The sequence below is a fragment of the Echeneis naucrates genome, chromosome 5 (genome assembly GCF_900963305.1).
Source record: "Echeneis naucrates chromosome 5, fEcheNa1.1, whole genome shotgun sequence".
Taxonomy (NCBI): Eukaryota; Metazoa; Chordata; class Actinopteri; order Carangiformes; family Echeneidae; genus Echeneis; species Echeneis naucrates.
In genome coordinates, this window is record NC_042515.1 from 3,518,020 (window position 1) to 3,775,928 (window position 257,909).

Consider the following 257,909-nt stretch of genomic DNA (forward strand, 5'->3'; position numbering starts at 1 on the left):
TCACTCTGCAGAACGAGCCCAAACATTCAGTCACAAAGAACCATCTTCAGTGGAGCCAGTGTGGGCTCACAGTGACACAGAGATTAAACCCACCAATTGATTTATTTCTCCAAATGCTGGAATAACCACCATGTAGGAATCGGTGCTGAGGAGAGTATTTTCAGATTGTAGCATAATGGTTTAAAAAAAAAAAGTGTGATATTTCCCCGTTGAAACAGAAAATATTCAGTAAATCTACGGCAAGTTGTTTGTGCTGCATCTGTACTTAACTCAAAACGTGTCTCAAATATACACAGCAGACGAAAGAAAAACTTCAGTTGAACCTGAGTGGAAACTGATTTTACATCTCACTGAATCAGCCGTCCACACTGGTCACACCGTTTTATATCATTTAATAATCCTGGTTCTTTTAATATGTAACCAGAATTTCTTCTGGGTGATTTATTTACCTGTGTGTGGAAAGAAAAGTGAAAATGACGCATTAATATTCAGAACTGTGATTTTCAGCCTCCAATGATTAAATGAAGAGAAAACACTAATTAAAATCAGGTAAATCAGTGGAATCTGATAAATAAATATTGCAGGTTTTTGGGTTCCTCTGAGGTAAAGCAGCCAATCGGAATCAAGTATTCTGAGTGACCACAGTCGATGGGAAACCCAAAGGGCTGATGGGAAACGTATCTAATTGTTTATTACATTTAAATAAAGTTCCTGTCGGCAGAAGAAGACACATGTGAATGACTTGAAAATAAAATTTAATCAACATTTTTACAAAATGAAATCTTCATTAGAAAAACAGTTAAATACCAAACAGCTGATACCATTTTCGTCTTCATCACCGACCAGCGTCCTCACAGCTCACGGAGCTCAATCATTGCATAATCAGAGGGGGGGGTGGGGTAGAAAAAAAAAACTAAAACAAAAACCAAACAAACAAAAAACAGCATCCTCTGATCTGACTCATCTCTGTTGACTAATAGGAGAGGAGGATATAAAAGAAAGGGCGGCTCTAATGTCCAGTGTCCAATCAGAGGGCAGTATTATTGGCGGCTCACCGCCGTGGAGGCGGGGCCAACAGCAGTGTGGCAGTGGCTGACTCCGGGAACAGGTTGTGGTAGGTTGGCAGGGGGACGTACGCTGCTGTGATCATCTTACCTGGAAGGACAGGTGGGACGTCAGATCTGCTCTGTGATTGGTCCACAGAACAGAGCATTGATGTCACGTGACAAGAAGTCTTACCAGCAAAGTATCTTCCATGCAGGGCGTTTACAGCGGCCATGGCGGCCGGGATCGATGGACACTTGACATAGACGTTTCCCTGGAAACAAATAGGTCAGGAGTCAAACTGACAGGTCAGTAGATCAATAATCATTTCTGCTCTACATCAAATGTACACATGACCTGAGATGATTCGAGTCATGAGCTATTCTGTTGGTCAGAGGTCAAAGGTCAAGTGTACCTCAGGAGAGTTTTTGTCGACGTAGATGTGAACGACGCCGCCATGTTTGTTACACTCCTCTATGACATCATGCTGGATATCCATCTCCCAACCAGGAGCCTCCTCGCTGAGACACACAGGACATTGAATTAGAGGACACAAACACACTGTGCTGAAGTGAGACTGATTCTAGTTCATGAAATAAATTAGAGTTTAAATGCATCAATGCTAATGCTGCTTCTCGGCACATGGGACAGGCAGACTGGCGTGTGTACCTGTTGGGGTTGAACATGTTGGAAAGTTGGAAGCAGTGTGTGGCGAGCGGCTGGGAAGGAAGATTCAGAGCTGCAGAGTTCATGTTCATATTGAGAGCTGGATTCATGGCTGGATTCATGGCCGCTGAAACACACGAGTACAGAGAAAATTAACACACACACCAATTATCTGAATATACCCACAATTTTGTGAAGCAGCAAAGTGAGGGGCGTTGTGTGACTGAGCAGGTAACCCTAACCACTACAGGAAATAGGAAATCAAACATGCAGATGAGACCACGATGGTACCATTACGCTGTCTGTGCTCCGTGCTTCTGGATGAAGATGATGAGTGTACCTGACACTGCAGCCATGGCACCGATAGCGATGGCTCCACTCATCTGGAGAGCCTGCTGAGCAGCAGGAGGGATCTGTAGACCCGTACCTGCACGAACACACAAACACAATCAGTCCAGTCTTTGGAATCAGCTGGAGGCTCAAGACGGACGTTGAAAGGATTCCAACCTTCGGCAAGTCGGGCCATCAGCTGAAGTCGGCCGGTGGTTCCCAGGTCAATGCCGGTCCGCTCCAGCTCGTCACTGTCGAGGAAAGAGGAAGCTGTAGAGGTGTCTGTTCGCTCCGTCACATGACCCACCTTCATGGGACGGCCTGCCAGCTCGAAGCCGTTCAGCTGCTCCAGAGCTTTCTTAGCACATTCTGCATCTGCGAACTAACAAACCGGAAATGAAACGAGTTATGCTTCTCCGAGCTGAAGGTAAAAAAAAAAAAAAAAAAGTACATGGTGAGAATAAGAAACAATGGACTTTTTTTTTGTGTAGACTAAAAGGTAAAACCAGATGTACAAAAAAATAAAAAAATAAAAAAATAAAATAAAATCCATGACACAAAGGTCAATGTGGGCTTGATAATGACAAAATGTACGACTACAGTAAAGAGCTATTTCACACATCTTTTAAATGATTACATTACAGTTACTTTTTTTATTTACTATTACAACATTTTACATATTGTAACTCATGAGACTGGTCATCCAAGTCTTAATGAGAAAATAACAAGACCAATTAATAAACCAATCAGGGCCCTAATGGTGAGGGTAAAGAACTCACAGTTATGAACCCATAGCCTTTAGATCGTCCAGTCTCGCTGTCCATCATCAGCTGGATACTCTCGATCTGAGAAAAAACAGAAACCAGAAGTCAGACATGCATTGTTTTTCCACACACATTCATACGTGTGGTTGAATATACTGTTGAGGCCAACCCGTCCAAACGGTTCAAAGATTCCTCTCAGCATCTCCTCTGTGATGTTAAAGTGCAGAGAGCCGACGTAGAGCCTCATCGGTCCTGTATTTCCCTTCTGTAGGCTGTTCGCTGCTGCTGCTGCTGCTGCTCGGTTCTTCTCCGCCTGAAAACATTTAAATGATTTATACAAAAACATTAATGAATTATTTGTACAGTAAGGATATAGTGTAGTGACGCAGGCTGTCTGATCATCTCTGAACAAAAGAAGAGTGTTTGTACCTGGGAGGCCTGTACGATGATGGGAACTCCCAGCAGCCTTTGGCCCGTCAGTCCAATGGCCAGAGGAACCGAGTTTGCCTCCACAAACTCGATGTAGGCGATACCCTTTGACCTGCGGGAGTTCCTGTCGGAGATCATCCTCACGTCCCGGACCTGCAGAGGGATCACAGAAACCTTCCAGTGCCATCACAATCGCCAGTACCTTCTCAGGACAAAACACCGCTTCAGCAATCAGGCTGATAATTGTTTCAGTCATTCTTCCAAGTGAAAGTGTTGAATATCAGCTGGCGTTTTTGTTTTTTATTTTTCTATTTGGGGATTTGTAAATTCTTTACCTTCCCCACAGCAGAGAAGAAATCCTCCAGGTCTCGAGGCCGTATCCTGGCTGCCAGCTGCATACAGAACACCGTCCGAGCATCTCGCTCCTCCGGGGTCAGGTTATCTATTGGCTGCCTGCACACGACATCATCAACATCATCTTCATCAGGGATACAACAGCACAAGTAAAACATCACATGGTTAACTGTTTTTACCAATGAAAAGAACATTTGTAAAAGTCTGGAAAATGAGAATGTCATGAACTGAAAACCGTGATCCCTAAAATTGTTATGAGATGTACACCGTGAATTGAGAACCATACCAACCTGGACCAGCATCATCATCATCAACAACAAAAACAAAAGAACAGCGGTACATAAATATTGCCTCAATATTTCACTGATTCATGCTGTCATAAACTCCCTCACCTGATTGGACTCTTCTCCTTCCTGAGGGGACTCTTACTTCTCGTCCGCCGACGGCTGCAGACAGACAGATGGGGTGTTTCCAATGAGAATCTTTACTTCATTTCTATCTTAACGTTCTACAAATGAACTAACCAAATTAACATTTTAATTTAAGCCGATTAGTTTACTCTTCCTCTAATTGTCAGTGAACTGAATAGACTATGTGACCCAATGATCATAAAGATGAGAACTGAGCTGACTGAGCTATATTTGTCCCCAACCTTTGGAGGGTTGTTGAAGAAGGTAGAGCAACAAAGCCCCTCCAGCAGGGAATTGGCTTCATTCTTACTGGACTTTGACGAAGAATAAAAATAGATTTGTAATTACTGATAATGTTAGTGATCCTGAGTGCAGTATATTATTGTGTTGTCTACGGGCAGAGTAACTCACTGTTTGTGGTGGTCTCTGTATCGCCCCCCCCCTCTCTCGGCTGCGTCTGCGCTCTCGGCTACGACTGCGACTTCTTCTTCTGTCTCTGCTGCGGCTGCGTTTTCGCTCTCGACTGCGGCTTCTTTTCCTGTCTCGACTCCTGCTGCGTTTCTTGTCGCGGCTGCGGCTGCGACTCCGCTTCTTCCTGTCAAACACAGAGCAGCCCATTACAGCACGGCCCGCTGCGACTCCTACCTCAGATCTAAAACTAAGAGGCCTGTTCAGTGGGGAGGGGACAGAAATCACAGAAGCTGTGTCGCATCATACCAACAGGGGTCTCACACACGAGTCCCTGCACTGACAGGGGTCTCTCATACAATGGTTGGTTGGGATGCACCGATTTGGGCTCAGACATAAAACTCTGCGACAAACATTTTTAACATGGTTGCTACACATATTAACATATTGGTCCAAACAAGTTTTTATGCTGGAAATAACAGAAGCAAGAAAATTGCATTTTGACAAAATAAGATGTTGTTTTTAAGGTGATTTGATGCTTCTATCTGCTCCACCACATATTGAATATGCTAGTGACAAGGACAAAAACTGTTTTAGATGGTGTCAAACCTATGAAGCTCTCTAACACACCTGGAAGTATTATTATATATTATTTATTATAATCTCTTATGATCAATTCATCACATGCATCCGTAAACCATCACCATGGTGATTCCATTGTCACTGTGCTTGAAAATTTCAGGTAAGATGAAAACACCATTAACAGGGAAATGATGGCGGATATGTAAATACAAAATAAAATCCATTACATGGTTGCAATTACATGAAGGCTCTGAGGTGACATTTGCATTTTCATCCAATAGTTAATCTCACCCTTGTCTATTCTGCACAAATGACTACATAGCCAGAGAAAGAAAACACAAAATTGGACACACAAAACAACAACATGAAAACATCAGTTCGACATAAACAATAAATGAGAATGACACGGCAGATAAGTAAATGTACAAGTAATCATACAAATGTGCATCATAAAAAGACAGGAGGAGACTGACAGGTAGACAAAGGTTTACAGCCAAGTTATCAGATTAACAGAAAGAAAAAGAAAAATGGACAGGCAGAGATGAACAGAGAGACAGCTGGTGCTACCTCTTGTTGCGCTCCTCCTGTCCATTGGGGCTCAGGGCCTTGGTGTCCTCCTATCGGGGGTCGACAGAGAACAGCATGAGGAGGCAGATGCAATATTCAGGTGTCAGAGAGGGGGGAGGAGGGAAAGGGGGCAAGAGAGAATACACAATTTAATACGTCACATTCAAACAGGCTGTTCTGTGAGGGGAAGGGATTTGGCCGTTGGGGTGTCAGAGGTCAGTCCAGGTCAGTCAGTCAGTCCCAGGCTGCAGCCTGAGCTCTGTGTGTGTGTGTGTGGGGGGGGGGGTTTGGGGTGGGGGTTGGGTGTGGCTGCAGCCTGGCTGGAGCTCCCGCAGCAGACAGACACTCCACAGTCCAGCTCTTCTTCAGCCGTGTGGATGCTGTGCTGGTTTTGGGTGCTGGGACTCCTCTGAAGGGCCCTGAAGCAGACAGGAGTCTTAGTCACTCAACTCAGCCCAAAACCAGAACCAAGGACACACCCTCCACACTAAACCTCAGATAGTCCCTCACCTGCTCACCTGACACACCTGTCAGTTCGGCATGTTTCAGTCCTCTAACATTACAGCACACTGTTTATACTCATTTCCTTCTTTCCACGTGGCCGCACAGATGAAATAACAAATTTCATTTGTCCACACTAAAGTCCCGATTTGTGATGTATATGCAACTATATGTAACATCTGTTGTTTGTTAGCAGGTCTCTGTTTCTTTTCTAGGCGATGTGAAACATAGAAATTTAGGTAATGTGCGAAGAGTCGCATCAACAGTTGCAGCAAAACTGTAAGGTGACAACATTTTAAAACCAAGTCTATCTTAATTACAGACACTAACATGAGGGCCAGCTAAGACAGTCATAGTATTAACATGCAGATTTTTGATTGGATGTGATGTGGATGAGGTAGGATGCAGTCACGTAATGTAGGCCGTTTTTCTATATATAATACATTTCCTATAGAAATGTACTTATTGTAAAGTATTGTCTACACAGAGGGTGTTTAACAGAAACTCTCCCATCTTCATCCGTAGATAAAGACTTGTTTCTCTGCTTACAGAGACACAACCTGAAGTTGACTCTCAGACCTGAGACAAACCAGAATTGTGTGTTAACCCACTGATAGAGAATGAAAGACTTTGGACAAGCAAGATGAGGTTTGATTGTGTGGAAACAAGCAGCCTGAAAGGAAGGAAACTATTGTCATGAAAAAGGATCAGAACTAACGTTAAATATTAGATAGTGGTAGAATGGACTGAAGCATGTCAAACACACCTGTGTGATGTTTGTTACCTATGTCAAACTAAAGTAACCTCACACTTTTAAACTTCCTGTGCAACTCCTAAAATTAAAGGTGACGCTCCACTCTGACTTCATGAGCACTGAAGGCAGAGACCAACATCACATCTTTATCTCAATCTTCATACTCAACTCACCTGCCATTCACCTTGCTAAACCCCACCCACCAGTACCATTCTGAGTCCCAACTCACAGCACAGAGTCAAGATGCAGAATGGTGGTTATGCTAAGCTAAAGGCTAATTTTGACACTGCCAGTGATCCGGTGTGGTGTCTCCTTTCCAATGATCCTGCTGCTCCCTGTTCTAAAAATTCATCTCCCAGAATCCACAGCTGCTCCTCCTCGGGGTAGTTGGGCCAAAACCAGGTGATAGTTTGCAGTTACCAAGGGGACTACAGTCATGTTACCATGGGGACCACAGTACAGCAATGCATGATGGGGGCTTTTTACTACCTTCATGTTTGTGACAGATCACACTGGCATTCAGGGGAGTAGAGGTGAGAAATCGTTAGGCAAGTCTACAAAGAGAGATAGATGGGCATTTATTCATGACAGTCTGTGAAGGAACGCCATCATCATTATCATTGTCAACATCATCATATCATCATCATCGTCAGCCAGACTCTACTGCTCAGAGACTCCACATACCAGTTCAGAGGAAGCAAACAGAGACAGAACGTACAAACCAGCTGTGAGTGAGCAGAAGATTTCACTGAAGATAAATTTAGAGCTATTAGGTCCAAACACTGTGTCAATTTTTGCTTTAAAACCGGTTTCAGCATGTCAATGGTGTGCTGATCAACAAATCACTTGAGTCCTTTAATCAAAAAGTGCAGAAGGGAATTTTAAGATTAGAGATTAAAGATTAAAACATATTAATTCAACAACATAGTTCAGGATTTGATTAAACGGTTTAAAAATCATTACTTGGTTTTAAAAATGAAACTTTTTTTTTAAAGTAACAGCTGTGAAATCTGAGTTCTGCTCCCAGACTGCAGGTGTGTGCACCTCTGAATTTTGCTATATACCTCTTCAGCATCACCTCTGAAAAGTATTTCAGCCCAGCTCACATCCAGAGGTCTTCAGGTACAGATAATTTTTGGTCAGAATGCTGAAGTTGGAGAGCTAAACAAAATCAATCAGTGTTGTGTTCTTGGTTGATACTAAAGCTCCCTCAATAGATGTCTGTCTGTGAATTTTTGTAATCCTGAAATCAAACATGGTTAACGTGTGAGTGTTATACTCACATGTTAAAGCTGAAACTGAGTGACACTCTGCAGTCTAAAGAATCGACCTGAAAGAATCAGATACGGGTGACCTAGCTATTACCTATAGGACTATGGAAGGATTTTAGGCACTTTAGAAGTTTAGATTGCTCTCCGTCAACAGTCCCATCAGGAGGTCTCTGATCAGCCCCAGATTCATTCTGCAGCAGGACAACGAGCCCAAACACACAGCCAGAGTTATAAAGAACGACCTTCAGAGCCACGAAGAACAAGGAGTCCTGCAACAGATGGTCTGGCCTCCACAGAGCCCTGATCTCAATCTTACGGAGTCAGTCTGGGATCACATGAAGAGACAGACTAAACCCACATAAGAACTGTGACAAGTTCCCCAAGATGCTGGAACAACCTACCTGCCCAGTACCTGAAAAACTATACCCAAGTGTATTAAGGAGAAATGGTGCCATTTTAAAGCAGCTATTGAAGTTGTGCTATTGCATCATAGCCAGCGTTAGCATTAATGGCTGTTTACTGCGAATCTTGCTGAGAGCTTCAAGGACTATGGCATTCACAAGACGTTATAACCCTTCTGAGAAATGCTACTTGATTTAGCTTTTTTTTTTTTTTTAAAATCCTGAACCCACCTTCAAAGTTAACAAGTGTAGCCAACACAAAATACTGGAGTTGTGTTTTGTTTTTTTTTTGTCTTTTCAGTAACATTCACAGATATTTTTTTTGGATAAATTCATATATCTTTGAACATGTCCTCACTTTGCTTTTACTCTTTAAAGTGGTGCACTGTAAAGCGTCTTCACGCAGCTCTGATTCAGTTAGTATGGCGGTTACAGTCAGCGGCTGTGTGAGGAGCAGTAGAGTCCAGCTGAGAGTCTCAGTTACGAGAGGACAGACAGAGTCTCACCTTCCTGTACGGCGCCTCCAGCATCGCCTCGATGTCCAGGTCATCTGCCATACTGCTGCTTATCTACAGACAGATACAAGGTGCTTTAGTGTCCATCACTGACAATTTAAATAAACTACATGTTTACAGTTGGGGCTTTATATTATCTGGAGTAATTGGTTTATGTGAAAAACCTGTGAAAATGTGAGTTATGCGTTTAGATTGCTGTTTCTGATGTCCAATCCAAGCCTAACTTTAAAACCATGTATGACTGACAAGCATCTGATCGGGATCAGTTTGGGGGTTCACTGATTATCAATTCAATCAGTAACTACATTTTCTGTCGATCTCTGCAGCTCCGCCCACCGAGAAACAAACAGCCAATTAATCAATCAGCTCAAAAGTAATCATCTACCTGGATGTATGATTTATTCTTTGTAAAACACTTCTAATCACATGATCGAGATTGTAGCAGTAAGTTCCCAGAGTCTGACTGAACCAGCGAGCCCCAGGTTTTGTTATGGACAGGAGTTAGGAAGGTGAGCCGAGGAGCTCCGTCTGACAGGAAGTTGGTTGTGATTCATTCTCCGTCTCCACAGTTAACTTTCCTCCTGTGACCTGAACAGCCTCACACCGGCTAACCCTTTAGCCACGCGGCTAAACAGACCAACCGACAGCCGGAGAGTGACCGTGAAGCCCCGGTTAACCGTGTCCGGTATGTCGGTGACCTCAGCCGGTTCGAATTCCGGTGAGACACACCTGAGGCCTCCTGAGGCTAACGCGTTAGCAGCTAGCCTGAGGTGAGCAGGCCTCCCGCCGCGTAAGCCCGGTGTGTCACCGCTCTTAGCCCCCCGAGGTAGTGATAATTACCGGCAGCCACGGTTTTTTTTTTTTTACCTAGCTGAACGGCGGCTCCGGGGCGGTAAACGGAAAACGGGCGGTCGTTGTCCGGTTGAGAGTCGCTCTCCCGGTCGGTGGTCCGTGCGACGCTATTCGGCCGTTAATGGCGCAAAATAGCGAGCACGGTTGTTCTCGCGAGACTTCACAACCGCGAGATCAAAATATAGCAGCGCTCAGAGTGAAAAGACTATTTCAGTGTGACATTTATCAGAATAAAGCTGCGATAAAACAAGAAAAAAAGTCATATTACAGTGAAAATTCCATCATCTTGGGAGAGTAAACATGAAATGATAAGGAATAAATTCGTAATTTTGTGAGTGAAGTCGTTATTTTCTGAAAAAAGTCGTGATTTTATGAGAGTAAATTTATAATTGGGCGAAATAAAAGTTTGAATATTGTGAGAATGCATTCATTATTTTAAGAGAGATATATCAGATGTGCCCTGTGTCAAAATGAGGGTCCTGGAGCACTTAGTTAAAAAAAAACAAAACATTTTTGTGTAGGTTTAAAATCGATTTTTTTCTTCTAAAAGAATGACTTAATCAAAGTCTCAAAATAATATATATATATATATATATATATATATAGTGTATAGTCCACCAGTTCTTCACTGTAGCATAAAAAAGAACCGCTGTCACCCTTTGCTATCAAAAATGATGGAGGGATCCTCGCAGATTGAGAGTTGTCCTCTCACTTGTCCTTTCAGGCCACCAGGAGGTCAAAGGTTTCAAGATGTGAAGTGGAATATTGCATCATATCGTCAACAGTTTGGCACATGACTTTATGACATTTATGATTCCAAGAAAAAATGCATCGCGAAGACTTGCCTTGATAGTTGCGTGCACTCACAAACACAACAACATTTCTGAAATTTCTTTTTAATAGAAAAAACTATTAGCACCATATTTGAAGCAAACAAACAAACAATCAACCCCGCCCCCCCCTCCAAAAAAAAAAAACCCCAACTGCTCACATTTTAGGTTTTTGCATCATTTGTCTCTTTATGAAGTCTCAATTTATTTTCACAAAGTCACAGCATCAGTTTGTTCGGTCCACCAACTAGATGTCGTCCTGCTCAGTTCGCTCTTTGGAGGAAACCCATCTGCTAACAATCATTTCCTGCACAAAAAAGATAAATCTTTACATTAATGCCTCTTTTGTTTTATCAAAAACATGTTTTCATGTTATCTATCATTGCAGAGTATTAACTTGTTTAAAAAATGTACCTGCAGTCATTCTCATGCATAAATGACTAATCAAGCAAAGAAAATGAATTGATAATCAGTAAATTATTGAAGGTATTCATTAATCAGCACATCAGATCAGGTTTTCTGTTCCTCTGATATTTGAACATCTTGGTTAAATATCTTACCTGAACCTTCAGTCTGCTCAGACACTCAGGTGAGTCAAGCTCAGACTGTGATAGGTCGACTGGATAAATGACGTAACACATCATCAACTCCTGTGAAACAAATATGGTAAATGTTGAGGGAGAAATAAAAAGTACAGCGAAGATCTGATGAGACCCAAACAGTTGCTACCTTGGAGACGTTAGCAGTGATGCGGCTAAGAGCTGCCAGAGAGCGCCACGTAAAGGGACGCAAGGCAGAGCCTCTGAATGTCTCGTCAACCCGCTCAATTACCACTGAGTAACTACAGTAAGAGGTGATGGACATATTCAGTGAGACATAAGTTAATTTCGCATGCGTTGTATATTGTATGCGTGTGTGTGTGTGTGTTACCTGGCGTGGTAAAAAGCTGGGCCTTTCCTGTACAACACTGAAAACACAAAAGTAAAGTTACACTTCATCATAGAATTTGATGTTGATATTGAAACAAGTTTCAATTCAAAACTGTTTCTCTACTGTCTGCTAACAATCCCACCACATATACATATATATATAAATATCTAAAACAAACAAAAGAAAACCCTCAAATACAACAAACTAATGATGATTAAGATTAATTGCCATGTTAAATCTGAATGCACTGCAGAATTCTACACAGACTCAAAAGGTATTTCAATCTATTTGCATGTGTGTTTGTCTTACTGAGGTCAACGCCATACTTGGCCCCGCTGCCACCTTTGGGGACCCATCCCCTGCTGCGGAAATGATGATAGGCCGCGTAGGAGCTGACAAAGTTGGGATGCATGGTCTGGAACGTCCTCCACAGCTGGATAACTGACAGGGGCTCCTGACAATCACAGCACAAAGGCGACAGTGAGGTCATTTAAAGAGGTATGATGGAACCATCGTTGATATCAGGTGGAGGCGGACGGATAGTTACCTTGTCAAGGTAGACAGACAGGCAGCCCAGACCATAGACCAGAAAGAAAGCCTGTAGATGCAGACAGACTAAAAACTGATTCGAGCCCATGTTACGCAGATGACATTAAAACCTCACGGGTGGTGTCTTATTCTAAGAACCTCAGATTTCTTTCGACTAGTTTTTCATCATACGCCTGAGATCCAGATAAAGGTGTTACTATGACATGATCACATTTTGACTGGTGGACTTGAAGGGTCAGCCTTCAGCTGCAGTGTTGGTGAGTTACCTCTTCCAGACTGAGCTGCAGGTACTCTAACAGCGAGAACGGAGTCCGTCTGACCTCCCTGACCCCCTCGCCAACCTGCAGACGCACAACAACACAACTGAATCTCAGCACCAACCACAACCAGAGCCCGGTGGTGAGAACAGATCTGTATTCAGATGACGACTAACCTCACTGTCTACTAGGACATAACCAGGACCTGGAACCAAAGTCTCCATCTCAGGATCAGAGTCTGAGCTGGGGTCAGAGACAAGGTCAGGGTCAGGATCTGGATCAGGGTCAGAGTCTGAGTCCTGATCCGAGCTGTGATCGTGGGTTAGGTCTTCCAGGTCCGGCCTGAGATGTGAAAATAAGGATGACAGCTGGGTTTAGTGTCACGTAGTTTATATACGGACACTTGAAGGGAGTCTGGTGGATAACCCACCTGCAGCTTCTCTTGGCCTCCGGCTCGACCTCCGAGCACCGCTTAGGTCTCTTGTGTGAAGAGACGATGTCCTCTGGTCCCAGTCCCTCCTCCTGCCCTCGATTCCCTCCCTGTCCATTCTCTTCCCCTTCCACCTCCCGCTTCACTTCCTCCATCTCTACAGGCTGAGAGAGTCTGTGCAGAGTTTGACTGACAGCGTCATCATCCAATCCCTGAGAGGACAGAGCTGCGCCTGCCCACCTGAGCAGCTCCTTGTACCTGGAGGCGTCGGGGAAATGACATCATCACGTGAACAGACATGCAGTCGTCATGTGAGCAGAAAGGATGTGATGTCACCAACCTGGACTGTGAGATGACGGGCAGAAACAAACTTTCGTGTTCTGTAACAGAAACAGGAGCCAGAACACTTCAGCCAACAGCACTGATTGGACCTGATGATGACGATGATGTCACTGCGTGGGTGTACACTCACGTTCCCATTTGTTGGAGATGCTGTGGTCTGGTCTCGCTCTGGACAGGACACCTTTTCCAAAATAGCCCTGAAACAACAAAATCTGCTCGTTTTGAAAACATAAAACTTGATATAATTTCATAAATACATGTAGATTAACTCAAACCTCTGATCTGAGGCCTGAAGGCCTTGTGGTGTAACTGTCTTTCAGGGTTCTGATGATGGCGGTGACCAATCAGATCGCAGGAATAACCACATCACCATTTCTACAGAATCCTTTAAAGGTGAAAATAGCATAGATTCTGAAAACTTCTTATTGGAAAAATTATCCCCATGATCATTAATGACCATTTCAGTCAGTTTACTTTACTTCACTTTCACTGTGTAATTACTGTCGTTGTTTCTTTTATCAGGATTGTTAAAATTACATCATTAGCCTGGTTTTATTGGTTAGAAAACTTTTTTTTTTTTATGACTTCAGAACTTTGTCACAAATGAACTTACCTGCAAAACAGTTTCTTTTTCTAGGTGATGTGGGTTTTTTTTTAAAGGTGGTTTAAGTCAAACTTGGAAATGTGGATTAACTAACACCTAATTTTAAGTAATGTGATTTGATTCATATCTGCACTCAAGCCAAGTGATTTCATTCAAACTTAGTTTCAGGTGATTCGGATTAACTCAGACTCGGTTTCAGGTGACTCGGATTAACTCAGACTCGGTTTCAGGTGACTCGGATTAACTCAGACTCGGTTTCAGGTGACTCGGATTAACTCAGACCCGGTTTCAGGTGACTCGGATTAACCCAGACTCGGTTTCAGGTGACTCGGATTAACTCAGACCCGGTTTCAGGTGACTCGGATTAACTCAGACCCGGTTTCAGGTGACTCGGATTAACCCAGACCCGGTTTCAGGTGACTCGGATTAACTCAGACCCGGTTTCAAGTGATTCGGATTAACTCAGACCCGGTTTCAGGTGATTCGGATTAGCTCAGACCTGGTTGTGAATCTTCTGGATGTGATCCGGATGACAGACCACCACGTGCTGGTTGATGATCTCCGCTCGGAAGTGGCTCCTGTCCTCCGGGATCCGGCTCACCGGCAGCGGAGCCTCGTACTGCTCATAGACCCGGTTCCTCCGCCGGGGAGCCCGAAACTCCGCCTGCATGTTGAGGACCGGGTCGGACCGGTTCGGGCCTTCTGTGGCTCTGATCCGGATGCGGACTGAGCTGTTAGCCTGTTAGCTTCTCCTCCGGCGGACCAGGTCGCCTGTTAGCTTGTTGGCCCGATAAAGTCCGGATCCAGTTCGGTTTCATACAGTTCTAACTTTCCGGCCGGCTTTGTTTTGCTGCCGGACGCTGCGGTGTCTCAGAATCAGTGTCCGGGTGGAACAGCCGGACCAGTCTCTCAGTTCCTACTGCAGGTTAGTAAAGTCAGATCAGAACAGTAAAACCAGATCACAGCTGATTTCAACGTTTTAACTTCAAAATATGTTGTTTTTAAGTTTTAACCACGTAAATAACACAACAAAGTGTGTTAACGCTGTTGAGAAGACGCAGAGAATGTTTTTTCAAACCTGGACACCTAAAAACAAAAGTGGTGTGATATCCAGAGACAAAAACACACAGAAACACAACGTTAAGACTTTAATGAAGCTGAATCTTTTTTTTTCTCATTAGCATTTAAAACAACAACAAGAGGTTACATTCAGGACATAATGCCATTTGTGCAGCAATGACAACTGATACCACAACAACAACTGGACAAGAGAGAGGAAACACAACTGACTGATTGTCTAGAGAGGACATTTTTTATTGACAGTGATGACAGTGTTTATAAATTTATTATTTATTAATTAAAAGCTGTCAGACTAAGACAGACATGATAACACAATAAAAATAAAGAATGCATTCAGTACACATGGAGCATTTACACACATAATGCACAGATAGTTTACAGTTCATGTCACTGTGTTTATGACGTTAAAATGCACAAAATATGTAAGTAAAAGAATTTAAAGAAGAAACAGTTGAATCCTGCAGTGAAGTTAATCTAAAGTGTCGACTCAGCAGGTGAACAATCTCATGATGTTTTGTCAAAATCAGAGTGCTCTGTCCTCTTGTTTCTCTTCCTGTCTGTCCACCATGTAGTACTGATGTCTCTGGATGTGCTCGTACAGTGTGGTATATTTGGAGACCCTCCTCATCCTTGGCAGGATGAAGCTGTGGGTGAAGGCCTCTCTGCTCAGAGAGCTCCGCCCCTCCACCGCCAGGACGCTGTTAATAAAGCGGAGGCAGTAGGTGAAGCAGTTTTGGTGTTCATCATCGAACCTGAGACAAAGAAACAGAGAGAGACAGGTGGTTAGATGAGAGACAGGGGAACAGAGACAGATTGACAGAGAGAGTGAGAGATGGTGGGACAAAAACAGAATGAGAGAGAAACAGGTAAAGGGGTGTATAAGTTTTTGTTGATGTTTTGTGCGAAATGTGTTGCAGCCTGTATCTGGGCAGGTGTACCTGTGCCACGCAGGGTCCCACATGGGCCCCTCAGAGAAGTGGTCCAGGTACTGGTCCCACTGAGCCAGCAGGTGGAACGTGTCGGGTCGGACCAGAGGGACACTGACACAGCGCTCCCACCCAGTCTGATCTCTGTGGACCCCACCCCGAGTGTAGTTATACACAACTCCTGCACACACAAAGGATTTCACGATGTCCTGATTTTAAACACGCAATAAACAGTCGGTGTCAGATCACTGAGGCTGCAGCGATTTAATCAAGTGAAGGAATTTAACATCTGTGAACCGTCACGGACTGATTGACCCACATTTCTGCTGACTTTTCATTTGAAGAAATTACATTCCTTTTAATGCTGATTTAAACACATCTAATGACTAGAGACTGGTTTATTAAATAAATTTTATGTTAATTAAATGTTTCCTTGTTGATAGAATCACACAAAGGAGGAGATCGATGAAGTTGCAGAAACAGATCGCAGTCGAAGATGTTGACCAAAATACCACAAGATGTTTATTTGTTTTCTTTCTGATGTACTGGGCCATCTGTACACGAGATTGAAGGAGTACTGTTGTTGGATTAGATCATATTTTAAAGGGGATCAGACTGATCTCTGGATGCGGACCAGTTGGTCCTTAGAACTGAAATAAGAGAAGAAATCAGACCCAGTCTGACCTTTGACCCCTGTCTCATGACCTCAGGGTCCTACCTTTAGTGTTGGAGATGCCTGTGTGCAGATCTGAGGTCCCATCAAACTCTCTGAAAAGAAAAAACAGGACACACACTGCTTAGACAGCAGTGACAGACTGCACCACCCAATCAGTAGAGCCTTAACTGAGGAGAGTTGGTTGTAGGTGTTCCTAATAAACTGAGCTGAGTGTAGATACGTGTGCATTTACCTGGCCTGGTTGTCGTGTGCAGGCGCGACCAGCAGGCAGCAGGAGCTCTTGTGTCCGTTGGTGAATGGGGAGGGAAGGCTGACCGGCGCCTCCTGCAGTCTGTTCCCCCTCAGCTCCTCCCCACAGCTCGGACAATCCTCCGGCACCGAGAAGCAGAAGATCTCCTTCTGACAGTGACTCAACCGGATCACACTGCGCTCCATCACTTCTCACTCCTCTTCCTCCTTAATTCCTTTTTTTTTTTTTTTTAACTTCTCCCTTTCCCTCCTCCCTCTTCTCCTTCTCAGTGTTTCTGCTCCTCTCTATGTGACTTCTGTTTCATCCTCCTCTTCTTCTTCTTTCCTCCTCTGTGACACACCTGGTCGCCAGGTTACAGCCTATCAGATGACCTCATCAACCTGCCTCCAGCCTATCAGGTTGTAGCTGCTGTCAGACAGATGGTCATGTGAACCGGCTCACCTATTGCTGCTTTAGTCTCAGCAGGTGACTTCCAGGCCATGTTTCTCACGTCGTCATGGAAACTGGTGTTTATCAGCCAAGTAGGTGTCCGTGTCAGTCTGACAGGAAACGAGATCATCATCTGAAGAGGATGAATGCAGATTCGTTTTACTCCGTCTGATTCGGGTTTCGGAACAGAAGGAATGTAAAACTGAGCTTCTGAAATAAAAGCTGTGATCTGATTGGTGCAGCAGACAGGATGAATGTAGGTCAACACTTTTTCCATCTCACCTATCAAACTGCGTGTTTGTGTGTGAGATCTGATCTGTCAGCTCGTGCGTGTCGATATCACAACAACAAAGCACAAATGGATAAGCAAAATAAATAAATAAAAAAAAAAAAAAAGAGGAAAAGCAAAATTAATTGACTTATTTATTCAACTCAAATGTTGTTAATTTTTGTTTTTGTTTTTCAGCCTTCAGACTTAATAAACATGACATATTCTGACCTCACATTTTTGGACTGTAATGTCCTGCTGAAACATCTCCATGCTACACAACTGTACATGTTTATAAAGCCCGGTACTACCAGTAGATTTATCATCAAAATAAATATTTTCTCAAAAGAGATGAACATTTGAATTTTTTTGTTTCCTTCTAGGTTTAAAGTAAAATGACTGAAACAATCTGGATAGTATAAATAAAGTAAAATATCTGGAATCCAGAGGAGTCTCAGAGAGTTTCTAGCAAATCCACCAGCCAGACAGATACTTCATGGAGCATGGGAGACTTGAGCATTTCCAGCAAGAACATCAAATCATTCAAGGACCTTGGTAGAAATGAGTGTTCTAGGAAATAGACAAAATCGCTGAGTAGTTTAGTGCCATCAGAGCACAACAGAATCCACAGAGAAGATGATCTGGTGTAGTTCACGGACCATCTCCGTCTCCAGTCATGTAGTGTCCGTGCTGACAGACGTGCTGGTATACCGAGAGATACCTGGAGGTCGCCTCTGTCCTGGGCAGGATGTACTGAGAGGTGAAACGCTCTCTGCTGATTGGCTGCTTGCCCTCCTCCTTCATCACATGGTTGATGAAACTCAAAGCGAAACCGTAGCAACACGACCCAAACTCCCTCTGCTCCTGAAACCTGCAGAGAGAGAGAGAGAGAGAGAAAATAAAAAACTACTGCCGCTACTTCACCCGCCGACCAGGTGATTAAATAAAAACCAACCCCGATCGATCAATTTACAAAAGTTAACGGGTCTTCATCATTGTCAGAGAGAAATAGGTCCTACCTGGCTGCCGTCCAGGTGTTCAGACGACTGTACGTCTCCAGCTGTTCGTCCCACAACATCCTGAAACTGAGGCTGTCGTTGCTCGGGGCAACCAGAGGGATAACGATGCTCTGCTCCCATCCCTGCTGCTGACACCGAATCCCTGACTCTGTATAATTAAAAACCACACCTGCAACAACATACAAAATGAAACAGATTACCGACAATTAAAAAGAAAGGTTTATATTCATTCACCTGACAAAACCTTAAAATCAAATAAAATTTAAATAGAAAATATAATAACTTTAAGTAACCCAAATACAAATTAATATTGAATACAAATTTAATTAAGTAAAACAATAAAATTATTGACTACTAAACTAAACTAAGCATTTAATTAAATCAACAAAAGGAAAATTAAACAAGTAGGCTAAAATTAAGTTAAATGTTAAGCACAACTAAATAGATTAAACAAAATGAATTTGGTAAAATATATTTAACTGGTAAATTTTGTAATTTAAAAAATATATAATGAATTTCATAAGAAAACTAAAAAGATTAATAAATAAAATAACCTCACCTTTAGAATTGGAGATGCCAACATGAAGCTCAGACTCATTTTCTTCACTGTGGACACAAATATCTGAATGAAGTTTTTAAAGATAGTGATGTTCGTAAAAAAAATAAAAAATAAAAAGATTCATGAAATATGATCATATTATCTTCACCCTGGTGTCAGATGATGTAGCACAAACAATAACAAAAATAATATAAATGAGTCATAAACAGGTGAATTTAAATCATCAGAACCCAAAATTGATGTCTATTAACAGGAAATTCAGAATAAAATAAAGTAACTCATGATGAAGGATGTTACTGAGCACCGGATGGAGGATTTAACAGTTTTATTGAGTCCAACCCGAGTCTTGTGTACCTGAATCCGGCCGCTCCGAACCGGGACGTGATGAGGAAGCAGCAGGCAGTTCGGTGTCCGTCCCGGAGCGGGATCCGGATCCGAACCGGAGCCTCCATCAGGCCGAGCCGCACCGCCAGGCCGCACGCCGGACACCACAGTCCGGCCGGACTGCCCAGCGTGTAGACGGTCCTGCCGCAGTGTCGGAACCGCACCAAGTCTCCCGTCTCCATGAGCCCTCCGGACCGGAAGTGCACCTGCGGACAGGTGGGGGCGGAGCCACCACTGCAGCCGTGACGTCGAAGACAGACGCTTTGAATCACTTCCTGAATCCTTATTATTACTACTATTTTATCTGTACCTTTAACAAAGAAACCACCTGAGGAAGAATCAGATTTATTGGCCAAGGAAAACACGGAATTTGACTTAGTGGACATAAATAAATAAAGAAGTATAAAAACAAACAAAAAAAATAAAAATAAAAAATGTAAAAATGTAAAATCTATCAATCAATCAATAAATATGTCTGTGTATTTTTAATCTACCTATTTATTTGTTGATTGATCAATTTCATTCATTCTTTCACTTCTTGTTCTTCCCGCCTATAGGAACCTTCCTGCTGCGGCTGCTGCGCTCGGTCGGAGCTGTTTGACCGGGACACCGAAGTGGCATCTCTGAAGCAGCCGTCGTCGCTGAATCTCGGCGGGGAAGATGAGCACCAAACAGGTGACCTGCAGGTGAGTCGAGCCGGCCGTCCGTCAGCTGTCCGCCTCTTCGATGTCGGTTTTGGGGGGTTCGGCCGGTTTTCCGACCCGGAAGTCGACGGAGGCGCGTTAGCATCGTGCTAATGTTTTTAGCACATTAGCTTGTGTGGAAGTTCACGCTGAGTCGAACTGGTTCGGACTCTCCTTCAGCCTCTCTGCTCTTCTGTTAAGCTTTTATTTTCCGTTTTTTTAACCAAACAGCGGGCGGATTTTGCTCCTTCCGCGTGAATTTCTGCTGTTTTGTGCGGTCAGATACAGTCAGCTGGGCATGTTTGTGTCGAAGGGATGAGGCCTTGAGGTTAATAAACAATAAAAAGTCTTTGAGAAGTTGAGAGGGCTCGTTTAAGTGGAAGAGAAGTCCTTGAAGAGGTGAAAAGGTCTTTTGGAAAGTTAAAATGCTCCTTGACCTGATTAAGAGTCCCTGATCAGGCTTTGGAGGTCAAAAGGACCAGTGATGTTGCTATGGTAACCTGTAAGTTAATTAACAAACAAATAAAAACAAACAAACTCTTCCACCTTTTCTGCTGTTCTATGACAGTGCAGGAGGCTTTTCTGTGGACAGGGACGGTGTGATGCCACTTCCTGTGCTGCCCTGTGTCTTTCAGGTACTTCCTCCACGGCGTGTGCAGAGAGGGAAGCCGCTGCCTCTTCTCCCACGACCCGAACAACAGCAAACCCTCCACCATCTGCAAGTTCTACCAGAGAGGAATGTGCGCATACGGAGAACGCTGCAGGTAAACACTCACCTGATGGGTAACATCCAGTCATGTCGTCAGACGACAGCGGAACAGCTACATTTCTTCTTCCGTGTTCGACTTGTGTGTAGGTACGATCACATCAAACCTCCATCCAGAGGTGGGGGTGGAGGGGGAGGGGGAGGAGCGTCGGAGGATCAGGCGAGCGGAGGGGGAGCTGGACTTGGACCTCCAGTTCGAGGTGGAGGGAAGAAGAACCTTGTTCTCAGAGACAGAGGTGACTAAAACACCGCAGATTGATGACAGATGCTTCTCCGCCTCCTTTACGGTCCACAGACTTGAATATGAAAACAATCCACATCCACAATGAAACAATAATCGTATTAAATCAAAACTAAAGGCAGCTGTCTGACCTCTGACCAATCTGTCTGTCTCCCTGTTTCTCTCTCTCTCTCCATTGTGTAGGTGTCGACAGGATGTTTGGAGCTCCAGCAGACAGTTTGTGGTCAGACGTCACAACAGCTGCAGCTCCTCAGACGTATGTGGACGCCATCAGGACGGGTCTGGAGGCTTCGGCGCAGGAACAAGGTTGGACATGCAGCACACTTGCTTCTGATTGGTTGATAGCCTTTCATGATGTTGACCATTGACACGTGACAAGGCATTCTTGTAGGATTGTTTTACATTTTCACTTGTCCTCTCAGTAGCACTTCCCCCGGTGGGTGGGACCTCCCAGAACCTCCCCCTGCTGTGTCCCTACGCTGCTACTGGACACTGCTTCTATGAAGACAACTGTACGTATCTCCATGGCGATATGTGTGAGGTGTGCGGGCTGCAGGTTCTCCACCCCCACGACCCCGAGCAGAGAAAAGCACACGAGAAGGTGAGCATGATGATTTGATTGAACATATTCAAAGAAAAGGAGCAGTTGTTCTTCATTTATTTGCTCAAATGTTAGAGTTGTGAATTCAAAAGGAATGAAGAAGGAGTAAATAAATTGTGTGGGAAAGTATGGAAGCCCAGAGGACACATATCAGGTTTCCTGTTTTATTTCAACCAGTTATTTGGAAAAAAAGCAAATAATCATCAAATAAACAAACAACAACAACAAAAAAACAACAAAAGCAACTACACTACACCACTACTACAACACTACCACTACAAACAGTGAGTCATCCTCTAAACCTGCAGGTGAAAGGTCCACACTCCATTTTTATCAGAACCACATTGATCCTGATGTTATGAGACTCAGAGTGACTGCCCCTCATCTCGAGGCGAAAACTGGATGAACATCGCTCAAATGACTTTAATCAATGAAGAGTTGCAACTTGGCTTGTCAGGCAGTGACAGAGCAGAGACAGTATTTTATTTAATGTCGTGGAACAATATAAATAAAACAATAAGCAGTGAAAGATGACATGTTGTAAAGGTCTTGCAACTAAAATGAAAACCACCTGAACATAAAGAAGGAAGGGAGGGGGCAAAATGGCTGCCAGTGGGTTGGACAGCACTGATATTCTCCGTCTCTGTCTTCAGATGTGCCTGGCAGCCTTCGAGGCCGACATGGAGAAGGCGTTTGCGGCCCAGCTCAGCGAGGACAAGGTGGGTTCATTTGCTCACTCAATGGTTGTTATGGTGACAGTAAGAGTGACGGCTGTTGTTGATGTACAGGTGTGTTCCATCTGTATGGAGGTGGTGGTGCAGAAGGCGAACCCATCAGACCGCAGGTTTGGCATCCTGTCGTCCTGCTGTCACACCTTCTGTCTGGCCTGCATCCGAAAGTGGCGCTGCACCAGAACCTTCAGCAACACCATCATTAAGTAAGACCTGAGTCCAGGACATGGTCTGTGTCTGGACACATTTGGTGATGTGAGCTCTCCTGTCCAGGACAGGTTCTGCTAGCCTGTGACGCTGGGACAGCATATGTGAAGTTTGTCCTGGGACACAGTCTCCGTTTGTCTGATGAAGTGTCTCTTTGTCTCAGGTCGTGTCCAGAGTGTCGGGTTGTCTCAGAGTTTGTCATCCCCTCAGTTTACTGGGTGGAGAATCAGGAGGACAAGGACCACCTCATAGACCTCTTCAAGTCTGGAGTCAGGTGAGCTTCCTGAATCTGCCACAATTTAAAACCTTCAGATTTTACAGACTGTTCTTCAGAGAATGACTCTTATTCACTAGATTGTCCTTTTTACAACGATAGGTATCTAAATTGAAATTTTTATATCAGAACAGGCATGATTTAACATTTAAAGCCCAGTTGTTTGGCTCCAGGTTTTATAGTACAAACTTTATATTATTCCCCTTTTTGTAATTTTTTCTTGCACATTATATTTTCAGGGATATAAAGATGCTGTTGTGCAGTTTTAATGAATCTTTTAGTGAAGGGCCTTTTGTCTTCCTGACCTCAGATCTGAAGTAGTAGGTCAGTGTTGTTTCCTGTCTGTGTCTGCAGTAAGAAGGCCTGCAAGTACTTCGACCAGGGTCGCGGTTCGTGTCCGTTTGGAGGGAAGTGTTTGTATCTTCACGCCTTCCCAGACGGAACCCGAGCAGAGCCGGACCGGCCACGGAAACAGCTGAGCTCCGAGGGGAACGTCCGGGTGAGAAACCGCAGCTGCCATTCCAATTGAGAACCATCAGCTAGGCGGTTCGGGATCTCGTGCTTGACTCAGTTTTTGTTTCTTTGTGTCTTTCAGTTCATGAACAACGTTCGTCTTTGGGACTTCATCGAGGAGCGCGAGCAGCGGTCCGTCCCGCCCCTGCCGGCCCTCGATGACGACATGGCGGAGCTGAGGGAACTCTTCATGCAGATGTCTGGTCCAAGCCACGAAGGGCCGGAGACCTCGCTCACATAAGACCACTCCAGGAAAACCGGCAACACCTTCGACTATGGGTTTTAAGACTGAGAGCCACATTTATGGGTCAAATATTAAATCATGTGATAACTCTGCAGCTCCGTTTCACTTTGATTATCATGTTTAGTAACTGACCATTCATATAATATTAATATTTTATTTATGGTGTAAATAAGTAAATACAGAGTAAGTGTGATGTCACCTGGTGGTGTTGTGTTAATTTTTCACAAAACAACCCATGTAATTCCTGTGTAAAAAAAAAAAAAACAACAACAAACAAACAAAAAAAAAAAAATTCAGTAAGCTGTAATGACTGGAGTTCACACAGAATGTGAATATGTAGACATCCTGTGCTACATATTTGAACGTAGGGCTTTGGCCACCAGGGAATCGAACCTAAACCCTCGAAGAACCTGATTTACTGACTGTGCCACTGTGGAGAGAGACTTTCCACACATCTCCTGACCTGACATCACATGTGCAGAGCTGAGGAATTATGATTTCTTTTGGCTGTTAAAATAAAAAAGAATCAACATGTTGGCGATCCATCGAGTGTGTTGTCAAATACAATGAAGTTTGAAAATTTGGCGAAATAGAGGACGTCGTGCATAAAGTAGTGATAACACTGAATGTTGCTGCAGACTCGCTGTTAATGGATCCAAACACCATTTCAAACACTTGATATCTGCCATCTAGATAATGTGTCAGGTTTGGTAGCATTTGTCTCAAGACTTGTGGAGATATCGATGTGCTTTGATTTTGCATAGTTTGATAATTGTAGAGTGACACGCTCCTGAATTGATCGTAGGTTGCAGTGAGGAAGAGATTTGTCACAATTCAGTAGATGTACTGAAAAAGAATCAGCTCCATAGGACATATTAATTGACCTATTGTAATTTTAATTTTTTTTTTGGTTGTTTTTGGCTTAAAGTCTGGAATGTCATTAAAAATCTGAATAGTTTTTGTGACACGTCTGAGGTTGAAAAGACAAACACTGATTTCACATCCTCAATAAAGAACATTTAATACGATACTTCAGCTCAACACTTTTTTTGTTTTATTAAACATCTGAATCTAAAATATTTAGAAATATAAATTAGATAAAAAAAAATTAACCTTTTCCATTTCAATCATCTATCGCTAAAAATTTATGCCTCAATTGAAAAAAGACTGTAAATGTTGAGAACAAAATTTGGGACAAATCAGTGTAGCTGATTATGAGAAAAGAAAAGTTGACAATTTTCTGCAGAAATTCCTCTGAGAACTGAAACAACTTAACCAAGTTCTGCGTTAATCAGTCAGACCTTTGTTTTTGCAGTATTGAAACTCGTCATAACTTATCTGGAGATGAATAATGAGTAAATAATGTTTCGCAGCAGCTCAGAGGGCAAAAGAAACAAACGGACCAAGTTGTGTATTTATACGTCGGTCCTTATTACTTTCTTGTAACATCATTTAATGTTGGAATCACAGATTATACATGTTTCACACAGATCAGGAGAAAAAGGTGTCACATTTTTGTGTGTGCTGAAACAATCAAATCGCAATTTTGCTAAATGTGCATGCGAGCTGTGAGAGAGCTGGCTGAAATCTACAAGGACATCAACAAAAATATGAAGTAAAAAAACTATTTTTAGTTGGACTTTAGTGTTTTGAATCATATTCGTATATCTAAGCTGGTGGTCAGGACAGTACCACCTGTCTGTCACCATCCAAAACAAACTGAACTGAAAGCTAAAAATAAAACCTGCTGTCGCTCCATCCTATTTCCTCAGCTGTTTCCATAAGGATGTCCCAGTCCTCTCCTGGAAACCCACCAACTGGATGACACCGTGAAGCTTCCTTCCTTTGTGGCCTGATGTCACCGTCTCCTGACTGACCATATGAATGTCTGAATACTTAGTTTGAGTGAAGCAGCTTTTTATCGTGGTGGTAAAAATGAAAATGTGGGAGCAGGATGACCGAGGTCCAACTCAAGAAAATCCCCCATCAGACAAAAGTGAGTATGAGTACGAAATGCAAAATAAATCAAACAAACAGGCGACAGTTCGAGGACGTCTCTGGAGAACCTGTGATGAGAGGAGATCCTGAACTCGGAGAAACTTTTATCCTGAAGATGATCGGGCTCCCTCCCTCCCTGCGTGTCACCACTGATTACTTTAATCCAGCTAGAGCACCTTAACTCCGCAGCGCTGAGAGCAGGGAGTCAGGCGGTAACAGGTGGCAGAGACACTTCCTTCCCTGCCCCCCCCTCCATCCCCTTCCACCTGACAACCCCTCAGACTCTCCCTCAGCTCTGCTCGCTGCTGCTTTGGTCCCGGTTTGGTGATTTGAAGCTGGCAGGGCTGCCTCACAGTTTTGCGGGCTAAGACACCCCAGTGCCTGGGCTGTCAGGCTGCCAGGCTGGTGGGGAGGCAAGAGGGGAGCACAAAGAGTTTGGGTGGTGGTGGGGAGGGAGGAGGAGAAGGAGGGGTGAGGGCTGCTGGGAAAAGAGCTAGAGAGGAAAGAAAGGCAGGAAGGCAGGAAGACTGTGTGGACTGTGAAGCTGCTGCCACAAACAAACAACAAGAGCTCAGCAGAGCGCCGGGAAGAATGGGAGCTGCGTACGGGAAGAAGGTCAGTCCAGCCCTGCTGCAGTTTGGATTATTCTTTAGACTTTAAGGCTGAGCAGTTTGGTTCTTACAGTCGATTTAGATCAATCCGAGGTGCCAGCTTGTCTAACAGTTCTACATGTTTGTGTTTCTGCTTTTTTTTTCTTCAATATATATTTATACAATTCACAAGTTACATGTTGATTAGATAACTGGTCACTTAGTCAACTGACCCATCACTCACCAGATCCAGCTTTGTGGATTTTGGTCTGAAACACTGATGCCAGCTTGTACTGGCATCAGTACTGGAACTGGAACTGATGGTATGTTTTATTATAAATAATGAAGTGTGCATTTAAAAAACAAACAAACAAAAAAAAAACTCGGTTGTGCTGCTTAATTATAATAATTAAAGTATCAGTTCACTTCGTGTTGAAGGATTTCATCAGCGCAGTTCATCAAATACAAAGAATGAAGCAATAACTGTGAAATGAATGTTCTTGCACTTCTTTCATGTTAATTGGATGTGAACGGACGTTGATGTGTATGTGCAGGATGTCCGCTGTGAATTTAGTCAGGACTGTTCAAAGGACAAATTCACTTGTACCGATCAGTATGGCACCTCGGATCCTGTTTAAATGTGGTTTTTAGGTGCCTGATAATACTTTCATAGGTCTAAACGTTAGCTATACGTAGCTGGACTTGGCCTTTCCACAACTGTTTCACTGCGGTTTGATTCAGGGCAACCATCGTGTCAATGACTCTTATATTTCACACGGAGCATGTGCACTTCATATCTAGTTTTTCAGCCAAGTTTCAAGTTTCCAGCTCGTTCCAGCTCCCGGCAGTTTGAGCTGTGGCCTAAAACAAACAATAACGATGACGATGATAAACAAAATCAAATCACATTAAGCTGCAGCTTCACTTTTACAAACTGCTGTTTGTCCGACACGAGGCAGAAATCAAACCACAACTGTGAGCTATATTTAAAGTCGCATTGACGACGACATCACGGCTCAACGAGATATTAGATACCTTTGGTGATAGAGAGCAGGATCAAAGGTCAGAGGTCAGAGGTCGAGCTGCATCACAACCTCTGGGTGAACTTGGAGGAAACAGTGATAAATCACTCTAACAACTGAATTGGAATAATATTTAAATAAGTTTTCTTTATTTTTTACTTCACAATCAGAAATTGTTGTTAAACTGATTATAAAAATTTTCATTTCAGTTTCTCAGTTTCTGACATCTATACATAAATTAAAAAACAAGAAGAAAAAGAACTTGAAAAATACAAACTCAAAGTTGTTGATAATGAAAATAAAGAAACAAAAACACAAATCTGTTAGTTTCCTGGTTCGGCCAATAGGACAGGTCTCAGCCACATGCAGTTTTAATTTTGGTTTATTAATTGTTTTATTGATAACTTGATGTCACAGATGAAAACCACGTCCACTCCACCTGTACGTCACTGAGCCTCAGGCCTCATCTCTGGAGCTGAGCTCAGTTTAAAGCGACGTCTCAAACATCCTCCGAAAAAGCATTTAGAAGCATTTACAAATATTTGAGCTATGGGGCACGACACACCTGTCGAGGAGGGCGTGTTAGTCGCCATGGTGACCGACAGCTGACGGAGGTATCGCAGTAACGTCCCCTCAGATGGACTCAATAGTCTATTTTCAGTTCGTGTTCCTGGTCTCACAGTTCGTACACTCCCCTCCAGGCCTCTCGATCTTCTAATCCCAAACATGTCACAGCCTACAAGAAATAAGAGTCCGAGCAGCCAGCACATGTGCAGCCTAACCTTTCACAGAGAAAGGTCACCTGTAAACTTTGGACTGTTTCATCATCCAGCAGCATCAGCAGCTGTGAACCCGTCAACATTCAGGCGGGTCCTGAGTTGATTTAGACGACCGTGTCGAATATCCTTCAGCTGCTGCTTCAATGTGGCTGAAAATACGAAGCTGACAGAGAACGCAGCAGCTGCCAGACTCCCGGGTCAGTCCTGGTTCCTGTAAAAAACTATCTGCACATCAGGGACACATCTGGACAGCTGTGTCAGTGCAGCAGCCGGCGGACGAGTCACTAAACCGTGAAACCTCACAGCAAAACACTCGTACATTAAAGGTAACCTTCTCCTGGTTTATTTTCAGGAGCTGTTTAATGCTGTATTTAATGCTGCTGCATTTAAATTTTCACCTGAGAGGATATATTAAAATGTGAAACAAACTAATTAAAAGTGGAAGATTTTTGTCAAATGACAAGTCAGAGCTGATATATACGTTTTAAACAAAACAGTAGAACTAAAATCGAATTGAATAAACAAGTAAAAAGTTTTATTAGCGTGATTAAAGACAAACAGTGAGACTCCTGTGAAACGTTTTTAAAGGTGTGTTCTCAGTTTTATTGATGATGGAATTAAAAAAAAGGCAGCAGAGAAGAAGTCGGCCTATTCTGAGCCAATCAGATCCCTTTTTCTGTGAACTCATGTGTGAGTAAGTCAATCAGGGCCGACAGAATAGATAGCAGAGTATTTTCAGCCGCGGTTACATAACGTTGCTCATTAACAACACAAGGAACTTGTTTCTGACCTGGGACGGGTCCAGGGTCAGACCGGCCCCCGACATGAAACGCACAACAGCACACACAACAAGGACACACAGGGACACACGCGTGTTGTTAAATGAACCAGGTCTGTGTGTTTGTGGTGGGGCGTGATCATCGGTGGGTTAAATCCAGGGAGGCAGATTAGGACAATCAGAGCAGCTAAAAATACTGAAACCAGAGCAGACCTGGGGGTTGAAGTGTGTGTGTGGGGGCGGGGGGGGTCCTCCTGCAGGCCTTTGGCAGCTGGACTCCAAATACTTTTCACTTGGTTTCAAGTCCAAATTCCTTTATTTGTCCTCATGGGGAATAAAATGAATGTGAAAGACGTCGTTACACATCAGTTTCACTCTATCAGTCAACCGAGGCAAATACGACTGATGATCATTAAATTCCTGAAGTCTGCCCCCCCCCATTGACCTTTAATATTACAATAGATGCTGCATTAAATAACAATAATATCAGTTCATTCATCTAGAATAGTTTCCATTTATAGCTGCAACTGTCATTTTGTTGATTTGATGAAGAATAAAGTTGTCACCACAAGAAAAACAACAGAAATGACTCAGACCAGCGAGTCGACTCGACTCCAAAAACTACCAATGAGCGATGGAAAGCAGAATATTACAGTTTGACTGGATATTTATTGTTATTATTATTAGAACTGTAGCTTTCCTGATGATGTTATGTGGCGGTTCTTCCAGCAGAGGTCAGTCCGCCTTCAGCTCAGTTCTGCTTCTGTGCTCGTGAACAGATTCAGGGAGGAACTTGAGGGAGAGAACCAGAGGAAGGTTTGATTCCCGGCACCGACGTGTTACAGTCTGCTAATCAGCTTTGTGATGAACAAAAGAAAAGGGCCGGACTTAGCTCACTGCTTGTGTGACTTGATAATGACTTGATAAAGGTATTAATATTTATTAAAAAGTCTTGCCGTCACTCTTCCTGCTCACGTTGTTTGCCGGACCCCCCCTCGCACACCACCAGGGAGGGGATGGTGTAATTTTTGCCCTCATCTTTGTCTCCTTCCTGATAAAATGTCCCAAACCTTTAGTTAAATTCCTGAGGGGCACAGCGGAGACTTCAGATTCCCCCTCTGGGTGAAGGGGTGAGGATGAGGGGGGGGGGGTGTCTCTGAGACAGAGAGGGCCTTGTCACCATGTTGAAGCCTGATGAGGTCTCTTAGCAACCGACACAAAGTCCATTCAGTCGCGGAGGACGTTGTCCAACTGACCTGGAGTCAGACAGGAGAGGAGCAGCTGAGAAACAACCCGAGAGAGGAGGAGGAGGAGGAGGATGAAGAGGCAAATTCAGGAAAACAAAACTGAATGTTGTTAAGAAAGCGTCTGTTAAAGAGGAAACCTGCAGCCTGCATGGAAATGTTCTGATCAGGGAAGCCGTGGATGGTTTCCAGGTGATGGGGAGCGCCAGTGAATATGTGGCGTCATAAATGGCCTCCCCTGAGTCAGCATCAGTTTATCAGGACTTCCACTTCACTGCCTGACATTTTCGTCCCTGTTTTGTTTGGCGGTGGTGGCGAAACTCACCCTTTTCTTTTATTCTTCTGTGTTTTCCAGAAGGCGTACAACATCAACCACGAGCCTCCACTGAAGCAGCAGTGTGTGAAAAATGGAAAGCACCCACAAGACAAAGGTTGGTCCCTCTCAGGTTACCGTCCAACCACGAGAGCAAAGATGTGAGTGGGTGCTGGGGTTTGTCAGTGCGGTCCAAGTGTGAGTCGGGCCGCGATGAACATACAAGTTTTCACATTCACAGGCACCAAGTGACCAATCAGGAGGCAGGAACTGTTCCTCTGCTGACAGGGTCAATAAACGCAACCTTTAAATAAATAGATTCGAGGTGCGCTGAATAAATAAATGTTGCTCTGACACGGCTACAGATCGATCCAGTGAAGGGAGACAAACCGCTGATGTTCAGGATTGACTGATTTCCCGCTGAGTCAAAGGTCCTGGGGGATTTCATTCCCGCTCCATCCCTCCAACATTCAACACACTAACACTCCCTGAAATGAATAACAATTTAAGTCACAAGCAGCTTTTCCCACCTTCACCTCATTTCTGCTGTGCAACGTTCAGGTGCCGTTTGTTTTGGGCTGAGATGTTGGTGACCCATGGTGACCCCATTTCTGGACGCCACAATGAGATCAGATGTGATTTTCACAATCACATCTGACCTCATTGTGTTGATTGTTTATATTCAGCGTTCTGAGCAAGTGATCCTCAGTTGAGACGCAGTTGATATAACCGAAACCTGAGCTGCATTCCTACAAACTATTGTGATTTTGTCCAACAAGGACGATGACATCCTGAAGAGGTGAAGAGAAAAACCCCCAACAGTCCTGATCTGGTCGTCCTCACAGAGAAAGTTTGTCTCAGTGCCATCAGCAGGTAATGACGGGACATCCAGACTTCACTGTCTCTAATTCTGTGAACATACTGGATGGATGAGAGGAAGATGAAGAGGAGGAGGAAGAGATGGAGGAGCAGCAGGAGGCGGAGCGAGGGAAAACACTGAGCAGATCATGTGACCTTTGTTTCACACTGGACATGATTCAGTTGGTGGAGAGAAGCCAGATCCAGGAGGGCTGCTGCTGCTGCTGCTGCTGCTGCTCCTACAGAAAGAAACACATGAGGACCGGATCAGGACCAAACCAGAACCAGATCAGATGGATCAGAGGAGGATCAGCAGCACCGCTCAGCCGGGCGCAGCCAGGGATGGGATGGTGAAGTCCGGTAAGACCTGGAGCTGGACTCACTCCGATCCTGGATCCCTCTGAAGCTTCTTTCTGTAGTGAACTGATGTTTGTGGGTGTGTGCTCAGCTGTTGTGCGTGTACTAATTATGTTGTGTTCATTAATTTTACACGATGTGGTTTTATCCTCCTTTATCAGGGCACGAACAGCAGCTGATAAATCATCCGTATGCACTAAATCTGGCTCAGCTACTTTATGTTCTGTTCATGGTGGTGTGAAATAATCCAACGAGAAGGGGGATTTATGGCCAGATTCTTCAAACCACTAAATCTGTCTCCTGACAAGACACAAACAGAAAATTACGCAGTTTTAATCTAGTTCTAAATCAGCTTCATTGCGTTTTCTCCATGTTTGTTAATCCGGTGATTTGGGTGAATCAAAAGCTGCCGAAATGATGAAAAGCATTCAACTGAAATAGAATAGAACAGAAACAAGGTTGTTAGTTCGAACTACAGTTAAAAACATTCATGAATGTTTGCAGGATATTTTTGATCTTTGCTCATATTGCATGATTTTTATTTTAGGATGTTATTCTTTAGGAATTTAAATGGAGGAAAACGATCAGACTTCTTCTTCTTCTGTAAAAATAATACAAGACAATAAAAAAGTGAAGTTTCAGTCTAGCTGACAGTAAAATCATCGGCTCATTTTTACTGATACATTTGAAATCAGGCAGAGGAATTATGAATATTTCAACTTTTTTTTTTTATGGTTTAATCGATGATGCATTGCATTTCATTTTATGAGTTTTGCCCGTGAAATGTTACAACCATCCCAAATCAGAAACTCCAGCTGTAAAGAGCACATTTAGCTGAACTAAAGTACCTTCCTGTTTGTCTTGCTGCTTTTATGATTTACATTTCATGAATAATAATTTAGGTCTGCTGTGCTGGAGAGCAGTGTGGTGTGAACTGTTAATAAACCAGTGACAGAGAGGATGAAGTCACAGCCGGGACTGAGAGTTCACATCAACTTACTCTGCTGAGATTCTTATGTAATAAAACATTTTCACAGCTTTTCAGCTTCGGAGGAGCCGCCTGCATCAGTATTCACTGGTGTTTTAGTCCTGGTCCAGTTCCCCGAAGAACAGTGTCAGTTGATCAGCGGCTCCAAACTTTGACCTGAGTCAAAACGTGTGTTTGACTTCGATATTTGCTGAGTTCAAACTTCAGGCCTGCTCTGTTTGAACGCGCTCAAATCTGTGTATGTGACTGAGGAAGCTTAAAAAAAGCATTCCAGAGAAAAGACATTATCTTCTGACAGGACTCTGTAACATAATCACTTTTCCTCTGCAGTTATCAGACTGAGGCAGAAATCAACTTCTAGGTGTAACCAGATAACAGGCACTCAGAAAGACGTCGATCCTACAGAGAGGATTTAGTTTGCACGTCCTGTCTCAAATCAATATGAAACCACATATTATCTCAAAGTCTGTCCGGCCTGGTTCTCCCACAGACAGTCAGCTGACTTCTCTCCTGTTCAAGTCAAAAGTCCCAACCTTAATCTGCGATCACTGGAAGCAGCTGTAATGTATATTTTAACAGTGTATTATATCATTATCTTCAGGAATGTGGTATAAACTTGGAGAAAAGCATCGGCTCTGTTTGGCTTTTACATCAAGCTCCAGCTCACACAGTTGAAATCCTGAAGAAGGAATCTTCATGGATAGGTTACATCTGTACCAGCTGGGTGTGGCAGCTCAGACTCTCACCCCAGCCCTCCCTCCCACTGCCTGAATCATTGTACGTCAAACACGTGATTCAAGAGGGAAGGTAAAATTATCTGCCCCTCCAGCCTCGTCCCGCCGCCCGTGATCTGTTTCAGCCGCTTGTGCTATTAGAAACAACTGTTCGGCCACCGTTAAGGTCAACATCGTCCTTCTGTTCCATACGACTGATCCACAGTCAGAGAAGTCGTCGATTCCTTATCATAATCAGTTACTGGACTCATTTGTGGGGATTTATTGTCAGATGATGAAAGAAAAGTTCCAAGTGTCATATTCAACGCAGAGCTGATCACCTGATCTTGGGAATGGGAACAAATCCCTGCACGGTGCTCCGCAGCTGAGACTATAGCCGTCGTCCACACACTTTTGTCCACGTTCGGGCCGAGACGAGCCGATGGCCGGCCTTCCACAGCTCATTTAATTTTTTCTGAAATATGAGGCAGCAGTGGATGTTGGTCTCTGGTTGCACTTGAGAAAGAGGTCATTGTGTGAAGTGAACTGTATGACATCTGATCTCTGTCTCCCAGAATATCTGAGGCCTCGGATCAGATGCCTGTTAATCTGTTCTTTCTTCTGTCAGACAAACAGAGACGATGGACGGAGACTCTTGGACATCCAGTGAAGACTATGAAACGCTGTCTGTGTCCAAGAGCGCCACTATACATCCTGATTTACGTGACAACACGAAATAACTGGAATGACTGTCTGAAGCGCTGCAGTGTTCATTGTAGCTGCAACAGGAACAAACGCCGTTTAGTTTCGTGATAATCTCAGAGTTTTGATAATCCGGCCTTGTCTGTCCTCGTGTCTGCAGCCTCGGCGTATGCAGACCTACAGCAGCACCGGGCTGAGGCCGTCCAGAGGAAACCGTCCCCGGTGTCCAGCTACGTCCCCCAGCCTGACTACCTGGAGGGGGACGAGGATGACGACCTCATAAAACCCAAGAAACTGGTGAACCCCGTGAAAGCTTCAAAAAGTCACCAAGAGCTTCACCGAGAGCTGCTGAGCAGCTACAAAAGGTACACCTGTGTTTGAATACGCGTGCATGTGGGGACACGTGAGGCTGGAGTGAAGTGTATCTGCAAAAATGTCCATTTTTACTGCAGGACGTGAAAACAATGAATTGCTTTTCAGACGGGTGAGGACAGCTCAGGAAATTGGGGACATTTGAGCAGAACAGTGACATTCGCGGAAAGAAGAAACATTTGGGCAAAACGGGGAGACTGTTTTAGGAAAATGAGGGAGTTTTGTTTGCTCTTTTAAGCCCACGACACCACCAGGATGCAGCTGAGATAGTGTGTTTATTCCCCCAATATTTAATACGTACTTTTTATTTCTTTTTGTGTGCTACAGTCAAATTAACAACCTCCACTTCATTTAGAATCTGCTTGAAAGCAAAAACACCAATTATGAATTCTTCTTTATAATTATTAGAATTAGAATTAGAATTAAGGACAAACTATAAAAAGTGACTTGTCTCTTTCCCAGCTCCCAGGGAAGTCCTGCTGCAGCCCAAAATGGGCTTTTATTTATAACAGGTGGCGTCACACATAACAAACATAACCAGCTAAGGTTTGCAATCTAACCCGACAAAAAAAGACAACTAAGTCAGCTCCCAAATAAAAACAGGACAGAACTACATATGTAGTAGTAAAAAGAGCCATTTGGTGTTGAGACAACTGGCCTGAAGTGAACAAACCGTCTGACCGGGTTCATAACTCTGAGGAGAAACATAACGAGTCCTGACATCAGCCTGAATTCATCTCTGTGGGCAGTTAGTCCAGATTAACGACGGTTAATGATTTTAATCTCTCTCTGCAGCTGCAGATCAAAATATGTTTTCAGTCCTGACTCACGCAACATCTGCTGACTGACCCACATCGTCATCTGACTGATGCCTGCTGTACAATCACAGAGCAGGATTATCTGCTCAGATGTCTTTAGTTACATGAAGAGAATCACATTTTGCTGCCGTCCGATCTGCTGAGCTCAGATTGTGTGAAGTTTTTGAAGGAATGAACAGGCTGCTAAGCAACAGCCTCCCACCTCACAGGCCTCCACGGCCGAGGACACTGGGAAAGTTTTAACATCACCTCCACACTGTCGCTCATTGCCTTACAAAGCTTTCACTCGGTGGGCGAAACAAGATACACTGTTCTCTTCACTATTATCATTCAGGAGGAAAGCCAAAGCTGGAGGTCGACCAAGAAAACACACAAATAAAACCGTCGTGACCATCATCACCTGATAAATCAATGAGAGCTCTATCAAAAGATGAACTACATGCTGTATGTGGACCTTGAGGGTGGACTGTTCTGTTCCAAGCTCAGAAAATGCCTCCAGAATCTGAAGAAGTGAAGAGAAAAACAGGCTGAAAATGCAAATTGGCTGATAATTATGCACCAGATAGACTGATGATGTAACGTTAGGTCTTTGTCATTGAGATTTCCAGTCACTGCAACAACAAAAAAAAAAAAAAAGAAAAAAGAAAAAGCAACATGTCGGAATTTTGTGGTTTCGAGTTGATGTTAACTTTCAGGTGATTTATGAATAAAAAAAGTTTATTTATGAACTCATGTTCAGCATCATCAGTTTATATGTAATCTATTTGTGTAGGTCTGATATTGTTGGTTTTTATTTAGCTGACTTATTATTTATTTGTTGTTGTTTGATTGTAACAGACTGCCCTCTGCTGGATTAAAAACTAACTGCAACACAACCCCAACACAACTGTTCAATACATGCAGACATGCAGTTTTTGTCTGTATTGTGTTGGTGTCTAATCTAATCTATATGATGTGTGTGTGTTTTGTTTTTTGTTTTTTTTTCAGGGGTGGGGTCAGTGTGGAGATGAAGCCGGAGCTGCACAGAGTGCTGGAGTCCAGGAAAAGAGATCAGCTGATCAAACAGAGAAAACAGGAGGATGAAGCGCGAAGGAAGATTTCTCCTCTGGAGGCCGAGCTGCTGAAGAGACACAAGAAGCTGGAGGAGGTGACAAACGCACAAATACACACACAAACCCAGACCTTGCAAATATTTCAAGCTAGAGTTCAGATGGATCTGTTCCTGACCTGAACGTTCTGAACGTGTAAAACAGAATAAAAAATGATTAGTGCTGATTCCTGCTGTGACTGTGTCTCTGTCTTCCTTCAGCTGGAGAAGCAGCAGGAGAAGGAGCAGGAGGAAAACCTGAGAGCTCCGGAGTTTGTCAAAGTGAAGGAGAACCTGAGACGGACGTCTTTTCCCAGTAAAGAGGAGAAGGAGGTGTAAAGACGGAGCTGGTGTCCTCCAGGAGGCTGCGAACGGAGAACCAGACTGTCCACATGTTTACAGGACACACAGAGGAAACACTGTGAGGACAAGCTGAGGACACACGGCCCAGATGGTGACAGCTGGACGGGACAGCTGTGACGTCTCTCACGGCTGGAGCTCTGAAATAACAGAATAAATAGCAAAGAGGGATCTCGGGTTGGCAGGTACAGAGAATTTAGCGTTGGACGTCCTCTGGGTCGGACACATGGTACGTGATGGACGAGTCACCGTGAACGTGGACAACTAAAGGCCTGACGATGTTAGAGACGATAGTCATTATCAACAAAATCCAGAAGAAATTTTCTTCTCAAGTCAATCAATCAAATTTACAGATTACGCAGAAGTGAGCAATATGAAAACGTCTCTGCTTCTTTGATAAAAGGTCAAAGGTCAAAGTGCAGCGTGAACTACATTTCCCATGGTACACCAGGGTGCTTCCCGCCGGCAGCACTAATGGCATGTGAGGTTTACAGCTGAGGTTACGTTTTGCTGTGAGAAAAGCGAAAATGGAAATCAGCAGCCGTGGGGCAGCAACACGTCTCCATGGCAACAACAGCAGAGGCACATGGGTATTGTAGTATTTAGATCTGTCAACCGAAATGACAAGAAAACCTGCTTTTTCAAAAACAAAGATGAGATTATTTAACCGGGACCAGGAACCTTAGACCAGAGACTGATGAAGTGAAAACCACAGAGGAAAAACAATCTCCTCACATTTCATAACAATCACAAGAAAGACATGCTAAATACATTAAGGTCCATGATATAGAAGTCTAAATTACAAGGAAATGTTTCATTTATGTATTATTCATATCTTGTAATCAAATGTCCTGTTGTTAAAAATACTAATTATGTACATTTATGAGAGTGAGAAGCCATAATTATCAGCAAATGTCTCATTAAAAGTGAAAGTGAGAAGCTGGAATCATAAAATTGTGGAAGTATTAATATATTTTTTGGACTTGAAAGATGCTGAACCCATTACGGCAGGAAAAGTTGTACATCAGAATTTGTATTAAAGGTTAATAATTTGTGATACTTGTTCTTTTTATTATCAGAAGAAAATGTCTCACAGATAAACTTTTTCATCCGCCCTGTAAATTGACACCTTTGCTTGCACTTTTCTGGATGTTGTAAATTAGAAGAAAAAAGAGTTTCTTTATGCAAAGATCATATCTTATAATTGATCATATTCCTAATTATTACAACTCTTTTATCTTGTACTTATGAGAAGAATTTTATCAGAAAACAGCAACATTCAGATGGTCGAGACTTGGTTCAAAACCAAACATGTCAGACTCTTTAAAGACAAAGAAAATGTTGTCGTTGGTTCGAACAAACTGAACTTGTGCCTAAATTTAATCTTTGCTGGTTGATGAAGATGTCACAGAGGCTTTGTTGTATTTTTTGTTTTGTTTTAGGCTTTTAAATTGCTGTCTGTTCTGATGAACGAGTCAGATTGAGCTGAGTAAAACTAGAGGCTGATGCAGAACGTGTGAACATGAAGAGAAATAAAAGACTAATCCTTCTGTTTTGTTGCTTTATTTTTTTTTAAGAAACATTATAGATTGAATTCAGCATCCTGTAATTGAACTTTGTGTGCTTTGGTCAAGGTGGGGAGATGTTTATTCTGTAAAAAACATTTAAAAGCAGAAAAACAGGTAAATATAAATTATTATCAAAAATATATATCAAAATGCAAACTATGCAGACGTGAATATTAGAAATGTGTGAATTATAACAAGTGAACGATCCGACGCAGGAAGAACATTGTGTTCAACTGAAATATTAAAAAATGGTACACTTCTTCACTGTCTGGTTTGTTTTTCTTCTGTTCATTTAAGAAAATAGGAACATCATTAAAGACTCAAATGACTTCATAAAAAGGAATCTTGTTTTTTTATTTGAGAAGCTGATATTTTTTTTTACTGCTGAGCAGAATACAAGATGTTTAATTATTATACAAAGACCCTTTTTTGGGGGGAAATCAGTCAGTTTCAGGGCAGCACATGAGTAGATGTGATGAAGCTTTTATCCGCCAGGTGTCGCTATTTCTTCTCCTTCCACCGGAAACTGAAAATCAGTCAAGTCACACAAAATCAGTCTGAGACGAAATTTAATTCAGACACAATCATGATCCTTTGAATTTACTCTTTAAAGGAATCATTGTCAGTGACAGTCCAACCTCACCAGCTGCTGGAGAACACACATAATAAGAAGGTGGGAAATTAGATGGAATGATAAATCTACTAAAATAATCCACATTAATTTATGAAAAAAAAAAAACACACAATGTACCGCAATTTAATTGATAATGTTCATCTAATCTATCCCCAGAATGAAAGTTTAAACCCAATTAATCATTTATGTGAAATTTTACCTCATTTCTACAGTTTTCATCTTCTATGCATGTTTTTATTGACGTGATTTTATTTGTATTTTTTGACAGTTTTGTTGCTTTAAAGGCGCCTTGGAGCTTTCAGAGCTCTCTGTGAATAAGATGTATTAATATTATTATGATTTCCCATCCGGCTGGATTTCGTTTTTAAATGTGACAGGAAGCCGTGTGTGTGTTTTCTCCGGCGGACTTGACGCCGCCGCTCCTCCGCCGCCTGCCGGGGAGCTGCTGACGCAAAGCCGACAGTCGTCGCCAGGGATCGGGCTCCGGAGCCGGCGGGTCCGCGTCGCACCGTGTGCTGCATTGTTTGACCGATAGACAGCCGGAGGTGGAGGAGGTGGTGGAGGTGGAGGTGGTGGTGGTGGGGGGGGAAGCCGGTGATCCGGTTCGACCGCCTGCATGTGAGGACTTCACGCCGGGAGCCTGCAGCCCGCAGCCCGCTCATCAGCCTCGGACACCCCGACCACAAAACAGCCGGGTGGGGGTACCGGGGGTGGGGAGGGGGTGAGGGCGGTGGAGGAGAGTAAAACCGCGTTAAAATGGCAACCACCGCCCGCCCCCGGCGACCATAGACCCGGAGTCAGGTAAGCCCCGGCCGGCTCTGCTCGCTGCCTTCATCCGGAAGGTCAAACAGAACTCCGTTCAGAAATCCGACCATCTACCGAGCCGGCTCTCCCGTTTGAGCCAGCCGGGTTAGTTTGGAGAAACACGTTCGGCCCTCACATTTTCCACATTCACAGGCAACATTTGCATGAATGTTTTTTTTTGTTGTTGTTGTTGTTGTTGTTTTTATTTTTTGTATTTTTGGAGAAAGGCTCCGGTTCGGTTGCCACCGCCCTCCGTGGCCGGCTGCGGTGGAACCCCCCCCCCACCACCACCACCCGTCCACACTCCGGTAGGGCTGAAGTTGAACCAGTATTTAAAGTTTTTCGTGTTTTCTTTGAAAAAGTTAAAAAAGCTACCGATGCGGATGTGTCCTTCTGTTAAAGGCAGAGGTCGTTACATCGAAAATAGACGTTTGGTCGGTGTGGATGTCGGCCGGTGAGGACGGCCACGTTAAAGTAGCGGATTTTTAAATGGAGTCTGGCGGGGCTGGCTCTCCCCGGGGCTGGCCGCTGTGTTGGCCGGGAACACTGCAGCAGACAGCGGGGAGGCTGCTGGCAGCTGTCACGGAGATGAACAGGCACATTTCCACCAAATCAAAGTCCCATTCATCTCCAAATGAATGACGTCTGTTACCTGTTTTTGCTCTTTTACCTGCGAGTCTGCGCAGTTCGTCTCTCCTCTCCGGCACTTTGAATCGTGAAGTTTTAATTTACCACTAAAAAAAAAAAAAAAAACAGAACAAAACAATCTATTAATTAAACGAAATATTAGAATAAAAATGATCTCGTTATTCAGCATACTTTGTAGTGACGTCACACACACCTGTAAACACACCTGATCACTGAGATAAATCAATCAGTGCCTTGCTCAAAGGTCGGCCAATGATAGTCCTGTCAGGAAACGTGCTTGTCTCTTGTCTGGATTTGGGGGCACTGGAGTGAATGACAGTGTGATCAGGTTTGTTTTTGTTTTGCGTTTATTTTTTATTCCTGGCTGATTCGGTTCATATTTAACCTTGACGAGTATTTTGGTGTAGACAAACTGTTGCGTTACAAGTAGCTGAATCAGTTGTGAATCAGCTCCATTTTTGCTGTGTGGCTGCAATTGTACAGTCAACTACCACTGGGTTACTGCCATACAGAATAAAAGTAAAACATCTGTTTTTATGTATTAAACTCTGCAGCCTCTCTGGTTTATTGAGGACAGCCATCTGATGTATTCTCAGGAAGTGGAAGTCACACTGTGTCCTATCACATGTTTCACAGTGTTGGGCTTAGATCTGATTCAATTAGGACTCTTAAGTTGAAAATTAGGAGAATCCTCTCTCAGTGATCTGTGTCACAGCAGCCGCTGCACATCCAGATGCTGAGAAACTGCAGGAAAGGCATCTGCACCATGTAAATGGACCAGTTACTAGACCCTGACGCTTTTTCCAGCTGTGCAGTTTCTCAGGTGGTCACCACACTCAGACTACTCAAACCCTCTGTGTGTGTGTGTGTGTGTGTGTACAGGAAAGGACAGCAGTGTTTTATTATAGTACAGTTAACATTCAACAGTCTTAACAATAAAGTCGTCAAATCCTTATGGCGAAACACAGACTGAGAGAATGAGCAGCGAATAGTCTTAGAGTGTCTCGGGTCATCAGGTACAGTCATAATGTTTGATGATTAATCGATGTTAACCAAAGGTTTGATCTCAGGTCTGTGTATATAGAAGAAGAGCAGCTGCCGACCATGATGAAGGAAGGCTGTTTTTTCTAGAAGAAAGGTCCTATGTGTTTAGAAAAATTAAGGAAAATGAACACACTTGGTTCAAGAGCTTTTCTTTTTGAGGTTCGGGGTTCTTTACTTCTTGTGTGTGTTTTTGTTTGGGGTTCAAATGAGACTGAAAAGAGTTAGGCAAACGGATCGATGAGGCTGAAAGATTGTGTTAAATTTAGCAGTGTGTAAAGTTCACACACAGGCAGTCTGATGCAGGAATGTGGTACGTTTATCAGCGAGTATGAGCTCACTGCAGATGTGTCGTCGTGTCTGTATCTGCTGACACACACAACAAAAATAAGGACACAACAGTTTTGTTTTTGCTCCCGTTTGTCATGATCTAATACTTTTTATCAAGGCAGACCTCTGTCAAAGATGGACGATCATTTATTTGATGGTGAACAGCTCAGGTGGATCTTAAAGAAAAGTGGACGTTCCCTCAACATGTGCAACATCTGTGGGATGATGTTCTCTGATAAAACTACACATTTTAAAGAGTCCCCGTGCAATAATCACAGTGCTGTGTGATCAGGATCTGGATCCACCACACCTGTCAGGTGGATGGATTATCTCAGCACTGAAGTGTACAAAGAGCACAAAGATGGAAATAAAAAATGTCGCAGTTATTATAACTCACAACCTCCAACGTGAAAATCTGTTGAAATATTTAATGGGCCCATTAACATTAGCCACATTAGCATTAGCTTCTCCAACATTAGCTGCAGCAGCATTTGCTACAGTCACTAGCATGAGTTACAGTAGCAGCAGCTATGGAAGCAGTAGCTTTATTAACATTAGCTACAGTACCATTTGCTACCATAGCTTCACTACCATTAGCCTAACTAACATTAACTACTGTAGCAGTCGCTTCATTAATGTTAGCTACAATAACATAAGGTTTGATAACAATTGCTTCACTGGCATTAGCTACAGTAATAGTAGCTTCTTTAACATTAATTACAGTAGCATTAGCGTCACTAACAATAGCTACAGTAATGTTAACTACGGAAGCAGTAGCTTCATTAACGTTAGCTTGACTAAATTAGCTTCTCTAGCATTAGCCACAGTAACATTAGCTACAATAGCATTAGCTCCTCGAACATTAGCTACCGTAACGTTAGTTTCACTAACATTAGCGTCACTATCATTAGCCGGAGTAACTTTAGCTTCTCTAGCATTAGCTACAGTAGCATTAGCTCCTCTAACATTAGCTTCTCTAGCATTAGCCGGAGTAACATTAGCTCTTCTAGCATTAGCCACAGTAGCATTAGCTGAGCCAGCTTTAGCCACAGTGGACTGCCTGTCTCCTGAGGTAAAAGTCACTGTCACCAGTCCCCCGTGGTCTCTGCAGTTTTTTTGTCTTTAAATTGTTGTAGTAAAGTAGAAAAACCTGCTGCAGCTTATTTTTGTGAGCGTCATCATCCAGTTTTATTGAAGAGAATAAGCTGCTGAACTTCAGAGACAGGAGGACTTTCAGAAAGGACTTGAATATTTAGATAGTTTAGTAAGTTTTTTTTGACACCCGTCCTTAGAGCCCATTAACCCGAGAAGAAGAATAAGAATAATCATCTTCAGGAATCCTTCTCTCTGACTTCAGTTTTCCGACTCTTCATCGGGGACAGCTGTGATTCCTGGCGGTTTGACAGACTTTCTCCTCGGTTAATTTCTGCTGTAAAGATGTCAGAGAACAGGCCCGGCTCGGAAAGACCAGTTTTTATAAGCAAGATCAATGTGAGTATTTAAAAAAAAAAAAAAAAACAAAAAGATGGAGAAGAAGGAAGGAACAGAAAAGGCCTGAGTGGAAACCCTTTCAAATACCAGTTTCCTGTTCTGTTGGGTGTAACAGTAGCTGTGTGGATGAAACACACTTTGGGAATAAACCCTGCGACGAGGAGGCTGGAGACTTTCTCAAATTAATCCATGAATGAAACAGAAATGTCAGATTTCCATCATAATTTCCACGTGGCCTTCCATCCACTGACCTCATCTTCTTCTGCAGGGCTTTAATGGCAGCGACTGGAGGATTGTTAAACTCTATTAGGGCTAAACCAAATCCAAGATAAATCATTAGGTAATTATTTTTGGCAGATATTGGATAATGAGTCATGGTTAAAATGATAATGCGATTTTTCCTAAATCTTGCAACAAACAAGAAAGTTCCCTTACGTCTGTATAATATAATATTAAGGGCAGATATTTAATTTATAGTCTATTTGGACAAATTATGCACAGCTCCTGTGAGTTGCTATTTACATAATACTATAGTGAATTATTCAGCCCTAATCTCTGTCAACATGTCAACTCTGAGTTTCTCAGCAGCAGTGGAGCAAAACAAGACCTGACTCATCTTTTTTTTTTTTTGGCCCGTTTTCTGTAAACTCTGAAAAGCTAAGCTCCATCTGGATGAAACCTGACAGGGGGCGGCGTTTGGAGGGTGACAGCGGTCCCACCCCCACTTTGTGAGTCTCGGGCGGGGGGTGGGGGTTCATGAGTGAAAGTCTGACCTCGACCACGTGACACACTGACATCAGCTCTTTGTTCTCTTCTCCGCCCTCTGATTGAAAGGGTATAGTTTCTGATGGGGGGTTGGGGGGGTTGTTTTTAGACAGACTGGGCTCTGTGTTGTTGGGTTTCATGACATCTCACTTGCTGTGATGTCTGAAACACCCAGCAGCACTTTAACATTTACACTTATGGCAGATTCACTTATTATTTTTTAATGTATTTCAATTTTCTTTTTAAATTTCTTTCTTCGTTTGCCCTCTATGCTTCCATATTATCAAGCTTTCGCTTTTCAACTATGAAAAATGTTAACGTTGTAAAACTTTTGACTGGTAGACATATCAGCAGGGCGTCTGGATTCCAGGTTATTCTGAATTCTAAGCTGTAATAAAGCTTTCATTCTAATTTACCTGCTTCATCACGATGAGTTAAATGAACTGGGATCAGTTCTTGATTGCTGTGTAGTCCTGAACGTGCAGACATCTCCCACTGAATCACTGTGATACTGAAGAAAACCCCAAAAACATGAAATAATGAATGAGCTTACTTTTCTGAATTCTATGTGGATTCCTGGAAGTTTGTTCAGGGTTGTCTTCATAGTACGCTGAATATTTTAAAGTGTGAGACTCTAAATTAAATCGCTAAATTGTGGATGTCAAAAATTGTCATTTGCTGCGTTCTTCCAAAGCGACTGTCAGCTGACTTCCTGCATCACTTGCTGTCAGTCCAGGACATTCAGGCCGGTTGGACCAGTTCTCCGTCCACACTGGCGTCCACATGGTATCAGACTGTGACAGTGGGACACAGCTGTTTTTGTGGTGTGACTATCAGGATTTATATGTCTCCGTGGGGGCACATAATGATGGGGGGTGGGGGTACCAGCAGCCCTCCCCACCCCCAACATCCCTCTGTGTGTTATCGTGACCCGTGGGCGCTTAAAATGCAGCAGACTCCTGTCTGACGGGCTGATTACGCTGCTGCGTCTGAGTTCCTGTCACGAAGGACGTTTCAGTGACTTCATTGTGTTTCAAAAAATGGTGACCATCCATCCATCACATTCATCCACCATAAGATGTCCCATTTCGTTACAGAGGCTCTCAGATGAACAAATATAAATAAACGCTGAGCTCCTATCATTGACATGAGAGGAGACGTCTGTGAAATGTCTCTGACAGACGCTTTATACTTTCTACCATTTTGCTGAATAATATAAATTGGGGAGAAAATGATCGGTAGTTTTCGACAGAAGAGTCTGGGACTTGTCAGGGAACAGCTTTTTCTTATCAGATTCATTTGATAGATGTAGGCCTGCTCAGGCTTATCATCCAATATTAATGTCCCCCAGCTTACATCAGTGTTGCTCCGGTCGCTCGTGTCTCATTAGGTTGTTTAGAAATATTTCGTAATGTAGACATAGACGGTTGTTCAGTAATGAACCGATGTTGTTTTTACATCCTCACCCTTTAATTTCCTCTTTGTTTCATCGCATCCTCCTCATTGTATTTTCGTGTTTCCTTCCTTCCTTCCTTCCTTCCTTCCTTCACACTCAGTGGAGACAAACTCAGGCTTTGTTAGTCAGATCCCGATCCAATCCCCAGGTCTCTGGGACCAAAACAAAGCTTTTTGAGTTTGATACCTCATTGGATCTGACTGGGGTTGATGCTTCAAAATCAATATTGCAATCCAGGTTTTGTGTATGCTTGAATCAGATTGTTGAGGTTAGGTGATGAAGTGTAATGAGTCACGGATAAAAAGAGAAAGTCTCTCTTTAGCAGCTTTTGACTGAACAGATTCTGTCCACAAAACATTTTAATAAATACTTTTTAATATGTTTTTTTTTTTTGTGGTTTCAGTACATTGGCCCACTGTTCTCTTCTGATTCTATATAAAATAGTTGAGTTTTACCTCATTGATCATTTTCTGCCAAGTTTTAGCAGACGTGAAGACTCCAGGCCCTGACTCCACGGCCCCGGTCTGACCTATATACATACACATCTGGGTAAACTTCAGCTGGTGTGGCCTTACAGCTGGGAGATTTTCTGCGTGTGCCCCAGACTTGGTCCAAATCTGACAATCATCCTACATCTGGGACAGACTTGGGTCGTGGGACTGGGCTGAAAACTGGGCCAGAAATAACATAACCGTGTATATTTCTCATGCATTTTGCTGTACTGTATGTGCCTTCACATGCAGCAAGGCATTTTTTATCGGTCCAAAAAGTGAAAGTATTAATGAAGCGAATAATCTGGAGATCGTTTGGTAAATTGTTATTTCCATCCTGAAACGATGACAGACTGTATTTATTGATTACCATCTCTTTTCTCTGTCCTCAGCTTATCTTCACAAGCTCCATGTGTCCTCACTGCTACTTCTAGCAGCACTTCAGCCGAGCTTTTCTCTTCCTCTTACTCCATCTCTGCTGAGGCGGCGACATGTCGGCGGCTCAGACCCAGAAGGAGAGCAGTGAGGCGGGCTGGGGCTGTCTGGAGTCTCTGGGTCTCAGCCAGAAGGAGCTGGTCCTGGCCGAGGCCCTGCAGATGGAGTACGACGCCCTTTCCAGACTCAAACAGGACAAAAGCAGCACGGGAATCAGCCAGGCCGGATCTAGAGCTCCCAGTCAGACCAGTTCCAAGACTCCAAATCCCTCCACTGAACGCCCGCGACCAACCCCCAGCCAGCCCATTCCGGTCTCCACTGAGGGAAACCTGCTCCGGGGCCTCTCTGGATCTGATTCCTCTCTGAACCAGCCTGGAGGGTCCCAGTCTCCACATTCCATCCCAGGCAGGGCGCTACCCCCTCAGGGTGGCTACGTCAAAGAGTCCCTGTACATCCTGGACAGTCCTGAGGTCAACAAGTTCCAAGACTATTCAGGCCCCAGCCTCGGAGACTCATTTGGATCTGGATCAGGGTTTCTTTCCAAAGGCATCCCCTCTCTTCCAGATGATGTTCCCCCCGCCATTCCTCCGAGAAACCCCATCCCTCCATCGTCGGGGTCAGAGAACCCTTTCCTCCCCCCCCGACCCTCCACCATGCCTCGAGACGTGAACCTGTTCACGCCTGACGTGGATCAGCCCAAAGTGACCTCAGGAGGAGAGCTGAACTACGACAACATCAACAACTCACTGTCCAGACTCAACGGGAGCCAACCGGGGCCCCGAGGCCGGAGGACCAATGGGGACCAGTCAGGGAAACCTGTGGCTCGGAGTAAGACCCTCCCCCCTCAGGTGCCCCCCAGGACATACGTACCACTTCCCAAGAGCAACAAGAACCAGCGGCGGGTGTCTGCAGACCCGGTAAGGTTTCTCATCTGACATTTGGCTTTTGGTTTTGTCAAACATCTGGTTTTCTTTTCGTGTTTTGAATAATTTGGATCCCAATACAATGTGCCTGTGTACTGGATTTATACAGACCCCCAAAAAATTCTACAATGGACTATAATAATTTCATAAAGTCATTAAAATATCAAAGCCTCACTGAAAAAGGCACAAAACCTTGCATTTATACTTTTTCCAAGACGTTTTTCCCAATTATAAATAATCCAGTGTGTTTACTTCTGCGTTTATTAGAGCTGCAGCAGTTATTTGATTATTTGTTAGTTGATTGATGGAAGATGAAGCCACTATTTTGATCACGGAGACATAATTTTAATGGTTAGTAATAGTTTTCTTTGTCCTAAAGGGCAATAAACAAACTGTTGATCAGACAGAACAAAAAAAATAACTGTTAAACTTTTACAAAACTAATGTAAAAATAAGATTCTCCCATCTGAGATGCTTCAGATATTTAAATCAATTATTGAAAATTGCACATAAAAAGTTTTACATCCAGCTTTTATGCAAATTTTGACACCGGCATCACACCTTAATACTGATTTCAAAACGATTTGAGATGCTTTTAATGATGTAATAATTTTGTACAGTCGTAATCAAAACTAGGTCAAACAAATGTCTCAGTGTTTTAGCTTAATTTGAAACGATCTGTAACTCAGGTACTGAAGTTCAATGTCCAGCTGCACGACTTTTCACATGTTTTTGTCAGCAAACACTCAGAAACATTTCCCTGTTGAATGTTTAAACTTATCACGTCCACAGTTTGACAACAGTTTCTGCCATTTCAGCAGCAGTCAGACCAGTTTAACAAGTAATCTAAAACCATAACGGTGAGATCAACAAAAACCTGGTCGACAGGTAGGAGAGTCAATGTCACACAGTTTTGTTAATACAGAAGCCCTAAAACAAATGTTCATAAAGTCAGTGCACATCACAAACACACCGATGACACTTGGCCTGAGAGACGTGTATGGATGTATCCTCGTTTACAGCCAGCGTAAACAGGAAGTGGCTGCATCCCGTCCTGTATATGATCCAGCAGCATTTGTTTTTCCTTTTCCTCATCAGTTATGCTCAAACTCTGAATCTCTCTGCTGTCATACCAGAATTACCATTTTTGATTTTTGAATTACAACTAGTTTTAAAGCATGGATTTTATTTGCTGATCTAGTTTGTTGTGGTTTCAGTCCTGCTCTTTCATTGTAACAATGATATTAAGAACCAGTTGGTCCCAAGCTGCTGATAAATATAAAGATAAATTCATTACTTAGTGACAAAATCAACAAGTCAGATTATTCACAACAGACTTGAGCTGCAGTAACAGAGACAGTTAGAAGCAACAAAAGGCTGTTCATATTGAAATTCAGCCACAAAACATCTGGTTTACTTGTATTTGATCATCTTGAGGCTTCTTGCTGGTGGAGAAACATATAAGCCTTGTTACAGACACAGTGATGTGTTGTTTTTATGATTCCTGCACTTCAATGATAAGCTGCCCGGAACTGATCTGCCTCATCCTGCTGCCTCACATTTCCTCTGTGTCGGTCCTGAAAAAGGACGCGGCAGATAGAATAGTTTGCTCATTCAGGTAAAAATATATAGAGTGAGAGCAGCCTGTGTTTGTTTCCTGCAGAAGCTGCAGTTTTATGCAGTATCTGCTTCTGTAGGCACACATTTGTCGCCTACACCCTGTCAGCACTGACAGTTTGTATACAAACTCTCTAAATAATAATAGTAGCCACGTGCATGTTTTTTTGTCTGTATTTAAACCAGAACCTTCAGTTTATTCATCTCAACCTCAGCTGACTTCTCTGCTCTGGAGGCACATGAGTGGTGTCCACTGGGAGCCATTTATTTATTAAAAATTTATTAATTATTCATGCCTGCAGTTATTTAACATATTATTTTACCTTTTCATTTTCAGAAAGACATGCAACTCTCTTTCTGTCCCTGAGCATTATATTATTCACAATGAGTTCATCTTTTCTTTTAGGTTGAACGAAAACTCAATGAGATTCAGTTGCTAACTGATGGACCAGCTGTCTTCTGACTGGCTGGCTCTGTTTGTGATTGACAGGTGTCTCTATGCTCCAGGATGAATGGATTTGGATATGAACTGTTCCAGGTGTCAGAGGAGAGAGACGAGGAAGTGGCAGCTTTCTGTCACATGCTGGACATGTGAGTGAAACCAACACACACGGCTCTGGCTTCCAGGCCAACTTGACATAATGATTCACATTTTTGCTATCGTATTTTTTAGTAACATCAGTTTCACAGTAACAAACAGAGCTGGTGTTATCATCAGGCCAGAAACGTATTAACAGAGAAATGATCGATAATGAAAATAATGTATTTGACAGTAATTAATCCTTAAAAGCAGAACCTGCTTAAATACCAAAAAAAAAAAGTTTTTTGGTAATTTTCTTTAAAAATCTATTTAATATTTTCACTTCTGATAAATAATGAATAAATCTGAAGATGACGCCCTCATCGTGTGGTCACAGTTTACGTTCGGCGTACCCGTCCAGCGACCAATCGAAGAACGCCGGCTTCGTGTGGTCGCCTTCAGTCGGTCATGAGGAGCTTCATCAGGGTCTGGGGGTCAGCGTGAAGGTCACCGTCATCAGTGAACACTTCAGGGAACCACTCACCTTTACCTGTGATGGTGAGACCCTGACAACATGTGACAGTCTGGTGTTTTCATATTGAACATCTTTATTGACTGAACGCACACATTTTCACTTCCTATTTTCACTTCATTCATTTTCATAAAAGTCAAAATAAGTGAACTGGATGATCCTGTGGGGGGGGGGGGGGAATTAAATTAATGTTAATATTTCTTGTAAAATTGCATGTTTTGCCAAGGCCTTGTCCTGCAGGAAAAATAACTCTTGTCTCTGTGTCTCTATGAGGTTCGTCCACGGTGGATCTCCTGATCTATCAGACTCTGTGTTACGCTCAGGATGATCTGGATCACCTGAACGTGGATGATTACCTGCTGAAGGTCTGCGGGCAGGATGAGTTCTTCGACAAGTAAGAACCTTAAACCTCCAGAGTCCACAGGGACGTTTTGGTCACAGAGCCTGAAGCAGCTGCTTTATCTTCTCATTGATAACTTGTTACAGATGAGTGCTTTTGTTCAGCTGAAGCTGGTTATGAAACTGGATGTTTTTAATTAACTCACTTCACGTTGAATCATCTGGTTTATGAAAAAACCTGGGGGGAGGGGGAGTAGTGTCATATTTCAGTCCCCTCATGTTTTGCTGAGTTTTTGCCAATCCTTAGAAGATTTGCAATATTGAAATAATTATCAGAGGAGGGATGACATGTTTTGTTAGCCTGTTGTTGTCATCATGTTTGTAAAACTCAGCTCCGTCTGCGGTTCTGATAGAACCCCCCCCTCTTGTGTTTGTGGTTTGTTTCCTTTTATATTTTGTGCTTGAATAGCAATCATTTCAAAAAGGCAGTTTCACAGCCTTTTATTGCGTTTAGTAACTGCATGGTCAGTACTTCCTGTGGCACTTCGGCGTGCATGATTCACTGTAGACACTGAAAACATGGAAAATCTTAGTGTAAAGAAATTAAATTTGGGCGGTAACATCAGGTTACTACACATTAGAAAATTAAACCAGAGACGAATGTTCTCCTCAAACCTTTATGGGTGCTGAAGTTGAAAAACGTCCCCTGTCCAAATGGAGATGCCCCTGCAGACAAAAGGTATTGGAAAAAAGCAACAGGAGTCGGATCAGATAGGCCTTGAACTTACATAAAATACCAAAACAAATGTAAAAAAACGAGGTGTGAATGATGTTGTTTTCAGTTTTAGCCTACATTAGAAATTACCATAATTAATCAATATAAATAATTATAAGTCTTTGTTGACTTTCTGATAAATGTTGTAACTAATAATAAGACTTATTTTTGTATATCTCAAAAAAAAAAACAACAACAGTCCATTGTCCCAGTTAACAATGCAATTTTTTGTTATTTAATGTCATTTATCGCCCTGAAAGAGACTGAAAATATAGAGTAGGTATCTTTGGTTTTGTGTTTTTTTTTTTTTTTTTTTTTGTTTTTGTTTTTTTTTTTTTGGGGGGGGGGATTTCTCATCCCTGAGTCTTGAATGCAGGCTTCAGCGTCTTCAGCCTGTCAGAGTCGACGTGCCGTCAGCTGGACTGGCCAGGAAACAGCCGAGTAATAAAACAACAGCAGCGCTGATCTGTGGTCTGTGGTGCAGACTCATAATGACAGAGGACGGCTGAGCTGTGGCTGCTGCTAAACCAGCAACACGACTGTTCGCACAACACACACGCCACAACAGACACACACAGCTATTAGTCTTTCTACACTTCTGAGGACACTCAGTTGCAGTTATTTGAACCTCAAACCAAAGCCGGAGTCCAATCTGGAACCCTGATACCAAGTCAGACCTGTCAGTGGATTCGGACCCGAGAGACAAAACGAGCAAGGATGTACGAACAGCTGCAGCTCTTCTCATGTCTGTTATTAATAAATGAGTCCCAAGAGAGGAGCTCCTGTTCAGCTGTCTGTGTGTGTCTGTGTCCTGTGGAAGTGTGTTTTAGTCTGATAACCTGCATCTGTAAGAGCACGACTGAGCTTCCTGTGCTGAAACAATAACTGTGAAAACTGACTCTTACAGCAGCAGAGCAGCTCTGTTTGTCTGGCCCCTAAGGACAAAAACTAAAAGCAAAAATCCTGAACTGAATAAGATTTAACTGAAGAGCTGAGCTGAACACACTCCGGCTGTTCACTGTGGGCTCCAGATCTTCAGATTCATCATAAGTTCCAGTTGTCAATAGATTTAGGTGACCACGGCTGATTCAGCTGCTTTGAATGAGACATTTTGACCTCACAGAGACAGATATAGGCAAAATCTGAGAAAAGAGAACAGCAGAACTGATTCTGGTTTCATTTTTTGCTGATAAAGAAAATGGCCGCCAACCCACGACAGACAGAACTCTGGTCTGAACCGAGCTGAATCGTTGCTTATGAAACCTTCTTGTTTCTTATTTTTAGTTTTTGATCACTTCTGCTTTTTCAGAGACAATGTTTTTACTCTGATGCAGCTGTGAATCTGAAAACCTGCAGTCAGAAGACAGAATCGGCTGTAGTGGCACTAATAATAACTAAAAATTAACATGAAGTCCAACGTATTCTCCCTCTCTCTCTGTCTCTCTGTCTCTCTCTGTCTCTCTGTCTCTCTCTGTCTCTCTCTGTCTCTCTCTGTCTCTCTCTGTCTCTCTCTGTCTCTCTCTCTCTCTGTCTCTCTGTCTCTCTGTCTCTCTGTCTCTCTTTCTCTGTCTCAGCTCTCAGACTCTGGCCGGGCTAGAGTTTGTTCAGCAGTGTCTGAAATTCGACTGGGATGTTCGCCTTTTCCTCATCAAAAGATCAGACATCAACACAGAGCTGTCCCGCACGGTATGAACACACACACACTTATTTCCACACCCAGATGTTCATTCCTTCCCTTTTTAGCTCCGTTTTGGTCTCCACCACCTGCTCAGGGAAATACCTGACTCGACTGCTCGACTATGTTCACCAGCTGCTCTACGACAGTTTTATCTCTGGAGTCTCTGTAGGTTCATCACACAGTCACTTCCACAGAGTGTCACACATAAACAGCCTAAACTGACCAATCACAGCCTCCCAGTTATAATAACACAAATAGACACACAGCTTAGCACAAACAGGAAGCCTGAATATACACAGATGTGGACAACACTCATCGCAGCAGCAGCAGCAGCAGCACACGCGCTCACTAATTCAAATACACTGACAACACAACATTTCCAGATCTGTCTTAAAGCTTTGACAGGTTTCTCCCTCAATTTTGGCAAGTTCTTTTTTTTCTCATCATGTGGTATTTTAAGCCTGACAGATAAAAGGCAGGTAGTGAGGAGGCCTTCTGCTATGGGCCCAACAGGCAGTGATGTCACTCTCTGTCCCATTTTGATCATTAGATGCGAAGATTTGTGTTTTTGAAACTGCAGTCTGGTGCGGGACAGGAAGTGGCTCATTCCAATTGAAGACAAAAGCAGATTTGTACCTGACATTTTTTCAAATCTGATTGACAGAAAGATGACGACGAGACAGCATCCACCATGAACCACAGTATCCTTCTGCAGGAGCGTCCAATCAAACAGACTGTCACCAGGTGAGGGGCGGAGCCTGGGCCTCCATTGGTTCAACTGGGAAAGCTCATGCTGCACTTGATTGGCTGCTATTTAAACGTTGTGATCATTTGAGATTTTAAAGTGGAAAAGAACAAAAGGAAATAACACATTTTGCTGATTTGCTTTTTATTTGTCTTTGTTGTCATTTTGTTCAGGGAAGCTCTGACTCTGCTGTTGGACACTTTTCATAATGAAGCTGAGTGCTTCGTGCTGTCGGAGGTAACACACATACGCTGTACTTATGGAATGCTTCGTAATGTAAACATTCCTCTTTTTCACATGCAGAACAAACGCTCTTCTTATATCTTCACCTTCACCATCTATCACCTTCTCCTCTGCTTGAAGGTGGAGCTGCCGCTGCACGTTGAGCGTCTAGTCCAATCAGTGAAGGCGCTCTGCAGCTCCTTAGCCGCCGTGGAAACCCCTGATGTGACCTCTGGCCTCAGCCAGCTGCCAGCATGTCCCTGTCGTCTTCAGCCCAAAGTCCTGAAGGTGAGAGAGGCCGACGATGGGAAGTGTCTCGAATGTTTGTTTTTTTTATGCACCAAAGGTGTCTCAGTTTGTTCACGCTGACTGTCTTCTTCTCTGTCTGTCCTCCTAGGATGCTTCAGTGCTGGCTGTCAGAGAGAACAGAGGTATGTAACAACGACAAACACAAACAACAACAAAGACCCTTATATTTAAGGGTCAGTTCAACCCAATCAGAAAATACATCTTTGTTTTTTTTTTCCTTTAAATATGAAACAATTTGTTGATAATAATTAACATTCAAAACCCTCAATGAAAGAAATTTGGCTAATTTACATGTGCACAGAAAGGTTATTGCCTTTTTTGTCAGAAAATTGCTTGACTATCACGAAACTTAAAAGGTCAGATGGGTAAAAACTGTGAGACCCCAGAGACTTTTTGCTGGAATTATTCTTCAGCAGAAAGTGGTTCCAGTTACAGTGACCTGTGAGGTGCAAGATCCTCATTCTGAAGATCTCTGAACCATCTCATGACTTGGCTCAGTCTTGACTCCCTGTGTGTGATCTTACAGAGAAAGTGGTGGAGAAGTTGACGGCAGCCATCTTGGATCTGGTGGAGCTGTACTGCAGCACCTTTAACGCCAACTTCCACACAACGCCGCAGAGTCACTGCTGCACGGCGCCGATCCAAGAGGCCGGCCTCGTCAACAACGTGCTGTCCTTCAACGTGTACGCCGCCCACAGGATCCCCATCACCTGGGCTGCCAGGTACGGCTTCACACGCACGCACAGCCCCAGAATCCCCGGGGTCTGATGCCCTGTTCATCTCCACAACACCTCACATAAATAAATCTCAGAGGGCACCTATGACTCCACAGTCTGGATATAACGACACTGCAGCAGCAGATTTACTGTCAGCCATCCAACTCAGCGTAATCTGAACTCTGACCCCGAAACACATGAGCCAAGTTATTTTGATGCCTTATTTGGTTGGGAAAGTTGACAGAGAAAGCGGAAATGTGGGAGAGAGGGCAGAGGAAAGACATGTAGGGAAAGGTTTGGCTGGTCTATAATCAAACTCTGAACCTCCTGCTCTGGGTTCACCGTGTCCATACGCCCCCTTACCACATGTCCATCAGGGAGGAAACATAAGATTTCATGGAGTTATGAAGTTTGTCCAAAGTGTTGATGTGTTGTTGAGCAGCAGTGATTGATGTGCTTGTGTCCTTTCTTTTTTGGGGCTTTTATTTTGAAAGCCACAGTGAGAGAGGACAACAAGAAAGTCAAGAAGAGAGACAGAGAGAGACTTTATAGCACATGATTAGGGAACAAATTGATGAGCATTTTTCCAGGTTTAAAGTGGATACTCCACCACAGTACAGACATTTCTTTACTTCCTGGGTGCGTTCATTTTCTCTGAGAATTAGATTAAAAGTGTTCATCTGTGTCCCCTGCTGGAGTCTTAATGTGCAGAATGACAGTAAACAGAAACAGAAAACACCTCCAGTTCCCACTTTTGCACCCTTAAATGTCATAAGTGGCACACTGAAGAGCTTCAGCCACAGAATTAGAGTTAAAATCCCACGCACATTTTTTCCTTCATGCCATTAAATGACGCTGAGCTTCTTGTTTGTGTTTGGACAGTCACATATGAAACCAAAACGTGTCACACAGTCGGTTTCACGCCCCCTGCAGGCCCCAGCCGCCATCGCAGCCTCATGGCGAACAAACAGACTGATGACTCAGCTGTTCTCAGACCAGCACAGAGAGTCTGTGTGAGCCTGAAACAAAAACTCAGACCCAGAGCTGAGTTTTTGTTGCCCCTCCCCCACCCGCCTCTCTCAAACACACACTCACACACACACAAAGAGCTGACTGCCTGGGAACCAGACCTGACCTTTGACCTCTTGAGAAGAGGCAGGACTGGTCGCTTTGCCTGACACCTGGCTGTCAGCAACACAGACCATCTGTGTGTGTGTGTGTGTGTTTGTGTTTTTGTGTGTGTGTGTGTGTGTGTGTGTGTGTGAGAGGGTCTGGATCTTTTCAGAAAGTCAGAATCTGAGGTGGTTTGTGTGGAAACAGGTTGAACTGTTTTGTCGCAGTGGCTGTGAACTGCAGCTGATGAATCAAACGCTGGAGATGGAGACGTGGCGTCACGTGAGAGCAATAAACCGATCTGTTTCTGTTAATGTGCCGCCTCAGTAGATGTCAGTAGATGTCTCCACATGTCGATTTTGCTCTGATATACTCCGACACAGACTAGCACTGGAGGAACTGAAGAAGGATGTTTGAGATGTTAGAGAAATAGAATTGATTCAGATCTGTCAATGCGACACTAACTTATGAACTTATAACAGTACTACTGCTACTACTACTAATAATAATAATAATGGTAATTAGCTGTAGAGATACCTGTTGCTGATGCGGGCCGCACAATATGCAAAATGCAGACGATGAACTTCTGTTTCATTTTCATTGGAAAGGACAGCAAAATGATGTGACTTCAGTTGGGTCTTGTATCGAACACACATGATCATCTGTACACTAGAGGCACGGTTTAAAATTGTATCTTCTATGATTTGGATATTAGTAGTCACGTTGGGATTTTGATGATATTTGGTCCTGGTCTCCCCCCTCCCCCTTTCTCACAGATGTCGGTGTAGTTTATCGTGTGTTCAATCTTCAGGTAAATGTATCCTCTGACTGTGCAGCTGCTAAATCAGACATGTTGATGGACTCACCTGTTGTCATCGCAGTCACAACATCTGGCTGTAGCTGTTTTTTTTTTTTGCCCTAGATTTGGCCTCAACAGCCTCCACACTTCCTTTCGCAGGTGTTTGTTGAGTCATTTGCAGGCCAGGACGCAGGTGTGGTTTCAGATGAGAGGTGTTGTGCTGCCTTCAGGTTTCATGACATCATCTCAACCTTCATCAATAGAAAATCCATTTCAGAAAATACTGAAATTCCCCTCGAAGACGTCGTCCCACACACACCCTTGCATTTGTCTTAAAAACCAGATTTATTTTCTGGTCAACTGCAACTTGATGACAAAGTGCACTGTCAGTCTGTTTTCAGTCTGTACGAGACTGACCTGCAGCCGCAGTGCCTCCTTGAGGTCATGTGGTCTGACCGTAACAGCTGGATCCTGACAGGAGGAGGAGCGGCTCCTCCGCAGAGCCTCTGTTTGCTCCTCAACTGTTTCTGAAGTCGAACCCTGAGATTAAAGAGCCTCACATGGACTGTGAAACGTAACTCTGCCAGTTTAGAAATACTTTTCATTTGACTCACTCAGATGTTTCCAGTTTCCTCTGCAGCTTCTGTGTCTTCACCGCTTTCTCGACTTCTTACAGCGAGCTCAGAGTTTGAAGTTAGAAACCAGAGCTCAAAGTCCAGCCTCAGGGGATAAAATAAAAAAAAATCCTCTTTTACATGTAGTAAAAGGCTGATCTCTTTTACAATGAATCAACTTTATGTTGAGCTCCATGTTCATCAACAACATGACCTTTAACTGCTGGTTTATTTTTCTTTTTGTAGGCTCAGTAGAAGCTCGACAAAATGAAAAACTAAGGGGGCAGTTTTACTGTAACAGATGATTAACCTAGTCATCAAAAGTAGAATCACCAACATTATCTATAATGACACTTTGTGCTGGTCTGCCTGCAAAGATTTAAAGAAATGTTCAGATGTTTTCTGCTGTGTGAACACCGGTCCTGTCAAATTGGAGAAAGAAAGCAAAAGTTACGAGTCAGCGAACTCGAATGAAGTTGCTCCAGCTGGAGCTGCTTTTAAATGCATCATATTCAGGAAGATTGTTTGGTCCAGTGATCAATAGATGTTTTTCAGCTTAAATTTTTAAACTCTTCTCTTCGTTGTTTTCCTGCAACGTCAGAGTTTTTCCGCAAACAGAGGTTTAAATGGTTAGATGAACCTAGGTGACTTTAAATCAAGAATGTAAACTGACCTTCCTGTCAGAGGTCACAGATGATGAGCCACCAGTTTAATCTTTAATTATATTTTTCAAATGTGTTTTCTCCGTCTGTAAATTAATGGCAGCTGTCTGATAAATGTGCTGATGCGGTTTGAGCCGCAGATGTTTTATTGTTGTCTATAATCTGCAGGATATCTGTTTGTCATGTGCAGACCAACCCGCCAATCAGAGAGAGGAAATAAAGCTGCTGATCTAGAATCAGACTATTATTTCATGTGTCTGAGATCTTTTTTTTTTTTTTTTCTAATCTCGTTATGACATCATGTCCCTCTCCTGCTCTTTGATTGGCCAGTTACGAGGGTTTCTTCCTGTCGTGTTCGCTGACTCATGGAGTGGCGGAGCTCTGCGCGCCGCAGCACACCAGCAAACAGTCTGTCAGCAAATACCTGTTCCACCTGGTGGTCTGGGACCAGAGGTACGTACTTCACCTGAGTCTCCCCTGAGCCCAGAGAGCCAACACAGTAAAGCTAATGCACGTGGCCAAAAGTATTAAGACAGATGTGTGCACCATCTCTCCTTTCCAAGTCAGTAATTTTATGAATAGATCAATTTAAATGAATCAATACATTTAGGAAAATGTAACACATGACCCAAAACATCACAACCTGGCTGAGTGATGATGTCACAGCCTCACCTGCACTCACCTGTACACCCCCCCCCCCCCCCCAACCACCCTTCTCCAGGGTGTGTTTCCCAGTGCAGATCAACCAGCTGCCCAGAGAGTCTCAGCTGACGGTGACCCTCTTCGCCAGCTCTCTGCCCCCCCCAGGAGGAGCTGAGGACAAGGGGAAGCAGCGTCGCAGCATCGAGGCTCTGGGCTGGGTCACCATGCCACTCTTCAACTTCAGACAGTGAGTCACATGAAGCTCGCACACAGGAAGTCAGTTCCCCCGGAAACAACCCACCGGTGACCCTTGACCTGAGGCAGTTGATTCCATTGGACAGAGCCGGTCTGGCTGTTTCTGGCCTTCAAGCTAAGCTATGCCATGGCCAGCTGTTTTACCCCATGATCATTCACACACACACACATACGCGTGTGTGTGTGTGAATGATCATGGGGTAAAACAGGATCCTAAATGTTTCTCCTTCCATGAGGCCTCTGTTGAGCTTTTTTGTCATTTCCATTTGAAAAGCAGGAAGTACGGACTGATACTGATGTGATGTGAGCGTGTTCATGTGCTGACTTAACCCCCCCCCCCCCCACAAACACACAACTCCCCAACTCGTGTGTGTGTGTGTCTACAGTGTCCTGACATGTGGCAGGAAGTTACTTGGTCTGTGGCCTTCGACTCCAGGGAGGAGTGGGAACGTCCGGACCAGTTCGCCCAACTTCAGCCAACCGGACAGTGTGATACTGCAGGTGACACACTCATTTATGACTTTAAGGTCAAGGTGACCTCGCAGTCTGATCCCCTGAAGATTGAACCTCAGATTTCAGTTCTGGTAGCCGAGGCTGAGAGAGAGTTACAGACCTTTAACCTCAGTGAGGTGTTCCTCAGACTGGACTGCTCTCAACCTGTATGTTAAACAGCCCCCCGCCCTGCCACCCCCTCTGTAAACACTGTAAATACTGATTCGTGGTTTGTTTAAGCTGATTACAATGTTGAGCTTTGACTCACACACGCTGCAGTTGTGTGTAGGTCGATGTAACAAACTCAGTCTGTGGCTCTTTGTTTCAGTGCAGTCAACTGCTAAACACACACACAGTACTGGGAAGCTTGTTCAGATTCAGTTTGAAGCTTCACTCCCCCACAGTTTTAAGGGGCCACTTCACCATTTCAGAGCCACCAACCATGAAGCTGGTGGTGCAGAAATTAAAGAGGGTAAAATTGAAACTAACTAGTCATCATGCTTCAGATAATCACCCACATATAAGTCAAAGTTTCTGTGGTAAAAAAAATTAAACCCAACTTTTTAAAAGGTTCACAAGTCAAAGTGTCTCTGCGTCGCCTCTTATGGATGGTCTTTTTTTTTTTTGTTTGTTTGTCTTTCTATATCTCAGGTGGACTTTCCCACCTCGTCGTTTGAGGTCCGTTTCAGTACTCCTTCTCCGGCAGACTTCTGCCCGCAGTATGACTTCTCCAGACTGGACACCATCAGTCAGATCCAGCTGCAGGACGTTCTGCATAAGAAGGCCTTCTTCTGGTCAGAGACACACACACACACACATGCTGTTGATACTGATATTGATTTAAAGGACAAAATGATGTTGATATGTAAAATAATCAGATGTTGGTGTATATTAATGAAATAAATACCAATTCAACAAACACTTTGGTGTGTGCTGATAAATCTAAATGAACCATAATAAATGAAACATTGTACATCATCAGAAACTAACTATTGAGTGTTTAATAATATAGATAAATAAAAACTACACTGTATATTGAACTCAGATTTTTACATTTTCTTCAGTATCAATATATTGAATCATGGAAAACAGTTGAATGTCCATTTAATAACTTGACAAATAATTAATACAATTTTGGGAGAGATATTTTGGATAATTTTATGTTTTATATATATTCATGTATTTCCTTATAGAATTACCTGTCTCGTTCATAATTATGACACATCCAGGCTTCTGTACTGCAGCACTGGACATACTTTTTATCTGCTGGTCTACTTCGTTTCAACGTGCAGAACATTTTGATGTCTTCCCCCAGAAATGGGAGATCAGCTCCAAGTATGTGAGCCAACAGAAACAAGAGCAGCAGACTTTTACCTCCTGTGAGGTTTCTGCTGGAGCAGTTAGCAGGTTTTCCAGAGTTCTGCCGGTCACTCTGGGTCTTGTAGATGTTTGGCCCAACCCAAAACTGTGTGTGAGACATTCGGTCCTTTCTCAGCATCGATTAAGATGGATTTGAGAGTCCCTCACGAGGCTCTTAAGATTTACAAAGTGTCTCACGTTTCCAGTCTACTAAGCTGTGCTGTACCTGTGCAGGTTGACGGCGGAGGACAAGCGGCTGCTGTGGGAGAAGAAGGCCTTCTGTCAGTCGGAGAGTGCAGCGCTGCCTCTGGTTCTGGCCAGTGCACCCTGCTGGGAGTGGGCCTGTCTGCCCGACATCTACGCCCTGCTGAGACAGTGGGCCTGTCTGGGACACCTGGACGCCCTGGGACTCCTCCACGCCTCGTACGTTCCTTCTCACTCGAGACTCACTCGACCAGCTGAAGACCAGAGCACCTGAGTGACATCATCATGTGTGTTTTCAGGTTCCCAGACCAGGAGCTGAGAAGGACGGCTGTCCAGTGGATGGACTCCATCTCAGATCCAGAGCTGCTGGACTTCCTGCCCCAGCTGGTCCAGGTAACACGTCGGACAGAGTCATTTAGTTTGAGGTCGGGTAGTACAGATCATATTGAAGGAGCTTGATCTCTGAGTTTATGAGCTTCTCCTGTTTTGATTCAGTGTTGGCATAAACCCAACCTTCCTGTTGTGTAGCTCCTGTTATCTGTTGTGTACATTCATACATTCCATTGAAAACATTTTCTCTGATTGGCCTTTGAGCTCCAAGTCAGCTGCTCCTCCCTATTTTATAATCACTCGAACTTAACACTTCCTGCCCAGGTATTTCACATTAAAAAGTGTCTTAAAAGGGTCTTAAAAAGCATCTTCCCTCCTACTTCTTACACTCAGTGTATTGATGTCAGCCTGTTGTTGTTCATCTTGGCCATTATTTGTGACTGGACCTGTTGATGCATATTCACTGATCTAGTTCCATTTGGCAGAAGACGTGTTTCTAGTTTCTCTTATGTGTCTCTAGCGCCCCTGGAGGGTCAAAGCTGGAAGCGCAGAGCTGACTTGAAGATCTCTGTTTTTTAGAATAAATCCATGTTTCTCATTTAGTTCTGCCCACTTTTCCTCCAGTTTATCAGGTTTCCCCATCAATGTAGCTATTTCCTACAATTTTAGTCCCTGTCCAAACCATGTGGACAGTACTGACCTCATACTTCAGTTATCTTTCTGGTTTCTTTCTGTTTCTCTTTGTTGTTGTTTTTTTTTTTTTACACTAAAACCATTTTAATTATTTCATCTTCATGTTCAGTCTGCATTCATTAAAACATCAAAAGGCTTCCTGTGCTTCAAAAGCCATAATCCATAACTTTCCTGAAAGCCTTTTATTATGAAACATCTGTTCATTAATGACCTGTTAGGCAGAGGAAGTGTTTGTAGTCCAGGTATGTTGTGACTGTGGAAATACACATTACACCGACTGCAGACTAATGATCACAAACCTCTAAATCATATAGAATATAATAATAGTATGTGATGGAGACTAGCTGGACTGGAGGTGCTCTGCTTTAAAACTGATCCTGTCTCTGCCTCTGTGTCTCAGGCTTTGAAGTATGAGTGTTACCTGGACAGCTCGCTGGTTCGCTTCCTCCTACGGAGAGCCATCGGGGACATCCGCGTCGCTCACTACCTCTTCTGGTCAGCTGTAGTCTGGTTTATTAACAAGAATCCTGCTCCAAGAGGGGAGTTACAGTCTGAAGGTTTAGTTATAAGCTTATTCCTGGTTTTTTTCTGTCTCTGTCTCTCAGGCTGCTGAAGGACAACCTGCAGGACAGTCAGTTCAGCGGCCGTTATCAGCACCTTCTGGCCGCTCTACTCTGCTGCGTTGGTCGAGGTCTGCGGGATGAGTTCGACCGTCAGTGCTGGCTCATCTCCATACTCTCTAAGGTGGCTCACAAAGTGCGGGACACCACACCGTCGAACAGACAGGTGGGGAAGCCTTTGATGGAGAATGACATCAAGAGATAACTGCCTGGAAAGAAATATTTTGCTAACCTAACCCTGTAGTACCATTCATTCAGCTGATCTTATTCCTCTTGAATAATTTGGTTTAAACTTTCCTGCCGTGTTTTGGATGTGAACCTTGTTTATGTTTGTTGTTGTCACAGTCTGTCCTGAGAGAGGGTCTAGATGAGATGAAGCAGTTCTTCTCCATGAATAGCACCTGTAGACTTCCTTTGAATCCGGCTCTGGTGGTCAAAGGAATCAACATCCAGGTACAGAACTTCACCCAGAGCCACCATGAATACTGAACCTGCTCGGATACTATTCACCACGTTAATAAACAGTTAAACGTCTGTAAAGTGAGAGCTGATGGTCATTTCTGTCTTTTACAGTCATGTTCTTTCTTCAACTCCAATGCTGTCCCTCTCAAACTGTCCTTCCAAAACCTGGACCCTCTGGGAGACAACATCAACGTCATCTTCAAGGTAACATCTGTCTTTTGTTTGATGTGTCCACTTTAACTGTGTTTGCTGCTCAGTCTGTGTCCACGTTGACCTCTGATGTCTCTGTGTCTGGCAGTCAGGAGACGACCTTCGGCAGGACATGCTGACTCTGCAGATGATCCGCATCATGAATAAGATCTGGATCCAGGAAGGTCTGGACATGAGGATGGTCATTTTCAAATGCTTCTCCACAGGCAGAGGACGAGGTAAACTGGAGAAGGACAGAGAAACATTAGTGTACTAAAGTAGGACTAGTCATTGACAGCTGTGTGTGTAACCTGTTCTCAGGTATGGTTGAGATGATTCCTCATGCTGACACTCTGAGGAAGATTCAGGTGGAGCATGGGGTCACTGGATCCTTCAAAGACCGTCCACTGGCCGACTGGCTGCTGAAACACAACCCCACTGACGAACAATATGACAAGGTAACACACACACACACTTGTACAGACTGAAGGGTCAGACTGTGTTTATGCTGCCAGAAGAATCTTTACTTCAGAAAAACTTGTATTATATACAGAGAAAGTTCAGTAACTAATTCTCTAAATGGCACATTGACCTCGGGCCCCTGACCATTGACCCCTTCATGTATCACTGAATATGATGGTTATGAAATCCAAATGTGTGTGTTCAGGCGGTGGAGAACTTCATCTATTCGTGTGCTGGCTGCTGCGTGGCGACGTACATCCTGGGAATCTGTGACCGCCACAACGACAACATCATGCTTAAGACCAGCGGTCACATGTTCCACATCGACTTTGGGAAGTTCCTGGGACACGCACAGATGTTCGGAAACATCAAACGGTGAGAGAGGGGGCTGATCTACCTGTGATCACAGAGAACAGTGGGCCGTCTTTAGTTTGACATGCTGTTGCTGGTCATGTGACTCTCGTGCAGGGACCGCGCTCCCTTCGTCTTCACATCCGACATGGCGTACGTCATCAATGGAGGAGACAAACCGTCCAGTCGCTTCCACGACTTTGTGGATCTGTGCTGTGAGGCCTACAACCTGATCAGGAAACACACACACCTGTTCCTCAACCTGCTGGGCCTGGTAGGCACAAGACACACACTCACACACACACACACACACACACACACACGCGGGCTCCTAACACCTGAACCTTCAAACTGTCCCCTGAGACTTCATTGTGAGATAAAACTGAAATATGTCCACATAAACAAAGATATGTAGACAAAAGGTCACATCTAAAGGAACTGTCCTGTTTTTTGATTAATGGGCCAACTCTTTGGAGAGCTCATATGATCCACCATCCATTAAAGCTAATCTGTGTGTGTGTTTGCAGATGCTGTCCTGCGGGATCCCCGAACTTTCTGATCTGGAGGATCTGAAGTACGTCTATGACGCACTGAGACCTCATGAGTCCGAGGCCGACGCCACCATGTACTTCACCAGGTATACACACACACAGTATGCAGAGTAAGACAAATTTATTTGTATAGCATTTTCATACACAAAAGTAAAGAGCATGACAAAATATGAAGACTACAAAGCCATATATATATATATGTTGTGAAATTGCACATATAAAGTTAAAATGTTAAATGAACACAGTAAAGAGCAGAGCAGTTTTTTTTTTTTTTTCAAAGGTTTGGACTGATTCGATCGACAGTGAAACACATTTCATCCCCTTTAGATTTACCTCTCCATATAGATCAATAGAACATTACAAACATATTTAGGTCCCAGACCTTTTGGTACCTCATAAACAACAAGTAAAACTTTGGATTCAATTCTCTTTTTAACTGGAAGCCCCTCCAAAAACCTGAGACCTGGAGGGATTTGCCCTTTTCTTGGAACAGTAGTATCTGAATAAGCTGGAGCTTAAGATTTTTATCTGGTTAAATAATGACAAAAGAGTGTCCCAATAATTAAATCTGGCATGAATGAGTTTCTGTAAGGAAAATTATTGGTCAAAATGTTTAATCATTTTACACAGATACAGGAAGTGATCACAAAAGCAACAAAAAAAAGCAACATAAGACTGTTTCTTTAATCCGCATTCCTCTCTGACCTGCGCAGGTTGATTGAGTCCAGTCTGGGCAGCGTGGCCACCAAACTCAACTTCTTCATCCACAATCTGGCCCAGATGAAGTTCGCCTCGTCTGAGGATCGTCCCACGCTGTCGTTCGCTCCCAGAGTTCACACAGTGAAGAGCGATGGCCTTATCAGGAATCTGTACATCTGCAGACACATCCGCACCACCAACCCCAGCAAGACATACGTGAGTCCAGCTGCAAACCGCCTGACACCCGGGAGGGGGAAATAAAGTTTGTTGTGACATCAGACCTGAACTTTTCACTGCCCTCAATTAAAGATGCATGTGGAGGCAGATTAAAAAGCTTTTCAGCCACACATCTGACAGTAGAGTCACAGTATGTGTGTGTGTGTGTGTGAGAGTAATCAGCATAACAGGTGTGTATGTGTGTTTCAGGCCTTTGTGGTGAAGGTGGAGCGTGAAGGTCAGCAGGAAGTGCAGCTGGTCCAGAGGACGTTTGAAGAGTTTTATGAACTTCACAGTAAAATGAGACTGATCTTCCCCTCATCCAGACTGCCCAGGTACACAAACACACTGACACACACATAAACACACACTTTGGCACATTGAGAGACAATACAACACTTTGTAACACACACCGTAACATGTCACAAACCTTTTTAACACAAAATAACATTAGACATTCTACATCCTCTCTTTACCTCGCCACCAGTTTCCCAAGCCGTTTTGTGATTGGTCGGTCCCGAGGCGAGGCGATGGCTGATAGGAGGAAAGATGAGCTGAACGGTTACGTCTGGCACCTGATCCACGCCAGCCCGGAGGTGGCCCAGGTCAGTCACAGTCCAACCTCTGACCTTTGACCTTCTGGCCCTACTGGTTTACAAATTTCTGTGTGGATCTGTTTTAAGACCTGACCTGTTAATGTTGTGAAGCTGTGTTTTTCCCAAATTTCTCCAGTTCTGATCACGTATACATCAGTCGTGTTTTTTCATAGCAGTCAAGCTTCTTTATAATCAGTTGATCAGCGGATTAAATGTGACAGCAGATTACAGTGGCCCATGTTCCTGTCAGGTTCATATTTTCCATCCAGCTGCAGATAAATATGTAAAATATGTTATCTTAAATTCTCCATCAAGGTTTCAGCTGAGGTGACAGGGACTCTCAGAGTAATAGACCAGTGTTTATTTCTCCCAGTCAACACTGAATTCATACGTTTAAAAGTTAAATCTTCAATTTCCGATAAGTTTGTGTTTAAATTATGCATGGCAGTAAAATGTAGTGAAAATAATCACCAGCTGTAGCTCCACTATGTAAATGAAGAATGACTGACTTCAGTTTGTTTTCAAAGTTCAGTGACAGTCAGCACTGATCAGAACACGGTGTTCATGTTTCACTTTCACACACACACACACACACACACGCTGTGGGTGTAGATCCCTGCTGCCATGTCAGGTCTGTCCAGTTTTAGCAGCTTGGCAGGAAATCTTCTCTCCTTGTATGTGTGTGTTTGTGTGTCTTCTGAAACATACTGAAACATACTGTTATTATCAATAATAAACTTAATGTGTAAAGAAAAAAAATGAAACATTAATTGGAGAGTTTTTTCCTTGTGTATTGCAGCTGGTTTTTTGATGTGTGAATAATGTGTGTGTGCGCGTGTGTGTGTGTGTGTGTGTGTGTGTGTGTTACAGTGTGACCTGGTCTACAGCTTTTTCCATCCGCTGCCCAGAGACGACAGACCAGGAACAACAACAAGCAAACCAGCTGGTACACACAAGCTACCTGAACACTGGCAGACGCTCACTCCTTTAAATATATAACATACAGATACAGATCGACTGACTGCTCCTGGACACAGAGCTTTTCACACACAGCTGTTGTGTCTAAAATCAGAAAGATAAGATATTCTTTTTTTTATTTTTCTTGTTCTGTACATTTTTATGAGCAGTGCGAGGAAATGAAGCATGACTGTGTCGTTGTGTGATCACTGTGTGTGATCATTGTGACATTAGAGTAGACTGGACTCTGAACTCTGTTAAAGATCAACTAATCCAGCTTTTTCAAATAATGCACATCTGGCTCAGAGTACAGAAACACACACACATATTCAGGGTTAAGGTCCGATATGTTACTGATCAAATCAGCAATATTCAGTTTATATTATCAGAGAGGAGACAGGAAGAGTAACCAGCACAATTACACTGTTACTAAGTAAATGTGCCTTAAAGATTAGGTCCACGTTTAAACACAGTATTATAAAACAAGTCCAGATCTCAGTGTAGAGAACGGGTTCTCATGCAGCTGCAGGTCCTGCTTAATGGAAGAGGACAGACACACCAGTGTGTTTTTTATGTTGGCCATTTTTTAATCAGTATCTAATGTGTTTCTGTTTGTATCATGATTTGTTGTTGTGTTTCTGTCTGTATAATGATGTGTTGTTGTGTTTCTGTGTGTATCATGGATGGGTTGTTGTGTGTACTGTGTGTATAATGATGTGTTGTTGTGTATCATGGATGGGTTGTGTGTGTTGCAGAGATCTCCTGGTCTCCAGCTTCAGGCAAAGAGCTCGGTGAAGTCAAACTCTCCATCTCCTACAAGAACGACAAACTCTTCATCATGGTCATGCACATACGAGGACTGGTCAGTCTGACTGTGTGTGTGTGTGTGTGTGTGTGTGTGTGTGTTGTGATGAGTGTTTACGACTGTAGCTATATTATTCATGTTATTACTGATAAGAACATTTATCAATTGATCTGGTTCACGTGTTGTTTGTTGTTTTGATGTTCTGATCAGCTGCTGTGACTCTACGGGCTGAATGTGTGTTTGGTTTGTGCAGCAGCCCCTCCAGGACGGGACAGACCCAGATCCCTACGTGAAGCTCTACCTCCTCCCCGACCCCCAGAAGACCAGCAAGAGGAAGACCAAGGCAGCGCGACGCACCTGCAACCCCACATACAACGAGATGGTACGAATGGAACCTGTCCCAAGTCCCGTTAAATCGCCAGACCTAACTGACAAATTGTCCGAACAAAATGTCATTCTCTGCTCTTTTCCCACCCCTCCCTACTTCTGTCACCACAGCTGGTGTATGAGCGGATCCCCCGGGGAGACCTGGACCAGAGGGTGATCCACCTGAGGGTTCTGGGTGACGGGGCTTTCTGGGAGAACACCCTGCTGGGTGAGACCTTCATCCCCCTGAAGAAGCTTGTCCCCGGTCAGCACTGGGTGGACTGGCACCAGCTGGGCGCAGCTGGATCTGACTCCGCCCACTGATGGATAGCAAGCAGGAAGTGGCAGTTTTAAAGGAAGAGAAGAAGAAGAAAAAGAAGAGAAGTGATTCTCCTCAACTGGAGGACAGAAGGAAAAAAGGAAACTCCTTTCAAAGTAAAAGCTGTGTGGCTGATCCTCCCTCTGTGTGGGAAGAAGTTTAAGGTTAAAGGTCACTTCACTGACATCATCACGGTTCATTTCAAGCTGTTTGTTAGTTTATAAACAGGGAAGACCGACTAACAATTTATTGGTTTTAAAAAATGATAATGACATTATCATCTGATGTAGTCGGGTCCTTTAAACATTAACATTTCTTCTGACTTCGAGAAAGACTCCACCTGGTGAAGTCATTTCAACACTGATGAGTTAAACTAACTAATTAGTTATTAATTTAACTTGACTTCTAATGTTGTGAATATGTAAACAAAACTTTCACATTTTAACTTTGCAAAGTCACGAGGACACACTGTCACACTTAGTTTTAAGACATTTTTAAAGCAACAGAATTCAACATTAATTAGGCACTAAAGGAAAATGTCTTGATTTCACAGAAGAACTCTGTTTGGATTCACTGCCTGTTCCACAGGCTTCATGAGATCAGAGGAGGTGGATGTCCCACTCAAAGTATTTACCTATGAAGGGATTGAGCGGAGTTCACTTTCTGCCTGCACATGTTGTTCAGATATGAATGAGTACATTGAGGTGACACAGAAGAAAAAGACGGATAAGTTAAAAATCACATGCTGGGGAAACACTCGCTGAAGGTGCAGAAAGTGTTTTTTATCTGCAGGGACGATGACGAACAAAAAGCACATTACTGTTCAGAAGCTGGTTCACGTTTGTCACAACTTTAAAGAAGCCTTTATTTTTCAAAGATTTCCATCTTTCATCAAAAAGGTTAAATGAAACTTTTCCCAGGACTTTTTCCAGGACTGGAAAGCTGTAATAAGGAATTCCAGTGGCATGTTTTTTTTTTTCTGCAGCTTTTTGTGTCCAGATAATCAAAACTTGTGTCAGTTGGGGAAAACACACAAACCTGCATTAAGTCTTGATTGTGGTTTCAACACAAAAAAAAAAAAAAAAAATACCTGAGAAGAAGAGTTTTGACATTGTGTTCATGTACATACAGAGCTTTAGCTTAAATGTCGCTAACAGGAAGTCGTGTTCAGGATAAATGGAGCGGATCCTCAATTACAGACAGGACACAGGATATTTTTTTAAAGAGTGGATGTGGGTTTGAGTTTGATTTGAAATCTTTGAGGTGGACCAACAGGTCGAGGACTACATGGGAACTTAAAGTCTAAGAGGGAGACGTGGACGGGGCGGACATGTTGTTGTCGTTTTGCCTTTAAGCTTGTCCTGCTCTGATTTTTCTTTTCAGATCTTAATAATCTGCTCAGCCTTCTGCTGCTTGCTTCCACGTTTTATTCCTCCTCTGCCTGTGATTTTTGTACTTTTTTTGGAAGGTTTTGTTGCCATTTGAAGCTGCCTCTCCGGGATTTTAATGATGCAGGCCACAGTAACTAATGAGGCCAGCTTGATTTATTTTCTGCAGGTTGTTTTTTGCGCTGTAGATGTGACAAACTGAGGTGGGGTGAACCTGCAGGAAACAAACATCACTGATCTACTCAGTTCACCACTCTTATCCAAATGTTTGAAACCTCGTCCAGAGAAGGCATTTATCATTCAGTCTGGTTTCCTGAGACATTTTAAATTGCTTTTTCTTAAACCTAATGCTCCTCGTTATTGTGTATAAGCTGCAGTTGTGTTCAGCTCTTTGGTTCAAACACATATTGAGGCAGTCAGAGCTATAGCTAACTGAATATGAGCTGGTGGTACTGAGTCAACTGACAGTCCTGTATGTCGTACAATCCCTGATGCAAGTCAGTGTCAGCTGGCATTAACGTATTAAGTCACAGAGACATGAAATTAAATGTAAAAACACCTGGGATGTGTTTGCACAAGCTAAAATTGGCTTAACTTCTGTGAAAACTGTAACTAATCCATCTGTCTCTTGTGAAACACAGGCAGCCACGCCCTTGGAAACTGAATGCAACACACACAGTTTTTGCATACTTTACTAACACACTTCTAGTGTATCTGCAGAACGAGGCGTTTCAGATGCATGCAGACACGACAGATACACTTCATTTAATCTAGGAATACACATAAACACAATCCTGATAAAACACAGTTGACCTGCTCTCAGAATTGCACCTGAACACACCCTGACACAGGACTGCAGTGCTGTCTTTGATGTTTTCTCCATAAAAATAGAATTGTTGATATATAACAGGAAACTGACCATGGATCTACCATTAATGATCCAGACCCATCCCTGCTGACATGAAGTGTTAAATATTCACCTGTAAGCTGTTTGGCTGCGAGCTGAGAGGCTCGCTGTGCCCTGTGGTCTGCATAAAAATGTACAAACCTGCAGTGAGAACCTAGCATGTGGGTGTAACATTACTGTGAACTGCAGCTCAGACATTGACACTGTTTCAGCTCATGTGTACAGTCACTGCATTGGCTGTTTGAGTGAATCTCAACTTAGTACACAAGTAAAAAGGAAAAACAAGGACAGGAAGGATGCATTCAAATCAAGCCCTGTAATCATTCAAATTAATAAGTAGATTTACTGGATTGAAAAGCGTCTACTCTCTTTCTTTTTTTTTTTCTTTTTTTTTTTTTTTTTAAATCTGAAGTTTTTGAAATGAAATTCAGTAAGAACTTTAAACGATGAGACTGAGCTGCAGCTGAAAGCTGAAATCTGAAAGCACATTTATCTCCCTGATGGAAAAGAGTGGTGTGCAGTGAAGTGTGTGAGTCTGAGTCCTCACCCCTGAAACTACAGGGAGAGAATGTAAGTTCAAAATGAACTGGATCTTTATTTGTACTGGACATACTGAAGTTAATGAAAATGTGATTGGATTTTCCACTGCAGCGTAGTCGGAGACACCGTTCTGATGTAGATTCAAACATAGAAAGAAGCTGTTATTAATGTGTAACTTTTATTTTGAAACATGTTTTGTATTATTTGCACTAAAAAATAAACTTGAATTGAAAAATGTTTAATTCACTCCTGTTTTCTGACTTTTCTTTTCTGTATTTATTCCCCTTCAATGCCTTCTTGCCCGCTCTGCATCAGCAGGTCATGTTGAACTTTATAAATGCGCTTGAAAATGTTTCATTCACCTTACAAATGACACAACCCAAAGAAAAAGCAATATTTAGTCAAGATTTCAAGATTTAAAAATAAAAAAATTATTAAAAAAATAGATAGATCTACTTTATTGATTCCAAACTGGGAATTTTCCATGTTACAACAGCAAGGTATTGCACATAAAAGACAAACTGAACAATACAAATGAGATACCAAAAATATTTATAGAAACAAACCATATAAGGTATAAAGACAACAATATAACACAACTAGATATTTATAAAAGAAAAAAAAACAGCAGCAGTTGGAAATTTAAATATTTATCGTGTGAATACATTATATTTATAATATCTATCCCCGCCTCTCAGATATTTATATAGATTAAAGACAGAACTGTTAAAAATAAAGTTCCTGCCTTCTTCGGTTTATTTTTAAATGATTTCCCCTTTCGGTCTAAATAAGGGACCGTATGTGAATTCTGGGCTGATAAACACGTGGCGGACAGACGTGAGGAGCCACAAGGCTTTTACGTAACAGCCTTTTATTATGTAACAGGGACTTTGTCCCTGGGGGGTCGTTGAGGTGGGTTTATTTTTTATATATTTATTTATTTTTTGGGTGGTGGGGTGTGTGCTGCTGACGCGCTCCCTTCGCGTCAGTAACACCGCGACGCTCCCTCAAACTGCAGGCCTCACGTCACCGGAAAGGCGGGTCACTGACGACGGTCTCCGGACTTTCTGATGAAATCTCTCCGATCCAGACGAAGCTACGCCGCCGTGAAAATCTTCCGCTCCGAGGCAGCAGAAAGCGCTCAACCCGACGCGAAAAAGACTCAAACGGGACAACTTCGCTTTTTGGAGTCGAGTTCGAGGCCGAATATTTTGAAATAATCGCCTCTTTTTGATCGAGCTCGCCGCCTGAGCTAAGCTAAGCTAAAATAAGCTAAGCTAACCCGCCAGCCGCCGTTGACCGGACGAAAACCTCCACCCGCCGCCGCCACTGCCGCCGTTGGTTTTTCTTTTTTTTTTTCCTCTCTCTCTCTCTCACGGGGGATTAAAATCTGACAAAATGGCATTCCTTTCATCATCAGACCTGGATTTTTCCTCGTTTTACGAATCAAGCGTGCTCAGCCTTTCTCCTCTCTCCTCGAGCTCCGTTTCCTCCAAAGTGTCCACCAGGAAGAAGTCCAACCACCACTCTCTGCGAGGCGTCGACGCCGCGGAGCGCGCCGGGCTCACGGGTGACATTTCCTGGGTTCCCTCTGACTGTGGTGATCGGTATGTTTGCCAATCCGTGTAAAGACCATGCTTGATAAGAAAGACTTGATGTGCTGAAACGGATAGAGCCGCTGGCCGCTGCTGTTAACCCGGACCTCCTTCGGTCTGACAGCTGTCAGATTACCAGTTAGTCTGCTATTGTTATTAAAAAAATAAAGAAAAAGGACGTGACCACTTTTACTGTCAGGTAATTTATATTTTTGCACTTTTGAATCGGAAGAAGATGTTCAGAAACATGAGTAATGAGGGACATTTACCCGACGGGCAGAGCTCGTCCTCTCCGAGCGGCCACGGAGTCACCTCCGTCGGGCTCGGCAATCAGGAAAGCTCGTGGATCAGCGTGCTGTCCTTGGTGTCCAGGCCCGCGGTGGCTTTTCTGCAGAAACATCTCCTGGGCAGACCGCGAACCCCGAACCTGTCCGAGAAAGGAGTCGGATGGATCAATGGAGATTTAAAAAGCAGTTTTGCGGAGGAAGAAAGGGAATTTTTACGACAACTGGACGACATTATGCCGCTAACGCAGCACGCCGCTCCGCACCTGACCTACCTGCGGTGCCAGCACGGCGGAGCCCTCGGCCTGCTGGAGCCCCGGGACGGCACGCCTTTGCCCTGGCTGACCGCGGACTCTCTGCGGGAGATGGGGATTGAAGACGGAGAAATGGGCTTAAAAATATGCCAAGAAACCCAGATTGGATATTTGTCTTCTGTCAGGACTTTTTTCAGTGATGTTCTGCTGAGCTCGATGTCATCTCAGGAAATTAAACCCTCCGGAGGGAGAGACTGGGTGACCGAGGCCATGAGCTCCTCCGTGAAGAGCAGCGGTGGGAAAAGCAGGACTTGGTGGGGCAACTTTTGGGGAGGAGAGGAGAGCTCACAGAAAGGGCTGTTGTCAGATTTGTCCCGGGCCAAGGAGGGCATGGTGACAGGCCAGCTTTGTCCACATCAAATGGGGAATGAAACAAAAGCCCCTGCTGCCGAAACAACCAATGGGTTTGTCCAGAGCGACGGCAGGGAATCGACTCTGGGAGAAAACACTGGACCCACTGACCACAAAAAGGAGCCGGCTAACAATGGAGGCCTTCACACAGTCCAGAATACAGAGGGGTCGACACCAAACCACCAACTTGACATCAGAGACCACCTGAGCAGTTCAGGAGCTGCCGCTGCCTGCAGTGAGGTGGCACTTCTGACCCCTGATCAGGACAATGGTTACTCCAGCTTGGAAGAGGAACACTTCCAGAGAAACGACCTGCTCATGGTGAAAGCCCCAAGTGGAGAACAGAAGGAGACCGAACTGGTTGAAAACTGTGTCACTGTCAACAACACAAAGATGGAGGAAGAGTCCTCTGAGGAGGGAGAGGCTGCGTCTGTCAAGGTAGATGAGGAAGAAAACACTCAGCAACACTCTGCCTCACAGGAGAATCAGTCTGAAGAGACAACAGTGGTCTCCACCGCCCAGTGCCAGAACAAAACCATTGCCTTCATCATGGGTTGCCCATGTAGTGATGACGACAGCAGTCAGTCAGACATGGATTCTAGTGAGGATGAGGATGACGATGGTTTTGACAGTGAGGGGTCATCTGATCTGTCCGACTCCACTGATGAAGATGAAGACGATGAAGCCTCAGACTCGGACAGTGAGGCAGACTCTGAGGCGGACCGCCTGTGGAACTCTTTGCGCCAAAGTCTGGACCCCTACAACCCTCAAAATTTTACAGCCCCACTACACACTGGCAGAACTGCTCCCAGGACCATTCCCAATCCCACACCACCATCATCCTCCCAGTCCACCCCTGACTCTTCCCCTGACTCTTCCCCTGACTCTACCCCTCTTCCTCTTTCCTCCTTGGCAGCATCCCCTCCCATCACTTCCTTCACATCTCCATGCAGCCAGGACGTGTGGGATGACTCAACCTCGGCCAGTGAGGTGGATGAAGCTGAAAACCTTCGCCTGTGGAGCTCCTTCAGCTCCTCCTTAGACCCTTATAGCCCCTTTAACTTTCAGGCCCCACTCAGGACTCAAGAGCCCTCTGGGGCTTCTTCCAGGGCCAAGGCCAAGAAGGTCTCCCAGGCTCGCCTCCACTCTCCCCGTCATAAAGCAGCATCTCCACCTGAGTACAGTAAACAAGGGGCAGAGGAGAGGTTGGACAGCGGCTTCTCTGAACCCTCAACCTCCTCCACCAGTAGGAACTGTGCTCCCACCAAGAAGGTCAGTGTGTTTCCTCTTCTTCTGTCTTTCAATGTTCTTGTCAGCATTTAGGGAGAAAAAGCTGATGCCCACAGTTTTGTGTCGAGTCTAATCGACAAATTCAGTCGACTGTGGTCGGGAAAACGAAAACATTTAGACACTAGTGGAGTACCAGTACCAGTTTTAAATAAATGACTGGTCTTGATTATCCAAATCATTGGGAACTTATATTGTGTTGTTTTTATTCATTGATAAACTTGTATCTTCAGCTGTTACCCAACCTTAAGACATAGTTTCAGTTTCAGTCGTAGATCTTGAACATCAGGTCAGAAATATTTTCATATCGTCGCATTTCATACATATTTCAAAACAGTGATTACGTGTCAGTACAGGCTTTCTGCTTGAAGTGGCACAGTGCTCTCTCTAGTTGATGACATGAGACTTGTCCTCGTTTTATCGTTGTAGAACATTCACTCACTTGGCAGACGAGTTTATTTAAAGTGACAGACAGTGAGGGATATCAGTAAATATTCAGGAAATATCACCTGATAGTACAACAGTTTGATGTGCAAAAACAAGTATTGAAATTCAATAAAACCATCCTAAGGCAGTTTGTTCAGTTTGCTTTATATTTTATCTTACTTTGAAGCAGTAATGGGTTTATTCAACGTTTATCTTTCAATTAGCAAGCAAAGTGTTAATATTTTAATCTGGAAATAACTGCACAAAAATGTGGTGGAAATGGGGAGACTTTGAGGTAGCATTGACATTTTTCTACAGACAATATAACAATACCTGAATGAAGTCAAATATCACCAATGACATTTTGAAGTTTGTCAGAAAAATACATTTGTGTAGTGTTGTTAGTCATTTGCAGGAATTGACTTGGGTTTTCTTTCCCCTTGTCTATGCTGTTACATCGTGATGTTTTACTACAGCTCGTCATGTGATGAGTCATGACTTTGACCTTCAGCACTGAACGGTTTCTGATCATGAGTCAAGAGTCATTGTACCCTTCAGTCTTTGTAATTAGAATAGCATCTACTGAGTTTAGTGCCTGTTCTAGAGTTGGGCTGACTGATGCCGTCAGGTGATTGAATCTATTTACTGAAAATATTCTTGTTTTCCAGGAAATGGTTCAAATATAGAAAACGCTCCACTTGCTGGACAGTTGATCGTTACATGTTGTAAACTTAGAAGCACTGAGTAACACAAACCAAACAGCTCCTAATTTCTGTTTATTAATGCTGCATCCTATTTTCAGTCTTATTTCACTGACATCATCAGCTACAGCCAGACATCTGTAATGCAACGGCGAGAGCTTACATTCCTGTCCTGAGCCCAGCGAGATTATGTCTCACTTAGTGTTGGTGGAGTATAAGCAGCAGAAAAGGCTCCTTCATTTCACTTTTCATTTTAGACATTTTTACATTTCCCGAAAAATAAAACTTGTCTGGGTGAACTGTTTTGAGGAAATGTGTAAATTCCTGCACTACCGGATTTTCTTGGGGGGTATTCTCAAATTCATGTTGAAACAGGAAAGTTACATGATTTAAAGTTTCTAACAGTCACCTCAAGAGTGGCAAATCTGATAGGCGTTTAGAGGAAGTGCATTTGTGGGCGCAACCCGCATCATTTTAAACAGCCTAAACAGCCAATCAGCACAGCGCTGCTCAGTCAAAAACAGCGGAGCCCTTTCCATTCTCTTACTGCAGCTCATTCTTCAGTCTCAATCTGTCAGTCCATACGTTTTTTAAAAGTTCTCTTTTGATGGTTTTTACTTCTTATATTATTTTAATTATGAATCAGTACAACACTGAATTGACCATCACCAACCTTTTGAGCAGAGATCACTTGTTTACCTGAAGACGCCATCAAACTATTAAGCCAAAACTCAGAAAATAAAATTTGAAGTAAATCAGGTCAATAGTTCTCAGGTTGGTGTAGGTTTTTATCAGAAGCTGTTCAGGTTTGATCCACTGGCACTTAGGACCGCTTGCCTTTATCTTTTCACTCCCAGGTCCGTTTCTGTGATAATGTGGAGGAGTTCTTTGCTAGCTGTGGTGAGGAGGAGGAGGACCGCCGGGGACCCTGGGAGGAGCTGGCACGGGACCGCTGCCGTTTCCTGCGACGCTGCCAGGAGGTGGAGCAGAGCATTGCCTACTGCCTGCAGCCACAGCACCGCAGCCTGGTCTACCACCGCATCATAACCCTCCACGTCCAGGAGGCTTGAGATCTGTCCTCTACACCCTCAACACCTTAGGACAACGGTCTGTCCTCTATGTCCAGGATGCCTGACGGCAAAAATTTGTCGGAAATTTTATTTCCAGCATGCTTGGGGACAATTTTCCCCTACAAAGATCTGTTCTCTACTTCCAGGGTGGCAAAGGAAAACATTTTCTTCTTCATCCTGGATGCTAGAGGATGACATTCTGTCCTCTATGTCCAGGATGCCTGAGTAGGATGAAGCATCTTTCCTGAAAGTCCATGATGACCATATAGTTCAACATGTATCATCCTGAGGAAATGGAAAGCTGCATTTGTTTAGTAGAAATGCAAACTGCTTTGACACTATATACACAGAGACAGCAGATGGACAGAGACAACTGCTGGACTCTTTCCTGACTGACTTTAGTCCTCTTTCTGGTGTGATCCAGCCTCAGACTGAATCCACACCAATGTGTTACTGCAGCTTCATCGTTTTTCATTCAGCACTAATTGAAGATTCAGGGCAACTACATAATTGACAGCTTCAGCAAAATTATTGCTTGTGAAGTGTGTTGTTACGGTATTCAGTGTTTTGAAGGGCTTAACTTGTGGCTTCACTGTGAGGAAAAATCATGTTGGGGCTGAAAAGTCTTCAAAGCCTTTCTGCAGACATTGAGAGATGTCATTCTTTTCATAGCAAAAATGTCTGCAGCTGTTTTCAGTTTCAGTGCTTTCTCAAGCTGGTTCTGATCTGTTTCTCATCCTTTTAATCCTTCACATCAGACACAGAAAGAAGCTTCTGTTTTCAGTATATGTCAAGTAACACTGAGCAACTCGGCAGGTGGCTCCCAAGGAAACTCACAGGGATCAGCTGATGATAAGATTGCATCAGAATCAGTTTATTTTCTCTATAAGATACAGGATTCATTCACCACTTTGGCCTCTAAAAGTCCTTAGAATGAAAGCAATGATTATTCCAGTATTGATTAACCTGCCTAATAATGATATTGCAACCATTGATCATTCAGTGTGAATAACTATCCATCTCAATTTCTCTTGAAGGTGACATCTTTGTCTTTGATTTGACCTACAATTGATTTTACTCCAAGTGCAAGTGACAAAGAAAACCAGCAGATGTCTCCATCAGTGTATTTAAAATTACCCGGGGCTCATTAAATGTTGTTATTTTTTTAGTTTTAATGGAAACACCAGTTTCTCTCTGTCACTCAGGTGTAAAGCTGATGGTCACCTGACAGTCAGGCTGCAGCTCGACTCCTTCCTGACAGAAGGAATAAAAAACCAGTGATCAGACCCCATCACAGTCCAGGTGAAGCCTCCAGTGTATAATGAGGATTCACGTATGTGATATTACTAAGTTTAGTGTTTGTATTTGCAGCCAAAGCGTTTATTTTGGTCCCATCTGCTCTTTAATGCCAAAGACTGCTGGTGTGTGAGTGTTAAATTCTGACAGGAGAAGGAACTGAGGGTTCAGTGTTGATTTGCATGAGCTTCTCTCTTTATTGTAGAAAATGTTCCTTAACTGCTCGGACTCACTAATCACTGATAATCAAATAGTATTTGCTTCTAATTAGTATGATATTCATCACTGTGGTATTAAAAGAAATCTCCCTTTAAATTATCATCTGAATGTTGAACTGAACATCCACCTGATTCAAAAACAGGAAGCAGTTTCAAGACAGTTACTCTGCTTCTCCACAGCAAGTGAGCTGACTGAAGATAGATATATATATAGTTCAGAGTTTTGACCGAAACATTGCAGTTTTATCAGACTTTTTAATGAAGTTGTTGTAAAACCTGGTAAAAATGTCAGAGAACAAACATCTTTCTGTTCATCCGGCAGATTCCCAGAGTTCACTGCTGTGATCTGGTCCCAAACAAGACCGTCAGGATCCAGGCTGACACTCATCATTTAAATAATCAACTTCTTTATTAGTAATTATCATCACATGTGTTTTACTCGTCTCTATCTGAAATTTCAGTCACCTTGTTATTTTTCCCTCTGCAGATGAAAGCATAAATGAGGCCACGTCTTCCTGTCTCCAAGGATCCTGGATATTTAATTAGCTTAGGAGGAGCTCATATTTTAATAAGGCTTGTGTCTTTACACTAAATTAATTAAATTTAGACTGAGAAGAGACTACAGAGAAAACTAACATAATTATAACATTCAATTATGAAAATATAAAATGAAGGAAAGGCCAAACACTTGAGTGGGAAATGGAACAACTGACAAATGTAAACTTCTTGGTTAATCAGTCTCTTGAGTTTATAAAATTAAAGTAAAGTCTGACATTGTCTCTCAGAGATGTTCAGTTTCTCGCTTTAGTGCTGTGAAAAACAGTCCAAAATTCAAAAGGAAATCTTCACTTTTTCCTCTTAACTAAGTAAAGTAATTATTTTTTACCGTGGATTGTGAATGTCCTGACACCAGAGAGGCAGGGTTAGTATTGATGTGAGGAGTTAGTCGCCTCAATGTTTATGAATGATACAGAGCCAAAATCTTCAGCTGGCACTGTTTTTCAGGACTTTTATTTTGACAGGACACAGGGTTGAGCAATTTCCTTTTCCAAAATGAACCAAAAATGCCTTCACTGAAAACCGGAAACTAAAGATAATTAGTAATTAATCTTTATCTCTTCATCCATGAGACTAACAGTCCTAATGAGTCTGACAGAAAACATTACAAATCATCTGTTTGATTGATCGTCTAATGGTCTGAGCTCTAATGCAGAACTTAAATGTGGAAGTGGAGCTGATTTTAATCACTAAGTTTTCCTAAATAGCTTAAAGAAGCTGTGGGGGTGTGACTGTCCCATAATCTAAACTACATACTGATCATCATGTCTGTGTGTGGTGTCAGGAAACAAATTTTTCTTAAAGATTGTCTTTACGTCACCTCACAATTTATTTTAAAAAGTTTTAACATTTCCTGAGAGACGTATCACTCAAGTTAAACGTAATCTAAACCTCTAACCAGTCTGTATAGTGAAGGAGGATCCTACTCAGTCAAATGTTTTCTGGCTTAACTTGCTCCGATTTAAGTATTTGCATGAGTCTCTGTTCCTACAGCAACACTACAAAGTCCTCAGTAGCACTCACCTGAAGAGAAAATTGCTGAGGAAACTCGGTGTGTAAAAAAAGATTTGATGTTAAAAGATGAGTCACTTCATTGTGTTGATTTACTGGAGAGGAAGGTCAACGTTTTTGGTGCTTAGAGTGAAAACTGAAGAGGGAACGACTCATTTGATTAAAACCTAAAAATCTGAAAACAGGTGAAGGTGGATTTCAGGATAAAATGGGGAAAAAAATCGACAAATGAATCTTTGTTGTTATTTTAGTCAAAAGAAAGCTTTTTATTTTTCTAATGCTTCATTTGGTGGAAAACTCATCGTGCTTCATTTCTTCACAGTCTCAATAGGACTTAAATATTAAATAAAAACAATATTTAATGATGATACTGGCCCATTGTGTTTTTGTTTTTCACCCCTGTGTGCTGGAGTTACTGTTTTTATCAAGAGTGATGTTATAAATCTGTCATACATAGAATTCCTATATGTATTTAAGGTGGAATTGGATCATATTTAGTTTTAACTGACTCGTTCTTTAGTCTGCACTTTGCTCAGCAGGCGGAGCCGGTCAGAAGCCAAACGGTGCCACCTTCAGGAGCAAAGTCACTGCAGAAGCAGCTCAGGTGACGTTGTCCCCTCCAGGTTGAGCACATTCTGGTTTAGTTTTAACAAGATTGAACATCATCAGAACAAACTGTTAATGGTTCTTTTTTTTTTTTTTTCTGACAGACATTTTCCATCTCAGAAATCGATTGCAACAGTTGATCTCACCTGGTCTGAACTCTGACATCACCTGTTGTCTTTTTTTTTTTTTTTTTTTGAAGTTTATAGGAAAACTTCAATCCATGCTGACTTATTTTTACAGTGGTGTCGTCCCAATGAGTCACAATGTTTAAATGTTTAAAGGCCCTTCAAACAATAATTTGCTTTTTGTTCATTAGAAATCCTGAATTGTTAAATTCTAACTCTGATAGAAACAGTAAATCCAGTGTTTTTGTTCTGACCTGACCTGTCCTGTCAGCTGTTTTCCCATGATGTGTGTGTGTGTGTGTGTGTGTGTGTGTGTGTTCATAATTAACATGTGAACCCCTCTGACTCTCCCCCACAGTCTGGTCCAGGAGACGAGGTGTTGGGGGACTCCCCCCTGCTGTGCCTCCCGTCCTCCAGCTCCACCAGTCCCTGCAGGTACTTGATGTACCTGATGGCGGCCCTCAGCGTCTCCACCTTGCTGAGCCGTTTGTCGGCACTCTGGCCCGGCAGGTGGTCCCTCAGTTTGGCGTAGCCCTGGTTCACACACTTGACCCTCTGCCGCTCCCTCTCGTTCCGTTTCTGGATGAACGCCGGCTCGAAGGGGCAGTCGTAGACGCTGAAGTGTCCGTGGTGGTGGAAGGGGGTCAGGTAGGGCAGGAGCCCCGGGCCGGGGCCCCTCAGAGGGCCCTTGTAGAGGCCGAGGCCGGAGGGGTCCATGCTGGAGGGGTAGAGGAAGAACGGCACGGAGCTGGACAGAGAGTCTGAGGACTGAGAGACGCCGCGGTCCTCACAGAGTCCGGCAGAAGGAGACAGACTGAAGCTCAGGTAAGAAGAACGCTGTTCAATGATTGGAGGAGAGCAGGAGGAGCTCATTGTGTGATCTGGTCTGACTGATACCTGAACAGAAGTCCTGGCTCTGTAGATGGAGTCTAACAACACCAGAGTCCACAGTGGTGAGTCATCATCAGTCCTGCTGACAGAAAGACACAAAACCTGAGACCGAGTCTGTTTGTGCCGTTTTATTAGTTCACTGAGGCAGCAGCCTTCATCATCTAATGACCGTTTCAGTTGAATTTAGGTCTGAAAGCCACAAAAAATTGTTTCGTAAATGTGAGAGTTGGATTTTCTTCATCAAGATCATGATTTAAAACTGAGCGCCTCTTGGTTTCACTTCGTTTTGTGAGCTTTTATGGACAAAATAATAAAAAAATTACCAGCAGACTGAATAAATATCAGTCATTCTCATCTGCAGAAGAATTTAAAACGCTGAAATGTAACGGATTCAAAGGTTTGAAACAAAAATAAAAACATTAAATCAGAAAACCGCTACAAGCAGCTCGTTTAGATACAGACTGAAAATGGTATATTCCAAAATACTACAATTAGAACCTCAAATATTAATCACTGACTTTCTTTTGTCATTTTTCTTTCAAATATCTTCACTAAAGAAAATATAAAAAAAATCAGAGCAGAAATAAATCAGTGTGTCCTCAAAACTCATTAATTGAGTCAGATGCAAAAAGAAACTAAAGCAGCAAACTCAGTTACTTCAACCTGTGTGTCAGCCCATTTCTGTCTGTAAATACGGAAACATAAAGTGCGTTGAGAAGCTGATGGTCTTTGTCTCACCTTCAGATGCAGCTGCAGCGTTTCCTCCTCTGAGGTCGACTCTGACTGAGGCTGCAGATGAAAAGCCGAGGATTTACCTGCTGTTACCCGCCGAAGCTCCGCCCCTCCAGGTGTGTGACGGGGTGGCAGGTAGAGAGAGAATCCAACACAGCCCCCCTAAACTAAGGCATTTTCTGAACTACGCAATTTTTTACGCCATTATAACAGCAAGAAATGAAAGAAATGTAAAAGTTGATCTAGACTATAAAATGATACAGAATAATAATAACAATAATAGTGATAGTAATAATTATCATTTTCAGTGTGTGATCAGATCATATTTGATGTTCGTCTATCTCAGTCGGGCTGCGAAACATCAAAGATCCTGCACAGGGAAAAATGAGTGTTTGCAGTTTCCTCTTCCTAAATCCTGTATTTCCAGATGAAAGAAGTCGGCGACACACACCCTTCCTGTCAGCCTCTCATCACACAACACACACTGATGACTGTTTACACACACACACACCTGTAACCCGAGCTGCTGCCTGAAATCTAGCCGAACACTTTTTGTGCGTCTGACAGTTTGTTTTGTTAGAAACTGTAAATGTGGTGATCTTAGAGGCCACATCGTCTCTGGTGCACTGAAAGATGACAGATTTGTTTTTAGCTCGACTGAGGATGGCTTGAGACTCACTCTTCTTCACGTTAGCCCTGTAAGACACACACACACACACACACACACACACACACACACACACACACACACACACACAGGTGAAGTGTCACTCTGTCTTCACATGTTGAACTTTGAAAGGTGAAGCCGGAGTGAAGTCGTCAGTCGTCAGTAGCAGCCTGAAAACAAACACTGACTACACACACACACACACACACACACACACACACCAGACTGAGAGAAACAAACATTTAAGCCTAGTCCTGTAACAGCAGGTTGGGCCACTGGCAAGATCTCAAAATGACCAACTCTGTGTGTTTACATGTCTGCACGTGTGTGTGTGTGTGTGTGTGTGTAAGTGTGTGATAATTGTCCATGTCCAGTATGACCAGGAGAAAAAGTGTGTTTCCATGTTCATGGACATGTGACTGTTGGTTAAACGAGGTTTTCTAAAATGATGAACTGATCCTAAAAACTGCAGCGTTTCTGCTCAGGTCCACTCCAAACGTCCAGTCGACGTTTCCTCAGTGTTCCTGCAGGCGGAAGCTGCTGCCCACGCACACAGACACGTTTGTTGTGCGTGCGTGTGCGTGTGCTTTAATAAGGGCATGCACATGCAGGAGTGAGTTGTTCGCTCTATTGTTTTTCTGGAGCATCTAAGATCAAACAACAAACCTCAGCTTCAGCATGCAGAGACTTGACTCCATCAGGTACTCCGGCTGTCATAAAACTTTATTTAAAGTAACAATTTTATTTCACGTCAATTAACAAAAATAATTCTGGTGATTGAAATCAACTCTGCTGTTGTATTTGACTTCTGTCACTAGAGTAATTACATATTATTTCTAAATTTGCTGAAAAATGGATTAGCATACATTACAGTCCAAAGACCTGAACTCTCTTTTCAGGATCGATGAGAACAGATATCTAATCTGGATCTAGTTTTTAGGTTTGTGTTCTGCATTAACAGTGAATGAACAAGAATCCCTGACATCGACAATGTTGCTTCTTTACTGTGCTGTTTGACGTTGTCAGTCTCTGTCTGTGGACTGTTAGTGTAAGATGAGACTTCAGATTCTGTGAAACATCAATTAATAAGTAAAACACTGTAATAAGTAATAAAACCTATAATAATAACTCATGAAATTATCGGTCATGAATGTCATAATTTATATTTTCACTGAAGAAGAATAAAGAATAACACCAGAAATAGTAACACAGTGCATTAAAACAATATGAAAACTGATAACTGAGTAAATCAACAGAAATTAGACAGATTATCTAAAACAGCTGTTTGGCTGACCTGCTTTACTTAAACTCTCTGTCTCCACAACTAGTTTACGAGAATAAGATCATTGAGGGTCATTGATGCCACCAGGTGGCGCTGTCCCTCAGGGCCCCTGAGACCAGTTGAGAGACAGACCGGTCTGATCACAGATGAAGGAGTTACTCTTCATACGTCTTCGTTTATCTGACAGAAACAGAGACTTCACACAGTTCAGGCCTCTGTATCTGTCGGCACAAAAACGTGTGCAGCTCTGCACCGTTGCTGACAGGAAGCCCCCCTCATCAGTCTGTAGATCAGCTGATCCTCTCTACATTCACATCCATGAAGCTGCAGGTTCTCAGTTGTTTTTTTTCTCTTTCTGCCGTGGATTTAAATGGTTCAGTCTGTGTGTGGTGATGGCGGGGGGGGGGGAGCACGTGCCCCAGTCACACGACCCCCTCAGCCTCCCAGCTCTGTGAACCCGTGGACACACTCGGCTTCCCACACTTCTCCGTCCATCACACACACACACACAATAGAAGTGTGTGTGTGTGTGTGTGTGTGCACTCAGGCTGACATCCGTGTGGCTCTCAGGTTCCATCTGCACACAAACCAAACTAAACCACATCTGCTCCACTTGTGTCACTCTGTCACACAACAGACTGATTTTTATATTAAACAATGTTCAGATTATTTATTAATTTTGATTGTCAACCAATCAGGAGTGAAACTAAAAAAAAAAATCATTGATTTTGTTCAAACTGGTTTTCAGCTCAGTGACAATAATTAAATATCTTAAAAATGTAAAATATTTTTTTATACAGAATATTATTTAGTTGGATTTTTGTAGTTCAGTGATAAATGAACTCTGAGCTCCTGATTGGTCGGACAGCAGAGAGAGAGAGAGAGAGAGCAGGCCGAGTTGCATAAATACAGAGAGGAGACGCAAACGTGAGAAGACGTCCTCTGGACTGACATCTGGAAATGCCTCAGTACGTGGACCTGACACTTCAGGGCAGCATGAAGGAGCAGCTGTTCAGGTGAGCCTGAAGAACCTCTTCACTCCAAATTATTATACGTCACAATGTAGTCGAGAACAGTTCAGAAGAAACCGTCTAGTTTTTATTTAATCAGCTGTGAAGCAGGTCCAGGTTCAGGTAGAACACCGGCTCTGTTCTCAGATCAGGACTGTTTTGGTTTTTCAACATTGTGAACTACATCAACATGAACAGATGCTTTTGTGTGATTATTGTTTAGGACATGTATGAATCATTTTAAAGCCAAAGTTTCACTACATATGTGTTTTAAGTTGTCAAAATCATTTTGTTTGTGTCAGTGACGATCAGACAGAAACCTTCAGTGACGTCTCCCCACGATTGGAAAAGTTTCATTATCAATACACCCGACAGGTATTTGTCTTTCATGTCCGAGTTTACTGCCAATCCTCACATCTAAGAGGCAGCAGTAAATAAATTAGGATTAAGGCTTTTCATGATTATATTTCTAATGATCTGACGAATCAGATCTGCTCTGGAGAAATCTGGCGGCTGATGTGGTCGTGGATTGTGTACAGGAGGAGTTAAACATCTTGACAATGACTAAAAACTTTAGTGATTCTGAAAGATGTTATTGATTAAAAAAGTGTGTGTGTTAACGCTGCCCTGGTGTGTCTCAGGTGTAAACTCCACCTGTTGGAGCGGAGGTGCAGCGGTCAGGTGGAGAAGCTGCAGAGCGGGACGTCGGTGTCCTTCATCACGCTCAGGAGAACGCTGCCGTCCCACAGCGGCTGCTCCAAATACTCCAGAGACAGCCTACGTCTGTTTCCTGACGCAGAAGAAGAGGCGGCTCCGCTCTGCCTTTAAAATGTGGCTTCAACTGGAAGGAATTTGATTGTGCCAGATTTTATTTTTTAATGACGATTTGTGTCTTTTCTGTCTGAATATCTGCGGATAACTTAGAAATGCATTATATGCATCATGATGAGCAGTTGTGCTGCTGTAGATTGTGTTTAAAAACATGGAGGCCTTTCGTACACTGCTGACACACCAGAGTCCACCTCTGGCCTTCCGGTCCAACGTGGTCTGGGATGTGAAACATCTGTGTGGAGCAGAAAAGGGCCGGACTCCACAGCTGGACGCTCCTACTGGAGGTTCAGTCATTAACGTTGATTCAGCTGAATTGATGTTAATGAATTTGTTCACCCTTTAATTCAAAGGGAAGTGATGATTTTATTTATTTAAGCATATTGTTTAATTCGATTTTTTTCGTTGCTGTTTTGTTTAATGATAAATTGTTACAGTCCAGCTTGTGTACCGGTCGGATGTTTTTGTTGAAATAAATCTTTTAAATGTTACATGTTTGTGCTGAGTTTGTGGAAACAACAGAGCTGTTTGGTTTTTACCTGCAGGAGCAAAGAACAAATCGTATGAACCGTGTGAGGTGCAGAACTGGGTCTTATCGGGAGTTACTCCTGTTTCCTCCAGACGTGAAGCCAGACCAGTTCAGACGGTGGGACTGGGGGACATCCAGCTCCAGGATCTGTCCAGTTCTGACCCACAGATGGCTCTGCTGAGGTGACTGGACCCCGGAGGTTGATCCTGATCTCAGACCTCACACAGACCGGCCTTCTAAAGAACAAGGCTGGTTTAACGGGCCCGTTCAGACCGGTCCAGGATGACCCACAGCTGCTCTCAGGATCTCTGATAGATCACACCATTTTAACCAACAGATGTCACTGCAGAGCTTTTCCAACAGTTCCACCTGGTTCCACCTGGTTCCAACCAAAACCCCCCTCCGGTCCGTAAACCTGGACCCAGTGGGCCACTGTCCTCCAAAGGCCAGAACCCTGATCTGTGAGACTCATCTCCAATCTGATCTCAAACCAAACCACCAACAGGTTCAGCCGCCTTCCATGTAAAACTTGTTGGACTCTTTAGGACCTCCAGGTCTTCAGGTCATCAGCTGATGACCTCAATTCTCAAGACCTTTTCATTAAACTCCAAAAAGATGAAGTTAATTCTACAAATCAATCGTTTCCATCGTCTGGTGATATTTGTGGGAGCTGTGAGGATCTGCAGCTGGACAGCGTGGTGTTGTTGTTGTACGTCTGTGCTCGGTGCTGCTGTAACAAACTGAAGTGTGTTGTGTGTTTGGGGTTTACTGACACAACAACGACTCAACACACGAGGCTGACAGGGCAAAGTGAACAACAGGAATGTTTAATACACAATTAATAACAACACAAAGAGGAGAAGCTCATACGTACTGCGCCTGTTCCGCCTTCACAAAAGGCAACTTGAAGCAGGTTCATAGGAGGCCTGGTTGTCGTACTTTGAAGACAAACGTGGAGAAACACAAGTGTAAAGAAAGAACGTGCAAATGTTGCACAGCCGAGCCTCCGCCGTGCGCATTTACGCACAGAAACCAGCAGAGTGAGGCTGTGACCTGTCGACACAATCTGCACACACAGACACACACACACACACACACAGACACACACACAGCAGCGTGTGTCCGAGCTACCACGGCCTCCACAGGGAGCAGTGGGACCGACCCGCCGACCCGCTGCTCCCCGGACATGTGCCGCTCCGGAGGCCGGGAGGAGCCCCGGGAGGAGCTGGGCGCCACCCGGGCCAGAGCCCGCTGCAGCGTGGACTCTTCACACCTGACGGGTTCCCACAGTCCGCAGCCATAAAGGCCCATAAAGTCCGGACGACAAACAGCCTCCTGCCCCCCACACTTCCTCTGTCAGCCCAGACAGAAGTGTGCCGCCGGCCGTGACGTGGATGATGATGATGATGAGGAAAATAACGAGAAGAAGATGAAACTTCAAAGTTTTATAATAAGAAAAAAAAAAAGATCTCCAATAACAACATGTAATCTAAAAACATAAGGTCTGCAAAAACAAAAACAAATACACAAATATCAAACAGAGTAAAACAAAGTGATTATATTAATACTGCACGTGGATCAGTAACTATATCTAAATATATCATTTATGTCTGTGAGCTAAAATAAGATCACGTGACATCAGAAAATAATAATAATAATAATAATAATAATAATAATAATAAGAAGAAGAAGAAGAAGAAGAAGCTGCAGTTTCTAATGGACGACGCTGCTTCCTGTTGCTAGGAGACAGATGGGGGGGTCTCGTGCACACTTCCCCAACAACATAAAAGACTCACAGATCCACGTGCCGGCGGTGGGGGGGGTGGAGTAATAATATCTGACGCTTGTTTGCTTAGCAGATCTGGTCTGTAGGACCACCTACAGGGAGGAGGTGTGATGGGGGGGGGCAGGTTTATGGCTGAAGAGGAAGTGTGCCCCCCCCACCAAGAGACACAGTCATTAACTCATCTGGTTTCTCAGCATCATACAGAGAAACTCTGCAGCTTCATATTTCAGCATCATGTCTTCAGGTAAATGATTTTTATTGTTGTTTCCTCTGACTGATACCAACAAATCTCTGTGCAGCCCCCCCCCCCCCCCCCCAATGATCAATGATCGATGACTTAACGAAGATATGACTGTCGGTGTCCAGAAACAGCGTTTTTGTCTGTCCTCTCAGGTGAGTCCAGGTCTCGGGGTCCTGTGGACCGACCTGCTGTCGGCTGTCTGTGAATCCAGCATGTGTCTTATCTTTATGTGTTTGTGGCCCTTATCAGGCCGCCGTCCCGGCTGCTGCACATCTGCAGCGGCCTGATCAGATGAGAGAGCGGGAAGGTTCCCAGGTAATAAAAGTGGAGGTCTGAACCTCCACAGATCTGCAGCAGCCTCCCTCCGCTGAGGCCACCAGGCCAGTTAACCATGAGATAATTGATGCCTCTCTCCTATTGTTGTGCGGGCCTCGCCCACTGGCCTCAGAGTGTGGGAAAGCTAATCCTGCCTGGGACTCATGGCTTTGTAATGCTAATGTGGGCCTATAAATAGAGGAGAGGGCTCCTCAGTCTCATCACTGCTCACTCTGCTCTCCACCAGGATGGCTCCAAGCAGCACCAGAGACTCTCCCATCTCAGAGCTCTCCACCAAAGACAGACACAAAGTAAGTCGTGCTGCACACTTTCCATCTGCGCTGCGTGTTTTTCCTCGGTGAGCTCCGTGGTGAAGTTTTTCCTGACCCAGCCTCCTCTTCTCTCCAACAGCTGAGGAAACCGGTGGTGGAGAAGATGCGCAGAGATCGCATCAACAGCTGCATCGAGCAGCTGAAGGTCCTGCTGGAGAAGGAGTTCCACAAACAGGATCCCAACGCCAAGCTGGAGAAGGCCGACGTGCTGGAGATGACGGTGGTGTTCCTGAAGCAGCAGCTGCGGCCTCAGAGCTCCGGCGCTCGCACGGCTCACAGCGACGGATACTCCCACTGCTGGAAGGAGACGCTGCACTTCCTGTCCCAGAACTCCCTGAAGGAGGTGACGCCCCTGCAGCTCCAGCACCTCCACGCCGGCCTGACGCCCACCCTGTCCTCCCACAGCCACGTCCAGGCTGCAGGGAAGCAGCTGCCGGGCCCTGACAGGGCCATGTGGAGGCCCTGGTAGGAGCAGGAGGCGACTCTTCAAGCTGGACTGGAATCAGAATTGAAAGCTCTTGTTGCTGTAGTTTCTCCGGTTTGGAGTTTGTGTGTCTTTACAGTGTAAAACTGTTTGCCGTGTGGCTCCTGTGGAGTCGACTCTTTAATGACTGTAATGCATCGTGTGCTGGAGGAGACGTCTCCTGTCAAGTGAGTGTGACTGTGACCTTTTATAAAGGAGAACTATGAGACTTATTTATTAACAGTTTACAGTTTGTATCCGCTGACATTTGAATAAATTCACTTTATTGTCTTTAAACTGCTGACCTCTTATAATTTCTTGCATTAAATGCCAGATGTTTGCCAGAATTGAATCAATTAATCATGCAGCAACATTCCTTTTTTACAAAACTCTTTTCTAATATTCACACTTTCAATCAAAGAGATTATTATTACACTGAAGACTGTTTACGTACGATCTGAGTGATTTCTCAGCCTCGTGTTGCTTTCATGAAAACCAGTCATGACAGAAGTTGATGATTCCTCCAGTCTGAGTTTTCTTAGAAGAATCTCATATTTCCGGCTGTATCATTAGCACAAATTCATTTGTGCAGCTTAGTTCAGTTTGAGTTTTGCACATTATGAGCAGGTGAATTCCACAGTGTGTGTTCCTGCAGCGGTTTTTGATCATCATCAGTGTGTTTCTGTCTCACTTACGTAAAAGTTCGGATCACTTCTGTGTCAGGGATGTAATCCCATGAGGCTGTTGTTGTTTTTCTCTGTTGCCTGGTAACAGCTGATTTGGCTCCAGATAAACAACATGTAAGAATCACACAAAGAACACAACATGTGAGTTCACGGATTCTGAGCAATCAACATCAGCGTCTCTGTAAATCGGCTTGTGTGCTGTCGCACATGCAGGATGGCGTCTGTCAGTGGTGTGAAGGTGTGTGTGTCTGTGTGAGTGTGTGAGTGTGCCTGCTGTGGGGCGTTGTGCGTGAAGCCTCAGGTTGTTGTCGAGCAGTGGACTGAGAGCTGAAAGTCTGCGGGTCTGCAGGCCCAGAACTGTGCAGCTCTGCCGGTCCCGGCTGATCCGCAGTCTGCAGGGCCTCACGTCTGCAGGGTGCCCCCCCCAGCCCCTCACCCCATCCCCCCCATGTGGAGTCTGCCTCTCCACAGCTTTCCCACACTCTTCAGCCCCCCCCCCCTTCACCCCCAGGACAAAGGAAGTGTGCCATGTTAAATTATCCTCCACCCCCACCTCCATCTTAGCGAGAAGCCCCCCACCCTCCTTTCTCTTCTCACAAATCTGCCTCCAGATCTGGAGGGAAAACTTACTTTTGCATTTCATTTGTATGTTGTTTATCAGGTTGAAATGATCAGGAGATAAGACATCGATCAACTGATCAATCGACGGCACGCCACTGTATACAGCCAACAATATCCTGAAGGAATGTCACGCCGCTCCTCTTCGACCGAAGCGCATCATCTCCATGCTTCGCCTGCAGCTGATCTTTCTGACTTGGTGTTAAAAAAATGGTTCATAGAAATTTTGCACCGGTTTTGTGTCCCGTGTGTCTGAGGTGACATCATCAGGACATGGTATTTGTTTCCATAGTAACGCTGATCTAAATAATGCAGAAGGTCTAAAACTCCAATAGCCTTTTTGTTCCAGCCAACAACAACAGTGGAAGGACAATAAGCTCTTGAAGTTTGGTCGTTGGAATAATTTATCTCTCTCTAAAAGGATTTTATTGTGATGTTACAGTTTCATTATTATATATGAAACACGCTGAGCTGCTGTCACAGTGTTATAGTGCCGACACGGCTCGGAGTGCTGGTGTGTGTGTGTGTGTTTGAGTTTGACAGTCTGTGTGGAAGCGTGGGAACTCTTTGCCCTGCGTCTGATGTAAGCAGGTGTAAGTCAGGCTGCAGGCCAGGTCTGCTTTCCCAGGTGAGAGCAGATGGGTTTACACACACACTCTCTGATAACACACACACAGATGGACGCAACATACATAGTGACAACTTAAATAAAACATATTGACCTTCTTTGAGGTCATTATGATGTCACAGTGGAAATGACCTTTGACCCTTCGCTTTATCATTTCATTCCATTCAACATATTTTTTGGAATTTAAATTATAATAATAATAAAGTCAATATTCAGGGGAGATGAAGAAAGTCCGTGGCTTCAGGTTGTCTGGAAGATGAAATAATTTATTGTGCTCTGATTCACTAAAGACAAATATAGCGTGTAAAAGCCTGAATGGTATCTTCCAGCTTCAGTTCAATGTATTCAGCTAACCGCCTTTCTTTATTACAGTTTTATATTCTGCTCTTTTTAGAAATCTGCAAACCCACAAAAAAACTCTTCAAGCTTAAAGTTTCTAGTTTATGCATCAAACATGACCACTGTTTTATTCAGGAAAGAATAACTCTGCATAATAAGCAGTAACTACAGCTGTAGCTTATTTCTCCCTGAACTGTATTTCATAAATAAATTTTGTTCTTTCCTCCCCTCTTTGTGTTAATCTCAGTATTTTGGCTTTTTGTTTCATGTTTAGGTGAAATATTTCCAGTCATGTACTTTTTATAACTTAATTGGAACGACAGGAAGAATTTTTTTTGCAGCACTACTTGAATTCAAAAATTTATCAAAAATCACCTCTTGAGGTTTTTGGATAGCAAAATAAAACGTAGCACCGTCTTCCCTCCTAAATCCTGATGAGAAAGCAGAGAAATGTGTAAACCTCAGCCTCAGCTGCTCCTTTTCTCTGATTAATGAGAGACGCTGGAGTCACACCGACGGTTCGCTGCAGGTCCCAGCCTCATCAGCATTTCCACCTCAGGAGGTGAACTCCACAGGAGAACAACATTCGCACAAGAAAACACAGACAAGACAAAAATCATTTGCAAAAAGTCTTTATTTTGAGATTTCTCCGCTGAGACTACATATTCATAAAGGCTTTGACTTTCCCTCAGGAAAAGTGTTCAATCACTTTAACAATGAAGTTGTCTGCAAACACACAGTGTCAACAAATAATTTTACAGCACGGCGATGCTTCCTGTGGGGCATCTGGGGCTCCGGCAGCCTTCACAACAGGCCTAAGACTCATTACAAATATCATTTAAACTGACTCAGAATGAAAATGACATTTACGGCAAAGCTTTGCGTCCACATGAAGACAACGTCTTTACAGAGACGCTCCTCGCTGCAAACAGGAGGAGGAATTAAAAATAAAGGTGCATCAACAGAGCACGACCCGAAGCGGCTGCCTCATCTGCAGGCGAAACACTCTTCACTTTGAAGAAACAGAAATCGTCCTCTCCTTTTTTCTTGGAAAAAGAAAAGTCCATCAGATCAGTGTCCCTCTGAGATCCAGAGCGGCTCCTACCAGGGCCTCCACATGGCCCTGTCAGGGCCCGGCAGCTGCTTCCCTGCAGCCTGGACGTGGCTGTGGGAGGACAGGGTGGGCGTCAGGCCGGCGTGGAGGTGCTGGAGCTGCAGGGGCGTCACCTCCTTCAGGGAGTTCTGGGACAGGAAGTGCAGCGTCTCCTTCCAGCAGTGGGAGTATCCGTCGCTGTGAGCCGTGCGAGCGCCGGAGCTCTGAGGCCGCAGCTGCTGCTTCAGGAACACCACCGTCATCTCCAGCACGTCGGCCTTCTCCAGCTTGGCGTTGGGATCCTGTTTGTGGAACTCCTTCTCCAGCAGGACCTTCAGCTGCTCGATGCAGCTGTTGATGCGATCTCTGCGCATCTTCTCCACCACCGGTTTCCTCAGCTGTTGGAGAGAAGAGGAGGCTGGGTCAGGAAAAACTTCACCACGGAGCTCACCGAGGAAAAACACGCAGCGCAGATGGAAAGTGTGCAGCACGACTTACTTTGTGTCTGTCTTTGGTGGAGAGCTCTGAGATGGGAGAGTCTCTGGTGCTGCTTGGAGCCATCCTGGTGGAGAGCAGAGTGAGCAGTGATGAGACTGAGGAGCCCTCTCCTCTATTTATAGGCCCACATTAGCATTACAAAGCCATGAGTCCCAGGCAGGATTAGCTTTCCCACACTCTGAGGCCAGTGGGCGAGGCCCGCACAACAATAGGAGAGAGGCATCAATTATCTCATGGTTAACTGGCCTGGTGGCCTCAGCGGAGGGAGGCTGCTGCAGATCTGTGGAGGTTCAGACCTCCACTTTTATTACCTGGGAACCTTCCCGCTCTCTCATCTGATCAGGCCGCTGCAGATGTGCAGCAGCCGGGACGGCGGCCTGATAAGGGCCACAAACACATAAAGATAAGACACATGCTGGATTCACAGACAGCCGACAGCAGGTCGGTCCACAGGACCCCGAGACCTGGACTCACCTGAGAGGACAGACAAAAACGCTGTTTCTGGACACCGACAGTCATATCTTTGTTAAGTCATCGGTCATGGGGGGGGGGGGGGGGGGGGGGGGGGGGGGGGCTGCACAGAGATTTGTTGGTATCAGTCAGAGGAAACAACAATAAAATCATTTACCTGAAGACATGATGCTGAAATATGAAGCTGCAGAGTTTCTCTGTATGATGCTGAGAAACCAGATGAGTTAATGACTGTGTCTCTTGGTGGGGGGGGGGCACACTTCCTCTTCAGCCATAAACCTGCCCCCCCCCATCACACCTCCTCCCTGTAGTTGGTCTTACAGACCAGATCTGCTAAGCAAACAAGAGTCAGATATTATTACTTCCCCCCCCCCCCCACCGCCGGCACGTGGATCTGTGAGTCTTTTATGTTGTTGGGGAAGTGTGCACGAGACCCCCCCCCCCCATTTGTCTCCTAGCAACAGGAAGCAGCGTCGTCCATTAGAAACTGCAGCTTCTTCTTCTTCTTATTATTATTATTATTATTTTCTGATGTCACGTGATCTTATTTTAGCTCACAGACATAAATGATATATTTAGATATAGTTACTGATCCACGTGCAGTATTAATATAATCACTTTGTTTTACTGTGTTTGATATTTGTTTTTGTTTTTGCAGACCTTATGTTTTTAGATTACATGTTGTTATTGGAGGTTTTTTTTTTCTTATTCTAAAACTTTGAAGTTTCATCTTCTTCTCGTTATTTTCCTCATCATCATCATCATCCACGTCACGGCCGGCGGCACACTTCTGTCTGGGCTGACAGAGGAAGTGTGGGGGGCAGGAGGCTGTTTGTCGTCCGGACTTTATGGGCCTTTATGGCTGCGGACTGTGGGAACCCGTCAGGTGTGAAGAGTCCACGCTGCAGCGGGCTCTGGCCCGGGTGGCGCCCAGCTCCTCCCGGGGCTCCTCCCGGCCTCCGGAGCGGCACATGTCCGGGGAGCAGCGGGTCGGCGGGTCGGTCCCACTGCTCCCTGTGGAGGCCGTGGTAGCTCGGACACACGCTGCTGTGTGTGTGTGTCTGTGTGTGTGTGTGTGTGTCTGTGTGTGCAGATTGTGTCGACAGCTCACAGCCTCACTCTGCTGGTTTCTGTGCGTAAATGCGCACGGCGGAGGCTCGGCTGTGCAACATTTGCACGTTCTTTCTTTACACTTGTGTTTCTCCACGTTTGTCTACAAAGTACGACAACCAGGCCTCCTATGAACCTGCTTCAAGTTGCCTTTTGTGAAGGCGGAACAGGCGCAGTACGTATGAGCTTCTCCTCTTTGTGTTGTTATTAATTGTGTATTAAACATTCCTGTTGTTCACTTTGCCCTGTCAGCCTCGTGTGTTGAGTCGTTGTTGTGTCAGTAAACCCCAAACACACAACACACTTCAGTTTGTTACAGCAGCACTGAGCACAGACGTACAACAACAACACCACGCTGTCCGGCTGCAGATCCTCACAGCTCCCACAAATATCACCAGACGATGGAAACGATTGATTTGTAGAATTAACTTCATCTTTTTGGAGTTTAATGAAAAGGTCTTGAGAATTGAGGTCATCAGCTGATGACCTGAAGACCTGGAGGTCCTAAAGAGTCCAACAAGTTTTACATGGAAGGCGGCTGAACCTTTTGGTGGTTTGGTTTGAGATCAGATTGGAGATGAGTCTCACAGATCAGGGTTCTGGCCTTCGGAGGACAGTGGCCCACTGGGTCCAGGTTTACGGACCGGAGGGGGGTTTTGGTTGGAACCAGGTGGAACCAAGTGGAACTGTTGGAAAAGCTCTGCAGTGACATCTGTTGGTTAAAATGGTCTGATCTATCAGAGATCCTGAGAGCAGCTGTGGGTCATCCTGGACCGGTCTGAACGGGCCCGTTAAACCAGCCTTGTTCTTTAGAAGGCCGGTCTGTGTGAGGTCTGAGATCAGGATCAACCTCCGGGGTCCAGTCACCTCAGCAGAGCCATCTGTGGGTCAGAACAGGACAGATCCTGGAGCTGGATGTCCCCCAGTCCCACCGTCTGAACTGGTCTGGCTTCACGTCTGGAGGAAACAGGAGTAACTCCCGATAAGACCCAGTTCTGCACCTCACACGGTTCATACGATTTGTTCTTTGCTCCTGCAGGTAAAAACCAAACAGCTCTGTTGTTTCCACAAACTCAGCACAAACATGTAACATTAAAAAAGATTTATTTCAACAAAAACTGAAACATGAATCCGACTGTTACACAAGCTGGACTGTAACAATTTATCATTAAACAAAACAGCAACGAAAAAATCGAATTAAACAATATGCTTAAATAAATAAAATCATCACTTCCCTTTGAATTAAAGGGTGAACAAATTCATTAACATCAATTCAGCTGAATCAACGTTAATGACTGAACCTCCAGTAGGAGCGTCCAGCTGTGGAGTCCGGCCCTTTTCTGCTCCACACAGATGTTTCACATCCCAGACCACGTTGGACCGGAAGGCCAGAGGTGGACTCTGGTGTGTCAGCAGTGTACGAAAGGCCTCCATGTTTTTAAACACAATCTACAGCAGCACAACTGCTCATCATGATGCATATAATGCATTTCTAAGTTATCCGCAGATATTCAGACAGAAAAGACACAAATCGTCATTAAGTACAAAAAATAAAAAATATTTGATGTAGTTTTAAGCTGATAGTGTAACTTTTTCCTCTCAATTCTTTCTTGCTTTCATGCAATGACGAGGCTGAGAAATCAGTCAGATCGTACGTAAAACAGTCTTCAGTGTAATAATAATCTCTTTGATTGAAAGTGTGAATATTAGAAAAGAGTTTTGTAACAAAGGAATGTTGTTGCATGATTCATTGATTCAATTGTGGCAAACATCTGGCATTTAATGCAAGAAATTATAAGAGGTCAGCAGTTTAAAGACAATAAAGTGAATTTATTCAAATGTCAGCGGATACAAACTGTAAACTGTTAATAAATAAGTCTCATAGTTCTCCTTTATAAAAGGTCACAGTCACACTCACTTGACAGGAGACGTCTCCTCCAGCACACGATGCATTACAGTCATTAAAGAGTCGACTCCACAGGAGCCACACGGCAAACAGTTTTACACTGTAAAGACACACAAACTCCAAACCGGAGAAACTACAGCAACAAGAGCTTTCAATTCTGATTCCAGTCCAGCTTGAAGAGTCGCCTCCTTCTCCTACCAGGGCCTCCACATGGCCCTGTCAGGGCCCGGCAGCTGCTTCCCTGCAGCCTGGACGTGGCTGTGGGAGGACAGGGTGGGCGTCAGGCCGGCGTGGAGGTGCTGGAGCTGCAGGGGCGTCACCTCCTTCAGGGAGTTCTGGGACAGGAAGTGCAGCGTCTCCTTCCAGCAGTGGGAGTATCCGTCGCTGTGAGCCGTGCGAGCGCCGGAGCTCTGAGGCCGCAGCTGCTGCTTCAGGAACACCACCGTCATCTCCAGCACGTCGGCCTTCTCCAGCTTGGCGTTGGGATCCTGTTTGTGGAACTCCTTCTCCAGCAGGACCTTCAGCTGCTCGATGCAGCTGTTGATGCGATCTCTGCGCATCTTCTCCACCACCGGTTTCCTCAGCTGTTGGAGAGAAGAGGAGGCTGGGTCAGGAAAAACTTCACCACGGAGCTCACCGAGGAAAAACACGCAGCGCAGATGGAAAGTGTGCAGCACGACTTACTTTGTGTCTGTCTTTGGTGGAGAGCTCTGAGATGGGAGAGTCTCTGGTGCTGCTTGGAGCCATCCTGGTGGAGAGCAGAGTGAGCAGTGATGAGACTGAGGAGCCCTCTCCTCTATTTATAGGCCCACATTAGCATTACAAAGCCATGAGTCCCAGGCAGGATTAGCTTTCCCACACTCTGAGGCCAGTGGGCGAGGCCCGCACAACAATAGGAGAGAGGCATCAATTATCTCATGGTTAACTGGCCTGGTGGCCTCAGCGGAGGGAGGCTGCTGCAGATCTGTGGAGGTTCAGACCTCCACTTTTATTACCTGGGAACCTTCCCGCTCTCTCATCTGATCAGGCCGCTGCAGATGTGCAGCAGCCGGGACGGCGGCCTGATAAGGGCCACAAACACATAAAGATAAGACACATGCTGGATTCACAGACAGCCGACAGCAGGTCGGTCCACAGGACCCCGAGACCTGGACTCACCTGAGAGGACGCTGATCTGATGGGAACTTTTCTTAGCTGTTAAACATAAAACATAAAATGGAGAGAAAAAAGTTACACTATCAGCTTAAAACTACATCAAAGTTTTTGCACGTTAAAGTCAGATGATGTCATTTGTTAAAATAAACAGCAGAAGGAGGGAAACCTTGCAGAGATTTGGAGGGAAAACAGCTTCAGAAAGTAATTGTCAATTAAACACAATTACCCAGCGTCCTCTGGGAAGGCACACTTCTATTGTGCGACACCTCACCCTCAAAGACTGCCCCTCCCCTCCTCCTCCTCTTTCACTCACCCCTTTAGGAGAACATGTAATAAATGGGAAGGAGAGTGTGGGAAAGGAGGTTGGGATCCCGCTCACACACATCCTCCAGTCAATAGACTGCCCCCTCCCCTCCACACAAGAGCCTTCCAACCTTCAGGATCAGATCAGAGGCGCCGCTGAGCCGGGGGACGTGTGTGGGATGTTTCTGTGTGTTTATACCCCCCTACCGATTACACCTCCTCCTCCTCCTCCTCCTCATCCTCCTCATCCTCATCTCATAAACCTCACATTTAGTTAAACACCTGCTGCTGGCGGCGGCACGCACATCAGTCACTGAAGTACAGCCGCCGCAATGCCAGCACACACCCCTGATCAAGTCCGTCATTAAAAATCTATTCCATTTGTCCATTCTTCTCCTTTCCATAATCCTGTAGATCGTCAGACAACCTGCAGGGTGTTGAACTCTTTTGTCACTGAGTTTCTGGGTTGTTCTGAGTGAAGACACCGCAGTTTTATCAGTTTAGAGTGAAATCTGCAACTAAATACATTAAGTACTTGAAAAACTTTAAAAAAAATTTCTTGTGCAGTTCTTTGAAACAAATAAGGTTTTCCTTTTTTTCTTGACCTTTAGCAGCTTAGATAAGATGGTTGCCCTGACAAGGGGTGAAATCTCGGAGTAATTTGGCTCCTTCACGTGTGTTTAATGGCCGTTAAAGTGTGAGCAGAAAGAGGCAGATGGTGAAGCCGCCACAGCGTCCTTTTCTTCTCCGTTCCTCAGGATGCATTTCTCAGAAGTGAGTCATGACACAATATGCAAATGAAAAACACATCATTTGGCCCGCGAACACATTCCAGTGTGGTTCCCCCCCCCGAGCCAGACCTCACTCCACCCAGTTCAGAGAGAAAAACCTTAGAGTCCCCCTCCACCACACTCCCACATGCACACGCCAAACAACATGTCTCCATGGCTTTGAGCCCAAACGCGTCAATGTGTGTGTGAAAGTGTGTGTGAGGACCCCTCTGCACTCAGGAATGTGTGAGAGCAGCGACCAGCTCCTCGTTCCCACACTCCAGCCTCCATTCAGGGCAGCGCCCCACCCTGCGGCAGCCGCCACTGATCCTCCGGACCCTCATTATGCCCTGACCTCAATAGACCATCTGGACAGCTGCTGCACACACACACACACACACGCTGACATACACACCGCAGAGGGAGCAGGTAGATGGACACCGAGCGCTGAGATATCTAATGATATCTCAACTGCTACTGATGATAATCACAATAAAAAACAATTATATCACAAACTGCTGCATCTGGCTGACCTGATGGTCATAATATAAATTCAATTCTGAGCTCAATTTAACGTCAATGAAAGGTTTTATTTATTTGTCCTTTTTTTTTTTGTTATCTCAATTTATTCTGTTATTTATGGGCCTTCCATCTGTCTGAAATAGTCAGCTCAGGAGATATCAGCTAAATCCTGAAGAAAGCTTACGACTGCGACCAAATGAAGGTCTGTTAGCACAGAAGAGGAATCTGCTTCAGAAGTCAGACCTCAGAACTCCGAACAGAACATCTTCAGAAGGACCAACTAAGGCTAATGCTAATGTTCATGCTAATTCTCAGCTGGCTGTGCAGAAGCCTCGGAGGTTCTCCAATTTTGATATTTAATGTGGTTAAATAAACTTCAGGTCAAAGGTTAAGTCCACGTCTTTGATCAGCTCAGACCCAACAGCTTTAAACCACTCAATTAATGAATCAATGCTAAGTCACGTCGCACCTGATATGTTGATGAAGTTACTGATTTAGCGACCAATGAGGTGCTCGCTGTGTGTGTGTGTTTGTGTGTTTGTGTGTTGATTGTGATGACACAGTTTTTGTAGTCACCTGAGAACAAACTTGACAGTGGCACCGTTTTCCCGCCTTCAGAGGCTTTTCTCCGACATCCCAGGAATGCTTTTTTGGCAGAGGTCAGGCTTTTCCCAGCTCCTCTGTGAGGCTGCTGCAGTCACAGGGACACTTGTTGATACTTTATGGTGGAGGACCCCCCCCCCCCCCCCCCCCCCAAAGCTTTGTGGCTCAGGCCTTCAGTCAAAGCCTGGTTCATCACAACAGAATCAGGAATGCTTTGTGCCCCCTTTGTGCCCAGTCTGCACAAGGACGGGGATAAAGCTGACCCCGTGAGGTGGACGACGAGGCGGGAAGACCGAGGACGACCCGCGGAGGACAATGAAGAGTTAAAAGGACAATACTCAGTGTGTTCTTTAATGTTCCTAAAATGCTCGTTGGCTCGTCGTTTCTGATGTTTTAATTATCTCCTTCGTTTCCCAGGAAAAGGAAAATGACCGTCTGCGTGTGAAGAAGCCGAAATCATAAAAGTGGACGTAAAACTGCTGTAAAATGAAAGCAATGACCTTTAATGACCAAAAGTCGGATTGTATTGAAGTCTATGGGAAAATGTCCCAACTTCTCACTCTGTAAAAGTCGCAAGTTTTTGCCTCAATCTCTGATTTGAAGTCTTTTTGAATACAACATGATGTAAATTTATTTAAATGATGCTCAAATGTAGAAATAGGCTGGATAGACTTTATCCAGAATCTAGTCCAAGACTTGGACTGACCTGCCTGCTTCTCTTCCTGTCTGGCTGCCATCACAGCCTCATTTCAGTCCACCTTAAACAGATTCCTGTTTATTCAGGACTCTTCAAAGGACAATCCAGAACCCACACTTTTATCTGACTGCTGTTTTTACATCAAACACATTTCAGTGCGACACATTTTAAAGTGAATCTGTGTGTCTCCTCCTCATGTTTCAGCTTCCACTCCATCAAAGATGAAAACTTTCACCTTCTCTCTCACTTGTGTGTTTTCTTATCATGAGATTTGCTGTCTGTACAAAATGAAGAAAATATGTATTGTTGTGTGAACATTATATCGGCCTCGGTCTCGTTGGAGGTCTGGACTTGGGGACTTGTGGTGGACTCTGGTTGTCTGCAGCACACGTCCTTTGTTTCGAGGTTCAGAGCTGCTGTGGGAAAATTGGGACGGGATTAAACCTTTGAGGATGGAGTGGCAGCTGGGGCTGGAAAAGGCGGGAAACTGCGTTCTAATGGGATTAAAGCAACACGGAGAACAGACATGTGACATTTTTAACAGGTAGTTGAAGGCATCGTTAGAGACCACTGCCCACCATATGTCCGGTTAAATCATAGTTACTACAGTTTGTCAATAACGCGTCATCGTTATTTATTCATATCAGGCTGCCGTGACCACATGACCCCACAACGTTTTAGTCCTAAATGAAAATAAAGGAGCTTTAATCTCCTCTTAATCTTTATCTCTGCTGGAGGAGAAACACATGCGGCAATGTCAAGGTGGGACGGGGTCATCTTTGTCTTTTCCTTTTCCCGCCCTTTCACTTGTATTTCTTCTTTTTACTGCACTTTTTTTTTTTTTTACTCCACCTGTCCCCTCGGGACACTTTCTTTGTCCAAACAGCAATGCAGAGTCAATTTAGCATGAAGTCATTGAAAGTTTCTTTGTGATGAAAAGAGGCTGAGAGTGTGGGAACCTGCCGACTGACAGAGACCTGGAGTCCTCAGCCTCCCCGCATTTATTCCTCCGCTCCAGTGAAAGATTAACATCCTACAAAACATGATCAGTTAATTAAGAAAAGAAAAATGAGCTCAAACAACACGGTAAAAGGTGTCAGCCGTAATCATATTGTGATTATTGTTCATTTTAATGATTTTTTTATTTTTACAGTGACACAAGTATAAATAAATGCACAGATCAATGCAAAATAAAATAATTAAAAAAAAAAAAAAAAAAAGAAGCTATTTCTGTATTTGAAACTATATTTATTTATTTCTGAGATTCTGTGTATTTCCTTTATTTTCACATAACTAATGTATTTATCTATTAATTAATATGTTTAAATACCAGCATATTTTATTTCTGTATTTAATCACTTATACAATTCTACATTTATATATTTATGAGTTTCTACGATTTCCTAAATGACTTTAATTGATTTATTCATCTATTTATTACTATAGTGAAAAATATCAAAACAAAATACTTTTTTGATTTCATTATTTATTTGTGCTTTTATTAAGTCATTTATTGTCTGTCATATATTTATTACAGTACAGACAATAAAAAATTATAATATTAACATTCTGAGTATTATTTCAATAGACAACACACATAAAGCTAAAAGACAACAACTGAAAAGATAAAAACTGATGATCATTCAACAGAAAAACTAAAGACTCATTTCCCAAAGAGACAAACTTCAGAGTGCCTTTTGTGAAGTTTTTTTGGCGGGAGTTTGGTGTCCGGAGAGTGAGCACTTTCTCAGGGACTGAATAGTCCAGCTGCCGCTCACAGGACAAAGATGGGACCTGAGCTTTCTCACACTGGCACCATTCAGTGCTGACAACTGGGAAGTGTGTGTCCCATTTTTCAGCAGCTCCTACAGTTTGCTGCTCGTAAGTGCAGCCATATGGCAATAAGCAGCTTAACATTTCCATGTGAATATGGCAGCAGAGAGTTGAAGCTTCACTGTGACACCCAAACCTGCTGGATATCCGAATCAGTGCTGATCTGTTTGCTGACTTCACCAATTAATCTAAATTCATCTTTTCAGCAAATGCAAACGAGCGTCACAAGCAGATTCTTAATCTGCAATAACTGTCATTTCATACATATTATTTTCATGCTTTACAAAAGATTTGAATCCTCATTGGATGTGATTAGAAACACAGAGGAAGACAAACTGAGATCTTCTTTGTAAGTGTTGTCTCAAGTGCCGTTCCAAAAAGCACTGGCTGCATATTTTCAGCAACATGTAAGTATATCAAGTTTAATGTAGTTTCTGATGAAAATAAAGCAAAGGCACCTCAAAACCTGATTACTTTAAGGAATCGTGGGCCATTACTGATGAGAGACTGTGTGCAAACAAAACAAAAATAAACTTGTGTATCTGTTTCTTTGTCCAACACGTGTCTCCCCCGGTGACACAGTTGACTTTAAATTGGCAGGAGTGTGACGTGAAGTGTGTGGGACAAACATCCTGGGGAGCGATCATAAAACCTGTCTGCGCTTTGAAGACGTGAAGGTGTGACAGGATTCATCCTCAGTCTGGATCGGAGTCACACAAACACACTCAAAGGCTGACGGTGGGGGCGACGTCGACAAGAAGCCAGCCACAAAAACAAGTTCACGTTGATCACATGTTGTCAAACAGATGATCACCTGGTTGCAGTGCAGTTATGGAGGCTCAGAAAAATCTCACTGGATCTCTGTGATATGAAGGGAACCTTAAAAACACAAAGAATCTGAAGCCTCTTTTCCTCTCAAGTGCATCCACATCTGTCCAGATTTGGATTCTTGTCTGAACCAGTCTGAAACTTTCTGGTCACTAATGAAAATAAAAGAAACAAAGAAAGAATTATAATATTATAGTAATATTTATTGTCAAATATGAACTGTTAATTTACAGTTAAGGCAGTCTGAAAATATAAATCTTCCTTTTCTTTTGAGACCAGCTAAACCTTCAAATCTACTCCAGACACTGATAGAAGACTTTTTAAATGGACATTATCAACACTTAATCTGCATTTTATTTTCAACCCAGTTTCACAGCTGACTTGAGTTTTTAAGCAATCATGAATCTTTTGACCCTCTTTTGTTGATAACGCAGCATAAATGCAAGCTGTGAGCAGAGCAGAGGAAGTAACATAATCTAGACAATGTCTTCATCAGGCTCAGAATTAAAAGTTACATTTCTTTCATTGTTAAACAAATAAAGCTCTCAAATAGTTTGACATATAAAAGACATTGACCTAATACTGTTGATTAATCACTCAGGCAATAAAACGTCAACATAGTAAAAACCGGCTGAATCTGATCCACACTGATTTAATTTGCTCTCAGAAAGAGTTAAAAAAAAATTCAGAACCAAGAAAAAAAGTATTAAAGAATCATTTCTAATTTGACTCATTTTACATTTATTCTTGGACATCAAGAGACAGATTTTGTCTTCAGCGACAGACAGGAGTGGGAGCCAGAGCTGATTCTTCTCTGTAGACTTTCTGTAATTAACGTACGAGCACCTAAAACTGCCCAGACGTTGAGGCGGAGTTAAGCTACAGGACGGAGTTACGGATGGAAGACGTGCTCAGCGCTCTGCTGTCGATTCTCCTCCAGATACTTTCACGTCCAGGTTCAGTGCAGAGGTTTAGTCGGAGGGACGGTGGACAGACAAAAGAACAAGGAGACGATCTCTCTTCGTTCGTTTGTTGTGTGTTGAGGATGTTGTAGGTGACTGGACGATCAGCAGGCTTCAGTCCTGGACTCAGCCCATGTAAGGGTACCTCCATTCTTTGAGCGGGACATGAGTCTCCTTCACCACCTGCGGAGACGTCCACCTCAGGACGTAGTGTGGACCTCCAGGTTTGTCGTTAGTGCCTTAATGAGGAGAAAGGAGATCACAGTTTGGGTCAACCAGGACTTCACAGGAGTGACAGGAACAGGCAACACCACTCACCTGAAGCTCTGGCGCCGCCGAATGGCTGCTGAGCAACGATGGAGCCGGTGGATTTATCGTTGACGTAGTAGTTTCCTGCAGCATTTCTCAAGATTTTGGCTGCCTGGTCGATCACAGTCCTGTAACGGAAAAAGGTCTGGCAGGTTTTCACAGCTTTATCAAGAATCTCAGTTTTGTCGGGCTGAGCCGATTAACTTCCCAGACTAAAATCTATTACTCAGTTTTTTTAAAATTGCGAAAAGCCTCCTGTCTGTGCTGGTTTTCATTCAAGCTGCAGATAAATCCCGACTAATTTCTGTTCAGGTCAGGAGGCTTTTCTATCCAGATGTTAAGGCACATTGTCATTTTTCACATAAAAGAGTGGAAAGGTTGGGAGTTTTAAAAATGATCTCTCTGTCTTACTTGTCTTGAGCGAACACGGCTCCTGTCAAGGCGTACGGCGACGTGCTGTCTATCAGCTGCAGCACCTCTCTGTACTCCTTCTCAGAGTAAACATAGACTGTCAGAACCGGCCCAAAGATCTCCTGATGATACCCATTTAAAGATTAAAAAAGGATTGAGTTAGTGATGACCAATAATCCTTCCTCCCAAACACATGCACGCACAACAGCCTACCCACAGGATGTGTTGTGCTTTCAGGCTGTGAATCAGGGCGTGAAACAGGGTTTGAGTTAATCAAACAGCAGATGTTTCTGTGGGGCACGGGTCACGTGTTTGGGTAAGTGATCCATCAGTTTGTCCTGAGTTCAGTCAGAGTGAACACAGTTTCATCTCTATGCAAACAAACGCTAAGACATACTGCAGGTATCAGTGTATATTAAGTATTCTAATTTCTCTTTGTACAAACAGGAAGAAAGAGCAGAGGATGATAAAAACATCATGCAGGAATGAACTGATTCACTCTCAGTTAACAAAATCTGTGGCCTCAATTTTGCGGAAGTAAAATTTAAAGTCAAAGTCTTAAGGTGTGATCACATTAATCTTTAGTTTAGCTTTAGTTTCCCTCCACTGAAACCTAACAGCGTGTCAGACCTCGTTCATGATGGCATCCTGAGGGTCTTTGGTTTCGATGATGGTCGGCTCCACAAAGTAGCCCTTCTTATCATCGCAGTTGCCACCAGCGATGACGTGTAGATTCGGAGAAGACTTGGCGTGATCGAGCCACTTCTTGATCCGACTGAAGGACTGCAGGACGAACAGGAAACAGTCAACTGTGACAAATTTGGACACCCACACACACTGAATGTGTCAAAAAGGGGACGAGGCCGGTACCTTATCATCGATGACAGCTGAGAAGAAAGTGCCGAAGTCCTTCACAGGCTGAAGCAAAGAAGAAGAAGAAGAATAAATCATTAATGACAACTTGGTGCCTTAAATAAAAAACAAACAAACAAAAACAGAAACTCGTTGGTTTCAGCTCTTTTAATGAGACAACTGACTGCTTTTCTCTGTGAGATGTGACAGTGAATTATAAAGTGAATTTCAGATGTTTTTCTTTCAAATGCTTTGTATCAGAGGGCAACAAGGGGAGTTCTCCCCGTTCCTGTGTCGGTTTCCTCCCTCCGTCCAAAAACATCATATTTGACTCTAAACTGTCTGTCGGTCTGAGTGTGAGTGTGAGTGGTTGTTGGGCTCTGTCTGTCTCTGTCTCTGTGTGTCGGCCCTGTGATGGACTGGCGACCTGTCCAGGGTGACCCCGCCCCTCTTCCAATGTGAGCTGGGATTGGCTCCAGCACCCCCCGTGTTCAAGAAACATAAGCGGTAGAAGATGAATGAATGAATGAATGAATATATAATATAATATAATATCTGTATCATCAAATCTACTTCTGCATCATCAACTCACATCTCCCACTTTGATGTTCCTGAGAATGTCCAGAAGTTTCTGTTTGATCTGTGGCCACAAGCTGTCTGGGACATACATCCTGGAGCAGGCTGAACATTTCTGACCTCCGTACTCAAACGCTGAGCGAATGGTCCCCATCACCACGCTGTCAGCATCCGCGGAGCTGTGGACGAAGTGGAAATTCTTCCCGCCGCACTCTGAAAACATCCAGAGAGATATTTCAGGAAAACTGGATTAACAGCCGCGGTCTGACCGTCACAAAGAGATTCTGCTCACCTCCTGCCAGACGAGGAAATGTCCTGTAGGTGTCCAGATTCTGGGCGACCTGTTTCCACAGACGCTTGAACGTCCTAAAGAACAGATTCAGTCAAACCACCAGTGAGGTTGCCAATTCATCAAAACATCATCATCATTAGACTTTTTTTTTTTTTTTTTTTAATTAAATCAACCTCCTGAGACCTGAGCTTTTGGATGTTGGAAGGATTTGACATCCAACTTGACTCTACAACGATAATTGACACGTGCTTTTGTGATCACAAGATGATGACGTGTCGTCGAATGAGGCCAGCAGGTGCACATTAAGCACTGTGGCTCAGACAACCCAAAAGGTCATGTCTTCATATCAGAAGGCCGGCTCTTAGATAGAATTTATGGTTGTAAAACAAATGTAATGATTTCCCCAGGCCAATCGGTCTACAGATCTACCTACAGATGTAAGAGAGGACATTTGCTTGGCCGCACCCTCTGATGATGAAGATGTGACTTACGGGACGCTGCCGGTGAAGTTGATGCCTGCCAGGTGCTCAGAGGCGGTGACGGTGTCTCCGAACACCGGCCCGTCAGCTGGTAAGAACTGGATGATGTTTGGGGGCAGACCACACTCCCTCAGGACTTTGTAGACAGCGTAGCTCGCGGACATGGCGGTGTCACTGGGCTTCCACAGAACGACGTTACCCTGGAAGACAGCAGTTAGAAAGACCTGAGCACCAGACAGCTGTGCAGAACATGGCCCAGGCTGGGAGCCAGAAACTGATCAAGATATGAGACGCTCAGGGACAAACATGTCCAACACTCACCATCACAGCTGGGGTGCCTGCCAAGTTTCCACCGATGGCAGTGAAGTTAAAAGGAGCCACAGCTGCTACAAAACCCTGGGAAGAAACACAGATGGGCTCATTTGATCAAACATAAAAAAACAAAACAAAAACAACAACAACTATTTCTACTTATTGTTCACCTCATTAGAGGGGAGAAAAGGTGCAAGAGCAGCTATAACAAACAGAAACGATTTGCCAAAACTTTATTCTCAGACTGGCATTCTTTCAAAGATCTGCAGCTGATGAGGATAAATAAGTGTGAAGATCTGGATTGCTTATTGACGTGTTCATCACCATGGATGGTTTGTGAATTAAAAGCAGATTGTTAAACGCAGTGGAGTCCTGCTATTGTGTTTTCGAGAAGAGGGGAGGAGCCTCTTTTGGGTAAAAAGGGCAGGGCGTAACACACAGAATATAAAGACAAGCACAGAAACCAGACAGTCAGGTCTGGAACAGGCTCAACTTCATCCCCTTTTCCCGCTGCACCAAGTTCAGTCTGCCCCGGGTCTTTCTGGGTGTTATTTCTTGGCATATTAATCCAGCATCATACTGATTGTTTGAATTACTGAATGTTGGTATAAAGGTCTCTGGTCACAACTGGCCCTGGCCTGGACAGCGTAGAAAATAGATTTTGTTGTATTTATTCTGAAGATAAATACTTTAATTATTAATTCAAGAATCTCTTATTGTAGATTTATGAAGATCTGTAACAATGAAACTGTTTATAAGCATTTCCTCAAATCCTTCAAATCTGAGTTTTGCAAATAAATGTGCCCCATTAAACACTTTAAACTTATTGACTAACCTGAAGTTTCACCAATAGATAGAAGAAAAACAACCAGAGAGACATGTAACAATGAGACCAGCCCACGGAAAAATGGGATTCAGTGTTTCCCGGAGCTGGTTCCCGGACCCGCTCTCACCTCGAGGCCGCGGTACAGCATGGTGTTGGTGCTCCCCTCTGCGTCTATCGGCTGCATCTTCTCCAGCTCGATCGCATGTTTGGCGTTGAACCTGAAGAAGTCAATCAGCTCTGCAGCAGCGTCGATCTCCGCCTGGACCACCGTCTTACCCTGAGAACCCCAGAGCACAGCCACACGGCTTAGCAACACATCTGTCCCAAGGTAGATAATGTCTGCCTCTATGTGATGCTCAGTGTGTTCAGTATTCCTTACATGTGTATCTTTCTACCTACAGTTTTCATTTTTTCCTGTAATCCCTTCTGGCTTTTTCATTTTTTGACCCAGTTTAAGGGGATTTGATGGCTCTGTGTCCGACAAGCGGAGATATAAACCAGTGTAGCGGACGTTCTCCTCTACCTGTCCAATCATAGTCTTGGCCAGGATTTCTGCTCTCTTGGGTCCGCTGATGATGTCGGCCGCCTTGAAGAGGACCTGGGCTCTGTCCTGGACGGGCTTCAGGTCCCACTCTCTCCTTGCCGCCACTGACGCCAGGATGGCTTTGTTTATCAGCTCCTGCATCGGCCATGTTCAGCAGAAAGTACAGCAGTTATGAAACACAACAAGGAGAGTCAAACAGATGTAGGTGTGTGTGACTACAGCCCCCCCTGCTGGAGTCAGAAAGTCTATGAGCCTTGTTGGATAAACAGTTTGTGGATTTTTCGCCCACTGTGTTTGTTTTTGGATGATGGCAGCAGGTGGGGCATTCAGATTTCCATCTTTCTAAAATCCCATTTTTAAAGCGATGTTCTACAACATTAGATTTCTGCCCTTAGATGTAAACACACAAAGACATCAGTGTGTGCATATTGTCACTGAACCTCATCTCACCTTGTCAGCATAGCAGAACTTTGCCACCTTATGTGAGTGATTGAACGGCTGTGAAAAGAAACAAGAAGTTGATCAGACTTAGATGTTATCAGTTCAGAGCAGCAGCTGAGTCTCAGCTTGTTCTGCTGTATATTTGAATAGTGATATGACCCATGGGGTGGTGTTTTCCTGAGGCAATAGTTTACTCAGGTTACTGTAAGTGCCTCAAGTTCACTCACAGATAACTGATATCTGATGTCTTTGGTCCACACATGTTCATCTCCAACCACACATGGGATCTCCTCCGTCTTCCCCTTCAGACTGTCCAAGGCCTGAAAGAGCATGACGTTCATTATCGGGAGTTGAATTCAGTGAAAACAGTGAGTGTTGGGTGAACATGTGCAGTTTTTCACCTTCAGCAGCTCTTTTCTTTCTGCACTTCCCTCCTTGAAGCCCAGAATCGGTTCATTTTTCACTTCCACAGCTGCACAGGGAGATGTTTTCAACCTTAAAACAAACAGAGAGAGAGCCCAAAGTCAAACTGAGCAACTCAGCATGAAAACAGTTCAGATCCAGTTCAGCCCAGAGGTGTCCAGACTGAACTGGCTTTAACTGGTCAGAAGGTCTTATAGAGAGAAGGGAGATGTTGAACTCAGCTCGACGCTCCTGAACGTTGTATCAGGATTTCACCACCAGTCTGACAACTGCTCTCAGTGACTTGACACTAATTGATCTAGAGTTAATTCAGTGCTTCCCATTCTGTCCTGCTGCCTCCTCCTTCACTGAAGGTAACTCAGTCTAAACTAAACAGAAGCTGCGTTTGTCTTCTCTAAGGCAGATTCTTCCTAAATGTGTGTGGGATCCCTCCAGGGTTTCCTGCCTTCTTCCAAAGTCCAAAAACATCAATCTCTTTGTAAAGTGGTGACTCGTCCTGTGGTGGACTGGGTCCTCACTCGACCCCGCACTGGAGAGCAGTGCAGGTAACAGATGAGTGGAGTCGAACCTTCAGGCCTGAATGTCACGTCACAGCAGGTTTGATTATGTGTTTAACTACAGCGACCCAAACTTTCTGCACTGAAGGTCATTGATAGCCTGCTTTTGGGAGAAGAGGAGGAGGAGCAGGGGGGCGCGCAGACCAGCTGGTGGCATTCACGGCAATATATCACACCCAAGCCTCTCTGACAGCCTTTTGCCGCTGCGCTTTTGCAACCTGGTCACCAAGAGAGAAAAACCAGAAGGATCTGTGATAATTTAGTTGCTTGAGCTTTGACCAGTATAAGGGGGGGGGGGGGAAACCCACAAAAAAACACATGATCCTTCTATGAATAAGTCACCAATTCTAAGAAACAACAGTAGGAAAGTGCAGAAGTGTCACACACCCTCCACAAACCTGAATATGGCCAAGTGGTAAATTACCAAGATGGAGGTTTATAGGAATTGATACTGATACTGTATTATTTTACACATATAAGATGTCTGCAAGATGAACACACAGTGTGTCTTTCTGTGTGTGTGGGCAGGTGGTTGTTAGGCAGGTAACAACACTTGGCTCAGGTCTGCAGGTATGGGACAGATGATCAACCCAAGCTGGACTAGATTACGTGTTGATGATGTGTTTCGGATGTTATTAGAGTAATTTATCTGAGTTCCAAGGGGCTGGGCTGTGTAAATCCAGCCCCGGTGGACAGATCCGGACAAGCAGGTGTCCAGATCTGGACAGGTGAGACTAAAATTAGCCGACATGTTGCAACCGTCGCCCCTGACGAGTCCACCTCTGTTGTCCATTCCTATGCGGTGTCAGGTGGTACCTACCCCCGCCGAAACAGAGCCGCCGCCGCCGCCGCCGTCGTCACACGGAGCATGTTTCCTGGCTGGATCGGACCACGAAGAGACGAAGAGGACGATCCGATCAGGTCCTGATCCAGGACTGCAGTCCGACCACTATTAAAGCCTTCCGGGGGGGAGAGGCCGATTCAGTTTGGAAAGCCAGATTTCTTTCGCTTTCAAAAAAGACATTTACTTTTGAAATTCAAGCAATATTTCTGTCAGAATATTCATATTGATGGTAAAAATTGAGGGAACGCTCGTGCTTATTTGTAAAATCTTAACCGTCTCTTGGAGAACCCTCCTCTTCCTTTCTTTGAAATGGAACATTCCGTGGGCGGGTCTGTGACGGACCAATCAGCAAGCAGTTCCATGTCTCAGTCAATCACAAGGCCGTGATGGAGCGCTCCTTTTTTGACCCGCTTCTTGATCTTCCGGGTTCCTCCTCCGTCACAGGCCTTTCGTCAAAAGAATTAATTTACTTTAACACCGTACTCTCATTTCTGATCATTTTACAGCGACCTAAGCTTTGGATTATAATTTAATATTTTTTTTTTACATCTTCTCTTGGAGCATTCCCAAACGTTGTTTGTACTATTTGTGCCTCTCTTTGGTTTTCAACGTTAATTTTGTCAAATTAGGTTAAACACAACAAAGCTGATTGTGTTCAGCGAGTTACCGTCAATTTTAAAACGTTTTAAACGTTCACTTGGCTTTACAAATAAGTCTGTATAAGTCAGCATCCAAGAGATCCATAAATCACAGATAATTACAAAAAAAACAACAACAAACAAACAAAAAAACCCAAACAACAACAACAACAACAACAGAAAAACAACAAAACAAACAAACAAAACCCCCATACGACTCAAAGGATATAAAAATAAATGTTTGCTGGAAACATTTGAAAATATTCCTCAACACATTCAGAACTGAATTATGTTACATAAAAACTGTGATGGCAGGGATCTACACAAAATTCATACATTATTAGTAATGGAAAAAATGATGAGAAAAGTCTGCACATTGGTTTCCCCTTCTGTAAACAGATCATCCGTACTGACAGAGAATGGTCAGGTGACAGAGTTAAACTTTAGGCTGTTGCTTATTTAAATACCCTTAAAGAGTCCTCTTTCAAATCACATGTTTCTTGCTCAAGGATTTATACTGCTTCTATTTCCTTACTGGATTATTGCTTCACAGTCAACACTGATCTCTAAAAACATGTCAGCACAAGTTTAAGTCACTGATTTATGTTTGGAGCCTGGAAACAAACATAAGCTGTTGTTGGAGTATTTCCAGTTTCCTGGGTGTTACTGAATTTGTGGTAATTTTAGAATAACAGAATAATCAGATAAATCAGAATAGCAGTGACTCTGGCTCCTGTATGTTTGCTTCTTGAGTCTTTCTTCCAGATCTATATTCTTTATGTGTAAACAATCTCGTTTTTTGTTCGTTTTGTTTGATTTACAAGACTTTGTGGCTAATGATCGTTTTCCTTGACAAAAAAAAGCTGTGATTTCTTCAGCTTTAAAAATCGCTCCTGAAAGTCATGTATAATACTTCCTTCATTTTTTTAAATAAAATAAATAAAATCAAATCAAACTTCACTGTCATTTTTCTTTCGCGTTTTGACCAGAACAGTATTTTTGGACCAGCTGCCGCTCCGTAGCCTGAGAGGTGTTGACAGAGAGAGACTGTTGTGGGAGAAATTAGCTTTTTCCTCCGGACTCCAGCGGGACATATCCCATCTATCTGCCCCAACATTAGCCTCTCTGACGGGCCACAGCTGGAGGACCGGCTCGGTTGACCAAACGGCGGCGGTGAGTGCCAACGTCGAGTTCATTTAGCTGCTAGCTGCCGCTGTTAGCCTCCAGCTAACGCTGATCTCTCCGAGGGGGGCGGGCAGAGCAGCCGGGCTCGACCCGCACTGGGTCCGGGGGAAGAGCTCCAGCACAGCCGGCCTCCACCCACACGGGGGTCCGGGGGGGCTGGGAAGGGGGTTTTATGTAAACAACCGGGGGAACAGGGTTGGACTCGCAGCAGCTAGCTGACATGCTAAACTGGGGTTCACTCATATTGTCACCGTGAGGAAACCTGGTATTAAAGTAGCTGCAGTGAAGGCACCTGCAGCAAAAGTATCAGCTGTCAAACGAGCTGCGGTTAGAAAGTATCTGCAATAAATGCACCTGCAGAGAAAAAGTATCAGCAGTGGAATTGGAAGCATTTGCATTTAAAGAACTTCTTCTAACAGTATTTGCAGTAAATACATTGAAGTGCTCTGAGCTACGTGCAGTAAAACTGGCTGGATCCCTGAATGTGCTCCTGTGTGTCAACAGTGTGTAGGCTGCAGCTGACTCCAGTCAGACAGCATGAGTGCTAAAGGAGGAGGCACAGCTTTGACCCGCCGCAACTACAGACTGTCTTCAGACACAGACAAACCCAGAGCTACAGGTATGATCCTCCGGAGGAGCCCTGCACACACACCTCACACACACCTCACACACATCCTGTACAGATTCCTTGTTGTTGCCGACTCAGGCTGACTGTCGTGGAGTTATTTTTCTTCATCTGTCTCACAGCAGAGTGAAAACCTTATTTTTTATTTATTTATTTATTTTTTATTTAGACCTGAACATTTTCGGAAAAAGCTTTTTAAAATGGGTCTTCTTCTGTATCCCTCTCTCAGGTATTGTGAATGAGAAGCTGCTGAGTGACTACCTGCATCATGTGTTTCCCTCCTCCAAACAGGGACCTGCAGTGGCCTCCCTCAGGTGACAGTCTGCACATCCTCTCACTACAGCAGCGTCTCAGTCGCTGCTGCAACTCATCATTTACTGCAGTATTAGTTAATCTATGGACTGTACTTTAAATTACTGCTTTGGTTTATAAATGATGCTATTACCATCAATATTTAGTTGATGTAGGTTAAAATTAGATATTTATCCATCACTGTAAGTTTTGAGGACAAACAGGACTGAGATGTTGTTGCTGATGATGCTGAAACTCTTGATAATGCTTACCAAGCACTTTATCAGGGACGTCTGAGCAGCTGCTTGTTTGTGTAGTTATTCAATCAGCCAATCATTTGCCAGCAGTGAAATCCATGAAGTCTTTCAGGTTTTGTTCATTGAGTTTGATACTGTTATGATTGTTGGTGATACAAGGGATCATTTGAGCTTTTATCCATCTGTGGATGAGAGAGAACAGAGGAAAATTAACAGACTGGGAGCTGATAGAAAGGCTCAGATAATCAGTCTTTACAGGTGCAGTGAGCAGAGCAGCAGACCACATCAGATTTCCCTCCTCTCAGGTGCAGTGGACAGCTAATGACGTGAAAAACAAAACTTGATCTGATGAATCTGGATTTTAGCAGAGACAGTGGATGGAGGGTCACAATTTGGAGTCAACAGCATGAATGCATGGACTCAGCATTCTTTGTGTCAGCCGTCCAGGATGCTGATGGTGGTGGTAATGGTGTAGGGGATGTTTTCCTGGCACACTTTAGGCCCTTAGTGGCAATCAATTAAGGTTTGAACCTCAGAAGATTGCATCCCTTTATGGCCCGACTACCATCCTCTTATGGCTACTTCCTGCAGGATAATGTTCCATGCCCCAAAGTAAAAGTTGTCTCAAACTGGTTTCTTGTACAAAGCCGTGAGTTCAGTTTACTTCAGTGGCCTCACCAATCTACAGACCTGAATTTAATAGCAGACCTTTGTGAAGTGGCAGAACAGGAGATGAGCAGCATGAATGTGCAGAAATTATGTGATGCAGGCACAATAACATTGAGCAGAATCTTAGAAGCGAGAAGGAAGCTTTCCAGAATCCAGTGAAATCCATGACACAAAGAACAGACTGTTTAATTTCAGATTTTTTAGTTTGTGCTAACATTTGGCAGAAGTACAGTGAAAAGATAAGACCATGGAGCTTGGTCAAATTTTCTTTTTCTCATCCAGTATGATGATTTCTAAAAGTTGTGTTTGGTAAATGATATTCAACAGCCACTTAAAAATGTCAATATTTAGGCAGAATCTGTTTAATCTGTGTGGACAAATTTGTCAACAACTTGTGTGAGTCTTTGCTCAAATTTTCTGATCTGTATCCAACGCTACCTCTTAAGGCATGTGATAATGGATTCTTATAGAGTCAACAGTACAAAAGTGGGGAAAGGATATTGTTAAAGATAACTCTCTGGGTTCAGTCTCACTGAGAGTTGGTAGATTGCTTATCCATGAAGGTCTGGATTGTCACTGTGTGTCCTGTTGTTGGGGAAAAGTAGTGAGATCATCTCTTCTGCCTCTGATCCGATATAATGAGTTCTTCTCGCAGTTGCTTGATTCTTTTGTTGACACACACTGAGGTCTTGTGCAACAGACAAGAACTTGGTCACAGCTCTTTAAATTCAGTGTGTGTTATAACCTGAATTAGTGCCTTACAGCCGCTGGCCTTTTCCCTTAGGCCAGACAGCTTCATGTTACTCTCATCAGCTCTATACATAGCCCAGCACACACACAAACACTCAGACAAACACTTCTTTTCAGTAAACCCAACTGTGAGGATTTGGAGCGAATTCCAGCAGCAGGATGAGTTTCACATGGTGATGACATCTGAAAGCTCTTGCAGGCCACACATCATATCTCATGTTTAAAAATAAGGCAAGACACACTGTTCCTGGATCCATATTTAGCTGGAGCTCAGACAGTGTCGCTTCAGTCTGGAAGTAACTGTGCTGCAGCACAAGTTACTGCCAGCTACTGCTCCATTTAATAATGATTAAGGAAAAAAATCTAATGAGTTTCCTGCACCACAGGTTTCGCAAATCAGTAACACGGTGTGGAGCTAGAGAAAAAAACAATTTAAGCTGCATACTGAATTCCTATTTCTACCATCTAACTTGTTATTCATCACTTTCAAGAGGCCTCAGCAGCTGCAGGTCTCCAATATGAATGCTGAACCAGCCTCACATACTTCTTTTAATCTTAGGATTTTTATTGAAATCAACAAGTTTACTTTGAGAGTTTTGAGTTTGCATTTTTTTATCAAAAAATATGCATTCATGAGATGATTTCGGTGGTAAAGCTGAATAAGCAGTAAATGTGTTTGGATGGTCCTATATTATATATGAGTATGAAGCCACTCTATATAATATCCACGAATATAATAATATTCTTTTTTATTGTTTATCTTTGTTTTACTAGGAAGGTTGATTGAGGGAAAAAAAGTTATTTACAAGGAGACCTGACAAAATTATCAGCTATACAAAGGATATTTTATCAAGGAGAGTAAAACATAAAATACAACATAACACCTCTCTATCCTCTCAGTGGAAACAGAAATTAAATAAAATATCACCAGCACCACAGAGAACATAACAAGATTCCTTTGACTCTTCTCTCTTCATCATCTTCCTCCCTCTCTTGTTGTACAGGAAGCCGCTGAGTTTCCAGGATCTCGGCGCTCACCTGGAGAGACTTCTGTCTGAGGGAGAGCCCACAGAGGACAGCAGAGGTAAACTCCAAGAACACACGGGGATTTCACCTCTTTGTCGTTATGTAGCCGTGTTTAAATGGTAATTTATCAAGGGAAATATCACCAAATGAACCTCAGGAAACTGTTTCTATTTTGAAACACTGCTCATAAATATATTACCTAACCACAGCACAATGCTTATTAACCACTTGTGCAATTTTATGCAAAGCTTTATACAGTGGAATTTTTATTTATCTTATAACTACTTTATACATTTTTATGCTGCTGAGTATGATGAAATGAAATGTTCAACTTTTTACCTTGGACGTAATAATGTCAATGATAATAAAGATAACTTTGCACCTTAAATGTAAAGTAACTACAGAGCTGCGGATACAATCACTACTGTATTTTGTCATCACAGTATCACATTGAAGATCAATCCATGGTTAATTGCAGTGCCAAACTTTGTAATGAGTGATGATAAAGAAAGTTAGTGAGCCACCACAAAGCATCAATTATCGAACTGAGCCGCCAACATGCCGTTAAGCTATAAAACATAAAACAACACTACAAACATTATAGTGACTGGAGCCAGTATGCAGCTGTAATAAAGATGTGTTTCATCCGGATATTGTGGATATTTTAATGTGCCACTCAGGCTGCAGCCTCACTCAACATTTTGAGTCATCATTTCCTAAGAGCTCAGTTATTAAATTTATACAAATTGAAATGCAGAGTTTTCGTGATGAGAAAAAGCGCTGTGTCAGTCTGGACGGTGGTCAAGGAGAATGAAACCTAAACTCAATCAGGTCAATGTCAGTGTACTCTAAACACAGGAGGCATCCTCTTGAATTATTCTCACACAGAAAGCTTGGTTTTCTCTGCCTGCAGATCAGGCTGCTGAAGGACGTCTGGGTCCCCAGCCAGTTGTCCTGGATCACACCAGCGGCTTTGAAGGACTTCTGTTTGTAGACGATGACCTGTTAGGGGTAAAATGACATTTCAACCCAAGAGTAAATAAATTGACCTACTGTGACCCCAGAGCATGTGATCTTGGTATAGTCATACAAACTGGTACACGTTACAGTAAAAGATGCACTCTCTCCTGTTTCTGTAGGAAATTACTTTAAATTCTAACTTTTATCATTTCAGGTTATTGGCCACAGCAACTTCAGCTCCATCAGAGCCACCACATGTGTTTTTAAAGGTAAACCAGGACCCTCGTCGCTTTCCCAAATCATCCCATTCAAGGATGTAAAGATGCAGAATTGAATCCCTTGAAGCTCAAAGATAACGTGACAGTCTTGTGCTGACAGTAATGACATGTAATGCCCGCATGTTGACCTGCAGTGTTTCTTTTCTGACATAAAGGTCTTAACATCTGATAAACTGGAGGGGGGGTGGGGGGTTTAAGACAGTGTCTTATTATGCAGCCTGCTGTCTCATGCTGTGTCTGTACACTGAACAGCTCACTCCATGGAGTCCATATCAGAGTTAGAGTATCTATGCGGGGTCGACCTTTAGGTGATGCTGTCCAACAACAAGCGTAACCTCGACCAAACCTGCAGAAAAGTCTAACCTCTCAGGGAACAACTATTGTGCATTACAAATGCTACTGAAAGAATCCTTTAATGGCATGTTACTAGATAAGAAACCTCTATTTTTAACCAAAAGTCTTGATTTTTGTATTTGTCATCTATTTATTTTCTCTCTGCAGGAAAGTGGGCCTACGAGGTACTGATCTCCTCTCAGGGTCTGATGCAGATTGGGTGGTGTACTCTCAACTGTCGCTTCAACCAGGAGGTACACATACACACACAAAGCATGTGCACTGCTGAGATGAAGGTTGGAAATTGCTGCGAGTTCTATAACAATTCATCGTTCTTACGTCCTTGTCAACCGTTTACTTTTCAGATGTTATATTTCTGTGCATTACTCATCTGTATCTGTGTTGCCTTTGACATGAAACGCAGAGCGTATGTGATTATGCAGAAGATGCCACTCTCTGTGCGTTTTTCCTTGTAGGAAGGCGTCGGTGACACGCCTGATTCATACGCATACGACGGAAATAGAGTGAGAAAGTGGAATGTGACGACCACCAACTACGGGAAGGTGATCAGTAATTTAGAACTTGGACGGTATATGGTAAATACATCCCAGCGAGCATGCTGACCCTTTTATTTTCCCTCAGTCGTGGGCGGCAGGAGACATTGTCAGCTGTCTCATCGACCTGGACGAGGGAACCATCACTTTCTGCTTGTAAGTTACTGACTCAGTTAAATTGCTTTCTGACAAAGAGCTGAGGGACGAGATGCTAATTGGTGAGTTTTGGATGAACCAAACAGAGCAATGTTGGCTGTTTCCAAACATTTACAGTATATATGCTAAGCTAAGACAGCTGTGTTCAGTGTGGGTGTCTGTCCTGCAGTGGCTTTCTTGGCTGCTGTTGGACAACCTTGTAGTGACTAAATCAGTCACAGTCATCAAGTGTTACCTCATCCTGTGTCCTCCTCAGAAATGGCCAGTCTCTGGGCACAGCCTTCACCAACATCAAGACGGGTCCAGGCGTCGCCTACTTTCCCGCCATCAGTCTCTCCTTTAAAGAGTCGGTGGCTTTCAACTTTGGCAGCAGACCTCTCAGATATCCTTTTAGCATCGATGGTTTGGTGGTTTCTTTCATTTTTAATCACTCTTCCTTTTATTTCTGTTGCACCATGTGAGGTAAGTTTATTTATACAGCAACAGTATAGTTAATTAAAGCTATGTAGAGAAGCATAAAAAAAAGCAAAGGTGAGATAAAAAAAAATACATTTTACAATATGAAAACTGGATTTAATAAGAATATCAGGATTTATTGACTTAATCTAAGCCAGTTAAAATTTTTTCATTTGGTTTTGTTTGTAGGGAGGGAGGGATTTGGTTGGAGGGGAACTATAGCTTTAATAAAACACACCTTTGGTACGGCAACCCACAGTGTTCAATATTAAGTGAATAAAAAGTTACATAAAGTATTTAGAAAATGAAATAAATGGCTTAAATTTTAAACAGTATAACTCAGATGCAATATTATGGAGTGATATTTTAAAATTCTCATTTATATCATAATAAATATGTTTCTGGGACACAGACATGCATCAACTACATGGTTGTATTGAAGTCTATGGAAAAATGGCTTGTTTTATGACCTCAGTAAACATTAATGAGGTAATAAAATTTATGGTGTCAGTTTCTAGCTTCAAGCCTTCTTTAATACAATATAATGTTCTTTTTTTTTCACCAATATCCTGCCTGACAATCAGGACAGAGTCCTTTTTCCAGTAATTTCCAGTAATTTTATATGTATACATTTAAAAGAATATCAGGAATATGTAGTACTTTGTCCCAGCTGGGACTTTTCACTTGTTACAGTCTTTTTCTTTAACCTGAGTGTGATTCACGTACCCTGTGGATGGCTACCTGCCCCTGCAGAACCCCCCAGCTACAGACCTGACGAAAGCTCAAAAGCTGTTGGGCTACATCAAGAACGTCCTCTCCACTGCCATCGACACACAGGTGGGAACAGGAGCCGTGTCTTCAGATGGTTGAATTTTTATTTCCTGCCAAATCAGTAAATATGTTTTCGGGGACACCTCTTCCTCTGTGCATTGGAGTATTTTTGAAGTTTCTTGTCTTTTTGTGTTCATGCTGCAGGAGGAGAGGCTGGTGGAGAAGGAATGTGCAGTATGGAGGCTTCATGGAGAACCCACAGTCCTCATCACTCTGGCTCACATCTTCAACCACTTCGCTCCGCTCATGGTGAGCCAACATTTTTTTTTATGAGCAGGTTGAAGCTGTGTAAGTGTGTTAACATGGCTAACACAATACAAACAGGGACCTTAGCTGTCATTGGTTACAGTATTTTGTGGTGTTTATGTATCGTGCTCATTACTGAAGGTCAATTTCTCCACTGTTTATCGTACACTAATATGTTGTCGACGTAGAGAGTCGTTACTGAATTGTCTCTTGTTGTGCCATCTGTTCATCAAGCAGGACATAATCACAGATCACAGGGATGTAGTTATGGTGTTTGTCTAAATGTCTGTCCAGTGTAAAGTCTACCTGGTGGAAGATGTGCTGATGAACTTCCTGTTGGGGATTCTGGAGGGAGGCGGCTCAGTTGATGAACATCCGCTCATACAACAACTTCTGGATCTCTTCTGGCTGTTAATGGAGGTACACTCAGACATGTAGAGTTTGTGTGTAGTAGGGAATATACAGTTAGAGCAAAAATGGTATTTGATCTTTGCTGGGAAATATTTCACTTTTAATCAACAGTCGCCCGCTCCACACACACTGCCAGTGAACAACACTGTGCACAATTTTGGGTTATTTCTCTTTCACAGTTCCACAGTTCAGGAACAATTCCTACTACCGGTGCTTTGCCCTGAATTGATGCTTTATAATGTTTAAAAATGTATGTGCCGACAGCACATGTAAGGGACAAATCTAGAAAATAAAAGCCTTATTTCTCATGTGAAGAAGTAACACGATATTTCTGGGTGCCACTGAGAACAAGCGAAATAGCAATGTCCCCCTTTGTAGAGATTATCATCACATGAGCTATTTCATTTTTTAAGTTATTGATAAATCTATGAATCGATATTCATTGCCCATCCATAATGCATACAAAAACTTTGGCTTAACATCAGAGAGTCATCTCCAGTGTTTACATGCTCTTCAGAAACTAATCTAAACTCAAACTTCTAATCACACGATCAATTAATTTGTTTTATAATTAGTGCTGACAAGATTAAACATTTTTTAAGATTCATTAATTATTAATTAATTAATTAGTTGATCTAATTAATATTTTTTTTTATCTCACCTAAAAATTGCTGAGAAAAGCCCTCAACTTGAGGTATTTTCATTTAAATTCATTACATTATTGTGGCAGATCAAAACATTGATATACACCAAAAAAGTGGCTTTGTAAAGTCATTTATTGTTTTTAATTTATTAATGATTTATTGTTTTTAGGCACATCACTCTACCTTTATCAATGGTGCCGTCAGGGTGTTTTTCGAAATGTAAATTTCCCATTCATTAGACCGACAACTCTCACATGCTCCTCCATTTTCTCGTCTCCTCTCCCCTCCTCACTGTTCTTCACCATGCTCTCCAAACTACAATGGGAGCCCATCAGCTTATGCTAAACAGTGACAGCCAATCAATGGCCACTTCAGTGTGTGACTGACTCGCATACAGAAACAGTAAAGTTAGAGATTAAAAATTGATTAAAAAAAAAAAAAAACGGTATAAATATTACTGTAATTAATTAATCGCAATAACGCAACAATTTGACACCCGTATTTATAATCTTATTTTTTTTATTTGCCCATAAAATGTAGTTGTTATTTCGGTGTCAGCGTTTTTCTGGCTCATCTGCCTTTTTCTGCGTTACAAGTGAGTTGAAAAGGCAGCAACAAAGTTCTTATCTGGATTCAGCTGCTCAGTGTCTCTCCTCTTCCTCCGCTCCTTCCTCCTTCTGTCTCTGCAGGACTATGAGGTGAACGAGTGCCTGAAGCAGCTGATGATGTCCTTGTTGAGGGCCTATCGCTTCTCCCCCATCATACCTGACCTGGGCTTCCAGGTAGGACAGAACGGAGCTCATGGAACCAATTGGAGGAGAATCTGGTTCTCTGTCTGGATTTCATTTGTTTGGGTGCAGGAAACGTTAAACAGTGAGAAGTTAGGGAAGTACCCAATTTATCAACCTAAACATGCATTTGATTCAAACTACCTAATAGTGTGAAATATAGAGATATGTGTGAGGTTATTATGGCAGAGGGAGTCACTCTCCGTGTAGAGGAGGCCAGCAGGACCATGTGGGCTCTGGCTGGACCTGCAGCCCAATCTACAGCTTTTGTTTGGAAGTTAGAAATAATCCCAATAATATAAAAAACAAAGCACTTGCTGATCTCTGGGATCAGTGAAATAGTTTAAACGAAGGGAGGTCATCACCAGATAAAGGAACAGATTCTGATTGATTACAGTCCTGTGATCTGATCCTGTGTTTCAGATCCACTACCTGCGGCTGACCACGGCCATCCTGCATCACGAGAAGTCCAGGAAATACCTGCTCAACAACGTCTTATATCCTTGATTTAATCCACCTATGAGGCGGAAATACTTTGTGATTAGCTTTTTTTAAACATCCACTGAGCTACGTCACTGAGGTCACGTCATAGACGGGTTGTGTCCTTAACAAATGGTACGTTTGACGTTTTGCGCTCGGTTGTGTTTTTTTACATCAAGACTCCTCTGAGAGTGAAGGAAGCGGGACTCGAGGAGCTCATCCCGACCACCTGGTGGCCCACACACTTTGACAAAGAGGTAAAACTGACTCACTATGTGCTTTTATTTACCTTCCCCTCTCCTCACTCCTCTGGTGAGTCAGACCCAGACTCCTTTCAGACTAAAACCAGCAGTAAGAGTGACTAAACAAAACCAGATAAAATGATTTCACTGATTAAATATTATAATATGTTATATATTAGAATTTGTGTTTTTATCCAAATCGGTAAATAACTGATTTAAAAAAGGTTTTATATGTAAAGACATGAATGCAAAAGTTTTTGCTACGTACAAATTTTAAATGTGAGAAAGCAACAAAAACATTTATGAATTACAAGTTGTACTTTCCTCCAGTGTCTTCCTCTCTTATCAGCTATAGGAAACAGGAAATACACTGTAAAAATATGAACATATCTTGTTATGGTGCGCCCTCTCATAAATCAGCCTTTGGCCCTGCTGGTTTTTTAATCTCCTCAATCTTGACTCTAGAGCTGGTGGACAAATAAAAGTTTTAGTCCACTCTTGCTGAGGACCCTGCTGGCTCTGCAGATAATGCAGGTTGACGAGGTGGTTGGTGCTGACAGTCATCTCAGCCTTCCCAACCAAAGTCAATCTCCCACTGTCATTTTGTGTAATTTGCATGTCATTTTCAGAACACATTTCTGATTTCAATTCAATTCAATTCATTTCAGAAAGGAGGAACTTCACATGTTAAAGTTAACGATTTTAAACCCAGTTGAACCAAAGCTGTGTTGGTCATTTAGGACTGATTTGCGGCTGTGAAACTCTTGGTAATAAAGGATTAGCAAGTGGGTAAATTCTGGATCAATTATTTAATTAGTTGTAAGGATGTGTGTTTCGTTTTACTGTGTACTGACTGACTGACTGATTTGCTTCCACGCAGGGTAAAGACGAGCGTGAGCCCAAAGATGAAAGTGCAGATGAACGTCTGAGGCGTCGAGCATATGAGAGAGGGTGTCAGAGACTCAAGAAGAGGATTGAAGGTGCAACGTCTTAATTTTTTTTCTCGCATTCAACCGTGTTAGCTTTATAAGAGACAACCGGGCTTAATTTTTTTTCTCGCATTCAACCGTGTTAGCTTTATAAGAGACAACCGGGCTCTGAAAAGCTGCAGCGGTTTCATGTTGTGGAAGTGAAAAAGTCACGTCTGTAACATCCCCCCGAACTGACGCGTTGTGTGTCTCATCTCTGGTGTAGTGGTGGAAGAGCTGCAGGTTCAGATCCTGAGGTTGCTGCTCAATAACAAAGACAAAACAACGGTATGTGCAGTTGATATTATTTTTTTTTTTACATATATTAAAGGTTTTTATCTGTTGACTCTCTGACCACAGGATGAAGGAAAAATCAAATGAAGTTTCGGTAGAATGGTTGAAGTCGGTTTTTAACTATTACAGAGATAAATGAGCATTCAGGGTGAGGGTGTGTGGGAAGACCCAGATGTTTGCTGATGCTTTATTTATTTATGTGTGTGTTTGGCTCCTTAAAACTACTCATTAACACAGCTGCCATGGCAACCAAACACTTCTACGGTGTGTTGATTGTTGGGTTTTGCCTGTTCACCACAAAGTTTTTGTTTATATATTGTGACTTAGTTTGGCTCAGCGCTGTCCGGAACATATTCATACGCCACAGCCAAGTTCAGGGAGATTACTGATGAGAACTATCTTCCCTAACTAATCCAAAGTAAAAAACAACTACACTCTAAAAAACCGAAAACAGAAGTGTCAGGCCTCCATACTCCAACTGAACAAACAGAAGAAACCACTTAAACATAGGAGGCCATTTTACATTTTACCAAATTGAAATTTGTATCTTAAACCTTTTCGACAGCTGCTGCCTCCTCCACGTTTTTTTTTTTTTTTTTTTTAAATAATTTTTGTACGTCTTCGATCATTTCTGGGAAGATTATATAGGTTGTTATCTGTGAAATTCCTGTCATAAAGTACACGTGTATTATTTCTGTCCATGCGCAGCCATTGGGGATACACTTATGATGGCAATATTAACTAAACAGTTCCCCTCACTGTGTCTCTTTCAGGGAGAAGCTTCTCGCTACATTTTCCTCAACAAGTTCAGAAAATTCCTCCAGGAAAACGCCAGCAACCGAGGGGTGAGACGGGAACCTTTTACTCTCTTTGTCGCACGGTCCACAACACAACAAATATTTTACAGACGCACTGAACGGAAACCGTGACATAGCCCAGTCAGGAATAACGCTGCACATAATAATAAATAATAAATAGATTCATTAAAGCAATTATTTAAGAAAAACTCTACTTTTAGCTTCTGAATTTCAGATTTTCTTGTCCTTTAATAAACAACCATCAGTTTGGGTTAGGTTTAGGGTTTTCAACAAAATACACTTAAATAATCAATTAATGAATTGAGGATCAACTAAAAAAAACTATTAGGAAATTAATCAATAATGACTCTTAATTTCTGCTCTGGTCATGTTTGTTGACATGTCTGTTCCAGTTCAGCTGGCCAGAAAAAAACAAAAAAACAAAAAACAATCCATTGTCTTTTAGTTCAGGTCTTGAATTAACTAATAAGATATATTTTATAAACCAGCCCAGAGGAGAAAACATGAATTTGTTCTCCCTGCACCTGACACCTTCTCACGTTTGCTTCGAAAAAAGAGATAAAAGCGTGTTTGTTTTTGTGTGCCCGCGCAGCACCCGACAGCTCTGTGTCCGCCGGAGTACATGGTGTGTTTCCTCCACCGTCTCATCACAGCTGTCAGAACCTGCTGGGACGAAGGCAACAGGAAGAGTCCAGGCAGCATCAGGAACGAAGGTACAACAGTGAACTGTGCTCAGCGTCATCCGTGGAGAGCACCGCTGTGAAACTGACTGCTGTCTGTGTCCTGCTGATGCAAATATGTATTTTGCAAGGTCCTTTTCTGTTGATCAAAGCTTCTTTGATTCAGCGTTGTGAAAAGATAAAACATGAAAACTTTCAGGGTTGGTGAGAAGGATTCATAGCTTATTTCATTTCTCATAGAAATAATGAAGAAATGAATGACAGTAAGTGTGCTGAAGGGTCAGGAAGCGTCCCTGCCACTAGGTGTAGCACTAGACCACCAGGATCTCAGGCCAGAACTCATGCTCCGTCAGCCACATTTTGGGCCTCTGACTGGATGGTTTTTAAGTTAAAGTGAAGGAAATCCTGTGGTGACAGCTCACATGTGAGCAGGGCCGATGCATTTAAATGCACTGAAGGCAATCAGTCCACAAATATCCGACTTTCCAGTTACCAGACCAGACCAGTTACCGAAACACAGAATAGAAGAAGTCGGAGAGTGATGAGGTGACTTTCATCTCTGCTCCGATCCAAGTTATCCCACTATGTCTTTACATTGTAAATAAGTCTGTCCAACTATACTGTTGTTACTGTTTTTAAGGCCTCATCATTGACAGCATCTTCTTCTGGTCTCTTCAGAGCTTTTTCCAGTGACACACATCAGTCCCTCATCCCTGGTTGTTTTTTTATGGAGGATATTGCCATTAAATCCATAACTGGGGGTGTTGTGGATGTAGATTGAGTGTGTGCTTGTGTGAATGTGCACGTCATCTGTGTTTGTTTCCCTCATGTCGGCTCCTCACCTCTGGGGACCGTCTCGTAATCACTGAAAATAAGGACGAGGTCGATGAAGCTCTTTGTACATTTTCTGCTGTTGGATGATAATGAAGGTTGTTAATGTGCTTGCTCTCTCTCGGCTCTGCCCTCGCTCCCCCGACGCCCGTTATCTCCACCTCGGGCCTCTGCTTCATGTTCTGCTCGTTGCCCTTCTGCCCTTTTTTCTGTTTATATCAACCCCTTGAATTTCCCCTGCACCCCTCTCATTTTACCCCTCTGAGCTTTCTCTCCGCTCTCCCTCCTTCTCATCCATCACCTCTGCCCTCTAACACTGCCATATCCTCTTTTTTCCAGAGGCTTACGTCCCCCCCCAACTCTTCTACAATGGAAAAGTGGACTACTTTGACCTCCAAAGACTGGGGGGGCTCCTCTCACACCTGAAGAAAACACTCAAAGGTTGGTATGTCTCGTCTAAAAAGAGATTTCAGTGGTTAAACAACAGCAAAGAAGGAAGACGAAAATTTTACCATCATAATAAAAAACATATTTCAAACAGGAGCTGTAAAGTAAAATCTCATTGGTGGATTGGTTAATTTGCTTTCCTATTTTGATATGTTGGTTTGTCGATGTAGTCTGGTTGGTTGGTTAATATGCAATTGTATTGAACTAACTGGGTGGTTGGTTGATTGGTTTGGGTTAGGTGTGTTTTAAACCTTTATGTGAGCGTGATTGCTTGTTGGTTTGTTATGATTCCTTAGTTACAGTTTTGCAGTTTTGCTATGGTTGGCTGGTTGGTCTTCAGCTTTATCCTGATTTTTTTTTTTTTTTTTTCCTGACACAAAGTAAAATTTTCTTGTTTCCTGACTGCTGGTTGACAAGCTAAAGCTTCAAACAAGGCTGGACCTGAGGACCAGATTAATTGTCCCGAGACAATTAATCAGGTCTCCTGCACAAGTTCACTGAGCTCCACTAGAGGGACGAATTGCTTTGTGTGAGGTGTGCTAGAAACACAACTACAGGCATGTCCTAATTCCTAATGAGGCAAAATGAACCAGAAAAATTTCATACTTTGGTAAACAGTCGTCTTTGTGTTGTTGTGTGTCTACATTTTTATCTACTTTCTTTAAATGCAACAAATTAAAGCAAGTAAACCAAATGAAAACATTAATTTAGAGTTTATTCTATGTGAATATACAGGTTATTTAGTGTCACGATTGATTGATTTTGTTGTATTTATTAAATAATCTGTAAACAAGAACTAAATATCTAACACAAGCAAAGCAAATGAGCAGTTTTCTCAGTTAACAGAATAATAATAATAATAATGGTGTAAACTTGACAAATATCCTGAGGCGGTCGTGGTTTTCTTCAGGAGACAGGCAGCTGTGTAATTATTAATCTGAGGAAAAACACAAACACTGAACCTCAGTGGATGAAATGTCTCCATTCAGAAGCCCTTTTTTTTTTTTGCACATCAGCAGATTTGGTAGACAGGTGTGTAATTTGATTTGATGTTCCCTCTCCAGACTTACTGTACGAGCAACCTGCCGTTCATTCACTGCCAAAGAAGACTGAGTGGCTCCACTAGAATCAATTATCTGCTGCAGCAGCTCATTCATTTAATTTTTTTTCCTCCAAATGGAGCTGGTCCTCAGTTTTATTTAGCTCAGTGATGAGTGGGGGCTGATGTTTCACATGTCCTTCAAACGTCGCCCGTCTTATGGGAGAAAAAAACTGAGCAGCTGAAGACAACAAAGGCTCCTCACCGTCAGCCTGAAGGTTTATTTATGCTGTCGTAAACATATTTTTAGAGGTGGAGATGTCAGTCTGTTTGTGTCAGTATCTGCAGGTTTTACTGTGAAAAGCACAGAGTTCACTTCCTCCAGAAAAACCCTTTGAGGATATTCGAAAATATGAAATCTGATTCGATGTCACTTCGAAAGGTGTTGAATATTTTCCCTTTGTGACTGTAGACAGTAACTTTTATTGTCTGAAGACTCATCGAATCATAATTCAAATGAGTTCTGCAAAATTTTCAATTTATTAGTTGATGTTTTTAGTTGGTTAATTTAAACATCTGCCAGTTTCAGGATGGATTAGTTTCTTTGGGGTCTCTTGGTGGTTTTGCTGCTTTTTGTGGATGTTTTGAATCTTTGTACTGGGTTTGTGTTTCTTTATGTTGGTTCTGTGCCGCATTCTGATGATATTCTGTCTCCTTGTGATATTTTGGAGTCTCTTTGTGGATGTTTTGTGTTCATTTTGTCACCATTTGATGGCTTTAAGTGTATGTGGTGGTTCTCTGTCACATTGAGACAACCAACCACTGTTGGTTTTGTGTAGCATTATAACACACTCAGTTAAACACTGATGGATTCAAAGGATTTATGATACAAATTTGACTCTGAAATGAAACGAAGGCTGTTGATGTAAAAGGATAGAAGTGAAGTAATAACTTTTTGTCAGTTGAATCACAGTGTGTCTGTGATTTGTTGGATTGAATTTAAAGTGTGTTAATGATTATCTGTGTCTATGAGCTGAAGTCACCGAGTTATTTTTGACAGTTTTTCACGAGGTGTCCATAACTGAGTGTTTCAGCTTGAAAAGCTGCTGAAGGTTTGTCTTCTTTTAACTAACTTCACTGTGAAAGCTGCGCCGTCAACATGTTAACCTCTCCATCGACGCTCTTTTGGTGTTGTGGTTAGGTGCCACTGCCTGAAGATACGTTGTTAACTGGAGATGGTGTGTGTTATTATGGTAAGACCATATGTGAATATAATAATGCTTAATTGTTCCTCATTAGGAGAGCTCTCCACGCTGGAGGCTCTGACAGGCTGCGAGCGGTACATCACACATTTTCAGTCCCTGTCCAGGACTGGTTCCTGACTCTCTATCGTCGACTTATACCGCGATGATTGTTATCAGCTCACCTGTTTATTTAGTAGATGACCGAGCAAATAGCAAATATCTGCTATTTGCTGCTGCAGATCTGGAAAAAGATTAAATCCTGTCTCAGAAATAGAAGCTTCCAGAGACACCCAACACCCTTCATATTCTCCGGGGAGGTGTGACTTTCTGTCTTGTCATCTAATGATTGGAAACAGAGTGAGTCGAGGATACTTGCAGACCCCGTGACTCAGTATTGTGACAGTAGGCCTGGCTCTCTGTGTCTGAAGTGTCTTTTGGACTAACCTGACCTACAGGCTGATGGAGATGTGTGACTGATTTACTTCAGGTCGTCGTTCATTCTCCATATCTCGGCTTTCTCCTCCTCTCAAATCTCCCTCTTTCTTTTTCTTACCTTCTCATCAGCATTTGTGTCCAGCCTGCACTTCTCTACCTGCATTTAATCAAGGCTTGATTAACACCCCCTATCGTTTAGCTCTCTAAATCACTGGGCCATTCATCACCCGTGAGCTGCTCTTATGATGTTGTGTCATCTGTTGTTAACTAAGGTTGACCTCATCTATTGATCAGCTCGCTGATCAATTTGGTTGAATGCCCGCCAGCATTTTTCCATTTGCACAAAGTACTTGTGAGAGGAGGGAAGTAAACAAGGTATATCAGCAGAGGGTTCGCTGGATTTATTTTAAAGGTTTTCTGTTTTTAGATCTCAGTTAAATTTGTATCTGTGTTTCTTAATTGATCAAACAAAAAGTTGATTTAAGAAAGGATACCAATTTCACTGTTTCCGAATGTGAACATCATTTTGCTTGTCATGCAGCTGCTGTTCAGGCACAGAGCTGCTTGGGCTTATTACTTGGAAAAGGATTACGGCAGAAGAAAAATAAGTGTATTTAACTTTCAGTTGAGGATAGGATTGTAAATCATTTTTGCATTTTACGATTTTGGTCAAATTGCCGCAAGTGAAGTAATCTTATTCTTTTGTTGCTCTGAGAGTAAATTGGTTTTTAAGTGAAATTAGATGATTTATAGTCTCTATTTAAGCTAATGTGGGTAAAGGAAGGCCAGCGACTGGGTTTGAACCCAGAACCTGCCTCTGCTGTGCCATCCTGCTTTGAGGATATTTTCATTAATTACCAAGGAACATTAACAGATACAGCGTATGCGCTGGAATCGTATATATTTTGTGTTTCTCTTCGATCTGTATTCAAACCTTTATAAAAAGGCAAAACTGCAATATTCAGGCTTCGTAAGGTTGTACGGGTGACCGTCTGTCTCCAGATGATCGATTTAAGGGTTTTCTCTGAGTCCCTACTTCACCGCTGTGTTGTCCTGGTTGTTTGCTTTGGGTATTGGTGGATAGTAAACCTTTAGATATTAAAGATATCTGTACTTTGATCTGTTGAGTTCTCTCAGCCCCGACCACTTTCACTCGACCTCCTCCACCCTGCTCCGAAGATGGGATGGTGTTGGACAGGAGATTCATTTTGCCTGGTTTCCTCCAGGAATGATGCTTAAAACTGAGGGTCAGTCTTTGCAAAGTTTCTGCCTCCTCAGTGTGATGTAAAGCCCAGAGTGGTGGAGTGCTGCACTGATGCTTGTGGTTTCTCCACACATGATCTTTGGTTCCTGGTCAACCGGCTCTCTGAGGCCTTTCAAAAAAAAAAAAAAAAAAAAAAAAAGGAAGACTCTCTGAAATATAACCTGTCTCCTGTGTCAGGACTGAACTAATCACAATGACTCTCTGTCTGTTCTTTTCTTCTTTGATGCAATTTCTCTTGTTTTCAGTTCCTCTCCTTCTGGGGAAATAAAAGCTCAGGACCAAACTGAGGTATTGTTTTAAAACGATTTATATCATTTCTTTAATTTTCCAGATGACCTGGCTAGTAAAGCCAACATCATCATCGACCCTGCAGAGATCCAGACCACGTCTATGGACGACCTGGATGAGGATGAGGAGAGCGGAGCGGCACAGGTCTGTGTCGTCACCGTAGAAAAATATCAGTCAGCGAATAAGGTTCATTAGCTAAGAAAAAAACAAGGTGGACCATTAAAAGCCCCAAAAAATCTTTTTTTCTCATTATTTGATAAAACAGATCATCCCATCCCTAATTTTCCCCTCTTGATATTTTCAGAGGCCGTTTGGTGCAGCAGCGATGGGCGGAGCTCTGGCGAGGCCCAGCTGGTTGAGCTCTCCCACTTTGGGTCGGGCCAACCGTTTTCTGAGCACCGCCGCCGTCAGTCTCATGACGCCAAGACGACCACTCACTCAGCCTGAGAAAGTGAAGGTTCGCACCCTGACTGTGGAGCAGAGGACCGAGGAGGACAGTGAGTAACTTCACCTCACACTGGCTCGACAGATAAGCATGTAAGTAAATATCTCTTACATCTTGGTAAACTTTTTCCTCGCTTGTTTCTTCTTCTGTTTGATGTCAAGTCGAGGGAAGCCATAGTAACGACGGCCTGTTGCTTGGACGGCCGCTGGAAGAGCCGGATCAGCCGATTGCTGACAAATCCCTGCTGGAGATAGTCGACGGCATCGTGATGATGTACAACCTGAGCGTCCATCAGCAGCTGGGGAAGGTGAGCGGAAGCTCCTGAGGTTCCTGCTGTCGCAGAAACGGTTTGAGTGAAGACGACCTGAGTTCATCAGTTCTCATCTCCACATTCACAATGATAATAGGAGGAATATTTCAGTTTGACTGATCTATTCTAGTAACATTCAATATTTTCCAAATCTGAATCCAGATTTGGAAAATAAATGTGAACCTGTTTCACCTGCTGCATCATGATCTTTATTTAAGATGCACAGTATTTTATTTGATCTGTTTTTCTTGCTCAACCAGTTTGTACTCTTTATAGTTGTATGACTGCCGTGTGACTCTTTTAAGGTGAAGAAGTAAACACAACAGACCTTCAGTACATGCAGATGAACGAAAAACTGCTGCTGTGACCGGCATCTTATTAGCAGGCAAATCCAAAAGGCAAATTCTGGAGTTATCAGCTATGATACTTCGATTAGTGTCATGCATGGGTCAGACTGCTCACACAGCTACACACATACACACACATACACACACAGCGTAAAGTAAGCCCTGGAGTTAAAACATTTTTCAGAACATACATCAACAGACGGGTCAGCAAAGGTATCTGCTGTCTCTTTTATTCAGGTTTGAGGTGTTTTATGATGATGATGTTTTATGGGCATAACAAATTAAGATTTAATAGGCAGAACATCCAGCATGAAAACATCTTACCAAAGGGGAAGCAGGGTGGAGGCACTGCTGCATCAGTAGGATGGTGTCCCAAAGTGAATCCATCTTCTGAAGTGGTCCAGTCAGTTCCCAGGCCTTAGACCAGTAGGGATGCCAGACAGGAGCTGGTCACACTGAACTGAAGCAGCTTTATGAGGATGAACGGTCCAAAGTTCCTGCTGAACATTGATCAACAACGAAAGGAGGTTTAACCAGCTATCAAATTCAAAACTTCACTTTATTTCTCCGGCAGCACTATGAACCTTAAATGGCTTCATCCAATAACGGCAGAGTAGACCTTGTTTGTGTGAAATTAGCTCAGGGACTCCTTGTTGTAATTTAGATGAGGATCAGATCCCATTTAAGACCAGTTAGAGAAGAAGACCAGGTCATTCGACGGCTCTGCTGTTTGCTGCTGTTTGTGGCTGCACCACCGAGCACGCCGTGACATTCAGATGAAACTGCCTACGAAGTACACCTGCGTAGTCTAACCCAAGCCTGTACGATGTGGAGTTTCGTCCACCGGGCTTCACATCTCTGCTCGTTTCCCCTCAGCGTTGAATTTAAGCCCAGGCTGGAGGAACATATTACATGAAGTGAGCATCTGTCGGGATATAAACAGAAAAAGGTTAATGCTGCATATTTTATTCATATGCAAGAATATGACCTTCGTGTGAAGGCTGTGTCTGCGGCCGGACAAACTCTGAAATGTGGCCGTGAAGTCGTTACGTAATCTGCTAACTGATCTGCATGCATTCACTCATAACAGTGCTGAGGTTTTCTAATTCTCCTCCTCCTTATAGCTGCTCTTAAATAAAACTCCAGCGTCTACTGAATAAGAGATGAGCTGGAATTTGAGATGAAGAGATGCCTGAAGATGCAACGTCTCAGAGCTTTTTTCTTTAAATCACTGATGCGCACCGAGTACAATGTCGCCTTTCCAACTGCTATATAATGGTGATGTTTAAATATAATTAATAGGATAATATAGCAATAATAATGTAATAAGGAGAGCAGCCGATCACATTTCAGAGAACTGCAGTGAAATATAACTGTGTGGTACAACATTTACCTTCCAGCTGCAGTGACAGGTTGGTTTTTAGATGATTATACAGGCCTGAGGCATTAAATTAAAATGCAAAGAACACCAGAGCAGAGAATCAAAATTATGGTCGTTTTTTTTTAAAAAGCAATTCTAAGCCTCAGTTTTGTGACACCATTGGAGTCTCGCTCTCCCATTTCGAAGGATCCTTTTAATGCAGCTGACAAATACGTCCTCCTTTTCGGTTCATTCATCGCTCCAACGCATCCCAAGAATTATTGTTCTTCTTCTTCACACAACTATAAGTGTAGTCACTTTGACCGGAAACTGTCTGAGGGATTATTTGATATGCAACAGAAAACTTGCTCCGCCTCATCCCCCATTCTCTCCTGAGATATATATATAAACCTTTTACATTGAGGCAAAGTTGTTGACTTGAAAATGAGAATTTTGAGAGAAAAGGGATAGTGTTTATTTGTTGTGTTGTTGTGGGTCTGTTATCTACATCAGGATGAGGGAGTGATGCCAAAGTGCTGCTCTTTGATGGCAGATGTTTTCTAAGCGAGGCCCACAGAGGTCCAGAGCGTTTTTGAACGGACTCCTCTTGACTGTCCTCGAGCTGATGGACGACTGCGGAAGTGAGGCTAAAAATAATGACTTCTGAAAAACTGGTGGGGTTTCAAAGGCGAAGTGAGGCCACAGAGGATATTGATCTGATCCAGTTTTTTTTTTTCTCTTGACTGCAGCTCGACTTTTTTGTTTTTTTTTTCTCTTCTTCTTCTTCTTCTTCTTCAAAAAATCCTGAGTTTATCTTTAGAGCCAAAGCACTCTGATTTCAGGGGCGATTATACAGATTTGTATATCTGGATGTGGAGTCCTGGTGAGTCCCCTTAATGGTCAGCGCTGACGATCAGGGGGTGACTCCACTTGTTGTCTAAAGCCTGATTGTAATGGGAGTCTATGGGAAAATGACCCTCACTCTTTCTCAGCTCCACCTTCTCCTCCAAATATAGTCTTCTGTTTTCCAAAACTAACGTCACTTTATAGTGACATTGACAGAATAAAGAGTGACTGATGTTTATTCTCCGTATAAGTGGCACAAAGTGGTTTACTTTTGGGAAATACAAAAGAATTAGTTGACAAAAAAACAGTTTACAGCAACCACAGTGCCAAAGCAGAGCAGCTGTTGACTCCGACTCCTCTGTCTGTGAAGAGGCTTCTCACAGCAGAGCCCCCCTGAAAATAAAATTTAACAAACCAAACATATTGTGAACATCAGGCGCACACGTTATTTAATGTGAATGTCTTTCTGGTAGATTCATTTTATCTGGTTAAATATGAAAAATGGTGTTCTCTGATTTTACAGCCAGATAAATAGTTTATTATTATTTTCACTTGAATGCACCCCCCTCTGCCTCCGTCCTTCTTGCTGTCTACATTCTTTTACATTCATCTTTTTATTTCCTCTCTCATCTCTCAGTAATCCTCTCAGAGTCCCCTCTGCTGCCGCAGCTCAGCTCATCCTCCCTGACAGCTCCACCTCTCGACCTTTCTGTTATTGTCTCGTTTCTGGTACTAATTTAAAAATAAAACCCAGAAGCGGGCTGTTATAAAGCTCCATAATGGCACTGTGTGTGATGAGTTTTTTTTATGGTACAGTGTAATTTACACTGTGCTATTTTATCGCTCGTCATGTTCGTGGAGTGCCGTGAGGGGCCGTTTCAAGCAGTGCATTATTCAGCTTTCTTTGTGTCTGTGGACAATGATTAGAAGGCTCAATCCATACACAAATTACTTATTCAACCGCACTCAATCCATCCATTATCTATATTTTATCCATTGTGGCCTTGGGCGGCTGGATGCAATCCCAGCTGACATTGGTCAAGTGTGGGGTTCACCCTGCACACGTCACCAGTCTATCAATGATTCACACTCCCCAGTGAACGTAGACATGCAAGTTTTTGGACTGTGGGAGGAAGCTGGAGTACCAAGAGGGCTTCACATAAAGATGCCAGGCCCAGGAATCAAAGAATGAAATATCTTTATCTTCTTAAAATTGTTAAAACTGTACCCATCTGCAAATGTAATTAATTTTAAACATGCCACGTAAAAATTTCCCCGTTGATTATAAAATTAAATCTTTCAGTCCTTCATGATTGTTTTTTTTTTTTTTTTTGTCTGTGTGTGTCCCTGCAGATGGTGGTGGTCTCAGACGACGTCCACGAGTACGCCGTGGCGCTGAAGGACACGGAGGAGAAGATCGCTCGGTGTCCAGCACGGGTCAGTCACACTCAGTCACGCTTTCTACGTGATTTCACTTCTCTGGTGTTTGATGCGGTCATTCCTGTTCCTCCGAAAGTCGTATTCATGAAATAAACTGCTGATGGTTGTGCGGGCTGGTCATTTTTATGTCTTTTGCTGTGGAGTTTCAGCTAAAGTTGATTTGGCTACTCTTTTGTCCGAGTTCCCTTCAGCCAGTTATAGCAGTTTTATTGGCATATTGCTGGCCACAAGAGCAGATTGTTCTACAGAAGCGTTGATTAATGAGTTGCATCGTCTTTTCAGGATCATGCAGAAACAGCCACATCTGTGATTATGAAAATGTTAATAATTGTAAGTCTTTAGATCATTTTCTGTTCTTTGGGATGTAGATTCTGTGAGAACATTTTCAAAAAGTTGCCATATTTCTGGTGCAGGTTGCTCATAACCCAGAGAATTTATGAAGTTAATACCCTCCAACACTTTGATAGGGAGGAGCCGACCGCAGTCTAAACCGTAGAGGTGCACGCTGTGGAAGCAGGAGGGATATGAAACCCTGCAGAGCTTGAATTTGAATCTGTATCAAAGGGAATATCATATTTACAGCCACAAATATTAATATTCCAGGAATGGCATGAGGAGGTGAGGTTGCACACTGAGCTCTGTACTGACAGTCGTATCGGCCTCCGCACATTTTTCCTTGTGATGCTGACAGCCATGGTGGGCACCCAGACGGCCAAAGCTGTGCTTGCAGATGAAAAGTCTTTTTTTTTTTTTCATGAGCTTCCTAATTGGATGAACTGGATGTTAGCAGCTGTCGTGATAAGAGCTGGCACAATTTTGTAAATAAGAAGGAACAGAATTTCATCTCTTTTAGCATTGGAGACTCTGGACTTTGAGAAAATGCCATTTCAGTATTCCTTGTGGTGACGCACCGTTGTCATGGCACGCTCCTGAATAAACTAAATAATATACACATAAATGCCATTATCCTTAATCTCCTCCCATTGGGCACTAAAAATAAATGCGAAAGGTATTCAGAAATGTTCTCTCCCTGCATATTCACACACAGCTTTTCAAACATTTTGTTTAAAACGTCTGTTTCTTACAAATAAAGTTGAATTTATGAATTATGCATTTGGAAAAATATCACAAGGTCAAAGAAAAGGGGTTAGAAAGACAAGGTGTTTTTTACTTTGCAACTGCAGCTTCATATATTTTTTTTAGTATTTAATTTAGTATTTATTGGTGTGTTATTAAAAATATTCAACAGATATTTATTGTATCTGTTTATGTTCAAGTTGAAACTTCATTAATTTGTTATTTTGACAGACTTTGTTCAATGTATATTTCTTTTGTGCTGCATTAGATTTATAACCACAAGCTGACCACGACGGCAGAAAGCATTTGTTTAATAATTTCCTTAACTTCTTTAAATGAACTCCACACCACACAAAAGATGAAAAATTGAGAAGCTGTGTCATTTCCACATGACTAGGCTTTTATGTTTCCGTCGGTAACCTCCTGCGTGATACACGGTTTGAGGCCACCATCCATCTGTTAGTCTCTCTGGCCTGGTGGGAGGAGGACACTCTGCCAACCCCGTTAAACTTGTGACAAGCTGAGTAAACATCTTCCTGCTTGTTGTGTCCTGCAGAGACCCGACATCCTGGAGGAGCTCCAGAAAAGCCAGAAGGTATTTGCAGAAAAGCTGAACCACCTCAGCAGGAGATTGGCCTGGATCAACGCCACCATTTACTCCAAGGTACTCCAGCCCCTCTGGGCCTGTGTTTGGCTTTCAGGTCGCTAATTCCTGCCATTTCTGTTGTGTTCAGAGGTTTCTCCCACTCTTTTTAAATATATGTGTGTGTGTGTTTGTCCACGCAGGAGAAGATGTTGGATGTGTACTGGCTGTTGTGTGTTTGTATTCGCACCATCGAACACGCCGACAACACCGGCTCCCTATTCGCCTTCACCCCAGAGTTCTACCTCAACGTGGCCATGAACGCGTACAGCGCCCTGAAGAACTACTTCAGCCCCGCAAACAGCATGGAGGAACTTCCAGGTGAGACTCGTTTCATGTTTCTGTGATGAGCACACCGTCTCCAGGTTACAGTCGTGGACGTCACGAATAAACTATGAAGGAAAAACGTGATGTTGATGCACAGAATCCATGGAAGCGGTCGGTCCACGTGGCCTCGGTGGCCATGGAAACGGCACACACCCAGCCTGCAGATGAACCGATGAAAGCAGCCAAACAAGGAGCCATTTTTAAAAGTTTGCTTTTGTTGATGTACTCATGCCATATCAGCACTGATTTGAACAAACTAAACTCGGACTAACAGCAGCAGAAATAACGTGAGTTATTTTAATACAGTGCAGTGTAAATATTGAGATGTATCATCGTGTTGTAGTTGGTGGGTAAAATTTATGATATTTATATTTTCTGTTTTTTAATTCAGTCATACATAATTCTGACAACGTGTTGTTTATAGTTACACTTGTAGCAGCAGCAAAATTATTGTACATTGGGTTTAGTGATAAATCCTCCTCTATGAGAGTTCTACTGTTTTGGATGAAACCCAAAAGTCTGCGTTCATCGAGGAGAAAGTGTTTCGTGCTGCTTTATTTAAAGAAAAGTTTCTGTCAGTGATTTGAGGGGGGACAAGAATAATAAGGCAATAATGCAATGCTGGTCAGCAATATCACAAACTCCATCCTCTAAATGACCCCACAGGGAAATCACAAAGTTTCATCCAAATCTGAACATTTGAGCCTTTTATGAAGGAGGATTTCTTCCACAACTGTCGGAGATGGTGTTTCTAATAAACTGATAATGGAGCAGATATGTTGCTGCAAACCTGGCTGTTAAGCATAAAGAGCAGCATCGGAAGCTTTTCACAGCAGCTGCTGGTTTAAAGCCTTTTTATGAAGCACGCTCTCAGACTGATGCGTCCAGCCAGGTCAACTCTTGTGTGTCACAGTATGTCGTGTCAGCTCTTTGTGCTGCACTGAAGTTGGATCCAGGTTGACGCTGATGTTTGCTGTCAGCTGAAGATCACAGTGACGAACATGTTTTTGCTTCATAAGCAGATATTCATGCACACGTGTCAATTTATTTCTTTATTTTTTTTCATCCCTTCAGGCTACGAAGAAACATTGACTCAACTGGCTGCTATTCTTGCTAAGCACTTTGCAGATCCACGCATAGTTGGAACAGGTAACACATACACAAACACACACTGGGTATATGTAGGCACACGCAGAGTGTCTCTGCTGAAATGTTGCATCCACACAAATGCATTTTCATTTTAAAATGAAAATCTCCAAACAAGAGATTTTTTTTTTCTGTCAGAATTATTCTTTGTCCAGATTAGCACAAAATGAAAACTCATAAACGCATGGACATTCTGGTAAATTGGCTGTGCACAAGCGGAAACAGGAAACTGTCTGCTCTTATTTGACTAGTTGCAGGAAACAAAGAAACATAAAAGGCTGTTAAAAGTCAGAATTTGTATCAGGAGCAGTTGCTGGAAAAGACAAGAAGGTCAAAATATTTCAGCACTGTTGGTGGAGGCTGATAAGACCCATTCAGGGGGAGACTGTAGGTTTCCACATAATGGTTTCTGAAAGTGTCCATTCTCCTGCCAAAAGCCAATTCTGAAGTCATCTTCAGTTTTTAAAAGAATTTAATTTCTCTTTTGATTCTGTGTTTGACTCTCTAGGTTTTTGGTTTGGTTGGGGCTCCACAAATGAAATTTTTATTGCCTTTTTGAGTATCTGAGTGTCTTTGACTCACCACATTAGTCTGATGGTTGTAATCTTGCAGATATAAGGTCTTGATGGCTTCAATAATTGTCTTCTCTGCTGTCTTCCACTCAGATATCAAAGACTCTCTGATGCAGGCCCTGGCCAGCTACGTCTGCTACCCACAATCCCTCAGGGCAGTGGAGAGGATCCCTGAAGAACAGTGAGCATCCTTGTTTAGTTTACTTTGTCACTGATGGAAATAATGTCACATCTGTCTGTAAAGTTTTAGCTTTAGATGGAGAACGAACAGTCAGACAATTCGGTTTTAGATTTAAAGCCTTGGCCACCGGACACCTGAGACCAGATCGACTCGGTATATGGTGCAACACAAATAAGCACGGTGGCTCTCAATGAATTTATGGCTGCAGTCTGCATGTGTTTAAGTCCTGATTTACAACAACAGCAGCTCATTACGCTGAGAGTGATGGAGGACTCGGTCCAGTGCTGGGATTTCAGATGATCAATGAGAGTACAGTGATCTGGACTCCACCGCAATCCAGAGAAAAAAAAAAACAGAAACCTGGGATCTTTTGATCGAAACTCCACCTGAAACACTTTTACATTCAGATAGATGGTTTGATCTGATTCAGGCTGTGGTCAGTCGCATTAGTTCACATCAGATACCTGTTTCATAAAAACAGTTAATGCTATTAGAGTCTGTGTTGGTGAGCGATATGAGGCCAGATGTCTGGGAAATGAGCAGGTGTTGCCTTTTCAAGCTCCTCCTAACATCCTCACATCCCTTATGGTTCACTTCTCGACTTGATCTCCGTGTACTTTGTTATTGAAGAGATGTGGCACTTGACATTTGCATTAATCTCTCCTTCTGCACCGAAGCTTTCGACGATAAGTGGCTTTGGATAAATTCAATATAAATCTAATTTTCATATCATATGGGGATCAGGCATGATGGCAGACAATATGAAAATACCATGTCAAAAACAAACTATAATAAATAATTCTAAATCCTAAAGAATAAATTAAGTACGTAAAAACAGCAACGCTGTCAGTTTCACTTATTTGCAGTATTTTTCAGCCAGGCTCTAGTGTAATTTTTTATTCTTATCCATAGAAAAAGATTAAAGAAGGTAATAATGATGGAAAAATGATTCATGTGAGGATATTAATGGACATCCTGATAATGGTAATTCACCGCTAACAAATGACTTTTTTATTGCAGTGAATGTGTTTATTGTCCTCTTAATGGTGCCGATGGTGCCTAAATATGAAAAATCTTTGGGAAATAAGGAACTAATTAAAAGCTAATGAAACTAATCAAATCAGACGATTCATCAATCATGCTGGATTTCACACCATATGAGGAAAGCAGTGTGACCTGCTGATTGTTGTTAGATTGTTGTTAGCTCTGGTCTTATTTCAGGCGCGTCGCCATGATGAGGAATCTGCTGGCTCCCTACGAGCAGAGACCCTGGGCCCAGACCAACTGGATCCTGGTCCGACTCTGGAGGGTGAGCACACAAACATCTCGTGTTGTTGGTTATGCTATTAGCTCGGCTTCTTCTTTAAATCTAAAAACTCTGCTAATTGGGGTAACTTGATCCAGATACCACGGGAGGGGAGCTGAGTGAAGGGGGGCTTTGTGTGATGACGCTGACAGTGAAATGTCAGTCTGTGTTTGAGATTGTTCCTACTGTGCTCCTTTTTATTTTTTTTTATTTTTTTTAGGGTTGTGGTTTCGGCTACAGATACACTCGCCTGCCTCACCTCCTGAAAACCAAACCTGAGGACGCCAACCTGCCCAGTCTGCAGAGTAGGTGGCCTCTGTGTCTGTCCGTGTCTCCACCAAGAACATTTGACCTTTGACATTTTTCTCTGTCTGTCTTATATTTTCCCTTCAAATTCAACTTCAAATTGAAAGAAACTTTATTGATTTGATCGTAGTGGGAATCGATTGCAGGAGGGGGGGCATCAGGTTAATAAAATAAACAAAACTACAAAAAATCCAACATTTTGACGACGACAACAACAACAAAAGTCTGCTGCAAGTCGCGCATAACATGGAGATCAACAATCACACAAAAACAATAACACATAAAATCTGTTCTCTCTCTCTTCACTCCTCTCTCCCTTTCAACACCTCTCTCTATCCCTTTCTTTCCTTCCCTCGCCCTCCCCCCATCTCTCCCCTCTCACTCACTCACCCAAGCCTCCCTCCATCTGTCATGTGTTGTGTTATTTACTTTGTGTCCCAGTTGTGTTTGTGGGCAGCAGGGAGGCTCAGCTGTCTGTCACGCTGAGTGTTGGCGTGTGTTCACTCTGTGATGGACCGGTCAACCTGCTGGGCCGTCTCCGCTCGTGTGTGTTCTGTGTGTCTGGGATTGTTTCCAGTCGTTCAGCAGAATTAAGATAAACTGACTGAATCAATAAACCGCAGTGTTTTCTCGTTCTCACTCTCTCACACACACACACGCACACACACGTCTGCTCCCAACTTAGTTTGTTCTTTTTTTTTCTTTCTTTGTTTCTCTGGTTCTTGGTTCAGATCCCGATTTCCTTTCATGACTTTCCATTAATAGATGGAGGCCATGAATGTGACTCTACAGCAACTTTATTTTCACTGTATCACTGTTGGATTTATGGCTGTAATGACCCGTGTGTGTGTGTTTTTGTGTGTTTTGAATGATGTGAAGTTTAACTGTACTTCTGTTGCCAAGTTTTCGTTGACACTTTTATACAGACGGAGTCCAGCAGTTCATTTCAGGAGGGAGACACACACATTAAACACCAAACCATAGACTGTATAAAAGTGCAGCCAATGAAAAAATTGCATTCTATCTGCACTGGTTTTGGTGACCTACTGTTGAAGTCTATGGGAAAATGCCCTACTTCTACACTTGATTTAGTAGCTCAGTAAAAGTTTTCCTGGTGACTTTCAGGTCTTGTTCAATACAATGTTCCCACTTCGAGGGAAATAAATCGGGGTATAATTAGGTTGTGGCTACCATGTGATTGACAGGCAGATCAGGATGAGCAGTTTACGTCCACCTCCCACTCCTTCTTGGCTGCACCCTCCAAATGTAGTTTATCCTGGTTTAAAAAAAAAACAGGATTGGTGGCTTGCTAAATTAAAAACTGCAGGTTTCAAATGGAAGCTGACAAACTGGGGACTGACATCACACATGGCGCTGCACCGCTGTATCGTCAAATAATAAATGACACAAGTGGTCGTCATGGTCAGCTTCTCCTCAACCACATAAATAAGCCTATTACTTTAACGAGACGTTAATATATTATTGATACAGTGTCTGTGTCAGCATGGAAGTAATAACGATAATGACACTCCTCATTCCCCCCCAGCATGTTTTCATGGCCCTTAAATAATTGAATTCAGTGTTAAGGATCTTTTTTTTCCGTGTGGAATCAAAAGCTCTTTCCGTTCCCGTTTTGTGATTATCTTCTCTCCTGCATGATAATGACTTTTCATCTGTGTGCCTTCTCATCTGCATGCTTTTCAGGAGATCTGTCCATTGCTAGTTTCCAAAGTAAGTCATTTTTTCTCGCTGCAGTTGCTGTCTTTATTATTATTATTTTTTTTTTTCCCCTGCTGTGACCCTTTGTGACCTAAAGCTCCTCCGGCCTGATGCAGTAGAGTCTGTAGTGAGCAGCTATTCATGAGCGACTTCCCCAGGAGAAATTCACTGTGGTGGATGTGACCACGTGACCACGTCCCATTATCAGCAGTCATTGTAATTGTTTTTGCTTTTGTGCAGTGGCCCTGTAGCTGTCCTCCACATCACCCCCCCCCCAAACATTTGGTTTCAGTCTGTAATGAGCGATGATTTATTGTGTTGAGATGGTGCAGCAACAACAACACACAGACCGGCAGTATAATAAGTTTTCGAGGGAGGAATGGTGTCGAAATGGCTGAGGGCAGAGGGGGACCATTGTTGTTCTGTATGTTCAGTGTAAACAAGGAAAAGCAGCATAATGGAGGGTCATTTTAAACATACAGTTGTTGCCTGAATGCTGCCTCAGGCTTTTCTCTGTACAGTATATATATATTTTTTAATTACTTCAAATACCTTAATTACATAAAGTACTTCTGCTATGATACATGGAGTACTTTAATCAAATACGGTTCACTATCAGACGGAGGCTGAAGGTTGAATAGAGACTTGTTCATTGGTGCGTTTGCTGTGGAGCTTATTGAGTTTGGTTTCATTCATGAACTGGAAGGACACAAAGACAGAGACAGAGCTCCAATTAATGTCATATTCCTGGTAGAAAACTTGGAAGAGTTCAGAACACGGCTCCTGCCTGCAGCCGTCTGACCTCTGTTATGTCTTTACGGTTTTTGATGCTTCAGAGCAGATGTGGTTTTATTCTTCTGGGAGGAAGAGGGGAACTTAATGAACACTTGACTCCCATTATGCCTCCCAGAGGAGGGAGGAGTTCCGCCGTCTTTTCTATACACTTCTGTTTGCCCATATCCTCCTGTATCCTCCCTCTCCTCTTTCCAGTTTTCCTCTGACTTTCTCTTCACCTGTTTTTTGTGAGCGATTCCCTCCTCAGTAAGGACTCCTCTTTTACGCTTTGCTCCTCAGACTGTATTTACCTGCATCGTGGCCTTTTGCTTTCCTTGACCTGCTTCCTCTCGTCTGATTGGTTTAGAGCCGTGTCCGTCGCTGCTGCTGCAGAGACACATGGCTCAGCTGCTGAGTATGGACAAAGACATGGCCGCCTCGTTCCTCAACAGCGTCCTGAACCAGCTCAACTGGGCCTTCTCCGAGTTCATCGGCATGATCCAGGAGGTGAGACGACAACCCGTTAATGCACTGATACAGCTTTACTCATATATGACGCACACATTAAGGGAAAGTTTTAAAAATCAGGCACGAGGGCGATTTGTGCGATTTGTGTGATTGTATTGTTGAATGACTGGTGGGAGAGAAATATCTGAAAGTTAATCACTTAAACATCATCAGATTTTTTTTTTTTTTTAATTTTCTGCAAAGTTTTTTAAACTGAAAGTTTGAACAGAATGTAGATTTCAGTTTTTCAGACACACCTGCAGAATATTGTTTAATACTTCTACTATCTTAAAAAGTGCAATATCCTCTAATATCATCTCTGTAACTTCTCATTTAAAACACTTTGTGTAGCTGGAGAACACACCATAAAAATGTTAATATGGTACTCTTATTAGTTGTAGGATAATTTCCAGGAGTCTTTTGGATCATTTGTAGCTGGAGAGGCTTCACTTGGCTTCACTGGCCATTGGCAGTGATTGGATATATACCATTATCACACGGGAGCAGGTGTACAATGGTAGTTTGGAAAGACATTAAAAGCCATTTTGGGCCTTTTTTTCTGCTTGTTGAAGCCAAATATTTCACTCACTCTGTTGTTCACAAAAAAATGCAGCCTATGATATTATCAAATGGATATCTGCGTGTTTAAATTCATGTTGATTGAGATTTTTGTAGATAGTTAAAAAGTTTTTTTTAGTCACTGATGCAACATGAGTTTAACTGAACACCAGCTGCTACCAACAAGGTCAGCAACAATTGTTAGGGTCTTCCTTTTCCTCGTCCACTCTGGAGTTTTAAAGCTAAAATCGGTCGCACACCCTTTAAAAAACGGTTTTCTGGGCTCGAAAAAGGATTCACAGTACATGACTAAAGCTCTTACAAATTAACGTTCATCTTGTAATAGTTTTGTGTTCACACTTAAATGACCTGAAATCATCGATGCTCATTCAAAAATGACACTTTAAACATATGTGGGGAGATCAGGAGCTCAGATTCACTGCTGAGACCACATATTGGAAAAACAGACCAAGTAATATTTATTTCCCTCTAAAAAAGATGATTTTGTCTGAAAAATAAATCCTCAGTGAGACTCTGCAAACCATCCAACCTCACAGCGCTCAGATTTTCCTGTTTTCCGCACAGCAACTTTAGCTGTTGTTCCCTCAGAGATGCACAGAGATTCACGTCATGCACTTTTTTTTTAATTCAGTGTCGTTTCTATCCTGTTGTTGGGGTTAGGGTTTGGTCTGTTTATGTCTGTGTTGGTCCAGACTGAAATATCCCACCAGCTGCTGGGTGGAATGAAATAAAATGTGATTCAGTTGTTGGTGTTGTGATAATGTCATCATCAGTTTCATTTGCCCAATACTTTGGTTTATGACAAGATACCTGCAGAACTGATGTCGTTCCCATCAGCCTCAGCAGTCTTTAATGCTAATTTGCAAATATTAGCATGCTAACAGTCTTACCTAAGTCTAAATTTATTTTTTTTTACCTGTTGAACACAATGTGTGAATGCATTTTTGTCCTTTCTCTCTCTCTGCCAGATCCAGCAGGCAGCAGAGCGTCCGGAGAGGAACTTTGTGGACACTCGTCAGCTGAAGGTAAACATGAAAACTGGACAAAGTCTCAGTTTCTAATCATAAACACTCAAGTTAGGACGAAGACAGAGTCCAAAATTAGCCATCTCTCTCTAATGATTTTCCCCTTTGCCTTTACAGTCTTTTTCTAAAAAAAAAAAAAAAAAAAATCTCTTTCTGTTGTTAGATGTGATGAGATCTTTTAGTGTGCAAATTTCTCTAAATGTTTCTAAAGATTTTCCTTTAGAAAAAAAAAAAAGAAAAACAAATTATATTTCACTTATAAAAGAAATGAATGTTTTCACTCATTGCACTATTTGGTAAACAATTTGTTGCTCACTTGCAAAATAAGAGAAAATAGCGTCATTTTCCACTGAGTCATTATTCTCTTTAAAATATAGTCTGAAGTAGGAAGCAAAATAGAAAACCTTCATGTAAATGCCATCAAAAGAATTGTCTTCTCTCAGATCAGCTGAAAATGAGTGTGTGTGTGTGTGTGTGTGTGCGTGCCTGCTGACTCACCTGCTGTGTGGAATAAATATGTGCGCCGTCGTTTCAGGTGTGTGCGACCTGCTTCGACCTGTCCGTCAGCCTGCTGCGTGTGCTGGAGATGACCGTCACTCTGGTACCTGAGATCTTCCTGGACTGGTCCCGCCCCTCCGCTGAGCTGCTGCTCAGACGATTGGCTCAGGTGACGACCGAAGAGGCTGATCTGTTGTTCATGTGATATCTAAAAGGATTCATATTCTCAGATGACGTGATCTGAATACTTCAACAATTAAAATTAGGTTTCTGTTTTCTGGAGAAAACAAATGCCTTCTGCTTCTTATCAAGGAAACGCACATTTCTAAACATATCCATGTTATTTATTTATTCTTCATTTCATCCTGTGTAGTCATGGGGTGATTGGAAAATTTCATGTCAGGATTATCCTGAATTAAAATTGCAAACTGTGAAAATCTGTCATAGTGGTAGAAACTAATGTTTTTAATGCATCACATTCCTTTTTTATGAGAACCAATGAAACAATCTTAAATAAGTAAAGAAAAATAGATAAATACGAATAGCATCACTGTGTGAGTCACTGTGTGCGTCTCTGTTTGTGGGTCTGTTTTCTACCATTGTTGTGCAGAAACATATCAACACTTCATGTTTCTCCCCCTGCAGCTGTTGAATCAGGTGTTAAACAGAGTGACGGCAGAGAAGAATCTGTTTGATCGCGTCGTCAACTTAAGACTGCCAGGTACACACACCCATTTTCCATTGACACATATCTTTTGTTATTTTCTAGAGAACGACTTTTGAAGCCATTTATTTCCTAAAACTATCAGAGTTTTTGAACAGTTGTTGACTGTCTTTGTGGACGCGTTTCACAAGTTTGCATGTTTAATTTTGCACCCGACTAAAATAGTCTCAGTCTGAATGTTTCCCTAAAAATGGAATTCACAGATACTCCAGTTCATTTGTAGTAAATCAATAGAAACTCTGGGAGCGTTTCAGGTGGATTTTTACACCACAGCACGTGAACATGTTATTTCCTGAATGAGGCTTTGAGCAGAAGGACCGATTAATACCTGATAGGTTTCCTGTCGAGCTGGCTGCTGAGAGTGACAGTGTGGAGGAATGAAAGGAGGAAATGTCCTGAATATCTCTTGATCCTTCTCCAGCACTAACAGGAGACTCTAGCTGTTCAGTAGATATTTGGGATAAAACTTAAGCTGTAGCTGCATGAATAAAACAACAAGCTTAGTTTAGCATGAAGAGCAGTGACAGGGGAAATGTGGGGAAATGGATATTTTACCTGGAAATAAAGAACAGAGACAGGGAATGGAGCAGGTTCAGTTTAATGTAAAGACTAGAAATGGGGAGAAACAAATATTTTAGCCGAGAATATAGAGTGAAAAAAGAAGTTTAGCTTAGCACAAAGACAGGAAATGGGGGGAAAAAAGCCATTTTAATTCAGTAATTGTTTGTTCAGATTATTGGTAGCATAGCAGTCCAGTTCAAATTACTGTTGTATGTCAACGTTACAACTAACATGTTTGTCTGCGTTTGTGTTTCAGGTCTGGAAAGCGTCGACCACTACCCCATCCTCGTCGCTGTTACAGGGATCCTGGTTCGAATCCTGGTGGATGGAGACAGACAGGGGTGAGTCTCAATGGGCTTTGTTTTTTTGTTTTTACCCATAATGCTGTTCAGCTGGTCTCTGGGTGAACCGTTAAGAGTCCATCCAGCTGTTGTTCTTGATCGCCCACAATAGAGCAGTTTAAAGACATTATAAGGAACTTCTGTTAAAAATCTAGATTGATAGATAGACCAAAGCAAAACTATTTTCTAACGCACATTGAGGGTGTAACAAGTTGGTATATTAGTGAGCACAACATAAAGGAGCACAGGGGCCAAAATTCGATCAGTCTTCTGTGTTTTTTTTGGGTCTCAACTTAACAAAAACTCAATAAAAACGTGCTCTGTATATAAAGTGCCTTAATGTAATTCTGCTATGATTAGGTGCTCTACAAATAAATTTGATTTGATTTTGAAGCAATTCATTTTATTAACAAAACTCAAAAAATAAAAATTATAAATAAAAATACAAATAAAAATTTTAGAACTCACGGAAGAGAAGATTTTTATTTATTTATTTTTTTCTTTATTGTACATGTCCCGAAATTTATCACCCTGATGTTAGTATTTAAAACAAACGGAAAATCATAGTATATTAACTTATTTTGGTCACTTTTCTGGAGCACAGATAAAAATCGTGTGTCTAGATACACCCTGTAGTGTTTATCTGCGTGAACGCACTTTTTTTGTTGCTCTGAAGAAACAAGGACTTCTTTGCAGATGTGAGGGCTCGGCCTTAAAACGGACTAATTAGAGAAACAGACATCCGGTCCTGTCCGTCATCTGTGACTTTCACGGAGCTGCTGCTCTGGGCTTTTCATCAACATTTGATTGGGCATTAATTAACACGGCCGCTCCTTTGGCGAGGAATCCAAACTCATTACCTCTCGATAACGCTCGGGTCCAGTGACACGGTTGAGGGTCTGCTGACGGTTTTGGAGATGGGCATGAAATGGTAGAAGCAGAAATCTGGTCTGCTAAATTGCGTTTAGTAAGAGTGTCCCTACAGGCCACTCGTACTTTACGGTGGGTTTGTGCATGTATTCGGATTAAAGTGTCCTGATGTAGCTGAAGGGTGGTTGTCTCTGTGGTTAACTGGATAATTGGATTTCATCCAAACACAGAGAAGTTTTAATCTCTGTAGAATACTTTTTTACCCTTATTTTGCTGCTTTAGTGGCAGAAAAGAGACTTTACACATGCAGTCAGTTCTAAACAAAAGCAGGAGCCTTTATTTACCTCAGGGACAGTCAGAATTGGGCCCTTTATTTTTCCCTCTTCCCCAGTTAATCTAGACTGAGTATACCATTAATCCCACAGCACTGCAGAGTCGGGTCACACTCAGCACTTATTAAAGACATTTCTGATGATGAACAGAAATTCTTCCTTTTGTCCTTTCACAACAAAGCCTGATTTACACGAGGAAGGACGGCAAAGTTTAATTTGAAAACTACTGAGGTAGTGTTGGTAGTGGCTCCAAATTAAAGATATGGTTTTACTTACGGAGAGGAAGGAGTCTCTTTCACAGTGAGGCAAACTAAAGTAGAATTTGAATTATATAAAATAAATAAGGAGCTGATACAGAGAATATGGCGGTTTATGAAACCAAATCTTAATAAAAGCGACAGTATTTTCTATTGCATGTATTCACACACACACACACACACACACACACACACACACACACACACACACACACACACACACACACACACGAGGCCACAGTATCATATCAGGAAGTGTTGATGGGCTGCAGTGTGGAGGAAATTCAATTAGCTGCGGCTCATGCCAAAGAGAAGCAGCCGCTGACAGGAAACACCCGCGGACAGGTCAAGAAGCTGAATCTGAATCTCTTCACACGGCTCCGACTCGTTTGGTCTCAGACTGAGAAGCACACCAACACCTGCAGGCTGCCTAATGATCAGTCAAACTTTGTTTTGTATAGCACTCGTGTAGCACTTGTCCTCCAGGTTAGCTCGGTTCAAAGTGCTCCATGGATGACTGTGGCTCAGAAGAATCATCACTGATTTCATTAATCACTTGATTTGACACAGACTGATTTTATCACATTTGGAGGCTTTGATGATGCAGAGCAGGACCTGAGGATGAGTTGGATTTGTTGTCATTTTGTTCGGAGTGCTGGATTTCATTCCATAATACAGAAAGGAGTGTGCTATCTAGACTTTCCTCCTCTATTTTAATAGGATGAATAAAATTTGCCAAAGCATGTATAATAGTCTGTAATAGTCCAACAGCAACACAAACCGCTGCCTCCGGAATGACTTTAAAAATGGACATTAACATAGCTGAATTGTGCAATTCAATATGTACAATTTCTCGTATTTTTGGTTATATTTATGTATTTCTTTCATTTAGCTTCCTCTTTTTAGACCTTATCCAGCTATTCTAGTGCTTCTGTTCTCTCTCTTACATGGTTAATGCTGCTGTAAAGTGCTGAGGGACTAATAAAGGATTATTTTATCTGATCTCATCTTTACTTTCGTACGAACATGGAGAGTCAACCTGCAGTAAGCGAAGGGTTCTGCATGTGCATGTTTTCTTCTCCTCCCTGACTGACTCTTCTCTAGTTTTGTGCTCTGCTGTGCTCCCTGTCACTAATGGTAGCAATCCGGTTGCATAGGCAGTCCAGCTCATTGAGCACGGCACATATACAGTGCGTGTGGTCGCAGTGCAGTCTCCAGGGCATGGAGGAGATACCAGGAGATTGGCTGTTACGTGAGCAGATCAGGACAGGTGCGTGGAAAGGCATCAACCCAGGAGCATGTTCAGAACCCTAATTCTAGGAGTCCTTAGCGCAGTGCTTTATAAAGTACTGCGCTAAGGATTGTGCTTACTAAATGCCTTTTTTTAACAGCACTGTGCATGCTAAAGTGGCCCATTATTGCGATCAACAGAAAGCACACCTGAGCAGTAATGATGCTGCTGCTGTGTAATCAGGATCTTGTCAGGTGGAGGGATGAGCTCAGCAGTGCAGAACTGCTCACTAACACAGATTTAAAACAGAGAAAGATGTTCAAAATGTGTCTAATTCCACATGCACACATTTTCTGACCCAGTTAGACACTGAAATCCATCAAGCTCATAAACACTGTTGTTACTGAGCTGCTGAGCTGCAGATAAAATCATTATTACGTAACCTGGACATTGTCTGACTGGATGAGAATAAATCCAGGTTAATGATGAGCACCGACGTGCTCTGTGCCAATTTACAATATTTACAATGCAATATTTATTCCCCTCTTGACCCTATCAGCAGAATTGCAGGTACACAGATCAGTTCATAGTGCGTTTGTTGTGTTTACAGTATCATTAATCAGCTGTTGGTCAGTCTGTTTGCTGTCTCCATCAGCTGCTCTGCTCCTGGTGGATGAGCTCATTAGCCAACACATCTTTTAGTATTCGACCGCCGTTCGGTGGCTCCAGCAGCAGGAAATTGAACTATAGTCTCTCTGCGCTATCGCTGGTTCGTGTGTGTGGCTCAGAGGTTTATGATTGTGCTCCTTATCGTTCAGTCAGGTTTACCGTGGACATCTCGGTGAAGTCACAGAGTCACAGATTAATGAATGTGACAAGCGACAGCCTGGGTTGTTTGGCAGCCACTGTACAGGGGAAATGAACTCCTATAATCTGGTGGTTTCCTCTGTTACTATGGAGGATGGATGTTGTGAGTATACCTTCACTGACACAGAGTGGATTAAATGCACAAAGATCCCTGTGGATCCCTGCACATGGAAGCAGCTCAACAGCCGCATTCAGAGACTCAGTTTTAAATCATTTTCTTTGTGTTGTTTCCTCGTTAATAACCCCTTGATTTTAGAAGCAATCATCGATGCGAGGTTTGATAACGAGCCCTGAGGTACCAGACAGTGACGTCTGTATTGAGGCAGTTTTGTTGGGGACCCTCATTGGCGATGAAGTTGTCGTTCTTCTTGTCGGCATATTTGCTGAGTGGTGGAGCGTGCTGATGGGCAAACGAGTGAGTGGAGGCCTTTCCAAATCCACGTCTGCTGGACCGTGAGGCCTGTGCACGCTCCCATAATGACTGCGATGCACAAAACAGAACAAGACGCACACAAAGTGCTGTAAATCAAAAGAAAAGAATTTGTATTTCTGCTTGTGCGCAGACTTGTAGATTTAGGCATCTGGTCCAGGGTTAGTTAGATTAGTTTCTCCAGGATGTTACAGGATGCTGATTGCTGTTCGTACACCGCCACACCTCCAGAGGTTTGAATGAGCACCTAAACATAATGAATTCAGTTCTTGTGTGGCATCAGAGACAGTGTGAGGGGACAGGGCCTGTCTAATAACATATTATTGGATATGATTAATGATTACTTTAGACCTAAAGCAATAGTTGGGCATTTACAGGAAATATGAAGCCAGCAGCTGCTTTGGAAGAGAAGATTTGAAACCAACAAAGTTAAATCTCCTTTTCCACACTAAACTAAATAATAAACAAATAAAAATGTGATTGGGCCGTGTGTGCAGTGGTCGGTGCCAACACAGCTCTGCAACATCAAAGGGCAACAGGAGGATTTTCCAAAGTTCACATTTGTGTAAACACAATTCCGGCTGATTTCATATGGTTGCTGATTTATTTTGCAACAGCCAACGTCCAGCCAGGTCCTGCGCCGAGAAAAGCAAAAAACAAAAGGCAAAACAGCAGCGAGGCTGACTCAATCCAAACGTAACGTCGTCCACCTTCAGGCTCCTCTTACAAGGAGTGTTACAAAAGAACACATCAATGTGTGCCAGAAAATGTGGAGCAATCCCTTTTAAAGTTGTGTTTACACGGTTATAATTGGTCTGTTTGTGGGAAAACATGTTGTATAGATTTTTGGACTGTTCTCGACTGTGTGCCTGGATGTGTGGAGAAATGTAGAGCAGGCATATCGGTGTATCTGTTCAGAAGGCAGACTGAAGGTGAGAAGCCTGGTCTGTTTAATGAACGTGTAGCGTTTTGTTAGGTTCAGCTAATCCAGTGAGATCACACATGAGGTGTAAAGTCAGAGCCCGCTTCTTTCCCTCTCTCTGCTTCCTGTTTGTCTCCATATTTCTTTAATGAACAGACTTGTGCTGTTATCTTATATCAGGGAGTCCATTGGGATGAATAATAAAGAGCCACATAACTTTAGTCCCATTTTGTCCTGTGTTGTCTGATTTATACGAAATGGAGATCAGTCTAATTGATGTTCAATGGAGATTCTTAATTTGAGAGGTGATGTTTTTTATTTGAGGTTCAATTTGAGAGTTGATGTGTAAGTTGGTGATCATGACTTGCTGTAAGACGTGAATGTTGCTCATGACATGAGACCTGTTCGTCTTGACTCCAGATCTATTCTTGACTTTGAACTTGATCTTGACCTCACTGCTCCTAAAGCTGCTCATCAGCGGTTGGACTCAGAGATCGGGACACGATGCAGATCTGGAACTTTTCTCTGGTCGCACTCTCCTGAACTAAAGTTTCTGTTGATGTTTAAACAATGAGGATTTGAACTACTTCTTCTCCCTGAGAGGTTGATGCTCAGATTTGTACTAACAGCTGTTAGTAGGAGTAGGTAGGGGAAATCTTTTACTATCTCACGATTCGATTCAATTCGATTTTCGATTCAAAACTATTTGATTCATAATAATTTCTGCTTCAATCTATAGGTCTGCAAAGGATCCTCATGATCTACTCCAGTCTGCTTTGCAAGACTGAATGACAAATGGAGACATTAAAGTATCTTTTTCACATTCATTAAGTTTGAAACATTTATCCATGCTTAGATAGAATTGTTGCATAAAAGCAATATCACATATTGCTTAAGTTACAAAAAAAAAAGTGTCTCTTTATAAAAAAAATAAAATAAAATGGTGCAGCCAAACATGGGCTCCTCATTTTGAAAACCTTGCACACTGAAGCTCATGTCAAGCTCGGTCCTGCCGGGCCTTCGGTAAATAGGACCCTATAAAATCTACGATCACAGTATCACGGAATTAGACATTAAAAATGGAATTCGTTATGAACACGGAATGAAAAGAACTGGCTGACATTTTACATAAACGCTTTTTTGTTTTATTTTCCGGAAGAAAAGGGATGTATCTGTCGGGTTATTAATAATGCACGCCACCCTACCCATGAATGAATGAATGAATGAATGAATGTGGTGACTTGAGCGTAGTGGACACGGATGGTTCGATTCCCAGTGGGGGCACCTGAACATGTCGAGGTTAACTGGTTACGGTGGCGAGTGGCCTCTTGGAATAACTGACAGATGTGCTGCACAACTTTCTGATAGACAGAGAGTTGCAGCGAGTTGAGCCAGCAGCCGGCAGTAATAACATGAAAGATGAGAACTAAAATTACACCGTGAAGATTAACTGTGGCTGAAGCTGATGGGAATGGCGTTAGCTCTGCACGTAGTTGAAAATAAAAGCCTTGTGTACTGTATGTGAGCATTGTTGGCAGGAGTGTATTCACCAATGCTCAAATCACACACATTGTTTTAGCAGTGCTGTGACATTTAGAAATGGATGTTTGGTGAGCGTGCCACGCTGTGATAAACACGTTTTGACTCATTGCTGGTTGCACAGGCTAACAGCACAGAGACATTACCTGCAAAACAACAATTTTAACAGAAGCAGACAAATCTTCAGCCATAAGTATGATTATTGTTTTGACTCTGCGTGTTCCTCTTTTCTCAGAGCAGCTCAAACAACGATGTGTTTTCATCTGCAGCTCCATCAGGTCTTTCACACTGAACCGTGAACGCATGTCAAAATGATTAGCCGGATATTGATCCAAGTCCGTTAGGAGCCGGGCGCAGGCACATGGGGAGCTGTGAAGAGCAGTTAAAACAAACACTGCCTCTTCATCACGCTCTGTGGAAAACCATTCACCGCCGTTTAAACTCAGTGTGTTGCGATGCTGAAAACCTTCTCGAAAGCTCTGCTGCGTTAAATTATACACTGAGTCAGATGAGGTTAATTCTTGATGATTCTGAACTCTCCTGTTTTTTTTGCTTCTTGGTGTAATGAACATTTTGTAGGTGTCGCTTTTTGTGTTCTGTGCAGCTGAAGATTTGTGTTTGCAGCCACTTAATACTAATACTGATGTGTGTGTTGTCAGGGATGCTTTGTGTGTCTGTGGTGGAAATGTGGTAAAATAAAAAATGCCCCTGAACATGGTGAGAAACTCACACATCATCAGACATGGGATGATGCAGTGGTTTTGAGTAGTTGCCACTTTTTCTGGTCTATTCATCACTTCAGTCTTCCTTCCCTTAAGTTTCATCCATCCATCTCTCCACGACGCCTTCTTTGTCTTTGACCTTTCAAACTCTGAGAAAGCAGAACAACCTTTTCCCCTCTTCACAATTTTGGTTTAAATATTTTAAAACATTTAGAAAAAAAAAGAGAAGCCCTAAAGTAAAAGTGACCCACTTGGCCTTAAATAAGCTGCTGCTGTTTATTCAGACTCACTGCTGTAATTGTATGCATATGATTTCATTCATGTCTTTTGCCCCGAGCCCAGAAGTCAAACACGAAAACCGTGTTGTGAATAATTCCAAACATTTTAATTGCCCTGGTTCAATTCTACCAATCTTTCACAGCAACAAATCCTGACTTCAACATGCATTAACTTAATTGTGTGTTTTTCATCCCCGTCTCGCACTGTAGTGCCACGCGACACCTTAATTAATGGAAGGGGTGGCCGGCCGGTCGTCGAGTGAACGGCCTCGAGCTACGTTCTGAACTCCTTTCATGTCCTGGTCTCTCACATGCAGCCTGTTTCGCTAACAGCTTTCGGCCACCGGTGGATGTTGAAGTGTTTGCGTGTCATAAATCAGTTGCGGCGTTCCAGTTTTGTGGAGCTCCAGTAGACCACCATCACAACCAGCCAGATTCCTGGTGGCCTCCGCTCACCTGTGTGTCTGTGCCAGTTTTGTGCTTTCTGGGTCAGACACAAAGTTGTGAAAAATGATGGTACCACAACAAAAGTAGGTTGGATATAAAAGTCAAATAGAAACTTCTAATTGCTCCACTTGGTGCTGCACATAAAAAAGTGTAGCCTGAGTGGAGAGCAGCACAGATCCCTCACTCAGAAATGTGATCATTAAAAAAAGTTTCTGATTTAAAAAAACAACAACAAAAAAAAAATAAACCAGATGACCAGTAGCTAAATTACAAACTGGGGGCTTCAAAATAAGTTCACAAACCAATTCATGCCATATGTGTCTCTCTCAGTACTTCCTGATTTACCTTATTTTTATGTGGCTGAATTAGCTCCAAGCTCATTGGTTCACTTTTGGAAGACAGAGCTCAGAAACTTTAAAAAAATAAAAATAAAAAAATCGATAAACATGCACATATATTCCCCAGCAGTCAGGATACACATGCTTGAATAGCTGCAACTGTCCGTTAATAATTTCTGCATGATTAATCACAGATGATTTAACTTTTGTGTCCAACAAATAGTTTCTCCCGCTGCCGAAACCAAACCTTTGTGGCTGGTATCCCCTGCGATGTGAACGAACCATCCATGGCTGCCATCTGCAGGTGCTGTGGTTTTGTTTTGTTTATTCTGTCTGCCAGCAGTGACGTCGCTTCACTCTGAACGTGAAGGAGTTCCAGTCGGCTTCTGATTTAAATCATCAAATACGTCGAAGAAACGATAGAGATTCATTTACGAAAAGAATATTTTATTCCGTGTCTGTCTGTTCTTGAGCAGCTCCTGAATGTGGGGAGCGGAAGAGTTATGAATTTTGTTTGAAAAAGACAGGATATATTTCTTTTAATAACTAATCTTTTTTAGATTATTTGATTGATTCCCAGAGAATCTGCAGAACTGAATCCTGGAGATGGTGAAGGTGGATTTGTCTCCAGCTCTTTCGGTTTAGTGAACCCGTAGCTGTCTCAAGTGTTTCTTGTCATAGCTTCTTCATTCCTCCATATTCTTTCCGTCTCTGCCCCTCCAACGGGCTCCGTCTAACACTCTGCCTGCATGGTGACTCACTCACTCTTATTTGTTATTTGTGGTTGATTTCATCCGTCTGTCACCCCCGTGTTTCCGTCTCCCTCTCCCCGTTCACATCAGGACTATTAACAACCGCCCCCTCCTCCTCCTCACCGCTCCACTGTAGGAAATCAATGGTGCTAATTATTGTCCATTACCTCGGGCTGAAAGACATGTGGCAGCTCGCAGCCATCCACAGATTAGATTGAGACTGGGGCTAATTAGCTTAGCAGCTTTGGAGCATGAGAGGCCCAGGCTCTGGGGATGCAGTTTTTTTTCCACCACATGAACCGAGCCTGCCGCGAGTTTTTATTGCTCTGTGCGACCGCTGTCTTCGCTGCTAATCCCTCTCAGCCGGGAGGATTGTTTTCTTGTACTTAGTCGTGGCCCGCTGAGTCCGGGAGGGGATGATGTGGTCCGAGAAAGTGTTTTCCCTCCATGGTTGTTGTGATGGACGTCGCTGTGACCGGGCTGGAGAAATAACTCCTGCTGCAGCCGTTCGGCATCACAATAACAAATAATTTTCTAGCTGTTGATTTTTATGTTTCATTTAAGGTTCATTTAACGGGGACAACATCTGAACAGAGACATTCAGATTCTGTCACGTTGCAACTGAACATCAGTAAGAATAAATGTAACTTCCGTCTTTCTCTTTCAGAGGCAACACAAATCAAAACAGAATTTGTAGGTTGAACATTAAAAGAGTGCTAAGTCTTCCAGGCTAATCCAAACATTCATGTTTGGAGAAGTTGTGACTCTAAATTGACCATCAGTGGAAATGTGAGCGGGAATGGTCGTGCGTCTCAATTCTACCTCCACAGCATGTTTGCTGGAAAGCAAATTGCCTGCTCTGTTATACTCCTGCAAAAAAAAAAAAAATATATATATATATGAACAGCTAAAGTGAATATGCAATAAAATGGAGAATTCAAATAAAGAGCAGCTGCTTACAAAGACAGCAAGGTCAGTGAGAGCTATTCGTCACTCTCGATGCTTTCACTGCTGGTAGGCGAAGATGATACGACCTATTCAGGCTGGAGCCAATCCGGAGGCAGCAAACATTCAAAAAGACTGTAGTCAGTCAGTTGATTGGATGGATTCTTCCTGAGAGGAAAACATGGCTGACCTTCTCCCCCATCCTCACGGCTCCTGAGGCTCAGATTGACTTTACTGTTATCACCAACATCTTTCACTCCCGTTGCATCACCGCCGGCTTACGTTACCTCATTCACCGCCATCAACATATTTGAATCAATCTGACTGTGGAGAGGGACGCTGTCAGAGTTCCTGCCTGTTATTCGACTGCACTGATTCCTCAAGTAGCACCACTTTTAGAGTAGGAGGCGGGCGGCGTGTGATGAGCTGTAGTAAAATGTACCACCCCTGTCATCAGCACCGGCAGAAAGGGCACACGTGAACGCCTGCTGGTTATAATTAGCTGCAGGCTCCGGCTCTGCGGGGGGAGTTATTATTCTCTGCTCGGCTGATAATATCACACATGCAAAAGCCCCTGATGTCCATGGCCGGCTGCTTCCCCGGGGAGGCCTTCACTTCTGCACATTTTCCCTGCGTTTAATCTGCACGCCGACTGCATTAATTAAAAATACAGTAACAAAACGTTCAGGGCATACACTGAGCTGGACTGCAGCCTGAACCCGACTGAGCGGCCGTTAAATTTTATCGCAGTAATGGACGTCCCCACGCAGGGCCATTGTGAGGCTGCGTGGTGTGGCAGGGATGGCCTGACACTGTGTCAGCCACCGCCAGTTACAAGCTAACTCACAACATATCGATAAATGTTCTGCTACGTCTGTGCCCATATCCCTGCTTTTTCTGCAGCCAGTCACTTTTCCATCAATCGCCTCGCTTTGTGACATTAGCTCCCATTTTGGTCAGAAGTAAACAGAGATGTAAAGCCAGGCCCAGGTTTCCATTTTCTGTTAGCTTTTACTGTCAGTTATAGCTCTGTTTTTATGTTGTTAAATCTTGATATTTTTTACATTTACACACACACAGCATTCTTAGTCCTTTTTTATCCTCCGGAATAAATCTTAAAAATAAAAACTGGATTTTGTATTTGGCTGCTTCAATTGTCCAGTGTGAGAAAAGCAGACAGAGCATGTTGGGTTTTTTCTTTTTTCTGTGAGCCTCTGGCAGAACCACAAACTGGATTTACTGATGTGACGACCAGCCGGTGAAAAGTTGTCAGGCTCTCCATGATGGATTTCTTCTCAGACTTGAGTCTGATTTAGAGGTCAGACATGAGGTGACACCGCAGGGACAAAGGTTTGTTCACGTCCATTTACGCACTCGCAACTACGTATTCAGTCAATTTTTATGTGTGTGTGACTGTCACCTCCAGTTCAATACTTTTGTGTCCAGACCTGTGAGACACACGTCCGGTCACGGTCACAGTGGAAGGGTTGTTTGTCTCCGGCAGACAAAGTGGCATCCATCATGTTTTGTATCTCTGTCAGTCACATGTTCTTTTGCTCCATCACACAATCCAAGTCTGTCCATCTTCCTCCCCGTCTCTGTCTGTCTGTCTGTCAGATACTGAGAGATGCTGGTGTTTAAATTGATTACTTTCTTCCCTCTTCAACCTGGACGTCTTGTAAATGAACTCCAGCTGAGTGAACTGTACACCCAGCGGTGAGATGTTCTCCCTCAGCTCGTCAACGCCTGTCAGAAGCCTCAGTTTCAGAGCTTTCTGTCAGTCTGGGCTTGATAGCAGACCCATTTCATTTCATACATTCATTTGTGTCAGTCCTTTTTTTTTTGAAGTTCAAGGCCTCTTCAGCCATTTACAGTCTAGTGATGGCACGGAAACACAGATTTAGTTCTCTTCCACTGCCGGCGGGTGGAGATGTTGTGAGGAGTTGTCATAATAGAAATTCTGCTGACAAAAGCTCATCAGGAAGAAGTGGAGCCTGAGACGAGCAGATTTTATTCTTCACACATTTATTGAACATTGCATGACATTATATTAACAGTGCAACCGTGTTTCATTCACTTTTCCTCTGTTGTTTTAAACTATACCTGCCACAGTGAAACGGACAAAACTCAGTGCGATGATACGGAATGAATCTTCTTAGTTCTTGTATTTGGTGAGCGTGAATATTAATCAGTATTTCTGAGTATGGTTTGACTAAATAATCACCAAAGTAGAGGGCAAATATGAGTGTTACTTTCGAAACATTTTAAGAACAATCTTAAGAACAGCTTGTTTTTCTGTTTTTCCTGAACATTTTGCAGCAAAAATAGACCTCCTGATGTCATATTGGCATCCTACCATTGTTAAATGTGTTCGCTATTTTGTGTGTGCGCCAGATGTAAAATGTCAAACAGTTGAGACATTAAAAGCGACTCAAAAGTCATAAAGTCCTGTAGATGACACAGTGAAGTATGACATGGGCGACGATGCAGTGACTCCAGGTGGCGGCTGCATTATCTCATAACTCGCTGTGAATTTCACGGTCATGTCTACAAAAGTGGATGGAGAGAGAGCTCTGGAGTTTGATTTGAGTCTGTTTGTGTTGCAGGTGAAAAGACGAGAGCCTCTGAAACAGCGTAATCCGGCACAAACTGTTTCTCACAGGATTTTACAGAGATTCACAATTTAGCTCTTATCGGGTCAAACATGCAGTATTTTCACATGCACACCGATGGATGTTTGCACAACTGTGTGTTTCATGCATGAATGCGTGCGTATGTTTGTCATCATTGGCTCTGGAGGTGGCTTCCCATCATACCAGTGGTCTTCTGTTGCCGTGGAAACCACAGAGCAGCATGAATTGGAGTCTGGATGGAGGGTGGGAGACGCCGACAGTTTTGTGGGCGGTTCTGAGGGAAGTAAGATAGAGAAGAGATGGAGGGGTGGGGGGCGAGGAAAGACAGGAGGAGGAATCAGACAAACAGGGAGGGATCAGAGGCCACGAAAATGAGACGGAGATTTGTGAATTAAAGAGGGAGCGAGCCAGATGGAGGCTTTTAGATGGATGGGTAAGATGTTTAGGGTGGAAGGAGAGAGTAAAGGTTGGAGGAATACATCTGAGGGAGAGTTAGGGGATTAAAACGTGCAGAAGAAACAAAAAAAAACAAATAAGAGGACAGAGGAGGGAGGAGTAATGGAAGGAGACAGTCGTACCATTAAATCAATAATCATAGATGAATTCATCTATTCATGAAATACACAATAAAAAGAATAGAGTGACCACGGAGCTGACAAGCAGGTAGTTTAGTAATAATTCAGCTCGTGTGTGAATTCAAACACTATCATTAACAGTTTAGTCTCATCAGCCGAAGATTTATGTTTTCCAATATATGCCAAGAATAATCAGCTGACATTAGAGAGGAAATGTGAACCTAATGGTTTGCCTTCTCTGGGATCCAGCTGCAAATAAAAGATAATTAAGTAAATAAATTTCCATGCAAACTCACCACAGCACTAGTAACAGAGTAGATTTGGGAGTTTAATGGTTCATTAAACTGCATATTAATATAAATCCTTCTTCTGAGTGTGTTTGAGAAACACTGTGATAATTTCATCCGATATGGTTGATAGTCAACAGATAAACCGTGACGAGTATAGATCTTCACAAGTACAACCAAAAAATGACAGAAGTCCTTTTTTTAACATAACACAAAGAAAGTTGTTTTTAAATATCTCCAACAAATATAATTGAAGCACTTGAGCAGTTGTTTGTGAAATGCCTCAGCAGCAGAAGAATTAAAATGAGGCAGAAGAAGAATTAAGCAGAAGAATTAAAATGAGGCTTACACATGAATGTAGTAAATATATTCTGCAGAACAACAATCTGAACTTTCAGTACGTCCTGATGGGGACACTTTGGTCGTCTTGGCTGCAGGGCTGCCAATCTCTGTTACTGTATTTCTACAAACCAGCAGACCTTTTGGAATAAACTATCACCTTTTTATATGTGGATTTATTCATCGAAATCCAGCAGCTGCCCAAACGTCATCCGCAGCCTGGTCTGTAGTTTGTCGTGCATTGTTAGCAGGCGATGCCACTGCTGTTGTGTGTGACAAACGTGGACAGAGTTGGACGACGTCGACGACACGTTTGGCACAAAATCAGCAGTCGCTTGGCTCTGCAGTCGCTGCACAGATGGAGCCAGAAAATTAGCTAACATGCTAAATAAATGAGTGCTGGGGTCCGATCACCCCCCCCGCCTGAATACGACTTAATGTAACTCCTTTTTTTTGCCTAATTAGAAGGTAAGTCATTCACTGACCTGCAGTAAAGCTCTAGGTGGACTCCAAATAGTCATTTATTGAACAGCTGTTGTGTTGCTTTATTTAACTTTCCATGTTGTGGTTTTAAAACATTTTTTTTTTATTTTGTCATAAAAGTGAAGTTCTTTACAACTGTTAAATCTTCAGGAAATAATTGATGAAGTTCATTAGCGATTCTGCTAAATTGTGAGTTGGCTGTTGTAATTTCCTTCCATCTGAGGTGACGTATTAGCAAATGAAAAAGAAAATGAGGCTGTAGAACTTGGCTGTGGATCAAATCTAAATGGAAACTATTAAAGGCCACGAAAAATGATTATGGTTAGGGGAGGTTCATAATATTGGACTTTGAAAAAACCTTGGAAAGATCACAACAACTCTCTATCTGCTTCTTTTCTGATAAAGAAAAAGGAAAATGGCAACTGTTGGGGTGTGTGTGGGTCGTAGGAGAGTAGAGCCGTCCGCACTGACAGCAGCAGTGAGCTGAAAATTAACACCATCTGTAAACTTCTATAAATGCTCCGAGGCACGAATCTGAAATGATCCAGAGAGGCTGATTGACTGCCTTTACAGGATATCACTGTGCCACCGCGTCCTGTAAACACACACATCTGTCTATATTGTGAGCCCGTGTGAGGTCACACACAAGTCAGCGGCAGCAGCAGGTGTTTTCAGTCTGCTCCGGTCAATGATTCATCGGTCGTAGGGAAGGCCGTCGCTGCACACCATACAAACTCCTCTCTTCCTGTCTGTCTCCAGGATGAGATGCTGCCACAAATCTCCCCTTTTTAATTTGAATTTGAAACTCCGAGACCAAAATTTATCAATTTAGATTTTCCTGACGAGCTTCTCAGAGTTTAACCCGGAAGACCAAATCAAGTGAGCAGCTCAGTTCTCCTGCAATATTAAGCTCTGTAACGTCACATTATTCGCTGAAGTGTAAACACATATCCTGATTATAAAACTGTCAAATCTGGATTTATTTTCACAATAATAACACGTTTATTTAAGGTCCATGTGTGCAAACAGCCCATACGTGGGTGTCATATTAAAAAAAAAAAAAAAAAAAAAATGTAATTAATGCAGGTCAGCTGCAGCTCGTTCCAATATGCCAATTATATCTCAAACTGCATCGCAATGATTCGGAAGTCTTTTTATATTCAGCCCCATTTTTCTGATTAAATAGCAAAAAGTATCTTGAATTAATGAACCATTCACTAACCAGTGAGGGGGGCCCTCACTGTGTCCTCTGGACCAACAGCCTTTGATTCTTGCCTTGTGGATATTTGACGTATCTTCACAGATAACGCAGTCTGATTTTTCCTTTCAGGCACTTTGAAACCAACATACTTTATTTATAGCTGATTAAAAAAAGACGAACTCCAGTGAATAAAGGCATGTTCAGTTTGATCTAATTTATGTTCTTGGTTGAACGTAAATCCCAAACCCAGCCTGGATTTTGGAGATCAGTATGTGTGACAGTATGAGTTGTGTGGACCGCTTCTGAATCCTGACATAGCGGTCGTTAAATGATGCCGATTACTTTACTACTTTACGGGCATACTGATCTGTCTGGCTCCACTTTGCTGCAGACCACCTGCAGACCATTTTCTGCGCCTCAGTCCGCCTGCTCATCCCCCATTTTCTGTCGCTCGCCACTGTCCTATAGGCATAATGTCACATGAATGAACGTCACGTTTGTTTGGAAGAGCGATTGGATGCGACGTGGAAGCAGCACCACCCTGGAGTGAAGCGTTGGCGGTCCGACAAGGCGTCCCAGTCCTGTGCAGAAAAGGCTGTAGAGCCGTTTAGCCGTTTAACCCAGCTCATTTAAAAGATCAACATCAGTAACAGACTGAGATTTGAGCTTCAGTGCTGCAGACCAAAATCCACCTTCAGAGATGATGTACATGATCATGAAGTGCTATGTATATATGTGAATGTATAACGTTAGAACATCAGTGCTCCCAAAAAAATAAAAAAGCCCTGAGGAACGCCTTTATGGATCCTTAAGAAATAAGACTATGCAACAGTTCACCACTTTGTTAAAGATTTACTGCTGCCCTTAATGAGTTAATTAGAAACTTCGTTATAATGTTGAGCTGCCTTTGAACGTTAAACATTTCATCAAGGCTACATCATCGGGGCGATAAAGAGCGAACACTCAATCCTTCATATCACGTTCCTAGAATGATGAACGGTTCCCTTTTCTTATTTGTTCCACCGTGAGAGACAGAGCGGCAGTGATGATGAGATGGAATTTTTCTCTAAGTTGCTTTTAGTTGCCCTGTGATCTCCATGAATAATAGATAAGATATGTTTTAGTAGAGACAGAGGGAGCTGCAGATCAGACGGGGATTCCTGCTTAATGGAGGTTTGAAGGTTGAAGTCAGGTAGAACAACATCTCAGTCCCCGTGGTGGTGCAAGCTGTCAGAGTTCCATTCTTCACTCGTTTTTATTCTAAATCAAACTGAAGATGACTTCCAGCCAAATACCTGAAAATGAACAGCCACCGTTTCTGGGATGTGTTTGACGGGGAAATCAGTGATAACTACAGTTTTCCAATCATCAGTGTTGATGCTGTTTTCTTCATAAAGCTCTCACGCTGCTCTAGATGCATCGAAAGGCTCCCAGCCAAATGTGAAATCTGTTTTTTTTATTTTTTAAAGTTCTGTTTTAGCATCATAGTCAGCAGCTCATTGTACGCAGATGAAGCTGTCAGATCTCTGGCCCGTCTTTATCCCTTCATTTTTATTCCCCGTCTGTCACCTCACACCAACCTGCTGCGGCTTGTGACCGACACTATTTACAGCTGATCTGCATAAACACTTCACATGTCCCATCATGTTATGACTGCCGCCCCGCGCCCGCCCGCTTGGGTTCTTCCTCATCACCTTTCCTGGACTTCCTCAGACAACAAATCGTGCTTAAGTTGCATTTATTTCTGGCAGATCAAGATTTTTCTTTGCACCATCTCAGCATCTTCTCGCTCTGTCGGTGGATGACAATCAGGAAGCGGAGTGTAAACTCTGCAGCAGCTCTGGATCCCGTCACGCTGACAGATGCTGCCTCCGTGTCGCTGCACGCTTTTCATCTCAGGCCTTATAAGTGGGTGTTTGCATGTGTGTTAAAATATGTGTGGGTGTGTAAGTGGCGTCTTCTAACGCAGAGCTGCTGTCTACAGCTGGATCTGCTGGAGTGGCTTTAAACTGGTTGTTTCGTGGAAGTGGGGTGACAAAATGGAAAGAGGATTTTTCTTTAAACGTATGCAACAACAAACTGGAGGATTCGAATAGACTACGCTGGAAGTAGAATTGGTTTTCAAGTGTCTGATGGAAAAATGTGATAGATTCTGACAAAACTGGACCAAGACAATAATTACCAGGGGTGTTAGATAATCAAAGATAGATGTTGGTTTGGAGGAAAGCATTGTTGTGTTTCTGAATTCAGTTCATGCTCTGAGAGCTATGAATTCCTGCGTTACGTTTATAAATCTAATATTTGTGCCAGTGCTTTATCAGACTTGTGTTATCGGTCTCCACTTCAGCGCCGTTCGCTTATTTTACAAGATACTACCTCAAACACTTGTTTTGAAGTGGGAGCTGAGCGCGAGGGAAGACCTCTTACATATTTAATATCTGCTTTGCCTTCCATTTCCTATAAGTGCTTCGCAGTGAGAACATCCCTCAGAGTCCCGCTCACGTTAACCCCTTCAGCTCTGATTTATTGAGTCTAGGATCAACCCCCGCTCCACCCGGCTCGCTAGTCTGACAGGATGGAAGATCATCATCTGCAGAGACATGAAGTACTGCAGTTACTTGAATTGAATAATAAAGTAGATGTTGTGTGTGTCTGTCTCCGTTATAAAGGCTTCAGTAAACTGAGAATTGGAATTCAATGTTTTTTGTCTTAATATAAAAAGCCTCTCATGGTTCTGTTTGGATTCACAGCTGTTAAAGTTCCAGACAGATAATGATGTCTGGTTTGGATCCAAATGAAGGCTCTTCCAATTTTCATGCCTTTGTGTTTTTAAAAAATGTTCACTTTCTGCTCCACACGTTCCGAATCAGCACAAACTCAGCTAATCCAACACGTCGCAGTAAGACTCACTCACTGTACTGTAACGGAGGAGAACCCCTAACTCATAAAAAAAAAAAAGAAAAGCATGATGACAGATTGTCAGACACACGTTTGGGTTGTCTCTATCTGATCATGTCTCTCTGTCTGTGTTCTGTCCACACAGATAAACTCAGACCAACTCCTCCTCACTGTGATTTGTGGATGTGCATGTGCTTATCTTACCTTTTGATAAGCTGTGTATGAAAACGTGGAGGGCCTGGAGGGGTTTGCACATTTCTCACTCTCCTCTGAAAATGTTCTTTAACACACAGTGTCCAAGTTTGTCTGCAAACACTCAGAGTAAAGAAAAGTTCCATTAGCCAGAGACAGGTCCGTATTCCCAGCAAACATCTCAGCGGGGCGCATTGCTGCTGCTGTTTTTAACTCTGGACGAGCCGTGTAAGTGGTCGTATCAGGAATCAGGACGGGAGTCGTCACGTTTCTGCTCCCTCAACAAAAACTTAAAAACTCTGAGATTCTGAATAAAGTTCCGCAGCCTCGTTCACATTTTTCATGTCTGTTCAGATTTGGGCTTTTTTGAGAAATAGCGAGTGGTTTTATTTGTTTAATTTTATTATTTCTTGGCTTTTTCCATCAAACCAGATAATTTGACTAACTTGTGTTGCGCGTCACGCCGCTGCTGATGTGTGCGATCGCTCTTACTCTCTCACTCTCCATCTCTTTACTTTCCTACCTCGGTTTCCCTTCGGTGTCATTACTGTGTGGGATGTGCTACTTTGGTATAATGGCCCTGTTTCTCTGTGTCTGAACCACCGATCAGCAGCTTTATGGTAATTTATGGCTGCAGAGGATTCTTTGTGATGTTCACTGACATCACGTTGATTTGAATAATAACAATAGAGCAATACAGGAAATGAACCGAGCTAGCACAGAGGGGAGATTAATGAGCCATCATTGTGTGTTTGCAGTGGGGGATTGTGTTTGAATGCTTTTTTTTTTTTTTTTTTTTTTTTCGGTCTATGTGTGTGTGTGTTACATTAACACATTGTGTGTCTCTTTGCGTATGCTGGTCGTCTAATCTAATCTCTGAGATTTCTCCACATTCTTACATCATATCAGACACATTTGCTGCTGTAATGATGCAAACAGCCGCACACTCTTCATGTGCATCCCTCAGCCTGACAATGAGACTGAAATGCTTGTTTTATTCTTCTAATGAAGCAGGATTTGATTGCTAGCAGGGATAATACTTGAGTGATATTTGTATTTATTTTTAGCAATAATATTTACATTAATGCTCAGATTGTTAAACATTAATAATTGAAAGTTTTGTTTAACGTTGCCATAAATGTATTTTATCCTCTTACTTATCAGACTTCGCTCGGAGGTCGTTTAATAGATGTGAAGCATTTTCCTCCCCAATGTGAGAAAACTGTGAAATATTCACAGTACATTTGTACCTTTTTTTTTATAGTAACAGATGAGCATATAAAGAGATTTGTAACACAGCTAATAAGGACTGATTTATGAGTCTGTTAAATGATCTTTTGCTGCACTGATTGAGATGGAGAGCAGAAGCATCACGCTGGAGGTGGGACGGACGGGTCGAACAGCTGTGGCGTGTTTTTAGCCATTTAGCCATAAAAAAAAAACAAGAAAAAGCACAGATTCTGCTTTAAATGATTTTTTTTTAAATGAACATTTCAGCCCTTTTCTCTTTTATAATGATCTTAAGCTTTCCTCCTCACTTATGAAACACTCGATCGACCTGATAGACTCTGCTGAGGTGAGCCCGTTTAAACCTGATGAAAACAACATCGTCTGCACGATTGTGATTCTGTCTGCTCGCCAGGTGAAGCTTGTAGATCCGTAAAGGACAGGAGATCTCCAGTGCTGCTGGTGGAGACAGTTTTTTCTGGATGCTTTAGTAAAGATGAGCTCAGAAAATTTCCTCAGTTTGCGTTTGGAGCTGTTTTAATGCATCATGTGAGCAGATAGAGGCTGACATTTGAAAACTTGTGTTTGCGTCTGTGTGTGTGTGTGTGTGTGTGTGTGTGTGTGTGTGTGTGTCATCACGGAGAGATGAGAAGCTCTCAGTTTTTGAAACCAGTTCGAGGCGGTTACAACGCCTCTAAAGCTTCTCTCTTCTTTATTCCCTCATCTGAGAATTCAGCTGCTAATAAACACACAGAACCATCTGGGCCAAACCCATTTACTCCGGTCTCACAGGCCATTACGCATTCACAGTTAGATTTCATTCTCAATCCTCTCCCCAGTGCCACACACACACACACACACACACACACAGCTCACAGTGAAGCTGTGTGGTGAGGACAAACACTCAAAGATCCTCAAACTGCTGCTGCTACTGATGATGATGTCGTATTAACTTCTGATGGTGAAAATGTTCAGCTCGGATATTAAAGTCCGTTTTGATGCTCAAACCGATCCGATTGTTTTGGTTTTCATAGTCAGATATTTCAAGTTTTTATTTTTGTTTTTATTTCAAAGATCATGGCTTTAAAACTCATGAAAATCATGTTTTGAGTACTCCATTTAGTTTGGTTTAACGTTGTATTGAAATATTTGAACTAATTCGTTGTCTGTCTGTCTTGTTTCGTAGAAACAACCACAATCATAAGGAAGCTGCTGATTTGACCCCTTTACCAAAAAAATAAAAAATGAAAAGGCCAATTTTATTCCAGATTGATGACATGGGGAGAAAAAGATGAGCCCCGACGAGTTCATTCAGCAAATAGGAGCAAATGTCAGTTTAGTTTGTTTGAGACATTTTCCTGGTTTTCCCTCCACGCTGCTACAGGCGACCGGCATTGGTTCTCATTTGTGAACTGACGCGCCCGCCTGCCGTCAGGAGATTGGTCATTGATTTATGGAGGAGTATAAATTACAGGCCGAGCTCATTTATGTGCAAATTCTTTCTATTCGCGTTTCATATTTCAAGAAAAAAAAAAAAAAAAGATGCTCCTGTGCTTTCACCGACTTGGTTCTCCCTCTGATTGTCTTGTTCGGGAAAAAAAAAACAAAAAACGAAGTCCTCCCTGCAAACACACTCAGTTTACATCAGTCAGACATGGACATGGCAACATCGTTAGTCTCTATTCTGGGCTCCGTCACTGTACATACACACAAAAACTGTGTATGAACACACGCACACATTCACACAACACAGATTTTAATCAATGGAGACTGCTGAAGTGACGGCAGCGTGGTTCTGATCTCCCATTCTCTTTCATGGTCACAATATTGACCCTTTATGATAAATAATACATCTTGATGGTCGATGATGGTGTGGTACACACACACACACACACACACACACACACTCACGCACCTGCATAATCAAAAAAATTTGCTGTGCTTGTAGATTAAATTGAACATGTGATGTAGATTAGATTTCCTCTGGAGCGCCCACCACACACCATTTTCTGAGGCTTGTTCGTAAAGCTGCTGGGGGGGGGGCACATCCTGTGGGCATTTCAGTACAAACGAACAAAGTGTGTGAAACCATGTCCCGTGGTGCGTGCATGCATGCATACGAATGGGAAATGAAGCTGCGGCGGACTCATCGCTTCAGTCGAGGTAGAATCTGCGTTGTCAATACAGACACAGTATCCGACACATTTTGTCAAGAAAACTGATGATTGTGTGAATTCTCCATCGACTCAGATGTTTTAGGACCTAGTAACTCAAAACATCTACCATCTATCATCTTCAGATATAGATATTAGTGATGATAGAGGCGGAGGCTGATGGATGGACGGATGCCCCCGGGCTTCATACATCCAGCTCTGGGGGCAAACAGGCCTGTGTTGGGGCTTTAAAAGGGGCAGAAGGATTTACAGTTTGTCCAATCTGCTGTGACGGAGCAGACACGGCTCTCAGTCTGCTGATGGTAATCTGACAGTTCGGTGATGGGGATGATGGTGGCATCAGTGAAGGGGGTGTGGGGTGATAATTGCAGTGATAGTACCAGACAGGGAGATGTTGACATCATTGACACACACTGGGGTTTTATCCCAGCTTGTTTGTTTGTTTGGTTTTTTTTTCCCTGAGATAAAAATCTCATCTTTCTCACTTTGACGTTTGTCTCTGCTGCTTTTCTGTTTTTATCTCAGATCATTAAAATCCTCTTTTCGTCTACCTGCTCTGTCGCTGTCAGTGCAGATAAACACTGCTGTCAGTGCTTTCCTCTCAAACACTCATCTCACACATCGACCCCTAAAAGTTACACCGGCATTAAAATTTTTCAATGTAATAGCGGCTTTATTTTTTATTTATTTTTTTGCTGTCTAGTGCGTAAATCACTAAACAAACACACTAAGAAGTTAAGAAAATGCTGCAGATGCTGCTTAAATATTAAAAAAATATTTTTACAGTTAAATATTTATGAAAAGTGAAAAATAAACATTTTCACCAATATAATATGAAAATATGCATTTTACTTTACCAAAGAAACACAAACACCATAATATTGTAAGTTCAAGTCCCACATTAAGTATTCAACGCGCAGAATGATCAATGATGAATGATGGTTCGTCTGTTAACATCTAAACATCCTTTTAAAGTAGCTGGTCGAGGTGGAGTCGACTGCACACCTGTGGTCCCGAATGTCCTCACAGGTCCCGGTTGATAATTTCTGTTTTTAAGATGAAAGAAAACTACAGGAGTCAGTGAAAAGTAATATTTCTACAAAATTGAAATATGATGGAGCTGATATATAAAGTAGCCGCTTTAGTTTTTTATTTATTTGACCTCACTTGTTCTGAGGGTGACGGCTGAAGTCTTACAGCCGGATTAAGTAAGACCAAAAATGTGTTGCACTGAACGGATCTATTTAGGCCAGAGCCAGAACGTGTTCTTGTACTTTTTTTTTTTTGTATTCACGCTGCCGACAGCTGTCTGAAATCATTCAGCTGACCTCTACAACAGAAACACCCAAATGTTATCCTGAAGTTTGCATTGTGCACTTTTTTGTTCAGTGGCAAGAAAATGAATGGAAGATATTGAGAGAATTCAGAGAAATTGTTGGACCTCGTCAAACATGTGCAGCCAAGTTTATTTACTCAGCAACGACCGAATGTGTACCGACACAAACACACACACACACACACACACACACTGGACACCACCAAACACCAATAAAGGTGTCCTCCTCTCAGTGGCAATAAGAAGGCTGAGATTCTCCTGCACGGTCCAGATACAGAGGTTTATTAACACACACAAAGGAGGAGGACAGTGAGAGGCAGCGCAGAGGGGGGAGTGGGGGAAGGATGCAGTGAGTACAGTGAAGACAATAAAAACAAACAAACAAACAAACAAAAAAAAAACAACCCACATCTGCCCTGTTTGTCCCGTCAAACCCAAACATCTTTTCTTTGTCCCCGGTTTGGTTTCACATTTATCGTCTGAGACACGATGAGAAATAACAACAAAGACGGCAGCAACATAAACAAAACAAAACACAAAAAAAAAAACAAAGCCCATTGATAAACCTTTAAAAAGTTTCAAAATGAAGTCTCCTTCTCCAGCATAAATAATTTCAACTGATGTTGCAGTGGTGGTTTATTTATGAGTCTCCTTTTTGTTTTCCCGATGTTTAACTGACTGATGAGAGCAGAGGAAGAGGGAGGAGGAGGAGGAGGAGTGGCAGAGGAGTCCACAATCAAACCCTATCCTTTCTATAAAAACGCTTTCTATTTTTGCCTGCTAAAAGCTCCTCTCCTCTAGCTTGTCTACTCTAAAACATTTCACACTGTGACAGCGCTACACTACGAAGATTTCTTCGACTCTAATCAACTGACACGCCGGCTCTGGGGAAAAAGAGGAAAACAAACTCCCAAACGACTACGAGAAAACACAACAGGAGACGCTAAAATGCTCTACAAAAAGATATTTTTGTTGTTGTTTTCTCTACATCTCTGTATGAGACCAGAAGGCATCTGTAGCAAATGTTTATTAAAGGTACAAGCCGTGCTTAAAGGGACAGCCCTGTGCACTTTTTAGTTAGAGTTTTTTTTTTTTTTTTTTTTCAGTAGCAGTCCATGCTCTTGGTGGTCTTCACCTCCCCCCGTCCCTGTTCGATAGAAGTTCCTAAGCTCTTTCTCTCAAACACAGTTTTGTCGCTCAGACTTGGAGGCAGCCTGCTCTTAGGCTTTCTATCTTTGGTCTGTTTTTTTTTTTTTTTATATATATATATATCCGTCTTCCTCCCTGCGTCTCTTTCGTCTCATCCCTCCCGTCGCCCCCCCCCATCACAGTGCGTAGGTTCGTGGCTGTGGGCAGAGCCGGGCCAACCTTAATATATTCAAATTTAGTTAACAGTGCTCAATCTGGTAGAATTGCACTTGATCTGCGTCCTCAAGCCTCCGCAAAGAAAAGGACTGAGAAGCTCTTAGTCAGTAATGGATTACTGTTTTGCTCAGGTCGAGTGCTGGGTGCAGTTTTGGGGAGGTGGGGGGGGGGGGGGTGTGGATTGGGTGGGGGGGGTGAGGAGGTAGCCGAGAGGCAGAGGAGGAAAGAAGTGAGTGAAAGGTGACGGAAGTCTGCGCCTGTCTGTGTTTCGTCCCCTTTCTATGGCAACATGATTGGCGTGTCTGCGAACGCGGACATGATGGAGTCCGTCTCGCCCGCCCTCGGCTGCGCCTGGCCGTGGAGCTTCGGGTGATGCTCTGGCCCTAGCAGTAAGCCCGGCCCCAGGTGTCCTTGCACCGGCCCCGCTCCCGGCCCCGCCCTGAGTCTGCCGTTCTGCTGCTCTCTGATCGGCTCCAGAAAGACCACATGCTTGTTGGTACTGACCTTGCGGCCCGGGCCCTCGGTGGTCGCCGGCGGGGTCGGGGTGAGGATGGAGGACTGGGCGCTCCCGGCCCCGGCTTCATTCCCCCCGCTTGGGGCGGCCGGGGTCGGCGCCTTCGGACAGGGGGGGCAGCGGCATGGCGTCAGGTAGAGGTACATGAGCACCAGCAACAGGCTCACCACGCAGCCCAACAGCGTGGTGAACCCGGTGTTGAAGGACTCGTAATGCTCGCTTTCCTGGTGCGGCACCACCGTCACGTTGACCTCATGGGTTTCGTTACGGCGCCGCTGATGATCCAGGGCCATGCACAAGTAGATACCAGAATCCTCTGCACGCGCCGCCACGATCTCCAGGCTTCCGTTGGCGAACATCTTTAATGACCCGTTGTTCCCTGGTGGCGCCACGTACTCCTGGTTTGGCGACACCCAGAAAAAGGTCAAACTGCGGCCGATGAGAGTCGTCACACAGTGAAGCAGCAGCGCTTTTCCCGCACTCACTGAAACGGCGCTCTCCTGCTCCCTGAGCGGCTGGCTCATCGCCGTCAGGTTGCAGTTCTCAAAGTAGCCGTCGTATTGGAGGAAGCGCACGGGGCCTTTCTCCAACCCAGAGATGCAGCAGGTGTGCTCCCGTATGAAGTGTTTCACCGAAGCGTACCCCCTCCGCTCCCAGCCCCGGAACAGCCCGAACATCGAGCACTCGCACTTCAGGGAGTTGTTGTGCAGGTAGAGTCCTTTCTGGACCAGAATGGGTAAGTTTGATATATCCTCCAGGGGCAGCTTGAGCAGACGGTTTGAGGACAGGTCCAGCATGGTCAGGTGAGGGTGGCTGTGCTGTCGGATGGAAAAGAAGGGGAAGTCAGTGAGAAGGTTATGACTGAGGTAGGCTTTACGGAGGTTTCCCAGTCCAACCAGAGCCACGCCCTCCACCTGGACGATACGGTTGTTAAACAGCAGCAGTTCTTCCAGTCCAGACAAGTCTTGGAAATAGTGCCCTTCCAACTTATAAAGCTGATTGGAGGACAGGTCCAGGTGTCGGAGCAGCGCTCCAGAGGTGTTTTGAAACGCCCCCCTGTGAATAGTAATCAGCTGGTTGTGCGCTAAGCGTAATGTCTCCAACCGAGAAAGTCCTTTGAAAGCACCCCCCTTCAGCTGGTCGATGAGGTTGTGGCTGAGATCCAGAGTGACAGCGGAGACGGGCATCTCTCCGGGGACCTGCTCCAGACCCAGGGCGGTGCAGCTGAGGATGTCCGAGGCGCAGAGGCATCTGCCTGACTGGGACGACCCCCGAGTGTGGCAGATGGTGGCCTGGACCGGGCCCAGCTGGGGGAGCTGCAGACAGACTAACAGCACAACTATAGACAGCCAGGACGGCGACGCTGCTATAAAAGCTGATCCCACCACACCCTCCAGAAATGCAATGCTACCACCAACATACAACATGATGCCAGCAGCAGGCTCTGGGCATCAATTTACAGCTTCCTCTGAGTGGCCCAGCTTATTTCTCTGCTATTTTCCCCCCTTTAGAACGGCTGCTTCTTAGTTTACTTTTCACATCCTTTGCACCGTGTGATTCATCTCATTCTGACAGAATTCCCTCTTAGCATAAATCTTGACTAACTAACACATGAGACTGCATGTGTTTGTTTTTCATTTTTTATCCTGCAGAAGTGCCTTTTACATGTGGAAGTAAAATCTCTTCCCTGCTGCTGGAAAATCTGTCAGTGTAAATGTTTAATTTCCTCTCTCTCAGTCTCTCATCATTTTCAAGATGCTTCAAAGACAAAAAAAAAAAAACAAAAAAACATTTAAAGCTGCAGGACAGAAACACAGTGTCACTGTAATGCTAACGCTCATGAGCTCGAGCTGCAAATGAGATTGTTTTTGTCTAAACTGGTTATTGTTGAATGAGGCGATTGTATCTGCATCCACCTGCCAACATGGCATCCATCATGAGAGGTCGAAAAAATGAAATAAAAACAGCACCAGGTGTGCGTTGTAATCTGTTCAGTGAGCAGCCGAAACTCTGCTCGCAGGTCCAAAGATGCAGAGGACAGAGTCTTTAGAGCAGATCCGGGACAGTGGGGAGAAGGAGGAGGTGAATATTTGCTGTGGTGATAAATATTCTCTCCTTTGTGTTGGTTTTATTCCAGCCAAAAAAAACAAACAAACAAAGCAAACTAAACATTGTAAAAACCAACAGTGCAGAGCGTTCAGCAGGACTTCCTCTCACCTCCTGCCAAGGCATTTATCCCATCGCTGCCTTTTTATCTCTGCGGTCTCTTTGCCGACTGTACGATCCTGAATGATGTTTCGTTTCAGCCCCCAAAATCCTCGTTCAGGCTTCAAGTGGCTGTAAAGCTCATTATCCTCTGCTGTAAACAGACCAGGCCCCAGATCTGCTTTCTTTTTTTTTTTTTTTTTTTTTATTCTGTTCCTGTTGCAAAACAAAGCTTCAAGTTTCAATCTCTGCAGGAGCTCACTTAATGCCTGTGGAGATGGAGGAGCCTCGTCTGAGTTGTAGCATCTCTTTGTTTTTCACTCCAGGTCAGGTTTTGTGAATCGCGGCCCCGGCTGGCTGTCTGCCGCCCACAGCCCGCCCCGACCCGCGGATCAGATTTTCATAGAAGTCAGCATCCTGTCCACTTCACTCCACACGCAGGCGGTTGGCAGCGGCAGCGGCGTTGACCACTTAAAGGCTTCGCACTCTACACACGCACGCACGAACGCAAACACCATCATCTGCACCACTCTGTGGCATTTTTTTCTCACGGCTAATTTGTGCAGAGAAAAATGTTCCTTTCCTTTCTGTTGGTTTTCATCAGCAGGAAGATTTTCAGAAGAAACCCCAAACGTGAAACATCTAGCTCTCTTCTCCTCTGAGGCTCGGAAAAAAAAAAAAGGGGAGGAAGCAACAGAAAAAAATACAAAAGGAAAAAGTTGGCTTTCGTCCACTCCAGATGTGCGTTTGTCCGGCTTATTTCCTGATGTGACTGTAGAGGAGGCTGAGTTCCTGCCTCTCCTCTGTTTATCACACACTCTCAGCTCAGTTGTGAGAGCAGAGTCTGCTGCTTCTGGTGCTTTCCCAGCTCCACCTCTCCTCCACTCTGGTTTAATCCTCCTCCCCCCGTCTCTCTCTCTCTCCTCTCAGCATCCACCGCCCATTTCCTCCTCCTCCTTGGTCCTTCTCTTCTCTTTTCGCTGCTTTGCTCACTTCTCTGTCAATTTGTGTTTGCGTTTCACCTCACACTTTGCTGTGGTCTCCATCAGCACGTCTCTCTCTCTCTCTCTCTCTCTCTTTGCTTTCCTCTCTGGCTTGTGTTGCCACAGGAGGAGCTTTATGAGAGAGAGTCTGGAGGGAATTTGATTGGCCAGAGAGCGATAGAGAGAGAGAGAGAGAGGGGTGCGCATGAGGAAGGGATGACTGTGTCGCTGCTCTGCAAACATTAGTATTGTTAATTCAATAAGTACAAGTAGGATCTAAGTAGTTTAAACAAAATGAACATCCTGGATGCTTCCTGAAGAAGCTGAAGGACTGTCATGCAAATGAAAGTTCAGTTTTCTGGCTCTTTTTGTGTCTTTGTTGTAGACAGATTACATCTTTTTTTGTCGGCAGGAAAATGAAGAATTTGATTTTAAAATTTGAGGTATTCACTGTCTTTGATCAGGAGGCCAACACAACCTCAACAATCTCAAAACTTCACTATATGAATAATAAAATGAGCTTCGATCCAACTCTGCTCACAAAAACTTCATGTCATTTTGGTTTATCCTTCGTCCTGTCTGCTCTGCTATTTGTATAAATCTCAGACCAGTTTCATCATGAAAAAAGAAACCTCTGAAATTGTGACAACATGGCTTTGTGTTATTTTTACTTAAAGTCGGGTAGGAGACCCTGTGCTGTCCTCTTCCCTTCTCTTTCCTCCCTTCATGCGTCCTCCTCTCCGTTCATGATGATGAACTCCCACCTGCCTGAATGAAATCCACGCCTGCTTGTCTGTTTCTATTTGTTTGGATAATATTTCATTAAGCCGGGCGTCACCTGACAGTGTCTCCTTCCAAATCGCTTCTGTTTGCTGCTTAATCTAATACAGTCCACAGATTGTGTAGAAAACAGTGTTGACAGTCGGGTCGCGCACAAACACACACACACACACACACATACAGACATTTCCTCTGTCAGGTCGTCAGTATTTCATTTTCTTCATGCTAACAAGCAGCTCTGTGTGTATCTGCAGATGCTGGAATATTTTCTGTTTCTGCTCTCTGCAAATGTCTCAATTATGCAGCTCATCGATTTTGTATAATTATTCTTCATGACCTTTGTGTAACCTTTACTCAGAAGCAGGTGTAGAAATACTTAAAAATTCCTTCCCACATTCCAATAGACGCATATATTTACAGTTCAAACTTGCCTGAGAGGAGCGTTTAACACATTAGCATAAAAATGTGATTATTGTTGCGTTATTTCTGCTTTCTTTGTGTCTACAGTTTTCAGAAAAACATTGATGCTGATGATATCATTGTTTCCTGTTGATTCTCAGTACTGTTAGCGTCTTATTGCATGTTGGTGATTTGTGCGCTCAGTTGTGTCTGTTTTTTTTGTTCAGTTGTCTGTAAAGTGCTAAAGCTGCAATGTGGACTGTTTCAGCAGGTTTTCTGTCTTCTTCACTGTTTTTGTTGACGCGGCTTAAATGTTTTCGTCGTCTCTTGTCGAGCAAACGGTGCTAAACCGTCAGCAGGAATTTATGTTGTTGTGTTGCCACCTTGTTTGCGGGGATCGATCGGATGAAACAAAACAAATCTGTCCATAGCTCCAACGGCGGTCAAAGTGAGCTTTCAGTTTCATAAAATTCCTAATCAAATCTGGACTCCTCCGCTTAACTTCGGCCTGTGTGTGTTTGTGAGCTTGTCTTTACAAGCCAACGAACGAAAAAATGAACATAAGCAATTTTTCTTTAGTCAACTATTATCATTAATTGGACGTTTGTTTTTCATCAGTAATTTAGTTTGGGATTACAGTGCTGGATCTTTTTGAAAATGCGCTTTTCTCTCTGATCTGCACATTTATTCCGGTTTGAGTGTGAGAAAATAAAATTAACTCTCTTTAAATTAACCCAAGTTAAACTTTTGTTGTGTAGCTGCTGTGTTTTGTGTCACGTCTCTCCGACAGTGAGACGTTTTATGGCCGTCAGGTAATTAACCTCTTTCTTCAAAGTGGTTATCGTGCATTGACTTGTAATTGCGATGCAGCTCAGTGACTCATCTGAGTCACCAGAGTCCAGACTTCCATCAACTGCTCATCATATGCTGAAGCAGCGCTGGTATTTATTACTGCCTTACTAATTATTTCAACTGGATGAATGATTTCTTATCAGAAAAACAACCCATCGGAGAGCGTTTAGATCTTTGTGTCTGTTGCTGTGCAGTTGTCTTATCGTCTGTGTGTGTGTGTGTGTGTGTGTGTGTGTGTGTGTGTGTGTGTGTGTGTGCATGTTTGAATGTGCTTGGAGCTGTCTGTGCTGTGTTTCATGCTGATCTCCTGTCACAGGGGATTAACATCAGACACACACACACACACACACTTAAAAGAAGAAACTTCAATACCTCTATGCGGACGCACACCCACACAACCAAAACCACCCCGACAAATATTCTTCCTTCTCACAGACACACATCCGTTAGCACAGCTCAGTTTTTAACACACAAAACATTAAACAAACACAAGCTGTCCCCTCTCTGCCGTCTTGGTCTCACAGCGATTTCAGACCGCCACTCAGACGAAGGCTGGACATGTAAAATAGTTTGCGGGCAGATAAACAATGAATTCACACTAACGCTCCACGAAGCTGCAGGTTCATCAGCAACTCGACTTCCTTTCACGCTGCCGTCATTTGATCCATTTTTAATACGAAAACCTTCAAAACCCAGTGTTCTTGGGGAGGAAACTGAACTTCACAAGGTGCCTGAGTGTTTGAACTGCTTTGGTTCATCCCCACCTTGATATTTTCTATTCTGACTTTTTGTGCGCATTATTTTTAAAAAATGCAGTTTCCCAGAATTCACAGTGACATATTCACGTCTTTCTAAAAAAAAAAAAAAAAAAAAAACAACCACAGATTAAATTTTACTGAGACTGAAAGTTTTGAAGCTGCTTATTCGAAAAGTCAGTGTTGATTATTAAAGTAATGTCCATGTCGTTTTTGTTTGACTGAAGCGGTTTGACATTTTGTGGAGTCTTTCACGTGTTTCGCTGAGCAGCTAACCAGCAGGCAGATGGCGGTTAATATTAAAGTCGGTGCACTGACAGGTGGCTGTTGGTCAGGTGGTGAATCCTCAGGCATCGTATTCATCCGGCGGCCTTTTTGTGACGTTTGCCTGCAGATTGAGCAAATATCTGTTTCTTCATCACCGTTCATCTCATTTGGCCCCCGTGCCATTTTGCTCATCAGTCCAAAAGCTCTGCCCTTTGTGGGCTCATGAAGAGGAACCACAGCGGACACGTGTCGCCTGGAAAACAAAGTCCTGACAGAGACGCAGGCTCTGACATTTTCCAGCACGAGCACTGTGACTCACCTCAAAATGCTCTGTTTCTCCGTCTCCTCCCTCGGCTCGGCGTTCGCTTTATTGCTGCTTTATGGAAACCGCAGGGAGGGAAAAGGAGGGGGGAGTGTCCCAGTGTGAAGTGTCACGGCTGCTGTAATGATAAGGTCACAGGAGATTTTACAGGGAAATGTCAACGTGAAGCCACGTCGGTCTTGTGGACTCAAGTTTCCAGTATTGCTGGTTTTGTCGTCAGTCGGCTAAAGTGTTTCTGTTGATGTCTGTGTTTTTTTGTTAAAAATATATTTAACCGTCTCAGCTAGGCCAGAGGGGTTGATGCCACATTACTGGGAATAGACGTTACTTCATTGGAAGATAAATGATCATTGTTTTTCCATCCTGTTCGATCATGTGTGAGCGCTGGACTCGGGGCAGTCCCGTCATCGTCCTGCATGCTGAGGACAGACTGCAGGGCTGGAGGACGAGGACGAGGAACTGAGGGAGAAGGGAGTCAAACAAGGAAGAGAGAAACTGGCATTTAGATCTCATAAAGTCACTCTGTAGCTTTGGTGTCAGATTGGATTCAGGTTGATCTGAGATAATATTAAATTTCACACTATCTCACCTGATGTGGAATATTTTTTATGGTATACTTTCTGCCCAGCTGCTCAATCTGAGCTTTACCTCAGTCCTTCACTCGCAGCATGTCGTTGGTGAGCACGTGACAAGGAACAATATCCTCATGAAATAAAATGATTTAATGTTCGGGCTGGAGAGAGATCTGACGTTGGATTCATCCTCCACACAGTGTTCTGGCTCAATGCAATGTGGGTTTTATTGAAAAAACTTTGTGTGTGCTCACTCTGGGCTCATCGCTCATAGATGCTGCTCTTTTGGAAGTGCAGCGGTCTTGGCTGACTTCCTCTCATCAGGGGTAGTTATAAAAAAATGCAGATCTAACTTGGTATTATTCTAGATTTTCTCACATCTTTGGTTAAAAAAAAAAAAGAAGAAGAAGAAGCCTTGCGTGGTTAAAACACACTTGTTTTGCACAGAATTGAGATTGAGACGTGCGCAGTTCTCGTGCGTGTTAATGAGCTCAGTCCGACTCTGGACTGTTGCTAACCTTAATCACATTTAGTCTCTTGGACATCATTAAAGCTTCAGTGTAGGAGGAGACCTGGGAATACGAAGAACTACAATCTGTTCAGACATATTCAGTTCAAAACAACAGCAGCAGGTTCCCCAAACAGAAGGAAACAAAAAAAGGAGATTCTATTTCTAAGATTGTTATCGGTCCATTTCTCCGTGCGGCGTCGTTGGCGGGCCGGAGCCACATGCACGCTCACTTTCACAGCTTTAGGGAATTTATAGCTGCCCAATGACTTAACCTTCCTGAGTTTGGACTGCAGGACGAAGGCGGCGAACTCGCCTCACTGTTCCCTGCTGACTCATTTTAAAAGGAGAACCCCGGCCTGGCTCTGTGCTGGATCCATTTCTGAGTTCAGGCGCTCTGATGAAATGTTGGACAGTAGATGTAGTGAGCTGACGACCCCGGTGGTCCGAACACTATCAGAGTCGGGATGTGTGTCAGAGAGCGACTGGCTGAGCGTGTGTGTGTGTCCGGATGAAGCTGAAAAGATGGCGGTTACGATGAGAGTGTGTTTGTTTGTGTGTGCAATCTTCCTCTTTTCTTTCCTTGGCTACAACCGGCAGGAACAACATGACAGAAGGCATGAAGTGTTGTTGTGTTTTTGGAGCCTCCAATACGATCTCATCATGCAGCAATTTTCACACTGACGCAGAGTTTAACTCGTGCAGACCTGAAACCTTTTCCAGTCGTGCATTTTAACGCATCACAACGTTTGATTCACAGGATTGGGTTTGTAAACCGTGGCCTTCACTGAGCTCAGGCGCCGACAGACAGACAGTGGATGCAAGTTTATATTAACAAAGTTTTAATTAGCAGCCTCTCTGTTCTATTTTATTCGTCCTGTATGTTCATCTGTTGTGTTGGTGAGTTTAGTTTCCGCTGCTGACTCATCCGCCATGCTTCTCCAGGTTTTACAGCTCAAAAAATGAAATGTACATTATATGGAAATTATAAAGGCAACAGGTGAAGAGGGAGGAAGATGTGATTCAGAAGTAGAAATGAAATATTGTCTGTTTTTTCTCTGATTCTTGAAGGCTGATGTTAAAAGTAAATGTGACATTAGATGCATTATAACTAAGTTCACTAGAAGCTGGATTATTTAGAGGTATGTGTCGCATTGTATTTGGGAGAGATGTTTATACTAACGAGCTAACATATAATTGATAGTTTATCTCATGCTTATTTGATTGTGCACTTTATAAATAGGATTGTGCCTCATAAAGGAGACTGTGACTGAGAAAAGGCCAGAAATACAAGAAAGAGCAGAGGATGAGCCATAAGAGGAGAGAACCGGAGAGAAGAACATGAACCCGCTGAGAAAGAGACAGAGAGAGAGGGAGAGGGAGAAAGTGAGTGGGCGTCTGGTGTTGTGGAAAGCCCCGCTATAAAAGATTGATGCAGAGAGGTTGGATGAGTGGCGCCGCAGGGGAGAGCAGAACAGAGAGGAGAGGTGGGAAGTTTCATTAGCGAGAGCAGCAGTGATTGAACGGCGGAGGGATCGAACGGACAGAAGGACGGACTGACGGTTTTCACGTGTCAGAGGAGGGAAGAGCAGCTCCTGCATCGCGGCGGTTGCGTGATGAGAGACCGAGCCTCAGTCAGGATGTGACTCTGAGACAGAAAAAACAGGAGAGAAGGCAGCGATTCTTCAAGCCGGGAGGAGATTTCAGCGGCCTCTCACCTGCTGCCAGGCAACACTAATGCTGATCACTGCTGTCATGTCCGCTGACCGATGATGGGAAATGTCCCTGACGACGTTAGAGCACATCTAGATGTTTGTTTTTGATGTGCAGTGTTTCCACACATGAACTCAGTAACAGGAAAAGTGAAAAGTTCAGTTATGAAAGATATTTTATTTTAATTCAACGGTTTATGTTGTTCTTTCTCTTGTGTCTCATGCTGGACTGGCCGTGTTCAGGTTGTTACTCACTTTAATTAAACAACACAACAAACAAACAACTTCCCAGATAGTAAATTTGAAGGCATCATCTCCAAAAGCATTACATTTTACGTCTGTATGTTTTCTCAGTTGCACACTTTGTTCATCTACCCATCTTTTTGCCGTCTTTTTCTTTGTCTCACTAACAGTAAAAATAAAGATTTGTCAGACTGCTCCCAGATCCAAGCACCATGCCCAGATCAAATATATCACAGCTCAATCATAAATAAATCCAGTGGTTTAGCATCTGCAAGGCAGAAAACTGTCAGGAGGAGAAGATGACGTTTCTCAGATGAGTCAGACTTGAACATCAGGGCTGAGCCGATAAATTCACAAACGCACAAAGAACAAGGAGCCCACAATGCTTTTGTGACTTTGATTCAAAGTCTCAGTAAACATGATGACACATTCAGGAGGCAGTTATAAATCTGTGGAAAGCCATGCAAAGATAAATCAAGATCAGGAACTAAATTAGCATCTCGACACCCTGAAACGTTTATCGGTCCGCGACGTCGGGTCTCCTTAACAGCTCCTCAAAGAGTTTGGTCTGGACCTGCTCCATGTGTAAAGTGCCTTGATGTAACTTTGTTATGATTTGGTGCTATATAAATAAATTTCATTTGGTTTGATTACATTAAAATTCTGACTGTTAGCATCAGGTTGCTATCAGAGAGTGTGAGGTCTATGGATTTGATGTCAGGAAGAAACCCCACATGCTAATGACGCAGTTTTATTTGGTGCTGAAATTTCTTCTGAAAATGTTCAGAAATGTTCCTCCAGAGGAAATGTAAGCTGTGTAAAGAGTTCCACCCTCTCTAATAGCTTTTCGTCTTTCTTCCTCCCACCCTCCTCCTATTCCTCAGAACATCTCGAGCTGCGTCCGTCCTGCTCTCCGACCCCTGTTTCCAGCTCCACTCCATCCAGCACCTGTTAGGCGAGGGGGGGGGAGTCCTCCGGCTCCTCGGCGGCCGTCACCTCCGCTGCCCGTCCGGTAGTCGGGTCTTTGGGCTCGTCCGTGGCCGCTCCCATCCCTGCGGCCACCGGAAACGCTGCATCCTCAGAGCGCAAACACTTCTCCCTGCACGCATGTGAGTAAAACACAACAGAGGACGGATACACAGGTAGGAGAAATGATGAGTATTAGAGGAGCGTGATGAGGAATCAGTGGCTGGAAAAAACTTTTCTCCTGACTAACATTCACTCTCAGACATCGGACATCTGTATAAAGGCATAGCAGTTCATAGCTGAATGTTTTTAATAGACATAAAGGTTATACAACTCCATCATCACAGGAAATCTGCAAAGCTTCCTCTCAGCTGCTCAATCTCACGATGTTACAGACAGATGAGGAGTCACAGAACTCAAAAAGCTGTTTGGCGTCGGCCTTCTGAGGAAATCAGCTGGAAGTTCAGCTGCTTTGGAAACAGGCCCGGTCCATTCTTAATGTAATTTGACGCTCACTTTAATTTTGTCTGAGGCTGCGGTGGAATCTATCCCGGCCGCCTGGTTCTGTTTGTGTGTCAGAAATGGGCATCAGAGTAAACAGAGCCACAGTGAAGGAGGCAGTTGTGGAGTTGTTCTCGTTTCGTTGATTTTTAATTTTTACAGAGCGTGGAGGGAACGTTGTTCAGCACTGCAGGCGGAGAAACGTTCATTTTTCCCCTGAGTCAGATTGTTTTCAGTCCGTAAACATCTGGAAATAGAAGACAACAGCAGAAAAGCTGCTGATGACAGTGTAGTTTTTACTACAGCTTATGAATTACATCAGGGATCTTTAAATTGAAAACAACATACTGCTTGACTCATGCATCTTAATATACATGGACTCATCATCCATACTAATAATGTAACACACAAGCTTGAGTGAAGACTGTTCATGTTTACTTTTTAATCATTTAATCACATGCCGGGTCCCAGCTGTCCAAATAGATAGGACAGGATAGAATGAACATAAATGCTCAAATGAAACTACAATGCGCAGAATTAAAGTGAAGTTTAGTCTCTAACGTCTGAATAAGACCAGATTTCTGTGGGATGAGCTCCCACCTCAGCTCAGCTCCTTTTGAAGGTTTTGAAGATTTGAAGGTTCCTCCACTTCGCCATGCTGATGAACCTGAATGTGCTGAGGAGAGGAAACTGTTGGAGGAACGCATAAATACCTGACAGTTAACGGACACTGGGCAGGTCAGGGTCAGTAACACGAGTAAACATGATTCTTTACCACCGAAAATCAAGGCTGCTACGACCCAATCAGAGATAAAAATACATCCTGATGTTTTTCAAAATGAAAAAGTATCCATGAAAACGCAGCCCGTCTGCTCCAGATTGATGTGGTTGATTATAAATGTGTGACCAAATCCTGGGCTTGATTGGCACGCCTAGTTTTTCAGTCCCAGTCGGATCTGACAAGGAGTTCTTTCATTTTTTACCACAAAGCACAAAAAAGAAATATAAATGAATAAACAAACAGACAAAAAAAAAACCAATGAGTAATTCATAACATTTAAAAGTAGCTTTCTCTCCCTCCCGCCTACCGATAATCCCCCACTCCCCATCAGGATTGAGCGAACGGTGAGAAAACTTCAGGCTCCACGAAGGTGAAACTATGAGAGAATCATTCATCAGCTGAGCTCCACATTATGTAAAAACATGCACATTTAGTCGTGTGTGTGTGTGTGGGTGAGGAGACGGAACAGTGTCACATATCTGTGTTTTCTGTCAGAAAATATCAGTGTTGTGTTACCATTTAATGATCAGAATAAATGACAGCACTGACCGCCGTGTGTGTGTGTTCAGATAAACGATCTCTGTCTCAGCTGCTGCGGATACATGCAGCCGCAGCAGACGGCTGAAGAGCTCTGGAGTTATGATGGCACCGCAGGGGATGGCCTGTCCACCATGGCATCCTCCTCCGTTGCCGCGGCAACACAAGCCGTTTCCATGACCACCTTGGATGGAGGATTGGTGTCTTGTCTGTGGAGGTCATACTGGACTGCTTTCGCAGTACGGTCCCAGTTTGTTTTTGTTGTTTTGGATGATGTAATGTAGCTGGAGAATCATCTCAATATTAATCAAAGCGTACTGAAATACGAGCAGCAGCGAATTTAAGTCACACTGTGTCGGCAGAAGTGTTTGCTTCAGCTTTCTTACATCAGTTAGATGTCACACAGCAAACAGGCCCAGACTTCACTTTGATGCCCATACTTCAGCTGTTTGCCGTCCACAAGATTGAAATTACAAGTTTAAATCGACTCAGCGGGGTTTTGTGATCTGACCCGCCTCTCTCTGAGGCTTCAGGACTGCTCTGCTCTGAATTCAGAGTCAAGTGTGTGTGTGTGTGTGTGTGTGTGTGTGTGTGTGTGTGTGTGTGTGTGCTGCATGTGAACATCCAGCAGGTTATATATTAGTGCTGGATCTCTGCCAGTTCAGGCTTTTCCCAACGTGTGTGTTTGGACTGTCGGCAGTGAGTGTTTAACTATGGGATGTAGCTGACACTGTGTTTCGGGGTCTGAGGGTTTTCCGGTGATCATGTAGCTGTCCGACGTGTCGTGTCATCTTTGGCCTCTCCTGTCTTTAAATGTCCTTTTTCCTTTATGCCCACAGTGTTTTTCCTTGCTCTGTTTTTGCTGAGCTTGTTTATCTCCTATTATTCTACATCTCGGTAACACCTTGATGGAACTGCCTCATATTTGGTATAAACTAATGTGAGAACTGATTAGATTTTAGTGCACAAAGGTCAAAGGTCAAGTTGGCAGCAGGTTTTGGATTCTTCGTGTTCGGAGAGAACCCCAAAAAGGCCTTTACGTCGGTATAACCATGTTTCTCTCTGAACAGCGGAGATATTTTTATCCATTTTTACCCACCCCCGCAAAAAACAAAAACAAAAACAGAGAGACAAGAGACAAGAGGAGCATCCAGTTGACAGAGAAACAGGAAGTCGTTGTGGCCGTGATAATTAAAATCAGGTAGAGTTAAAATTACCACACACCCCCTACAGACAGAACTGCCGCCTGAACCAAACTTCCTGCTGATTATCACAGACGCTGTGAGGTGTCTTCTCAGCAGCTAATGTAACGCATATCATCCAACTGCTGCCAGAGCGACATCAGCCGCAGGTCTAACCACGATGTGACTCACGTGTTTGTGACATGTGAAGGCAACCAGAGTCTGTTCTGTGACATAAGGTCGGAATAATGATGCACCGTGGGAAGAAATCCTGCTTATGTTCAAAGATCTGTTAGTTTGTGCGTGTATGTTTTTATGTGTGTTGAAGCACTCAGATCCCCTCCGTCCTGAATTTATTATGGATGAGGCTCGTAGAAGCGCAGGAGATTTTTCTCTTAGAGACACACACACACAAAAAAAGGAGTGAAACAAAGATGGGAAATGAAAATGTGTTCACACACTGGCCCCATTAACATCCAGCTGCCAGCAGACGGTTTCTTTACTCAGAGAAAAGCTACGAATCAGGACAACAGGAATACATTTTGGAACAACACTCGTCCTCGGGGACCAAGGTGTAGCTTGTTTGTGATTTTTGTTCTCCGGGCTGCTGTTGTTTGACTTCATCTTAAAATACAAGTCATTTGTCACACGACTACAGCTTCATGTGTCCCATTTGAAAGTGCTCTGTCACAGTTATTGTTTTGGGCTTCACAAAGGCGGCAGTTGTGTTTCAGGATTGTGTTTCAGGATTGTTGCATTATATTTTATCTGATTTCACTGATGTCTGGATTACAGCCTCACCAGATGTGATGTGATCTGGGCCAGTAAAATTTGTTTAGAATTTTCAAATCTTGGACCAATGGCTCTAATTTGATACCTGGTTGATAGTTTGTGTTGTCCAAGTGGAAAAAAGATGAAGTTTTAGCAGAATTGTACTGCAGTAACATCCACCACAGTGTGATGACCGATTACATGACCCGACATGGCACTTTTTCCTTCCTCTTCTCCAAAGAAACTGACGCCAGAAATGTGTCGCTAACATTTCGCATCCCACTTAAATGATTTAAAGACGTTTCTGTGCACATAAATTCCAGCCATCATGGCCTCTTCACTGCATTCTTGCTGCAGTAGTTTCCATTTCAAAGCCGAATCACCTTCTGTTATATAACATTAGACTTAAAGATGGAAAAAAGAAAAAAGAGAAATGGCTGAACTGGCTGGAAACAGCGTTGATCCTCTCACTGACCTGGAGGACAACGTGAGTAGGAGTGTGTGTCAATCAGTGAATGTCTGTAGCGTGGGAAACACACAACCTCTCCATGCTTACACACAGACAACACACACAACCCATATGGTAATCCGCAGTACACAAAAACACTTCTATGAGCAGAATAAGCCAGGTGTTGTTTGTTTGCTTTTGATGTTGGACTGTAAGAAAACAGAGGGTGTGTATTTGTGTGTAGTTGCGTATCTGCCGTTCTGTGTGCATGTTATCAGCGCTTTTAGTTAGTTTGCACTCAGTAGAAAACGCCATGACAGCACAAACAGTCGCTAAAATACGATGCAGCCCGCACCGTCGACACGCATGCCGGTTTTAAATATTTACAATCCGTCAAACGCACGTACACAACATGTCACAGGCGTGTGTCAGACCTCCTGTGGAACAGTGGTGCTCCGAGCTAAACGCTAACAATCAGCTGGTTTAATATTTACCATGTTCATAAACATAAGAGTCCAGGCTGATGGGAACGTCGTTAGTTCTGCAGCTCTCCGGTCTAAAACCAGACTACTGGACCTGCTCTGGGCCTGAACGTCGGAAAACCAGATCAGCCCACAGCCGACTGTGAATGAGCGTTGTTGCCTGTAAAAAAAAAAAAAAAATTAGCCTGGCATCAGCTGTTGTTCTTCTGCGTGCTCACATATTTTAATTGAGCTGAATTCCCAGTAAAGCTGATGTTATTTACATGTTTTTCTCTTTTAATGGAACAAGCTTGAAATAGTAACAGAAACGTGGCCCATTTAGATCACATCTTAGCTAAAGAGCCGCTGCTAAAATCCTGATTTGACTACCGATTTCCCAATAAAACCATCACTCAGGGCTGGATATCTGTCTGTAGCACACATAGAGGGGAGTGTTGACGATTGTTTTCTAATTTTCATTTGAAGGTAGGCAAAATAAAAATAGCTTTTACTGCTCAGGTGAAGCATTACACCGGGGGCTTTATTACTTCATGGCTCACTCTGTAAACTGCCAACTCTACTACACAGCCCGACGGTTTCTGTGTTAATCACAGATGGCACACTGCAGCCAACAGACTCATTTATCACCGACAAAGTGATGTGGTGCAGTGATCGTAGTTTACTGTCTTAGTCCTGATGGCTAAGCAAGCAATATGAGTAAAATGTTTGACTGCTAAATGCTGTGCGGGCAGGCTATTGGCAGTCTTACTCTGTTTACCCACCTCTACAGTCTTCGAGTCAGTTTTAGCTTTAACATTTCATACAGGTGGTAAAAAATACTTAAAGATCATTTATGATGTGTGCGTAACAGTACAAAGGGCCCGGAGAGGTAATGGACTGAAAGGAGCGTAGCGGGTCACCAGACAGGATTTTATTTAACACACTAACAGAGATCCAGAGCAGTTGCTGTCCACAACACACGCCGTCTGAATGGGTGTGTGGAGCTCCATGTTTTTCCCGGCGGAGCGCTCAGAGACAGCAGGAAGGTAACAAGCTTACAAACAACAAAGCCTCTGTTTTATGGGAGCAGAACCCACTCAGCCACATATTAAAGCCCTGCTCTCCATCTGCAGGGGAAAACCATGCTCTCCATGGCGCCCTCAATAAGTGGATTTACGGCAGACGATCCCAGTTCACGGCACAAAGGCGGCAAGCTGGTTTCACTCCCGTTCCACTATTCGTGCCTACGCATCAATAAACATGCGGGAATAAATAACGTTACGGCGCGAGGACGAACATCAGTGTCAGCCGGGCTGTAAATTAAGGTCTGGTAAAGTTTGAAACCGTTGCTGTAGTTTCTACCAGTGTGATGATATTTTGAGTAAACATGGATATGTTCCATCGTATCCTCAGAGTAAATAATGATTTTTAAATTGAACCATCTGTATTCACCTGATAGATAAACACACAGGACCTGGTCTACGCTGCCAAATAACGTGTTTTCCACAAGCGTTACAGACAATACGGCGATGCCACGCCTGTTACCCAGACGTCAGGGTGTCATCATCAGGGAGAAATATTACCTGTAATCTTCACTTTCTTTTAAATCCTCCACACATGGCAAACTGTTTTTTTAGCTCTTAGCTCCGCATTATGATCAGGGGCCTGGATATATTTGAATAATTGAACTCAAGGTCACTTCGCCGTCTCAGTTCAGTGGATTCGTTAGGTGAGTTATTTCTTTACTCCCATCTGATGCCACAGAAACACTTTTGTAATCTGAGCCCAGTCTACACACATCCTGAAGGCGGTTTGTATCTATACAAGAAAACGTGTATGCGTCTGCTTCGGGACACCCTCAGAGGGACGTGCGCCTTTAAAATACTTCCTCATCAGTGTTTTACTGACATCCTGGAGCCTCAAGTGAATCCTGTAATTTGCTCTCTTAGATCTGACACTGTTTTTATTACCGACATAATGTCTTTTTTATTCTTATTGGTTCTATGCTTTTTACCTGGAACAGCTCGTGCTGGCATCATGTGATGGAAGACCTTGAGTTTCCCTCGACACCGTCGGTTTGCTCACATACAGAGCAGAAGCTCCGGCTGTCCTCCGTTCGTTTATCTGGTCTCAATTAGTGCGGTTACAAATGGATGTTTTTGTGCATTTTTTCACTCAAGCAAGCAGAAAGTCCGCCGCTTCGGTTCACATCTCTACGGTTGTTGGATGGATTATGATGAATCGTGGTTCAGGATGAACCGACCTCTGATTTTTCATCTAGCGCCATCGTTAAGTAGCCTAATTGACTGCACTTATGTTCTACTTTTCTTGTCCTATCGACCACCCTGCTCTTTATAATACAAGCAACATTTAGTCGTTGACACACACGCGGCTCTTCTCCCCACACATAAAGGCGCGTGGATGATATATCAGGGGTAATTTGACGTTCATTGCCTGGCCCGTGGATGTTTTGCAGACTGGAGGAGCCGAGAATCAAATCGCTGGACTGTACGTCCAGAGCCATAGTCGTCCCAGGTCGACATTTTGATTTGGCCAAACTGGCTCATAATGAGATGCAATTGGCACTAAAATGGTTAGAGATTGTCCTCTCCTAAAATTGAGACCACGGTTTACTCTGAACCATAGTTACCTTTCATCGCTAAGTGACCTATTTAGACTAGACAAAATGACATGTTTACACTCACTTGAAGCACAAAGGAGGAAGTAATGACAGGTAACATACATTATCTCCCCTCAAACGTCACCAAAGCTTCACCTAATTCAATAAAGTGGTGATGTGGTGATGGTGAACAGTATTAAACATTATAAATATTAGCATGATAGCATCGCAGCATGACTGGAGGCAGCTCCTGGTTTAAAGAAACTTTTTCCGGATTTTATCGCCCTGTGACATTTTGCCTCGAGCTGTCAGGCTGTAATTACCACTGAGTGAGGATGGTACAAACAAGAGGTGGACGGCGAACGGGGGCAGAGGTTAATGTTTTCAGGATTGGTCCCTGCTCATGTCTTCATCAGTCACGCCGTTCAGTCGTTCATTCGCTAAGTGCAAAAAAAAAAAGCTGCGCAGTCTTCCACCACCAACGCCTCTTCACTTTAAGTCCCACCCTTCCCGGTCCATTTATTCATCTCTGCTCTCTCCCTACGTTCACCCTCTCACTTGATGGCTTTCGATTTGTCTTTCCATTTACTCCCCCCATATAACCCCCGCCCTTCTCTCCCACAATCAGACAGATCCTCTTTCAGCAGAGGAGTGGTAGCGCCCCAATCCGGGCTGAGATATTGACTAGTTGGACAGCTGCCACGACGATCCGCAGTGAGAGATCGCAATCGCCACACATGCAACCTGCAGGAGAGACACAGAAAAGAGTGAGAGGAGAGAGACAAACAGGGACAGAGACAGTGACAAGTAGAGAGGTAAACAGAAAGACATACAGAGAGAGACACAAAAAGATCAAGGATGGATACAGGGAGAGAGGACAGAGACATTTAGAGAGACAGACAGAAGACAAACTGGGACAAAGAGATGGACAAAAGAAAGACAGATGGATGGACATAGAAAGGCAGACAGAGTTTGAGGGAGAGACAGACAGAAAGACAAAGCAGTACAGAAGGAAGGGGAGAGAAGTGAGACATGGACGACATGGAGACAGAAGAAGGCAGACAGACGGGCAGGGACAGAGACAGGGAGAGAGAGAGACAAAAAGACGGACAGGCTCTTTTGTGTTGATGTCATGAAAAGCCTCTTGCAGTTGACAGTAATCTGCTACAACAGTCATTAATTCTGACATTAGTGAAGTTTGTGTTGCATAAATAAAATCTGGCTTAAACAAAAGGAGGCCGCACAAAAACAAGCTCATTTGTATTCTTGCTAAGGTCGTCTTTGTCCCTTTATCTCGCAGAAAGTTCCTGAAGAAGGAGGGAGGCCGTCAGCCGTTGTTTTCCAAAACGCTCCTCTGACTGATGAACTGATAAGCGTGTGAGACGTGATCTAAATCCTGACTCTTTCCCTCCCGTTGGGTTTACAAGTCTCTGTTCAGACCAGATCGCATGTTTGAATTGAAGCCAATTGGAAAATGCTCCTGCTTTTCACTTGATTTATTAGCGCAGAAAATGTTTTCCGAATGTGTTTACGGATTCAAGTTTCACATTTTCAGCATGACATGGTTTGGAGGGAAAACAGGGTGTAAAGATAAAGCTGGGTGAGCTGACATTTGTCTTTGACCACCAAACCAACCAGCTCTAAAAGTTTTCTGCCACAGGAGCTCTGAACTTGGCCCTCATCCACTCCTCATCTTTATTCCTCCTGCTGTGTCTGATCGCTCCCATATTACCAGCTCTGCTCATGTGGCCTTTTAAAGTGCAGTGACATTTCGGTCCAGGACCAAAGTGGAGGACCGACTGATTCCGACAGCAAAAAAAAGCAGAGAGAAATAAATGAAGGCGGGATTGAAATGAGGAAAATGTTCTGTTCATTCCTCTCATCCGTCACTCTTCACGTCCTTCAATCAGACCGGGCATCACTTTTCCAGGCGCGATGTGATCATATTAGAATAAGAAATGGAAGCGCTTCCCTGAAAATATAGCACTCTAAAAGCTGGGGACACTTATTTATGTGGGAATGTTGTGATTTCCTATAATAGAGTCCAGTGTGCGTGTCTTATTCCCACCATATGCACTAAAACATTAAGATGCGATTTCCATTTCCATCAACAAAAACATCAACTGTACAACAAAAACCACATCTGATCGTTCCCGGTGGAGGATAAACATCCAAAGTTTAAAACGGTCTCAAATGGCTTCACAACAACTCAGCTTTATTTGTGTCAAATGTCTAATTTCCACCGATTTAGCTTATTCAGTCATCGTCCTCTGCAGCAGTTTAACGGCAACCACTGGATAAATCTGCTCCAAAAGCTGTATACTTCCATCAACTCATCAACCCGTCACTCCGCAGCAGCAGGGTATTGAGACTTTGCTCATATTTTACTTTGTAGATTACTTTGTAGAAATTCTCCGGAAATGGGTTTTTCAATTCGGCAGTCAGTTAAACCTCACATAAATTCAGCCATGACTCAACCAAGAACAGTCTGTTTTGTGAAAAACGCTGCATGGACAGAGCTGCAGTGTGTAGCTAGTCCTGCATTTGCATAATAGGCTCTTGTGTACAGCCCGGTGTGTGGACCAAGCCAGTGGGCTGTTGAATTGAATCAGGAATGTATTAGTGACGGATGCTGTTTCTGATCACAGCGCTGTCCTGGTTTCTGTCAGGAAGGAGCTAATATTGGACCCTTTTCCCTCTACGAGTGGAAAACCTTTAAAACGATTCCAACATTAATCCTCGGCTGCAATTATTGTGTACTAAATTAATACTTTTTGGCTGCTTATCTAACAGTGGAGCCACAGAGAAGCTCAGATGTCCTTCACGGTCGTGCTGGCTGGCTGGGATATGTCTGTCCGGCTTCGGGGACTCTTCTCAGCGAGACGAGCCCAGAAAGACTCCACAAGGGAAACATCTGACACAATCTGCATGAAAGGGCAGCGACTTGAGTCAGAAGTCTCTATTTTGGTTTAATATCAGTTTCCTCTTTGAGGACAACGTCTCAAACTTTCCCACCCCAGTTGTCTGCACCCTGCTGGGCTACAGTCCCCTGAAAACATGTAGTCGGTGTATCATAAGTCACCATGTGTGAACTCTGAACTTCACGTGTCCACAGAGTCAGCTGATGATTCCATCTCACTTCTAAATAAACATACAATGTCTCCTTTTTGTGCTGTGTGTATAAAAAAAAGACTCTGAAATCAGGTTTTATATTATATTTTCATGTTATTATGAAACTGTGGCCGGACTAATTAGGCCGTGGCAGGCGATGTCTTCCCAGAATGCATTTGGGTTCACACTGCTAAGAAGAATTTGACCACACAGAATCTTGGAATTGGTTTCTTCTATGGAAAGTAGAGCCACAACACTGAAACCTAAACTTTGCACAAACCAGAATTTGCAGGTGAAGGTCTCACAAACGCTCTCTGATGCAGATTTTAATGTCCCGCCGAAATACGACAGAATCTGCGACTGTTTTACAAATATCGGATTCTGCGCAGAGTCGGTGTTATACCTTTGAGCAGCTTCACATACCAGATATGGTTTCAGTGCCTGGGACCACCCGGTGACAGGCCCTGCTATACAGCTCCATTACGCTTCAATAGCTCTTCTTGATGGATTATCAAGCAGCTCCAAAAACTCAGCGACTCTCCAGCTTGAGCTTCATTCTCAAGTGAACAGCAAAAGCCAACTTCACTGCAGTTAGAGAATTTTTTTTTTACCTTCAGTTGAGCATGTTGTCCGGGGTAATTCTTTTGTGGATTGATTTGACCTTTAACCTTGCCCAAACAGTTCACGTCTGGCTACAGGAGAGCTCCTGTGTGCTGGAGATCACAGCTCTCAGTGCATTCACAAGGTGCACGTTCATCAGACTGGTAGAAGTCTCTGGGAAGTCTGTTCCGTCATCCCGGCGTCAATCGGCGTGGTTAAGTGGAGCTTTCCGGCTTCAATACTGATCCCAGTGACCATCAGTGAGAAGAGTAATGACTCCTCCAGGCCCTCCATTCCCACCACAGAGGTTATAAAGTGGACTCTGTACTCTGGTCTTTCCACTTCCTGTCTTCATGTTCTGTTGAGGATTAACAAATCTGTTGTTTTGGCCTCGGGCCTGCGAAGTCAGCCTACTGAGGCTTTCCAGGTTTAGGAAGTTGCTTCTACTATTTACAGCCTTTTTGGACCGTTTAGGCACTGGTCTTCAGAGTGGGTTGATCTTTTGGTCAAAAGCTCAAAGTGAAACAGTCAAAATCGAAAATATTTGGAGTAAAAGTTAAGTGGTGCCTGGTCCCTGTGCATGAGTCAAATAAACACCGTTGGGTTGTCCGGCTTGGATGAGCGTGACACACCTGTCTCTTTCACCTTTGCCTTTGTGGTTTATATCTGGTGCTTCAGCGGTAACAGGATCTCTGGATTGGAGGGCAGTGTTTCCCAGAAGTCATTTTTAGTCTCTCTAATTTGCGAGAGTCCAGCGTCAGTCCTCAGATCAGTTTACAGAGCGATGACTGCACATTCAGGTTTCCAGATATGGAGCACACATATAGTTTAGTTTTTGTTTTTTTGGTTTGTTCATATTTATTATTTTAAAAAATTGGCCAAGTTGATTGAACAATATCAACCCAAATAAGTTGGAGACTCATAGTTATGATGATATATGAAGCTTTCAAACAGCAGGACAGAAAAATAGACCTGAAAACGCTGTTTAATAGTGCTGACATCAACTATTAGAGCTATTTGAGCAGCTGCGTGAACGTGTCACTGCCATAGAGATTGTAGAAACCTCTCACCGGCATCACTTCTATATGTAAAGCTCTAATTTGAAAATAAGGTAGTGAACTGAAACCGAGGTTGGTTGGTTAGCAGTGTAGGACAGAACAGGAAGCAATCAGCTTTTACTGAAGCAAATATAAGTTGGCATTTTTCTCTGTAGTGGATCCAAATACATTTGTAATTTCTTTGCTATGAGGAGAAGCTGCCACAAGGATATTATGTAGAGTGGCTCCAGTCCTGTGCGTTAATGCGTGTGTGTCTGTGTGTGTTTCTCACCAACAGACACGGACTACATCAGCGAGGAGGAAAAGCAGAAGGTGGAGCTGATGCTGGCGTTTCTCACAGAGGAGTCCAAACAGGCTGCAGCCAGCACAGCTGTAAGTACAACTGCACGTGTGAGGCAAAACATCAGCACAACGTCGCCCTGCTGCCGTCACATCTAAACAAACCGTTATATGTAACACGAGCGCCGGGACCTGTTGCCTTGTTGCTGTCTCTTATATCCGGCGTGTCCTATGAAATCGACACCTGATTGTGACGGTAAGAAAACAAGGCACAAGGCAGATAAGCCTCCAAACCGTCGTCATCGTGAAGTGTAAAGCTGAAGTTGTTTCTTGGAGAGCTCTGGAGCCTGCAGTGTGATAAATGATAATGTGAGAGGCAGCGCTGCTCCGCAAAGGCAGAGAGATATGATAGCAAAGTTTTGAAGTTTGGATTTTTAAGCCTTTTTTAGTTTTACAGTTCTACCTCGGAAGTCAGCAAGGTTCAGGGGTGTGTACTGTGGGGACTGTGTATCTCTGAGGCTCCAACCCCTTTTGATTTAATGAGTGACTTTTACACACTTTCTCCCGTGCACGTGCACGTGCACTTGATCCTTATTAAATTTCACTCAGCAGTAAATTTGCCTGCTAATGGGACCAGAGCAGCTGAAATAACTGCTGTCTGATGATTTAATGCTCAAACCAGGTCCATATTTTCCCCAGAAGCTTCGGCTCAATGTTTTCACGAGTGTTGCTCATTGTAGACCGACTTTGTGTCAGTACCCTCTGAACTCAGATTCTGGCTTAGCTTCCATGTGACGTAGCGTGCCGGATGTTCCTGACCCTGCTGTAATGGTTCGAGCTCGAGACAGGCTGCTTATTTTAGCCTCAAACTACAGAATCACGTCTTCCTTTGTGTCCATGTTTGACACCTAAATTGGTTTATACATTCGTAAGCAGGGTTAGGTAAGATTTGGGTCAGCCTGACTTTGTGAGTGGAGACACCTCTTTTGGTGGAAGATGAAATTCAAAGACAGATTTTCTGTATTCAACGTTTTATGAGCTATGACAGTGAGCAGAATAATTTTTTTTGTGACGTACAATCAGCTGAGATTGCGTTGATTATGTGTAACACTTGAGCTCTTTTTTTTTGTTTTGTTTTTACTGACTGGATCACTGTGACACTGAGCAAAAGTTGAATGAGGATATGTAAATGAAGAATCTTCTTCGTCTGATTAGTGGATCTGTAGAGGACATTCTGAATGATAAGAGGGTTTGATAACACTGACTTTGAGTCCTCGTACACACAAACCTCACAGAAGACGGTCTGCCATTTTGGGGGAAGGTAGCAAAATTACCAGAGGTGGACAGAGTACACAACTTCACTACTTGAGTAAAAGCACAGATACTCCTTGTCAAATATTACTCCAATACAAGTAAAAGTAGCTTCGTCAAAATATTACTTAAGAAAAAGTATAAAAAAATACCTCAGTTGTTGTTGTAAGTGATGTCCACAGAAGACATCCAAACATCGGCTACAAGCTAATGCGTGCTCATCTGAATGCACAGAGCTGTGTGTGTTCCAGGTCATACAGCCACGCTGTATAATGTAGAATGAGCCGATCGTTATGGAGAAATAATCCCAGGTAGGATGAGGATTATACATCGTGGACGTATTCTTATCTGGAACACACACAGAGGTGTGTGTGTTACAATTAAAAACAATGAACAGTAATGTTAGACCAGCACAAAAGCAGAGAGTAAGGAGAGCATCAATAGAAGTGGAGTAAAAAGTACAATATTTGTCCTTCAAATGTAGAGAAGAGAAAGTAAAAGTATCCTCCAAAAATGATACTCAAGTACACATAATCAAAAACTGTACTTAAGTTGTCCACCCCTGAAGATTCCTGCCTCGTGAGGCCTGATTATAGTCAGCAGTTAGAAAAATCGTGTCGCCCTTGAGGATGATGATGGTCAGGAGAAAACCATTTCCTCCGCCTGTCTGTCCTGCTCTTCCTCTCCGCAGTGGAAACCTGATCCTTTACTCTCCCCTGTCGACTCCACCACAGAGCTAAACCGGCCAGAGACAGGATTTATTATTGATAAAGGAAAGGAGGAGGGAGAAGGAGCGAGGAGATGGAGGAGAGAGGACAGAGGACAGATGCTTAACTCAGGCTTTTTTTGCTGTGTCATGCTTCAAGGGGCAGTAGATCAACCTTCTGTCGCTGTAATATTAGAGGCACTGCGATGGGCAATCGACTCCAGGAGGTTAAAGGAAGGAAAATAAAACGCAGGCAGAGTCCGAGGTGAATTTCCACAAACCCACTAATGGTCCTCTGCAGAGAGTTGAGGCTTCCTGCTCTCTGCTCTCACTCTAATGTACAATTTTGCCACATGATTGGAAAATCTTCTCCCGTCCAATGACTCTCACTCAGAATCGGTGCATGAGCTTTGCTGGTGAACTTGTTTTTGACTCTATCTACTCTGTGTTTGTGTATATACATCAAAGCTAACCCGTACTTTTCTCCATCCCTCTGATTCATTTACCTGCAGGCTTCCTGTTCATTCTGTGTATGTTTGTTCTCATCTCCTGAGTCCTCCCCGGAGCTGAAACAACCGGGTTCCAAACACAAGTTCAGATTCAGACTGGCCTTTGGTATTTTACAGTCCTGAGTGTAGAGTTGAGCTGCAGTTACATATTTCAAATGTGAGCAGCGTGCCGCATCATCATCAGCTTCCTGCAGATGTTCGTGCAGACATGCTGGCGGATCGGAAAATATCAAACTGTGACTCGGGTCATTTAGCAATCGCGCCTCTTCCAGAGAACAATGACTAATCTGAGAAATCTGTTTTAGGTACAAACAAGTAATGAGATTCTTTAAACTTTCCGGGTCCATCAGCTTCCTCCCACAGTCCACACACAGTGAATGTGTTAATAGCTGCCCTGTGACTTCCTGATGGATGGATGGACTTTGTTGCTGTTTGAGGCCGTTACAGTGATGGCGCACACATTAGAAGTAAACATCAGTGACTAATCATTTGTCCCTGATGGTCTGAAACAGTCTGACTGCTGACCTCACAACTGTGCTGCTACAGGAGGGGGAGTCTGCGGTAATCACAATACTTTAATGTAAATCTGCCGCCGTTGTTTAGAGCCTGAGTCACACAGAAAAGATTCAGTAGAACAGAACAATCTCCCGGACCTTAAATGTCTTATGTAACCAAAACTTCTGATTGTTAAACATTTACGAGGGGAACTACGAGAGTTCTTGTATTTTTTATGGTGATCCAACATCCTTTCATCGCAGAGGGGGAAGATGTTTGAGGAATCCTTTTTTTTTTTTTTTTTCCGTTGCTTTCATTTTGACTGGCCCTCACTTCTGCAGAAGAGCGTCTGAAGGTCCAGGCATGGAGGCTGAGGGTCATGTCAGGGAGCATCTTCCAAAGTGTAGAAAAACCCAATTACTGTTTCTGGGTAACGTCCACACACGGAGGGAGCCACATGGCACTTTTCAGGCAGGATTTTACTGTTTTAAACTATTTGCTTTCTCTCTCTCGCTTTTATTTCCTCAATCAGCCTGAGGCCGAAATCTGACCCCTTGGTGAAAGTCTTCTGTAGCTGCCCTCCACCTGCCCCAGAGTCTCTTCAGTGTGTGACTTTTATAGACCTGTTTACTGCAGACAATATAATCCAGTGCCTTTTTATTGATGGTTGCACCTTATTTCTTCCGAGGCCGTTCAGCTGGATAGAACGTTAATTCATAGCAGAAATAATAAAGGACCCCTGTATGAATCACTAAAGGCCGGAGCCTTTGGCTGCTGCAAACTTATAATTCCCTCTCAACTGTTTTGCATATGCAGAACTAAAATAAAAAATTCTTTTAGTCATTAGTCATCATTAAAAATAATCAAAATGTAACACCGTTGCGGCCTCGTTTTGGAGACAGAAGCTCGGAGCGTAGAGAGAGCTGGTCCCGCTGCAGGATCTGTCCCCTCAGACAGGACTGATTCCTGCAGAGTCCACCTTCAGCTGCCGGCACGTTCTTAAATCATTAGACTGTTTGAAAAGCTGTCAGGTTGGCTTGGTGTTGGTAGCTTTTTTCTCTCGATGTTTCCATACACAATTATCACTTTCACACACACACACACACACACATATATATATATATGTATGTGTGTGTGTGTGTGTGTGTATACAGCGTGCCCAGATACTCAGAGCAGCTTCACAAATGTAAACATACACCCCCTTTTTTTTTGTTTGCTTATATTCGCCCCGACAACAGCTGGGATGTCAGGGCAACCAGATCCACAGCTCCGGGACATTAAAGCTCCAGTGATTATATCTAAATGGACGGGGGGGGGGCAGGAAGGGGTGAGGAGAGATGGAAGAGGAGAAAATGAAGGCGGCACATAAACAGGAGAGTCGATAATGTGTGTGTGTGTGTGTGTGTGAGGGAGACAGGTGGTGCCTACCAATGTGTTGAGCTTTGTGTTGAAGCTGATGAGCCTGCGTGTCCCCAGCTGATCACACTACAGGTCTCTGTTGGACCGTTTGGAGGGTGGTGGCTGGACTCTAACTCATCTCAGACCTGAACCTCTTTCTGTCTGCGATGGCAGTTTAACATGTCGGTCTCATTCTGGAATCAAGTTAAGGCCCTTTTGTTATATGAAACACATTTATAAAAGCACAGGCCTGAATTGAATTAACTAAAAGATTAATTTAAAAACTGCGGCGACACTAGATTCAATACGGCACACGTCTTAGAAAAACATATACAGAGAGATGAAATGCACACATTACGTTTTACTAAGAGCACTCAAATGAATGAATCACTCAGCTGTCGTCTCGAATGTGCAGAGAATAATAAAACAGCTTTAGGAGTCTTAGTGGAGCAGGTTTTATCAGCCATGATGTTATATGTCGTATTTTCAGGACTTATGTTTGCCCAGTCCAGATCCTGGGTCCAGGACTCTGAAGGTGAGCTGTGGTGTTAGCGTTGGACTCTGCAGCGTGTCCTGCAGATGCTGGAGTAGATTGAGAGCTGTACAATTTTATCAAACCCCCCTGTAGGTGGTTTTGGACATGCTCTGTGTTCTTACACTTCCATATCAGAACCAGCATGGACTTGTTCAGCTACAGTGACTGTTTGGCCGGGCCTCATGGGCGGACTTTTACTCCCCACCACATCAGTTCAGCTTGGCGGCCCATGAGCCGAGTCGGTTCGCTGGCGTTCCCTCCTTGGACCACTTTTGATCACTCTTAATCACTACAGAGCTCACATCCTCACTACTTCCTGCTTCAACACATCAGCTTCAAGGACAAAATGTTCATTTGCTGCCTAATTTATTCCACCCACTGACAGGTGCCATGGTAATGTGATAATCAATGCTATTAACTTGTCATATATATATATATATATGTATGCATGCATGTATGTATGTATAGATGCATATATCAGAGTGGAGAGTTGGATATTCCCGGTTCTTACATGACCGGCACCTTTCAGAGAAAAATGAAAATAATTTTTGGTTTGTAGTTGTGTCAAAGTCAGTGGAAAGGACAAACTGGGCTGTGTCAGATTTTGGAAAAACTGCAGTGTTGAAGTGTCAAATTTGGCTCAGTGTGGAGAGAGGCAGTGAAGTGAGAATCTGTCATTAAGTCAGCAGCTGCTATCAAAGGAAGTTTTATTAAAATGACAAATTCAGGAAGCTGAACATTAAAGCAGGCGCTTTGTTCTGTACAACCGCTGCAGTCAGAGTAACAGACCTGTCGCCCTCAATGAGTTTCTGTTTACACTCAGCCGACACGCCTTAAACATCTCGCTTAATTTGAGCACCAGGACGGCTGACCCTGACTTTTAAAGCTTTAGGAAAAGAAAAAGGGCAGAAGTCGGCTTTAGCTGAATTCTTTCATGTTCCGGATTACATGAATTAATTTTTGCCCTTTTTCATTCTTCTCTTATCTTCTCTTCTCACGTCGGTGGTTTTGACCGAACCTGCGACCTTTTCCGCCCGAGACTGTTCCTTATAAAGACACGCCGTTGCAGACAGTTCGTTGATTAGAATGCTAAAACTGGACAAAGAGGATGACAAAAGGACGCATTAAAACCAAACGCAAAATCGCTTGCTCTTTTCCACTTCCTCTATTTGTCTGATCTCCTGCTTTTCTTTGTGTTAAAAATATGGACAGCAAGTTTGGTGAATCTGCCAAACCGGCTGTTTTCCCTGCAGACATCCACGTGGTCAAACAGTCTGATACCTCCACGTCTAAATACTCCACACCCTGAGCTAGACTGCGTTTGGTAAACACACATCAGTGTTCTCCAGGACCTTACTCACTGCAATCCCATGCCGCAGTAATCAGAATAAATATATCACAGGGTCTCTTCTGTTCTTATCAGTCATACACATTCAATTTACAGTTTGGGAAAATGGAATTAAATGATCCTTTGGCTCTAATTGTCTGTTAATTTAAATTACTTGGGCACCAGGTCTTTGGTGAACTCACTCACTGTTCCCTCTGCAGTTCACTATAAGATGAGTTTGCCATTTTCTAGTGTGGGCTGTATGAAATTGAGAATTATTACACCCTTCATAATGGACTCATAATACCCCACAATGCATCAGGAAAAGTAATGTACAAGCAATCAAACAATATACAGTCCTCTGTGCAGAGGTCTGTTAATAGTGAGAGGGGAGGAGTGAGTGAATGAGTGATTTCAGAAGGAGCACTGATGTGATTATGATGTGATAATTCACACTTTTCAGTCAAACAACATCGGCTTTGCTTTGGTCAGAAAGTACTTTGCCTCCTGATACTTAAAATCAGCTTACCGCCACACATTTAAAGATCTCAAAGAAACTAGTCTCTGCTCCTTTTGGGGATATAAAAGGCTGCTGTGACGTCTTGGGCTCTTGTTTAGGACCTTCATGGCTCATGTGGTCCAGAGGGATCATCCGTCCATCCATCAGACACATCTGATGTCCGATGGAGAACTTCCTGGGAATTCAAAGAACTCTTACGAGAGCTGAGATTGATTTTAAGCGAGCTGCACTCGTAGGACTTGCTTTGCAAGTTGATGGCAGTCCCAATGCGCCCGGTGTTACCTCTGGACCTTTTGTACCTTAGGCTATGTATTCTGAGATTTCCTGTCTGTTTGTTTTTTTTTTTATAGGATCTCCTTTGAGTTTTCAGATATGCTCCGGTATCTTTCACTGCCGAACTCTCATTCTGAATGATTTATCTCAGCAGTCACCTCCTGGGAACCACTGAAGTTTTATTCTTGCTGGCTTGACGGCTGCCTGGAAATTGGTCACTATCTGTTGCGCTATCAGTGATTGCCTGGATTCTGACATTTCTCCACGTAATTTACTCTGAGCTATCAGCTGCTCACATGAGTTAAGAATCCACTTTTATACTGTGGGAGATGTCGGCTAAAAATCTGGAGGAGCTGATCACCTTCTCAGCTTTCAGTTTTCATTTTAGTCTTTAGTGTTTTTGGCTATTAAATGCCAAGTGACTCATGAATTTGACAGCAGCTGGGTGCTCATAGAGAACTTGGATAGCTCAAACCTTATATCAATAAAATAAACCTTTTGCTCAGTGACAGAACTGTGCTAATAGATTCAGTGACCCATCTGGTTGTTTTCTGAATTAAATGAATTGATTAATAAAATGTCAAACGGCGGAAATGCTCATTAATTTTTCTTCATATTGCCTGTTCGTTGTCTGATGGATAGACTAAGATCTAAGGATAACTCATTCACAGTTACATTAATGAAAGAAAAGCAGCAAAATCTCCCATTTGAGGGAGTTGAGGTTGGTATTGTTGGACTCGATGAGTTATCAAAGTGTTGATCTACAGCTAATTATCCAGCTTCGTCATATCCAGAAATGATTTCCATCACAGTTTTCTAGTTTTGAAATCATTTTGCTGAATCCTGTTTGTGAAGTTAAAATTAATTTTTTTAGTCTGCCAAATTTGCATCTGGGGCTTCATTATTGGTGGCTCAAATCATGATTCATGTTTTGAGAATTTTGTGTTTTGTGTTTTAGTGCTGCAGCGAGGAAAAAGATGCTGGCGTCATTTGTCATTTTTCCTGTCTGTAATATTTTTCTTTTATAACGCTGAGCTCCATCTGGTCTCTGCTCAGTCAGCAGATCTGTGTTGCCCAGAATATACCGCCTGACTGTAACAATGCAGATGCTTTAGAGCTTCCTGACTCCCGTCTCAGCCTCCACACCAGAAAACTCTGAGCACACTCTGTACATTATGTTGTTTTTGAAGAGGGTATTATTGGCTGTTTGGCCTTTTCAGTCAGGATCCTTCAGACTGATACCAGTGTGCAGTGTTTCAGTCGTCCTTATTTATTTTTAAGTATCAAAGCTGATGAGCTCAAGAAAACTGAAGTCCAAAAAAGTTGGTCTCATACAACATCGATCAATAGAGCTCTCTTGAAATGTAAAATGTCCTTCAGTCAAAGTATATTCTGGATGTTTTGAGGTGTAATATATATAGCCCAGCCTCTCTGGGTTTGGACAAACAACACTTGAAGGTGTCACCTTGAGAACTCGTGAGCAACATGTTATAGACTGATTAAAAACGATAACTGGCTTATGTTTCAGCTCTTGTTCTGCTCCACGGGATTCCTCCTGCCTCTCCATCCCCGTCTGTCCTGCTCACCCGTGCTGTGGACATTCGTCCTTCTGTCCTTCACAGTCCTCTTTATTTCTGGTATGCTTCCGACTCACCCGGGGCCGGACACGTTTTCTTCTTCTGATATCTCGTGGGTCAGATGATTTTGGGCTCCCTGAGCTGCTCTGCTCTGCCGCCGAGCCTTTTGGTCCCGACCTCTCTCGGTGTCTTGGACAGATTGCTTTGTGATGTTTGTTTTATTCCGCTGTGTCTGAACTGAGCTGTGACTGCTCTTAAATCCTCCTCCAGGTTCATGTTTCTGTAATTGTGTTTCGGACAGATCTCATTGAAATCGCCTCTTCGTCTCCTTCTCTGACCAGACCTGTAGTCCGTCTCTGACCAGGATGCATGGGCGCACTGAGTCGCTCCATTTTTTTCTCGACACAACATAAGCGACACCCGACTCCTGCTCTGGGCCGTGGTTATCTCTCGCCTCGACTGCTGCACTCCCCTTCTGGCTGGCTCCTCTTCACGCACGGTGAAACTCCTACAGATGGTCCAGAATGTGGCGGTCCTTCTGGTCTCTTCGATCAGCCTTAAAAAGACATAACTTTGCCGCTTATTGAATCAATTACCCAAATCAAATTCACTTTATTAATACTGCCTTCAGAGAGACTTCTGGTCCTGCTCCATCTACTTGAAGTCAATCATACACACTGACGCTCTTTGCTCCTCCGAGGAAGATCGCCCGGCACACGAGACCCTCGCAGTCCAGATTGTTCTCGTCTGTGGTTCTCTGACGGGGGAGCAACATACCAAATGTTGTCAGAGCAGGGACGTCGCTCTCTTTCTTCAACAGTCTGCTGAAGACTCATCTCTTCTGGGAAAGCCACCTCTCCTAAGACGTGGAGGATTCCTAACCAGCACTTTATCTGATTTCCTCACACTTACTTTCGGTTGTCACATCGAGGTTTCCCTCAGCACTGACGCTTTCCCATGCCTCCATCTTTCAAATTGCTTTGGATAAAAGTGTTTGCCAAATGACTAAATGGAATTTACTGTGTTTAACTGCGATGGGAATATTACGTATCCCGCCATGAAACTCGTTTATCAAAGTACAGAGCTGAAGTTTCAGTTTGGACCCGAGCTGAAACATGAAGCACAGAACTGCATTTCCAAAAGGGGAAGTAAAGTTGGAAAAAAATAATATAAAACCTGTTTTTATTGAAACAATTACAATTAAATAAAATAAAGCTGGACAAAGACGTCAATTTGCTCCTGTGCTGAGTTTCCTCATCAACGTGTCAGCACAGACCACGGGGTAGCAAACAAACACAAAGTGAAATAACACACACACACACACACACACACACTCACACCTTTGGTGAATAGGTGGGATTCATTTCATTTTACAGAAACAGGCATGAGTATGAGGAGGACGAAATTAAAGGAGGAAGGACACAATAGTTTGTGTTTCCTCCATCTGGACAGAAATCGGATCGTTCCCTGAAGACTCAGAGGCAGAGGAAGGACGAACAGACAAAGGAGGACAGACAGACAGACAGAAGTTTAGTTTCTCAACAAGGCCAAAGTGACAATTACAGTTTAAGTAGAAAGAAGCAAAAAAATCGTGATTATACCTGCTCTTTTGTCTGAAAGGACACAGTTTGCTCTTTTTCTTTTACATCTGAGGCATCACAAACGTTACTTGTTGCCTTGTTGTTTTCCAAAAATGGTCTCCGTCTGCTTCATCCTGGTCTGTAATCACATCTGGAGACTCAACACTGACACCTGACAGACAGCTGCCAAATGCAAAATGTGCGTCCCAAACCAACCCGAATCTACTGCAGGCTAATGCCAAATAACCCAAAGCATCCCTTCTTGGTTATCTCTTCAGTTAAAATCCAGTTTTCTTGCTGCGGTGGTTGGTGTGGGGATTAATCATCTGACTACGCATATTCACGTAAGTGTGATAATGGCCAGAGTTTGAATTGGCCGAGTAAACAAATCTGATGTGTTGGAGGAAGGAGCGACGTGAAGGTCAAACTACTGCAGACACTTTATTTTTACCTTCAATAAAATTGAGAACTTGAAAAAACCCAATAAAAAAGTGTAATAGCAAAAAATACACACACACACAGAAACATTATTTTATTGATGGATAGATTAGTGGAAAAGTAACCCCCCCCCCCCCCCCCATAACAACAAATGGATGTCCATCTGACGATTGTGCTGCAGGCAAACACTTGTCTGCTGTGTGTGTGTGTGTGTGTGTGTCTGTGTGTGTCTGTGTGTGTGCGATGGCTCTCAGCAGTGAACAGCACTTCCAGGAACTTCCATCTCCACCGGCCATAAAATCAAATCTTTGTTGCCGTCTCTTTTTCTTTAGTTCCACCATCTGTCGCTCTTCCTCTTGCTGTCTCTCTTCCTTTGAACTCCGTCGGACCGAGGACGCAGAGCACAGCAGCCGCGTTCAGGTTTTAGGATTTTTTTTAGGATTTAGGGATTAGGTCGCCTACTAATCAGAAGGTCACAGGTTCGATCCCCGGCTCCTCAAGTTGGCATGCAGAAGCGTCCTGAGGCAAAATCCAGAAATCGACCCATCAGTGCATGTTTGTGAGATAGAGAGGCTTTGATTGGTGCTTTTAAATGCAATTCACACACACGGCCCTCTGCTCCTGTACTAAATTGGATATTTCTGCTGTTTTTCCTCTCTTCTTCTTCTTCACCGCAGCAATTTAAAGTTCATTTATTCCTTTCACAAGCAGCTGTCAGAGAACATGGGGGGGTAAAAAGGGCAAGACCAGGTGGCCCAAGTGTAGGCCGTCTGGATTGGTGTTTTTATCGTGAGGATATATAAACTGAGATCTATCTGTGATGCCAGACAGGATAACGTCAGAAAGGCTCTGCAGAGTTTGGTTTCTCCCACATCAATGTATTTTCTAGTTAGACTGATTGCTATCCTTCGTTGTTGTGTGGAGCAGCTTGTTGCTGGGACATCAGAGATTTCCATCACAAAGCCAGGCTCATTGTACCAGAGCTGCAGATTGTCCAGCCGTGTGGTAGAGATTTAAACACCTCCTCACACACCCGGAGGTTTGGCTGAGAGACGTCTGATGAAACCAAAATGAAACAACCTTAACACAAAAGGGGCTGTCAGACATAAAGTTCAGGGCTCACACTTCAAAGTGCGACTGTGGGGGAAAAACAAGAACCACCTGACACAGACAGGACAGCTGCTCTAATGAGCCAGAGACACGACTGCAGCTGTCAGGTCCAATCACAAGAACTTCCTCAAGTCCAGATGTTCAGACCTTTATACTGGTGTTGCTACAATATTAGAGAAATGAAATGAAAAAGATTTCACCATCTGTTGGTGGCAAAACGCCAAAGAACGTGTTGACTGTTTATAAATTAAGCCTTTATTGAGCGTCTGTGATCCCACTTGCCTGTCTATTTTTCGATGCCGGTGAAATTGCAACTGAATAAGATGATTCTACTGCATAATGATTCTTTTTGCATAAAACCTGAGGAATTACACTTTCATGTCAACGCCCAGAGCGGTGTTTCTTAATGTGTTAAAAATACACATCATCACGTTGTGGTGACGTGACGTGCAGCAGATGTTCCATGGTGGTCACAGAGTTGAAACCGGAGACTGAGACTGTGAAGACATCAGGAAAAACCCTCTTTCAACTCAGAGAGTATCTAACTTAGCTGGGCCAATTCTCCCTTTAAATGATGGTACCCAAAAAAAAAAAAAAAAGATCAAATCTATTTCTGGCATCTCCTAAAAATAAACCTACAATCCGCCCCTCACTGCCAAGAAAAGAATAAAAAGAGAGGAGTCCTCTCGGCCGTCTGATCCTCAGACTCAGCTTGTCCAACAGCACGAGGCCAATCTGGCCCGACCGAATTACGGCTGAATGACAGAAAAAATTATGTTAACTGCTGGAGATGTGCCACAAAAACACTGATCAGAGACTCAGATGGACATGGTGGCGTCCAGGTTTAGGCTCTACATCACCCACAGACAGACGTGATGGGGGCGTCGGACCTGCGATGGACCGGCAGCCCGTCCAGGGTGAACCCCACCTTCTCCTGATGTCAGCTGGAATCACTGACGAAGGAATGGCCTGATGGTGAAATACAGTGAAATGATGGAGCCCTAACTTCATCATCATTTTAAATATCGATATGGATATCAGCCTGTTTCAGTCGTCATTCCTGACAGAGACTTTTCCACTCATGTCATCAGGAGCCGGTTTTCTTCTCTTTGTGCAGGACAGAAAATTCACTAAAGGACGCAGCTGTTTGATTTTAACGAAGCCCTCAAAGCAACATGTAGTAAAAAAAAGAATACGATGGAGGGAGAGTCACAGATTTGTCTGGAGATTGGTGTTGATCTTGGGAAACAAAGAAGGTATTGACTCGGACGGCAGATAATTTCTTCATCAATAGTCTCCAGACAAGATGTTCTGGTTCAGACTGACGGCTGGAAACACAGCGTATCTGTGAAATGACGGAGTTTGAGAAAAAAGATGGACTTCGGTCAAAGGTTCATTTGTTCTGAGGCCTAACTGAACAGTCAACAGAGAGGAGAGGAGACGGTAACCAGAATGATTGATTTCTTTTGAAGGAGGCAACAAGAGGAATGAGAATTGACGAGGGAACAGAGCGTGGGTCAGAGGTGGAGGAGCTAAAGACGAAAACAGATCAGGGAAGAGGAAGGTGTATTTAATCCACAGTTACAGACCTGACAAACATCTTCTTCCTGAAGCAGCGTCACAGAAACATCTGTATTCCACAATCAAACTCCTGCCGGCAGATGTGCTGTGCACGTTTAGTGGTGTCCACGCTGGGTTCCACATCAGAGTCAGCTCTGCTCATCTGCTTCAGTCGCTTCTCACCTTCTCTCTGAGGGATCTTTGCTGCGACGTGAACGGATAAAGTCTCCGGTGTATTGCTTCACCTTACCAACCAAAACCATTTTTATTTTGTCTTTAATTTGTGGGAACACCTCTAATGTGATGGAGGTGGAGTTTCCTAACTGGCTGTTGTGATTGTTGGTGAAACATTTGTTAGGAATGCAGTAAAAGCCTGCAAAGCTGCCAAAAAAATCTTCACACACCTGAACTGAATGTGCTTTCCTGGTTGTAAAATCCGGATTTTAGCTCCTGATTTAACTTTGACTCCGCAGTTAAGATGCGGTCTGAATGGGCCACGTTACAGTCACAATTCCAAACGTGTTTTATTTCATCTACCGAAGAACCAACAACTGTGCCGCCTAAGAGTTTCCCTATCAGAATGAAATGTTTTCTCTGGAGCTCTTTGCCCTTCCTGGTGAAAAGTAGCAGCTCTGCAGCAGCCTGACAGCCTGTTGGCTGTGGGTGGTGAAAAGTGATGGAGCAGGAGAACGGAGAGGCGGCGGAGGAAGGAGGAAACGAGGAGGATGAGCAGATGTGGCAAATCCAGGTGTTGATAGGTTAACAGCTACACGCGGTGGTTTGGAGAGAAGGAGGGTTGGTGTCGGAAAATGTCAAAGAAAACTTTGGGATGTTTGGAGGAAGAACAGTAATGAGCTAGAGGGAGAGTTTGAACTTGTTCTTGTGCGGTGACTTTAGGAGGTTTTTCTTTCGTTGAAAATAGAATCCAGATCTGTCAGAGCTGCTGATGCAGTTGGTGTTTTAATGTCCAGCCGGGCCTCAGCTGTTTATTTTGACCAACACCTAATTTGCCGCGAACCTGCAGAAATGTAGGAGATATCAGGACTCAGGTAGCTGAAGAAAAAGTGGCAGAATGTAGTGACGCAGCTGCAGGAAGCGCAGGCGAGAAGGAAAAAGTCAGAGAGTGTGAAGAGCTGCTGCGATGGTGACGACGACATCCTGTTTACCTCTGCAGCTTTGGTGTTAAAACACACCTCCCATGATGCAGTGGGGGAGGGACAGCTACTGCAAATTCATTTCTCATGACTGATGTTTTTTTTTTTTTTTTTTCCTCAGACTGAGCTCTGATGTTTCTACAGTAAATATTAATGAAGTAGCTGTTCAGTTTGTGAAAAACATCATGCTCGGGTTTGTGGGTCTGTTATTGTGGGGGGGGGGGGGGGGGGGGCTTCCAGACGCTGAATCATCATCAGCGAGGTGGAAATCCAGGTCAGTTATTTTTCAGGAAACGTGGACTGAATAAAGAGCCAGATTCATGAGACTTTTGAACTTTTGACCGGATCAAAAGATTTCGCTTGATAAAAATTCAGTGTTCGATAGTCTGTAATAAAATTTGGATCCTGGCTTTTTAAACTTCATTTTTAAGGATGTCATTCGGTCCCTTGAGCCATGTTAGCCTCTTCATGAGCCGCATGTTTTCCCTTTCTGTCCTGCAGCCGACCAGCGAGGAAGACCTCTGCCCCATCTGCTACGCTCACTCCATCTCGGCCATCTTCAAGCCCTGCTCCCACAAGTCCTGCAAGTGAGTCCGCACACAGACACTTCACACCAAACAGAGTTCATCTCATTTTTAAATAAGATTAAAGTAACGGCAGCATCTGTCCGCCTGCCCTCATCTGAGCCGCATATCTCTAATGAAGAGAAGACCGGTCTGAGAGTTATTGACCAATAATATTGACGAGCGTTAGTTAATAAGACAAGCTGGGATTTATTGGGTGACACGTTAGAGTTATTTGGTCTGACTCCACGTCGAGCTGACACGCCGGGGACGGACCGTTCATCAGACTCCTGCTCGGACCGAACGTCGCAGTAACAGAGCGCGCTGTGATTGCTGGCCGTGACGTTGTTAGCACATTTCCGATTCTAATCCGTTTACTGCAGCGAGCTGCGCTGAGATCTCAGAAGAAGTGAAACATTTTTCCACGTTTAAAATCAGATAATGAATAATTCATGGCATTAGGAGATCTTTTCTCTCAGCTCCTCTGCAGCAGGTCAGAGGTCAGGGCCAGCTTTAGAAATGCCTCATTTACATCAGGTGGGTGCTCTGCTGAAGGACCCTCCTTCATGGTCAGGGGGAGGCGGGCTTTCATTCACCTGGACCCTTGATCTATCCAAACAGCTGACACAAACACACAAAACACACGTGTTCAAAATGTACGTGCACACGGACCACAGTGTACTTCTGAGCCATAAATCATTTATTCGCACACAGGTGTGCGTGTGTGTGTGATGTGTGTGAGTCAGCTGATTGGTAACTGCTGATTGCAGCTCTGCGGGCAGCCGACCTCGGTCCAATTCATTCCTCCATACATATTTCATGTTGTCCTGGAGGTGCGCTTCATTTAGCTTAGCCGGCGGACCGGTTCGGCAGGTGCATGGATTATTGTGGTGCTGATTGAGAGCTCTGTCACACAGACCTGAGTGAAGTCTAATCACCTCCAAGGCCAAACTCAGGCTGGTCGTCATCACTCTCCCGCGTTCACTCCGGCTGAGCTTCAACCTGAGATCAGCGAAAATGAGGCAGACGCTCCACCGTTGGTTTCTGAATGTTAACATTGTGTGAACAAACAGCTTTGAGCTCCTTGTGTTTGCCGTTCTTAGAAATATAATCGAACAAAGTTATTCAGCTTCTGGTCAGACTTACAGATTCCCTGGTTGATTTTGTTTTTGCTGCTTTTTTGTTCACACACACAAAAAAAGGGCTGGATTAATTCAACTTCAAGACTTTTATTGATGCAGTTTGATGAGTGATGGTTTATTCTTCATTAGTTTTCAGTCAGGCTTTTCTCCATCATCAGCAAAGTCAATGCTTAAATACGTTTCTTTCTTTCATCCAGGGGGGAAAAAAAAAAAAAAAAAATCAGGGAGGAGTTTCACCGGAATAGTTTCCAGTTAATGAAATTTAAAATGTTCGTCTGTGATCTGCAGCTGGAGTTTGTTTCTACTTTCTTTCTACTTCACACTTCACTGTAACAGGCAGCCTCCCAGATGAAGATGAGGATGAGCTCATACTGCCGTTTATTCACCGAATGTGAAGTCTCCACATCGTTATGTGATTATTTATGATGCAGTAAACTACCTCTGTTTTTAATTATGAACCAGCTGTTCCTCTCCTGTCTGCACAGAGCCTGCATCAACCAGCATCTGATGAACAACAAGGACTGTTTCTTCTGCAAAGCCACCATCACCGGTGTGGAAGATTACAGCAAGCCTGCCTCTTCCTAACACACACACACACACACAAACTGTAAAACATCGTAAGAGAAAATTTGTGTAAAAGACTGATTTCACACACGTGACGCACTTCATACTCAAATTTCAGACCACATATCAGTGAATCCAAAGATTTCTCACAGAGGTTTGTACGAGCGCAAGCAGCTCACTGAAATCGACACAACTTCCTCTTTATGACACAAAGAAAAGATTAACTCGACGAGCTGGAGGGATGGTTTGATAGAAAGACGATGGATGTTCTCACATCCGGGTGGGTGGGCGTGTGTGCAGGCTAACGGGTGTAACGCCACCGAGTTTTCAAAATAGAAGTCGGAGGACGGTTGGCTTGAACAGACTAAAGCCCTTTTTCAGACGTGGAGTACTTCCTGTTTCATTAATCCGCGTCAGCTTCACGCTCTGTTCGCATGCCGACACACGTCGTCCAGCGCTGTCAATAAAAAGGACGCTGTAGCGTTTGTTGCACTAATTTCTCACAGGACAGTGTAAAGTATCGCCAGTCAGGTTTCGAATGGTCACAAAGACGATGAATTGAATTATTTAGAGTTATAAATTCACAGAGCTCGGACTCCAAACAGGAAACAGGAAACTGATAAAAGGAAAGATTAAATCTATCCGTCATAAACAGTTTAAAATAATGTTTACAAATGAATTTCTGATTGAGAGCGAAGCCAAACATCAGCTCATCAGTTCACACGCGTTTGTCTCTCATGAAGTTTCTGTGTACGGCATATGCATGGCTTTTTGTGTACACGTCCTTTATATCCGTGACGTTTGGTGTGTGAGAGGAAACCTGTCACTTCCTTTTCCTCACGTGTGAAAAGTGATGGTCCGATCTGAAATGGGCTTTAGTTAGAAGTGACAGAACTGCTGGAAATGGTTTCCCTTTGTTTTTCTGTGTTGGTTTTTTGTTGCTTGTTTTTTAGAAACGTGTAGATACAGATAAGCGTTCTCCTGCATGTACACAACAAGCAATCTGAACTCCACAGAGACCTCAGTTTGCCTGGTTGGATGGTTGGATTTAAATCCAGGCTCTTTTTGCCGTGAGATGTTGTTAACTAGACAATTTGCACTCCCCCCCCCCCCCAGTGAACTAAATTTGCGTCACGGTTTTAGATTCCTGTCCATCCTCAGTTGGATCCGGTTCCTATCAGCACCAGAGCACACACTGCAGTGAAAGTACAGGACACACACACATAGATGTTATGAGGTGTAAAAAAAAAAAAAATAATAAAATAAATCTCATTAATAGTTAGATGACAGGGCACCGGGGCATTCTCTGTACAACTGCAGACACACAAAACTGAGGCCCCAATAAAAAACTGTGCTTGATCGGAGGACAGCAGCGTCCTTGAGTGTGATGATGAGCTGTCGTATTAGCACAACAATTCACCTCTACCTGTCAGTGCAGGTACAGCGCACACTAACACACACTCATTACCTCTGTGGAGAAACACAAACGGGCTGGGAACATTGGGAAGACTCGTACCTCACCCGGCCCGTGGACGGCCTTTTTCTGTCTTCCTGCGGTTGGTTTGAAGTGACTCTTTGTGGAGGACGACTGCAGAAGACACAAAAAAGACCACAGACACACAGAAAGAAACGCAAACGCATACAAAATGGCTGCAAACATGCCCAACAACATGGGTTTGGGCGGGTCGTCACGTAACCCTTTCATTACTTTATCTACAGGTAAGCATTTACTTTGACACCAATGTACTGTAACCACGATCAAATGTGCTCTATCGCTACCTTTGGCGGTGCAGGGAGAAGGTCAACAGCCATTACAACTTAGAAAACACACTGTCAACACTCTGGTATTATCCCAACAAACAGGAATTCACACGCCAAGCCACCTTACCCATGAAGACTGTTGTTGTAGTTGCTGTTGTCGTTGTTGTTGTTGTTGATGTTGATGTTGTGATGGACTTGTGGTTTGATATTTTAAGAAAGAGGAGGATTTTTTTTAGTTTCTGCTTTTATTTCCCCCCAAAATGTCAAACTATTCATTTAAAATGTTGAATCTGGATGCTGAGAGCGACAAAAAGGACAGAAGCTTTCTTGCTCCTCCAACAATCCTGTTCAGACGAACCTCAATCCAACTTTTGGTGCTGGATGTTGTTGCAACAAATGAACGCGTACTGTTGTTTTCCAACCTCAAACTAAAGCCGGGTAATTGGACAAATAGAAATGTCTTTCTATCATCTTTTGTTCCTTGACATTGCCTTAATAGTGCTGTTGTCATTTTATTTCAGTCAGATACTGTATTGGTATGAAAGTAGCTGATTTTTTTTTTTTTTTTACTAACTAAAGAGAAATTTTAAATCTTGAGTGAAACCTGGTTGTGATGAAAAGATTGTGCTCTCGGGGAATGTGTCTACGCAACATGTAACTCCAAAAACCATTTTAACCCGCCCACCAAAATGGGTTAGTCTATTTTATTTATGTCAGACATCGAACTATATTTTCTTCCTTCTTCCTCTTTTTTTTTTTTTTTACCTATAGCTGTTACCAATTTAAAGGTTTCTGATTGTTCTAAATATTTTTTCCAAACAGCTCAAAAAAAAAAAAAAAAAAAAGGAGCGTCTGATTGTAAAGAATTAAACTCAAATTGTGAATCCTCCAATGGCAAATAGAAAAAGCTTTAAAGGTAAAAATTTAAATATATCATTTTATTTTCTCGGCAACAGATCACAGAGATTATCTCAGGGCACTTCTCACACAGAAAAGTATAGACTGTTCTCAGCATAAAATCTTAAATCCCCCACGAGCAGCACCTGGTGACGGCCGAAAGAGAAACACTAATATTTCCACGAGAACATTTTTACTTTACTGCGTCTCATCCAAAAATTGTGATAATCCAATTTATTTTTTCCGTTTCTCTGCTCCACAGTAAGATTTTACATAATTAGCGAATGTAGAGAAAATGTTGAATATCTCCTGTTTAAATGCACATGTGGACTTCAAATTATATCAATTTCATTCTTATGTTTCAGTTATTGACTTTGGGAATAAATTACTTTATTTTGTTTCCCAAAGAACTAATAATAATAATAATAATAATGGCATTAATCATATAAATTTGGCCTCCTGAAGCCCAACAGAGTGACTTTTTCAGTGAGATCGGAGATTTTGTTTATCTGACAAATGAATGCTAAAGAAAACACTCAGAGAAGAGTTGATGGTGCACGGAGGGTCTGAACTTAAAGGGCTGTTTGACCGAATGTTGAAACGTGAATCGATGGTGTGCGTTGTTTCTCGGTCGGTTGCTTTTTCTCACCATGTGACGTTGTAGCGGTACTCATCCAGTATTTACAGCATGAATCTGAGTGTTTGTGGTGCAGGTTTACAGAGAGCTGCTGCTGCTGAGGGATGTTTTTAACGGGCTGCACTGAGCAACGTTACAGCCGCTGTTGTTCTTCTTTTTTTTTTTTGGTTCTGTTTACACACTCACTCCGTTTAGGGGAGGAGGGCGGGAACAGATGATGCTCGGGGGGTGGACCGACTTATTGCTTTCCATTTCTCCTTTGTGAGTGAGAGTGCACATATATTGATAATGTAACTGCATTAAATTATTTATCCTGAACAAACTAACCAGCTTTGCCTGCTCTTTCATTCTACATTTATAATCTTTGCGTGTTTTTTTCCTCTTGTCAACTCGGCATCATCAGTTTGGGAGCTGCTGTTTTGACAGTCGGCCATCTTTGCTCTGAACTCTACTGTTATTCTGGGGCTACAGAATAGCCACGCCCCCTAATCCACCCCCTGATTTATGGTTCACTTTCCTCTAAATGGGATCATCATTTAAAAAATGAACACAATGCTGTATTGAAGACTTGAAACATTAGGAAGACATTAACTGAGCTAATAAATCAGAGAAGAGTGGGGACATTTACCCATAGACTTCAGTACAATCTGACTTCTTTTTACAACCAGCAGAGTCGTCCCATGATGGTCTGCCTTCACCTTTCCGACCTGAAAAGATTTTGTAGAGGTAAGAGGTAAACTTGCAGAAGATAACGGGCAGCGTGGCAGTTCGAACGTGAAGAGAAGCTAACCGGGGCGGACTGGGAATTTATTCCCTGACTGGCCGGGCCGGATGATGCTGGTGGAAGAAATATCTTCACAGATATGTGGGAGACAAAAAATTAATAAATAAATAAATGTAAACATCATTGAAATGATAATGACATCATTTAAGCTGAGGCCTTGATTAGAACAAATAGGTAATATTTTAAATGGTTCTTAACAGTGAAGACTGGTGAACATGTAAGTCACACTAATAATGATCGTAACGTAATATTAAACACATCATCACCTTACTGAAGTAGCACTTTCTGCAGCAGCTCACCTTTTTCTGCAACACCGTCCAAGATGTCCTCACTATCCAGCATCTTCAGAACATCGTGCTGAGTGTCCATGAGCATAACTGTCTCAAGGTGCTGCTCCTGAGCCTGTCCTTGATGATTTTAGTGTTGAAAAGCTGCGCTCACACGCTGCCTGTGTGACTGACAGAGTAAGCAGGAGCCCATAATGTGGTACGCATCTGTCAGGAGGTTGTGTTGGCCCTAATCTATACGACAGCCAAGCTAGCCGACGTGTGTTGTGCTAGAAGTCAGCAAGCTAGCCAAAAAACGAGGCCCTCGGCCTTCAGCTGCGATTGGCCACCGAGGTGAAAGGGGCGTGACACACGTTGATTAGCCACACATTAGAGAAACAGTAAACACTGGTTATTAAAGGCCAGCCCAACTGCGCCAAAAGGCCCGTACCGTCCCGGTATTCCTGATGGCCAGTCTGCCTCTGAAGCTGACAACAACGATAACACAACAAGAAGAAGGAAACTGCTGTGAACAACGAGCGTCTTCTATTGTTTGCTCGAAACGAAGAAACTTTAAAACTAAAGCTGCGTGACTGAGGAGTGCACTAAACTGGCAAGATCTGGAGAAGAAATAAGATGAACACGTTCTTTCCAACTCCAGGACCAAAGACCAGGGGCCGGTGCAGAGGAACATCCGTGGATGAGGGCCTACAGGACTGACGGGTGCATGATGGAGGTTGGTGAGGCGCAGAAGAAGGAACAGCGACGTCACAAAGACGAAGCACGGGAAGAGCTCTGAGCCTTTGAGCGTCAGAAAAACAGAGCCTGCATTTTAACGTGCAACTCAGAAAACTTAAAAGGAAGTAACCAACAAACACGAAGCACGTAGCTGCCTCAATGCGGGTCTGTCCGTGTGCGTCACCTGTCGGTCTGTCCAGCAACCCGACACCAGGCTGAGTGTGCGGAGTTTATAGATCGAGACAGGAATAACTGGAGAAAGCAGAGAGACGGAAAGATGAGGAAGAGGAGGAGGAGGAGGGGAAGATGGAGGAGAACAGCACAAGGACACCGATCACACCGAGTGTATTTATAGAAGAACAGGAGCCATCTTTTCTCCTCTGATCGATGGAGGAGCAGGAGGGCGCATGACCTGTCCGTTAATGGCAGCCTGCTCTGTGTGTAGAAGAGTAAATAGGTCAATGAGAAAGAACAGAGAGAGAAAACTGAAGTTTTCCACAAAGGCCTGAACGTGCCGGAGCATCCAGATCCAGACTGCTTTATCTGGATCAGCACGACTATTAACTCTAAACCACTTTACAAGACCGGACCTGGCCCAAGGTCCCATCCCAGCAACCCCCCCTCGAGGCAACAGCGCTTATCTCTACTCCTCTTTATGTGGCCATGAATATAGTAATTGTGTGTGTAGGTGTGCAGCGTTGTACTCTAAAGGGAGTGTGTCTCCTCCTAGAGGCCTGAGGCTGCTCACACACCGTCAGTCAGATTATTCACTTACAAATTGTTGACTTTTGTAGTTGTGTTGGATTCTAAGTGATGCGTTCTGTGTTGGATTTAACAAGATGAGTCTGTTAAATAGTGATTAATCAGGACTTATGAAGTAAAAAGGTCAGAGGTCAGAGGTTTAAAGGTCCATTATAGTCAAAGTATCAGAGCGCCAAGTCTTCAGAACCGAGAACGCTGTGACGTCATGGCGACGCAGTAGCCACGCCCCCGAGCCTCACCAACTCTGTTGGTTCAGCAGAAATATGTGATGCTTTAACACAATTAGTCAGGAAGTCAGTCAGCCAATCAGAGGGGAGGCTGACGTAGAGACATAAACCTGATTGTGGAGGTCGACATTTCGAACAGGAGAAGTTTAAAATATGGGACCTTTACGGGCAGAAGGAGGCGTAAAGTCGCTTTGTTCAGCTGGGACATCTCCACCTATTCCAGATACAGTTTTGATTGTTTGTCGTTTCGACTCTTTTTTTCTTCTCTGGGATAAACAAAGTTGGGCTAAAGTTAGCCTGAACTGAGGCTCTCCTGCAAAAACAGGTTGTCAAAGGGTTATTTCTGACCTTCGGAGATGAAATGAGGCCGGTGTGATTCGGGTTCGTGGACCATCTGAGCTCCTGGGTGCTGCTGCCTCCTGCAGGACTGAATCCGCACAACAAGCCGGCAGACCTGAGAGCTGCTGGAGTGCACACAGATCTTGTAATCCCTCAGATAACACAATCAGATTACACCATTGGGGATCACAGGAAACAAACATAATCCTAAAATGTGCCCCTGATAACGTGACCTCACTTTTGGAGGAAATTTATCAGAAGCAAACTTGCACAAATGAGGAAATCCCAGATTTCCCTGAGCGTTCAGATAATCCCTGATTGTCCACGTCTGTGTCTGCTGATAAGATTCTCATTCACATCTCACTTACTGCTCCACATATATCTGAAAAGCTGCTTCGTCGATGGGAAAATTTTGATTTTACATTCATAACTAACATTTGCATGAAAACACTGGAGTTCCTGTGGAAGTTCCTGGAGGGAATAATTTAATTTCACAGAAGTTGCATCTCTAACTTTTTATTTCGCTCATCGATTTCTAAAACTTTCTGTAATAAAGCATCTAAAAGCAGAGCTCTTATAGCCGCCCGTGGTTTAATTGGAAAAAGTGTAAGAGCCAATACATCAAACTAATCAACATTGTGTGCAGTTGTAATGAGCTCCACATTATTCAGCATCATCAATTATTAATAATAATAATCCGGTATTATAATGTAACACGATGGAAGGAGCCGCTCTGCTGCATAATGAATGACTTCGATCCCTATAGTACATTTTCTTCTTAGAATTTGCATATATATTTATTAACATTATCATTTTGTAGTTTTAGTTGAAGTCAAAATTCTGGATTTTTTTTTTTTTTTAAACTCATGTTATAATTATTTTCTTCTTTTAATTAAACATTAAAGAGCTAAATGAAACCATAAACATTTAATCTCATTCGAATGGTTTCCGGGAACATTGTTCAGTTGTCTGTTATGATCAGGGTGACCGATAAATTCTATTTATTCTATTAGTCACTCCAAATCGGGGCCAAACAGGACTTTTCATTCAGTAACCCATCATTTATTCCTCTGGATACATGACTTGCATAGACTGATGGAATTAGTGTTTATTTATTCTAAGTCTAATGTATTTCCTAGATGATTCTTTGCACTGATTTTGTTTACATGTGAATACTTGAAGCGTTTACTGACGTGGCTAAATGCTGCAGCTCATTAGATCACATCATCAGGAGCTGATCATCTTTTCTTTCAGCTGCTTTGAAGCTAATTAATTTAAATTACATTTTTGAAATATATGGTTTACTGTCACGTTGCAGAAGTAGCTGAAACACTATCTATCTATCGATCATTGGTCATTTTGGAGGTGGTTGATGGAGTTTAAGGGTCGGTGGATTTGATCAGTTTATCTCTGAGAATGTGAGCGCCGATGAGAGAGATGATCTGAAACGATAATCTGATGAAAGCTGCTTTTAGACCAGAGCACAGCTGAGACTCTGTGTTAAGATCAAACTGAAGATGACAGCGAAGTCAGACCGGCTCACCATCAGTGCCATTATTATCTCAATTCATCTTTTCCTCTATAAAGATATTCAAAAAAAAAAAAAAAAAGAGAGAGAGAGAGCGATGAAATGTTTCTGCAAACATTCGTTTTGCCTCAGAAATGAAAATGAAGAAGAGAAAAAAAAGTTCAGAGCTGTTCTTCTAAAATCAGAGAAGCTTCATTAAATTCAGGACGTTGTAACTGCTGAGACCTCTTTCTTTACTTTGGGTGTTTAATCTGACTCACTAATTGTTCAGTTGTTGTTCATCTGCTGTTAGCAGCAGATAGCGACCTGTGAATTTGGAAACCAGCAGCAGCAGCACGCAGGAGAAAAACCTTCAAACACAAAAACACACAGTGAACACACATTACTGCACTTTAAACAGCAACAGAAATGTGTGTGTACATCACTGCAGCTTCGAAAATGCCCAGTTTGTTGCATGAAATTCAAAGGAATGATTTCCATGACCGGTTTTAACCTAAACTTACTATCCTACATGAAACCGGCCTTTTACTGCATAAAAAGACAAAAACAAAAACTATTCTTAATGTTTTCATCAAAGTTCTGATGAAACTTTTAGATTCTTTTACATTATTTATTTAAAATGCATAAAGTGAAGTGTGAAGTGCACTCTTCTTTGGAGAACACAAACTTCTACTCTAAAACAGCTTTCCTCTTTAAGCAGAGTTACACAGATCATCGCAATCGACGGTCAACAGCATCAATCATGTTTACAAGGTACAAATGAACAACCAACATTTATCCAAACACAACCTTACCATGTCCTTTGATGTGTCCCAGCTGCTCTGTGCGTCCCTCTTCACGTCCTCCGCCCAACAGGCGGCAGCAGACTAGTTCCGCCCTGCTGATAGTTCCCTCTTCATCCCTCCTCTTCACCTTCTCCAGTCTGACAGAAAATGTCAGACTGGAGAAGTTTTCTTCACAACGTCAATGTGATTTCTTGGAGACAGTTTCAACCACATAATTTAAAACCAAAGAAAATCAAACGACAACAACAACAACAACAACAAAAAAAAAAACAACTCAAGAGGCCCATCGTGAACAACAAACTAAAGCTTTGGACTGGGAAAAAATTGGGACAGTAAATATTCTCATCAGGGTTCGAACGTACTGTGAGGAAACAGTAAAATGTGAAACAGTCGGTCGGACTTTGTTTCCCTCAGACAGTTGTGCGGATGATGTGTTAACCTATCAGCCCTGATTGCCCCCCCCCCCCCATCATCTCCTCCTATTATCTGCTGTCACAGGTATGCCGGCCTCGGGCCTTTTGCTCACTCTTTGCAGACGTGTCAGATTCATGGTGATTCAGGCAGATCTGAGCTGAGACTCTCTCACACCTCAGTCCCGTCACGGCCCCTCGAATGTTTTCTGGTTGAATTAGGAGCTTCCTCAGGCAGGCTGATAAGTAGACATGACAACTACAGCCGAGGCTCATGGGTGCTGTAGTCTTTAGACCTGCCACTAAAAAAAAACAAACAAACTAAATTTGTTTTTATCAGAGTCAGCGGTGTCAAAGCATAAATGTAAATGAACCTCTGAGAGCCTGGTTGAAGTTTAATTTGTGTTATTTGTGCGTTAAATGTGTTCAGGTTTTCTTCCTCTGCTGTTCTCTGCTCTGACACCAAGTGGAGCTGTTGGGCTTCACTGAGGCAGGAAAACCTCTTTCTGGACATCACAGATTGTGTGATTGTGTGATTGTGTGTGTACATGCTTTCCCTCTGAGTGTGCATCCGAAGTGAGCCGTGTGTTGTTATTGTCCTTGTGTGTTTGTTTGTCTAAAGTCCAATCAACACGTCTGCATTTGATGATATCATCAGGTGGTTGCTAAATGTGTGTGTGTGTGTGTGTGTGTGTGTGTGTATGTGTGTGTGTGTGATCTCTTCCTTCCTCCGCTGAGCACCTTAAAATGACACATTGACAGCTCATTTCATTCTGCTGAAGAGGACACACACACTCTGTGACAGGATTAAGTGTGTGTTTGTTATTCATTTTCAGCTCTGAATCCTGATTACGTTCTCCAAGGCCACTGATGTAATGGGGTACGTAGATACACACACACACACACGGTCGGCTGCTGGCGTGACCTTGGTGTGTTAAACTCTGCAGCAAATCAGAGCTCAAAAAGCTGACTAATTACAGACGTCACGTTTGTGTGTGTGTGTGTGTGTGTGTGTGTGTGTGTGTGGTTCGTTTTCAGCAGAGAATAAAATATCTGGATGTTTTGACTGATTCCTCTTAAAAACATGTTGCTGAGGATTTCCTGACACATTTTAATGGTTTTATTTTGCAAGTTTGGCATTTCCTGTTTTTCTCAATGGGAAGTGTCTTATAGGAATAATTAGATTTTTTTTTTTTTTTTTTTTTTCTGCTGGTGCAGCACCAGAGTTGGAGACGGACAGATTGTTATTGTCACATACACACATCTTTTCCTCTCTGCAGCATCACAATAGTGTCATTGCTTTGTGTTGTTTGTTAGCAGAGAGCCAACGCTGCGCCTCAGCAGCTCAGCCTTTTGTATTTGATCGGTGCGTTCAGTGGTCGGTTTAGTTTCAGATGTTCAGTCACGCTTCAGGGCGGCGTGGAGATTGTTCTTTTTCCCTCCCAGGTGCCTCCACCAACCAGTCCTCCGCTGCAGGAGGGGGTGAAAACTAATGTTTGTGCTGCTTTCCCTCTAAGTGCCCCCGGGCTTCATTAATCTTACTTACTAACTTTTCTGGATCTAATCATCTAAACACCTCCGCCATTTCATCGAACACATGCCGTAATCAGGACTCTGAGTTTAACGAACCCTGACAAAGTCACAATTAGCAGAAAACAAATTTTCCTCCCTCCGTCCAAAGACATCGTGTTCGGGTTAAGTGTGAGTGGTTGTTGGTCTCTGTCTGTCTCTGTGTGTTGGCCCTGCGATGGACTGGCGGCCTGTCCAGGGTGAGCTGGGACCGGGAAACGGATAAAGCGGCAGAAGATGAATGAATGAACGTCTGTTTGGACGTCTCAGCACATCAGGGACGAGCCGCCGTCCTTTTTATTGGCTTCACACAGCATTCACGCTCCTTTACTTTTCTCATCACAGTTTATTATGTCAAGGTTTAACTTTATATGGATTAAAGTGCCACTCTTACCCGTCAGGATGGACTCAATGGAAGGGAGCGAGGATCTGAAGTCGATCTCTGGACAATGAATACAATGACTCACACCTTTGTGTTAACACACTGCGGTTTCTTCACAACACTGCTGTTTCTTCACATCAGTCGATTGTGTTTGTTTGTTGCTGCAGTAACATTTGACGTTGGTCCTAAAATAATATGAACTTATCAGTCTGATATGAATCCCATTAACAGATTCTAACGGGGTCATATCGAAACATTAAATTAATGTCGGCACTGAGAGTCTCCCTGCTTCTTTTGTTCGTTGTGTCTCTGCTGCTCACAGCTGAAGCGCTAAAATCCCCGTTAGTCTGTGACCTGACAGACGGACCAAGTCACATTGATTTCCCTCCTGCTTCAGCTTTTTCCTCAGCTATCAACAAGGCTTCCTACTATAACAATCAATAGGCCTCATTAACGACCAGTACAGTGTGGCAGAGAGATTCTTAACACTGAAAGGACCTCTGGTTGACAGATGAAGTGCGTTTGCATCTGTTCAGGCTAAAGCCATGATCAACTTCAATGTTGGTTCATGTTTTCTATTTAGTCCATATAAATTTATAAAATACTGAGAAAAACTGTAAATGAGCTCTAAATTACTTGGCAAAAAAAAGAAAAAGAAAAAAGAAAGAAGCCAAAACTGAGAGAAAAATAGAAAATGTAAACTTGAATTAAAAATTCATTTAATTAGAATTGAATTAAAAAACATTACTTATCACTTCCCCACCAACGGATTCGTTCATTAATGAATTCATTATGTTGACTCGACCCCGTCTCTCAGAAATTCTGTAATGCAAAAGTGTTCTGGATGAAATGTTAATGAACTGATGTGTGAAAAACGGAGAGACTAAATGTTCACTGATGGACTGACGTCTGATTGAGCTGTTAATGTTTGGACCACAGCAGATCGTGGTCTGCTTTAACGGCAGGTGACCCAAAGAGTCATGTTGCTCAGGAGGTGGTGGAGACCAAAAGCAGAACAAAAACATCAGCAGTGCTGGGATTAGGCCGCTCAGTGGATAGTGGATATCCAAAAACCAGCTTTGATTTAGAGCTTCAGATCTTTTGTTGTCATGCAAATGGAGCATCTGCACCCACATGGCATCCCGACAAACTGACCGTTGAGTCACCACAGACTTTGTGTGATATCTGGAAGGTAACTCAGGTAGGAGCTCCAAATCACCTTCCACACACAACTGTAGTTGTTCCATCATCAGTCGATGGAAGAAAAGATTTTTTCCAGGCAGCAAATGAAAGAAAACTGGAAACTGCTTCAGTGAATGAAAGCGTTTCAAGCACATGCAGGATTCAGGACGAGAGACCGGTTCTCTGCAGATACCGCCGTTTAATTAGGAAACTTATCTAGTGACCTCTAGAGAGGACTGCTTCTGTTTCAGTCTGTAAACTGCACAGACTTGTTTACCCCGTGGCTGAACCATTTTATGTCCAGTCTTTTTCCATCAACCTTGCAGTTAAGCTCAATCAGGGTGATTGACAAACTGGCCGGCCGGATACTGGTCGATCCGCCCCCCCCCCCCGCAGGCTCTGCTGCTCGGTAGAATGAGATGAAAATGAACTCTCGTGGCTTTGGGTTCTTCAGAGAAAACGCTGAGATGGGTGTCAGTGATTTAAGGCGGAACAGAGGGCTTCACACTAACAGCCACTGGATCATATCTGAAATCGATCACACCTCTGGAAGCTACTTGGAATCCCATTAAAGAAACCTTTGGGTCTCTATTTGTTTGTGTGCGTGTGTGTAGCTACGTGTGCGTCTGCCTTTGGTGTTTATGGTCGTTCCACCCTGAGGACACCATTTGCATGAACACATATAAACTAGCATCGAAGCTATTGAAGCAAATCCATTATCTGTTTTATGAGATGTATTGTTTTTTTGCTGATAAAATCTTCTGCATGAAATGTGTTTTCTGTTTTTCCTCCGACGCAGCAATAATCTTTCCCTCCCCCAGAGTGAAGCCGAGCAGCATCGCACCGTGGGTGACAAAGTCTAACTTCTTGGAAAAGCCTGTATTAGTTTCCATTTAGTCAAACTGTCACTATAAAGGCAGCTGAATCAGTTGTTTGTAGGGAACTCATGAATGTACAAAAAAAATAAAAATAAAAAATACTATCACTGCAGAGGAAAACTTCAAATCTTCAAGAATTCAAAATGAAATTAATTTAAAACACATTTCTGGGGATTTGTTGATGGTAGACATCCCAATATGTCCTCTCTGAATCAGTAAGGGACAGTTGCGTTGCCTTTAATGTCTCCTCTCTCCTTCCTCCATCCTTTAAGGCAGTCAACAGAGTCTGCGTGAAGAACAGTTTAAATATCGCACACCTTAAATGCGGTTTTGCTTCACTTCTTTGGCGTTATTGCTGCCTGCTCCTGAAAGCACAGACCGACACTGCTGCACTGCATTTAATGAGCCATTACTTTGTGAAACATCACACTTTGTGAAGGAGAGATGTCTCACCGTCACACCTCCATCACAAACATGTTGCGGACTTTTATTCTTTCACAGATTTACTTGGTCAGCGTATTCAACAAAAGCAAAAAAAAAAAATAAAATAAAAGAAGGTGTGTGTCTCTGTAACTCACTGGCTGTGCAGTTGTCTGAAAAAGCATAAAAAGCACTGCGACGCTGTAAACAATCTCGTCTGACGCCCAGTGGCACTTTCCCATTGTGCAGGCCGACTTCAGGTGGTTGGAGGCGGGTGAGACGCAGACGGGTGACAAATAGAGGGGGCGCCTTCAAGTCAGGACAAAAGAAGCAAAGACAGTTGAAACCTTTTAGATTTTTCTCTTCAGTGTATCGAGCCAACAAGTGCAGTATTGGCAAAAAGGTACAATTTCAAGTTTGCAGCTTCGGAAAATCACGGAAAAACTTCTTCATGAGTACGGCAGAAAAGATGTCACGTATCGATTTGTGCAGCAGAAGACAAACTGTTGCTACACAACTATATGACAAACTGTGAGGTGTAACGCTCCAGAGCGAACTACTTCGTTAAAAAGCAACACGGGGTTACGGGCCGCTGCCCCTGCTGGGGGACGTCACAACTAATATCACGGCATCTGAATAGATGCGAGCGTGCTCATCAGCTTAGATCAACAACACGACAACAATTACGTGACTGTTGATTCCAGAGCGAATGAAAAGTCGCAGGCTGCAGCTTCTCTCCGACGCCGCTCCGGTTCTGCTTTCGATTTCTGCTGACCGGGCACTGACCCTGACCAGGCGCTGACCCATAATGCTCCTCTTCCATCTCCCTGGCAGACACATAAAAGCTGCAGAGCTCTCTGTCTTTCTTCCCGTCTCGCTCGGTGCGTGCCGTGCTGAGTGCTCCTTCATCAGAGTGAGAGGTTAATCACAGACTGCAGGTTGCTGCCGCAGTCACAATGAACACACACAGGCGCTTGCACCTGCGAACGTCGACACACACATGCGTACAAATACGCGCAGACAAGCAGGATGCAATAATGATGCTGCCATGTCCAAGGCTGAGTGCGTGATGGACGGTCGCGGACGAGCTGTTAGCCGTTCACCGGAGACACTTTGTCTCCGTCTCTGTGATGAAACGCTGACGACGGACATAAAGGGCCCTGAATGGAAATGTGAGCACGACGATGTCGCTCGTTTTGCAGCTATTTAGCGGTAAACCAACGAAAACATCGACTGTTCATGATCCGTTTCAGCGGGATTAAAGTGAAGTCTGCGGGCCAATGTCCCTCCAGATGTTTGTGTTTCCTCTAAGCCGATGTTGACTCCCCAGCAGGCAGACACACACACTGATCAGCTGACTCAACTGTGAAAATCATCAACAAACACCAACTCGGCTCGGATCGGTCTCAGGAATCAGCTGACGCCTCCCTTCGGCCCGTTTACAGCTGCTTCCACGTGTGGGCCATTTCAGAAAGTTTTCTGACGGTCAAAAGATAACAGACGGAATCTGCCAAGATGTGGACGTACATGGTGCCGACTCGGGGAAATAAAGTTTTATTTGGCTGCTGCAGTTTCAACTCACTGCTCATCCTCGGTTTGCAGGACCATCACGAGTCGATACAGTTTCACTATCATCTCTCGTCCGTATCTCACATCAAACCGAACTAAACCAGCTGATGGTATCAGATATTTCACTCAAAGCTGGCAGCCTTTAACACAGCAGGACCGAAGACGGAGCTCATTAGTCTTTGGGACTCCGTGTCCTCCCCGCTCAGCTGAGCTTCCTCGGTAGGTCACTCCTCTTCATGTCGGCCATATTAAACGTGACATCGGGAAATTCTTACCACCACCGTGAGAAGTAAAAAAAAAAAAAAAATTAATAAGAATTTGATAAAAAAAATGGAACAGATGAAAATCATGTTCCCTGAATACTAAAAAATCCCATTCGGCGTCTGTCAGCATAAATCTGGACGGCTGACAGGACCTTGTGATTCATCTTTAACGCTGACCTTAACTTTGAAGTGAAGGTAAAGGTAATTGCACCATCCTGTTCCATTAAGTTAAGAAACACGTTCCTGCTTTCACTCCCTCTGAGCGCCGACACGCTTTCCAATTCTTCCAGGTCCAGTCTGAACACAGCGGCTGCTTTATTCCTGCATAAAACCCCGAGACCTCAGAATCACGTAGACCATTTAGCTGGTGGTGGCGCGCACGCACACACACACACACACAATCATCCCACCACAACCCAACAAATCCTCCAACCTAAACAACAATGCTGGATGATTTCCCGACCCTCGGATATGATCCAGGAGGGATCAATGGAGGCAGGGATACCTAACCTCAGTTGTCATGGTTACGATCACAACCAAAAGCGGCGTACTGGACATTTTTCCTGATAATGATGTTCTTATTCCCTCCTTTCCTATCGACTTTATGTCCTGCTGTTGTTGTCTTTCAGCCCTTTGGTCGACCTTTTGTTGTTGATCTACAGTTTCTGTATAATGTGACTTATAAAATAAATTTGGGCTGGATTGGATGGTAAATGGTCATAGCTTGATACGGTTTAAATAATACAGATGTTGTATTCCTCTTTCGGGACTCATTAAATGACCTCGGCAGACTTTTCACTTCGTCGAAACAGGACGCCATCAGCCGATCTCCCCTCACACAAACACACACCCTGATGTTAAACTCTCCACTGTTACCGTTTATTTTTTTACAATCGTTCTCTGATCAGCGCGAACAAACTAGCACAGTCGACCTCATCAAAGCAGCAGTTAAAGCTAATTACTCATTATACAGCGCGGCATAAACTAGATCTGCCAGCAGTTGCATTCATCACTGTGCAAGAAAAGTTGAACTGAGAGCGGCTGAACTTGGTTCACAGGAGGATGTGAGAGTCTGTTATGTTTGTTCATCCAAGCTCAGTCGACCTTTGATTCAACCTTTCTCAGATAACATTGACCTGGATGAGTGAAAATCAGGTGCTTTCTATATTGGTTTATCTCCTGATGATACTTTCAATGAACGATTCAAGGCGCTCTGTTCACGCAGCTGAACAAGACGAGGCCTGACATTCTCTTCAGCTTTAAAAATGATTGAAGATATGTAGCTGCAGATTATTTCTCAGGTGACCGATCAAATAAAAAATCTGCTTTTCCCGGGCTCGACTCCGAAACCAAAGAGCCACCAAAACAGCAGCAAAGCCAGCAGATAGAGGAAGTCGTGTTTGACTCACCTGGAGGCCTCGAAAGTCCAACCGGTGTGTTTAAAGCCAAATATCTGGTGTGGAACACAAAAAACAAACAATCAACAACACAGCTAATCTGAAGTTTATAACACAACCTCACAATTAATCAGCACTCTTCTTCTTCTTCCTCTGTAATTATTGCTTATTGGCACATTAGCACCACCTTCTGCTTCTGGATAAGGAACACACTTTCCACACAATGCACAAAGAAGCACAACCTTATCCGCAGCAGCACAAAAGCTCTCCCATGAATGCTCATTTTTTTTGTTGATGCCGGAAATCAAAGTCTATTTTTAGTCAAAGGGGATGTTGTCCTCCATTATTTCGTAGAGAGAGGCGTGTGTGTGTTGTGTGCTTTTTCTCTTTGCAAAGCTGACTAACTGCCGTTACGTTATGTAACAGTACTGACGTGATATTCTTCAGCGTGGCGTTTAACCGGGAAGCTCGAACAGGTAGAGACACAAAAAAAGTTTCAGGGAGCGTTTCCCTCAAAGCTCAGAGTCTGAGGATCAGTCCTGAACATTTAATTGGCTGTCAGTCAAACACTTTGGTGGGAGTTGGTTTCCTCCTGTGCTGGTTCACGGGGTTATAGTTTGAAATGACTGAGTATTGATTGCCGAGGCGTTTCAATACACTCTGGCTGTGAAGTGTCTGAGAGAACCAGACGAGAGAGGGGACGCTTTGTGATAAGTTTCGGCATGTTGTGATCCTCGCCACCTCCCTGGCTGCCGCCATGAGGAGCGCCCGGCCCCTTCTGCTCAGTCCCCGACAGTAATTGCACCTGCCTCGCAGTACGAACACACCCGGACGGCCGAGCTGACATCTGGCACAGTTGTAGCTCTTTACACTGTACCGGCTCTGTCGCACTTTAGAAAATTTTATTTATTGCGCCAAGACTGTTTTAGTGTTTTTAGATTGTGGTTTCATCCATTTATTTATGTATATATGGACGTGGCTTGTATGCCATTATGAGAAATGACAATAATGTGAGTCCTGAATCCAGCTTGAATTTGTGAATAATGTGAATGTCGGCACCACAACCTGAGTTTGAATGATCGAACTAAAAAGATCCATAATGACGATACCAAACTAAACGTTACCCTTCAACCAGTGAGACCGTACATTTACCGTTCACATCTTTTACAGTAAGAGTTCTATTTATATTAATCTCTTATTTAACAATAAAATATGAAACATGAGATAAGAACGTGAGCTTCAGACAGAGTCACCATTAACCTAAGTGAACATGACTTTGGAGGGTGAGAAGGCGCTGAAGGAAAGGCCCCGGGTCCAGACTAGTTAGCAAACAAATCCCTCTGACCTGAGATCAGTTTCAGTCAGCCCCACAGATATTCACGGTTTCATTAACAACAGCCTTACATTTGGTTCTCGTCAGGCTGGTTGATTTAATTTGAGATAATGAGCTCAGTTTTCCCCTCAAATCAAAGTACATTTTCTTCTCTCACCTCAAGACAGCGAGTCACGGATTACAAAAATTAGCTATTGCCCGTTAAGCTAATTGAACACAGCTAATGCTCATTGGTCCGTTATTCAACGGCCAGTCGGACCAACTCAACCCAACGTGAACAACTTCTGCTGTAAATCCAACACTTGTTTGAAAGTGGTAACAATTGGAATGATAAAATAAAGAGGGAGGACGGAGCATGATTGAATAATCAGGACACAGAAGCTTCTGCAATGAAAATAATTACATTGACTCACGTTAACCTCGACGACGTGACTGACCCCTCACCTCAAATCACTTCTTTATGTTTTCAGGATTTGCTCTTTGGCCCCATAAGGAAGAAAAGTCCCCATATTGTGGCTGTGAACAGTACAGGTCCCCACAACATGAGTAATACCAGGACCACCCACACACACCCACACACACACACACAGACACACACACGTCACCAGAGGAGGAAAAAGTAAACTTAAACAGATAGCAGGATCTGAAGTAGAGGTGAACCCAATCAGACCCAATCATCCAAGTAAAGAGACGTGTGTGTGTCTGTGTGTCCCAGGTGTGTGTCTGAGCTTGTGTAAATGTGTGTGCTGTGAGCCAGAGAAAGGTCTGACGGTGCAGATAAGTGATGGTAGATAGTATCTGTTTCTTGGATCCCTTCTGAAGCAGCTCATTGATCCACTGCAGGGAAAGAGCAGCAGAGCCGATCCTTTTATTTCTGTTTCTTTACCTCACTGTCCGTTATCTGACACGAAGGAGACTGCAAACCCATTACAGGCTCCTTCGGCTGAAACCCAAACTATTTAGTTCATCAGCTCCACTGCTCGGAGTTTGGCCTCCACATGAGTGCTGAGTCCAATCTGCCACCTCACGCAAAGACGCATTTCACATTTACAATTAAACTCAATTAAAAAGGAGCTTTCATTCATTTGAAATGTAAAACAAAAACCAAAACTGAAGAACTGATATTCCTTTTGTCCTTATTATTGATATTTTTGCTGAACAGAGTTCACTTGGTTTTAGTTTGAAACCAAAAGGGACAGAACGGCTACATGGAGACATCAGCTAATTCCTGAAGACGTTCCGCCATCTTTGGAAATTTTTTTAATCCTGTTTCAAATGTAGTTTTATTATTTATTTATTTGTTTTTTTTTTTTTTTTTTTTGGGGGGGGGGGGGGGGCAAAAACAACGTCACAACACACACACACACACACACCTCTGTGCACATCTGAAAACTCCATCAGCCGTCTTTGCATCATAATAACATCAATATGTGGACGCCACAAGTAAGCTTCATAAAAAAAAAAAAAAAAAATCACAGCTGGAGTTTATTTCTCTGTGAACTGTGTGTTTAAACATATTAAAATGACAGACAGTGTTGAAGTTTATGGGAAAAATTCCTACATCTCATTGGATTTATTAGCTCAGTAAATGTTTTACCAACAAGCTTATAGCCTGAGTCTTCTTCAGAACGATATGATACTCTTTTCTTTTTTATTATTATCATTATGGTATCATTATGGTCACCTGCCTTAGGAAGCACAGAGCGGGTCACATATGTTCAAATATGGTTCTGAAAAGGTCGAGATGGAGACGTTAAAACGTTAAAATAACATTAAAGAAAGGTCTAAAACCACTGCGTTCCATCAGATTGTTTCATTAGTGTAGAAGATGATCATTTTTTCGGGCATCAGGACACCAACGGCTGCAGAGGCGCCACCTGCCTCAGTGAGAGAGAAATTCATGCAGAGCTTGAGTTCCCTCTTTTATCAAATCCTTCTCCTGACCTTTGAGTTTTGTTCTAATGAAACATTCATCTGTTCCTCCACCAGTTCAGCTTTTTAATGGCCAGTTGCTGAAGGACAGAAAGGTCACTCAGATAACTGCAGCTTTTCATCAACTATGTTTGTTTGTTGGTGTGTAATTTGTTTGCCGAGTTGAGTTTGCTGACAAGATGTGCGCCTTGAAGTTCTTGTGAATGTTTCTATCTCAGATCAGTGTGGATATTTTTTTTTATTTTTATTTTTATTTGATGTCCCTTATTTTGATGTTTGGCCTTGTTTTATGCAGAAACTCCTTTGAATCCAACGCGATTTTCTCCTGTAGGTGATAATTAATGTAACTTTGGCTCTGACACAATATCTTATACCAGCAGTTGCTGTATATCAAGATCAGTGTCTAAGTCGCTGGATCATTAAGATTAAAAGTCAGCACAGAAATGCCAAACCAGGCTTAAGGTCATTTGGAAGCAGGACCAGGACAGGATGGTTTTTACACAGTAAAATGTCACACTCTGTAAAACTGGGTTCCAATTCTTCAATGAAAAAAAAACCAAAACAACCCAAATAAAACGCTGACACAAATATGAGCTGATTCGAGCGTATGTGTCCGTTTGTCGGCCGGCGCTGCTCCCCTCCGTGTCTCTTATGGAGGATTCTTCTTCAGGATTCGCTGTGAGGCACTGCAGACCTCATCAACCCGGACATCTATCAGGAGCGTGAAAGTGATTTTGTCTTTGTAAGCCCCTCTCTCTCTCTCTCACACTTCAGATCTCCATCCTTCCTGTGGATAAAATAAATTCTGTCTAATCATCTCATCACTTTCTTTTTTCTTTTTTTAAAATCACTAACTTAACATTAGATTTTTCAGTTTTAATCTGAAGGAGAAACAAAAAAACAAAACAAAACAAAAAAAAGGTTTGGTGAACTGTGATGCTTCGGTGAAGTTCTGAAGAAGCTGAAAGGGATTTCTCAGTTTGATTAATTTTAGTATGTCGCGGTGAAAACACAAGGAGAGAAGAATCATGGGAAGACCTTTATGGAGAAATGAGATGACCTTTCCGTTATCTGAAGCTCCTGATGAAGATGGTTCGGCTGGATCAGCTGATTTCACAGCCATGACTGTAAAACTTTTGTTGCTCTGGAGTTTGTGTTTGCATCTAAAACTCACAATTTTGACAGTTACAAGGGGGTACAAAAGGTGCAGCCGTCGTGTTGTTGGTTGCTTTTAATAAATTCATCATTTAAGTTCTAATTTGAATGAATTCATTATGGAACAGAGACTTTGTTTATGCATCACAAACTTATTTCCATCGTTTTCAGCCAAATGCATCCAGATAAATAATGATATTGTTTACTTTGGTTTCCAGCGTTTTATCTTTTCTATTTGATCATTTCACCACTTTTGAAGCTGAGTCATTAATTTCTTTGCTTCGTATTTTCACCAACTGTTGTACTTTTAGAGGCTTGTTTTGTTTTATCTGGATTTTCCAAAGCAAAACTTCTGGCATCCTTCTAGAGTTACCCCCCCATGTGAACTCGAATGTTCCCTCCAACAGGCGAGACAGAACCCGAGAAACACTGATTAACTCTGATAAGACTGAAAACCCGAAGCCTGCAACAGCTACACTGGCCGAAATGATCATTAGCTTGTTGAAGATGAACTCTGCCTCCGACTCTGGGATGATTAGGATCTTTGAGGTGAGTCTGATAGTTACCTGGAGGGGAGAGAAACAAACACACACACAAAAAAGAGCTTCAAGAAGTCGTTTGCTGAGAGAAAATTAAACAACAACTATGGCGGTAATGTCACCTTTAGAGCAAAAAGAACATTTTAATTCCTTCAAACAACCATCGATTTTAGCAATTAGTCATTTGAAGCTACAATCAACTGGGTTTAGCATTTAAACTTATTGGGCTGATGTGTCAAAGGTTCTTATCAGGGACTCACGCTACGTTAGGGTTAACTCACCCTAATGAGGTTTTGGTTATTCCTAATCACCTTATTTTACGTCTCCTTTCGTCTCCTCGGGTGATTTCACATTCATCTTGTCCACTCTGACACATCACAGATGAAGTTCAACGGCAGCAGGGGCTTAAAGCACAAGTTTAATTTTTCAAACATTCAAATGAAGCTTAAATCTTAATCAAAGTGTATTTTCTTTGCCTAAATCTTGATATAATATTGGCATTATATTCATAATTTGCAGGAATCACAGAACTTGTCTGACATCAGTTAAATGAAGCCAACAGGGTCATGCTGCTACTCTGCAATAAAAATGAATACGTAGGAAAAAGAAAACTGATGAGGCAGATACGACGTACGGACCCTCATCTGTCCTTCACCTCTCTGCTGCTTCCTGTCTTCTCCCTCCTGCAGGCTGTCCTCGGCCTGTAGTTGAGATTAAGAGTCTTTCCTTGAAAACCTGCCGTGTCTGTGTCTCCGATTCTCCCCTCCAAGTCATTGATCCGGTGAAATCGTCCCATTACTGCGTCTGGGCGACACACTGAGAGGACAGAGGAGCTGGAGGAGGACAGGGACGAGACAGACCGAGTGAGTTCAAAGACGGATTAAATAACAAAAACATCCTATCATTTAAATCCAGCTTTTGAAATTCAAATCTGCTCAGCAGCAGAAGGGATTTTTTTCTTTTTTTTGCACCCACAGGTTAATTCTACCTCAATAACTATTCATCAGCTGCGTGGAGCACCTTGATTGTTTGCCAGTGGCATTTTGCTCTTGACAACGCTCGGTTCCTCAAGAAGCAGCAGCATCTTAAACAAGATGCTGAGGAGAGCGAATAAAAGTGAAACCAGGCCAGAAAAAAAAAACGGCTGCTGGATCTGAGCGGTTGGTGGCCCCCTTCCATTTTCTGGGAACATGAACAGGAAGACATGTTGGCAGAGAGCTGGGTTTGATATGAGCATTAGAAAATGTCCAGAATAAAAGAGTGAGGCAGACACAGTCATGTCAAAGAAGACACAGAAGGAATCACCGCCTGCTTTTTGTCGTTGGGCTCTTTTATTTTGACAGAGTGGGCAGTCTGTGCCGGAGCCCATCTTCTGTATTTGGACTGAGACAGAAAAGGCTCCGTGCCTGGATTTAACAAAAAAAAAAAAACAAAAGAAAAATGTTGCATCATAAACAAAATACAAACACTCAATATGTATTTAGTAATTATCACAAAAACCTTTTTTATGTAGCTTTAGAGGAGTAAAGGCTAAAACAAGGAAACACATTTTAAAATAGGAGACAGAGAGGTCTGATTATGACAGGAGAGAGTTCGGGAGTAGTTTTTTTTTTTTTTGTATAACTTTAATATAGATGCACGACGATGATGACAAACTCCAAAAAAGCCCACAGTGTTCGCACATGCCTCAGCCACTCCGCATCTCAACTGTTACAATGTGGATGGACTTTCAGGAAAATTAGATCCAAGGCTGGCATCGGCATCGCCATGTAAGCCTGTGATGTCATCACAAAGCGTCGTCCGCTGGCAGCTCCCATAGTGGTACGCATTAAATGAGAGCAGCAACTCAAAAGTGAAAACCTTCTTTTGTTTTCTTCACCCAATGAAAAAATGTGAATATTTGTATGATGCTAATTCGATGTGAATGACAGATTGTCACTCTAAAAAGGTGAAAATATCCTTTAACCTCCAAATGTAACCACGATAAACTACGATTGGCTGCTTTCAGACTTTACCACGAGGAGAGATTCATGAAGCAACACGAATCATTCTTCAGCTTCAGACATGAGGCTCCATCGGAAAGGCATTTCTCCCGAACAGGAAAAATAAATGTTGTGCTCAGACCAACAAGAACTCATTCAGCTGAAAGAGGTAGGTCCAGCAAAAACGCTTTTTCTTCTGACGTCGTGAGGTTTTCCCGCCTGATCCTGAAACAAACACGCCCTCACTTGTAGAGCTTTGACGTATTTGAAGTCTGAAATAAAACTTTGACCTGATGTCGACGGTAGAAAACACCTGCCACTCATTTCACGACACTTTGATGAGACATTTCGGACCGGACCAGCTTTAGGCACGACTGACATTTTCCTCCACAAAGCTAAAACTTCGGATCTGTGCTTTCGTCATGCTTTCTGGAAAACAAAGCAGGGAGACACAATACTACACTGCTGTTTCTAAATGTCAACGCTCTCGATGCATAATAAGCACAGAGACAAGACCAGGATCAGCTTTTTATTTTATTTTATTTTTGTTTAAGCCAGATTCCCTGTACTTCCAGGCTTAGCGTAGTTTAATATGTCTGAATACGAATGGAGACAAAGCAGTGAGGAGATGGCACTCAACTGCATGTGTCAGACCTTGCTGAGAGTCTTTGAGCACCACTTCAGTATGTGCTCAGTGATGAGAATAAGTTTTCCGAGAGGCACAGCGCCCCCCCCCCCCCGCCAACTCTGCTGATCTTCTTTGTCTTTATATTTTCCAAAATATAAAAAAAAAAAAAAATCCAAACTATACTTCTAAGGGACGGTAATTTTGATATCTCACTGAAAAACAAAACAAACTAGAGTCTGCATGTTGTGTTCGTCATGTGCTTCAGGCTGCGTTTTCTAAATGTCAGCAGCACAGTTTGGAGTCTCGCCACACCGCAGAAGGGGCAGTTTCATACAAACACAAAAAATTCAAATAACTCCTTTCCATCTTTGACAGAAAAGCTCACTTTTTTCTCTTTTGATGGATCGACATCGACCCATTTTTACTCTATTTGCCTGTTTTATGGATTTGAAATGGGATTTTTAAAGCAGCTGCATGCACCTTTACGTTCCCCGTAACGGCCTTGTACACAAAACTGAGTGCAGTTTCGTGTGCACGACTCAAACGCACAACTCTTAGAAGGATGGTTTAACAAAGTGTCAAGTACAAAGTACAAAATAAAATGCTCACACGGAGGATAGAAAGTACAACACAGAGCAGAAACTCAATGAGGATCAAAAATATTAACATGAAAATCAAACCTGATAATCATGAAAAGTGGCTGGGAGGCTCGGCAAGAGTGACCAAGACAAAAGGAGACAAGGACTATCTCTACATGAGGCAGGTGACACCAATCAGGGGCGGGCTCGACAATCACACAAAGGGAGGAAGGGTGTGAAACGAGAGGGAGGAGATGAGTACAAAATGAAACAGGAAGCGCACAACAAGACGAGACATGAATTAAATTTACAAACTTGATGTTTCCCTCCTTCCACGATGCCATTCAGACAGATTATTCTGATTCAGTAAAATGTTTGAAAAAAAAAAAAAAAAAAACAAAAATGATGAAAATGTGAATTATAGCCGAAGAGATTTTGGTGGTGTGTGTGTAAAAGGAAAAAGTTACACTGGTCTTTTCTTAATGAACCTGCTGAAGTCAAACGACGCACTGAAGCCTTTTAAAGCAACGTTTTAGTGTCAGTCAAATAGCTGGAGGGGCCTTTAACTCACCGGGATAATCCACGCCACGCCCGGCGCTGTCTCCCGCTGATAACTTCTCTCACACAGATAATTTCCTGCCCCCGCCGGTGGAACTGCAGCTTCAGTTCAACTCCTGGAAATCTTAAATCATGTCGCTTCTCCACAAACCCCGCAGAGTTCGTCGCACACCTGTTGAGCTGACAGAAAAGAAAAAAAGTGACGCAGGCTTTCATTCATTTTTATTTTTACATAAATAGGGTTATCATTTGGCGTGAGGATGATTAAACATTTCAAAAATCCAAACTGATTTTGAATCCGGTTGCGTCACTTGATCATCTGTGATTTCTTCCACACAAAGAAGTACGTTCAGCGTGCCAGAGGTCACAACAGGCCACCTCACGTACTCCACGCTGAGGTGAGACTTTGAAGACTGGTGTTTCTACCAGCCATATCATTTTCATGACTGGCATGCAATGACTCTTGGGATAGAGGAGCCGTCCCTTTGAGCCTTTGGTTCCCAGGAAAAGTTTGTTCGGACTTCAAATGCAGCCTCTGACGTGGGACAAAAGAGATTTTTGTAGCTGAAGCAGCAAAGATTATTGTTAAAGTACGTATCATACCTTTCTAAAGTTTTAAATCCTAAATAATGACGATGAGGTGGTGAAAGACCGTGATTTACTCCTTCATCCTGGCTGAATTCTCCTCCAGTCGTCAGCAGGATGAACTGGGAATAAATCCACATAAAGTAAAAGAACTCTTTCCAAATTTAGTATTTTCTAATCAGAAATGTCTTTTCTGCGATATGACAGCTTGATTTGTTGGAGCGATGCACACCTGACACGGCTTTCCTGCATGAATCTATCAGCAGCACAATTTCAATTCAAACGTAACATAACATTTATAGGAAACCTTCAAAATAAAACAGCGAAGCTGTGTCTCCCACTAAATCACAAGTCACTGAATCACACGGAAAACAGGCAGTGAAACATTTACAGTAGCTATAAATCAGCCGAAGTTGAATATCATGAGGCCGTTGGTGTGCCACTGTGTGGCTTTGGATGAATGTAAATAAGTAAATGTAACGTAAATGACCTGAGGTCATTGAAGGAGCTTCAGTCAAAGTTAGAATGACTAAATAAACCAAAAAAAAAAACACTGAAAACAAAAACATCTGGGAGTGTCGGGTGTTGATGCGAGGAAGGTTTCATCCTCGTCATCATCATCGCCATCTTTTCTTTCCCCTCTCTTCACGCATTATTCAGTCCGTCTGTTTCACTTCGACTTAAACAGCCGTCGCCCTGCACACCCCAACAAGAAAGATTTTTATGGACACGCTTTCAGATTATATTAGACCTGCCTTTCACAGTGTGACACACAAAGCACGATGCCGAACGCACGGATGAAAGGCATCTTATTATCGGGAATAGTTTCCAGCCTTTTAGCCAGTTACTGCCGATTCAGCCAGTCCGTCGACAACCTGTGGCGTACGCCTCCCTCTGTCACACTTGTGGCGTCTTTATCTCAAAAACACTGTTTAAATTTCGTGCGGGAAAAGACTAAAATCCACTGTAAGCACCCTCCCCGCGAACAGCTGAGCTGTAAACACAGACGAGGGATTAATTTTGCTTCACCGTTACAGAGATCAGGCCCACAGGCAGCTGAACAAAGCTTGTGCGCTTGCTGCACTCAAAGATAATTTCAAACTTGTGTTTCTTTCCTCTGTCGTTTATTTTTCTGACAGGTACATCAAGCTTTCCTGTATTACTACCAGCAAGACGTATTAATCTTGGGGAACAATGACTGTTTCATTTGAAATGTATGGATTTCAGTGACCTGTCTGCGCCACAGCTTTTCAGAAAGTGGTGGCGGGAAGATTGGTGGCCAGCTGGGATCAGGGTGGCAATCACTTATTTCCTGACATCCTTTTTTCCCCTTCGTTTTTCCTCCGGCTAGGGTGAACTTGTTGTGACAAATGGCTTTCACCGCCATTACGAGCAACAGAGGAAATACAGCTGAGCAGCCTGTTCAATAAGTCAGGAAGTAAAGATGGCGGAGCGGCTCGGGAGAGGAAGCCACGCAGACGCATCAGGACGTCACGTGACGCTGCAGAGGATGACGGGAGAGCGGAGAAGTTTACGGCGGCGGTCCACCGCTGGCCTTTGGGTGAAGTCGAGTTTTGGAGTGTGTACATCAGAGCTCCCGAGCCCTTCCTGTCTAATTTACAGAGGCAAAAGCTCGAGGGCGGGCACGACGTGACGAGGAAAACAACCGGTGGGAAAAAAAAATCAGCTAAATCAATGTTGTAAAAAGTTTTGATATCTTTATTTCTTTTTTGTAATCAATTCAAAATGTCTGTGTATCGCTGACTGGACAACTCTGCACTCATCAGCATGGTAAGCTTACAGTTTACTACCGAGACTCACACCCGTGTCTTGTTAAATTGGTTGCCCCCGGCAGCAGGATGCAGGTTTTGTTGGTTCTTGTGCGTCGTTTCATGCATTGTGACTTCATTAATTATCTACATCTGCAGACAAAAATGGATCTGCAGGGAAACTTTTCGGAACTCTTTCGAATACATATTTCTAGTTTATATTGTGAGATCGAAGACTATTACAAGCAAATTTACAAACCACATCTCTTTTGACTCATTAAAATCTGCCTGCAGGGTTATTAGAAGGCGTCCTCATTTTTATTTAGGCGGCAGGAGGAGAGTCCTTCCCCTCTGAAATGCGAGGTCCAGCACATTTCGGTGCAAAATACTGGAGATGAACTAAATTCATAATTTAGGGAGCTAGTTAAGGTATCACAGTTTTTAACAGTCAGGAACTTTCACTTCTGTGAATCTCGGAGTTTAGGGTGAAATCTCTCCTGTCAGCTGGTGGATGTCAGTCTGTGGAGGAAAAGACTTTTCGCTGTGACTTACAGTTACTCCAGAAAAATAAAAATGTGTCCATCCGAACTGTAACTCCGGAGAGTTTCTTTCTTTCTTTCTTTTTTTTTTTTTTTTTGAATAACCCCTGTGACTCTTCAGCGGGAGGTAAAATCCGTCCTGTGGGCCTCCTACTCCTGTCAAGGTGGCTTCTTCTGTTAGCAAAGTCTGCTGTCCACCAGCTCGTTAACTGTGTGTGTGTGTGTGTGGGGCAGGAGAGTTTCTGACCGGACCCATCTGTTTCTCAGGATCTGACAGCTGGGTGTCCTACACACACACACTCACACATTTTGCTGTTTTACTGGTGCCGTATAATTTGGCGGTCTGTGTGGAGAATAGTGTCCAAATGAAATGTGTCTGCAGAAGAAGGTTCAGTTTTAAATGTGGTGACGTGAATTTGTGAAACAGATTTTAATTTCAGCCTGCAGCCTGTGGACCTGAGCTCAGGAAATCAACAGGAACCGTTAACGGTCTCAGTCAGAGCAGGGAGGTGTACCTCAGGGGATGAAATGAGGAAAGGCTCCTCTAGTTCTGCTCAACAGTTTCATTTTCCGCTCAGAATAAAAAGACACGTATGTTCATCAGCAGGAGCTTCGTGATTATCTCCATATTTACATCTTACCATCAATTTTTATGGTAATTTTATGCCTTCCTAAAGTTTTTGCTTGCCCTTCTCGACGGATGTTGCTGACAGCGTAATCATCATAAGAAATTGGTGCACATTATAGTATTATATGGAGAATATACACGAATAAATATGAATATGAATACATCTACGAGGTGGATTTTTTTTTTTTTTTAATTTGCCCACTCGTTTTGACTTAATTTATGCGTTTTTCCAAACAAGATTTTTTTCAGGCAGTTTCAGTTCCCACAGAACCGCTGAGCCTGATCCTGATCCCGATCCTGGTCTTGGTCCTGGCCCTGGCCCGGTCCTGTTGAAGGATTCCTCTTTGCTGATTTCATTTATCTTCTTTAATTTGTTCGCCTTCAGTTCAACGAGCACTAGAATCAATATTTATGAGCTGCATTTATTTCCCTCTCTGGTTCAATATTCAGTCGAGGACTTTAACAATCAGAAGTAATCACCTCACCTAAATAAATGATTTCTTCATGAGGGGCATTTTATAAAGTGATGAGTTCTTTTTTTTTTAATCAGAAAAATGTAAACCATTCACATGAAATCATTGGAAGTTTATCTCGTATGAAAAAGTGAAATTTCTGAGCAAAAGCCATTAAATTTGAACTTTAATGCGTTGATATCATTCTACACAGTTAAATCATATCCGCATCATGTTGAAACTTTTGACACTGTACTTTTATGGCACAATGATCATATTCCTGCAATGTGCAATAACCAATTTTGGTTTGAAAGAAGTTTTTCATTCCTGTAATTACAGAAGTCAGAAATCTGACACTCAGTTGGAGCCTGCAAAGCAAACATTTACAAACTGTAGACTTCTTTCATCAAATTTCATCAAATTCCAAATCCTCATCACTGTATATCAGCTCCGGAGGTGGAAGTTTGTTTGTTCTTCTGCCCTTTACCCGACCTGATTGCCCTCACCCTGTAGTTTTGTTTCTAAATACCGGACGATTCTGTTTTAATTGGCAACCCAAGCTACCGTCTCAGTTTCATTCTGGTTGTGCAATGAAAATAAAGAGTTTGTGATTGTGCACAGAATGCCAACATGATGCAGGATGAAGCGCCCGGCCGGATAAAAGAGTCATCGGGCTCAGGAGGCCTTGGCAGCAGACGGAACAGCACAGATTAAAAAAAAAAAAAAAATTCTTCACTAATTGGATTTTGGAAGTTTTGATTGGATTCACTTTGGTGAAAAGGCCAGCTGCATTTTCATTTAAGTTAGTTTTCACACATAACGTGATGGCTCTCACGGTCTATTCTCCAAGGTGAAGGCCAAACCAGGTCCTCTCCGAGTCATTAACCACGCTGAGTTTTTTGCATGTCTTTAAACCCGTCACCGCCGTCTAGACCGGCACTGAGCTCAGGAGGCGACAACGTGCCTGTGTCGGAGGGGAATCTCTTTACTGCAGGTTTCCATAGCTCAGAGTTTGTTGCAAAGGGAATTTTGAAAAGGGGGACACAGGGAAGATTGGTAACGCCACCTGGATGCCCGATGTCAGGACAGACCCAGACGGTCTTCGTCTGCATCAGACAGTTTGTCAATATCGCTTCAAGTGGAGCTAACACGTGTTCCAGTCTTTATATTCTTTACTACAGCAAAAGAAGCAACAACAAAAAACAAACAAACAAACAAACAAAAAAAAAAGAGGCAGACCTTCATTGAAAAAGTTGCAAAGTGAAAGTAAGAAGTAAAGAAGAAGACCTTCAGGTGTTAGTCCAAAAGCAAAATTCATTTCGTTTCTTTGAACTGGAAAACCTCAAACATGTGAACCTGGACCTGGGAAATCTGTAAAATTCATTTCAGTCTAAAATAGTGAAAAAGTTTCAGCGACGATGCATCACTTTTTACAAACGCTTATACTTCGTAGGTGAAATGCAGAACTTGATGCCATTTAGTGGTCCAGGTCCCTTTCCTTCATATCATATATATACTTTTATATTTCTACATTTGTTTGTATTCATCTATGTCAAAATCTTTGGGAAAGCCTTTCCATGTTATTTGTGTGGCTGATATTTGATGTGACACAGATTCTGAGTCCTGAAGCTCTGCGCTGTCTCCCTGTTTATGCCGGTCGTAAATGAAGCACAGAGCTTCAAACTGTCTGACTTGGCGCCGCCGGTTATGTAATGTTTTGTTTTGTTTTGTTTTAATACACAGAAGTGTAATTCGTACAGCATTTTCCATTCATTAGATGCAGCTCGAGTTTCTTCACATAAAACTGCAATAAAAAACAACAGAGGAAATAAATAAAGAGAGAATTTTCAAACTAATTATTATGTTTTAAGACTACAATAAAACAGAAGAAATATAAAAATAAATATCACTTAAGAGCGTGAAAGCAGATGAAGCGAACTGAATCAGTCAATACTGTTTAAATGAATATGGATTTTTATCTTGTTTGGTCAAGGTTACATTTACAAAACAACTTTCTTCGTTTTGTAGCGAGCAGCCTGAAGTCCCGCCCATTTGGAAGTTATAAATAAACACAGTTTTACATGTTTTTTTCTGTGGAGCGTGACGTGAAGTGCTCGGTGGGTGATGCCTGCTGCTGCCTGAAATAAAACTTCCTGTTGGTTTTCTTCTTCTTTTAAATTGTTGGCTTTGTTTGTGTCATCGCTGCTCACTCGCAATAATTCATTTAACCTTTTGGGGGTAAGATGCTGTGTGTGTGTTTGTGTGTGCTTATCATTGCAGCTGCTGTCATGTGACAAAGACAGAACATGTCTGTTGTGTGACGGATTGTCTTCTTGGGACTGAACATTTGAAGCTGCATACAAACACACACACAAACACACAGAAGAAATCACGCATAACATTTAAAGTGCATTTTTCCACGTGTGTATATTTGGGTGATTTGTGTTGAACTTTTTGTGTGTGTGTTGTATTAGCGCTGCAGCCTCACGTTAGAAAAAACACATCTGTAAAAGTGAACCTACGGTGGGCCAGAGAGATCAACACGCTCAGGAAAACACAACGAACAGACAAAACTGCTCCATCGACTGGACAACAGCTGCGCTTCAAATACTGACAACACGCAGGAAGAGTTTCCAGCAGACACGAGGAGAATACAGACCGAACCGGCGGCCTTCTTTTTGTGGGGCGACAGCGTCGTGCTGCCTGTTTTGTGTGTTTACGCTGTCGATTTTCAACCCAATGGGTTGGCGAGCTGTAGCTTCATTAAAACTACCGGGGAAGCAAGGGCATTTTCCGATACACTTCAATCCAATCTGACTTCCAGGTCCACGTTTATGTGTTTCTGGTTTTGCTGAGGTTGCTTTGAGCTCTCAGGGCCACCGTAGACACATGAAACCTCATCTCAGTGGCATCAGTTACTGTTTCAGATGGCATTTCTCAGCCCTGAAGCCCGGCGGATCTCTGTTCTGCGCTGCGGTGCCGCCACCATCCCTGAACCTGCGGAGCGTTCATGGCCCCGTCCCCGTGTAGCAACAGCAGCTCGTCCCTTCGGCGGGGGTTTGGATCAGCAGTTTTCAGGTCAACAGGCCCGTCGCTGCAACCTTCAGCCCCGCTGCGAACTGTCGCGGGAAACACATGAAAGACTTTATGAAGTGCAGGCCCGGCTGTCAGCTCACCTCAGAAAAGTGACGCTCGACCTCGGCATTTCCAAAGAAAATGTTAACACATGCTGTCTTCATTTCATCCTGCAGGAGCACATTTTGCCGGCCTGTCAGCTATTTTGCATGTGGACTTATGTTGTTTTTTTTTTCAACATAATTTGCGCGTGTGTGTGTGAGAGGACATGAATACAGAATAATCTTTCGCTCTTGGGTTGTGTGTATTTTTGTGATTGTAGGGGTGTGTGTGTGTGTGTGTGTGTGTGTGCAGCCGAACTCCACATACTGTGGCAGTCAAACGGAGGCTGATATATCTGCAGTGACAGGCCTTAAACAACAGGCGAGGAAGATAAGTGAGGTCGGCGTGAAATATGATTAAAGCACAGCCTTCCTCTTGCCTTTGATTTAAAGGAGCATGGCACAAACAACTCATCTCTTCCACCCACCCACACACACACACATACACACACACACACAAACACACTCAAACATCACGAAGTCAGCCACTTTAGAGAAACCCCCTCCCCCCCAAAAAAAAGAGGAAAAGAGAGGAAGAGGATGATGGAGGAAAAAACTGCCTCCTCAGCAGTCTGGGGGGAAGTTGGAGTTCGGGGGCTGATTCCATCTTCAAGTTTTGCTGTTGCCTCTAAAACGGGAAAGAAAATGTCCTGCAGGAATTAACCGACTTGGACAAAACGCAGCGTTTGACCAGCATCATGAAAACTGAGTCGGACAAAACCCGCGGTCCTCATTCTCAAATCATTTCACCCAACGCCAAAGAGAATCTGGCCTGATCACATCCACACTCCTCTTTTTTGGAAACATAGTGTGTGTGTTGGTCTGTTTTCTTTGGACAGGTTGGCGTTTCATGAAACAAATTCTGGAGAAAAAAAAAAAAGAAAAAGCAAAGCAAAAAAAGATATCATCAAAAATACTCCAAATTCTCTGCCAAGGTTTCTATCAGCAAATATTTATTTCTTTTCCTCCGGAGGTTGTTTCCATCACCTGACTTGTAAGCTAAATATTGACATTTAATGCTGAATAACTTGTTTTTTTTTTTACAGATATTTCTTCCTCTTCTCTCCCTCATTTGCTGTAAATATTTCACAGAGAAATCTTCCAGCGCTCCCTGTTAGACTTCTTCAGACCCTTCCCAAACCCGGAGTCAGCACAAACTGGCTCACAAAGAAAAGTTTGGGTCAGTCTGCTGCCGTAAGTGTGTCCTGAATCATTTCTCAATAAACCCTGAACCTCTTTGTATTAATTCCACTTCGGGACGCTTAATAGACGAGCTGTTCCTGCAGGAGAACGTGAGATACACAACGGGTCAGAGACAACAACCTTCTTTTGACGCACACAGCTCAGCTACAGGATACGCTGTGTACGTTATTTCTTGATTTACTTTTATTACTATTATTCAGTCAGTCTGAAACTCTGCAACTGTTGCTGTTTTATTTCTTTTTCGATCCATCTCGACCTCCCAACGTCTGGAGAGTGTCCGAACACACAAGACAGCCGTTGGCAGATCCATCGAAAAACCAACGCAGGTCACAAACACCCTCCGCAGATCTGTGATGTGCATCCTCTTAGCTCCACTGAGCAGCTGCTGCGCTGCAGTCAGGCAGTCTGGATCCAACAGGTGAACACAGAGGAGCTAAGCGTTTCTCTGGTGGAGACCAAACACAGAGCTAAAAAGAGAGTGGTTTAATGTCTGTCAGCGACCTCGACTGATTGGTTGTGATGTGGTTGGTGCAAAATGGTTAAAAATGAAACAGAATGAATGAACCACCGGCTGACTTTTCCTTTCTGCTTCCTGCTTCTTGTCCTTCACATCCTTCCAACGCCCCCCTCCACTCCCTCCCCCTCCCCTCTCCCCCCCGGCTAACCTGGGATCTTCCCGGCGAGCCGCCAGAGGCTGAGGATGATTGAGACTGATATCCTGCCAGTTGCTTGGAGGACGCTGAGCTGCCGCCAAAGGGACCCCAGTGGGGTCCATCTCCGAGTCAACGCTCCGTTTAGTAGCCTTACGTCAAATCAGCCGCTGATTTATGGCGTTGGACAAAATCAAATGAAACAGTTGGAAGACGCCAGGCAGGTGTGACTGAGCTGTGACAAACAGACGGATGCTGCCAGTGCTGACTTCATCGTGACATTCCAGACTCGGAGGGCTGAGCAGCTTCGTCACGTGCACCTGGACTTTGATGAGCGAGAGCAATGAGCCCTCGAACGGTTTGCTCCACCGGTCCGCCCTGACAAGGTTTGGGCCTGTTCCCCTCTGAGCCAGGACGCAGTCTGGAACCAAAGAGACGCCACCTTCACTGTTGGGGCGCACAAAAAATCCTTTTCTGTGCTGCGGTTTGGCTGATATCCTCACTCATGTTTTATAAATTCAGCGTCTTACGTGAACTGTGTGTTTTATTTATTTTCTCTGATTCGCACTCTGTGCTTGTTGTAAAATCCATTTTAAATAAAGCTGAATGCCATTGAAAAGTATCATAAGTATTATTACAATATTATAATGTTATTTTTCATTCCGACTTTTTGAAGGATTGTTGTTCTACAAAGTTCTGGATTTTAATTCTGCAGACTCCAGATTCACCAGGTAACAAAATTACTTTGTTTTTCAAGTAAATGATGATGTATTAAAAATGTTCTCGGGCTAAAAGTCCAGAGAGAGCGACTGTCTCTGTTTGTATCTGCAGGGAGTCTGCAAACTAAACTAAACTAACTAAAAGTAACTAAACTGCTGGAAAAACTTGCAGCGAAGCCGCGTTGAACCCCCCCATGGTCCGAAGACATCTGCTGACTTCTCTCTGCTCTTTCCTCCAGGTGGTGTCCAGTTGGTGGCGGCTGTGCGACACAAATCATGAAAACTAATGAGAGACCGTTTCAGAAGTAGGAGAAGACTCGTTGTTTTCAACACCACAGCGTTTTTGGATTGTTTCAAGAGGAATTCAAAAAATCTGGGCTGCAGCCGAAGCACATTTCTCCTGTTTTCTCTTGTGCTTCAGTGGTTTGAATTTGATCTCTGCACATTTCAGATAGTATTTGTTTTCATTGTTTATTTATTTCGACCAAAAACATTTTTTTTTATTTTATTTAAAAAAAAAAAAAAAAAAAAAAGCTACAGGAGTCTTGAAGTGGAAACTTTGCTCAGTCTGAACGAACCACCTTCAATCAGACACCGTCTGCGGCTGCTTGCCGGGGTTCTCCGGGTTGGGAAAAACCGTGAAAGATTTATTTTGCCAGGCAAAATGTAAACTGATGAGCTAACCTCTCTGAACTCAAGCCATGCAGCAGCTGAGAGGAATCACGGCTTGAATCATTCCTGCTCCGGCCCTAAACTCAGTTACTTCAACAAATACCGCTGAACTTTTCACATCCGGCTGAAATCCGACCAATCAAATACGCTAATCCTTTTAAATCTGCATCCAGAGCGGGAATTTTACTATCCAAACAGGGTCTGTGCCACATCCCCACCAAAGGGTGTTAGTTGGTGTGTGCAGTGTCAGTTTTTTCAGGCCTACTTAGCCGCCTAACAAAGCAGCGAGCAGCAGATGCGGACTATTTCACTCCTCAGTGGCTTTTAGTCGCTGCTGTTCCTCGTGCGAGTTCCTTATAATCGCTTTTTAATGATATTTGGTGCCATCAAGGAGAGATTTGACACACAGGATAATAACGTTTATTTGTGGAGGTGCGAAGAGGGCACAAGAGACATGTAAAGGCCAGTAAAATTCCCATGGTGCACTGCAGTTTTCAGAATGAGTTGTGCGTTTAAATGAGACCAATATTTTTCATTTTTTTTATTTTAACATTTAATCTCATCATTTACTGATCAGTCCTGCGTAATGCTACAATGTTTTTCTGTTTGATGAATTCCCTGCTGATACATTTAGCGTGTCAAAAATGATTTTCGGACATTTTTTAGTCTTTTGAGTTAAAACTTCAGTTTAGTCTCAGTGATTATTATTTACAAAAAAAAAAAAAAAAAATACAAGAAAGTAACAGTTGAAAACACTAATGAGTTCCCTCTGATGGAGCGAATCAAGAGTCTGAGTGTAAAAAGTATAAAAAGCGGATCAGCTCCTCCTAATCAGGTTCATCAACACTGGTTATAATATTTTACACATTTGGACTTTTCTTCTAATTCGTGAATCATATCTAATTGAATTTGTTCTATATTTATACCTCCAATGCTGTCTGCTTCTGTGATGAGAGTAGCCTAAATCCAAACTCCCTCTGATATTTTAGGAAACGTGACGTTGGAGGGTCGAGCAGGAAGTGAAGTCTGATATGAAGGGAAACGCCGTCACTGGACAGAATTTTATTGTTATTGTGTTTGTCTTGATAAGTGAGCAAAGATAATATTGGAACACCTGATGCAGTAGGCTGATTTGTCATATCCTCCAAACCCAAAGAGACATTTAGTTGAAATATTTTCCCTTAAATACTCTCCTGAAAATACTTGACTGTTGAATTTTGTTATATAATGTCAATGTACAGAAAACGGTGACGCCGTTGTGGTGCAAATAAACTGTAAACCAACACGTAATGAGTTAGACTGAGAACTCTGAGTTCAGTTTTTAAAGGCAGAACCTGCCAACAACTTGCAGAAGTAAAGCACGGCAGCAGATCTGTGAAGAGTGAAGCCGTCCCATAAATGTTGCAAAAAATGTAAAGTTGGTTGGTCAGGAAATACTCAGGGAAAGTTTAAGCAGCTTTAATGTTTAATTGCAAGACTTAAGCAAATTTGCACGGTTACATTCCAAAGGAAAGTTCATTACTATCAAATTAACTCAAAGCTTCACCAAGTTTAGCAAAGAGAAAAAGGGCGAATGAAGCAAATGTAAAAAGTAAGGAAATAACTGTTTAAAGGTCCATCGTTCAGTTCGTCAACTGCTCAGTTTTTATTTTATTTGAGCGAACCTAAGACGGTTTGACAGTACGAGGGCCAGATTAAATTCACTGATGAAAACATTCACCCTCTCAATCGTTTGGTCCATCAGAGAGAACTGGTCGATGGAAACAGGGTTCTACTCTGTCACAGCGATCTTCCCAGGTAAAATCCTCATTTGTTGGCTATCCTGCAGTTCCAAATACGGAAACAGCGTCTCAGTGACGGTGATTCTGAAGGCTTGTATCTGTCTGTTCGTATCGACATCAGAGAACGACGCTTGTCGTCTGTTCAAGTCCAGAGTCACTCTGATCCTCTCGAGCTTCTTCTTCAGGCGGAGATCTTTGACTAATGCTGTGAATAGAAATCCTGGTGAACACGATGAGTATTTACCTTCATAATACCTTATTCCCCAGAATTTATGACAGATATCTCCCTTCCTGTGGATAGAATCCACTGTCACACCCAGCTCCCAGTTTGCATCAACTCCGACCTCAACGTCCCAGCTGTGAGTCCCAGAAATAAAGCCCTCAGAGCCCAGAACCATTTGGTATGTATCAAACCTCTCTGGATTCTCAGGAATCGTTTTTCTGTATTCTGACTGGCGTAAAAAGAACTCAGCTCGTCTCATGCTGGTCAGATCTTCAGACAGGATGAGGTCTGGATGAGCAGTGTTTGGATCCAGAATCACCGGACTGTAGGAGACCAGGTCCTTCATCTTGTTCCAGATGTAGTAGGACAGGTTGCCCAGATGTTTGGCCTGGTCTATCAGAGCTCCTGAGTCCAGATGTGGATCCTCCACCAGGAGGCGCTGCTGGACTCTTTCTGCTGCAGACTTGTAGTTCTTCAGAAATGAGACGTCTTCAGCTCTCAGCTCCTTTTCTGTGTCTCTGATGGTGTTTGAAAGAGCTTCTATCTCTCTGCTCAGACCATCGATCTTCTCCTTCATCACTTTGCTCTTCTGCTCCTCTTCCTCCCTCAGAGCTTTGATCCTGGCCTCCTCTTCCTCCTGTAGAAACTGATGAAGCTTCTTAAACTGCTCCTTAATCTGCTGCTCTGTGTTTTGGGCCTGGTCCTGAATGTGTTCGGCTGCCAGAATATACGTCGCATTAACTTCTTCAAAATCCTCTAACTTCTTCTGTAGGCTACATAGACTTTCCTGATGTTCCTTCCTCTGTAGCTGAGCAGCTTCATTGATGGGCCTGAATCTGTGGTGGCTGTGTTTCTCTGAGTCTCTGCAGATGAGACACACCGGCTGCTGATGGTCCAGGCAGAAGAGTTGGAGTTTCTCAGCGTGCAGACTGCAGACAGACTCCGAAGGTGTCCGGTCCGTCTTCTGTAAAAAGGCATCACACAGATTCTTTAAGGCCCGATTAGAAGGTGGCTCATCCTTTGATGATCTCCTCTTACACACTGGACAGTTGTGCGCTTTCTCTCTCCACCAGCTCTTCAGGCAGTCTTTACAGAAGCTGTGGGTGCATGAAAGTAAAACAGGATCTCTAAAGACCTCAAAGCAGATGGGGCAGCTGAAATCCTCCTCTGATATGGAAGCCATTTATCCTCTGAGAGAATCTGGGGAGACATAAAGTACAATCAGTCGTGACGCCCTTCTCCTCTCTGTCAACTTCAGTGAGATTAATGTTGACTTTAAAATGTGCTCTTTCTTTTTCTTTTTTTTTTTTTTGGAAAACTCACTTTCAGCGAGCGAAGTTTCAGCCGGTTGAAGCAGCTGCGTTGTGCCTTTCCCTGCTTTCTCTCCTTTAGCTGGACTCGCTTCAGGGAAGTTGTTTGTTTGATCTGAAGGTGAAGCTGATCCTGGTTTTTTGTGGCTGGCTGATAAATGGTTGTTCCAAAGTTCAAAAATACATCGACAGACTCCTGTAAAAGTTACTGATTACACAAATGATCTGAGATCAATCTGAGATCAAAGCTCCAGGTATCACGCTGCCCGCTTTATGACCGGACCGGAGCAGAAACTCTGATTTGGAGCAGGGGTTGTAGACCCCTTCAACGAGATGATATTATAACATCAGAGTATTATTACAATACTCTGATATTGCCCAGGGATGTAGCCCCGGCTTCAAACCCCGGCCATAATGCAAAGCAGTGGTAGGCCTGTGCCGGTCCAAAGCCTGGATAAATGTGGTGGGTCGCTATAAGAAGGGCCAAATCAATCATGAGAGTCGCAGAGCTGACTTGCTGTGGTGACCCCAATAAGGGAAAAAGCTGAAAAAGTAAATAAAACACATTTTCTGATCAAGTGTCATCTCCCTCTGCCTGTTTGGGTCATCTTTCGGTTCCTGCCACAGTCCAAAGCTCGTATTTGACCGTCCCGCATCACGGCCTCATCGGAGATGTGCAGACATGAACAGTCGAGCTTCTGAGCCGTCAGAGAGGCCGGTTGGCGAGCGAAAAAATATATCTCACAGTCCTCACAGGTCAGAATTCAGACACCTCTCTCATCACAATACATTTGTACACTTTGTTAAGAATTTATTCCCTGAAGTAATAGTTGCAGATGCCTCCATGATCCTTTCTGATTCAGTCAGTCACGTTCAGGGTAGTCCAAGCAGAAGTATACTCAGTGCGATCCAGATCAGATGAGATTCAGACCTGCAGACCTTTTACAATAATCCTTCTGTCCCGCGTCTCCGTGAAGTGTGGCGGCTGCTTTGTTCTTTATCCTGTGGAAGTGAGCCACTCCATTTCCGCCTTTATGCTGCAGGCGTTCGCAGATAACGTGACGCACTCGCCGCCCAGCTCTTCATATGGAATTATAAAGGTTTATCACCGAAGACGGATAGACTGGTGGAGTGAGACCAGGTGTTTCTGAGAGGTGAAGGAAGACGCGAGGGAGGAGAGCAGAACTGAAAACTGTGTGTTTTCAGGTGAGAATCCAAAATCACAGACGTAATAAAAACGTTTAAAAAGATGTTCATAGTGCTCAGCTTGTTCCAGTATTTAGTTTGTATTAATGCAGAATCCTCTGGCTCAGAGACCGAGCTGATTAAATTTGTGAAGCAGACGGTCCCATTAGTTATACATCCAATTAAAACCTGATGTAAACAGCTGAGTTTGGATGGACTCAACGAATAAAGTCCGAGACGTGTAATTGTGTTACTTTGTCGACACGAGCGGGGCAGCGTACTTCAGCGGGGCGAATTCACAAGCCTAAATAAAACAAACAGAGCCTCGGAAACACTCAGCGCCTCTTCTGTATCCTCACAGAAAAGCAATACCTGACGTTAGAGTGCATCACAAATATTCACGAAGAAGAACGTTGGTTATTTCCTTTTGTATTTCAGCTGACAACTTTTATCAATCGAAGCTATTAAAAAGAAAAAGTTCTGTTGCTGCGACACAGCAAACCGGTTTAACCTCCCAGCAAACTGCACTTCAGAGGAAAAATAGTTCCCCGTCTTGAGTTCAGGGACTATATACATCTGCAGCATTAAGTAAAAGTAAGTAAAAACAAAAGCACTCTCTGCTGACCTTTACTTCAGCTGTTTGCTCTTTTGTCATCATCGTCAATTCATCTTCACTTTGTTGTGTGCTGTTGTGTGATTTCGGGCGTCGTGATCTCCGCTTCCTTTTTCCACTTTGGGTGTTTTGCTTTTTTTTTTTTTTTTGTATCATCAAAAAAATTTTTCTTTTGTGATATATAAACAAGTTGTACACACCGCGGGCGACAGTGGCTTCAAAAACAAAGCCCATGTGGAATTAAAGATCCAACACTTTCTCAAGCATGAAATTATATCTGTGGGAGCTGAATTAAAGAGTCGGGGCAGCAAAACCTTTTTGTTCTGCCGCAGCAGCCGAATCCCGTCGAACAAAGTGGGAGGAATGGGTTTAAGGAACTGGTACGGTTTACTGGAAACACTGACATTTATATTGAAGACAACGTTCTTAGAGCTGGTTCATGTTGTAAAAAATAAAAAAAATTCCCCCAGGTACAGTTGCATTTATGTATGAAATATTAATATTCAGAAATATGTGTCTGGCTCCTTCGGAAGCATCCGGCTGGGAGGAAGTGGCCTTTTTGCCGGAACCCTGTTTTGCAGTCAGGACATGTGGATGCTGGAGATCAAAGCCTGCCCTCTTCCCCCCTCCTGCCCCTTTACGGTGGCTCCCATCTGGGCTGAGAAGAGGATAGCGGGTTCCTCCTCGCGAGCTCACAGGAGAACGCAGCAGCAGCAGCAGCACCGTCTGAACGCAGGCCAGTTCCACTCTGATCAAACTCCAGCTTTGTCACATTTATGCGTCACCGCTCACAGAGAACATCAACAAAACAAGGGAGCTCGTGAGAAAGTGGCTGAACTCCACACTTTTAACTTCCTCTCGTTCCAGCCGAACGTTGTTCATCCCAAAGTGAGCAGAGTCGGTATCTTCAGCTTCAGATCTCTCTCCGACTGACGACTTCGCCCTGCATCCATCCTCGGCTGCTTTTGCCAGGAAAAAAAGATGTAAATAAAATAAATGAATGGCATGAAGCTGCTCAGATATATAATATTCCTCATCGTCGGGAGTCTGGCTTCTCACCGATGATGCAAAAATATTTATTCAGAAAGAGAAGCAGAAATCACAAAGTTCCTGTGCTTTTCTCTTGAAAACAAAGAGGAGTCATCAGTCTGCTGAATTCTGGGGCAACAGAAGAATTCAATTTATCTGCAGACGCTGAGGTGATACGAAGAGAGAGATTGATAGCTGACAGCGGAGGTATACGATGGATGGATGGAGGGATGAACACATTGATGGATGGGAAGCCCTGAAAGAAAGATTGGTTGTTTTCACCAGTTTTGCTTGGCTAGGTAATGAATAAGGGGAAAAAAAACAACTAAACAACTAAATAATAAACGATCGTTGGGTTTTCATGCGTCTCTGTCTATTTTTTTTAGGGCCACACAATCAACTGGGCGTATCTGAACGATTTATTGCACCAACGTTTTACGGCGTCTGGACGAGACTCTGGATGGAGTCCGATTCGGGGTCGGTCGGTCGGTCACCTGAAAGCGTGCAAAGTGCTCCTCAAGTGTGGAATTCACCTTCTGGCTGGAGAAAAACTGAAACATGTTGGCGTTACAGCTGCTTTGCTTGACGAGCGTCTTGCTCTCATTTTGTTCTTTTGCTGTATCGGTTTCTCGGCTATATGAGCGGCGGCTCTCTGAATGTCCTGTGATTAAACGACATTTCATTTCTGCTCCTCTGGTTAAACTCATCCTGGCTGAACATGAAGTAGCTGATCTGTGGGGGTGGAAGTGTATCTGATCAGGACCCGCGGGGCCGTTAACTGAAGTTTCCGGAGCAGGACCAACTCATGCAGTTCCCCATCAAGATCTTCTTCTGTGTTTACTGATGTGGAAAGACAGAAAAGCTCAACCCGACTCAGATTCAGCTAATTCTGATCCAGATCAAGATCAAGACTCACAGAGCATCTTCCAGAAAACATTTCCACTCAGTCAGTCTTGTTGGGGTCCTAAGTGGCGTAATAACAAAAATAATACTTATCGTCTTGGTTTTTATTTCCAAAGTTTTAATCGATTTTAGTTTTGTTTTCAACAAGAGAAGGTTAACAGGAGGAATCAGGCTGAATAAAAAAAGCACAAAAAGACAAACTGCCCTCCATTTTCTGGATAAGATATTTACCATTAACGCGTTAGCTCACCTTCTGCTCTGATGTGTTTGTGCTTGTTGCATTTTTTATGACACTGACTGTGTTTGAAGTTCAGTGATTATGCTTATTTGTGCGTATGACTCAAGTATATTTCCGACTGCTGCTGCAAACCAAATAGGTAGATAGGTAGATGGATACTTTGTTAATCCTGAAGGAAATTGAAGGCATCCAGGAGTTTACAGAGAAACGAACATAGCATCCACCTATAACAGACCCTCGGGGAGAATAAAGACTTTCTGCTCGCTCACCCGAAGTGTGTTCGACAAAACGGAGCAGAAACTGCACCAGGGTGGAGTGAGGGGACGCCGCGTTCACGTGTGGAGGAGGATGTTGTTGCTGCATTCAAGGAGTGTTTTGAACCTTGAAGAACCAGGAGGACAACTAAGCTGCACACAGACACACAAACACACACACACACACTCCCATCTCATCGGCTGCAGGACCGAAAGCCAACGAAGAGAAGCTAACACAGGAGGAATGTGATCTCTCTTTTTCCACTTCCTGTTAATATTCGTGCAGCAGCGTTCTGAATCAACCGAAGGCCTTTCAGAGAAACGCTGGGACATCCTGATAGTAATGAATTACAGTAGCTTAGTCTAGAGGTGGATGGACTGCGATGGACTGGGGTTGGCGATCGTGAAACGGATAAGCGGTAGAAGAATGAATGA

The 257,909-nt window shown here is 43.2% G+C and overlaps 15 protein-coding genes and 2 long non-coding RNA genes across 23 annotated transcripts; 7 read left to right on the plus strand and 10 right to left on the minus strand.

Moving 5' to 3' along the window:
- Positions 1–1,051: 1,051 nt before the first annotated feature.
- Positions 1,052–9,038, minus strand: LOC115044031 (RNA-binding protein 39-like). Its single transcript, XM_029502859.1, is given in 15 exon segments — positions 1,052–1,155; positions 1,240–1,318; positions 1,460–1,565; positions 1,714–1,837; positions 2,051–2,137; positions 2,218–2,422; positions 2,820–2,885; positions 2,974–3,117; positions 3,234–3,386; positions 3,569–3,686; positions 3,980–4,033; positions 4,409–4,437; positions 4,439–4,592; positions 5,555–5,604; positions 8,988–9,038. Coding segments are annotated over 15 exon segments (1,524 nt in total).
- A 1,794-nt stretch (positions 9,039–10,832) lies between these two features.
- Positions 10,833–14,634, minus strand: tsen2 (TSEN2 tRNA splicing endonuclease subunit). Its single transcript, XM_029502466.1, has 12 exons — positions 14,290–14,634; positions 13,317–13,383; positions 13,185–13,224; positions 12,845–13,102; positions 12,591–12,756; positions 12,424–12,498; positions 12,156–12,206; positions 11,918–12,062; positions 11,609–11,645; positions 11,408–11,519; positions 11,239–11,328; positions 10,833–10,985 (listed from the first exon to the last, which is right to left on the minus strand). Exons 1-12 carry the CDS (start codon positions 14,458–14,460, stop codon positions 10,926–10,928), a joined length of 1,272 nt encoding a protein of 423 aa, XP_029358326.1. The 5' UTR covers positions 14,461–14,634; the 3' UTR covers positions 10,833–10,925.
- Positions 14,635–15,393: 759 nt separating this feature from the next.
- On the minus strand, positions 15,394–16,910 carry mkrn2os.2 (MKRN2 opposite strand, tandem duplicate 2). Its single transcript, XM_029502702.1, has 4 exons — positions 16,705–16,910; positions 16,515–16,564; positions 15,809–15,977; positions 15,394–15,622 (listed from the first exon to the last, which is right to left on the minus strand). The coding sequence occupies exons 1-4, from the start codon at positions 16,905–16,907 to the stop codon at positions 15,394–15,396; spliced, it is 651 nt and encodes a 216-aa protein (XP_029358562.1). The 5' UTR covers positions 16,908–16,910.
- A 701-nt stretch (positions 16,911–17,611) lies between these two features.
- mkrn2os.1 (MKRN2 opposite strand, tandem duplicate 1) lies at positions 17,612–19,582 on the minus strand. The gene is made up of 4 exons (XM_029502948.1): positions 19,352–19,582; positions 18,998–19,044; positions 18,439–18,607; positions 17,612–18,290 (listed from the first exon to the last, which is right to left on the minus strand). Exons 1-4 carry the CDS (start codon positions 19,561–19,563, stop codon positions 18,071–18,073), a joined length of 648 nt encoding a protein of 215 aa, XP_029358808.1. The 5' UTR covers positions 19,564–19,582; the 3' UTR covers positions 17,612–18,070.
- Positions 19,583–19,969: 387 nt separating this feature from the next.
- Positions 19,970–24,599, plus strand: mkrn2 (makorin, ring finger protein, 2). 2 transcript variants are annotated; one of them, XM_029502209.1, is made up of 10 exons: positions 19,970–20,067; positions 20,700–20,828; positions 20,921–21,066; positions 21,255–21,377; positions 21,494–21,672; positions 22,326–22,391; positions 22,461–22,609; positions 22,774–22,884; positions 23,239–23,383; positions 23,480–24,599. In XM_029502209.1, exons 1-10 carry the CDS (start codon positions 20,042–20,044, stop codon positions 23,636–23,638), a joined length of 1,233 nt encoding a protein of 410 aa, XP_029358069.1. In that variant the 5' UTR covers positions 19,970–20,041; the 3' UTR covers positions 23,639–24,599. The 2 variants fall into 2 exon arrangements, with proteins under 2 accessions (XP_029358069.1, XP_029358070.1); XM_029502210.1 differs by having other exon boundaries at positions 21,497–21,672.
- A 1,503-nt stretch (positions 24,600–26,102) lies between these two features.
- On the plus strand, positions 26,103–38,432 carry LOC115043661 (protein FAM107B). The gene is made up of 5 exons (XM_029502297.1): positions 26,103–26,254; positions 30,408–30,483; positions 34,144–34,348; positions 36,161–36,320; positions 36,483–38,432. Exons 1-5 carry the CDS (start codon positions 26,231–26,233, stop codon positions 36,597–36,599), a joined length of 582 nt encoding a protein of 193 aa, XP_029358157.1. The 5' UTR covers positions 26,103–26,230; the 3' UTR covers positions 36,600–38,432.
- A 157-nt stretch (positions 38,433–38,589) lies between these two features.
- On the minus strand, positions 38,590–40,565 carry LOC115043202 (uncharacterized). Its single transcript, XR_003840722.1, has 3 exons — positions 40,468–40,565; positions 40,297–40,360; positions 38,590–38,714 (listed from the first exon to the last, which is right to left on the minus strand). It is a non-coding gene; the product is annotated as an uncharacterized LOC115043202 (long non-coding RNA).
- pik3c2b (phosphatidylinositol-4-phosphate 3-kinase, catalytic subunit type 2 beta) lies at positions 38,818–71,496 on the plus strand. Of its 2 annotated transcripts, none has more exons than XM_029501455.1 (33): positions 38,818–38,861; positions 46,241–47,200; positions 49,314–49,414; positions 49,741–49,901; positions 50,149–50,269; positions 52,564–52,675; positions 53,332–53,411; positions 53,586–53,649; positions 53,776–53,922; positions 54,032–54,065; positions 54,470–54,665; positions 58,178–58,300; positions 58,569–58,736; positions 59,131–59,245; positions 59,888–60,030; positions 60,830–61,018; positions 61,099–61,192; positions 62,223–62,317; positions 62,428–62,608; positions 62,788–62,895; positions 63,016–63,108; positions 63,203–63,332; positions 63,415–63,551; positions 63,761–63,930; positions 64,024–64,180; positions 64,434–64,543; positions 65,171–65,372; positions 65,583–65,707; positions 65,860–65,977; positions 66,839–66,914; positions 67,681–67,787; positions 67,984–68,112; positions 68,229–71,496. In XM_029501455.1, the coding sequence occupies exons 2-33, from the start codon at positions 46,340–46,342 to the stop codon at positions 68,418–68,420; spliced, it is 4,839 nt and encodes a 1,612-aa protein (XP_029357315.1). In that variant the 5' UTR covers positions 38,818–38,861; positions 46,241–46,339; the 3' UTR covers positions 68,421–71,496. The 2 variants fall into 2 exon arrangements, with proteins under 2 accessions (XP_029357315.1, XP_029357314.1); XM_029501454.1 differs by lacking the exon at positions 38,818–38,861 and adding an exon at positions 39,469–39,623.
- An 805-nt stretch (positions 71,497–72,301) lies between these two features.
- ppp1r15b (protein phosphatase 1, regulatory subunit 15B) lies at positions 72,302–80,729 on the plus strand. 2 transcript variants are annotated; one of them, XR_003840723.1, is made up of 3 exons: positions 72,302–75,066; positions 77,066–78,580; positions 79,115–80,729. XR_003840723.1 is itself a non-coding variant. In XM_029501504.1 (2 exons), exons 1-2 carry the CDS (start codon positions 73,081–73,083, stop codon positions 77,276–77,278), a joined length of 2,199 nt encoding a protein of 732 aa, XP_029357364.1. In that variant the 5' UTR covers positions 72,302–73,080; the 3' UTR covers positions 77,279–80,729. The 2 variants fall into 2 exon arrangements, 1 of the variants encoding a protein (XP_029357364.1); XM_029501504.1 differs by having other exon boundaries at positions 77,066–80,729.
- Positions 80,730–81,200: 471 nt separating this feature from the next.
- On the plus strand, positions 81,201–86,993 carry LOC115043229 (uncharacterized). Of its 3 annotated transcripts, XR_003840725.1 has the most exons (3): positions 81,201–85,680; positions 85,977–86,049; positions 86,316–86,993. It is a non-coding gene; the product is annotated as an uncharacterized LOC115043229 (long non-coding RNA). The 3 variants fall into 3 exon arrangements; XR_003840724.1 differs by having other exon boundaries at positions 85,977–86,993; XR_003840726.1 differs by having other exon boundaries at positions 81,201–82,831; positions 85,977–86,993.
- Positions 86,994–89,621: 2,628 nt separating this feature from the next.
- Positions 89,622–90,174, plus strand: her15.1 (hairy and enhancer of split-related 15, tandem duplicate 1). The gene is made up of 2 exons (XM_029502924.1): positions 89,622–89,684; positions 89,785–90,174. Exons 1-2 carry the CDS (start codon positions 89,622–89,624, stop codon positions 90,172–90,174), a joined length of 453 nt encoding a protein of 150 aa, XP_029358784.1.
- Positions 90,175–93,540: 3,366 nt separating this feature from the next.
- On the minus strand, positions 93,541–94,093 carry LOC115044096 (transcription factor HES-5-like). The gene is made up of 2 exons (XM_029502939.1): positions 94,031–94,093; positions 93,541–93,930 (listed from the first exon to the last, which is right to left on the minus strand). Exons 1-2 carry the CDS (start codon positions 94,091–94,093, stop codon positions 93,541–93,543), a joined length of 453 nt encoding a protein of 150 aa, XP_029358799.1.
- Positions 94,094–97,711: 3,618 nt separating this feature from the next.
- LOC115044132 (transcription factor HES-5-like) lies at positions 97,712–98,264 on the minus strand. Its single transcript, XM_029502991.1, has 2 exons — positions 98,202–98,264; positions 97,712–98,101 (listed from the first exon to the last, which is right to left on the minus strand). The coding sequence occupies exons 1-2, from the start codon at positions 98,262–98,264 to the stop codon at positions 97,712–97,714; spliced, it is 453 nt and encodes a 150-aa protein (XP_029358851.1).
- A 4,890-nt stretch (positions 98,265–103,154) lies between these two features.
- Positions 103,155–112,178, minus strand: aldh4a1 (aldehyde dehydrogenase 4 family, member A1). The gene is made up of 15 exons (XM_029502016.1): positions 112,033–112,178; positions 110,634–110,727; positions 110,460–110,552; positions 110,242–110,289; positions 109,771–109,926; positions 109,375–109,524; positions 108,431–108,505; positions 108,122–108,309; positions 107,631–107,704; positions 107,355–107,551; positions 106,781–106,828; positions 106,541–106,693; positions 105,911–106,032; positions 105,509–105,627; positions 103,155–105,429 (listed from the first exon to the last, which is right to left on the minus strand). The coding sequence occupies exons 1-15, from the start codon at positions 112,080–112,082 to the stop codon at positions 105,317–105,319; spliced, it is 1,680 nt and encodes a 559-aa protein (XP_029357876.1). The 5' UTR covers positions 112,083–112,178; the 3' UTR covers positions 103,155–105,316.
- Positions 112,179–113,709: 1,531 nt separating this feature from the next.
- On the plus strand, positions 113,710–215,353 carry rnf123 (ring finger protein 123). Of its 2 annotated transcripts, XM_029501423.1 has the most exons (41): positions 113,710–113,867; positions 114,384–114,498; positions 114,734–114,818; positions 117,476–117,555; positions 118,411–118,508; positions 118,672–118,726; positions 119,237–119,322; positions 119,545–119,631; positions 119,711–119,778; positions 120,035–120,160; positions 120,957–121,071; positions 121,210–121,314; positions 121,606–121,731; positions 123,056–123,148; positions 123,578–123,651; positions 123,774–123,891; positions 124,757–124,856; positions 125,071–125,132; positions 125,912–125,983; positions 126,549–126,669; positions 127,807–127,908; positions 132,228–132,334; positions 132,489–132,681; positions 132,791–132,936; positions 136,846–136,929; positions 138,566–138,673; positions 138,796–138,973; positions 140,054–140,128; positions 140,791–140,878; positions 142,100–142,187; positions 142,405–142,489; positions 145,351–145,490; positions 147,038–147,094; positions 147,630–147,761; positions 148,238–148,313; positions 149,134–149,218; positions 184,855–184,930; positions 185,016–185,079; positions 197,283–197,377; positions 212,279–212,364; positions 213,968–215,353. In XM_029501423.1, exons 2-41 carry the CDS (start codon positions 114,417–114,419, stop codon positions 214,065–214,067), a joined length of 3,918 nt encoding a protein of 1,305 aa, XP_029357283.1. In that variant the 5' UTR covers positions 113,710–113,867; positions 114,384–114,416; the 3' UTR covers positions 214,068–215,353. The 2 variants fall into 2 exon arrangements, with proteins under 2 accessions (XP_029357283.1, XP_029357282.1); XM_029501422.1 differs by having other exon boundaries at positions 132,228–132,328; positions 184,855–185,079.
- Positions 173,786–176,082, minus strand: amigo3 (adhesion molecule with Ig-like domain 3). Its single transcript, XM_029501424.1, has one exon. The coding sequence runs from the start codon at positions 175,797–175,799 to the stop codon at positions 174,138–174,140; it is 1,662 nt and encodes a 553-aa protein (XP_029357284.1). The 5' UTR covers positions 175,800–176,082; the 3' UTR covers positions 173,786–174,137.
- Positions 215,354–251,709: 36,356 nt separating the features above from the next.
- LOC115043937 (zinc-binding protein A33-like) lies at positions 251,710–253,125 on the minus strand. Its single transcript, XM_029502728.1, has 2 exons — positions 251,964–253,125; positions 251,710–251,918 (listed from the first exon to the last, which is right to left on the minus strand). Exons 1-2 carry the CDS (start codon positions 253,123–253,125, stop codon positions 251,710–251,712), a joined length of 1,371 nt encoding a protein of 456 aa, XP_029358588.1.
- Between the last annotated feature and the right edge of the window lie 4,784 nt (positions 253,126–257,909).

Excerpts from the sequence above, each read along its gene's own strand:
- tsen2 (XM_029502466.1), bottom strand. The coding sequence starts at position 14,460 with ATGCAGGCGGAGTTTCGGGCTCCCCGGCGGAGGAACCGGGTCTATGAG. Across the intron at positions 12,757-12,844 it reads GAGGCCAAGAGAAGCTGCAG|GCCGGACCTGGAAGACCTAA; the intron begins GTGGGTTATCCA and ends TTCACATCTCAG. Across the intron at positions 12,207-12,423 it reads TGCAGCTCAGTCTGGAAGAG|GCTTTCTTTCTGGTCTATGG; the intron begins GTAACTCACCAA and ends CTGCATCTACAG.
- mkrn2os.2 (XM_029502702.1), bottom strand. The coding sequence starts at position 16,907 with ATGGAGCGCAGTGTGATCCGGTTGAGTCACTGTCAGAAGGAGATCTTC. Across the intron at positions 16,565-16,704 it reads GCACACGACAACCAGGCCAG|AGAGTTTGATGGGACCTCAG; the intron begins GTAAATGCACAC and ends TTTTCTTTTCAG. Across the intron at positions 15,978-16,514 it reads AGGCATCTCCAACACTAAAG|GAGTTGTGTATAACTACACT; the intron begins GTAGGACCCTGA and ends TTGTGTGTGCAG.
- mkrn2os.1 (XM_029502948.1), bottom strand. The coding sequence starts at position 19,563 with ATGGAGACGGGAGACTTGGTGCGGTTCCGACACTGCGGCAGGACCGTC. Across the intron at positions 19,045-19,351 it reads TTCGGAGCGGCCGGATTCAG|TGAAGAAAATGAGTCTGAGC; the intron begins GTACACAAGACT and ends TTGTGTCCACAG. Across the intron at positions 18,291-18,438 it reads AACACCTGGACGGCAGCCAG|GTTTCAGGAGCAGAGGGAGT; the intron begins GTAGGACCTATT and ends CTCTCTCTGCAG.
- mkrn2 (XM_029502209.1), top strand. The coding sequence starts at position 20,042 with ATGAGCACCAAACAGGTGACCTGCAG. Across the intron at positions 20,068-20,699 it reads ACCAAACAGGTGACCTGCAG|GTACTTCCTCCACGGCGTGT; the intron begins GTGAGTCGAGCC and ends TGTGTCTTTCAG. Across the intron at positions 22,610-22,773 it reads TTCAGCAACACCATCATTAA|GTCGTGTCCAGAGTGTCGGG; the intron begins GTAAGACCTGAG and ends TCTTTGTCTCAG.
- LOC115043661 (XM_029502297.1), top strand. The coding sequence starts at position 26,231 with ATGGGAGCTGCGTACGGGAAGAAG. Across the intron at positions 30,484-34,143 it reads AAAGCACCCACAAGACAAAG|CCTCGGCGTATGCAGACCTA; the intron begins GTTGGTCCCTCT and ends TCGTGTCTGCAG. Across the intron at positions 34,349-36,160 it reads CTGCTGAGCAGCTACAAAAG|GGGTGGGGTCAGTGTGGAGA; the intron begins GTACACCTGTGT and ends TTTTTTTTTCAG.
- pik3c2b (XM_029501455.1), top strand. The coding sequence starts at position 46,340 with ATGTCGGCGGCTCAGACCCAGAAGGAGAGCAGTGAGGCGGGCTGGGGC. Across the intron at positions 50,270-52,563 it reads CAGGATGAGTTCTTCGACAA|CTCTCAGACTCTGGCCGGGC; the intron begins GTAAGAACCTTA and ends TCTCTGTCTCAG. Across the intron at positions 65,978-66,838 it reads CCAGCCCGGAGGTGGCCCAG|TGTGACCTGGTCTACAGCTT; the intron begins GTCAGTCACAGT and ends TGTGTGTTACAG.
- ppp1r15b (XM_029501504.1), top strand. The coding sequence starts at position 73,081 with ATGTTCAGAAACATGAGTAATGAGGGACATTTACCCGACGGGCAGAGC. Across the intron at positions 75,067-77,065 it reads ACTGTGCTCCCACCAAGAAG|GTCCGTTTCTGTGATAATGT; the intron begins GTCAGTGTGTTT and ends TTTCACTCCCAG.
- her15.1 (XM_029502924.1), top strand. The coding sequence starts at position 89,622 with ATGGCTCCAAGCAGCACCAGAGACTCTCCCATCTCAGAGCTCTCCACC. Across the intron at positions 89,685-89,784 it reads CCACCAAAGACAGACACAAA|CTGAGGAAACCGGTGGTGGA; the intron begins GTAAGTCGTGCT and ends TCTCTCCAACAG.
- LOC115044096 (XM_029502939.1), bottom strand. The coding sequence starts at position 94,093 with ATGGCTCCAAGCAGCACCAGAGACTCTCCCATCTCAGAGCTCTCCACC. Across the intron at positions 93,931-94,030 it reads CCACCAAAGACAGACACAAA|CTGAGGAAACCGGTGGTGGA; the intron begins GTAAGTCGTGCT and ends TCTCTCCAACAG.
- LOC115044132 (XM_029502991.1), bottom strand. The coding sequence starts at position 98,264 with ATGGCTCCAAGCAGCACCAGAGACTCTCCCATCTCAGAGCTCTCCACC. Across the intron at positions 98,102-98,201 it reads CCACCAAAGACAGACACAAA|CTGAGGAAACCGGTGGTGGA; the intron begins GTAAGTCGTGCT and ends TCTCTCCAACAG.
- aldh4a1 (XM_029502016.1), bottom strand. The coding sequence starts at position 112,082 with ATGCTCCGTGTGACGACGGCGGCGGCGGCGGCGGCTCTGTTTCGGCGG. Across the intron at positions 110,553-110,633 it reads AAAGAAAAGAGCTGCTGAAG|GCCTTGGACAGTCTGAAGGG; the intron begins GTGAAAAACTGC and ends ATGCTCTTTCAG. Across the intron at positions 105,430-105,508 it reads CGGCGGCGCCAGAGCTTCAG|GCACTAACGACAAACCTGGA; the intron begins GTGAGTGGTGTT and ends CTCCTCATTAAG.
- rnf123 (XM_029501422.1), top strand. The coding sequence starts at position 114,417 with ATGAGTGCTAAAGGAGGAGGCACAGCTTTGACCCGCCGCAACTACAGA. Across the intron at positions 121,732-123,055 it reads TCTTCTGGCTGTTAATGGAG|GACTATGAGGTGAACGAGTG; the intron begins GTACACTCAGAC and ends CTGTCTCTGCAG. Across the intron at positions 148,314-149,133 it reads CGTCAACTTAAGACTGCCAG|GTCTGGAAAGCGTCGACCAC; the intron begins GTACACACACCC and ends TTTGTGTTTCAG.
- amigo3 (XM_029501424.1), bottom strand. The coding sequence starts at position 175,799 with ATGTTGTATGTTGGTGGTAGCATTGCATTTCTGGAGGGTGTGGTGGGA.
- LOC115043937 (XM_029502728.1), bottom strand. The coding sequence starts at position 253,125 with ATGGCTTCCATATCAGAGGAGGATTTCAGCTGCCCCATCTGCTTTGAG. Across the intron at positions 251,919-251,963 it reads GGGAATAAGGTATTATGAAG|TCAAAGATCTCCGCCTGAAG; the intron begins GTAAATACTCAT and ends TCACAGCATTAG.